The sequence below is a fragment of the Acanthochromis polyacanthus genome, chromosome 17, assembly GCF_021347895.1.
Source record: "Acanthochromis polyacanthus isolate Apoly-LR-REF ecotype Palm Island chromosome 17, KAUST_Apoly_ChrSc, whole genome shotgun sequence".
NCBI classification, from domain to species: domain Eukaryota; kingdom Metazoa; phylum Chordata; class Actinopteri; family Pomacentridae; genus Acanthochromis; species Acanthochromis polyacanthus.
In genome coordinates, this window is record NC_067129.1 from 12,792,663 (window position 1) to 13,081,020 (window position 288,358).

The window sequence follows — 288,358 nt, forward strand, 5'->3', positions numbered from 1 at the left end:
TCCCTCAATATGGGTCAGCCTCCTAAAACTTCAGCTCCCTCATCTATCATATTTAAATCTGATAGCATCTTTTGTTAAAACATTCTCTGTCTTGAAGATTGTAGCCACAAATTTGCTGCATAGGCTTTCCAATGTGAAAGCCTGAGATATCACTTGCAGGAAAGGCCACAAGTGAGACCTGATCTTATCACACTGTAGCATCCCAGACACGAGGTCAGCTGGTTCAAAAATGTGGAATATTTCAACTTCACATGTCAAAATCCTCCTTAATGAAGTCCAGCCTTTTCGATTTCAATTGAGACCTGAACTAGACAGCAGCAGCAGCAGTGTCAGGTATAGAAAAAACATTTTGTTTCATAATACATAATGGACATCCAGGCATTACTAACACACCAGAACTACGCAGCATCCAAAAGCGGGAGAGTGAGCAAGAGAGAGGAAAGGGAGAGAAAATGATGATGAAACGCAAGTGTAAGACACATTTTTAACACATTTCATGACCTGCAATTTGTGTGAAATGCCGTTTCTTCATGTTTAACATGTCAACTTATCTTGTTAGCAAAATGGCCTTTGCAGAATTACATCACTGTGAATATATTTTGCTTCTCCAAACCCAAAAGAATCATTTGTTCCCAAGCTTAATCATGAGTAGATAGATGAAAGGAATCAGCACTTACATAATATAACCTTGATATATACCACAGTTGTCACCTGGAATCCTTTTTTTTTTGTCAGTTTGAGTTCACTATATGTTCTCACCTACAAACTTTTCAGTGTGCGCCTCTAGAATATTTGTATCCACGAATAAAAGCCGAACAAGGGGAATCTACAGGAAGCAATACACAACACAGGTGTGTACAAAGTATATAATCAAGTGTATTTCATCTTTATCCACGTTCTGTACACATATTAAGATCCATTTCACATGAACACTATACAATAGCAATGAGTGAGGAATGGTATATTTTCTGAGCGCTGAGCAGCTCATGTTGAATGGCACTTCCATAAAAAATAACAGGAAATCACAGAGCATGAATAAATAACTCAACAGAGAAAATGGCTTTATATTATCAGATCCATTGAGTAACAGATTCAGCACATATAAAATGCACAATGCAACAAAACCAAACATTTGTTTTTTCCAACCTTGTGTTTTTCTCTGCATAATCTGGTCTGTAAATAAAAAATAAAATGAAATAAAAACGAGATTTGCAGCTATCAGAGGAAAGTGTGCTTTTTGTCCGGATTTTAAGTAAAGGCAATCTAAAATGTAATGTGTTAAGAGGAGTGGTAACAAGATACATCGAAATATCAGAGAAATATCAATACAGTTCACAAATCTTCAATTATTCATCTCATAGAATAGTCTTTTAATAACTGATAGAAAAAACAATACATGTTTGGCTGCTTTACAAGGAATACCTATGTCTGAAAGATATGTTTACATTTTCTGTGTGCTTCTGAATTATCCCATGACAGTTTAGAGGAAAGAAAAGATCATGAGTGAGCCAGCCTCTGGTGGTGAGGTGCGTCGATTCTCTCTTTCCAAGAAGCGGTCAGAAACACTTCCTCTCGTGTGATTCTGTGTTCCTGAAAATTCCTGTGAAGTTCGGACTGCGACAGTTTAGACGTCGTGAAAGCTGTGAAGGGGGCCGAGCATCTTGGGTGTTTTTTTCTTCTTCATACCTTCCCTGCATACACAATGCTTCATCCAATCTGCTAATCTCTATATGTACATACAAGCAGTGTTTACAGAGAAATACCTTCACTGGTGTGGACTCACTTGTTCACAATTATCCCTACTTGGAATGGCATGGCACATCGACTGTGAAATCTCACATAGATAGTGTTTCTGATCCATCATACGATAAGGTTCACTGACCGGAGTATATTACGTGATCAAATAATCCTATTAAGATGCAGTATTTTTCACCAGGACGCCTAAATATCTTGCTTCATTTATGGTACTCCATCAGCAACGTACAATAATACCATCTCCCGTGGACAGAGGCAGAATGATTGGGGAGTTTTAAAACCACATGACATGACATGGAGGCTGCAGAGATGACGTCTTATCCAAATAAAGGCTCTCTCTTTGAGTGTAGTCAGGATGACTGGGGCGCTCTCTGCTCATCTGCCATAAAAATTCAATAACTGGCCTGCTCTGCCTCATATATCAGCATGTTGACATTGAGACTTGAGATAGAGCATTACAAACAAGTACAAAGAAACCGGATGTTCTCAGCACTCTTCACTGTGCCATATCCATGCTATATACAAAGCCAAAGTGGATATGCCTCCTCCTACCTCATTAAAAACATAAAAAAAAATGACACACTAATAAAGAATCGGTGGATGCAGACTGAGTGCACGTCGTGACACAGAGGATGAGTCAAATCTTGTGCCGTATATACGAATTTACCACTAATAGGAGCTGGGCAACCTTGATTTTTGAGAAAAAATGTAAAAGCAAGATACAGTTACTTTGTGCAGTTGTTTCTTTTGGTGGCCTCTGAAATTTGTCTGATAGTCAACCTGACAAAATAGGGGAGCACAACGAAAGCATTCTCTCTCGCCCTCTTGTCTCAGTCCACACTCGCCAACTCTCCTTCTCCGTTCTCAGACGTAGTATTCTTTGTCTTTGTTCTTTTTGCCCTTTGTGATGGCCTTTGCCACAGAGGCCGTTGCTGTGCTTTTGTCCTTGACCACTGCTCCGTTGCCCTCCACAGTGGAGTTGTTGGCAAAATTGTGGCTCTGGTCTGTCTGGTAGGAGCCCTCATCCCGGTTCCGGTACTTGTACATGGCATAGAGGAGGATAAGAATGCAGAGAGCAGCAGCAGCCACGATACCAACCACCATCCCTGTGGTGCTACTGGACTCCCTGATCACCTCCACGGCACCAGGCTGGCTCTTTTCATCAGAGGCTGTGGGGTTGGCTGTGGGCACATGGGGAAAATTGGGTGGGTAAGTTAGTCCTGGTGTGTTTCGGGATGATGGAGGAGCAGGGGGCAGAAGCACCTGGTCACGGGTGTTCATTTTGCCTGCGGGAATGTGGAGCTGGTCGGGGTTGGTGGTGGGAACAAAAGGAGGTAGGGGGCGGGGTTTCTGGACTCCACCCTCACCAGCGGCGGGAGGTGGAGGAAGGACTGTCCTGTCAGTGACCAAAGGGGAGTTATTATTGTAAAAGTCCTCGTCATCGGATTCCGTCATCTCCCCAGAGCCGAAGGCCGAAACCTCCACAGGGTCACCGCAGTCCTCCTGGTCCGGGGGGCAGGAAGGGTGAGGAGGGAGTATCAGGGACTCTTTGGTGGTTTCAAGTGGGGAGAGGAGGGTGGGAGGAGGAGGGATGACGGGGTAACGGGTGGCGATGGATGGGGGCTCAAGGGAATCCACTGTTATTATAGGCAACACTAATTCACCTCCTAGAAAGGAAACAGAAAAGGTAGGGGATCCTAAATTAGAACAACATTAAAACTGAAAAATTCTGGCTGAACAGTTGTGCTCATTAAGGTGGAGGCACAATCTGCTCATTATGTAGATTACTGCTGAGGAATTAGGCTAATATTAGCTGGCTTATCAGTGATATTATTTATAGTGATGGCACATATTATGCCGATTTCTATAATGCAAGGTTAATTACATCAACATTTGGCACAAATAGAGAAAAACTAATTAAAAACCATCGTGACGCTGTCTTGAAGGTATGCAGCTCTCGGTTTTTATATGCAGTCGATGTGTGGGTGTGCGCAATTTCAAAATATAATACAGCAAAAACATAGAGAAGCTCACATGCAGACACAAACAGACAAGATGACCCTTGAAAGGCGGCAGCAGAATGAAGAGCACATCATAAACAAAAGAGCAGTAAATAAAATTGCCATGCTGCTGTATGCACTTCTGTAAGCTGAGGTTAGGGGATGACAAGAGAGCAGACAGGTTATTGTATAAAGGAATCACACACACAATACTATGCCCTGCTGAAAGCAAACAATGCCTCATGAATATTTTTAATCATTATATGGATATAGATTTCTTGCCATATAATATAATCTCCTATATATGTATACTGTGTAAATATACATCTTTGATCTGTCTCTTCGGTCAGAATGTCTCGTGCTTGTGGAGGAATATTTCAGTCTGCACTTATACAGATATTTATGGCCACTAGGTTCTCTTTCATCATTAGTTGAGTCACACTTTGCAGGGCGAGCCAACAACAAACAATTCTGATAAGGTCATATTAATAATTGAGGCACCCATAATAAGGGCAGACTCATTCTTAAGTTCCACAGCTTGTTTCCGTCACAAGCCTCCTCTACAGTCATTCACGCTTAATGAGTGCAGTACACTCCACAAAGACCTTCTTTGATTCAAATTTAGCCAGATGCAGACGTATGTATAAACTCAAACAGCTGCAATAGCATCATGTCTGATCATGGCAAAATGGTTTTGAGCAGTTTGGCAGGTGATTATTATGTCTGTGGATAGGTTTTGTCAACATGACAGTGTCACAGAATGCAGCCATTTAATTTTATAGGTGTGTAGATAAAAATGAAGATGGAGTAGGGTGTGATGAAGATGGGTGTGGTCTGACCCATGAGATCTGAGTACTCAATGACAATGTAGTAATGACTACTGAGGACTCATAGGTCGGAGCGTCTGCATGTTGGTAGGTGTTATGGCTGGTGTGATCTTATCACAAGATGGTCTCCAGTTGAGTCTGTGACAACTATCCAAAGGAGGACAGCTGGCTGACAGAATGCCTGAATAAATGAATGGAAGATAGCTGTAGAAACCTCAAACTGAGAGGAGAGAGTTGCTTTTCTGACGGTGCATTCTGTGTACAATGCTGGGTAAAAACAACATTACTAGCAGCAACTACCATCTTTTTGCCATGGCTGACCCACCTGTTCCTGGTTCACACTCTTCCAGATCCTCGTCATCACTTGGACACTCAGCTGACGCCACCAAAATATCATCAGAGTTCTGAGGCTGAAAGAAAAGGTATAAAATGTATTGTTTTTAAAGTAAATCACAGCCCACACAGTTCTATCATCTACATTTGCAGTCAGGTTTTTTTTTGACTGCGTTCTCAGACTGTCCTATTTGAAGAAAACCTGCAGAATGCAGCACAGTACCACATTAATGTTTTTCGCTTGGAGCAAAACTACTAAGACTACAAGTTCGACATGAGCCCATATGCAGCTGCTCTTTATTCTCTACCCCTGTGCAGACTTTACGTATGAACAAAGTAAAGATATTACTGAAAGGGATTCTCAGAAGACTAAGTGCTGTTTCCCTTTAATTTGATATAACTTGCTCTTGTACTATTCTTTTGTGTAAATTTAGCAAAAAACACAGAAGATTACCACATGTTAAAACAGATCTTTAATATGTCTAAATGAGATTTTAGGATTCACAGTGGACTCTGAGTATAGAGGGGATTGGAATAGATGGCTTACTAATGGACTTAGTGGGATAAACTGAAGATAAATGAAAGGCAATTTTAGGGAAACTGAAATAGAAATGTACTGAAAAATGTAGTTTTATTTGCAGAGGCAGTGGTGAAGTTCTTTAACTCACTAAACCAGAACCTGCTGGCAGGTTTAAAGGGCATGTTGTCTTTTAAAAAATAACCAGTGACCACCCTGAGACATCAGATTTTCAACTTCTGATGGTGTGCAAATGTATCATGTGTGAAGTGCTGCTTAATCAGAAAATTTGTCCAAACCTAACCTTAAAATTGTGATATTTCATCTATTTACCTATATTCTGCATGTACCATTCAAGAATTAGCCATTGTTGCTGTTTGCAGGAGCCACACTATGTAAAAAAATAGTAATTCGACACTCCTTAGCAAAACATAAAGCCATTAGAAGTCTCAGCTGTGTCCAAAATTCAGGAGCGTTTTGGCTTAACTCAGCTGAACTGCAGCTTTGCTTACACAGAGCAGGTATATGGAAACAGATTAAAATGTAAATAGTAAAATAACTGTAGAATAGAGTCCCTGTTTTTTCCAGTATCAGTAATATCTTTGGGCCCTTGGATTGTTGGACAAGTTAAGTCTATTTTTCGATTTTGTTTCATTGTTTTTAATAAAAAAAGTACATTCTGAAATAGTTGCAATAGTTCAAATTGAACTCTAAAGTATAAATGTTCCTAATCCTGACACTATATAAAGATAGTTATATATGAATTGTACTTTTTAAGGTTTTTACTGATCTCCCTGTAGCAGAATCCTTCAAGTCTACAGTGGCTAGTGGATGCTGCGGTTAGAAATAAGTTGGTGTGTCATACAGATTTTTTTGTTCAATGTCTAGAGGGGTAATTGCGCTCATATGTGGAGAGTTTTTGTTTCAAACTTTAACATCAACTTCTGTCTTGATTACCAATTAAAACGGGGGGAAAAAAAGGAATAAAGAAGCTCAGTTAAATGTTCGTGATATTTCACTTTGGAAAAAAGTTTCAAACTTTAATGAATGAACTAGGGTCATTTTTCTACAGCTAATGCCATGCCTGCTGCAAGTGTAGAGAGGAACCAAAGAGTCAGATGTTCTATCTGATTGTCCTTGGTTGTGTGATTGTGTTCTTTTATTTGCACAGACTGACACAGTTAAACTTCAAACTGCACACTAATAAAGGATTAATAGAAAACGAATTCCAATTATGAGCAGAATGTGACAAGCAACACTGAGACTGAAAAAGCATGAAGGATCCAGGTGAGTTATTTTACACTTGTACAGGACGTATAATAGCAGAGGAACCACTTCTGCCCTATTTTTTTCTGGTTAGCCTGCAGATTAAATTTATTATGGCAAGGCACACACTTGGTTTTTGTTACGTTCCGTTGTGTGTTTGAGTAGGTACGGAAGGCTGTGTTTTTTTTCCTCTCTTTTCCGTGTTCCTAGGTTACCCCCGGTGGGATGGCTAGGTGCACCTGTGGCTCCTTACAATCAGCAGGGATGGTTAAAAGATGAGCCAACCTGATCATCGTGGCCAGTGGGCCAGATCAGCTGCCAGAGTGTGGTGTTGGTGTCTCGCGTTCTTCTTTAGGCCACGTGTCTAATGGTAAAAGGACTGTGTGATAGTGTGACCAGCTTTGTACTATGAAGCTTGCTTTGTGTTGAAATTCGTTTTTTTTTGCTGATGTAACACAGTCAATTTTCCTGCCTCTGTATCTGTTTCTTTTTATATTTGTTACTCCCCTCATCCCCTTATTCTTGGGGACGTAACAGTCTCATATGAATCATACTTTTGACGATAAAGATAAATATTGGTTGAGAGAATTTAGAGGTCTGTCAAATGTATTACTTTGGCACAATGTAGGTAAACAAACTAGAAAATGACACAAAATATAAAGGGTTATATGTGTTTGTATGAACTAATATGGATTGTCTTGGCATTTTTGCATTTGTTTTTGCTAATCTTTGGTTCTAAAGAATAACCGGACCCGTTTTAATACTTAAAGAAAATAGAATATCAATTTAGATTCTCAGAAAGGTGTGGGAAACAATAAAAAGTATAGTCGAAAAAACACCACAAAGTATCTCATCTCTACAAACCTACTTAATTAAAACATGGTAACTCTGTGATAGAGGTGTTTTAAAATCACTTTTACCTCCTGGGAAAAAGTGAAAACATCCTTTATTCAAGCAACTAGCCAATTAACTCCCAGTTGTCCAGTTGTCAGCAAATCACCATCCAAGTCTCCCCACATATTCCTTGAAACTCTCTGACCTTTGAGATGCTTTCCCTGAGGCTGGGTGAGCGCTGCCTCCGGGTGGTGGTCGTAGCCATAGTGGTGGTGGTCTCCATGATCGTGGTGGACATATCGGACACTGCCAGCGGAGTGGCCGAGGTGGTGTCGGTGGTCAGCACGGAGAGCGAGTCTCCGACCAGGCGCAGGTTCCCCTCCACCTGCACACTGGGATCATTTTCTGCTGCCAGTTTGAGCACCTGCAGGCCGTTGTAGTAGAGCCCAGAAATCTGACCCTGGAAGGGCCGACCCTTGTCATGGCCGCCAATTTTAATGGCTGCCTGGCTGTTAAAGATGGTCAACTGTCTCCCTAAAGTCAGACAGAGACATAGAAAAGGTCGAAACAAAAGGGAGAGAATGGCAGAGCAGACATAGAGAGGTCATATGGGAGATTTTGCACAGGCGCATCATTTGAACCAGGTGGCTTGAGTGATTATAGACATTGATAGGAATTAGTTTAAAGGCTGATTTAGACTTTAAAGGGAAGGTTAGTTTATCATTTTGACTTCACACATGCAGGCTACAACGGGAGGCCTGTTTAGGAGTCTATTTATGTGTTTTGTTAAGACAAAGGTTTTGGAATATCACAGATTAAATTAGCAAACTGTCTGTGGGGAAAAGGACAGATGTTTTTCCAGGACAGTTTTTTATGTCTTAGCTCTAAAATTGATGGTGCGAGGATGCATGTCTTATGGCTCTTTTTTTTATACAGAGAATTATTAAATTGGCAGTCTGTGTACAGCTAAATGACAGTAAAAGTTAAACTCCCTCCTCCTACTGACTTTATCAGCCATTAAGCCATTAAAACATGCTTTGCTCTGGGTTCCCTCTCGTCCAATTGTTTCACCTCCTGAAAGGGGCAATGATATCTAACAGCACCATTGTCAGCAGCTGCACTGATAAGCAGTGTTACATCAGAGGAGGACTGCAGTAATGGGCTCATCTCAGGAGAATACTTATTAGCAAAGTTAATGGCTGCAAACAGTGATCTGCTTTAACAGGCTGTCAGGGCTGTTTTGTTGCAGCAAAAAACTTCAGCTTGGAAGTCTGACATGGTGGTTGTAGTACTATACAAGGCTACACAAGGTTACAAGGAACACGAAAGAGGGAAAACAAGTTCCCCAGTGTGATGACATCCACGCGCTATGGTTTAAAATGTTCAGGTATTAAAAGCTCGAGCCGTGCTCAGGTTATGCCACATGATAATTTCACTGAAAATGTTACACAGCAGTTTAATGGCTTTTATGTAGAATAATTACACACAGCATCTAATTACACACAGTAGTTAAGAGGGATGATAGAAGGTTAGACAAAGGTTATGTGCGTTTAATTAATTTAGTTTAAAATCTTTGTTAAGGTGCAGATTTTCCACAAGGTGTAAGGGTGACAAAATAAATGGCAAGAATCACCTGCTTTCACACTTATTTTCCACTTGAACCTACATGGAGGCCATCAGAATCCACAGCCAATAGAAGTGTCCAATTAAAATAGAAAAGATACAACCCAATCCTTGTCACCCTTGTCTTCTGGCACTGCACCTCTCATGGAGGGGAAGGTTATTTAGTGGTTATTTCAAGGGTTAATTAATTAATCAATTAATTTTTACCTTTATCGAGTAGCCACTCGTCAACTACCCGACCAAGTCTGTATGGCATTCTTTGTCTAGCAATAGCCAGTCGTTCATTATCATAGTGTCCTTCAAAGAATTTGGAGAGACAGATTAAAGGTTAAAGTCTGCAAGCTGAAAGATCACATGGTTAGAAACAATGTTATAACGGCTAACAGGTTTAACAAGTTATCAATTTTAACCCAGCTGTGAGTTAAAAGAAACTTGTGCTTTACTTAGTGTTATCTAGTTATTACAGTGTTAATGCTAATTAGAGTAATGTTTAGGCTATTTATAATGTGCTACACTAGTTAGACTTATTTAGCTATTGTTTTAGCAAAGAATAACCTTCAATGAATATCAATAACAGCAAAAAAGATTTTAAGTACTTGATAAAAAATAGATGTTAATTCAGGTTAACATAAGAAACACATAAAATATTCGACAGAGACAATCAAGAAAACAATATTTAGACAACAATATTCAATCTGGAGTAAGAGCAAAAACAGACATTAGCCTTTGAATTTGACCAGAGACAGAGAGCTGAAGTCCCATCTCACTTCAGTTCTACAATATATATTTATAACACATTGCATGATATAAATACACTGTTTTAACTGTAACTCCCATGACATATTGATGTCAACATTAAAGAGTCATGGGAATTGTAGTTGTTATATTCTGAAAAAAACAACCAATTGGTGTTCTGTATTTATGCATGATTTAAAGACGTTTTAGCACTCCAGCAGAGAACAAACATTACATAACAGCTGTTGAAAAGATGGAAATCAGGGCTTAAAGCTGACAGGGCTTCAGCTCTCTTTTTAACACATGCAGACACAAACAAGTGATAAATCAAATTAAAAACCCCAACAGGAAATATATGATAACAACAGCATGACTTGTTTCTGGACAACAGCAGAGTCCAGTTAATATTAGGCCAACAAATATTCTTAATTAAGTCCAGCGCTGAAGAGCTTCAAATCAGCTGCAACGTTTCACAGACTTTACAAGCAGTAAATCCTTGTTGTGATTATAGATAAATTGCTATATGTGTAAGGCACCTTATTCTGTGTATAAGCATGTGTCAGGAAAAGATTATTTGCAAACATGTTTACCCAGCATATAATTAATACAAATGTAAAACAATAGATAGAAATGAATAAAACATAACAGCTGTTCAAAGTCACCTATGTTGTTGAACATGAAATAGCAATGGATGAATAAAAAGGATTAGGATTACTGAGTAACATGAAGAAGGAGGCAGAGTACATGACGTTAAAACGAAGCTTACCTAGACTAGTGTTTTTACACTTTGATTTAATATCGAGCAGATTTTTAAATAAGTGACAATTCATCAAACTGTTGGAGAGCTGCAGGAGGTGTGTCTTAAACAAATGGAAGTACATTGCATATTATACCTTACCTCATGCTGTTTGATTTCTATTTAAAGCCAAAAACAATCAGCAGTGTTTTATTATACTCGTAATTATCGCCTATGTGAGGTACACTCTCTTGCAGCAGCAACAAGGATCCTTATTTATGATTGCGGCGATGCACTTCAGTCATTTACCATTTGAAATGATTCAAATTCACTGATTACCGAGTGGAAGCTGACAGAAAGGTGCACACATGGCCGTCTCTATTATACTATTTTGATTTATGTACAACTGCGGCATATGCGTGTGCGCTTTGAGCACCAGCTGGGAAGCAGAGAGGGGACTTGGTTTCCTCCCGCTGTGCAGCTGGTGCACCTGTTCTGAATAAGGTTAACTGGTTGATTGGGTTAGAACAGGTTAAAGCGCAGCCGGTCATGATTGCATTATGTATGATGTTTGTTTGTTTGTTTTGCTATATTGGTGGAGAGGTCTATGTAGGGTAAGCCTCTGAACCCCCAAAACCTTCCAGTATGTTTAAGAGGCAGGTTATGTTGAAAAAAAATGAACTGAATCATTTACCAGAGCCAGAAGCTGTCACAACAGAACATTTTTATAGATCTACAACATTTTTATCCCTTAAACTACTCATCAGTGATGTGTGGTACCATCTGAAATCAAATCTAAGCTATAAATCATCATATTCCAAAGTTTTTGCTATAACCATATTTTGCAAAAAGCAAAAAAAATTCTGACTTCCTCTGTGTAACTGAGAAGTCATTAGTGATGCAATGCAACCAACAGTCGTGTCAAAAATTTGAGGAATTTTCACCTTAACTGGGTTGAACTAGAGGCTGCATTTACACAGAGCAGATAATAGACAAGTATTTAAACAGTTTAAATGTGCATGTAGTTCAATATGCACCATATGTAGAGACACTATTTTGTATTCCAGTGTGGAAGAATGTTTTTCATGTTGAATCTAGGTTGTTAAAAATTTTGTTAAATAAGTACATAACGATTACAATAAAGAATTTTATCTTCTTTCTTGCATTTGGTCTCTTTTGTGCCTTATGGCATTATTACTATGTCATACAGCACAAAAGATGTGCCACTTCTGCAGAGGTGCAGGACTTTATATTGCAGTGAAAAATGAGTCTACCGTGAGAATAAATGTGTCAGGAGCAAAAAAAAAAAAAAGCCCAGAAACTGCATGTGGCTCAGAGGGTTACGGAAATTTTCCTAAAAGGGATGAATCTGGGATTTAACAAGATAAATATACTTAAACACAAAACATAACAAAAAAGCTGAACACATAACTGTCAGATTATAGAAGAATATAGTATAGTATAATATGAAAAAGTGATGTTTACATGATGTTACTGTTCAGTGGACAGATTGAGCATGATCGCCGCAATATTTTAAATGTCAACAAGAATTTTTCAGCAACAGATTTACCCTTAGTCAGTATTGTCTCTTTTAACCTGGGCCCTGAGGTTGACACAGTAATGATAAATGTTGTATTAGGTTTATACAGTCCTCAAACCACATTAGTACACTTAAAGGTAGAGTCAGCGATTGGAACCCAACAGTTTTTGTCAGATTCAGTGAATATCTCCTCACAGTCTGCTAGCTGTCTGTTCTGTGTGTGAGCTGAAAGAAATCCTTTGTTGGTACATAGAAACCAAACAAAGTGGCTTGTACTGATCCATAACACTCGTCCAGTGTGTCCTGTGCACGTTCATGCTTGTGCACAGAACTGGGGAAAAGCGAAAGGGAAGGGAAATGGATTGAAAGAGGGGCGTGTAAGCGAGAGAGACGATGAATCTGACAAAAACTAATTATCTAAATGTGTTAACTACCTAAATATCAACCATTCCTCTCAGAAACGCAGACTCCACCCTTGAGCGCATCTTTAAGAAAGGTCTAGAAACCCCAGTTGGGCCACATATGCATCTTAACTAGGCTCTCTGAAAATACAGCAGCAGCTGATGAAAGCTCTTTCATAGCTAGACCTACTTAGAAAGACAGCTTTAGGCAAATGTATCCATTTTCAGATTATCATATTTTTATACTGGATGGCATGTTCAGTTGTATATGCGGAGCAACTTAATAGATAACTTACAGACTGATGAAATTACTAGACAGGAAAGCTGAATCAAAATAAGTAACTGGGCAAATTGCCAATCAGTTCTTTGCCAAATATATTTCATAACTGCTCATTCAGTGATTTATTTCTGACATGCAGTCCTCTCTGGCTAATCCATATGGTTCATGCTGTCTCTCTATGCATCAGAAACCTCATAGTCTGTGTCATCAGTCTTACCTGGTGGATAACGCTCAATGACTGGATGGTTGTCCACCTGGAGAGTGGCATTGCCACCACTGCGTGTGAAGCGTACAACATGGTACTTGCCATCATTTACTATGACAGCGGGCTCATCGATGGTGATGTCATCTGTCCCCACGTTGAAGATGACACCGATCTTTCCTTGATCCTGCACGCAGACAGCAAAGAATGAATGCGAGTCATTAAAGAAATGACACAAAGATATAGGCAAGACGAGCCTCCTCCCGTGGGTTTGAGGACAACCCAATACAGGGACACTCATTTAGCAATTACTTTAAATAAATAAATGTCAGGGCTAACCCTACTTAGAGGCTTTCCTTTGCTGCTCTGGGCCTGACCTGAGAGTTTTCACGCCATTACCTTGGAGGCCCTCTGCCACACATAATACTGCTGCTGGGCATTGTCAGCAATATGATGTAAAACTCAGAAGAATAGCATGGTGGGCTGAACATGGAAATAGGTATAGTTGACTGGATTTATTTAGTTTTTTTGCAGCTCATCTGTCATATTGTCACTGTCATATGATGCTCTCCTCACAGCTCCATGCAAATCATACACCTAACATGTAAAGCCTTTGTGCATGCAGATATCCAGGTACAAGTCCCAGTATCGTAACAGGATATATATATATAAATAAAGTTCTGTATATATATTTAGTTTCCATCTCACATGACAGCAAATGTTTTATCTTGAAGTCAGCATGTGTTTTTCCCCTTACTTTTATCTTTTCTTTTGGCTTTTTAGTCCCATTTGAATATTCATATTGAGAAAAAAAATGCAGACTGGAGAATCTCTATCTACTTGTCAGGCCAGAAACCTGGTTTAAGCAGAAAAGCATCATCATTTGTGACATGGACAGTATGTTTAGTTCTATCTTTAGGGTTCAGCGCCATTTCCCCTAAACAGCCAGCTCAGGTTTCCTGATGTGGATCACTCCTGACAGAATCCTGCTGTTTCTCTTTTGGTTGACCAACTTCTCTCCCCGTCAGCCCCTCCCTGCTTCTGCAACCTTCTGCAAAGGTCAAAGCTGCTTCTCAAGCTTGCCTTTGGGTGGCACTAATAAGAAACATTGGAAACAGAGCGCGTGGGGTCTCGGTGCCCGTCTAGCCTTTGTGGACTCGCTGTCTTGCAGTCAGTCTAAATGCAATGCAAGGTCAAAGTGCTAATGTAGTTATAGGAGACACTGAGAAACAGAACACAGCCATGCAGGGGCGTCTTAGATTGGATTTGAACTTTGACAAAACTACAAATTACAGAATAAGTATGTAATTACGGAATGAAATGCGGCACATCCTGCTAGCCTAAAGTTAAGGTGCTGCAATAAAAGTCAGAAAACCGAATTACATCATACTTATTTAATAAGCAGTCAAGTGATTATGTAACGAATGCCTGTTGAATCTTATGTCTCATATGTTCCACACATAGGTGACAGGCTGTGCAATTCCACCCCCATAACATGTGTCTATCAGCTTTGTCAAGGACAAAGTCTGCAGCTTCGTATTTAAACACCGTCGACTCGGGTGGCTGCTTGCACTGTATCACACTTTCAACCTGGGAGGGAAGAAGAAGTAAACAGTGGAATTGACTGGTGCAGTGTTTTATTAAAATAAAACTCTGCAAACTCCTGGTCCTCTATGGCGCATGATGCACACAATATTTACTGGCCTTACAGCCATTATGTAAATATCTTCAACACTCAGCCTTACATTGCAATTGGATTCCCTGATTTCAGAGTTTCACAGCTTATTCCGCACCATTTTATGCGACTGATTGCTCCCTTTCTCTCCTACTTTCAATATTGCATTACGAACTCGAAAATTGAAATATGTAGACAAAAATACCCGTTTTCGTGATGGTGGCTGCTATTATGTGATGTAAAACCTGCCTCGGTGCTTTTTAATCATATGTAAAATCATTCGAGAAACCTTTGAATTTGAAATAATTATTCATGCTGACACGGTTGGTGTTAAGTACGGAAGTGTTAAGTCTCCTCAGAGACCCTGAATGTTCCATTAATAATATAATGTTAAGCTTGAGATACAGACTTTAAACTCCTTTTAAATAAAGGAACTGTATCTCCAAACACAACCTGAAGGTTAGCAGCAGGTCGATAGCTTTTTGGATTGTTATCTCTCTCAATTCTGTAATCACCTGAAACCTGTCGTGTGTGACTGATTTATGACACATGAGCTACAGCGGGATAATCAAATTTACACAAGTCAGAAAGAGGATGAAACCCCTTTCTGACAAATGTCTACCCACTCACAGTTACTCACCGAGCCTGTCAGTTAATTAAAGTCAGCGATACTGTAGGTTAGCAGGGTGTTAGGCCTCGCTAAGCCACATTTTATCATACAAATGTGTGCTGAAAAGCAAAGGATCGCCTTTTTTACATGCATAATTTACATTCCTTACATTATCTGTCAAGTTGTATCTTTTATATTGTTTGTTTACATATATGCTTTAGCCCGCAGAGCATAGCTAGTCAGCTATCCACGGTTTAATTACTCTTCCAACGAAGCAAACTGATGAGTAGTCATTAGGCAGCTACAGGGCAGAGCGACCTCAGGTCAAACTGAACCCATGTTCTCTGGACAACAATTAAAATCTCCAGGGCCAGAACAGTCTGCCCGGGGCTTCGTACAGCTTCAACAAAAGAGTTGCTTCTATTTTGCTTACTCAGTCTTGGAGCGTGTTTGTGAAATAGCCCCCAAAGCACCTCTTGACAGCTGGCAAAGCAACACCACTGCACTCTCGTTTTAGTAAACAAAAGCCTGGCCTATCCACTTCACTTTTTCCTTATTTGCAAGACGCTGCTTAATGCCCATTTGGGTATAAAGCATATCGTCTTGAAAAGCCGTGTTGTCTCCCACCTGGTTGTCTTGACATCAAATCTGATGGAGTATTTTCTGCTCCCACTGGAGTTTTTCAATGTGGGATCTCAATATTCATCTCATCTGCAGTCTATTTCATTTTAGGGGAGAAGGATATCAAATTATAAGGATTACAATAAGGATTTATTTTTGATTGGATGGAAAAGAAAACCCTGAAGGACTATGGCACTGACAATTCTTCTGTGATGAGACATCACTTCCACCTGATACATTTTTAAACGGAGCATAGAGTGGACAGATCATGATTCTTTTAAGAAGACCAGCATATCTGTCTGTCTCAGTTTGTCACCCGCCAACTGTCTTTCTCTGTATTGGCCAGGTTTACTGGAGATTTCTCCTCAGAGGCGAGTGGGAGCCTGCAACAACACTGCTGGGAATACAGACACTTCTCATCTTTCATATTCCCAGAGGAATGACAAAGTGTGTTTTCACCATCATCGCTCCAATGATATAAAACGGTATGTGGTTAATGAAAACACTGTAGTTGAGTGGAAAGTGTCTATTTCCTTTTGGAGGATTATACTTCATGGAAGTGACAGATCATAATAAGTAAGGCACTATAATCCTTTGAACTCTTACATATTTGCCAAATGATCAAAGGCATCTATTTTGTGTACTATGGGCCCTGAGTTAGAACTGTGAAAAAAATATTGCAGTCGCACAGTCTGTGAGAAAAAGAAATTGCATTTAAGCTGAATATTGCGCTTTCGTCTGCTTTTATATGATATTTAACAACATACACAGGAAGTACCAGATTTGAAACAGATTTCAAAGAATCCTCCTGAAATATACACATCCATGAGATTTCGGTGAAAATTTATTCAGATCTTCCTTCTCAGAATATGATTTTGGGAGCAAAATTTCTCAAACCTTTGCCCTGAATGATACATTATGAGAATTAATAATTAATAGCAACGCTGAATAAATTCATTTTTGTACATCTGTGTTTTGAAACACTGCTTCCATTTCACCATTCACCATTTTGTGCAACCACTGCTCTGTTTTTGTGTTATCTTTTAGTCACTCATTAAAATCACGACCATTTGAAACTAGCATTAGCCCCTCTAATGTGCTCTCTAGCGAATATGGCGATGGTTTGTCTCTTTTGTACAGAATAATTGGTCTTTGAAGCCGGTGCTTGTTCAAAGTTACATCTTCGGTTTCACCACGTGACCATTCTAATGCAGCAATCGTCCGCGGTTCTGAAGTTCCACTCTGATTATTCATCATTTTGGAGTTTTGAATAAAAAGCGTGTTATCTGAGGGAGATTATAAGCAGTGAATACTATTCTGAGGCCCCTCATCTGAAATGCCTGAATCCCTGTAGCAGATAAAACTCATATATCTTTTTGTTTGCTTTACTATTTCCAACTCTCCCTGGCGGCCGGTGTTATTCTGATCGGTGTGCTGCTTCTTTCCATCTTCACCTAGTTTTTTTTTTTTACAGTCCTTCCTTGTCAGCACAAGCAATTAGAAGGGAGAAACAGAGTGTGATAAAATGTAGAATTAACAAGAAACATAGATGCATAACAGGATCCGACGACCTAAGGTGCTATATTATGAGGATTAGCTGAGAAACTAAAAATGACAACCTTAACACCCTCTGAACTCTTCTGGATTCTCCTCCACTGATCGGTAATAAGGTGTCAAACTAAGCAATCTGTCTTGGTGCAAAGGACTTGGCAGATGCTGGGAAAAAAAGAAAAAAAAAGTCTTTTCAGCTGGCTTTGCACGCAGGCAACAGTCTTTGCGTTTACAAGCGACTGGCAAGGTCAGTTTCACAGTATTAATACTGGAAATACAATTTAAATTAGACAGTCTGGGTTTTTAGAACTAACTGAGGGGTGCAGCAGTTCAAGGTGTCTTGTTAAACTTTACACACTCCAAGTACATTGCAGCTTTCAGTTTTAAAATTAATAAAATAATAAAAAAAGTCCCAATTATTACCTTACCTTCTCTCCTGTAAAGGTAAATACACAACAGCAGTGTGAAATAGTGAATGGAACAAATACAGGATATCTGTTAGTGTGAAGGTATGCACCGATTTGGCGGGAAAAGTGTAATGTTACACCTTAAACATAACAGAATTACAAGTCTAAACTACCAGAGACAGAAACAAGCAATATGCTGTGAAAAAGTGTCTTTGAGTGACCTAAAAAGCGCTATATAAATTTGAAGTATTATTATTATTATTATTATTTAAAAATGAGTTTTTCAAAAAAGCATCAGTGTTATTCTTTTCTTTCATGTTCATCCATGTGCTGATTTGCACAACAGAATTCAAGATGAGACCTGATGATTTGGGAAACTCCTGGATAAAGAGAACACCTCCCCACATGCTCCACATGCTTTTGAAAACCAGGTCTGTGATTTTTTTTTTTTTAGGAAGCATTTTTCAGGTTACAACAAAGCGTCTGCTCGTAAGGGTGTAGCTCTGGTTATGAATTTTTTTGTCCTCTGCTTTGACAACAGATGTGATTTTAATTATTACACCACTTGCAGACATTTGACAGATCTCCCCCTCTGGTTTTCATCATGGCACACCTGTCCTGTGGCTACATACTAAAAAGGCTGATTTCCCACCAGAAAAGACACCATTGCTGGCAGCTGCGGAGGAGTCGTTTGATTTTTTTATTTTTTTTAACCACATGTGTTTATCACCAGAAAAACCTGACGCATGCTCCATCTTTTTTTATTTGGTCGCAGTTTTATTAATTCCTATTTCATCTCAATATTTGGACTTGGATGGCGCTAATCAGTGAATCATACAAGCTGTGATGTTTTGGTGCCAAATTAGAATAATGGCATAGTCTAGTTAAAACTTAATTTAAAAATAGACCGTCAGAGGTTTAGTCATATTCATGTCTTTTAATTAAGGTTGGAGTATCAGCACTCCAACAGCAAGCTTTACTTTTGAAAATTTGAGATAGTTTCTTTGCACCTTCTTTAACATGACTGGAGGGACATATTCACCTTTTGGATAACATGAGTCTATCTCAGTCTTTTTTTCCCCCACCACTTTTAATGATTAAAACATTTGCTTAATTGCTCCTGGAAATGCTTGCGTGACTCTGTAGCATCATTTGCACTCGTCCGACCTGCAGCAGCCTCATCTTGATATGAAGAGAAGAAATTTGTCTTTTTTTAAATAATGTGTGCTCTTTTTTTCACCCAAATGACAATATTAGTCACCAGCTACTTACTCATTAATGTTGCTTACTGATTTCCTCAGGCGCTATACAGACTCTGGTTGAAAAGGATCTAAATATTTGTTATCTTGTGTTTGCAGACATAGTGGACTAATTGCACTGTTCCGTTTAGCTGCCCACTTCACATTGCCCCGATTTTCATGAGATCTAAGGATTTTTGTCCTTTTTTGACACTTCAACTACAATCACAAATACAATGCTTCCTTCAATCCACACTCACAGACTAATCTCTCTGCATTCTTACATTTATTGTCTACGTATCTCCACATTTTGGAGATGTAACATTTCAACACCAGAAAAAGGATTGTGCACAAATATTCATAGGATTGCCTTGAGGGTCATATGAATAACAGGTTTAATATTTAATCTCCTTCAAGTGTTTTTTATCCATCACGACAGTGTGAGACCATTTTTTTTCTTTTCTTCCATCCTATTTATGCTTCAAAGGCTGCACAGTGGTGTTGTGGTTAGCACTTTAGCCTCGCAGCTAGAAGATCCCTGGTTTGTGTCTCTGCCTTAACGGAATCTTTCTGCATGGAGTTTGCATGTTCTCCCTGTGCATGCACGTGTTTTCTCTGGGTAGTCCGGCTTCCTCCCACAGTCCAAAAACATGCTGAGCTTAAATGGTAAATCTAAATTGTCCGTAGGTGTGAATGTGACTGTGATTGCTTGTGACTGGTGACCTGCCTTCGCCCTAAGTCAGCGGGGACAGACTCCAGCCCTAATGAGGATTAACCGGTGTATAGATAATGGATGGATGGATTTATGCTTCAAGCCTGAAAGAGTTCTATCCTTACTATGTGCAGCTGAAGATAGTCTCCGAGCCCATGGGTGCTCTCCACTCGCACCAAGATGGCGTCTTTCTGCTGACTGCTGAAGCCCACGGCTAACCGGTCGGCTCGGGTGCTCGGCCGCTCGTTGGGGGCCCAGGTGAAGGTGATAAGAGCCCCTCCTTTCCCAAAGATATATGTGGTCCCAGCTGAATAGACACAGAATAAGACACATGAGGAAACAGACATTAAGCAGAGACATTATAGAGTACCTTTTCTGAGCTGTAAATATTCACGGTATTAGTATTATTTCTTTATTAGCTGGCTCAAATGATCAGCTGGTAGAGATATAACTGTCATTCATTTGAATGCTAGTTGTAATATTAGTGATTATAAGTACCACCCCCAGCATGAAGATGAGATTTTGATTCCCTTTCTCACCAACCCAGAGCCAACTCTCCCCCTCCGCCCCACCGCTCTCCGCGCACACCATGTCTCGTTTCGAAGAATCACGCAGTAGGCAGAGAAAAGCCAAAACCAGAAGGGAAGGAGGGGGGATTTATTAAAGAGGCCTGCTTTTGCTCTTAAATCACACTTAAGTGGCCCAATTTGTGAAGTGTGATAAAGCTTTATATTCACAGATGTAAACTAATAGCAACAGCTGAGCGCCACAGTCGTATCTTTTACATCTTTTATCATTCTGCATCACACAGATTTTCGACTACAGGGCTCCAACTCCACACCACTGCAAACACTGAGTGTGGGTCCAACAGTACGGAAATCCAAAAACGAGGGCACAGCTTGTCCCTGAACTGATTTCACAGAATTCAGAAAAACAGCACATAATCCAAGATGGGCCGCATAGATTGAATTTATTGAACAGGATTAAATCTGCAGATTTGCATTTGTGTAGCTTTTAACAGGATTTTACTTTATGCATTGTGTACTGCTGCGATGCTTTTCTCATCAGATCAATGAGCGCATCATGCATGCTTCGTCAAGACTTGCATGTCTCCCAAAACCTTTTTTTTTCTGAGCATGAAAAATATATTATTTACCATCACTATCATTCAGCTGGCGTCCTCTGACTTACTGATTACTGATTATCAAGAAATCATGAGAAAGCACTTGAATGTGTCCAAAGCTTACATGTTTTGAATCTCATATTTTCTTACAGATGTTCTGATTTGACCAAACGCCTCTATGTATGGGATTCTTAAAAGTGCTAGAATCTACTTTAATATGAAATATAAAAATGCAAGTGATTCATGTTAAATGTTTAAAAAGGAATTGATTTCAGCCTGATTAAAATTCCTCCATCTGCTCATACAGTATCTAGCAGGTGCAGGGCAAAGCAACAATATCTGCTGGAAACTTTTTCATGAAAGGTACTCCTCTGCACTCAGAAAGATTCTTGTCTCCTTGAGATAAATGAGGCATATTGATGATAATTTGTCATTTACAAGCCTTACACGAAACCACAGAAACACCCATGCAGGCTGCTAAAATCCATTTGCTGATCAGGTGCTGTTAGACAACTCTGGATGATATGAGATGATTTATCCTTCAAATCTCAGACACCGCAGATTATTAATTAAACATAAATTTGCAAAAATTTGTGTGCGAACTGCAGAACCAGCGCTGTAATCCATTTTATGTAATCCATGCAAATTTATATTGTGTCCAATCAAAGTTAGCTCTGTCAGAATTAGGATTGCAGGAGCTGACTGCGGAGATGAAAAGATTATGCCACGATAGAGTGGAGTCATCATGAGACGTGGAACAGCAGACAAAACAATTACCTGTGATAGTGCACCACAAATTCATGTTATTATGTGCTTCTTTCACCACCTGATACCTAAGAGTTGCTTCACGACTGGAATTATCCAGTACCGAATCTCTAAAGATTTGGATGCGGAAGCACGGAGTAACACTTGAGACAAAATTGTAGCCTCAGTTCCAACCCCAACACTATTTTGCTTAGTGTCTAAGAATTTACACTAACAGGAACTAACTGCAGGTCGGTACCTATATTAACATTAAACACTTAATTCAAAAGCTCAAAAACGCCTCGTTCTGACTTTGAATTTAATTGAAAGGGCGGGCTCTCTGAGTGACTCTTTCAAATAAAATGATTTCTTACAGAGGTAATCTTAATTAATGTCTAGGATTTGCAGTCAGAAGTGAAGCGGTCACATAAGTTACATCAAAGAGTCTCAATGAGTGGTTTTATTGGTTTCCCTCTTTCAGTGGATGTTATCTGCATCTGGCCTCTTAGTCAGTCTTCCCGCTTTCTCAATGGAATCACTTTATTCTTTCCAGAATTATGAATAGAGACATTGTTGCTTATTACCCTGATGTGACACGGATTTTTGGATTCATTCATCAGATCACTTACTTATTAATTTTATACATCTGTTTCTTATACATAATATGGGAAATGGATACAACATCACAAACCAATGCACAATATGCTAAAGTCTAACAGGCCTGCATTAAATATTACAAACTAGCACTATGCTGCGCTCTCAGCAGAAAACAAACATGCAGCTTCACATTGGTGGCATTTATTTAAGGCCTATAATGCTGCATGTGATTATATTGTACGACCCTTGGCGATTTTATAGCTCTGTTTGCTCTGGTGAAATCAAACAAGAAGAAGCAGGCAGGCCATGATGTGGCCAAATAACAAAACCCAATTTCCCATTAGGAAATTTCACTCATTTCACATTTGACTGTGCAATACAGCCTCAAGCAGAACTCTAAAAAGATGCAAAGGGCATTCAAACCGCATGAACTTGTGTCTAATTTCAGAAGTCTTGGTAGACTGTGTGTTAGTCAAAACATTGCATACATTCAAATATTGGTAAAAGTCAATCGACATTTAGGCACTTGTGATTTGATCATGACATGAAATTTCATATTCGACCATTAGTATCACATTTAATGTACCTCCATGATATGTTGTGGAGATATTGTCACAAAATGGTTTCCTCTGTTGTTCACTTTTTCTTAAAATAATACTGACATGCAAATATGTGCATATGCACCTGATCCTGACCACAATCAAACCCTTGCAAGTGATGGGAACAACATCGACGATAATAGTTCTGTGGGAAAGTTCACATGTAGCCACACTGAGGCTCCAGCTGTCTGAATTAGTCAAATCTGGAGAATATCTTCTAGTGCTGTTAGAATGAAACTCCCTCTTGGTGCTTCGACTACAGACAGTAGCACAGCATGAGAACTGTTGGCAGATATCTTGCTGATTCGTTTCATTCTAGGCCTCACCCAACCTTTAGCTAAACTTGAGAAATCACTCATGCCCACAATATTGTACAGTGAAATTAGAAATGTCTCCAACCAGCCGTAGGGATCGATATCTGGGCTAATCTGGCACATCTTAATGGATCAGTATTGGCAAAAGCAAATCAAAATCTAATTCTTTCTTTACTGTAATGTTTTGTCCACTTCAGCCTGCCAGTTTTGCACCGCTGCTCCTCAGCTCTACAGCGGTTTGCTTGTTTGCAGGAACACGCACAATTATTTGGATGCACTCGACTCTGAGTTCAGACGCTTACATCGGCAAAATGCACGGATTAACTAAACTGTGACACTAATCAACAAGGACTATTGTGGAAAAACACCGAGTTAGCCCCTTCTCCTTTACAGCATCCAGATGGCAGGTTATATCAGCTGTCACTAATTAATATTAATTCTTCTCATTAGCTTCATTGGCTGAAGCTTGTTAACCGCATCATACTGAACCATGAACTTCAGTATTTGGATCAACTAGCGTGTGAGAAACAAAATAAGTCAGATTAGATAGGCTGTAGCTGTTATTTCGACATGCCAGGTGAGCATTTAATCAACATTTCAACACATGTACATCTTAGAGTTTCAGACTTTGTGTTAGTCGAGGAAATATTAATCATATTATTTTGACTAAGGCCAAAAAAAGGTAAGAATTTCAGCGTACACTGGAAGAATAACAACCTAAAACTGCCTCAGTATACATACAGGTATAGAAGCACTGTTTTAAGATAGATTTTGAAAAAAAAAATGCAAGTCTATCCTTTAGAAAAATGATGTCCCTTGTCAAGCGAATAGCTCACAAACAGCTACTGAACAGTTTTGTATGCTGCTGTGACAACATAACAGATGCAGAAAATGGAAGGGTGAATAACAGCAACATGCATCCCTGTTATGTGCATCATGAAATATGGAATATTCATGCAGCTGCAGGAAAACATGGGGGCTTCTGTCAATAGACAGCAGCAACTCCTGTATTAGTCATAACACTAAAGCATTTCATTACACCTTTCTGCCTCTGCTGTTCTATCTCCTCCTGTTTCCTCTTTTCTGTGGGAGACCTGCATTAAATAAAGCAGGTTGCAAATCAGGCTTGTCAAGATTATTACTATCAACATCACAGTTGGTTCCCTTGGAGCAGATCTCCGCTCCCTGTCTGTCAGCTATCTCACGGGAGCTCTCGGCTCCCCTCTCATCGCTGCACGATGCGTCTGTGCTCGAAAAATAAGGCTCCCTTTGGAGATTCTTCGCTGCAAAGTGTGCACTGTATATCACATCATTATTAGCTGGGAGGCTTAATAATTAATTATTGTCTAAACAGGTACTGCAATACTCCCGATGCCACCCGTATATGCATATTGTATAGGTAGAGTGGCATTCACTGTATACATTAAGATGCACATTGAAGCCATTTTGTGGGTTTAATATTTCACATTAGATCCCATTTGCTTTATAAAAGCATTGTAATGGTGTCAGTGAAGCTCTCAAACTCCTCTAAAGCCACCATGAGTGGTTGTCATGTCTTAATGGATCTTTACACAACAGATCTAACAGTATGGATTGCTTGTTTGTGACAAGATGCACGCATCCCACTCAAACATCCTGTCCTTTTCATTTGTGCTCCTAGCCAGCTGAATATGCAAGAGACAAGGCGACGCACTCGTAGGACTTGCAAAATACACTGAGATGCTGACAATAATTTGCATCACATGTAATAGTTTGGATGTGAAAAGCCTGCTGTCGTAGAGAATTCCAGTGGCCTGAGTGAGGGAGTATTAGCTCTCATCTTGACTTTTAGGAGGCTAAAAATAATCATGAATCATAGCAAATGACAACTAGTATCAGCCGTAACATTATAAACACAAAGTAGTGGAATAAACTGTAAATTACTCACACTCTCGTAGTCATTTAAACACTTTCTGGTAATTATGGTCAGGGTTTTTCAAATTAAGTGCACCTCGGATTGAATATGGATGAGGATGTTTCTTTTTACAGACAAACATTTTTGAATGGCCAGCCAGCATCCGGCAGGACAAAAGTGTTCAAGTGCAGTACTGTGTGTAGTTTGCTGTGAGGCGTCAGCCAAAGACAGTTTGTGAAGGGCAACAGGGGCACTTCACTGGCAAAACAAAGCTGGTCGATTAAGAATGTAAACTTGCATTAATCCCTCAAGTGTGAGGAGTCTTTGCAGAAATGGAGAGTTATGGAGAAATATTAAATTCAAGTTTGCCGTCTGACTTATGCATCTGAGCCACACGTCTTGCATGGTCTATTAAATACAGCTCAGTGAAATGATGAAAATGAATAGTGCAGCCTAAAGCCTGACAGAGAGGACATATGGCTCTTAAGTTAAAAATATGGCGCTCAAGTTAGAAAGTGGCATCATATACTTAGTGCGGTGCACACACACTTTAGACATCAAATCAATCAAATCAATTAAATTTGATCAACCAAGAGCCAGACTGAAAAATCATATGAATCTTAAATAACCAGACACACGCAGGCTTCAGCTGTATTATGGCTGAACTGCAGTTTCTGCTCCTATCAGAGAGATGTATCCACACTGTCAGTTCTCAAATTGAATGTCTACAGCTCCGAGCACCTCAGACAACCTCTTCTCCCGTGTTTTTGTTCATTTTTTGTCTGACTCAAATTTTTTGGTGATTTGGTGTTGCTGTGAAACAGTTTTGACTCAAGTGCAATCCTGAAATACAGCGTTAACACTTTCCCCTATTGCAAAAATCACAAAGACATTTTTCATCAAAACGCCAGAACAGCTTTTATGGCAGAATAGATTGTCCATGGTTTTCTTCAGCTATATACCTGTGGCCTTCATTTTAACAATTTTCAAGATTTATTTAGATTAAAAAAAAAGGTTTTTAGTCTTTTATAACATTATTACTGGAGTCTATATCAACTTTATGTTGAATGAAACCATATTTTGTGTCTTCAACATTATAATATGTGATTGAATGATCTAGAACCAGCTGTATATTGAAGATTTATTGCATTTAAATCAATAATCTTTTAGCTTTTCATGAAATCAAATCCCATCTTTTATCCTGCTTATGGTTTGCATTTTCCTTTATATGTATTTCCATTCTTTGATTAGCTCGATATAGTTTTTATTGGATACTATTTGTCAAAGAATTCACTGGGTGATGAATTTTATCTCACTGGTATCAACCTAATAGTTGCCGTTCAGACCACATCAGAGCTATATTAAAGGGAGACTTCATCACTTCTGCTCATCAAAATGTGTTTTCAGGTCTTGGGGAGTCGTGTAAAGACTTTAGTGGCTCCAGAGGGAGCTGCATAAAATCTGATAAATGTCTGTTGGAGCTGAAGACTACAAGTTCGAAAATGAATAAAAATGCGGGGGTGTAAAGTAAGAATGAAGTCAGCTTACCACACTTCTGCAGCCTCATCTTTGCTTAAAACTAGCATCTTAAAGCTGCCAGTGAAGCAATCATAACCAGTTGTTAGAGTTAACTAGTGGTGATGAGCATGAAAGTGGTTGTTGATGGCTCTTTTTATATTTTCCATTAACCTTGTTGATTTTCAGACGTCTTCAGAATAATTATTTTCCCATCCCAACAGCTCCTCTGTGCTATTATCATTCATACTCTTCTGGAAAAGAAATCTGCAACATGCAATTGCACCGAGAGCCGGCACAAAGTCATATGCGGCATAAATGCAACATATGTATGCCAAGGTTATTTTGCTAAGAATGCAATCTTTGCACTTCGTTTGTCTCGACTTCTCTCTTCAGTTCACGTTTTTCGTTCTCCCCCGTTTGTTCTGCTTTGCTGCAGATCTGGAGCAGAGCTGTGGTTACCTTGGCCTCTCTTTTCTGCTCTTACGTGCCATCCTTTTGTCTCATCCATTCGTTTCTGACTCGGTCTCAGCAAAGCCTTAAAATGGCAAGTGCAATCAAAATATTTCCACTCCGTCATGGAACAGCGATGGCAGTGATCATCACATAAGCAGTTATAAAATTCACTCGCAGAATCTGAGCGCGCTGTGGGAGAGAATCCTCTTCTGTTTAGGTTTGTTTTTATGGGTTGTGTGTGTGTGTGTGTGTGTGTGTGTGTGTGTATGTGAATGCAGGCCTGCCTCTGTATTATTCTTGAGGGTAATGTAATATGTGACCTGGAGGAAATTGAGCCCTCTCCAGCAGACCTCCTGATGCCCCCTTTCCCCTTGTTTTCCTCTAGTGGCAAAAAAGCAGCAAAACACTGCACTACATCCGACTGCAGTGAGTCTCCAGACAGGCATTTTTCACACTAATGTATTGATCTAAGGATAACCTGCTCGCTCTAATATTCAATCTTTGAATTTAGAATTGTGCACAAAAGATATCACCGTGGAAAAAAAGCTCCCCTAAATCACTTCCACCACTTGAGACGTCTCTCTGGAAGCATTAGCTGCTCTTTGCCTTGCCACAGCCAGACAGTTCTTACACTAACATGGGGGCCCTGGAGAATGAAGTGCAGCAGATTTTTAGAGTGTGTTGAACATGCGGGTGTGTTGGAAGCACAACGAGGGGTCAGCCACAGTGCAATCTTTTTTGCATTCCAGTTGAGCGCGTACAAGGTCTTTGCCACTGAGGGTCATAGTGTTGGCGAGCTCTCTGGCAGTGTAGTGGTCAGGTGGTGGGTTCAAGAAAACACAGCATAAAACCTGCTCTGAAAGGAGCACGGCCAAAGCTAGCTGAGGGTGGTTTGACAAAATTTCAGAGTGACTGTGGCACCGCAGGGTCGAAATAGAAAGACAGCAAGAATGATAGCTACATAATATGCTTCAAGTTGGGATTTGGCTTCCTTCTGGTACAAGAAATGATTCACTTCAACCTTCTCAACATCCTCAATCGTGCCTTTTTGAAAAGCTAATGTACTCATGGAGAGTATTTTGTTTAGTACATGGGAACATCTTATTTATAAGATCCAAGATACACTGTGACACGAGGCCTGATATGTGGTTTAGAGATTCATCTGAGGTTTGATTGAATGTGATAAAAATGAAAATTTAAAGTGTACCTATGCAGAGTTTTGAAGAATTTATCTTGATGTAAACTAATTTTGGGGTACAATGAATGCAGCCTGGGAGATTTTTCATCAGATGTCTGTGATGAATGCAGACACAACAAAAATAATAAAAACAAACAAATGTCCCTTGCTGAATTCCTATGCAGCAGCTGAGCCAGGAACAGTGTCCTATACATGTAGAGAACAGTATTTATGACCTTGTAGAAGGCTTAAAGCGGACATTTTACAGTGCAGTTTCATGTAAGAAACCGAGGACTAGAGTAACTATTACTATCATAATGGATTAATCTATTGGTTATTTTTATCATTTAGTTTACTTATTGTTTACTTAATAGGAAGATTGTCAAAAAATGTGTGGCAAAAAAAATGGCAACACAATTTTCCAGATTATAAAGCCCAAATCTCTTGTTTTTTCTAACAAACAATCCAAAGCACAAAGAGATCAGCAAGAACATCAGCAGAAATTACAAAGTGTTTGTCGTTTTTGTGAATTATAATTTAACAACCAGATTATTCCGCTGTACATTAATTTTCCGTCAGCCAACTAGCTGACTAACTGGCTAATCGTTATGTTTCAGCAAAAACCTATTTTTTTCACATCTTGATGCCTATTTTTTGGTACTAACTCAATGCGTGATCCCTCTATTTTGCTTGGTATTTCTACATCACCTAGATGACTCTATATAGATATACTTGGATCCTTTTTTGCTCATTGTTCGAACATATCTGTACGTAGGAGCATGCCACAAACTGTAACCAGAATAATGCAACAATACAAACAATAACCTGTGTTTTCAATGAGGAACGAGAGGCATTGCAGTAAGGTAGGTGGCCTATAAATAGCAAAGAGCCCAGGGGCATCCAGAAGTCTTTGGCTAGCCTTGACACACACACACACACACACACACACAAACACACACACACATCTGTGATGTTAAAGCAAGTGTCCAAAAAATTTATGCTTCGGGTCGCACAATTTTGGCATTTGCGCCTGTTAATAAATGCAAGGTTGGCTTTGCTTTTTAAATGTTTTTTTTTAATGTGTGTGTGTGTGTGTGTGTGTGTGTGTGTGTGTGTGTGTGTGTGTGTGTGTGTTTGTTTTCATGACTTACTAGAGTGGCCACTGTGCCAATAAATGTAAACCAAAATCTGCATTATGCATTCAACGTAGTGCATTACGGTATTGGGGACATGACTTGTAAATCATAAGTGCTGTCTGCATCATTTACGTTGCAGTAAATTGACTTTCTTGCTCTGAAGCACATACTTCATAACAACCCACAGTATAAAATCTACAATAGAGGTAATTGAAAATTTATCAGTGAGTTCTTTGAAGTGTTTTTTTCTTTATAGGCTTGTTTGATCACAGGCTGTGCCGTGCCTGTAAAAGCCTGGTCCAGAATGATATGGCTATAATAGCGCAGATGTAATTCATCACATTTTTAGCCCTTTTGCAACTGACAAAACTGCTGCTGTGAAAAAGACACTACAAATCCATCGGGTCTCTTTTTATAGGACATAAAAGTGAGTCTTAGGACGGAAATTTCAAAGTGAGATATAAAAGGGAGCAATGACTCTGGTGTCAGCGCTTTGAAGGAGCCGGTTTAAGTGGCGTAGCCAAGCTGATGTAGATTGTTGAGGATAGGTCAACACCATATTCCTCCAGTGAACGCAAATTATATGCTATCTAATGAAATGTAGAGACGAATGCCAAGATGAATCTTATATGAAGTTGGAAAAGGCATTGCTGTAAATCCCGATGTTAGTCTTCTATTTTAAATTTTGCTCACTCTAACTGCATATATGTATGTGCATATGCATGTTGTGATGAGAAATAATTGCAGAATACTGTTGCAGTCACCTCTGCCACAAAACAAGCCGAGTGTATTACAACACTCAAACAAACAAGAACCTCACAGAGAAAGATAAAGAGATTTGCAGTGATGATTCATCACGCCGTTGACGTGCATTTGTAATATAACAAACACCACTCCACTGATGCTGGAGAATCTTGAGCAGCAACGTGAGGAAAGGGCAACCACTACTGATACTGATAGGCAGATAAAGGGGTGTAATGATGCACAGGGGCTGCAGCACATCCTTAGCTGCTGAAGGATCAAAGCAACAAAAAGGAATGAAGGTCTACAATGCCAACTCTAGCGATACTAAGATGTCAGCCGGCAACAGCATGCTACCTGATACCCAATTCTTATTATTCCTGACCCTTGACGCTATCAGAGAAAAGTGATGCCTCAGTGATGCAGCAAACAGCAAGTTGAGAATGTTGGAGGAAAATGTCTTACCATGGCCCCCTCTGGTAAGAAAAGGCATCCTGTTGATAGCAATAGGAACAGTACCATGCTTATTATGGAAGTGGTGGACATGGTGCGTGGTACTGAGACTTGAAGACACACGTGCTGTTCCAGTCTGGATGGGGAGTACAGTAAGTAAGGCCAACCAAAAGGCTAGTCTCGAGCAGTAACTTAGGCCCATGCCTAGGCTAAACTGTGACCAGCTGCTCCGCTGTCCAAGCACAGAGGTGGCTGCAAAAAGTCTACCCATGTATATTAGATCCACATGGGCCCAGGACAGACAACTTGGCCAAGCTTTGGCCTCTGACAGTTCAACTCGAAGACAACAGGGCATCTCACTGACAACCTGGGCGTGTTTCTTTCATAATCCCTCAGTTTGGTTTAGGGAGTTTCACTAGATGATGGAAAAATATCCTTTGAAAATTGTGAGGGGAAAAAATTGATTTCAAAAAAGCCGTCAAAATCCACTTGTTCTTGTGAAAGAAAAACAAAACCGAAGAGCAACCAAATTATGCACTCTTGGTTAACATGCTGCCATAGCAAGATGTCTACTGCACAGAAAAGCCAGTTTTAAAACCTCATTGAAAACCATCCCGAGGCACATTCTTCCAAAAGTGAGCCAGGCGGATCCAAAATGCAGAGGAGATACACATCCAAATAAAGAATGGAGACGAATCCGGGCTGTAATTTCAAGCAGGCGCGTTGCTCAACCATGATATTTAGGCATGGAAAGTGGCAGGACAGAGATTCGTGTGATAAGAATTCTGATAAGAGTCTCCATCGCCCACAGGTAGAGCTTGAGGGCAGCTGAGCCTGCCCACTAAGAAGAGTGCCCCTCCACCGCAGTAGAAGACATAACACGCTTCCGTGGGAAACTGGATCATTTCATTAAGCAAAAAAATCAAAGGAAGTTGAAAAAAAAATGTGTGCAAGTAAAGATGCAGCGATGAAGAGTGATGCAGGAACCAGTGCTTTTGTTCCCTTTTAGCCAGGGAATGGGAAGAGAACAGAGATAGGGAGGGAGGAGGAGGAGGGGGAGAAAGAGAGAGAAAGAGAGAGAGAGAGAGAGGGGGGAGAGAGAGGGAGCAGTATCTGCAGCAGCGCGGTAAAGGAGAAAATCCAGAAAATAAATAAATAATTTCTCAGCGGCTCTCCATTCAGTCTCTCACAGGCGCAGCAAATCCAAACCTCTGGTGTGGCAGAGATCTAGCAGAATGCAGCCGTAGCAACCGAGTGTTTCTATTTCAAATGAAATTGCATGATCCTTCCCTCACGCTCCACCTGCTCAGTCTCATGCAGTAACGACTAGTGCTGCATTCCCCCTCTCTGCTGCTCCTTTTTCCTTTATCCTCTCCCGTTACCTTGTCCAGATCTGCCGTACCGCCTCTGACGGAGGACGGTTAAGGTGACAGCTGCATGCGTCTGTCTCGGGAGGAGGGCAGGTGATCCTCCTCAGATCTGATGCCTCTGGATGACTGAGACTGAGATGTAGCCTTGGACTGCTGCAGCAAAAATTATGCTAATTAAAAAGCACCGGCGTATCGTAATGAATCCGGGATGAGCAGAATTCCAGGAGAGCCCTGGATCCCAGCAAAAATAACCTTGGAGCTCGGAGTTGTGCTCTCACGAATGCGAGATAAAGGAGCTCTTCTGAAGGCATACTGTAGTCAGAGGCTCTGATCCAGTGAGGCACAGCATGTGCCTCTATGTGTGTTTGTGTGCGTGTGTGCGTCTGAGAAAGAGAGTCTGTGAGCAAATGAGTGAGGAGGAGGAGGAGGAAGGGGGAGAAAGGGTGGGTGAGCGATAGCAGGAGGGAGGGAGACACAGGAAGAGACAGCGAAAGAGAAAACAGGCAGCCACAGCGCAAACACACAGGGAAATAGTGAGGCAAGTAAATGGGTTGTGTGAATAAATACATGCTACAGATTCACAGCGCACTGGCTTGCAGGTCCTGGCAGTAACACGTAGGAATCATACTGCAGAGGAGGAGCCTGATTTAGGTGAGTTGTCAGAGCTGTTACAGAGTGAACACAAGGGTATTGGTATGGACGTGCTTCTAACATACAGACTTGAGAGCTACAATAGGCATGGATGATAGAAACACAAATACCTGTCAAAATGATAGAATACAGCCCTCTGCTTTAGAGGCTGAGGAAGGTATAGCTCTGGTATGTAATCTGTTTTGTCGAAATCAGGGGCTTGCATCAAAATTTAATCTCAAACCCCTCTTTTCCCAGCACTGCACTGCCATACCTTTGCTGTTTTTACACTCCAAATCAATTTGCTCTAATCCCTCCGCCTGATGTGTTCACCTCATATCTGTATACAAGTCACCCCTCTGTTAGAGAGCTCAGCAGCTCTCTGCTCTCATGCTGCTTAACCATGCAGAACTTATTCCGAGCTACGACTGATCTGAGTTCAGAGGTATTCTGGCAGTTTCTGAGCCGCTCAGGTTTGGGGTGGGGAAATGTGATGGCAAGATGAATTGGAATATATTGACACTTGAGGGGATGAACACATTATCAGAAAGGGAGAGAGACAAAGTAGGGAGGGATGGGAGGCGGTGGGGATGGAGCCAAAATGGGGAGAAACAGAGAGGAAGCGATTGCAGGAAGGGGGGGAGAGACAGAGAGAGAGAGAGAGAGAAGCAAAGGGAGACTGCAGCTATATCAGCTAAATCGCGGTCGATAGAGATATCAGCTGGGATTGCCTAGTCGGTTGAAAGGACACGCATGGAAACAGGAGGACAGAGGCAAGCCATGCAGCACCACCTCTCATAGTGACAAGAAGTCGACGCAGGCCATTACTCAAGCAGGGGAGGGTGGGGGGGAGGTTAGGCGTGAGGGGGAGCGAGGCTGATTGAACAAAAAGAACAGAGGAGGGATGAGTGCATAACACTCTGGAATGGCAAGTGCCGTAACAGCATCGGCTGGTATTATGAACATAAATAAATTGAAAGAAGCTGTGGATACCATTTTTTCCCCCCACATCTGTCCAATCTGACTCACAGGGAGCTTTAAATCCTTCATGTGCGTTCTCTTCTCTATGTTTCTCAGTAAATCTCAATGCTAGGAAGTGCACGCCAGCTTAATCCAACAGACAATAGCGGTGATGTTGGAGGGTCTGCCTGGCTATAACTTGTAGACACATTTACAGTAATTACCATTTGATGTGGAAGCAGACTGTCAAGCACGGAGAATAATCCTCGGAAGATGCCAGTGGAAAAAGTCAGTTTTATTTCTACTGTCAAAGCTTCGGCCATTTTCTGTTTCACACGGCTAACATAAGGCCAGTCCTGACTCGCAATCTCAGCTCGAAAATTTCTCCAGCTCGCACGCAGTCCAAATAAAACCAGTGCTCCATTTCCAGTAACCGTGAGGTCTGCGCGAGAGAAGTTGAAGTGGGATGATTTATAGCCGGTGACTTGGACTCGTCAGGCTCTCCGTATGAGCATCTTTCTAGGCAGTGATGATATCTTGGTGAGAACTGTCGACAATGAAAGGCGTGCGTTAATCAGTTTACGTGCTCCAGGGTTGCTCAACACGATGAAAGCCATGCTATCTGGACAACAAGGAGGAGACGGCTGCTTGACTGTAACCTTGTGTTGTCCTTGGGTATTTAATAAGTTGGACATGCCACGCAGCTGTGCCCGTTAACACACAGCCACATACACGTCATAGTATATCCTTTAAATACCTGTTTGGGTTTATAAGTGAATTCTGATGGACTTTTCTTGGATTTTAAACATATGTTCTATATCTGCAATTTGAGGCCAATAAGTCTGTCATTTGCATTTTCAGATTTTTCTCCAAGCTATTTCAAACCATTTCCTTTTCCCACTTTCAGAGCGTTTGGCAGATTTCGTTGAATTTACATAATCATATTATTTTTGCGCTTATGGAATACATACATGTGCTCCAAACACAATTTCCTTACAGGAAAAAAAGCACAAGTCAAGAGGTTTATCTCACACTTGCGGATGACTTGATGTGAGAAGACGTGTACAGCGTTCTGAAGACTTAAGAAACCTAAATGTGCATGTTTGTTCTCAGGAGGATTTGAGGGAGACAATTTTTCACAGACATCTAGTCTTGCCCCAGGGGGTAAAGTAGCAGGATTAATCATAGCACTTTCAGATTAATTACTCATAATGCGAGCATCCTCTGAAAGGCATGGCCTGCAGTTGTGATGTTTGGTTGATTTCATTAGGCTCAAAGCGACAACACCTAAAATAAGCCCGGCTTAGACAGTGCAAGGAAAGGAGAAGAGAGTGAAAAATATGATGGCACTGCCACGCACAATGGTTCCCCCAACAGATACGAGTGTATAAAATGTACATTACATTTTTTTATTGTGTTTTGTGTAAAACTGACAGCTATTGAACATTTTAGGAGTGTGGTTATGAAAATGAGAGACTGCAATTCTTAAGTGGGTAATTTATAGTAGTTCCGCAAAAAAAAACAAGGGTTCAGTTGTCTCAGGATGGATGCAGAGTTTACCCACAAAGCGGTTTCTGCTCAAAATTCACACCTTGATTAAACATGATTTTCCACTTTTCTTTTCTTTATTTCAGCAACTTCGGTTTCTTGGCAGACAGCATGCACTCTCGTTTGAAAAGACACTTCATGTGACAGTAGGTTGCATATTCCTGGCTGCACATGGCGCTGGCAAAAATAGATTACATTTGCTTGTTTAGCTGAGCTTACTAGCCTCAGCGTGTCGCCTGGAAAGGAAAGGAAGCTGAAGCGATGGCGGAGAAATGCTTCCATCAGGAGGGAAAATGCAACAGTCTCTTGAATTTGAACAAGCACACTTACTAAACCCCTTTTTTTTTTTTTTTTTGCTTGGCAGATGTGTAATCACCTAATCACCAACTTTTTTTGATGAGTCTGAAAAGCATCAGCGAGTTACTTGGCTCCGGACGAGGTTCTGTCTCTGTTATTGGTTCGGGCTGATGTACATGTCTTGGATATAAACATTAAAGGAAACATCAGCAGAAATGTCTATGAATGTGGCTTGTGCTGTCCAACTATCCAAAAGCTTCAGAAATGATGATATTTCGTAGATGGACTATAAATTATCAAGTTTTGCAAGCTGTAATTCTCTCCTGATTATTTATACGCTAAGTTACACATTTAGCTGCGACCCTAATGAGGATTAAGCGGTGTATTGATAATGAAACGATGGATGGATTGCACATTTAAGTGTCTGAATCTGATTACGAACTGCTCCAACTGGACACACTGTTGATTTCCTGTTGATTTTTTAAATGCAATCTCGCCTCTCCTTCCAGAATTTTTACACTTTTGTTTAGTTAAAAAAAAACAGGCACAGAGGTCTCGCCTTTTTCAGTCTCTCTAGTCTCCTACTTACACTACTTCATGCATTAATGATTGCCTTCATTAATGATTATATGCGACATTTTCAGACCAAAGATTTTAGATATCAGTGGGTCAGCCGTCACTAGCTGTGCTCTTGTCTCGTCTTAATAAAGTAGTTACAGAGAGTCACAAAAAATTGCCCCGACGATGTCAGATATTAATTTTGTACTGAAAGCCATTTGACTTCTAGTCGGGCCATTATTGTGAACATGAAATCACTTTTGATGGCTGTGCCTGATTAAATGAAAGTTAAACAAAATTAAATGTCAAACTAAGCATGCACTATATGCAGCAAAAACAGTCGCTTTGCATAAAATGTGCTCTTTAAAAGAAAATACTGTTTAAGCTTCAGTCATGATGTGGAGGATGTTGAAAAGTATATGGTTTACTGGATGAGCCAGTGTGTTTCCATTTTAATGGATTTTCACTAAAGCCCAGGCTGGTCTGCAATTATAAAACTTACCCCTTGTTTTTCCTTTTGAGTGTTTTAGCAAATACCAGAACTATCATGTTATCCAAGCATAGAATTAGAACTAAAAGCAGATCATCTGTTTGTGTTACGTTTGCTTGAGCCTTCTTATTCATGCTCTTAAATACAGTATGCTGTGAATTGTCTTTTAAACAATTACAAGAAGCTGCACTCTGCATCTCAACTTCGATTATGGACTTGATCTGAAGCTTTTCCGTGCGTCACACTGTTTGCTATATTCAAAGAAATGCCTTTCAGCTGCACTCTCAAGTAAAAACTGACCTTTGCAGCTATGACCCAAAAGCTTTGTAATAGTTCTTCATTATGGCTGACTGGCTGAATAGATGTTTTGTATTCTGGTCTAAAAAAATCCTCTATTATACCTTGGCTTTTTATTATTACATCTGCTGAGGTTTCATTTATTTATCTATTTTATTTGTGGGCGGAATAGCTCTAAAGCTACTGAAAGGATTTCAGCGAAACACGGTGGAAGGTGTGGGCAAGACAACATATTAGATTCTTGTTCACATGACAGTGCAAATGTAAACACTGTGAAGGTAATTTCCAGAGAACAACCAACGGGCGTTTGCGTCCTACTCTGTGAATTAAAGACGATCCAATTCATTGCAAGATTCATGTACAGATCTGTAGATGACTTTGCCTGTATTTTGAATACCTCATTATATTGAGAGACAGAACACATGTGAGAACTGTTGTTATTATTCCCGTCTGTACTGCATTGGGTCTCTTGGGGACACAGACAGAAACATTGAAACGCTCTCTCTTGGGCTGTACAGGCAAATCTTGAGGGTCATACCTTAACCAGCCTATGTATATAGAAGAAAAGGGTCAAACAAGTCCAAACAAGAATGTAGCAGCAGTGTCAGACAAAATTCAGAGTGCTCATGTTCGGACCAACTGCCTGTTACACAGTGAACTTGACTCTATTCTGGGACAGTTTGATGGAGTTTTTTGCACATGTAGGTCATTTTTCAACTAAAAAAAAAACACCTTATGGTAAAAAATTCAAATTGAACACTAAGGCTTGTTATGTGAATGCAGCTTTCGTTGTTTGCGCTGCTTTAACATTTCGGGCTGCATCTAAAATCACTGCTTCGGTCGCTCATTCAACACCCAGTAAATGACAAACGGTAGTTTACTCTGAGGTAAACAATCCCCTCACATTTTGCAACACCACTGACCGTTGTAGTGTTGCACCATTTAATTAATTCAATGTGATTCAGAGCAGAAAGCACTGTCAGGACACGAACAACAAAAAAATTCACACTGAGAATTCTACGAGTCGAATAAAACCACAGAGGGCAAATGAAGCACGATAGGTAGTAAAAAGGGAGTGAGTCTGAACATGACGCTTCGACGTGTCTCAACATTCCTTTCACTTCCCTTTAGCTCAGCGTATAACATTAATTAGCACCATATTTCATGAGAATGGACACTAAATTAGTGAGGAGCCAAGCTGAGCGACGTGCACTTGGTTTGATGCTGTGTTTATGTGGTGTAGGCACAATGCAGAAGAACAGGAAAACACTCAAACTTATGGAGCTTTGACATATTCATAACAGTTACCATGCTGCAAAGCTTGCAGCCACATCACATAGATTAGCGTAAAATAGCTCCATCTGTTGTGTTATATATTCCTAGTGTTTTGTTTTGTTGTTGATTTTTTAGCCACATTGACTGTTTCAGCTTAATATTTTATTTTGATTTAACTATCAGTAGTGTATGGGCATCCAAAGAGATCAATAATAAACTAAAAAAAATGAAAATTACCTTTAAAATGATATTGCAAACTAATTTTGTGAAATATATGAGTCATCAATTTAAAAAATAATTGAAGAAATCCTTGTTTTTTAATGTTATTTAATAATTAGTGACTTTTTTTCCAAAATGCCCATTATGTGTCATAATGGCATTTTGTCCAATGGCATGTTTATTTCATAATGACTAAGATTTCACATCACGTTTTATAACGACACTTTTTAGTTTTTGTCATTAGTGTTTTCTTCCCTTTTTCTGAGCTGCCAAGTTCAGCAAATGCTACCAAAATTCACCAGTTTACTCCTTAGAAAGACCAAGAACAAATACAGCATACTACCAGATGCTGCTCTGCATAAACACATAGTAGCAATCACAGTAACTATAGACCCATTTACATTCTGAGCTTTAAAGGTGGCGTACGTGACTCTAATCCAGTATCATCTCTGTAAAATTTACTGAATATCTGCTCACAGTCCGCTAGCTGTCCGTTCTGTTTGTACACTGAAAAACATCTGGTGTTCACACACAGCTTTGGCTCTGTCAAAGGAAAACAGAGACAGTGGCTTGGACTGATCCACACAACACTATTCCACTGTGTCCAGTGCAGGTTCAAGCGTGTGCATCCAAAGGACAGAACAGGACAGTGTGGGGGGAAATGGGCAGTGGGGGAGAGAAGGTTGATAAATCTGGCACATTGATATAATATGGTAACTCGCTAAATATCAGTAATTTTTCCCTAGAAACAGATTCCACTTTAGGTTTCACATGTGATCTGTCTAGCTGGTTAATGATCTAAACTTGCTTTATTACTTAGTTTCTGAATGAAAGGATGGTAGGCTTTTCTCAATATGAAAATCAACCTGGAAATCCCGACTCCCAAACGTAGGAGGGACATTTGCACTTGGAATAGCAGCATTCTTGCTGACACCAGCAGCTTAGCGAGGCTCTGGTGAATACGCAACAGGAACTGTACCTTACTATATTATGACAAAACAGACCACTGACAAAAAAGAAGAAAAAAGATTGACAGTTGAATGCAGGAAAAAGCTTTTCCTGTTGTCTAAACTGCAAGGTGAATTATAAAATACACACATTTTATGAAGGTGACTCTGCCTCTTTACATTTTTGTTCTTTTATGGTATATTTTGTGATATGTGGTGACATACAAGGGACCTGGCCTCTGCTGTGCAATAAAACAAAACCTTATTTTTCACTTAGGTCAAAGTGGGAGAACCATATAACAGATTTCAACTCCGGGAACCAATAAGAATGATATCATATCACAACAATATGAACATCAAATTAAAAGGTAAGACCGGTCTTCCTCAGGATGACGGCGGATGTTGTATGGCTGCTCATCTCTGAAAAAAATGTCTGTGTACCTTTTTACAGCAGCAGCTTCTAGTTGGTTTATTTAGACATTTTTGACACTGTTGGTTCAAATGGGAGCAAACGAGATAAATTTGTAAGTAGTTGCTGAGCTTGCTAGATTAAGAAAGGCCACAGTTTTTGTTAATCTCTGTTTTCATGGAAAGAATTTTTAAGAAATGTAACAAAATACTATTTAATTTCTACACTTCACACAGTTAATTAGTAAACTGTATATGTTGGGTTTCCATTTGCATCTTTTATGCCAAAATGTTAACATGTTTGCAGTTCTTTCCAGCAGGTAGGAGATTTCATTGGTGTCTGCACAAATACTTTTCAGTGGTGACTCATGAAAAAAAATGCTGTTTGTCTGTGCAGTGCAGCTGCTGTGAGACAATGATCATGGGATCAAGTCAATGGTCTGCTCTCCCCTCAAGGTGCTGTGGAGGGAGGGGGGAAACAAAGGTTTGTTAAGCCAATAAAACACACCTCCAGTCTGTGTGAGTGTCTCTCTCCATGGTGCTGAAACTTTGAAAGCCCGTTTCCTTGGTTGAGGAATGGAGCTCCAGTACTAAATCTGATGATCAAATCTGAAATCTAGCAGAAAAATGTCATATCACAAAAATACAACTTGGTGTTAAATATTTAGGAATTTAGTTTCTTCTAAACAAATAATGAACAATAACAACTAAACCACCACTTTTTCTCTGTTGCTGTGAGAACAAAAACATTTCCTCCTCACTAGAGGTCTGTGCCGCAGCTGCAGAAGTCACACAAGCTCGAATGAAAACAACGTGAAAATAATATCATTGCTACTTCATCTTTGATTGAATAACAATTTAATCAGTCCTTGATGCTTTATGACGAAGGTTTTTTCAAAAACTAAGAGCTATGCCAACACGTCACTAGAGAGGAAAAGTGAATAATGAATCTCTCAAACAAAGATTGGCCAGCAGCCACCCTCCCAAACCCCTTTGATGCAGGTGTGATGCAAATCAACCATTCTAACATCAATGACGTATTTCTAGGATTGGGTACATATTTGCCCTGCTCTGTTCACTTGCTGATTGTATTAGTTTGGCTACTAACATAGAGTGAGGAAGGATTTTAGAGGGATGATTCTGATTCGAGGTGAACAAACTCCCCAATCATTTGTGTGTTGAATATTACACATCATAGACATGCCTTTGTACAATTTTAAAGTGCAAAATACAAAAGCAAAACATCCGTAACAGCATCATAAAAATATAAATTCACACAATATCCTTTCCAAGATGTCTGGCATCGACTGAGGATTTATCTTCTACTTATAAAGTGATAGCCCACAGCAAAGTAAAATCACACGTGTGCCTTTTGCAAGCTGTAAGGATATGAGCCATCATGGTGCAAAGCGACTGTTATTGCAATAGGCACAGATCAGCATACTATAATATTCTTACATGCACTGCATGAAATATACATGGAAGTCATTTAGGAATCAAACATAACAGCATCCCCATTCTTTTTGTCATCAATAAGGAGGTTTCAACTGTGATTCCTGCAGCCAGACGCCTTAAACACTTCCAGCCACACCTTCCTCTAGCCCATATATGCTTATCAAGCAGTCATCAAGTGTATTTATTGACTAGATTTCCTAATAATGAATTTAAGAATGGGTGAAAATGGAATAATAAATATTGCTGTAACCGTTTTTTGGATGAGGCTGTATGAACAACCTTCTATAAAGTTGTTCCTTTTAATCTTTATTACCCTAATCTTGGTACAGGGTCTACTAAGCTAATTGTGCAGTATTATATCACTATCAAAATAACAATGGTGTTCATTGTGTATTGAAGACATCCTGTACTGAAACCCAAACCCAGTGAGAAATGAATACATACTGTATGTACGTATGCCATGAATATATCATTATCAGCATTACAATTGCATCTGAGGAAAAATGTAAGAGGGACCACCGCTTACTTCACGATAGGAAGGAAGCTTAGCAGATCTTTTTATTATTCATTGAACAGAGAGGAAAGTGAGTGAACAATCTATCAAAATGAATTGGAAGCAAAGGAAGAAAAAAAGGTAAAGGTTTCTTTTGCTGAGCCTGCAGACTCTGGTGCTTTGTTGTACAATGTCCGGAGCGTGAGCCAGGAATAGAGAGGAGGCGACAAAGAGAAAGGGTAGATAGGGAGAAGTAAAGTGGCAGATAATGGAGAGTTTGTTTGTGTGTGTGTGTGTGTGTGAGAGATACAGAGACATAGATCACTGGTCCAAGGTGTATACAGTATATCAGACGCACAGCTTGGTTTCTGTGAAAATTTGGTTCAGCTCACATACGGTTTTACTGAGTTGTACATTAACTCTGGCTTGTACACACACAGAAATAGTTAGCGGGTTTTCATGTCACAGATAAGAGGGAGAAGACTAATTCATAATTAACGCTGCAATACATACATATTGTAATATAACAGAGAAGAATAAACTGACAGGATACAAAAATTCTACTGCCCCACTAACAGGGATGAAACTAGTTTCATTTGTTGTTGTCATTTTCAAATGACTAACAAATACTTGATAATACTCTTAATGTGTTTGACACATGCATTCAATGTGGATGCACTGAGTTGATTATACATTGCGCTATATATAACGTACAACAGACGTGAGGCCAGTGAGGCCATTTCTGTGCAGTATCGATCAACGCTAATTGATTCCAAATATATAACCTCTCAGTGATTGCATTATTTTTACAAGTTGCCAACTAGAATATTTCATCTTATGAAATATTAAATCTAAATACTTCAGAAAGTCTACTGAAAATACAGAGCTCAAAGTAGAAATTATTTGTCAGAGGAACTGAAAATTCTGAGCGTCAGACCTCATAAAGTTAGAAAAAAAAAACAGGAAGGTTGATGCAACCAACTAAAAATCTAAAGTCAAACACATCCGCAGTAATATTAATCAGGAAGTACAGAATGAGCTAGAGTACCACTAGTCAGAGCTACAGTGGCAAATTTTAACAAGAAAAATACTCCACCAAGGCTGCTCAGTCTTTGTATCATTTCCGACAGAGGAAATCTTAAATAAAAAATGACACTGCGCAGAGCAAAGGCATGTGCTATGCATGTGTATGTTCTGTATGGATACTGAATCATGTGACCTAAATATGTAGCAGGTGGCGGGAAGTGATGGGACTCGGAAACAGCCCAACAGCTTAATTTATTGTTCCTTGTATCATTTCCGATGGATAAGTCCCAGTGGATTTGTAGTAGGATCGCAATCATGTGATCGTCAGCAAGCAGCTGGTGTAGCGTTCCCTTGTTGTCATAGTTACGGTGACTCTGTGACGCTGTCTCACAATGATACAGAAATCCTTAACAAATCCGTGGATCCAGACTCATCACTGTCAAAATCTAATGAGATGGTCCTTGTGTCATTTCTGATCTTCAATGTAAATTTCATCCAAATCCGTTATTCCATTTTTGAGTAATGTTGTGCACAGACAGACGGATTCCCACAGGGACAAACGTACGCCGATCGTCACATAATTCTGCCATGTTCCTTGGCGGAGTGATAAAGCAATACTACTGCTACTTGCTAGCCTAGCCGCGCTAGACCCAGGTCTGAAGACACAAGGGTCTAGGAACTCTCGACAGGGAGGGAGGCGGGCTAAAAGGTTGTCTTTCAAATCACTCTGCAGCAATTGGGTAGGTATACAACCAATCAACGCAACGAATAGGCTGACGTAGTTCCTAGAGCGCTGGAAATCAAAGGATGCGGTAGTTCGGTGAAGCCTTATTTATACAGTCAATGGGTGAAGCTCAAGTATATTACAGACATGTTAACAGAAAGATTATTCAGAGTCGGTGCTAATGGAGCTCAACGACTGTTGTCGACCCTGGCAGAGAACTAAATTTGCTGCCGTGGGTTGTCTAGCGTGGCTAGGCTAGTTGTTTCCAGTTGTTTCTGTCAGAATCGTCGCGCTTCTGTCGTCACTTAGTTACGCCTGCCTTCTGACTCTACACTTCATGGTGATTCGTCGGCCAGTTTTAGGAGCATCCAACCTCGAGGCTTACCGAGGGTAACTAGACCCACCCTTGCAGAGAATTAAATTCGTTGCCGTGGGTTGTCTAGCGCGGCTAGGCTAGCTACTTGCACAATCTATCTCTAAAATCAAACTAGGAATGATTTTTTCAGATTTGGCACAGAGGTTAGCAATGGAATTTACAATTTCTGTGATGTTCAGATGGTGTGAAGGACAGTGCATAATCCTAGACTCTATGAACAGCTTTCAAGAGAAGCACCTTTGCAAGCCTTTAAGAGAAAAACTGCAAGATGAAAAGAAGATTGATGAATGTTAAGAGTACATTATTTAGCCAGGCCAAAACAAATTTGTTTGAGTCAAACGAGGTCTGGCATGTTTGGTGTGAACTTGGTCAGGATTTCAGAGTGAACACATAGTCGTGACAGTGAAGCATGGAGGTGGAAGTGTGGCAGTGTGGGGCTATATGAGTGTAAAACATGTTGGGAGATGACATGTACAAATGACCTGATGAATGTCTGTGGATATACCAAGATACGGCCTAACAAGATGACTCCCAGTCTGCAGAAGCTTGACAGAAGAGTAATATTCCTGCATGATTACAATCTAAAGCGCACTGCCAAACTCACACACGACCTTCTGCTGGAAGAAAAAGTGAAATCTATGACCTGCCCGAGTAAGTCACTTGAGCTGAATCCAATAGAACGCCCTAGAGGTATTCTACTAAATTCACAAAGTATTGGAAAAATAAAAGATTTGAATCTCAATACTGACTTCTGTTACACTGAGTTCTTTCTGTGGGGCTTATATTTTTTAATTTAAACAGCAAACACCCTACTGTTCTATGCAGAAGCGATGCAATTATTATAAGCTGTTGCCGTTCATTGTTTGGTCTTACACAGGGGTTTACTCAATGCTGTTGTATATCATAAATAAACTAGCCATGCTTTGGTTTTCCTGAAATATATGTTAATAGAATTACTTCAATTGTAAGTATAGATTAAAGGATTGTTTTCATTCATTTGTAAGTACGTACAGCACATGCTCTACAAACACAATATAGTTACAAACAGAAACTGTACACCTTTTAAGGAATTCCACTGAAGACTGTTGCTACCTTGTTAGTCAAGATGATGCCACAAAACTGCACATGCATGTCAGAAGTTACTTGAGTTAGTCACAATGGCTCTGATTATTACTGCAGTGGTGAACATTTCAGCCATCTGAGTGCCTTGTTACGCCCCGTTTACATAAACTAATCTGCTGAATGTCAATTTTATATGGATCGTGAGTTTTAATAGGTTACAGCAGTGGGCTGGGGACAGCGAAGGATTTGTACACTGGCTTTTATCAGGCCAGAGAGGCAGCTCCAGCAGCTCAAGACAGCAGCCAGACTGCTCTGGCTGAGGGGAAAAGTCGACAGTTGCGACCTCAAGTATGAAAATCCATCTTATGTTGAAGTATATCAAGAGTGATGTATAGTCTGCTGCTGCTGCTAGGCGCAGCGCCTCTGTATCGACTCCATGTGACGCTGTTCTTTTTGCTAGTAGGCTAGGTGAGTCAATATGTAAAGTGATAATTCGGGCTGACACACCAGGAAAAGCATACATGTCTTACTAAATGCGCCATCATTATATTGTGTGAAATTATAGTGACATGTTTCTTTTTGTATGGAACTTAGGTGCTTTAACTTGACTGCATGAACATGGAGAAAGAGGACTATTATGACAGGGATACGCACATACAGTAGCTACAAAGGTGAACTCTAATTGGCTGAATGCCCATGAACCCCTTTGTGTAGCTCTCGTGCTCTTTATGTTAGATCATTGTTATTGCTGGTTTATTATGCAGTTTTGTGTACGTCGACCTCTTCCGGATAACATTGAATCATATTTCAGCTTCAGTGCATCTGTAAGCTGAGCGCATAAGGCATCAAAGATCTGTAAATCCTTTCATGTTGCTTTAAAAGCATAGCAAAGTTGAATTCCAGACCTGTACTATAGCTCACCGATTGTGCTCAATTGCATCTAATCTCATATGATTCATCCCTGAACCAGTGCTGACCTACAATCTGATCTTCAGAAAAATGATGACGCGAGTTCAAGCCGCCGCCGCTGAGCTCGACATCATCTGATGCGGCGGATCCTCAACTCAAAGCGAAGACACAGGCTTCCCAAAGTGTCGATGAAAACCACAATGGTACAGCATGCACTCCCTCTTCCTAAATTCTTCATTACAGTGGGTTATAATTTTATTGAGCAGCAGAGTGGGAGCACGACTTTGTGAGGGGAACAGCAAGTGAATGATGTATAAGTGAGTGTGTCACTGTGTCTGTGAGCGTTAGAGAGAGTGACAGAAAGACAGAAACGACGCCAGATAGAGGGAAACTCTGTATCTGAAGGCCTCTGTGTGTGCGCCTAGCCTTTATGATGTAAACTGAATGTAACCTTTCTCCTCTCACAAAGCCCCTGCAGTAGGGACTAGGAAGCCCCGGCCTCTCCTCCCCCCGGGGGAGCCGGCATAGACTAGCATTCATCTGAGGCTCAGCTACTGCGTGGTCTGAGTGTCAAGTTAAACCCACCACGTTCCCATGGAGAGAAGGGCACAGAGGGACAGTCAGAGCAGGGTGGGGATTGACCACTTGGTAATCAAGTCTTGCATAATGTGAGTCCCGAAAATGGATAGTGCCTTAGAGACACTGTGCTGAACATCATCCTGGAAATGGGAGAGCGAGCAGAGGCACTAGCTGCCAGTGTGAGACAATTTATATTTTATCTTGTATCTCTGCACACCCACTGCACTCATTGTGTGCAGAAGTACCGAGCCTCTTGGTGAGCCTCTGACCCCACTTTTACACCATTTATTGCCATAATTATTTGTGCTCTTGGTTACTTCACCCGCAGGCATATTATGATTGCTGTTACTTTTTGAGAAATCATTCTTGTAATAAATAGCTTTTATATGATTATTATTTCAAAATATCCCCTTAAACAAAGTGCCTGTTATTATATTAAAAAAAAATAAACTCTCTTCTCTAATGCAAATGGATCCTCTATGGATGTGACACTCGGTTTCTAGCCGTAGCTGCAGCCTGCTGCCCAGCTCTTATCTTGTTATTATGGAGTCTGAAAGTGCCTATGGCTGTTTAAATCGGTCATCACACCAAGGCTTTCTCAGACTGATATACAGCCTTCCCGATAGCACTTTTAGGGAATCTTTCAGTTTTATTGTTCGCTTATAATACTGCAACAGAGGCTTTTCTCTCATTCTATCTCTGACACACAAAATGAGATGAAGCTGTTATAGGATATGTTTTTCTGTCTGTGCCTTTCCCCAAACTATTTTTGTGAAAAAAAAATGGAGTTGTTTAGTTTCCAATGTGATAACTGTTTATTCTTTATGATTTTTGCCCAACCATACCATTATACACTAAGGCATGGAAAGAAATACAGAGATATATATTCACAGATGATTAGATGAACGATCAACACTGAAAACAGCACATTCTCCCCAGAACACTAAATTGTAACTATGCAATTATTAATTCACATAATCTCAACTAGGAAACAGAGAAAATTGCTTTCCAACCAAACGCACATATTTTCTGGGGCATCTCTGAGACGGTAGCCTAAATTGCTAAGCCTTGTTATGAACTTGCTATTGCTTGCAGTTTTTCAAAAACATAAATTACAAATTGAACTTTTTAGATGGCAAGCGTCTTCACCTCATTATGTGGATTGCTCTTTAGTTGTTGCACTCCTGTAGCCTCAGTGAACTTCGCATTTTTTCTTTTTAATTTAATATAATTACTTAGAAAGTTACACCAGTATTATAATGCTCTCACGAAAGAAGGCGAGTGTCAAATATAATTTCATAATATGATTTAATTATGATCATTGTTTTCACTCCTCTAAATACAGAACAGCACTCGCTGCTACCCATTTAAAGCACAGCATTGGTGGTTTAATATGTTTTAATCCACTATGAGTAAGGGGACAGCAGCCTGTTTTTAAATTCACAAGCGCTACCAGGTAATTGGCAAAGCTGTATCATAAGAATAAGTCTTTTCTGCTTGAAGGAACCGTCGAGGATGTTGACAATAAGTCGAGCTCTACAACTCAATAGTGCCAGCTACTTTTAACAAAGCAGGCATTCATTACAGTGTGTAAAGATGATACTCAAATCACAGGCACAAAAGAAGCCTTTAATGAATGTTTTTGCTCAATATGTGTCGGTTTCATGGCAATAAAGCACTTGCTTGGTAGAACTGAATCCTCCAAAGTGAAGAATTTTAGTATTATGGAATAAATCTAATGTGAGGCAAATGAGACGAGGCTGAAGATTGATTTACCTGAACAATCAAGTGTATTTGATTTACGGGCTATACGGATGAAATTGGGTTATCCCAAAGACTGCCAACGCTGACCATGCTTTTATCAGACTGTGAGAGACTGAAACTCTATAATAACACCAAAAATCATTTTTATTTTTTGATTATTTAGGGTAGGACTAAATGCCAGTAGAGCATAAAACACACAACCAGTGACCTGCATCTTAAAAATATGCAGATACTTTAACTCAGCCATAGCATGATTTGTAGAAATCTGAGGAATTATTGCTGTTATTTAATTAATAAAATCAAGAAAAGTGCTGACATATTGAAACTTCTAATGGACTTGTTCTATCAATTTTTATACACAGACAGCTTAGATATACCATAAAAAATAGGAAAAAGTTAATATCGCATGCATAGAAGTACACTGACAAAACACTTCTCAATTCATTAAAGGTATGAAAGAACAACTCACACAACCAGAACAGCCAACCTGATGTTGTGGCGCTCAAACAATGGCTGCTGGACTGCATCCTGTAACTCCCAATCTCAGACAACATAACTGCGCTGTGAACTCCTTGGTGGACAGGGTGAGTGAAGTGTGTTTTATAGCGGTTTGGATATTTCTCCTAACTCTGTTAGTCAGTGTGACATTGGCAGAAGATTGAACTCCCTCTCCAGCAGTCAGTGTTTGCAGGGTGAGTCATAAGAGACCATGACTAATCATGAAATAACCTGTCGCATATCTGAGCGAAACTGGCAGTGTGGCTTGTATTTTCCAATCTGTTAAACATAGCTTAGCACAGCCTGTGTCTGTTTGCATTCTAATGAGCTATCAGCTTGCATTAAATTATCCTGATCCGTGACACTTTACCCAAAGGTTGCGAGAGGTCAGGGAAGCAATGTCTCGACGCTTTAAATAATGAGCAGGTTTATTTGTGAAGAAAGAATTACTGATTGCTGATGATGTAAATTCTCCAGGCTAATGAGAGCATTAAGGCACTGGGTACTTAAACTGCAAACAGTCTGAGTACGCAGTGCATTAGTGCACTTCAATGTTCACACTAAAAATAACAACATGCGAAGGCTGCAGCCGCACTAGCTGCTGTGTGAGCGTGTAATGCTCATTTGAATGGAAACCAGGCTATTAGATGAAGTACTGGAGCAAAGTGCTAGACAAATAGACATTTTGACCTTATGATGGCGCTAGATGAAAAGTCAGGAAATCACCAAAGTTCACAACGAACGTGAATCTCATGGCAATCCATTCAGCTGTTGTCAAGATATTTCAGTCTGGGCCAAAGCACTGAGTCAGACCACTCTAATGGCTAAAAACACTTGCACTACGTTGTCTTACCTGAAAAATAGAAAGAGGAAATTACATTATTTGTTATTAGTTTTAAAAAATGTACTGAGGTAAAAGTTGTCGATCTACTAATGTGATAAAGTATAATTTTAAGAGTAAATAGTGCATGCAAAGATGGAAATCTCTGGTGATGAGAACCGTTTGCTCCCTAAAAATGTGTTTCTGATTCACCTAATCTGACAATTTGGAGTATTTTAAATATATTTTTATAGGTTCACTATCAGAAGAGGAAAGTCTTAAGAATGGACTTTTTCAACAGACTAACTGACTAAACAGTAGTTATGGCCAGACAATTCTGTAGAATAGAAAGATCTGACTGCACCTCACCATCATTCTGCTTTAGAGGGATAAAGTTCTGCCATGTCTGTATTTCTTCAAACCAATCACAGTTGTCCAGGATGGAGCTAAGCGAAGGATGCGACTTTGGTGTTACTCAATATAGTGATGAGTGGAATTGTTTCAGTGGAGCACTCGCATGCAGGGAGAGAAGCACTGTAACTAAAATGGATAATATACCAAAAAACTAGCAGGGCTTCCTCAATGCATGACCAAATGCTTGGCAAAATTTGAAATTTTCCGTGATGCACGTTGCTGGCCCAGAGGCTGCTGTTGTAGCAAAGAAAACTGTAACACACAGAGAGTGGCCAATGGCAGGCTTCTACCTGCATCCTACATCCTGTGAGTCAGACTAAACAAATACAAAACCAAATTTGCCATAGCTGGGTTGCCTTCTGGCTCGCAAAAATAAATATGCTCCAAGTGATAACTCTGGGCATTTTTGCGTGTACAAATGTGATTTGAAACGTACAGCAAAACTGTGCTTACACCATACGAAAACCATTTTATCTTTATATACCCCTGAATCAAATGACTCACTGTTATGTGAAAGGGTTACTATGGATCCCGCTGTGAATCAACACCTCTTTTTGCAGCTTTATGCAGCTATCACTTTCTTTTAGCAGATCAGCAGAGCATCAAAAATAACCGCACACATCTTTAACCCCAAGGACAAAAAAATAAATAAAACATTCACTTAATGAGACTCAAGATGCTGGAATAGCTTGGATTGGACTCTAATTTGCAGCCACTTTAAAATGTGATATAACTGATACCCAGTGCGAACCCGGTATATAGTGTAGAATATTATGTATACAAATACGGTGGTAAAGCACATTTAAGTGTGCAGCATGTGTCTAAATACTGTATTTATCAAGAGGAATGCTAAAATGTACATACAAGTGAGAACAAGCATTCTCAGCTGAACAGAAATCCCTACAGTCTTAGGTTTCTGATGAGAATACCTGCAGCAGTCGAGAACAATTCAGACCGGAGCACAGACAACACTGAGGGTAGAAGAGACTGCAATCAGACAGTGGTGTTCAGAGCAAGACTGAGCTTGGCAGCAATTTGGATCATTGTATTTTCGTAATACTTGGTGATGTAACAGGCTCTATTAGCATCTCTGTAACAGTTTCACACAGGTTTCGAGAAAAAAAATAATCACGTAATTTCTCAGTCCTGAGACACTCTGTTATGTTAATGGAGCTAAAAGTAGAAACTGAAACACGGTGTCTTTGGCATCCCATTGAGTCTGTTAGTAGCAGTGTTTCAAATCTAATCACGAGTGCTTTGACATGCTGATGAGAGAAAGCTAATAAATACGTGAAGAGAGAAGACGGTTCAATTGGCAGTGAAATAGCTGGTTAAAAATTTCTCCCTTTCTCAAGTCAAGTGACACAATACAGCAGACCTCTCCCAGGACTTGTATATGTTATCGCAGAAATGTATGTCTTCATTAGAATGCTTTAGTGCCATTTGATAAATCTGCAAGCAGACATAAAGAAGAAAGCTGAGCCATGGTCCATTTTTCAAATTTCTCTGATTGTTTAGTAAATGAACAGATGACATGATCTGACTGCAATGTCTGTTTCGCCACATGACTTCACTTTGCATTTTATTTCATGCAATGACTATTTAATTTTGTCATTTCTACATTTCTTTTGATGCCATCCTCTAGCATTTCAAGGACAGGAACTCTCAAATGGATGAGATCCAATTTGTTGTCCCCTGAGCCCGTTTGCGGTTTGAACACATACTTTATATGCTCAGTTAAATACCAACCACAAACAGCAGTAAATTTGATGGCTTCAGTTTAGCAAATTGGTGGAAGCAAGCTATTTCATTAATCCCTCCCTCTATTTTTGCACCCTTCCATTGCTATTCATCAAAATAAATTGGGTCATATGAACTAAAATCTCTTATTGTGTCTAGTGAAATTCTTATGTGCACAGTTGGTGGAACAGTGTCATCAGTTTTTATTTAAATATGCGACTGTTTGAGTTCCTTGACTGCTTATTAAAGAGTATGAGTCACGGAGTCTCAACATAGTGTCCTATCAAATATTTCTGAAGAGTGAAACATTAATTTCATGTGATCATTGATAATTCTTTTCTGAAAACTGGCAACATCAAGATTAACAGGAAATTAAATATCAATAATTATTTAAGCTTGCCAGTGATTTTGGTATCTGCAAAGTAAAAAATATAATGCTACCATTTAGAGAAAAACCCTTCAAGTACAACAAATAAGACAACAAAAATGTTTTTAATGTGTGAAACTACAAAGACAGAAGCCACATAAGTCACCGCTGGAATTATCCCTTCAGGTGCCTGACATCTTTTCAAATCTATATAAATGTCAAAATGTTTCCACTCGTGCCTTGAAGGCTAAAAAAGCTGTAAATATGCTGTGAGCGGTCAGACATTGACCCGTGATGCATTTTACTGGAGGAAGAAATTTGCATGATTTTTATTTTGGCAGAGAATTCCAGAGACTAAAGCAATGCTTCCTGTAAATCACAGGTTAACTTTTATGACCCTGTAAGCTCTTCCAGTCAATTAAACAATGTCCAAGCTTTTCTACCTCCATAATGTAGCTGTAGGGAGCTGCGCCAGCAGTCTTGGGCTCAGTGTTTCCGCATGACTCACAAAGAGCAGAGATTTGGCAGAGATGATCATTTATGGGATATACTGTCTCTATGTTGAACAAAGCTGACAAAGCCAGGTGGTGACTAAATGAAAACTCTTCGGACCGTTAATCATACAGTGTAATATGAATTTAGAAATCTTATAAAAAACAATTTTAAGGAAATTGATGTTATGAAAATAGGTTCTATGGATATACAACTACAAATGTTGCAATTTAAGTTGAAATCTACATATATAGGCTAAAAAGTGAGATGTTTTATTTATTTCACTTGGGGATTCTGGAATCCTGGTGTACAGGCAACCGTATTAACTGAAATCCTGTAGATTAATAACTTTGATGGAGTCGACTACAGAAACCAGTCCACAGACAAAACGTCCATCAATGAGGGCAATTTTCACTGACTCTTAATTGCAAATGTCACTTCCTTATGACAAAGAGTCTGAACATATTGGTTTGCAAAGTTGAAAGTGCCACAAACTGCACATGAATGCATGCTGCAGTCACTTATAGGGACATGTAAGGTGAACTGTACAAGCAGACATTTTATTTAAGGAAGGTAAGACCTTTTCATGATGGTAATGACTCTGCCTCGACTGCATTAAGCGGTTATTTCTTTTCTATACGCAGCAGGTAAGTAAAGGATGCTGTGCAATGGTGGAATATAATTAAGCTATAATAAGCAAGCTGTAGCTTGAGTTCTGTCAGGACTTGACATGTTGAAGGTAATTACAGAGACTCAATGAAAGATCTTCTTTCATGAACTTGTATATCCAAGTTGAGTCAGATATATAGGACAGAGCTTTGTCAGTACGTAATATTACTACAGTGATTCAAGGATTGTGATTATTTTTGCCATTCAGGTTATCAAAAATTAAATTATATGCAAAAGTTGTATTAAATTTGACGTTTGAGGGATTGAGGATATGAAATGAAAGCTGCCATGGGAGATACCTGCTTACATCTCCACTCCCTTATACTGATCTCTCACAGACAACACATTTTCTTTAATAACATAATTTAGACATAAGTTGTCAAATATCTAAATTGACAAAATACACATATTAACACATCTGTTTATGGCAAGTTTGTAAAGTCAGTTTCATTAAAAGGATTTAAGACTATCAACCGTCTGAACTAAATCTTTAAAAAAAAATCTAAAAATGACACCATTTATCAGTCAGGACCTGTAAAAACAGAAAGAATGAGTGAATTTCTAACTTTCTAATGGTCTTAGAACCACAGTTACGTCTGAAAACCAAATCTAAACTTACAGTTGTGATATGCCAGCAAAATGGCTTTAATCTACATGTCTCATTTAAAGTTTTGCTAAAAATACAGTTTGCACTAATCAGATGTTAAAATAAAATAAATAAATAAATGAAAGCCTGTGCTCTGAGACTGAATAGAAAAGCCATTAGTGACTCAGTTTTGATCTACAATCACCCGACAAAAAATTTTGGGACCTTCCAGCTGAACTTGACTGAGCTACAGACTGTTTACACGGAGCAGTTTTATCCTTTTTATGAGTTATAGCATTATAACTATGTCACAGTGCACAGAAGATATTATCGAATTCTCTGTGCTTCTAGCCAAGGTTTTGCCGTTTCCATAGAGGTGCGGGACTTTATATTGATGTGAAGAAGAAACTCACAGTGAAAAATGTGACGGGAGCGAAAGGAAAAAGAAAACACCCAGAAACTGCTTGGGATATAGAGAGTAAAAGAAAAGAACGTAGCGGTAATTTAAGTCTGTTCACACAGCTAACATGCAAATGTGAGTGTTGGCCTCTCAAACTGCAGTCCTAGAAATCTGTAGGTTTCTGACGGAGTGGACGAAAGGAACAGCGGCCAGGTTTCTTGGAGATATTGGGAGACCATAAACTTTAAAAGGTCCAGACTCAGTCATGTCTCACAAGTCTATTCCTGGTAGACCGTCATGTTATGAACAGCAATATGTTTCCTTGAGCCCCTGTCCCGGGGCGCGAGATTAAGTCTGAACCTCTAGCCTGGATTATCCTTGTGGCCTTTGGGACACACTCATAATCGTGGATGACTCCACCTGAAATGAAGGTCAAAAAGGAAAATAGGATTTGATTGAGCACTTAAACTTCTAGTTTGTTACGTTCTTTTTACCCCACATTTCACACATACACAAGGACCTGAAGCTTAACTGCACAGAAAGAACCATATAGATTTACAAAAATGAAAAAGGATTGTCAAAAAGTTGTCATATTTGCAATTACATAGGGAAATATAAACTACAATTTGCTTCATCTTACAGCTGCACATACAGTCTGCATTGAGTCTACATAAACCTTCTATCCTACAGTTTAGTATCATTTGATAATTAATACAAAAGTCACCCTCCTCTTTTCAGGAAACAGACAAACCATTGTAGTTTTGACACAAATAAAATAAAGGCTGCACAAAATGCTTGCTAAGTGGCATGTGAAATAGGGGAGGAAGACAGCTGCTGTCTAGTGCAATGTTACTGTACCTTGCCGGCATGCCTGGAGGCTACAGGCTCAATTTACGCTCTGCCTTACTTCAATGGGAATTAAACAATTCAAAAGAAAATGTTGACTTACAAATTACCGTCGACGGTGGGTTCCACTCCGCAGAAAGATGACGGATGCGAGAGCTGAAGTTACGTAAAGCCGCGTCTGGTAGAATTTCATGTACTTGTTCGATGTGTGGGGCGGTTTGTTGTGTGTCGACTGACGAGGCCGGAACGGGGTGGGAGGACGTGGAAGACGACCGGAGAAAAAGCCGTTGTGCCACATTTACTCAAAATCAGTGATTGTACCTTTTTAGCACTATTGTTTGTGTCATTTCATGGGAAGTCATACATTTGTCACGTTTGTTTTTTGTTTTTTTATGGCTGAAATGACAGTCAAGTGACAAAAACTGTGCTTGCATGTGCTTAAGGTGAGCACTAATTGGAAATTTCCACATGGTCAGGTAGACATTTGCAAGAATTTTCTCTCTCTTTGTGTCAAACACACACACACACACACACACACACACACACACACACACACACACACACACACACACACACACACACACACACACACACACACACACACACACACACACACACACACACACACACACACACACACACACACACACGCCCAAGAGCAGGTAATGAATATGCTAAAACAATTATCTGTAACTGCAGAGGTTAACCAATAATTACACACTCCATATGTTTACAGAAAGAAGGGATGAAAATTGAGCACAGAACATCATTCTGGGTGATTTTGGTGATGAAACAATGACCTCGAGGTAATTAGCACAGATGTTTATAGCAGACTTGGCAAATTGCTCGCTGTATATGAATATCAATGTGCTGGGGCACAAACCAACAAAGGAATATTAGTTGTCTGACAAGTTTTCTACATTTCTTCCACTTTGTTTCTCATGAGTCAAATGATAAAAAAAATAAAATAAAATGAAGCATCTGATCAGTAAAACACACAACTCTCCTTTTAACGCTGGTTTCTTGGGATATAAAGCTGACCTTCTGGGCTGGTTGCACAGACGCAGAAGAAGACAAAGGTGGGAGGAGGAGATTTGTTAGGCTTTGATGTTGGCGAGATAAACAAAGCAGCAGATTGCGGTGTTGTGTGTGTGTGAGACGATCTCCACCACTAGCTAATAGCGGTGGTTACAAAACACCGTCCTGCCTACATATTTGTTTGTGTTTTCACATTGTAGTCACATTTTCATTTGTTTTAATGACTTCGATGATGGCTCCATGTGAAGCACGGGGCTTGTTATTTCCTCCGAGTTGTGATGATGTATTGGTTTGACCTTTGATATTGGCCAGCCATGCCATTTACCACCCGCATGATTGAGAGTCCTCCCTGACCACCGCTAGATGAAAACCAAAAAAAAAAAAAAAAAACAGCAATCAGATGGTACTTTGCTTGAGAATGTTGTTTTTTTTTTTTGCTGTAAGCCGAAAACTACCTCGAACAACGATAAGAGTGCATTTCTGGTTTACGCAGAAAATTAGCTGGGAAATCTTAATTCGTTCTTGTTGGCGGCTCCTGTCCAAAATCCAAAACACACAGACAACACTGGCGCATCACTGGAATCAATACGTGGCTGTATTTAATGTAGTTCAAGCAGCCAGATCTCGCCTCTGTCCCAGAAAACTAAATATGACTGTAAATGCATTCATGTCTGAAACACTCAGAAATAATGGTGTGAAGGTTTAGCCGTAGGCAGCCATTTGAAATTCCATCCTCGATAATGTGATGTGCATCAGACTCGCTGCAATTACAGAAAATGTAGAAATTCAAATACAGCCAGTTTCTATATGATGCTGGGAGGAGGTTGATGACCCAATGAGCCTCAAATTGGAGCTGAACAACTGCGTACCAGTATGTGATCTCTGTCGACCGGAATCCTTTTCAAGGTTAATGAAGATCAACAACATGTTTTACTTTTTAAATATTTTTTGAAGGTCTGCACAGTGGAGTAGTGGTTAGCACTTTCGCCTTGCAGCGAGAAGATCCCTGGTTCCAGTCCCGGCCTGGGCCTGGGATCTTTCTGCATGGAGTTTGCATGTTCTCCCTGTGTATGCCTGGGTTTTCTCCGGTCACTCCGGACATTCCTCCCACAGTCCAAAAATATGCTGAGGTTAATTGATGACTCTAAATTGCCCGTAGGTGTGAATGTGAATGTGATTGATTGTCTGTATATGTAGCCCTGCGACAGACTGGCGACCTGTCCAGGGTGTACCCTGCCTTCGTCCGAGTCAGCTGGGATAGGCTCCAGCACCCCCCGCGACCCTAGTTAGGATAAAGCGGTGTATAGAGAATGGATGGATGGATGGATGGAATATTTTTTTGGCTTATGTAAGACGACAAGCTGCTGGAACTCTGTTTGCTTTGACAAACCGCCGCTGACTAGAACTATTACCTGTTTGGAAAAGATATGAACGGAAGCAAGAAGTAAAAGTTTGCTGCGCACAGTTGTGAACAAGAAAGGGTCAATCTTAATAGACACTGAAGTGATGTGGGAATCGATGCATTAAAGGCACTGAAGACAGAACAATAAGTGAAATGTGTCTTTTAAAACTTGCTTTAAAAATGATTAAAGGTCCAATTCACAACTTTGCTGAAAAAAAAGGGTTTCAATAAGCCTATTTAAATGAAATGGGTAGTTTCTCCTGGATAATTTAAAAAAATATCTCAGTGTTGAATTCAGATTTTTAAGCCTGAGTGCTAAGATGCTGTGAAGCAGTTATTTATAGCAACTAAATTGTATTATTTGAATTCAAGTTCAAAGTATTTACCTTAACCTGTTATCTTGGTTTAACATTCACAAAAAGAACAGTCAGTTAGGGAGGCTTTCAAGCTTCATCCCATCTTTCTTAATATACATTTTACTCTGGTGCACACCTTGGGACAGTACAGGATGTAACAGATAATGACTATAGAGGACAAACTATTGATTTTCAGGTGAGATCAATAAATGATGCCAGTGAGCACTGTTGGCTGTGTGTTAGTTCCTAACACTGGTCAACTTGTTGAAACAAATGGAGCACAAAAGCAGCTTTCTGCTACCAAGGTAAAGCAGATAAATGGGAGTAAGTGTGGAGCATTTACTCTGGAAAGTAGTTTGTTGTTCATTTGCTGAATTTTCTACTTTCTGCAGACTGTTACTCAAAGCTGCAATCAGAGTAAATCACAAATAAATGTGCTTATAATGATCAATGACGAGTTGAGATTTCTTCTTACATTTTTCACCCGCAAACGTGACTGTCTTACACTTACCGTTATCATCAAATTATGTTGAAATGGTCCCCTATGGAGCACAATGTCCGTCTCTCTCTTAAAACAATACCGCATAACAGCACATTTCAATAATGAGGACCACAAAAGCACACTTCTTGCAGTTATTCTAAATTGCTCTGCAGCAAATGAAGCTTAACACGGCATGACTGGACCAATAAGCTTAATGTTAATCTTCTGCTATTATAAGTATGAAAGGCTGCTGGTAAAAGTCGGGTCTGTTATATTGGACACAGAGGGCTCTTTATGGTGGAAGCAGCAATCAGACAAGAGGTTTTTGAAATGTGCCGTTATCAATGTGTCATGTGCAATCAGAGCGCAATCAATTCATTTGAGTTTGAAAGACAATACATTACCGTGCACTCAATAATATACAATACATGCAAATTTTCTCATTAAAGAGTTTATGAAAGAGTTACATTTTTGAGTACACTGAACTAAAGAATCTTGGTGAATGAATCATAGTGTGTCTCTCGAACTTTGTAAAATTATTGTAATGGGAAGATTGATGCTCTCATTAATGCTACACATTAGCATTGTTAGTTTTTTTTGTCTTCTTTGTTTTCTTTACCCACTGATCCCCATCAGTCATTTCCCAAAGCACACCACGGGTCTTTAGATGCATTTCCTACTTTCGAGGGAGCAATTGGTTCCATTTCATTTCACAGAAAATGTGCTCAAAATGAGAAATCAATCAGACTAAATATCTTGATTAATCTGAAAAGTCTAATTTTTCACTTTTGTTTTGTGGAATTAATGCACATTGTCACCTCTTTAGAGCACTAAATTCCTAAGGCTCTGTGAAAAGATGAATTAACCTGATGTTATTTTCAAATAAATAATATTTTATGGATTAATATCATGTACCGATTACTTGATTTGTGGGTTTCAATCCATGTCATCTCCAGTATAATCTCAGACTCTACCCAGTCAGGTGTTATACATGTGTACTTACGGTCATTGCAGAAAGGGCCTCCATAGGTGGTCATGGTGCAGTCACAGGAGAAGCCCTCCCACAGCTGCAGACACACTCCCTGGTGGTGGCAGGAGTCCTCTGTGCAGGTGGTGCTGGGACCTGCAGGGTGTTTACAGCACATTTACCACGTGCCCCTTTCTCTATTTTATTTATGCACCTCCACTGCTATCCAAAAGGGAGTAAATGGAACAAAAGTAATAATGCAACGGTGAACCATTCATTACCTGAAATCTTACAATAGAATTTATTCATGTGTTTTAGTCAAGCTTATAAGGATGGGAGCGGTGAAAAGACAACAAAGGCAGCTTAGTGTTTGCTGTTTAGTGTTTGCAACTCCTGTATGAGGAAACTATAAACCTCTGACTTAGGAAATGGAAACTTTAGACAAAGCGTATTTGTTTATTACCTGGCATAAGTTGGAAAAGAGCACATGCTTATTTATTACAGCAAAAATGAAAAGTGCTGTGATCTATTTCTGTTTTCTCTCGAGTCCCACCAAGCCAGATCTAGTTTTCACTGCATTCACATTAACAGAACAGAACAGAACAGTCACATTCTCGAGGTAGATAAATATTTTTGATTTGTTTATAAAAATTGTTTTGTTTTGTTTTTTTTTGGCTTGATTAGATAGGTTAGTTGAGAAGCAGACAAGACAGTAGGGAGTAGAATGAGGGAAGACCTGCAGGAAAGTGCCATAAGCTGGAATCAAACCCAGGCCGATGTGTCAGGGACTATAGCCTCTGTTTATGGCGCGCTTAACCAGGTGAGCTACCTGGGTGCCCCAAGAAGAAATATTTTTTATTCTTTCTAGTGTGTCTTAATCCATCACAACCTTTTTTAAAGATTGAATCTCTATACTACCCAGAAAATAGCATAAAATTGACTTTACTAAATCATGCTACAAACAGAAAAATGGCTTTGGAGACTCCGTGACCTTTACCCAAAAGTCACCGTCAAACTTTTGGGCACACTTGCATAACAATTCTGTCATAACCAGTGCAGTGATTCTTGTTAAAGTAATGGCTACCTGGGGAGATCATTTGAGCTTTTTTAAGTCTTGGCACAATTCTTCACTCTTTGCTTTAGTGCTTTCTTGTTCTGGATGGCAACAAAGCTGCAGAGTGATATTACAACATGTTTGCATATTTAATCAAGAAGAATAAAACCACTGAATGTGCTCACTGGTTATTCATAATGGAGCATTCAACATAGCTGTTTAACAGTTGAACAAATGTAGTGTAATCAATGCTCGGTGAACCGGCAGCTCCCCTGGTTTTGTGTACAGGATGCTGCGACAGCAAGGAAGTCGGGTTACAGGAATGATTTTCAGGTGTTTCCGACGTCCTCACCTCCACAGCCGCGCTCCACCTCTCCCACCTTGTGGAGGGCATCTGCCAGCAGGTCAGGGAGCCGTCCGTTCAGGTCCACAGATGCCAGGCAGCCCTTGTATCCTTCTCGGGAGGCGATTAACCGGGGCAGGCTGCTGTACATGCTCTTACCAACACCTCCGATGTACAGCTCCCCTGTAAGGTACAGATGATCAAGAGAAAATCCCTCCTGTAATTTCACTAACTTTTGGCCTTAATCTCCTGTGTTACTGCACTGTGTCTTAAGCTACCTTTTAAGTCCAGGTTGCGCGCTCCGTTTGCGTGTTGCGTGACGGTGCGGGAGTCAATCTTTAGGATGTGCACGTTGTTGTTGTCCCGGGAGATCACCACATTGTGCCACTGGTTGTCATTGAGTGGCTTGTCAGAGTTTCCCTTCATTAGTGACGGCCCATTTCCCAAGTCGAAAACATAATGAATGTACCTACAGCACAGATATTAACATTCAGCATTGCTTAGAGTATAATTCTTTCTCTGCATACCACGTGCCTTTAATAAAACAGCATCACCATTTTTTGGCTACAGGGTGTTTATTAATACAAACACATTACTAGTGAGACCGCTAAGTGATTAAAACATTGTTTAAATTATTCTGAATGCATGTGCGCTCTTCTGTTTCGTGTCAAGTATTCTGCTTGCATACATAGAAATAAGCACTGAATGTATATAAACAGCACAGCAGGGCCCGAGGCACATCAATATGTTGTCATTACATTTAATCATGAGACTGCGCACTTCTAAAATGCGCATCTTAATGGAATCAAAGTTGAGCAACATACATGAATAAGCTGCCACACTTTACACATAACAGTGAGCAGCCGGAAATCTATGACAGAAGTGTTGGAAGCCATTTTTTGTCTGTGTTGTCTGTGTGAGCTTCTGCTGCAGGCTCCAGAGCTGAGCGAGGCCTCCTGCTGACTAATTGCTTACTGGGAGAAAGTCTGTGCAAGGTCTGACAGTGGGAAGATACAATTGTTGCCTCGCTCGCTCTGTTGCAACAACGTTCCTCTGCTGTCTCTCCTTTCAAAAACAACTATTTAGGATGAATAAAACATTTGGAGCATATTTGTGTCGGTGTCAAAATGCCAAATGTGCTTGAACATGCGACTGACTGGCTTTTGAACCCCTTGCCACCTTGTGATGCTAGTCTCCCTTTAACAAAATTATTTATGATGAACAAATGATTTTAGAGCCATTTGGTGTCTCTCTATAGTGCTGTAGGCTGATGGATTTAAGACATGACTCATGATTGGGTAATCTGGAGCTCAGGAAAGAAGAAAAGCTCCTGTTCTTGTGGCCTGAGTTTTGCAAGACAAATACGGTTGCACTGAAATAAAAGACTACAAAGGAACAAAATTAGGTATACAGCGTATAAATAGTTTATTCTTCTGCCAAATAGCACCTTTTATCTTTCCTCAGCTGAGGACTGTATGCAGACTACAGCAAAGTAACACACTTACCCTTTGACGAGCTCCACCACAATGAAGTCGCTGCCGTCTCCAGAGTTGTATAGTATCAGGCCGTCGGGACTGGTGGTCTTGAACTGGAAAAACAGGTGCATGGATGCGTAGGCCTGCAAAGTGGAAAAGGCCAGGTAGCTGGCTTGTGTTAGAAAAGTTACAGGATTGGCAACAATGTGCCTCATGCCGAATCGAGCATTCAGCTCGCAGTAGGAGATGTCTCCGTTCTTGCACTGGTCCAGATAGAGCATCCCGTTGAAGGAGAGAGCCTGCAGATGGCCGATGAAATTGGAAGGCATCACAGAGATGAAACGGCGCTCTGTCATGATCCCCGTCTCAATGTTGTTGAACTCCAGGCGGGTGTGGGCGCCGGTCATGAGCCCTGAGGATGAAAACATTCGGCTCAAATTGCAAATACCTCCTGATATCATTGCTGCCGCTACTACAGCTCCTTTATCCCTACTTTACCTTCCACAGTCACGTTGTCTACAGAGAGCTGCAAGTTCTTCCCACGCCGCACCACCTTCACTGCGTGCCACTCATTGTCATTCAGCTTCTCGCCTACTAGGAGTATCTCTGGTCCCTTGCCTAAGAGGAGGAAAGCGTCAAGTGACAATCATACCACATGAGCTCAGTATACACTCTTTCCACACAAAGCTCTCAACACGAGAAGCACTCTCAGGGAGTATATGTTCATTTACTTATCAGTCACGCACACGGCCACAAGCATTCACCAGCAAGCAATAATTTGCATTTGCTCAACACGCAGGAAAATGAGACAAAGAAAACTGCAATAATAGAGCCTATTCTAAACCAAACGCTTAAAATATGCTGAAATAAAATGCCATCTGGTGTCCCTTTATAGGATCACTGAGTGATGTCTGTTGGGAAAACACATATCTAGAGGCCCGGTTCCAACATATATCTTTAAGTTTCAGAATTTCTGCACTATCCTCTGTCTTTTTTTTTCCACTGGTTTCAAAATAGGTCACAGTGCAGAAGCTTGCCACTGCAGCACCGTCATCCCAAATCAGGGCCTATGCAACAGGCTGACACGGCAGTTCAAAGGAGTTCTGACATCGCTTGGGAAACTAATTGGCCATGCCTAAGCTGACTGCGCCTTTAGGGGTTTGTCTGTCTAATTGAGCTCAGGGTGCAGGAGAATTACAGGGGACGTACAGAGGGCAATAAATGGAAAACATCAACTGGTTTCCGAACACTTCACTGTTTCATCCTCGGGGAAATAAAACGGTGACTACAGACTTTGTCCAGGGCATATCAAGTGTCTTCGCTGCACACCGCATGATGCCAACATCCACCTGGCGAATACTCACGACGCAAACCAGACAGATCAATCGCATCAAATCGTGCTCGCTCTATAGTTGATGGATTTACTTAGATAATGAAAAACAAACCACTCGCTGGAATCATGTCCAACACAGAAACAGAAATGTTTACCTTGTAAATCACTATCATGAAAACAGAGGTACTGACAAGATTTGCTGCAGTAAAAGAGGAGATAGTGGAATGCACGGTAGTCGGGACTATTCATCTTATCTGCGCTTCTCTGAGTGGAGCTTCACTGCTATATAAACCCGTTCTACATTCTACTGGCAAAATAGAAAAGGATATACATTTAGAGGGAAACTACACAGATTTTACCCTTCAAGGACTGTTTCCATGTCTTTTAAAGTATTATTGCACATGTGAGAAAAAAGCCAGATCAATCCCCGGCACAGTCTTTTTCAAATAGTGTCAATCCTTTCAATCCAAAAGAGGGATCAATCTTTTTAGAGCAGTGCCACAGTATTTACATATCTGCTGCTGTTGTCTGTACGCATGCATGCAGCAATTATTTTGTAGGTACAGAGAAATCACATAAAGAGCATTGCTTGGTGTTTAAACAAGCATGTGATGAAGAATTTAACAGAGAACAGCAACAAGAAATGCATCATGTCTGGTAAATTATTATTATTAAAATATATTCAGACGTACAATGTTAAAAATGCATTCACCTCATAAATGATGATATATTTTTACATGTTGTTGCATTGGCTGCCTTTAACAATAAAAGAGCATCTGTGCTGATGATAACATGAGGGATTCGGGCCCTGATAATAGTTGGTATTGAATTGTATGGTGCTGCCTGCTGCAGCCGTTTGTGGCTCCACAGAGATGTGATATCACTTGAATCTGCATCAGCTGGGGGTAAGGTTTGAAAATAAATAACATCCACGGGTGTGGAAAATGAAAGAAGCTCACCTAAACCATGTAGTCTGCTTCTGATGTAAATGGTCTGTATTTATATAACGCTATACTATACCTGAAAGATACCCAAAGCGCTTTACATTATACGCCACAATTACCCATTCACACACTGATGGCAGAAGTTGCCATGCCAAGTGCAAATCACGACCCATCAGGAGCAATTAGGGGTTCGGTGTCTTGCTCAGGGACACCTTGACACGAGCTCTCTGGGACAAAGATTGAACCAGCGACCCTTTGGTTGCAAGACGACCACTCTACCTATTGAGCCATGCCGCCCCCCCCCTCCAATGAGTCTTGTGAGTACTGTGGGCTGTCTAAGGCACACCTGTGCACTAATCATGGTGTCTAATCAGCATCTTGATATGGCACACCTGTGAGGTGGGATGGATTATCTCAGCAAAGGAGAAGTGCTCACTATCACAGATTTAGACAGATTTGTGAACAATATTTGAGAGAAATGGAGATATTGTGTATGTGGAAAAAGTTTTAGATCTTTGAGTTCATCTCCTAAAAATTGGGAGCAAAAACAAAAGTGTTGCGTTTATATTTTTGTTGAGTGTACATTGTAGAAAGAGTAATCAGAGCAAAGGGTGGCTACTTTGAAAAATCTAAAATATAAAACATGTTTTGACTTGTTTCACACCTTTCTGTTTCCTACATAATTCCATGTGTTCATTCATAGTTTTGACACCTTCAGTGAGAATCTACAATGTATATAGTCATGATAATAAGGATAAATCATTAAATGAGAAGGTGTGTCCAAACGTTTGACTAGCAGTGTAAGTCAAACAGTGGTTGTACTCTACTGATAGAACATTAACCCTCTGAACCCCAAATTACACAATTTATCAGAGCCAAAAACTTTAAAAACAGGAATAATCTAGAGCTTTGATTGTCAGCGTTTAGATGGTTTGATTCGGATAATTAATTAAAAAATATAGTGGATAGTTCATCAAAGTCCCTTTATTTTACATGTCTCAATTTTAAAAGAAAACACCCATAATAGATAATTTTCATTTACCAGACTTTGTATAAAAAATTCTGTGCTCTTTATAACAACTGAGTAACTATAACTAACACAGCTACAAGCAACAACCACACAACAAAAATTCAGCTACTTTTCAGCTGAACTGGGCTGAACTGCAGGCTGTGTTTACACAGGGCAGACAGGAGACAAGCATAGAAACAAATTAGAAATTGGTTGCAAAGCAGTACATAGAACTACCCTTTTTGTTTTCAGTATTGATAACACCTGTGGATGCTACCAAAGAAACTCAGCTTTCATTTTTTCCTGGTGATTTATGGCATTATACCTGTGTCATACTGCACAAAAGACATTTTTGAGTTTTGTCTGATTCTGGCCATGGTTATGCTGTTTCCGTAGAGGGGAGGACTTGATATAGCAGTGATCAATGAGGCCACAGTGACAGGAGCACAAATGCCAAGAAACTGCTTGGCATTCAGAGGGTTAATAATTATTTGTATAACTGATAGTATTAATTGTTGTTGCAGTCTGTGATTAGCCTAGCCGCGCTAGACCCATGCTCTGAAGACGCAAGGGTCTAGGCACACTCGACAGGGAGGGAGGCGGGCTAAAAGGTTGTCTTTCAAATCACTCTGCAGCAATTGGGTAGGTATACAACCAATCAGCGCAACGAATAGGCTCCTAGAGCGCCGGAAATCAAAGGATGCGGTAGTTCGGTGAAGCCTTATTTATACAGTCAATGGGTGAAGCTCAAGTATATTACAGACATGTTAACAGAAAGATTATTCAGAGTCGGTGCTAATGGAGCTCAACGACTGTTGTCGTTTTTGTTGTCGACCCTGGCAGAGAATTAAATTCGTTGCCGTGGATTGTCTAGCGCGGCTAGGCTAGTTGTTTCCGGTTGTTTCTGTCAGAATCGTTGCGCCTCTGTTGTCAGTTACGCCCGCCTTCTGACTCTACACTTCATGGTGATTCGTCCGGCCAGTTTTAGGAGCATCCAACCTCGAGCCTTATGGAAGGTAACTAGACCCACCCTGGCAGAGAATTAAATTTGTTGCCATGGGTTGTCTAGCGCGGCTAGGCTAGTCTTTGATATGAAACTGGGGTCATAATGAATTGTGTCTCTCAGTAAATATTTATGAAGTACACACAACAAAACTGTGATTCACATTGGGGACAGTGATCTATCTCCAACACTGCAGGGTATTAAAATGGTGGAATTACAATGTGTGTTCCCACAGACATCTGACTGTAAACCCTTTGAAATGTGGCCTCCTTTCAAGGTACCTTCACTTCACAAGCTCAGCTTCCAGAGGCTCGAGAGCAGGCCGCACATGTAAAGGGTCTATTTTGTCCAGTTTGATCCTCGGTTAAAATTGAATTTGATTAATACTTTCAAACAAAGATAACTTCAAAGGCACGGTGCAGTTATACAGGTCAGCATTATGAGCAAGCCGAGACTTTGAACGCAGGATGTGCGTGTTAATCAAAGCATGTTATGGTAATTTTGTAATTTTGTGGAACAAATGCCTCACTTCAAGAGTGTGCAGTGTACCATTATTCCCCAGATTCCAGAGAATTAATCAAGAGCATTGTAGCAACATTTGCTCTTACAGCTATTACCCTCCCACTGTGTATCCAGTTGTGGACGGCTTCCAAGCAGCTGCTGCAGATGGACTGTCTCCCTGATTCCTTCAGAAATCAACCTACACTCACATGACATTTTGCCTGAGAAGACTGAATTCTTTATCCTGTAATCAAGTTGTAATTTAATCCTTTAAAGCAGATAATGCAAAAAATATATATTTGACTTAATATTGATTCATTGACGGCAAATGATGCTACAATTACAATGTTTACTCCAGTCCAACCCTAAAATCCATTAACAAGGTATCCATTGTGACATCTGCAGCGTTGGGCTTTTTCAGAGGCCACTGGTGCAGCTTATATCGAGTGCAATGGATCAGGAAGTTGCTTAATTTTGCACACATACCCCACATATTTTCTGTGAACAGTGCATGATGGTAGAATGCCATCTGCTGGTGGAAAGGGCAATTTCTTGGGCAGACATCTGACAAAGACACTTTAAGCCTCACTCTAAATGAGCCACGTTCGGTGTATTTGCTATTTACACATTATTTATCTGGATGCTATTCATTTAGCACAATAAACCATTTAAAATAGATTTAAATTGCTTCCTTCCAGGGGGTCCAATCACCCACACGCATAGACGCACACAATCCACTTACCTTGATTAGACAGACACAATCCACACAACATAACGGACAGCTGATTTGGCTCATACACGTGTAATGTAAGCAAAAGGGTACTTTTCTTTTGCTGTACAGCCTCTAAATCGGCACCTCAGATCAGTAGATTAACATGAGACAGAATTACAGACTGTGCTCTATTGATTGTTCAGCTACACGTGATTAAATGTCACGATATGTTGGAGAGTACATAAACTGTTGTTGCAATGGGATCCTTTCATCTCAGGTGCTCATAAATACGATATGATGACTAATGCTCAGGCCGTTCTGCAAATCACTGGGAAATTGAATGTGAACATTTAAACGTTTTCATTCTGGAGTATTCAGGAATTATTCATACATGAGGGCTGGAAACAAGCTTTCAGCCGGCACTCGATTATAGTGATAACTTTTATAAGCATTCATAAGCCTCCTCTGTATAGGACGATCTAAATCAGAGAGCTGTTCACCTCTCTACCGGCAATAGCTTTTATCTGTTTCTCACACTGCTGTATTCTGAACCAAAACTTAAATTGCCTGTCTCTCACTATCAGGAGAGCGCGACAATCTGCGTCATAAATCCCACCATTATTGACCTAAAGTACCACAGCATTTCACAAAAGTATAGAATACCAAAAAAATCAATTCTGCTAATCCAGAGGAGGATCTTCTCTTGGTTTTGATGTGCCTTTGAATGACTACAAATATTTCAATACACCATACTTCCCGATGCTCTAATCGTCGTGGTTCTGAGTCACTGTAATTTTCAGTTTTCGTGTTAAATGATTTTAGACATTATACTGTTTATTCATTCTGCGTTATATGGCACACCTGGTCCTGGATTCCTCTTGCAATTAAAATCTTTAGCAGGAAAACAAGTGTCTGTTGTTGTATAATGAGTAGTTTGCTTTCTGTATTTGAAGAATTTATCATGAAAAGCGGCATCTGGTGATGAGATTTACCCAAACGGAATACGATCCACCACAGTTCCTCTCCCGAGATGGAAAGAATTGTTTGCAACAAACTGAAATCTTCTTTCAAGATTTAAGGCAAAACATTTTCTGAATTGCTGACAGTCTGGTCTCATACTTAACTACTGATCACACATGAAGTTACCCTTTAAGTTAATCTCAGCTATGTCATAACGGTCTGATTACAAAATCAATGTTTTTTTTCTCTAAACTCAGAGTGAGAACCGCTCTTTTCACTAGAGAGAATTGCTGGTTATACTTGAACTGTACCCAATTATCAGCATGCGAGCAAATTAGTCACAGGCAAATGAATGACACACTCATTGGCAGCACAACAGCAGACTAGCTACATTTGATTAGAACATTATTACATTGAAATAACAATGAGAAAATGCGTAATTTAAATTGTTGGATTTCACGAGTATAGCTCAAAAGGATCCAATTATATTCAACTGTACAGCTGCTTGACACAGTGAAGTCTCATTCTTATCTTTATAATGATGCTTGTGAGAAAGATAACATCAACAGTAAACAAAGAGAATTGTGGAGCAGAGAGAAAAAATGAATTATGTTCCACTCCATAAGGGAATAGAGACAAGAGGCATGTGAATATACGACAGTTGTCTAAATAAGGGTACAGTAAATAATCATAGGAGACACTTACTGAGATTACAGTCTATCCTGATACAATCTGGTGAGAGAGAGAGTGAGATGGTGAGATTAAAAGAAAAAAAAAGAACAGCACAAAAGAGGAGAATATTTCACATCCTTCAAGGTACATTCTGCAGACAGTTCAGTGCTTTTCAGAGGCCACCATCCGGGGACAGCCTCGAGAGTCTAAACCGCCACTTTCCTCCCTGCTGTTTACTTAACATTAGAAGACAAAAAAGAAAAAAGAAAAAGAAGTTACCGTGTGAGGAAGGAAAACCTCAGCATGTGTCGGGCACTGCTGGAAGTCCAATAGACCGGCTCAAAGTTGAGAGTCTTATTGACCGTAACAGTAGAGGTGCACCAGCATTATTTTGGGCATCGGTGTCGGCTGTGCTACATGCGGTTTACATTCAGCGTCTGCAGGATTCCACTATTTCAGATGGCATGACTGATAGTTTTACTGACATGTGCTTTGGGGCAATTCGGCAAACATGCACCGCTGTGAGGGAAAATTGTCTGTAGCGGATAACAAAAATGGAAAATTGAACCTGCGCTACATTTGAGCGTCTCGTGTTGAGATAATAATGGAGATTTTAATGCAGAAAACATCATAATATATCTTCAAGCTTCACAAAAAAGAAGCACATTAAATTCACTGCCGAGAACAGGTGAGAATGGCGACAGAACAAATACACAGTGAGTGCCAGAGCTATGCAGAATTTACAGTAAATGATCAATTTCCTGTAAAATCTAACCTTCTGGTTGTTGTCATTACAGCGTATTGCATAACATATTCTACTAGTGTGGTATTTTACAAGGATGTGCCTGCTCGTATTCACAAGCGATTAAGATAGGAATGTGAGAAATTCATTAAATACGACTGAGAAAGTCATAAGAGTCACTTCTATCATCCCTGGTGGCCTGATGCACCTCTACTCTAAAGCCCAAACCTTGATCCACCTTCAGCTCAAAATGCTGCCAAGCCAGAATTGCTACAGTCTCCTGCTTGTTTCTGCAGGACTGATGGTTTTCCAAGTTAAATGCAGAGGGAAAGCGGCGATTTGCACAACCTGCAGCCACGATGATACTTACACCGTGAAAAAATGGCAGCAGCACAAATGTGATGCTTCGCCAACATTTTCTCATATCTGCAACAGCTAATATCTCCTAAATCCCTCGCTAACATTCCAAATTTTTGGCCACAGAATGGATTCACCCACTGCTTTTTTCTTTTTTTTGCATGTTCTGAATAATGGCAGCAATCTCACCAACTCTATGTGAATACATCGGTGTAAGTCACGTGGCTGCTGAGGAGTGCTCTCAAGCTGTCAACCATCACAGAGCAGTGGATACAGACAGCCAGAGACCAGAGTGACTTTGTGCTGCAAATGTGTGTATGTATGTGTGTGTGTGTGTGTGTGTGTGTGTGTGTGCGTGTGTGTGTGTGTGTGTGTGTGTGTGTGTGTGTGTGTGTGTGTGTGTGTGTGTGTGTGTGTGTGTGTGTGCGCGTGAGTCCATCACTGACACTCCCTGCTCAGTGAAGTGACTCTAAACTGGACAGGCCAGTAAATGTGAGGGGAGGGAATGACAATGGTCATATATATGGTGTGAGCAGTTAAGTGGTAATATTTCAGCGTAATGACAGATCAGGTCTCTGACTGCCTTCTCCTTGAACTGCAGACAAGCCATTGAAGGGCTGAAAGAGCCGAGACGGTCAGGTGGGACCTGACCACAGGATGAACTGAGAGAGAGCGAGAGACAGAGAGAGAGAGAGAGACAGAGAAAGGTAAGGCAGAATATACATACACACATACAGTTGCTTAAAAAGGCACTAAAACCCTTGTTTTTTCAGTTTTTATATTTAAAAATGACCTTAAATGGGAAATTTTTGATTTTCTTACTATATTCTTGGCATGTTTTTCATTAAGTTATACAGGTTTATGACACATTTGATGTAATCCATGGACAATATGGTGATTTTTCTCTCTTATTGGGGCACAAAAATATACATTTTGTGCTTCTCAGTAAGCTCATTGTTAAGGTGCCATTTAAGTATAGCTGTCCCTGCTTTGACTTTTGTTGCAAACATAAACCTATGTTTCTATATTATAAGCTTTTAAATAAACACAAAATTGCCCTTCTATAATCCTACTCAGTTCAGCTTTTCAGTGCTCCTTCAATTTGATAATAAAACTGTGCTAAAGGTGTGCTGTCTGGATGGTCCACTGGTTGCCATATAAACAAAATTGGACTTGTTCTTTTGCATATCTTTTCTCCTTTTCCCTCTCTCTTCATGTTTCTGTTTTCATTTAAACTGTCATTACGGGCAAAATGATAAAAACCACATTTTTCAAAAAGTGATAATTTTAGTCTTCCTAGTCATAAAGGACTTGAAGCAATTGTTTGAGGAAATACACACATTTTCTCATCTGAGATGAGACGAATGTAATTTTCTCTCAGTCAGAAAGCAAATGAGCACATTTCCTAAACATCAAGATATTTATGTGAACTGCATGGAAAAAAGACTCCAAGTGATCTTTCTAAAAATCAACTGATCACCGAGACTTTTTTATGAAACTCTTTTTTTTAGGTGACAGTTTAGTATGGTTGGCGTCAGGTAGAATTAGAAAAGAACACAAATTCACTAATTTCTACTTAATTTTATCTTCACTTGATAAATTTCGCTCCACAACCACAGGGTTCTCAATAAAAATGCAAATAAATTGCAGCAGCATGCAGAACAACCAAGGGATGTGCTTTTTCTTATTTTTTTAGGCAACTGTAGTTACTGTGTATGAAGATGAGTATGGGAGAGCTTCAGACGAAACAAATATATTAAGATATCTGTCTAGGTGACACATCCTGTAAGGTCAAGTGGCGTTATCTGCTCAGATTTGCCGCAGCAGCATTACCCAGATTCACAGTGAGCTTGACTCTGCCTCCGTCCAGCTCCAAGCGCAGGGTGTCTGCTGACTGCTGAGAGGTAGTGGCCATCAGCAGCCCAAAGGCCCTCTGGGACATAAAGCGCAGGGACACATCCTCGGCCTCGGTGTGCAGCGTCCTCGGCAGCAGCACCTTCAGATACATGCTGCCGTCGTAGCTCACCATGGTGGCCTCTGAGGGATTCAGGAATAGGCAGCGTGAGCAGACGCCGAACACCCAGAGGGGATCACATTGCTAAATTAGAAGCACAAAGTGGCATTTACGGAATGAAACCTGAATTCTGCTCGAGATTATCTTGGGTAGTGCATGCTATAATTTTAGATTGCAATTTTCATCAGTCGCACCAGATGGCAGAAAAAGCCTGGAGCATACAAAGACAGTGGCGAGATTGCAGCAGCAATCAAATTTCTGAAGGATTTATACCCTTCGCAGTGCAATACAAGGGGGATTTTCATACATCCCTCATACTATTAGCTGCCAATGAATCTGCGTAATTTGGTCTCTCTGTGTGGAAACCATCTGCATGGTAAATGCAGAACGATTCGGGCCGAATCACTCTACCGAAGCACCACTGCATTTCTAATGAAACACTCATAGCACTGGCAACCTCATGATACGGATTTTTTAATTTTTTTTTTTTAAATGAATCACTCCTCTGTAGGAAAATACTGCAATTTACTTTTAAGGGGCTTAAATGAAAAACAACATAATTTTCCATTTTTCCGTCATTGTCACCAGACTGCTCTGTAGACATGGAGAGGTATTTTGAGTTGAGAGCACGGCGCTCATTTGAATAGATATGACATTATACAGTATGATCGTACTGCAACTGCAAATGAAATTATTATTGTTTGGGCGGCCTGAGTATTAAGGCGGGATAATGAATTTTCTCTGTATCTACATAGTTTCTCTCTGTGCAGGCACTTTTTTTATCCCATGCACACCTAAGATAATAAATAAAACACCAGCTTGAGTGTGTTAAAAGCTTTGCAACAGCATTTTTAAAGTCACTCATTCTCCCCAGCCACAACTGCTTCTTCTTAGAAATTCTTACCCTTCTCACAGCTGGGACCGAGGTATCCGGTGCTGTTGCAGTCACAAATGTGGCGGTTCCAGCCTTCTCTGCAGTGTCCACCGTTGGCACAAGTGTCCCTGGCACACCTGACATGAGTCTCTCTGGTGCAGAGGCTGCTGACACCTGTGGCGCTCTGGACCTCCGCCAGCCTCCACAGGTTCCGGCTCTGTCCGTCAATGAAGAGGTCCCTGACGCAGCCCACGTAGCCGAGGCCGAGGGAAGCCGTCCACACCTCCGGGGGGAGCATGAGGGACTGGCGATCCTCAGGTAAACCTCCCAGATACATGTCCCCATCTAGGTCGAGGATCTCGCTGCCTTCATTAGCAGAAAAGGGGACGCTCTGGCTGTTCACGGAGATAAAGCCTGTGGGGCAGGCATTAACAGTGAGTCAACTTGTACTTATACAAGGTTTTTGTTGCAAGGAAAAGGAAAACAGGTGTGTGTGGGTAGTGCAAAGTGAGAAACAAGAACAAACTGTGAGATTGAGGAAGTGGGCACCGGTATGCTTGTTTTAAAAAAAAAAAGTGTGCTGTTAAAAAAAACTACACTGCCAGTCCTCAGGAGGTGATTTCATGAGCAGAAGTGGAAACTTGCTCTGGAAAGGTGAAAAATTATAAATGACAAATCTGCATTGTCATATTACCCTGCCTGAGAAGAGAGGAAATGTATTTATAGAAATGTGAAGGAGGAAACAGAAGGAAGTGCATTGTTTTGGGTTTCTGCTAATAAGGCAGACATTTGTATTGTACTAATCAGGCAGACATTTTCCAGTTTGAGATGGGGGACTGTATAATTGGCCACTTGTGAAATAGGTTAACACAGATTTCAAAATGTCATACGTAGATTATAGCCACTAAAAATATCATTGTAATTAAAACCTAATATGCATGCATGTTTCACTGCAGTGAATAAAAAGGCAGAGCGCGCTGATGTGACTGTATCCATGCTGGCATATGGTGATTTCACAGCTTGGAACCCTTTATACTTCACAGCTAAAACTAGAGACATGCGGTAACAGAAGGAGACAGAAGGCTTCCCCTCCCTGCACAAACACAGATTTATCTTACCATTGCGGCCTTTCCTCTGGAAGTCCACATGGCACCACTCGCCGTCATCCAGCCTTTTGTTGCTAGCTTTCATCTTGATGCTGCCAGAGCCCATATCCATGACCAGGTAGAGGAATCCGTCCAGCAGCTCTATGGCGAAGAAATCAGCCCGAGGCTTCCTATCAGGCTGCGTACCCTGCAGACTGCCATGGCTGAACAGCAGCAGGCCGCTGGGCTCTGTGGTGCGGAAGTCAAACGATATGGCGCCCGTCTTCTTTGTGTTCCACCTGGGCAATGTCACGTAAGCAGACGGCGTGTCGAAGGTGACCGGCTCTAGGGCTTCCACATTCTCGCAGCTGAATATCAGGTCACCATGGATACTGATCTTAGGGTCTCGCTGTTCAGCCAGCCGTGACAGTTCCAGTCTAAACTCATTATTCTTGTAGACCACCTAATAAATGAGAGAGATGTCGTGGTGAGATGACAGCTGGAAAGAGGAATACATTTAGTGCAAAAGGCTAAATATTAGTCATCAATAAATAGTACAATAAATGTGACACAGCAGCACTCACGAGCAGCAGACAACGTGTTGAATCATCCCTGAGCTCCGAGCTCAGACAGAAAACGCACGGATGATTTTATGTTGATTGCATTTTAAGAGATGTGTCAAGTTAACTGGCTCCTTACATTAAATGGTGCAGAGGCATTTGAGGCATTAATATAGAAAAAACCCACCACATTTAGTCTCACCAAGACTGTGCCACCTGCTGTGTTTCCACACAAAGGAAGCACATAGAACTAAAAACATTGTATTTTGCTGATAACCAAAGTCATTCGTGAAACCAGACACCCTTTTCTGTTTTTTTTTTTCTCCCCTTCCCGGTTTCTAATCCGCATGTTTTCAGGTTCATTATAAAAAAATGTCATTAACTACAAAACTATGATGAGATTATCCCAAGAAAACAAGATGCTTGTGAAATTGGGAAATGCATTTAGATTTAGATGCAAATGCAATCATTTACATTTGAGACATTTAGCTGACTCATTTAAGAATGCACAATGGGTCCGACAGAATAATCTTAAATTCAGAGCGGAAGAATCACAAACATTGCACCTACACAGCGATAAAGAAATGTTTTATGTGTTCATACTGAACTGAATTAAAAAAAATAAAAAATACAGGCAGAGATGGTGGGAGGAAGAGAAGTAGACTTGATCCTTTACAAGCACAGCACACAATTTCTTATTTAAAGAAGTAAATTTAGCAAACATGGACTCCTGATGGTGAAGAAGAGTAGTAAAAAGAAAAAAAAAATCTCATTTTGCAGCCTTTGGAGCGTGAATGTACAATAAAACTTCCATTTGCCTTTGAGGATTGTCCTGATTTACATTGGATAATTTACATGAAAGGAAACAGTGAAATAGAAAAACAACCTTTAGAACCTTTTCACTCATTCTCAGTGTTAGTGGTAGCAGATTAAATGTAACTGGGATTATGTAAAAAGACTACATTCGTTATATAATTAAACTATAGTCCTTCTAGATAACTTTTCAATGATTAGTTGATTACATCTTCTTTTTAAAATGCCAGTTTTAAAATTAGAAAATGTTTTTTTTCTTGATAATCAGTATTAATAACTGAAGAAAAAGACTCCTCACAAGAAAAAATAACTGTGTTGTGTAAAGACGGAAGGTCCAAAATAGTCTTTCATTTCTGGCAATACTGGCATCACTGTGACCTCAAACACACAAGACCATCCACTGCACTGGTATATTAAAGCAAGTTAGTCTTGTCAGGTTGCCAGTTTTCACTAAACTAACATTTGCTTGTTGTTGTTTTACGGATAATGGAATGTTTTGCAGATTTCGTGTACAGTGAAAATGAAAGATGAACATTTTCAGCCAGTGCTCCTCTTTTGATACAGGAGCAAAGTCCTCTATGTGGCCTTCGATTACAAAACAGCAACAAAAGCATCCACAAAAGAAGCAGCATCCCACATGTTGTAGATCACACAGAGTTCAAATGTAACTTCTGCCAGCGCTGCTTTTGTAAAGGCAATTCGATGTGAGCAACTGGATATCTTGAATATAGAAAAAGTATTTAAAGGTAAAATGAGCATTTGTAGAACTCAAAATGTTGTGGCTCAGTTTTGATTAAATTCAAAACTGTTCAGATTACATTTTCTTTGGATTACATTACTAATTACAAAAACTGCCAAGTTATCTGTATTTGGTTACTGGTTTTATTAGAAAGCAGTCTGACCCAGCCCTGCTTATATTGGATACAAGATACTAGACAGACAATATCCTGCTTTAATGCACAGCAGGAGACAAAAATCCTTGTCTCATTTTGTATCGGTTGTAAGTCACCCCAAGCCCACTGTTATCTGCCACATCACTCTGCAACCAGTCACTGCCTGAGGTGACACACCACACTGCACAGAGGACTAACAGCAGAGCTGAGAGGCAATTTGAGCCAATATCACACTTCACACTGCCTCAGTGTGACTAATTAGGCAGTGAAATCAGATGGTGAAACTGACCATCGAAAAATGAGTGTAACAGGCAATTTTTAAACGGGAAGACGGTCATTCAAGAGAGTCACTGACACAAAGAGGGGACAGCGTGCTAACACTTTTTTACAAGTAGCAACACCAGAAAAATGCACAGATGGCTACAAAAAGACACTGTGACCTCTGCCGGGCGATTATATAAGCCAAAAGGACAATACAGGAAGCGGAATCCTATTTCACCAATTCTGACGCCTCTTGTATGTGACATGGATTACAGAGCATCCCCAAAACACAAGAATAAAACTCCTCTAGCGTCAACTGACAAAGTCCCCGTGTCTTTTATGCTCAAGTGGTGAGGAACAACAACAGTATGAGAATGAAGACCTTCTCTGCTGCCAACAGCTGCGTGAACACATTCTTCATAACCAAATTGGATGCAATCTTTGAAGCATTAAAGCACAGGAAGCTAATGATGCGGTGTGGGATATCCTGTGGGCACACAAACTGCAGTCCAATAAACTGGTGACTTCAAAGACAAATTCATCTCTCCCTGCTTGTTGTTGCAGTCGTGACATTCATCTGGAAGTGGCCATTATTTTTCCTGCACCTGATGAACCTGATGGCCTCGACACGGCGGCGCTCACATCCATTATCATGCAGCGTCTAGAGATATTAGTCATGGACCGAACTCTCTGCATTCGGCAACATAAAGACAGCTACCTCCTGAAAAAAACCCACTGCTTACACAATAAATATTTTACCCACTGCTCACTTCTCTTTCCCACAAGGGTTAAGATGAATATGCAAGTGTGAACTTCCATTCACCACCCATTTCTCTGCTTCATCACTGAACTCGAGAGCTCTGTCCTCCACTGACACGCCTCTGAACCTGGCTGCCAGATTTGCTGGCAGGCTGATCCCATTTGATCAGCTCTGCCTCTGTCACTGCTCACACTCATTACTGGGACTTTTTTTGGGGGCACCCTCGTAACTCTTTATCCCTTTGTGCGCTCCCTGCATGCCTACAGTACATCTGTGTGACTACGCACAGCAGTAGTAGCTTTAAACACCACCACCAGTCACACCGCCCACAGAGCGGAGGTTGCAACACTGGCAGTGGTGCTGGGACAATAACCTGTCCCTAAATAACATCTGATTTTCATTTCTGTGGATGCAGACTGCATAGTAATTAAGCAGACAGTCCATTTAAAATCATTCACTGAATGCTTGAGTGCTTGAACATCTTTATGTTATGTACTTCATTAACAAATACCGCCAATACGATAACAAAAACAAATTCATTTTAAGAGCATCTGCACTGGGTTTAATGGAAACATTACATATCTGGAGATTGTGTCGACTAGAAGCTGTAAAATGAAAAGTAATAGTAAAACAAACCGCACTCAGGCACAGTGGTGCTTAGAGAAGGTGCTGATATCAGCAGGCTGACATACTCACAGAGCCGACGGTAATTTGCTGATGTTAAGCAGGTAATATTTGCCAGGTTCACCATCTTAGTTTAAACTATTACACTTGTAAATTAGCACTTAACACAAAGCAGAGCTGAGACTGATGGGAATGTCGTTAGTTATGCTGGTATTTGGTATTTTGGTATTTGTCAAGCTGAAACTTTCACTCACTAAAGTCACTTTTTAATTACTGAAGTCATTAGAATGCATCTTCTGGGAGCCTTGATTAACTATTCACAGCAATCCACACCAGCAGTTGTTGAGACAATTCGCTCGAAACCCACAAACCTCATAATGGCACAAAAGAAAATGTCAGGGGATCAAAGCCTATATGATTCATGCTGCAAATGCCTGTCTGGTTTCATGGCAATGCATCCAATAATTGTGGAGATATTGCAGTTGGACAAGTACTGCAGAAGAGCACAGCAGTCCTCTGCCAGGACTAAATCCCTGTCTTGCAATGTTAAATTAAAAGAACCAGATCTGCACTGAAATGTGATGATTTCTTCCTTCCTCATACTCCACCTCTCAACCAGGTTTCATAGAATTCAGCAGGGTATTTTTTAGTGTAATCCTGCAGACAAACAGCACCTAAAACATTCCTCCATCTCCACTCTCGTCTTGGTGGTGGGACAAACTGACTGATCAACATTATCATTCATAGCCAGAAAATCTCAGCTATCTCTAAAATCTCTATGCACAAAGCGTCAGACTGAATTTGAAAACACAGATTACTTCGACGTATGTGCAAAAACTGGCCTAAAGATTTCCCTTTTCCGCCATTAATGAATTCTGTGATCGCATAAACTGGACGAAGGACTTGGCAGGTTGGACTGCTTTTTCAGCTTTTTCCAACTCAAAAATGCAGAACCGAAAGCAGGAGAAATCTTTTCATGTTACTTCTAGCAGAACACTGAAGTCAAACACACACTCTCCAACAATATTCAATCATTAATCTCCTTTTAACAAGACTGTATGCCAGTCCTTACAAACTGCCAAGCTCTCACTCTCACACATAATGAAGCTGCTGCTCGTTATACTTTGCTCCAACCTGCCGCTGCTGTTCCTAGCTTAGTCAGGTTGTTTCCACTCTATTTGCTTGGCGCATTTTGTATATCCCATATCTAAGTGATGTGTCTGTTCTGTCCTTGGTGCATTGTACTCCCTGCTGAATCCCATGCAGCTGGATTTAATGGGGATCAGCAGCAGAGCCTAATAACAGTTTATAAGCAATTATGGAATAAATGGTCTTATATTCTGTGACGTAAACGCCTCTGACAGAAGTAAACTCGGCGGTATTAGTTTTGTATTGGCCAGAAGAAAATCTGCCACCCTGGCGTCGGTGCCGCTAGCGCTGCCTGTTTAATCACGTCTCCTCTTAATACTTCCTGGGTAGGGGAAAGCATTTCTCTCACTTTTAATGGACGTAGCACATCATTTGCTTTTTATGAGTTCATTAAAAATTTGTGAGACCGGGCTGAAATTGAGCATTAACCTATAATTCACTGCTTTGTTTATACAACTGCTAATCCTAAGTACACGATCTTAACTTGCTTGCTCAAAATAATCAATCCGACAGGTGCGGGCCGGAGTTAAAACGCTTCACAAATGAAGACGTGGCAGTGATGAAAACTGGGTTCCGTCTGCGTTTCAGATACGAGCACGACATGCGTCTGTTTCTTATGTATATTAGCGCCACATTCTCAAAGGGATTCCCACAGGAAGCTAGAAATGCACATGCTCTGCACACAGCAGCCTCTCAGCTAAAAGTGTCTCCTTCAAACACCCTACAACGAGAGAATCAATACAAATGTGAGGGTGATTATCTATACGCACAACATGCTCCGCCTATGGGAAGGGGGAAGTGCCATCTAAGGAGGGATGGATAGTGTTTCCAGTCCTCTGCTGAGACCGAGGTCAGGCTGTACTCACATCTTTCAGACAGCCCATGAAGTTGTTGCTGACCGGGGAGCCTGGCAGGTCAGCTGTGTTGAGGCTGCCCCCTATGTAGAAGAGATCATCAGAGCCCAGCATGGTGTAGTCCTCCTGAGTGTAGCCGGTGGTGGTGAGAATCCCGTCCACCAAGATCGTCACCTAGGGGAACCATTAGGGGAGAGTGAGGAAAAATAAACAAGGCAGATTTTTAGTGAAACAGAAAGAAGTGGCCTAATTATTTCATGCTTCATTTCTTCTGATTCTGCTTGAGCTCGCCTTAATGTTGGATCTTGAAGTCAATTACAAGAACAGCTTTGAAGGGTTCACTAATCTCAGCTGATCCCTGTTTATGATATATTAGCAGGATAGCAGTGGAGTCAATATACCATAAATATTCCTTCCAGTGATAATTTGGCTCCAAAGCAATATGAATGCCACAGTATACTCAATTAATTTGAGATTAAAGATATAAGGATGGCAGGCTACATTACTAGTATATTGGCATCGGCACAACAAGATTATTCTCATATCAGTGTCATCAGCACACAGAGAAAAGGAAATGAATGGCTGAACAGGGCTATAGAGGTAAAAATGATATGCTTGTTGCCATGACAATAAGCCTACGGTTAACACGTATTACTGCACAAATGTAACAGCTCCCACTTAGGAGTAATAAGTGAAAACAATTACCATTTTTTTGTGTGGAGGTTTTTTTTTTCCTTGCAATTTTCAGGAAAATCAACTGTGAGCAGCTAATATTCTTTTGTAAATTGTACTGCCTATGATAAATAGCATTTAGGGTCAAAATTAAAAAATAACAGCTCGAACACGGCACTTGGGATATCATGTTTAAAAATGCAGTCAGCTGTTCTGATTTCTCAGACCATTCATAATCATTTCATAAATGCAGCAGGACGACACTGCAAACAAATTTGCTGTCATTTAGCAAATACATTTTTAATGATTAATAGTGTCTGACTTAGATTTTTTCTATTTTTCTTAGGAAGAACACAAAAACATTATTTCAAGCATGGTGCAATATGTTTTGGGAAGAATAAAGATTACACATTGCACGCAAAAATGGGAAGATATTCATTCCAAATCCAACAGAACTTCACTTTAGTGAGTAAGAGGGGCTAAAGAAACACAGAACAAATCACTTAAAATGCGGAATTCATGACCAGTCAGTTTTGGAGGCCCCTCGTCAATGAAAATCAAGCATTTAACCTTGCCCATTTGCTGTCTTTTTTATATACTAGAAGACATATAATGAGCAAAATAAGCAGTCATCGCTATGGCTGACCATCCCGGCCTATGATCTGCAGTGTACAGATGAGTCTTAAAAAACACAACTCGGACTGCCAGGGTCTCAGATGCAACAAACCTAAGGAACTGATCCCAACAAGTTGAAGGTGAGGCTTTCCATTAAACCCATTTCAGGGCTCCAGATTGCGACAAAATTTGAGTGAGTACAAGTAAAGTTTTCATCTACTCGAGCATGTGCGACCAGTAAATTTGCCTATTTTTAAATTACTATTGAATATTTTTTGTTGCTTACAAACGTCTGCTCCACACTTCAGCCAAGTAGACAGTAATGCGCAAATGAGCTGGTAGTCCAAAAGACGCAAGGAGAGGAACACCAAAGATGAAGAAGGCAGGCGAACGTGTGTGAGAGCAGGGGTCGAATGACGGTGAAGCTCCTGATGTTTCACAAAGCCTTTTTTTTACGTTCAGCCGTATTTTAAACACAATTTCATCTTTCTGTTCTTCACTTCTTTCTTCAAGAAACACCGTAACAGCTGTTTCTAAGTTTAGATACATCCTTTGCTAGACAGCAACAGCGTGGAACCGTTTACTTTCGTCTTTGCGTGAATTTTCAGACTTTTCAGCAGCGTCTTTGTCATGTCAAGAAACCTCGTCTTAGAGAAACACTTCCTGTGCCGCTGAATGGTTACAAAATAAAAGCCCGTAACATTAAAAATATGTCTTCAAAATAAAAGCCTGGAGGAAACGGTTATTTTAACATTAGCAAAACAAAGGCTTGCCAAAATTGATGAACTGATCAACAGACCTTTATAAGAGTAATTTACACGCGATTCGGTATAAATACATAACGTGCACATGCCTGTACTCATCACAAGGTCATTTTTATTAAAGATTTCATCCGTCGGAAATTATATGTCGCTGCACAGTAAAATGTAAATTGAAAACATAGTTTCTGCATTTATTGTGCAAGTATTTATCAGTAATACAGTGAAAATGAGAGGAAATGTGAATATTTACTTTGCAAGTCAATTTTGGTGTGCGCCCCTAAATTTCCTTCTTGTGCTCCTAAAATTTTAAGTTAGGGGCCACTGTGCTCCTAGGAAAAAAGTTAGTCTGGAGCCCTGTATTTATTAAAGATAATTAAAATAGAACAACATGACTCTAAAAATAAAGGTCGTACTAAGAGCCAGATAAAAGCCAGGCTTTAAAGCTGAATTTTACTTTTTTTTAAAAAATATCCACATTCTCTGCACATCTCAGTGTTTCAAAAGACCCAAATGCAGGACACAGGAGGGAGTTGTTGTTTTTTTAAACAGCCACAACAGCATCAACAACAACAAAAAAGGCGTCTAGATTTAATAACTAAAGCTGATGCAACAAAACCAATGTCCAAGGGAACAAACAAAAACACAGGGAGCAGGCAAAGGCTAACAATAATCCAAGTTGGCAAACGAGAAACACCGGGATCGAGCTGGAAACAAAGAGGCTTTAATTAAACAAGGTACAAACCACGGACGCTGAAGACATGATACGAAGAATATGGGCAAAGAATCGTGGCTGGGAACACAGACTGACAAGCACATGGACTGCACACGCATGGGAGGCAAACACAGGTGAAAACAATAAGACAGTCACATGGGCAGGAACAATAAGCAGGCAGGAAGTAATTGAAAAGAGAGACATACAAAGTACAGGGGGCACATGGAGATGGAGAGTAACAAAAAAAAAAAACAAATGACAAAGCCGTGACAAAGGCACTGAGGTCCTCTGGCAGCCTGCTCTACATCCTGCAGCCACAGTAGCTAAAAGTAGCCTGGCACTGGCTCTTAGACTGGACCCTAGGAACAACTCAGAGGCCGCTTCCAGAGGACAGCATCCACCCATGCCACTGTGCTGCTGCAGAGTCAGTTTCCAGTTCAAACATATCTGGTGGCTAGATTACTCTTATGCTACAACTTGCCATTGTGTTACTTAGAGTAATTTTACAGTGTTTGAGGAGAGCTGAAGGTGAGTAGGTTTGCTCAAGCTGGAGGTAAGTGGAGGAGGGGTGGGTGGAGAGGGAGGCCCGGACCAATTTGCATATTCATAGATCCACACAGAGTAAAGGAGGCAAAAGTGTATAGCCATTTTAAGACAAGAACTGATTCATTTAATGATGAGAAATCTAAATGTGTGATTTTGGTGATTTTCAGGGGTTTAAATCAATGCCAGGAGAAGCCTGTGATTCTACACTGCATCTCAAGAATCGGCAAATGTTGTGATACCTGCTGTACCTCTTTTGTGAATATCACCGGTGTTTGAAAGCAAGAGGACAAGAGACAAAAGAGTGACCTGACATGGTGTGTTCAGGTGTCAGGCCTATAAAACAAGGTTCTGCCTCTCCATTCGCTGCTACTGACAGATATTGATTTCCGTCTATTTAGTAGTGAAGCCTTCAGTATCTCCGGCTTGGCCACTGGACAATGAGAAGGCTCAACTGTGGGCTGATGATACTGCACATCAAGAAACTCCAGAAAAACATGCTCTTACGTCTAGGAACTGGCTGATTCTGGTTTTTCTTCCAGTCAACAATGTCTACAAAAAGGTGGATGGTGTCTAATATGATACTACGCCTTATCCTGACACCCAGATTTTGTGACATTTAGATATCTGAGGTGAAGGATCAATGCATTTAAAAGCGATTACTGAATTAGGTCATAAATTAGATGCACACTGGGAGATAATATTCAGCCTCAAGTTTGTGGCTGATCTTTCATCATAGTCTCTACAGGATTTCTACACAGATCTAATTGAAGGGTAAAATACATTTATGACTGTTTGTGTAACTCAAAAGAATTGTGCAGCGTTCAGAAGGAACAACAACAGATAATGTGTGTGCATGTGTTGTGTGCACTGGGCAGGTTAAAAAAAAGTCGATTCATATGTCATTAATAAGAACAACAAACAGAGAAAGAATGATCACTAATCAGTTCGCCCATGACAGCAAAATGAAAGACAGATGGAGAGGGAGATTGTAATGGGAGGAATTGTAGCCTGAAAAGCACCACCGAATCTAATAAAATGTTTCCACCAGCACTCTCTTGGGAGTTACATTTCCCCCTATCTACATGTCAGTGAGGTAACTTATCTGAGGGGAAAGCAATTTACACAGGGATCAAATGCATGCCTGAAAGCATAAGTGACGTTGTAAGCATTGGATTGCCGCTCTCCTGGAAGCCAGGGGAAGGAAACAGACGTGGAGGAGGATGCAAGTTTGTATGCAGGTTAGTGTGACAGGTTCAGAATATATTGGTGATGATGAGATGGTTAGATCCAAAATGAATTCTGCTTTAGCAAAGAAAACTGACATTTAAATGCATGGCATGCGCAGAGCTCATTGTGGAGAATATATTTAGTTGTGTGCTTCAAGTAAATTTACAAACTCACTTTATGTGGCGGAGAAAAGGTCGTATCCTCATTTTGCTTTTGGAACTTTGATTTTGTTTTCAGGATTAAGTTTGGAATACATGATGGTGGACACAGATTTTGCGTCTTCTGCAGATATAAATCTATTTTAAGTGCACATGCATTTAACATCAATAAAAAAAACTGCTTCATTTGATAATTTAACAGTTGTCTCAACACATATACTACACACTTTCCTGATACCTGCAAAATTGGCTAGGAAACATGTCAACAGCTAGGCATGTTATAATGCTTTAATTAAGCTTCATTAACAACATCAGCAGGTGTATGTGAGGAAAACAGCTGTGCTTATAAAAAAGAATCTGAGAACAGTGATGTAGCTTGGATACACAATTTAATTTTCTACAAGTGATACTAATGGCAAAGCTGACTGCAGCTGTTAGAGAACAATAGCATAACTGGCAATTAAGGAGCCCAAAAGAGAACTATAAGAGAGCATATTGATTACAATTTCTGTGGGTAGATGTGTGAAAAAGCAACTGATTGCCACGCTAACAGGTGATATATGAATGTTGTATCTTGTTTATGTTGGAACCTAAGTGGCCAAAAATCAGGCGAAAAGCAAATTGCATTCTTTTATTTTTGGCAACTCTAGTGCAAAATGACTGCATGGAAGTATTGCAACAAACAGTTTCCCCTCAGAGAATGAGCAACATTAGCCTTGAGAGTTTATATTTGTCATTTGGTCACCTGACAAATGTAAGTCCTATATTTACTCTCTTTATAGTCTGCACCAACTCTTGCATCTTTAGGTTTGTTTACTGTGCGGCAGGCAGTCTGCAGTTTGTTTCTCAGCAGGCATCGACATTATCAGACCTTGTTGCTGCTTGTTAGCCGCTGTTAACCGGAAACCGGACTGATAACGCTGAACCATATAGTAAACGGTGTGACAGGGCTCTCTACAGGGGTAATTACGTGTGGATTTGCCACTGCAGCTAATCACTTTACATGACGCTTATTCACATTTTTTCAATGTTAATATAAAAAAGTGCAGCTGTAAGGAAGTGGCACTAATTGCAGAATGACTGCAGTCAGAGACGAATGCCAGCAGGGAAACATTTAATGTACCAGACACATCCTGGCAGTAAATTAGTTTGGGAATTCAGTGCCTTGTCCAGACAGTGTTAATGATATGAAACCTTAGAGTCGGGCTGTACTTGGTTGGCGTACAGTAGGCAGAGCAGTACAATGCCGGACACATGCAGTGGCTGTATTCATTATGTAAGCTTGGCTTTTTTTTCGTACATGACCTCCCTGATACTGCTGCAATGTTGAATCAGTGGCTACAGCAACAATAAAAAATTGTTTCTGGCTTTTTGTTCAAGAGGAGTTTATCAAAATGTGAAAATCTGTTCTGTAAGTAGAAAAACGAACAGACTCCTGAGATGTTATCACTACTGCCAGATAAATTAATGTGATGGATAATACTATATGAATTGACTTCCTTTTTCAACGGGGTTTTAAAAAAAAGCCTTTGCAGCAATCTTTTGGGCGCAGAAAAAATTAAGTTGCTGAATTATAAAAAAACAACTTGGTGAATTCCACCAAAGCAATCTATTTCATGAGAAAGGGGGCAATGACCTGATATGAGCTTGCAATATCAGAATGTGGAAAATGGGAACGGAAATATTAAGTGTTCAACAGAACCCAGCACAGTATTTGTTTCCTGTCAGTTTACCCTGCCAGTGGACAATAGTGTCTAAGCTCGTTTCGAATTGGATTGGTATTACCTGTGTTAGGAAGCATGAGCTCCTTACCTGACCACATGCAGACCTTCTGTGTAGTAAGGTTGACCTGAATGAACCGCCATTCTGTTTGTTTAGTCTCGTAGCTACAGATAAAATTGGAATTATAATATTAAGGGTTTGTTTTGCCTGATTAAAGCAAGCTACTTGTTAAAATACATTAAGTTTGCAGAAGTCAACACCTTAGTTTCCTCCTAGCAGAGGGCATCTTGTCCTGGAGGTTTAAAAAAAGGGGGGGGGGGGGGGGCAGGACTCTACAGCAGCTCTTTTATTGGTTCACTAAGTAGGCGGGATCTCAAATATGATTGGATTGTAGATGGGACCTGATTGGCCAGTTTAAACCAGAAGACAAGCCCCCTGTCCTATAAATGTGAGTGCACTGCCAGAGAAGTAGGGAAATGTTTTGTTCTGAAGGCAGCACAATACAGCACTCCGAACTGTTTAATGCAGTTGTGAACATTTTCTCGTAAGTATTTTTTTCTTGCTTTTTTTGTTGTACTTATGGAGATGCGCTGTTTGTTAGAAAAAATTGTAGAAAATGGCTTCAGATTTTCAAGCACAATTTTTTGTCAGCATGTTTGTTCTCCTCATGCCTCGCAAGGCTACCAACACCCAGGATCTGATCCAAATGTTCAAGACAATTACATTGTTGCTATAAAGCAAACAATTGCTTCATCATACATGACTTTAAATCCCTTCTGTCAGCTTCTGACTTGAAAGCAAACATGATGACATGATGCATAATATTACAATTTTCAAAAAGAGTCTTGTGCGCAGAAAGCGTGGAAATCACGGGTAATGGATGCATACACACCTGACGGAGGTTGCGTGTCACTCGCACATCATGCCAGACATTGTCATTAAACTTCCCACTGGCAGGCTCCACCAGGGCTTCAAAAGCACCAGAGCCCAGGTTGATGACCAGCCACAGAGCTCCGTTCCTCAGGGACAGGTTGACATAGTCAGCTGACCGCCCTGTGTGAAGCAGCAGGCCATTCCTCTGCAGGGTGCGGAAGGACAGCGTGATCTCATCCAAACTACTCTGAATGGGAGTCTGGGACAGGTTGTAGCTGAAGAACTCATTGCCTTTAAAGGTGGCCACTGACTCCGCCTGCCCTGAGAGGGGAAGAGAAACATGTTAGATAATTCTTCCTGTCATCAGGCTCAGCTCTTACTTGTCTTCTAGCTATATTCATATGTTGAAATAGAGTGAGTTTGGTAGGTGGATCTAAAGACTAACATGAGCAGAAATAGAAACTGTTTGACAGATATTTCACTATCACTAAAAACCAACTTGAAAAGGCCATTTGTGTAGCTATTAACATATGCTACAAAATCCCCGTACATTCTGATGAACGAATGTACTGTCAATGAGGCAACACATGATTCTGTATGTTTTACACACGAAAGGATAAATCTGGTTATATTCTATATTCTTCTTTTTGTTAACAAATCCAGTGGAAAGACTAACATCAGCAAAAAAAGTGATCTAATTGACAAGTTTTGTCTTTGCAGACAAAGCTTAACAAAGCTTATTAATCTGTTCAGTACATCCACAAAAACACACCAGGGTCACAGTGTAACAGCAATTTCATGGCTGAAAATAGGCTCAGCTAATGTCCAATTTACTCATCTAGGAGTGAAATTTGCTAAAAACTATAGAATAATGCCAGCTTTATCCTTTATTCCACAGTGACATTTAAAATGCCAATATAAATGTGTCAGGCTTAGCTAAGACATCTAATTGTACACCCGCAGTCCAATGAATATCAGTTGACTGAAGGGAGAGAGAAGCGGAAGTTGATTAATAATGTTGTTTTCTCTCTGTGTCATTGTTTCTTTTCATTCCACATGTTAGCAACATAACTGTTTACAAGAAACCCAAGCAATGTATCTTTCTCGGTAAACATCGTATGGCAAATAATACTAAATCATTCTAAACGTTACAGTTCATTCAACAATGCTGCTACTGCAACTTCCAGAAAATGGGAGGTTTGTAGTTTTGACAGTTTTTGCTAATAAAGTATTGACAATATTTTGAAAAAAATGAATAGATACAGTAGATAGACAGTTAGAGCCTATAAAAAGTACTGACCATTTAATCATGGTCACTTCAATTTGGCCTTTTGACAAAAAAATTACAAAAATCATGTAGAATTGAAAGTTGGTTTTTACAAAGTAATCTCAGTTAATTAAAACATAAGATGTGAAAGAAGTCACTGTGTAAGTATTGCCTTCTTCAAGTCAGTATTGAACAGAAGCAGCTTTGGCTGTAATTACAGCATGGAGCCTGTGTGGATAGGTCTAAATCAACCTTGCACTTCTGGACTCTGCAGTTTTATCCTATTTTTCTTTCCAGAAACTGTTGAAGCTCTGTCAGGTGGCACAGGGATTACAAGTCAACAGCCCTTTTGAAATCTAGTCACAAATTCTCAATTGGATTGAGGTCTGGGCTCTGACTCGGCCACTCCAGAACATTCACAATGTTGTCTTTGAACCATCTCTAGCTTTGCCTGTATGCTTTGGATCATAATGTTGCTGGAAAACAAATCTTCTCTCAAGCTGGGTTTTTCTTGCAGATGCATCAGGTTGTCCTCCAAGACTTCTCTATACTTTGCTACATTCATTTCACCCTCTACCTTTTTTGGCCCGTCGGTGCTGCAGAGAAGCATCCTCAAATCATGATGCTGCCACTGCCATGCTTCATGGTGGGGATAATGTGTTCGTAATAATGTGCAAGATTTGGTGTCTAGTTTTATGGACAAAAATATTTGGTCTCATCAGACCCTTCTAAAACCTTTGAACATAGTTGGTTGGAGCGTTATTTTATCTCATGGTATAATTACAGCCACAAGTACTGATTCACCAGTGACTGAACCTTCCAGATACAAGTGTCTTTATATTTCAGTCACTTGAGACATATTGACTGCACTAAGATGAGCTCTTTTTTACCCTGTGACTTGAAGCAGCAATTGGCTGCACTTGTGTTAAATGAGGTGAGTCACTATAAAGGGGGTGAATAATTTTATGTTTTTTATGTGCTATATTTTTCATCAAATGACATTATTCTGTAGAAAATTGTAAATTCTTGTCAAAAAAAAATTATTGACCATAATTCAATGTTCAAAAGAAATAAAAACTTCCACAGGGGGTAAATACTAGATAGATAGATAGATAGATAGATAGATAGATAGATAGATAGATAGTCCACTCGCCCTATGGATACTGAATACTAAAACCTAATATATTCTATTTTGCTTCATAATTCACTAAGGCCTTCCACACACATATACAATACATTCTGACACCCACTCTTAATTTCAAATATCCTCAGAAAAAGTCCACGTTAGTAACTCATGACATTCTACCACTGTTTTACATTGCTCCCGCAGGAGTAATGTTAATTATTGTGTAACACGTATAACATGAGTGGGCTGTTTCAAGCCCCGTTCTATCCTTGTTTATAAGATGCAGCTTCCGAGCTACTGAGCAATCGTTTCAAGCTAGAAGGATAAGCTATCCCTTAAGCCTATGTTTGTTTGTACAGTAAATGTCGGGTTCTGAACTGCAGGGCCAATTTAAGGCCCCAGGATCAGTGGTCCCATTACTCTCTATTGTTTGAGCAGCGTAGTTACTTACACAGCACACAGCAAACCGTTAAACTATCGTTGTGGATCATAAAGAGCAAGTTTCTCATTCATCGATGCTTTATGTGAAAAGAGCATGTGCAGAGTCAACGCAGCAAGCAGTCAAGGGAACTTACAGTGGTTGGGAAAAACACTATGGAACACTACATGTATTTTAACCTTATTTAGCAAAACATGAGTGCTTTTATGTCAGCTTCCATTTCCTAAGAAGGCTTTCCTCATAAGAAATCCGTCATTATAACAAGTGGATATGCACCATAACCTGTGCACATCCTGTGAAATCATCTTTCTATCATTCCCGGCTTTCCATGATAAAGATGTCACTAGCAGATGACCCTGAAGCCCTTTTGAAGGTCTTTGAGAGGTCTAAGGAAGTGTGTGGGTGTTGAGAAAGGCAGGGACCATATCTCTGCTTTCACACTTACCTAGAAGGTGGCCTATTGTCTGCAGCAGTGCTGAGGGAAAAAAAAATGCTGGCTTTGTTTTCTCTGACACCAGACTTTGGCAGCAACTCCAAGGAAATACCTTCAAAAGCATCAACTGCAGCCAGTATGCCAGCTAAAAGATACTGCTGGAACAGTTTAGCACTTTATGTATGTTGAGCTGACTGAGAGTGGGTTAGAGCCATCTACCTTTTTGGATTCAGGCATAAGAGCATTGTAATGAACAATATCTTCATGCAAATGGGAGCACATATTGGTAGAAAAAGAAAGCTCAGCAGAAAATAATGGCAGAACCAACAATTCCTACACGTCTGTCCTGCTTTTCTTCCTGTTGTTGCATCTTGCATCAACTCTGTCTGTGTCTCACTCTGCATCATTCACTTTACTTGCAAGCCCTGGTCTGACATCATAAAAAGTCCCTCTAAATTCAAGATGCAAACACAAGTGAGTCCTTCTAGCGGAGCAGTGCTCATGGCCAATCCAATGAAGTGTGCAGCTACAAAATATGGAGAGTCGTAACATCCTGGGTGCCACTTGAGCACTAGACAAGTTAACTGTAAGATTGCCAGTGATGTCTTTCCTCAGAAAGTATTATCTGTAACACTGGTGCCCTGAGGTAAGCATTAGCTCATAGCAGTTACAACATGAGGTACATCAAACCCTGTAAAGAGAAAAGGTCACGATATCAGGTGAAAAGATTTGATCAGCTACAACTATTTCCTATTAGCCCACTTGTTCAAGTCACAATTACACTGCTGCAGTGGAAGCAGCTCCTGCCAACACTGGGGCTGCTCATTAATATTAAGCTTTCCAGCAGAGTGATTTCAAAGTGATCCAAAAGCCTGGGGCACAGATGCAGTTGCTAACCTCATCTTCTGCTCAGGGGTTGGGAGTTGGTTGTGTGTTGGGTGCACCCCGCCCTAAGTCAGGCGGTGTATATGGAGATGGTGGGTAATCTCATCATTTACACTGCATCTGTGTGTTCACGCTAACAAAGAATTTTCAGGCTGAAGCATGTGCATGAGCTGCCACTCCTGATTGTTCTGAAATCTTCATCTATTTGTGAGGAAATAAATAGAGATCAAATCAGAACACTCTCTGGAGTATCCCCTCAGGCTAGAGCTGGAACATTGTTAATAACAAATGTTTGTTATAACATTAAATGGCTGAGTAAAACTTTGATGTCTCATGTATATCCCATGAGGTCAGATGCACATTTGCTTTGTTACTAATTGTAGCTGTGCTCTGCCTGAGTACTGCTTGGAGGGTTATTTCAGTAAATCTTCATTCCACAATCAATTACCAACTTCTTCTTCATTTTAATGCATGAAATCGAGCAATTACATTTAGACCTCATTTTATGAAAAATCACATTTGTTTGGCTTTAGGATACACTTGATTTACTAAATATTTTATAGAGCAATGCTATTTTAATACAGCAGACAATATTAATCATTGCACAAGTGAGGCGGCAGTGGCATACAGTTTAACCAATCACGTTGTATTGTCATCAGTTAAAGTAAGAACAGAATTTTTTTTGGCTTGATAAAGACTAATTACTACCTCTAAACACGAGAAAGAAGGAATCCAAACCGTAATCTATAATGTTTCAGTCATGTACAGCCTCGATCTTATAGGTGGTGAAAAATGACCATAGTCATTCCATGTCATATTTGCTTAAGTGTTTTCATCTACTGTAAATGACCTTGATGTGAGTGCTATCAGTTCTACACAAGAAAATGCACATGAGAACGCTCTTTTTTTTCATCTTCACCGAGTGGGAGTGTGAATAACACGAGATGACATACAAAGCTATTTCGGTTTACAGCTGCCGATTATTCATTATCATCTCTCAGAATTGACTGGGTTGAAAGAAAGAAAGGGATACAAATTCAGAAGCCCTACCGCTAAACCAACCCCAGCGTTTTCTGGTCCGATAAGTCGTTTTCTGGAAGACTTGGGCCAGTGTATTATAATGTCAGAGTGGGTCATCAAGCCAAGTTCCAAGCATGCTTAGAGACAACACTGATTGCCATGGCGACAGGATGATGACTTTCATCTGAATCTCACAGCATGTGGTGGAAAACCCAAAGCCTAAATACAGCAGACTTCATGTAGGTCAGTGCTACCCATACTATTCAGTGAAACTGTCCCTTTCCCCCCTTGTATTGTGCAGTTGCATTGTGCTGGATGAATGTTTTCCTTCCAAGGATTTACATCACAGTACTTTAGCTTTACTTTAACCCTCTGAATCCCCCCAAATAGACATGTTGTCTTTGAAAAGCCATTAAAGTTACACTATTCATCATAGCCAAAAAGAATTTTTAATTTCAAACTCAGACATACTTATCTGTGACATGCAATTCCACTGGGAAACTCAATGTAAGTGAGTAAAATATCTATAGTATGTGCAGCCACCGTTTTCCAGTATTGGTAACACCTGTGGGTAGACACTCCAGGTTTTTCCTTTTTTTGTAAAATAAATATTTAAAGAAATACAACTTATGTTTTGACTTGTTTATTATTTATGGTATTTTGAGCCCTGTCTACTTCTAGCCATATGAATCCTGTTTCTATAAAGGTGCAGTACTTTATGTTGTTGTAAAAAATAAGCCCACAGTGAGTAAAAATATGATGAGTAAAAAAATTCCCTAAAAATTGTTTGGCTTTCAGAGGGTTAATGAATACATTTCTAAGCACTTGACTCAGTGTAACGCGTGTAATATGAAATATCTTTTACTTGTGTGCATTGCTATTATTTTTTTTAACTAACAGGACACCACAATAGAGTCTCTTCTTGACTCTTAGCTGTTTATTAGCGAACCGCTTTGCATACACTTCTCATCCATATGCATCTCATTTATAACACAACTGAGAAATCAGTGTTATCTTGCAACTGTAAGAAAATCAGAATTATGTATGCAATATTTGCAAAAAAGATTCCTCTGATAACACTAAAAATTTTAATAGCAACAAAGGTAGACTGCTTTCTTTGTGGACCTGAGAGACATTTTTAAGATGAGATATGTTTATTCTTTATTACTGACACCTGTTTCCTTTGAAAACACCATGGAACCAAACCGAAGAGATGCTATGAGCATAGATGCATTACCTTGGCGAAAAACTGCAGAGGTCAAAGGTGATGTTCCAGTAGCTCAGTCAGTGGTCAGGACAAGGGTTTGACGGACACAAATTGAGTGAATAGTGAGCATAACATGAGAGGAAGCAAAAACGAATAGGCAAGTATATGAAAAAAGAGGAGAGGAAATATTAGTGCAGCACAGTTAACTGAAATGATTTCAGGGGAAGGGAAATGTGTCAGGTGGCTGGGAAGGAAAAGCAAACCAATAGACCCCATACCTTGGCGGTTTAACATCAGGTGCGCCAGACCTTGAGGGAAAGAACAGAAAAAAGGATACGAAAACAGGAAGTTCATAAAGAGGTTTGGGAGAACAAAAGCATTGTCACAATGTTGGACTGCAGTTTGTGACAGACATCCTGGGGTAGGTACGGATGTCAAAGTTCAAACTAAAATATAAAGGGGAAATCAAACTAAAAACAGACAAACATCTCAAGGGAGGAGAGGGAAGGCAAGGAAAGAAAAAAACATCTTGACGGTGCAACCCTGATAGGTAGTTGCTCACACAGATGCTTTTTTCTAATGGAACACATACTGTATGTTTACTTGATGCAGACAGCGTTTGAGATGTATCAGGTATACATAAAACCCGCTTTGTATTGCAAGCTCCTAATGTAAAAAAAAGTCACACATGGTAATGCTAGATTATTGATTTCTGAGATCTCTAACACGGTTCTATAAGCTTCGCAACTCATCTCAAGTTCTCCACATGTGAGAATTTTGAATGTAGGTGCAACCGAGTCAGATGAACCTATTTAACCTTCAATACGGCAGCTTTCTGTAAAAGGGCAGAAGTGACACCATTCCTTACTTTTTAAATCTTTTGTGACTTCCTCTTTCAGAGGATTTAATGCGGTGGGTTTACACGGTGGAGCCTGACGACTACACTTCTCTCGTGACATTGATATAATAACACAACAACAAACATGTAAGAGCTCAGGCTGCAATGATCACCGAACCTTTTAATTCTAAGGAAATAGCAGAGGAGAGTTGTAGCTGAGTGCTGCACTGTGTTAAAGCCTCACTGACTTTGAACCATCATAAAGCTGGTCAGCCAAGCAAAAATGACACGTCCCACCTCCATATTCTGTCAAATGGAAGAGTAAGACTGAATACACTTGTTTGTAACTGCACTGGTCAACACATACAGGCCAGTCTTACCAGAATAATCGAGGCTTAAGGCAGTCAGTAAACCCCAAGGTCAGTATTACATGTGGCATTCTGATAATAATTATAAATACAGCACTGCAGCACTTACAGTCACATTGGGAATGCACAGTGTGCATGTTTCTCTACACACAAAGAAAAGCCATAGTAAAACTACATTCTCAAGCATTTATAAAAATCCACTGCAACCATCAATCTTATTGCATGTAGCAGGTGACTCTGTATAAGAGCCCTGCAGGTTAGCCTGCACGCACTGTGTTGATCAAAGCTAAATCTAATTTAGACAGATGTATACCAAAAGCTTAAGACTCAAGTAGGTCAGCCAGAAACGGTATGGCATACCTCACCTGCTACTCCTGCCAAAAAGGAGTTTTGGACTGACACAATGCAACACTTCTGCTGAGCACATGAGCCCCACTGTGCCAGCCAACACAAACAGCTCTCATCACTGCATCGGCACTCTAAGACCCTGTACAGCAAGTCACTTATTCACAGTTCTAGCACCACTTCAGTCATTAGGTAAAACCTTATGAGGGGGCAGGTCGCTGTTGCACAAATCTCCTCGCGTGTTCCACTGAACAAGGCTGTTAACGCTGCAACTCTCGGTGTGGAATGGACATGATTACCCCTGGGAGGGTCCTTGCCTGCCAACACGTAGGCTTTTGATACAGAGTGCCATTGCAAAGCAAGCGACTGAGCCTCTGCTTAGACAGGATTCACCCACAACCCTGTCTGCATAGCAGACAAAGAGCTGCTGTGTGCTCCCCCACTGCGGCTGCCTGTGCACTCCACATGACAGACCGACGTACGCTTTCACACGACATAAATTATGCCACCTCTTCTCCCCCTCATCACTCCTCAGGTGATCTCATTCTTACTCGCTGCGCTGAGATGCGGCTGGATTAAGATCGTGTCTGGCTGTATCCTCTTTCTGTCTTTCTGCTATGTATATTACTCAGTACTAACACGTAGAATCAGCAATGACGGGCTACAGGGGAGGCTTTTATACAGTGTCATTAATAGTAACAAAGACTCTGTTGTTGGAAGCCACCACTGACTGAGATAGCAGGACGAATATGGAGTAAAACCTCTTTCCATCTCTTTGTCTTCGGTTGTGGTGGCAAAATCCAACTACAATATCGAAACTATACATTCTTTATCTGCTGAATAATGCCCCAGTCTAACCGTCAACTAAGGTTATTCCTGTGAAGCTAGAGAAAAGAACTTTAATACAAACAATCTGAAGCTACTTCACACACCTCTGATTTTTTTGCCGAGCACTGGGGTGAAGAAAACTAATTTGCCTCTCTGGTGCTGGTCACCGGAACAACAGCTAGGCAGGCTCAGTCAACACAGTAATCTCTGACAATGTTTGTGTTCCCGAGGAGTTGACGAAAAGTGGATTAAGAGTGGTGTCGGTACTGCCCTTGTGTAGAAGCAGCCATCTATTGAATGTGCGCATCCTACTTGGCTGTGCCTTGCATCCAAATCTCAGTGTGTGGAAATGCATAGATAAATGTGGAGTCCCATTAGAGGGGGAAGCCTGTATGGAAACAAACTGTCCTCTCTACCAGTAATCTACTAGCCTTCTATTTTTAAATAAGAGCTTCAGGGCAGACAAAGATTAATAACCAGTGGATGGAAGCTCATTTTATTAAAATGTTGCTATGTTACTTTTAGAATCCTTTCAGCTTGGCCTTATATAACAGCATTTTTGCTATTTTTTGGAAGAAGAAGCTAATAAACACCCTTTAAAAAGCCGACTGTTCTAGTCAGGCCACAATTTACCTCTTGAATTTGGTGTTATTGATCATTCCATCATGTCACTCTGTAAGAGGTTGTGCAATTTCCAGCAGTGGTTTATTAGTAATGAGCTTGCCGTGCTCCAACTCACTGATGTTGGGCAAATCCATAACTTGAAAACCGTATATCAGAAACTGCTGCCGAGCAACTCTTTGTGATTTCAAACCATCAAGAAGGTGCCACCTTTGGCCACAGTCCAATTAATGGTACAGCTGGTTGAAAGGAAGTGCTTCACACTGTGAATGATGAATGTTTAAATTCATGGAGAGCACAGTTTTTTGACCTATGTGATTTAGAGTGTAACGAGCAAAAGTTACCAAGGGCAAAAGCTACCTAAGAAGGACTGCTTCAGAAATGAAGCCTGTTACTTCAAAAACGTCGTATTAATCGTGTTTCCTCATGACATACCGCTAAACTTTAGACCTCTAACCCTCCTTCTCCTGTCCTTCGTCTATTTCTTAGCTTTTATTTAAAAAATAAATCTTTTAAAATGCCTTGATGATTTTGTAGCACAGTGACTGGAAGAAACCTGCATAATATACGCTTTCTATCCATAAATTGAATTAAGACGATGGTTTATGTTAATGGGGCTGCTAAAAAACAGCAAAGCACATCTTGATTTTATGTTAATTTTTTTATAACGGTATTAACTATTGGAAATACTTCTAACAAGATGAACGCATCTGTCTTTGGAAGTTTAATTAAACAAATATAGTGGGGGGAGAAAAAAAACAAATGCAGATGTTGAAGGACCTCTCAGTCATTATTGTGACATTAATTAGCGAGCATCTTAGAAGAAAGAGCCATTGCATGAGGATTAGGATTTGCCAAATTTGTTTTTCCATGAAAAGTACAGTATTATGGAGCTTGTTGTAATGAGGGATTAGACCAAGGTCACTGCTGCTGAAAGATGCAAGCCCACCAGGACCAACTGCGTCCTTTCTTTCGAAGATTTCTACGCTTGCTTTATCGTCCCTGTAGTTCACTGCTGTGTACTTACATGTGAAAATTTGGAAGGCAAAAAAAGCAAAACAAAGACAATGCATTTGGACTTGGAATGTGCTTCGTGTAAGGGTTTCCCTATATGTTTGAGTGATTTCTGTCTGTTCTGTGTCTGCCTTGAGAGGTGGCTGTCCTTATCGCTTGTTCCCAGACCTGTTTTTTTTTTTTTCCTTTTTTGCTCACAAAACATCAGAGGCTGCTGCACTCTTTTGGCGTCGGAGCATGCCCCCACCGCGGCCTTTGTCCGCACAGATCGATGGGCGCCCACGTGTAGCGTTCTGTAGATGAACCACCCGGAAGACTCACCTGCTGTGCCGAACGTTTTCACTGCCCTTAACGCACTTCCTCAGACAAATAAAGATAATTCTTGCACCACTTAAAACACACAGCCAACACCAAATATAGCATTTGGGTTACCATCTTTGTCATCTCTTGGGGAAGGGGGAAAGGAGGCGATTTAGGTAATGCATAGATTAGTCTATTTCCACTGGTGCAAGGACAACAGAGAAGAGACTTGCTGCCGAACAGCACATGGAGTGGTATGAAGGACAGAAAAAAAGGCATCTGGTGAGTGTGATTTTTCTGGTGTCATTGTTGTCTTCGTGCATTCTACACTGGGGATTGTCTCCATGTCAAGCTTTAATCCAATAAACATTCTGATGTGCTCTCTTTGCAGCATGTCATTTAATAATGCTTGCCTTTTTGCTGTGAGCAGAGCCATGCCATCTTTGCTCATATTAGGAATGATTAATGCTCATTTTTGGAAATTGTGCAGAGATGAAAGTGCAACCATATAGCTCAGTGTATAGTCCTTCTTATGTGCTGCTTTAAAATGTAACACCGCGAATCTATGCTGAAACGTATCTCATATTTAACAATATGTCTAATAATATATGTACCACTATATATGTGCATGTTGCTCCTGAAGCTGATCTATATTTGTATTCTGCACCGTCGTGTAACGAGACTCTGCATGAAAACAATGTCATTTTGCAATCTTCAGTGTATTTTGCTGTCATAAACCAAAATGTAAGTGTTAGAAACAGGACTTCAAAGAGCAGGTGTGCATAGGTCTGCGCATCTTGAGTCAGTAACAGTGATTTATAATGTGCAGAGGTTCAGCACACCTTGCGCTGGTCTCCTGAGCCTGTTGGCTGCCCTTTCACCAGAACCAGCAGTCCTTACTGGGGAGATGGATGCGTCGCTCTGTTGCCGACTAAACAAATCTCCCTCCTCACTTTCAATCTTCATTTCGGTCCAGAATGTGCACCTCGTTAGAAAGCAATCCTGTTTAACTGCGGTCAGTTGAAATGTTGCTAATAAAGACAGAAATGTCTCTTTTCCTGCCGAAAGAGAGCTGTGACTGCTCAGAAAATCTGGTTATTAAATGCACCCTATGACAAAGCATCATTGCAAATGTTATTACAATTTGACGGTCTCAATAATCAGCCAAGTTGGGCGAGAGAATTCATGTCTTAATGTTTGAGTGCAGTCCACACATTGACCTTAAAGTATAATGGCATATAAGACTTTAGATGAGTAAAATATGCACTAAAGAGAGAGGAAAAACACAGAATATAAAAATTACGAAACAAAGCATCTCTGTACAGTCATTTTCTCTGTGATGCAGTATATGAATGCTTCCCATATTGTGCAACACCCACGTACTCTGCAGACCTTTCTCGTCACCTTGAGCACGCTGATTATATATACAATGAGCATTCAGCACATTAGGCGCATTTTCCATAGTGACCTTGTGACCAGTGATAGTATATCTCCGTTCAGCTTAATTTGTTGGATGTCAGAACTGCAGTCCAAACTGACAATAACAACCTGATAATAACCGAACACACTCTCACAAACTGATGCCGTGGTAATAGCCTTTGCAAATAAAAGCAACCACAGAAAACAAAATCCTGCTCATCATTATGTTCGTTATATAATGCCTTGTCTTACCTTCTACTTCTTTCTGGACAGCTGCTGGAGAACAAAGAAAAACAGACATATTTAATGTTGACAGCAGAATATTAAGTATTAATCCTCTACCAGTTTACAGTCTGCATCTCATCTAACATAGATGGCTAAATCATGCTTTGCTGAAACTTTCAGCTTCTTTCACGACATGCATCAACCCTACATGTGCTTCAGTCCTGTTAGGTTGCTCATTTCTTGTCAGTGTAGCTGCAGAAGTAGAATTACTGACAGTGAAGATGGCGTTGTATCACATATTGCGCAACATACCTACAGTAACACACGCACAACAGAAGTCAGTACAATCCTACGGAAATTCACCGATATTTGAAAAGATTCTAAGTTATATCAGCGTTCGTTATTGAAGTAATTCCTCTTATTAACAGGCAAAAACAAACCTTTCCAAAAGACTACACAGGCTTAAAATATATGCAGAAATTACAGGTCCAAAAGTAGAAACTCAGTGCACAAAGCTGTGATCACTGAAATAAAACGGAGTACACCTGTGATTTCCAATTAGCCTCACTGCATGAACATTGTTACAAAATGACCTGTGAACAGCATAACTTTCTCAGTTTTAGCCATGTCGGTCATCTGTATCTATAAGTGCTGGCTTCACATTGGAAAAGAACAGTGAGAGGACCTGAAAAAGTGACTGCCAGATGCCACAGAGTTGTAAAAGGATACAGACAGATTGGCGGCCAAGGGGAAATCAGTCTAAATGCAGCAGTAATCAGGAAGCATAGAATGCGCCATGATCAGAGCAGTAGTGGCTGTCTTCCTGAAATGACGCCATGGACAGTGCACTACTTCCACAATCTACCTCTAAAAAACAGACAAGCGTTTCAAACTCGGCACAGAGGTTATCAATGGAAATCAGAGTCTCTGTGACAGCTCAGCCAGTGTGAAGGGCATTGTCTAACATCAGCCTGTATGGACGGCATCCATGAAAAGGAACCTCTCTTGCTGTACGGCACAAAACCACAAGATTCTACATCGCTAAAGAACATGAAAAGAAGCCTGCTGAATACTGGGAGCACATTCTTTGGTCAGATGAGACCAAGATAATTTAGCTTGGCCCAACATTTCTGATGTAAACCTGGCCAGAGCTACTGCAGTGAGTGTATGGTCCTCACAAAGAAGCAGACGGGAGTGTAATCATATGGGGCTGCATGAGTGCAAAAGGTGTTAGGGAGATGACATTTATAGATGGCACCATGAATTCCTGTGGATATACCAAAATACCGGCTAACAAGACGACTCTCAGTCTCTTGGCAGTAGAGGAATATTTCAGCGCGATAATGATTCAAAGCACACTGCCAAAATCATACAAGAGTTTCTTGAGAGAAAAAAAAAAGAGAGAGGTATGACCTGGCCAAGTATGTCACCTGACTTGAATCCAACAGAACACCTTTGGGGTATTTTAGGGAGAAAGACAGAGCAGCAAAACCCCCTCCAGCAAAAAGTGGCTGAAAAAAAAAGTCTCTGAAGAATGGCAGAACATCTCTCTGGAAAGCTTTGCAACACTGGTATCTTGCATGCTGAGGAGGATTGAGGATGTCATTGAAAATAAAGGTAGAGATACAAAGTATTGAAAGAAAGAAGAAAAGGTTTGAATTGCAGTAATGAAAAATGCTCTGACTTTTGTTGCTTTAAGTTCTTGCTGAGGGGCCTGTGTTTTTAATATAGGGAAACTGAACTGTTAGCTTTTAATTTTCCATAAGTGCAAATACCTTACTGTTCACCTTACAACTTTAAATCACTTGACATTTACACTTTTTATAGTGCGCTGTTGACCTAAAAGAAACCCTGCCAGTATTCTGTTTGTCTCTTGAGCCAGCGAGGTCCCCTGACCTTGTGTAAGAAGGCTGCAGAGCTTCCAAGCCAATTACATATTAATGACTAACATTCATAAGAGGCGAACCTGAAGTGTTTTGCAAAGTGGAAAAGATATCGACCACTTCTGTACCGTAGGAACACGGGGCTTCAAAGCTCACTTTAAATCACAAAATTCTGTGCTCGTTGTTTATCAGTTTCACCAGAATAAGAAAATTACATCCATTTAGAGGAATGGGAGATGTCTCAGGGTTGAAAACATGCAAACCGCTCTCGTATTAGAAAGCTGTTGTCCTCTGACTTGTGGAGATAACTGCTGAGAGAGCTGGACTCCCTTACAAGGCGAGCTTTTAAGTACTGCTGCACTATACTTTGGCCTGGATTGCAGTTAAGTGGACTTTATTGATTATCCTCTGGAGCTCAATGACGATATGGACTATATATTTAGAATGAGATATTAATAACATATTTGATCCATTTATAAGCCATAAACATTTTCAGTAGCCAGAAGCAGTACAGCACAGTACAATGGCGCTACAAAGAAAGCCATTTTTTTGTATTCTAGGGTAGAAATCAGATATTTGGTTACAATAAGTGATCCTGTTGAAACCAGTGTATCAATAAGGTAATATTACTACACTAAGACATTTCTTTGTTTGGACCATTTGTTTTTAGCAGCTAAACCTTGCATAGATATTACTGTACATTATTCAGTCAATTACCGACTTCCTAACTGTTCTTTATTTGTGCCATTGCTTCACTGCATTTTGCCATTTATCAGCTATCATTAGCCTGTGAATGCTTTAGTTTAGGGAAAATATATTAACAGCAATGTGCCTCAACGCCAAGCACAAACACTCCTTTCATTTTACAAAAGGAAACAAAATTAACTATGAATATCAATTTTGTCTGCCCTGCACTTCATGGAAACAAATATACATATTAATGCCAAAAACACAGTGCGGCAGCAAACAGAAGGATGATATTTCTCTTACCTTCCTGGCAGTACCTTCCCTTGTAGCTGGTATTGATGCAGTCACAAAGGACTTCTCCATCACTGACGGAGCACAGGCCTTTGTTGCTGCAGGGGGAGTGTGTGTCACATATGTACTCCAAATCGTTATGAACAGCTTGACCGTCCAGCAGGATTGGTAGTGCCTCCCCCAGTTTCAGATTGGTTATAAGGCCCTGGAATGGCGGCTCGTATTTGACAGTGCTGGAGGTCAGGGCAGACAGACGCACATCAGGAGAGATCCCTCCTACGTAGAGGTCACTGGCCACGACCATTTCTTTTCTCTTCGACTTCACCTCAGCCACTTTCTCCTCATTGTCCACCATCAGTCTGGTCTCTCTGTAATTACGAGTGAGAAGGATTCTGTGCCAGCGCCGGTCATTTATGTGAGTCTCCGTGTGCAGGGAGGCTGGTTCGGCACAATGAATGGTGAAACGCATCTGGAGCCTCCCGTCCACAATCAGAAGCTCCAGGAAGTCGCAGTTGCCCCCATCATCAAGATAGAGCACCAGGGCTTTGCTGACGTTGGTTTTCAGAATAAAGCTGAGCTCACCTGTTGTCTTGGCGTCCCACTGGCCGTAACGTGTCCACTGGCCAGGAACGCCCTCATATTCCAAAGCTATTCCTGATAGAACCAATCCAGCTAAGAAGAAAATCCAGGAAGCCTTGCCTTTACACCTGCCCATGATGGTTACTGTCTACTATCTACTACTGGCTTCCGTGTGGTCTCTAATTCATTTAAATCCAACACAGCTGTGAGGAAACGTTATCTAGCGTCTGTGATTGTTTTGTTATCACTCCTAAAATATGCAGAAATACGACTGCAACTCCCACGTGCAGTGAAAGATATTCTCTAGCCTTGACTGTCTATCCTGATTCTTTTTGCCATCTCTCTGTGGGTGACACGTGATGGAGCGAACAACTGAGGCACATCGCACAACACTTTGCATCTACTTTGGATCAGCTGAGAAAGAGAGCAAAAGAAACCATGTGATCCACAATACTGTGTGCTTCCTCGTCTTCGCCATCCAGTGTCTTGGCCTCCATCCAGCACTGTTCCTGTCAGTTCTCCATGGGTTCGCTAGGCATGCAGCCTAGGTACAGCCTCCATTCTCCTCAGCAACATCCTAAGACATGAAAGAAGAAGAATGCATAATGAACAGTTGGAAACATTACCAACCACTGATTGTACAAAATAAGAGTCATTACGAATAACATGGCAAGTGAATTATACAAGCTAACAAGTCATTAAGGAGAGAAATTTGGAGAAGAGAGAGGCAGAGAACTTTTTTTGTTATTCAAAACTGGAGCCTGGCTAATATATTAACCAGCCGATATTATGCCGATATTGGCCTATAATAAACATATCGATATTGGCATACATGCCGTCAGATATGTGCTGAAAACTATGACAAGTTAATGCAGAAAAGATGCGTGTGGTAATTTACAGATGGTGTCACCACATAGTTTAGCCAAAAGAACAGCTTCGACTTCCTTCTTTTGTGTTACAACTAAACAGATGGTGGTGGAGTCCAACTGCTAGTTTGTGAGACGCATTCTTAGAATACTAAAAAAACAATGACCTCATCATTTGCCCTTTATTATTATTCTAGCATACTCTATGTATATACACTACCTGTCAAAAAATTTGGACACACCTTCTCATTCAATGCTTTTTATTTATTTGTATTACTATCTACATTATAGATTACTTCTGAAGATTAACACTTTTTTGTTTACAACATAATCCCAAATGTATTCTTTTGTAGTTTTAATGTCTTCAGATGTATAGTCTTGTACAATGTAGAAGATAATTAAATAAAAACTACTGAATGACTGGTAGTGTATATACAGTACATATAAGAAAAATGTCAAAATTGAAATTTTTGACTCCATAAAAATGAGCATCAGCTCCAAAAATCCAGTACCAGTCCACTTCTATTCAAAAGTCAGCATTCAGCAGTGGTTCACAGTATTACAGGTCACTTCAAACGGCTACCATAAAAACCATGGCCACAGCTGAGAGATTTCATTAACAAGCCCTCCAGTCAAGTGACATCTTAATCCAGACCCTGAACTTCACACCTTCGCATTGAGGCAGGAGGAGACATGGAGGATCTCATCGGTTTGCAGAGACCTGAGCTCATTTCCGAGATGCTGGTGGGAAAGCTTGTTTCATGAGAACCCCACAGATGTTCTGACACAATCATGGCCTCGCAGACTTCAGTGATGTTGAGCCCCTTAAGCCCCCCTGCGCTCCTTGGACTCAGGCTAAGATACTGTGGCTAAACAACATATGCAGGCCAGAAGCTAGGAATGTGACGAAAAGGAAGAGGTCTATGTGTCAAATAAACAAGTAAACAAAAAAAATCCAATACTTTGTGGTAGCAAAAGAGGGTGTGGCTCTCCAGGCTAAGGACACAATGCTGTGCACCAGTCTTTGACTGAACTGGAAACCTGCACTGAGTTACCGCCACCATTCAGACTAAAATCTGGTGCCTCACTGATGTTAAGTGAGCCTTTGGAATTATGTGCCGGAAAACAGCATATATTCGAAAAGACAACATTTACATTTAAATAATGAGGGGATTGTTTATGTGTACTTTCATTATCCTGCAGAGAACAAAGCCAGTAATGAATTTATCCTACAGACAAGTGCTGTCTCTGTAGCCACAGCCTGATATAGCTCATGTCTCAGTGCCAAAGAACTGCACTGCTTCCCAAAACCTATTAAAAACACATAAAAGAGCAATAACACTGTGTGATTCAATGAAGTGATCAAAACCAAAATCGGCAGCTATAATCAATTACAGCCAGTTTGTGCAAAAAAGCAGAAAAACTGTGGATATCAAGGATGCCCACACTGCACGTCATATATATCGCACGTCTAATGACAACTCTAAATGTTTGATTTAGGAAGTAGGTTATACAATGAATGTTGAGGTTTATGCTCTTAACATTCACAAAATGCACCAAAGTCACCCTGTCGCCTTAGAAAAAGAAAACAATGCAGCACTTTACATATTGATTCCCCCCAGTCCAATCAATCAGCCTCCAATAAATACAGACTTACACTATATCAGTATTTTGAGTTAAAGCTCTGGTGGTTACAATGAAAAAGAAAAAGAGCTCATTGGACTGAAAGTGAGGAAAAAAAATCTTTATGTAAAACTAGGTTCTTTCTCATTTAGAGATGCTTCTCAATTCGAAGCAGAAGCATTTAACGTAAGTTTGGCCCAATTTCCACTCTGTCACAGACAGAAATATATGTGTTTGAGGCTGCTTGGAATTACAGCCTCTATTGGGTTTCCTGCTGATGAGGGACTGTCACAGTTGGGTTTATTTGCTAAAGGTACATGTCATAGGAAAGAGTGCATCACAGCAAATAAATCAAAGTTTCTCCCCAAAGTATCACAAGGCTCCAGGCTTGAAGAAAACCCTTCTGATAGACGGGTTTATCATGGGAATAGCTGTATCCTGGAAGGTCATAAAAACTGACACCCTCCTCACGGGATGAATTGCAATTTGCCAGGGTCAGGTATGGTGTGCAAAATGCTTCTCAGAATCTGTCAGAGCAGTGTATACGTGGTCCACCTCAGTTTGTTTTGATTTGGAAAAATAACGCATTAGTATTTTTGCACATGAAGAGACAGGAGGTATGTGGTGCTTTCGGTTTCCTCGCCGCATGATCACTATTTTGCATCAACTCTCATTTACACTCATTAAAGGGGACCTGTCAGGCTATTTTAGGCAATATTTTTGTTCTGGGACTTCACTAGAGCGACATTGCACGATATAGAGTTCAAAAACATCCTTATTTGTCTTATATGGGCTTCTTACATAGTCCGTCAGTTCAGTCACTGTTTGAAACCAGCTGATTTTGCTCTGGGCTTTTTAAGGCCTCCCTCTCTAAAAGCCTGCTTTCATCTGACTGGTAGCCTTCACGGAAGCCTTTGCTTGTGAGAATCCTCTTATCCTGGAACCTGCTAGGTAACATAATTTCTCATTCTAGGACTTTCTAAATCAATTTGTACACGTTTAAAAACCCAGATCCAATCCGGAATTTAACAGTGGACAGCATGAACATCAGCAGCAATAAAGACGCGACAAGGCTTCTCTGTAAGAAAAATACTAGCCGCACTACCTTCCTTTTGTGTGGAATAGTGGTGGATTTAAGTCTCACAAGCATACAAGCACATATGATTATATTTCTGTACATTCCCCTGTTGATAGGTGTACATGTCTGAAATGTGCCAAAATGTTGACTGAAGTGGAAAACATTTGCTGTTAAGGAATTTCATAGGCAATGTTATTCTACTGCTGCCAAATGGCTGTATAGTATCTCTCTGCACCGTCACTCATTTGAATTCTGGAGTACATTAAATTCTTATACTACTACTCAATTAAACTGTTTTGAGAAATCATGTACATACACAGAGCAAGAAGAAAGTAGTTTGACTTTGTGGGCGTACTGTGACCGTATACAGAAGCCCTGCTGAGCTGATGTCAGCCCTGCAACAAAATAGAAGGAAAATATTGGATTCTACATTCAGAGCAGTACAAAGAGTGAGCGTTTGTCTCATAGGACTTACTTTCACATACGTTTACCTCATTATTTGAAACTTCGGCCACCCTTAATATGAGCAACAGACACTGCACCGTTACATAAAAATCAGAAAACAGAGAAAAGGATAATATCTCCCCTGTAACAGCAGCTTGTGTTTCAGGACATCATTGTAAGACATATACAGTAAACGCGATGTGGGGGCAGATCAGACAAATATTATGCATCCTCTGCCAGGAATACTTGAATATGAAAATATACAGCACAGAACAACTGCACAGAATGGCCACCTGCATTCGTAAATGATTTCAGTGGGATTGTATTGCTAGCAAAATCAGAAAAGGACAAGATGAGCTGACATTTAAATCTAAACATGTATAATCATTTTTAAACAGAACTATTTAAATTTGAAGAGTAAAACACAAATCTAAACATGAACCAATGGAACAGTTTTGCTTTTATCCTGTAAATTCTTCAATATCTATATCTTTATGTCTGTGTCCAGTTGTAATCACCCAGTCCCTTTACTCAATTTTCTAACACTTGAGTTCTGTTTGGCTAAAACAGACAGGGTAGATAAAACATACAAGGGCCTATTTCCCAGAGGGGCTTTGAGATGGTAGTCGGGCAATGTCATTTCTCTGCACTGGTAAAATAAAGACAAAAAAAAACTTTACTGCTGATTCAGCACACCTCTTGAGTGCAAGTGGATCTTGTTGTGGCATTTTGAAACAACCTCTCTTGATTCTGAATGTACTGACTACCAATATAGAGACTGTTTTAAAAGAAGTCTCATAGAAACACTTTAAAAATGCTCATTTTGCTAAATAAGCAAACACAGTAGCTTTACTAAACCATCCAAAAATGGGCCCCTGTAGACGGGAAACAAACATTGTTCTGCTAACTTAACAGACAGCACTGATTGAGCAGCGGCTCTTATTCTCTCCCTCCTGTCCACATAGGAGCCACTACTGAGGTCTCAGTTCGCAAATAGCGTGTTTACAGTTGAGGTTGTAAAGTGTAACACTCCTTCCGGTACATTTATTGGCTTTTCTCACGAGGTAACATGCACTTTCTTCATTAAAAGCAACCAGCCAATTATCCGCCGTGGTCAGAATGTGGACAGAGGGCCATCGGGGGTGGCCAATTAATCTCATTTCACTGAGGACCTGTGCCAGCCCTGACAGCACCACCACAGACACACTTGTGTCCTCCACCACTGAACAAAACTGATACCTAAAATTGTAATTTTAATCAGGTCTCTTGGCCTTGTCACTGGTTAACACAGTGGAATATAGTGGTTTATTTTTCATCTGCCTGATGTTTTTTTTTTAAAATTATTTATTAGCATTTGACCTGTATTTGCTCCGATTACACTACTGTAATACAAAATGAATTTTCTTTGGTCAGTGCCATGTTATAATACTCCTACTCCCTCTGAATAAAAATGGCACACATACAGTACATAGTATGTAATATGGCATATTTACAGTATACTATAGTTTGATGCTTCATAATATTTCAGTACAATGATAGCATACTCTCATGATATAATTACAAATATCACTGCAAAAGGACACATGCTGCAGTCGTTTTTTCAGATCATTATGTATTCTTTTACCACAACTGCATATTCTTTAGAATATTACTTAATGAAGGGTACTATTTATATCATATCAAAGAATGGTGAAATATCGTTGGTCCTGCAAAATAGCAAGTGCAAAAGTAATTACATATGCTGTTTTAACTAAAGCCAGCATATGTTCACAGCACTGGTATATATGTAAAACTGCTCAGTTATGTGAATTCATAAAAGAAACATGAGATTGTACTGAAGCACACGTGGCATTACTGCTTTGTTTGGTTTTAGGTCCTGCCTAATAGAACTATTTTTACAACACTGGATATGTATAAGGGTTTATAGGTTTTTCCAATGGCCACACTGAAAGATGGAGACTTCATATTGTTTAAAGATTAGGATAGCGGTGCACATTTAATCCTCTCCTGGTCTACATTCATAGGAGTTTTTTACTGTATTGTATGCCTTGTTTAAGAATGATTGTAAAAAAAAAAAAAGTAGAAAAGAACTTCAGACAGAATTTTAAGCCTTGACTTTTGACCCTCATTGACCCTTTTCAACTTATGTGCTCAAGACTTATGTTTTCTTGTTACTGTGATTAAATGCTTTTTTAAAAAAAAGCTCAATGGACAAGTTGTAAATAATACAGCAAGTCCCACAAATGAATATTCAACACTTGCGTTGTGTGAATCATCCGTATGTTACAGCTGCAGATAGGAGTTGATGAGAATGATTGACAGGACGTTTTAGAGGACTGGAACACCATGAATGCTGCTCCTCTATGAGCATCTTTTATTGTTGGCCACCGGGGGAAAAATTGAGGTTGGTGAGGTTGCCACCCAACACCACCTCGCCCATCCATCTTTGCCTTGCTCAATCAATGTATTTTCTTAAATGGAGCGCTTGAGGATCAGAGCAGGATTTATGTGGATGAGCTTTCCACTGCAGAAGAGATTCAGCATGAATGAGCTGCTGGTAGTAAGAGTCAACCTGCCACCCTGGGGAAGGCCAAGAGGGCAGGCAGAGGGGCTGGAGGGTCACTAATTACTGATTGTGCATGTGGAGATATCACACAGATTCAAGGTTGCAGGGAACAGGGCTGGACAGCTTCCTTTTTTTTAAATCCGTGGCAAACAATATTGATCACAGTGAGATGCTCAGTAACATATCAGAGAACACAGCAGTGATCTATAAGTATCACTGAAGAATCAACCGGATAAAGTGATGAAAGAGCTGAACCATAAGTGGACTGTGAATTAGCGAAAAAAAATGTAAATAAGCATACTTACTTAAATGAAAAACATATGCTTGACAAATCTGACAGGTATCACCAATAAAGATGCATGCAGCTCTCTCTGCTGTGGATGAAACGCTACAGAAGTAAGGCTTCCTTGTTCCACTGAGGCACTTACATCATGTATGTGCTATTGTAGCACTGTTTAAAATGCATATGTATGTTTGCTTTAATCATAGGGTCTATGATTGCTTGTCACAGAGGCATTATACTGCGTGGTATGCGAGTGTATAGGAGACAGGGCTCAAACTCTTCCTGTCTTGCAGCATGCCTCAGTTGCATGCACCGGTTTCTACTGAATGCTTCAACGCAAGCGGTGTGAAATTGTACCTCTTATCTCCAGTTTCTCCAAGCCGGTTCTCGGGTTACCATGCAGAAGAATGCAGCGTTTGTACCCAGTGTGCCACTTGCTTATTTTTCTACAGCTGTTTAGCTCAGGTCTTTCCATCCATCATTTTTTTTTTCTATTAGAGGACCGGTGGAGGTTGAATACCCAGTCATTCTGTAAATGGAGCCTGCAGGACCATGAAAGCGAGTCAAATAGGAGCAAACGTAAGGAAAGCTGCACTCAATATGCACGCCCAATCTGCTAGAAGTATGGGTGTGTCATGGGTCTGTGCACCGAGTCAAAGTTGTTTCTTCTCACCACACCTCTGTAATCTCTTACCCCCTTCAGTCTCAGGGCTGAGTGAGGCTGGAAGCAAAATAGGCCATATCTTTGGATATTAATTACCAAGATGAATTACAAATATCTAATGAAGTATTCATGGCATTTGGGCATAGGATTCCCTGACTGTGTCAAGGCAGTTCCAATATGAGCAAATGTTCTAGAAATAACCTCTGCTGGGGTGACACACTGATGGGGTGAGACTTTTGAGTTTTTTTCAAGTGCTCTCAAGAAGAATCACATCAAGTGTTAACATCAATATTACACTGTAACTGCTGGTGTTTACAGTGAACTCAGAGGCACATTTTTTCCCATGTTATGTCTTGCTATGAATGCTGGAATCTGAGTATTGAACAAATGTCTACATTTGTGGCACAGACAGTGCTGCAGAGATAAATACTGAATGAAGTGAGATTAACTAATGACTGGGAGAAACTGTCATATAAATCTGCTTTATGCTTCTGAAGTTCACAGCCTTTGGTTTGATTTGAATACAAAGCAGAAGTATCTTCTGACAATGAGACCACAGACAAGAGAATCACTGTATAGCATTTCATGTCAAACAAGACAATATCTGTAGGAATTATTGCTGTTGATCATAGAAGGAAACAATGACGCCAACAATGATACACGCTTTTAATTAGCCAATGTAGAGATAAAATCTAATTGGGTGCTGTATTGAACAAAAATGGGTTTGACCTACATACACTGAGACATCTTCTTTGATGGAAACTTCGGACTGGAGATTAAAGACATAACATGTAACGCTTGCTGCCTTGGCACTTTGTCTCCGAGCTCAAATATTTTTCTATATCAAATTTTTGTTAATAGCATTTTTGCTGATGCTCTGTCATTTTTAGCATGGTCATGTATTTGCGCAAGAGCTGATGAAAGACTGAAATGTTTTGCTCTGCTTGTTGGTTGTCTAATAATGAATCATTCATATGTCTGTCTGCTTGCATGTTTTAGTAATTACAGAGTGTACCAGTGAATTGATTTCTTCAAATAACCATAAGACACAGATGGATGCTTTTTTTTTGACGGGTGTGTAACAGTTCTGACTCCTGCTGATAACTCAGAATGAAGTTTCCCCTGTTAAAACATTGCCCTGCCTCAAAATCAGTTCAGAATTTATTTATTTCTTCAGGTTTAATCTGTGTTCCCCAGGATATAGTACACATGGGGAGCATTTCAGTTTCCACTAATTGCATGAACATTTTCCTGCTCTACGGGGAAACATAATGTACAAAGATAGTCATGAATCTTTAAATAAAAGAACTAATGGTATTTATCATTAACATAGCTGAGTAACTCAAACTTGAAGAGACAGTATTGGTCATCACACTGAAAATTGCTGCTGCATAGCAAACAAAAGAGACTGAGCAAGAGATTTTTATGCTCCACCACACCTAAAGTCCACAACATGTCAGCAGCGGGAATGCTAAAATTCTTTCCAACCACCTTTCGAAGTGAAAGTATTCATTTTCCATCACGTTGCTCGGTACGTGTTAGTCTTATCAATCTACGATTTAAAGAAATAATAATGCATTACGACGACTGAATCAAATTTCTGCTAAGCCAGTGGTTCACACCCTGAGTAGATAAATTCAGAGCAGATAGACACGCAGACATATAGATAAACACATGACTTCCATCAAGGCTTTTAAAACCATCAGCACAAAGATAAAATCAGGATGAAGCAATTTGATGCCGTAAATGTGATCTGAATCATCAACTATCTCACTAGCAAGTCACAGTTGGTGAGCTTCAAAGAATATACTCCACTGTTCCTACCTTCTTCATCCTCCTGAAGCCTGTAACACAAAAATTACATTCCAGTACAGCACAACTTCTTATTTATGCTCAGACGGCAACACCTTTCCTCCCCAAAATGTAGCCTAGTATGAAACGCTTCAAGTTTGAAAGAGCCACAAAGTGCACATGAGGTGTTTTGATGTAAGGTGGAGGCGTAAGTTTGCAACAGACTTTCAGGACACCAAGGCTCATGTACGTTTTTTGTATTTTTTAAGCCTTTTGTTTACTTTTTAGTCAAGAGACAGACAGGAAAGTAGGGAGAAGATTTGCAGTAAAGGGTCAAAGGGAGCTGGAATCGAACCCAGGCTCTAGCCCCTCTCCACAGGTCACCCGCTCAACCAGTTGAGCTATCTGGGTGCCCATGTGGGGACGTCGGGCTTAGATGCAAGTTATATTTTCACTTGCGAATACCAAGCTTTCGAAAGCAGCAATAAAGTGCATTAAATACAGCATAGATGCACACAGTATGTTAGTTTTAGGCACCATAACCTCTAGATCAGGTTTAAGTCACAATTCTTACTACATGTTAGCAGCATTGTCACCAAAATCAGCTGGTAAGGTGAAGCAAAATGTCAGGTTTTTGTTAAAAATATGACCCTTTCACAACATCTGAAGGTTCTCCTCCTTTTTGTGGGTTGCCATGGCAACGAATCCTGCCTCATCGAATATGTGACCGATTGGATGAGAAGCAGCAACAGTAAGGCAATAAAATAAATGACAAAGATTAGAAAACATATTCTCAATACAATCCTCGAAACATAATAAGAAAGCAGTTTAGCTGTATTGGAATGTCATTTTTAGGGGACGTTTGTGTTCTCCCACACAACCCTATTCAGTCATTACAACGAGTAGCATAACCAGCAACAGTTTGTGTTTAATTATTTAATAATTTGTCTAATAATGGCACGAATCTGGAGGAACGTATTAATCTGACTCAGTTAAAAATAAGTCTGTGCAAGTAACACACCGATTTGAACAGAGGTAATTGAAAAACATCCCACTTCATTAGAGCCGCAATCACAAGTTGATTAATAGATTATTCAGTTGATAGGAAAATAACTATATTGATAATTATTCATCTGACTTTTAAGCAAGCCTTTCTCTCATATGATAATAAACAGAATATCTTCAAACTGCTTCCACAAATTTGTGTACATTCATGCAAATTCATGAGTATAAATAATAACATTTGAAAATCATGAATAATAATAAATCTTTCTTAACATATAAAAGCTCAAGAAGCTTCTGGTCATTTGTGGGGGGAAAAAAATTCGGGCATGAATTCTGCAGCACCGAAATTCAAGTATATAAATAGGAGATGCATGCAAATATAAGCGAGCAAAAGGCAACAGGGGGTTGTCACTCAGGCGCTGATATTGCCTGGGGACCTACAGCACAGTTACAAGGACAGCACCCGCCCTCCACCCTGCAGCACCCAGGACGAAGCCACAGAAGGTTGCTCAGCTGTGTGGAATCACTCTAACAAGCTGCTACCTCAGTCTGGCCCAGCTGAAGCTTTTTAGTGTGTTTACTAGGCGCCTGTAAGAGCGGTCTCGCTGAACTGTTGTTGCTGGGTTTTGGGTTGGAATAAATTCTCCCTGTGTTTGCCCACGCTAGTGAATCCCCAGCAGCCTAGACGAGGAGTTTTCTTTAATTTAAGATTTGAATTGTGAGACATTTATCCCCCTTTTTTCTTTGTACTGTTTACGTTCTGTCAGGATATATCCCAACATGGTTGATATTTGCGAGATGTTTATGCAGAATGCACTGCAGTTTTCTGCATTTGGAGTAACCACCAAATATTGATATTTTTAAAAGCATCCTCACATTTAATGCCTAAATCTTCCACAGTACTGTGCATCACTTTATAACATTATCATGCTACAATTCCTCTTAAATTTGATACTGTATTTTTACACTTGCAGGAGTTCTGCAATTTATTTTGTTTTATTAAATTCTGTTTTTTAGCCACATGATTCACAATAATTTGACTGTTCTGTCTATAGTACAAGCAGTGCCTTGTAATCTTTTCACATTTTGAGCCTCAAAACATTGAAACCTCAACCAGGCTGCATCATTTTAAACATACTTCCATCAAAAAATTAGACATTTTAACTAAATTTGCAGCATTCATTGCAAACAACTCCAGAGATGTTTCGCTACATTCCTTGTCATACTAAACTGCTTGCATGTGTTAAAACAGCACTCTGGCATTCCACAGTCCACCATATGTATAAGGTTTTTACTTATGATAATATAGACTGTATTTGTTTTTAATCAGACCGAAACAGTAGATTTCTATAGTGTTGATCTGAATGCATTAAAAAATATTGCAGGATGCATATTGAAGAAGATTTACAACAACAGCTTTTCTCGCCTCCTTCAGTAACTCGCTCCTCCTTCCTGAAGGTAACTTAGTGGAGATAAAAGGAGGAGAGGAAAGGTGGTGACAGAAAGTGAAGACCATGTGGGACAGTTTGTTTGTTACTTCGTCTGCAATGGAGGCACCTCTCACAAATAAAATAAATAAATCATACGGATGCCGTCTGACATTAATCTCACTTAAGTCAATAATAGCGTCTGTAAACAACGGAACTGAAGTACAAGGGAGACAAACGAAAAGAACAAGTTCAATGCAAAAGAGAGTCCTGTTTGCAAAATTTAAAAAATGAGAATTTTTGGGGAACTCTTATTTGACATGGAATTTAGATAAAACTTTCCAATTGTGCTCGTGGCTCTGTGAGGCTGCACTTAGACACAGTGGTATTCAATGCTATTGGCAGCATGTTAAACTGCTTGCAGTGAAAAAACCAACAGGATGATGGTTCCAACATTCATTAGCATGCTATGAGAAACTAACCCACCAAGCTGATGGCACAATTAGATAGGCAGCTATGTGGTAAAAAACAACAACAACTAAGTTTTAAACAAATGAAAGAGCTGTGAAAAGCAAAGGGACCACTAATTGCACTAAATGTCATGTTAAATCAATAACTAAGACATTTCACTCTATATTGCAAATGTAAGCCTCATGGTGGCACTATGAGAAAACTCAGGAGATCAACAAAGTGAGTAGGAATCACCCTCTGGGGACCATGAATGCCAAATGTACCAATTTCTAATGCAATCCAGCCAATAGCTGTTGAGACACATCAGTGTATTTATTTAGATTTCGATTTAGTTTCATTAGAGCCACTTTAATTTAGTTCTATTACAGCTTTTAAAATAAAAGCAGAGCAACTGTCTCATGAATTTCAGCTGTGTTAAAACATCACCGTGTTTGACTTGAATCACCCCTGATTTCACGGTTAATAGCAGGTTTATTTCCTTTCAAAGGTCAGTTTGAAGCAATTTGCAGCATTTGAAGTCAGTCCAGGTTATTTGTGGTGTGTGCGCCGAGCAGTAATTTGGCCAGATTGTTGTTTGTTTACTCATTAGTTTTCTCATTTTTCTCTTACATCTACAGGATGGGAGGTCTTCAGAGAAGTCCACATCTTTCAACAATAAAAGTCAAGCTGTCTGAATGTACTCGTGGGATCATTTGCCATCTCCTTTAAAGCACAGCTTAGATCCTAAATGAAATAGAAAGTCAGCCTTTTAAGGTTGAGGCAGAAGAGTCTGATAATATTAAAGTGCAATATGAAACAACAATACTTGATGGCAGTTTTGGATAATACATATGAATTCTATGACATTGTTTTAGCTTGACTCTGTTAGTCATTGCGTTTACCACTTCCATCCTCCTGAGTCAGAGGACATTATAAATTATTTGCATTTCCGTGCCTTGGTGGGAGATAGTTTTTTTGTTGTTTTTTTATCTTTGAACAGAGCAATACTTGCTGCTTCCTCTTGCTTTCAGTCCTTATCTAACCTCACTGTTTAACGGCTGCAGTTCTGTTTCACAGAGATATAAATGTAGCATCAGTTTTCTCATCTAACTATCAACATGGAAGCTAATAAGCATACTTATACATACATGTCATGGCCAACTGCTGAGAGCAAACACATTTGTGTCATCCAATTATTGGGCCCGGTGATACTGTTCCCCTCCCAGCGGTGTGCATGAAACACGAAGGTGATGCTCCTTCTCTTCATGTGTCATCTTTTCTCAGCGAGCTCCTGTTTGTATGTTGTGATTCACTCGGTAAACACGGGTACTGTTTGCACCAAAAAATGTAGGCAAGCATGATTATGTGGCACAAGTTGTAATTGGAACATACTGATGTTGTTCCATGCTTTTTGTGGGCATCTGTGCTGCCATTTCAGGCTCTCAATGCTAGTATTTTCCACAGTGCATGACAGTGTCCCGACTTCAAATGTATGTCATGCTGCAAACAACACTCTCTTCTTCTCCCGGCTTTATGAATCTTACATTTTATTCCTTCTACTTTTTCCTCTGTACTCTGTCTTTTTTGGAGGCAAAATCGTTGGAATAGCTCAATCTTTTATGATGGGCATGCACTCATCTATAGTGGTTGGTGGAACTTGAAACATTAATTACTCATGCATGGCATCTAGTATTTATTTTATTGCTTTGGCAGGTGAAGTGGGAGAGAGAAAGAACCGAGTAGTTTCATCGGCAATGAGGGATTGCATATTTTCTGTGTTACTCTTAAGTGGTATCAGTATGTTTTTGCAGCTGGCCATTGTCACTGTTGAACGGAGAAAAAAATGAAATCTGATGCTACCCTGGTGGGATTTCCCCTTGTCGCTGGCTGCTTCTGCATCTGTTCGACAAAAGATGAATAATAATTTTTCCACAAATGAACAACACAATTTTGAAAAGGAACTTCAATACTGAGAGTGGATGGAACAGTGTATCAAAAACCTAATCTACTGCTAATTGTGAAAGGTATTTCATAAAAGGAAAGCTCTTGCATGACGAGTTGTGTTGACATAACATTTAAAAGAAAAGTCAGACACTTTGGGGAAAAAGGCTAATTTGCCTTGTTCCTATCTAAAGATTTAGACTAGATGACTGGCATAATTTGTCAAATCATGATAGAAATATATCCAAACACCAGCTAGCCTAGCTTAGCACAAAGTCTGGGCAGAGGGGACAGAGACTTTTTTCTGGCGAGCATTAGTCTCCTGGAGTCTTCACTGGTTGAAAGGCAACTGGTCCAGATCAAAAAAAAATTGTCGGTTACATAAGCCTCTGTAAAATGGCAATTTTTTACACTTTGGTTTTTGCAGGGATTAAATACCGCATGCCATTTTGTGAGCTTTGGAGGTGCTTTTAGGCAGATTTCGCTAACAGTTTCCCTCTGTTTCCAGTCTTCGAGGGAAGATACTGGCAGTAGTTTCATATTTACAGCGCAGACATGAGAGTGCTATCAATCTTCTCATCCAAACTCTCAGCAAGTCAGCAAATAAGCAAAGCATTTTCCAAAGCACTGAACATTTCCTTTAACGCTGCTGCATTGGGACTTTGGTCCATTCTGTGAAATAAAACTCCTTTTTAAAAAAAATATGTTTATACTTCTCAAATAAGTTTTTTTTTTTCATTTTGGTACTAAACTGAGGTATTGTATTGGCAAGTGTAATGAAAAATTTTCAACCATGCCCAGCTATAGACATTTTAGTTGTTTCTCTGCATATTTTGCACTGCTTGTATATACGGAATGCTGTTTTTTTTTCCACTTCATCTGCAAGCTTAAGAGATATAATCACCACCCTCATCACCATCTGCATCACCGCCATCAGCACCCTTGCCATCAGGCATATAGTCTTCATCATCAACACCAACATCAGTAACCTCATCTTCATCATCCACTTGATCCTGTTCTTGACTGTTAACTCATATCTCTGCATCAGCTGTTATCCTGATGATTTATATGTTGCATAATTTAAAGAGACATATAACCCTTGCAATATCTGCAGTGCTAAAAATGAGATGAGAGACAAAATGAGAGAGATATGTAGTGGCACTCTCTTCACGCTGTGCACCGCACAAATATATATATATGTATATATAATTTTGCTTTTATCAGGCATGAAAGTAGCCTTTTGAAAGTACTGATTTTAATTGTAAATATGCCACAGTGACAATCATGTAAACCACTTTAGTGACATTTGTGGTCATGGTCGTGCTGCTGATGCGCCCTCATTTTTCTTCACAAACTGCCAATTTGTCTTGCCGGGAGAGCCCTTAGAGATACAGGCGCAAAGAGAAAAACAGTGATTTTCCTGCACCTGTAGATTTTAGCATGATAAATATGAGCAGATATAATCCTGTGGCTTGAACAGCACTCAGAGCAGGCAAAACAGCCAATTTAAGGCATCTCTTGCTGGAGCACTATGTAGGCCTTACATAGTGAGTGCATGTCAACAGAACAAAAGTTTGCATTCTCTCAGTGGTACAGGGCAATGTAACAGCTGACATTTTCACAAACCAGCAAGCCAGGTAATTAGGTAACTAACGACATAACACTAGCTACGAGCATAAACATGGTGCACAGTAGCCTCATTAAGTAACTGTAAATGCACTGTAGGTGGAGTAAGGATAAAATGCATGCACATCTGCTTGCTACATGGCTCTAACTGTATCTGGCTCTAACTGAAACGCTTTCCTCAGAGAAGCAACTTGGTTGGGCTCCCGTAGCAAAAATAAAAAGGTGATTTAAATGACAAGACAGCTGGCATCGTCTAGTTTATTCGCTTGGATCCTGCAGATGAGCCTCCATCACTGCCTCTGTCCAGCGCAGCAGGGTCATAGCACCACAATCATCATACACTGAGGTGGAGGTTGTGGCTACCAGAGGCTCAGCTCAGAAACAAACATCATTAGACAGATTTTTGTTCCAGTACGTCTACTGTCAACAATAACTTCTTTCACTCACATTTCAATGTTTAAGAAAAGCCCATTACATACAGAACACGATTGTCACTGAACAGAACGATTTCTTTCAGCTGTGTTTTTTTTTAAAAGACTGAAATTCTCTGCTTGCCACCCACTCCACTCTGCTTCAGCACATAATAACATGAGTGATGCGTGTGGACGAGCAGAGGATGGCGTGGAGCGCCATTTAGTCAGACGCTGTCAATCTCGCACAGGTGAGCTAAAGTAGGAATGAGTGGGAAAGTCTTTTAGTTTAGCCTCATAAATGCATTTGATATTCTGATGAGACAGTGTAATCGCTCACTGTCCTGACGTTCTAGGGAAATGCTTCTTGTCTGAGCGAGTGTATTGACCAAAATCAGCCCCGCGTTAAAACAATGTAATGGGCTGCATTTGGGAGGGCGTACTGCTCCTCGTTCCTGTGAGGCGTGAAATACAATTCGGGAAGTTTGAGTTTCGAATCTATGAATTTGAAAGCTGTGATGCCAAAATGCAGCGCTCTGTTTTACAAGTCTGGATGATATCTTCTGTTGAAAGGTAAAATGCATAAATATTGGTTTAATGCAAAGTAATGCACCTGCTAACATCTGGGGCTCTGATTTGTTGTAAGTGTGTGGGCAAAAGTGATGCACTAGCAAAGTAATGAACAACTGATACAGGCCAGCATAGCACATTTCTGTAAATGAAGGATTCCTTTGTTGATTAATGTTGTCACAAATATCACCCCCTCTCAGCTAATATGCATAGCTTAGCAAAAAACAAAACTGCACAAAAAAAAAATACCCAAAAATGAATTAAGTCAATCAGTCTACTGGAAAACACAGAATCACTGGGAGATACCTGAAGCTTCTCAAAGAGGACCTCGAGCAACTGTACACACATTTAAAAAAAAATTGCATTCTGTCAAAACATACACTGATCCAAAAGCAATGAAGAGAAAAAAGCCTTTCAGGGAGATAACATTTACAGTACAGATATCACAGATCAATGAAGCCCTTCTGGTACCGTGGAACTTCATAAATTTGCACATCTTTCAGACCGCATTTTCAGGACTCTGGATGTGCAAACACTCTGAAACATAGCCTTCATAAAAGCAGCCCATGTGAGTTTTATTAGAAATGACAGACCTTCACTCTCAACTCTCAAGGAAGACATAAGCTGCATTTGAGACGCCGTCCTCTAGTAGGGACGCTACGTTCCAAAAGCATGTTCTGTAAAGTAGCTCCTCATAAAGACACTTCCGAAATATATGCACAAAAACATTTAATGAGACACCCAGTCCCTCCTGTGCTTCAGTGACATTACCAGGAGCCATCATTCAGCACTGCGCTTGCTTTTGGAGCTCGCCCATTTATACAGTACATTGCTAATGATGGAAATGTTTGCCCTTGAAATCTCAGTTAATAAGCAGCTATGCTGTGACATCCATGATTAGATCATCCAGTGCTGTCACATCTCATCCTGAGGAGGATGCCACCAGACAAAACTGAGAGTGGGAGCAAGCAAGGATCCTACTCGCTGATCCTTTTCTTTTCACACACACACACACACACACACACACACACGCACACACACGCACACGCACACGCACACGCACACGCACACGCACACGCACATATAGGCACACCTGTCCTCTTCAGCAGCTATGCAACTGAACAGCTTGGGTTAATCTTAGGTAACAGCTTCTTGGCCAGGATCTGAAAGCTCCACTAAGACCCAATGAATTCTGACATTGATACGGCATGGAGCCTCTTCACACAGGTAGGACACATGAGACAAACGCCTTTATAGATGAAGCAGCCTCGGGCAAGGATAAGATTGATTTTGCAATGCAGCATTAGATGAGATTTCCGATGCATACTATAACAAATTAGCATGAATCCGTTCCCCATGAGAGGCGGCTGAAGACACAGATTGAATTGAAATAAACGACTGTCCCAGTGTTTACCACACCATCCTCCATGCTGCAGTTTGTTGGCCATCTAAGTGTGACAGGCCCAGTTCAAGCACAGCAGAGATCAGTTTGATGGATGGACAGTCAGGGAGCTGCTAAAAATCTTTTGATTTGCGCCCAGCTTGCCACTCACTGATCAATTACATCCACATAAATCTGCCATCCACCTTAATGCGACATGAAAAGGAAGGAGGAAACGGAAGCTTGCCGGACTCTGCTCTCCTAACCTGAAGTCTTACAATGCGATTTACAATGGCTGACCAGGTTTTCCGCTCTTATTTTTCCCCGAACATAAGCTACCTTTCATTGTGAGCTCTCTCATGCCTCCCATGCAGGAGTCCTGTGGATATTACCTCAAAAAGATGAATGCCTGTGCCGGTGAGAGTAATGTCGGGTATGAAAGAGAAAGATTCATTGAGCGATCTGCAACTAAGATAGCGTAAGACCTCAGCAGCCCTGTCGGAAGTCCCTGGCAACAGATCTGATGCAAGTTCAATCAAAACATTTCGGCTGGCCAAACTGGAGTCAGAATTTTTTTTTAATTTCAAATGTATTGACTGCTGAGAAGATGCAGATAAAACATATTATCACACTGACAGTCAGTCAAGGTGAATGTTTGACCTTCCTCGTGTCATCTGTCTTCTCGCAGAAGCAACTGACTTATGCACACATTTCTTTAAAGATGGCACTGCTGTACTGTAAAAGAAACCAACTCTAGCACTATCATGAATAATGCAGTCGATCCGGTCTGTTGTTGAGACTAAATATGAGGCTTGCCAAACCCAGCCCAAAGTCAAATTATTGTCTCAATAACCTAGAAATGTGGTGATATTGTCAGATTGTCTGGTTGTTTACAGCCAAGGAAGCTCCTCAGTTCAGGACAGTAAATATCCTGAAATTCCTGCAACATCAAATCACTGTGTGACTACTAAAATGTCAGGCAACATCTCCAGACATGAAAAAAGCAAATTCACCATGATACAGTAACTACACTATGCCAAGTAGTTTTTTATTCTTTCCCACCTCTAGATTTCCCTTATCAGTACGGTGTAGTAGATTTGGGCCTTGTTGCGTTGCCATCTTTTGAGCACTGTAACTGCATAATGTATATCCTGACAATGTGATATTGTGTTTTATATCTCTAAGGGCACTGATTATGCTGCCTGGGCACATTTTGGTTAACGGTGCAGTTTCAGCTGCCTTTTCTCATGCTGTCACACAGCAGCAACGATGGATGAGCTGAAATACTTACATTCGCAATGTAATGCAACACTTCTGAAAGTGCAGAAAACACCTGAATGAGGCAGAAAGATAAACCTGTTTTCTTTAACTGCTCAGTCACGTATCTTAGGTTTAACACTGAATGCTTATTATAAATATCACCTTCGGGGGCTTTATCTGCACTTGAAGAACTCATTACTCTTTATGCTATTTTGGTGAAATTACAACAGAACTGCGTACAGTTAAACAGTATGACTATGAACGCTTACATTACTCCATTTCTGTCCTGCTTTGCAATTACTGGATTACAATGTCTTCTTAATCAAGACCAGAGAGTTATTGGAGACCATGGTGTCAACCTTAGGAGCCAGTCCATTACAAAGACTCTCTGTTCTATAGGGTGAGAGGAAATATTTTTGTACAGTAATATCATGAGTTAAATTGGAGAAAATCTTCCAATGTACGTGAAAGAAAACGCCTGCTATCTCCTCAGCCAGATCTTCACCTCATAACTGGCAATATCATACCTTTGAATTTGCCTCATTCATCTTTTCACTCCACTTCCTGACCTGTCTTTCTTCTGAAACAGCATAAATGTTGTTCCTTAATAATGCATAGCTGGGGGGGGGGGTCTAATTTCAATCTCGCAACATTTCATCAATGAAAAATAACAGAAAGAAACACTCAACCGATGTCCTTCGTTCTTCATAATGGCTGCCATGTCTCTCCCTGAAATTTGATCAGGTACATTTTTGCCATGCACATATTTAATGAATTACAGCTGTGCGTTCCAAAAAGCATTTTTGTCACAGTGTCTCCTGGTATGACAGGCTCCAATGTACCAGCCTTCACTGAATCCTGAGTAGCATTCTGCTTACGGAAAATTACAGACCACCTTCCGCTCCATTCCACCTACTGTACCACCTGTGGTGAAAATAACCGGCAATTTCACTGTCTATTATAAATATAACAAGACCAATCAAGCTTTCCAAATCAGTTGTCGCCATATATGAAGAATATTTATTTTCTTTTAGATCTTTCAGGGTCCACATCTCGACTTTAATACTGTTTTACAGCCTTGGAGATACTCTTTAAAGGTAGTGGCACAATGACCCAGATTGTAACTAACAGTGTGCTGCTGTTGTCTCAACTCTGACAATACGGCTCCTGGCTATATGACTTGTAACGTGTGCAGGATTTCAGTCACTTAAGTATTTTGTTCCGGAAGTTCATTAGAAATAACATGCAAATAGTTAAATAATACAAAACTCGCCAAAGGTGTAGAGAAACAAAGATCTCAACGGTGACCTTTTTTTTTGTCTTCACCATCCAGGGACATAATCCCTGTTTGGCTGTGCAGCTGGCATGCAACTGAGTCACGCGTCAGCCCTGATTAGAAGCAGCAGTGGTCCGCGGGCCCCGTTCCTCTGCCAGAGCCAGGAGTGGAAAAGGCCAGGGCCACCACTTTCAGTCTGTGGATATGACCTTGATGGGGTATGATAGAGAGGAAGCGACACGATTCGCAATGCCACACAATATCTGTAACCTTCCACTTCCCCAGTATGCACGCTGAAGCTATTGAGCTGTGACACACATCCACAGACACACACACACACACACACACACATGCCATGTCAACTCTGGCCTGTTGTTATTTCAAGCAGCCTCCTCCTTTATGTCATCCAGTCATCCATCTCTTTTTTTGCATATTGGTCGTTGCTTTGTGTGTGGCATCTTAATTGTAAATGTCCTTCTCCTGCTTAGCAGCTGCAATGCTAATATAAGTCACACAATTGCAGCTTTAAGAGGTAATGGATAAAATAAATCCACACATTAAGCTGAATGTGAAGTCATGTGATGTGTAATGCAGCTATTAGGAGACTATTATAAAATAATCTCTAATGTGCAATGTTTTTCTTTCAAAATCATCCCTAGTAGTGTTATGTTTGCTGTTGCTGTAGCAGCAGTGACACCATTTTCTTTTTTTAAAATGCAAACTCTGCCCAAACCCTTAAATCTCATGGGAAGCAGCAATGGAAACAGATGTCTTATGAGTCAGATCATAGCAACACTATTGTCGTAAAGATGGCACCGAAGGCACCAAAAATACTGAATGATGAGCTAAATCTTGGCAATTACATATCTTGTGTCAAAATGGAGCGGATATGTAATAAAAAAAATAAAAATGAATGTGTCAAATGACACTGTGAGCTACATATATAAAAGAGGCCTGTCCAAAGGAAATGCAGTATAACAAAGATTAAAAAAAACAAAGTCAACACTGTGACACACCCCACTGTTGAGCTGCTGCCTTAAAATATCTTCAGAATAAGACAATATGCACAAGAAGTCATGCTCGACATTTCAGAAGTTCATCGTTCAGGTTTGGAGCTTTGCAAGTCATGACTTCCTGGTTGTCAACATGGCTTTCATTTTGGAAACCAAGTGGCTTACTAAAGAACGGTAGCACTTAAATGAGTCTGTCAGCCCAGGGAGCAGAAGGGATTTAAAAGTGTTGACGAGAATACGAGCAATCTGAGATGCAACACTTGAGGGTAACACAAGCAAGGTGCTGAAAACAATCGCATGCAACAGCCGCCAAAACAGAGGTGGCCACCTTAATTCAAATGATGAGGAAACCCGAGCTAGCACTGCTCACCTCACCTGCTCAGTGTGAACACCTAGCTTTCAGCTTTTGCTTTTTTTTTCCTCCTCAGAGAACTCAGTGACAAAATGTGTCGGATTACAGTCGGAGTAGAATTTGCAAAGCAAATAGGGTTTTGCAGGAAGGTGCAGGAAGGGCAGCAGCACTCCTGCAAGATGTGCAGCAGTGTAGCTCACAAACCTGGACCCCTCCCCTCTTCTGTTTTTTTTTTTCTTCTTCTTCTAACTATCAGGGGGGATATCAAGCTGTGAGAACAAGACTTTTTTCCCCCATTTTAACAGACAGCACTGAAGATGCTGGAAACACTGAATACACCCACGATTGATTATTAGAAGATTAGAATTCCACACTACATCAATTTATGCAATCCAATGAACAATAGATGATGATTGAAGAAAGAAGCCTTTTCACAGTCATCCATCACAAATGTGCAGTGTGGGAAATCGGTGTGGAGGATTTACTGACATTTGTGCCTTTGTGTAAAGAAAAAAATCTGAGCACAAGCAGTAATTTTAACTACAGCACTTCCTCAGTGGTCGGCCCTCCTTAATTGGTGCTGTAATGTAATATCTGCTGTGTGGAGGCAGCAGCTTCCTATGTGGGAACAGATACCGGGCTGCAGTTGAACAAACACCTCCACCACACAGGTAAATAACTGGAGAAGAAGGACAAGCGAAAACAGCTCACAACTTTGCCTCATTTTAAGGATATGTTTTCTCAGAGCTTTGTTGCAAATGATGTGGCAGCTGCCTGACTCCCCCTTTTCCTCCTGTCTTTAAACTGGCCAGTCCTCTGGCACAGGAACACGAAATCCCTCTCAATAATAAATAGGGCCAACTGAAGCATCTCAGAGACAAGGGCCCTGCACGCTGCATGACTCGAAGACCACCTTAACTTCACTTTTATATAAAATTAATACCCACCACCCCCTCCTCTTCCTCATCCTCGTCCTCCTTCTCGCTCCAGCCGACCCGGCGTGTGTCATCGGGCGAAATCAAACAATAGACTGTGTGGCTGCTTTTTTCCCATATTTCCAACCGGAGCCGCAGCCTTTTATTCTAAAGGAAGAATTTCTTTGAAAAAAAAAAACAAAAAAAGAAAGGAAAAATCCCCCCTACTGGCTGTGCTGTAGCCCGACCACAGGGCATGTCTTACGGCACGCAATTAAGCGACCTCATCCGCAAAACCGTGCTGAATTTGGGAACCTCTCCTCCACCCACCGCAACTGACTGTAAACACTGATTCAAAAACACATTTCTTTTTTAAAAAAAAAGAAGGTTTGATTTTGACAACCTGATCACCTCTGGCCGCGTTAAGTGAAAAGCCACCTCGGGAGAAAGTGTCTGTATAATTGGTGAGCGGCAGCACCCCCGAATAGAAAGACAAACAAATTCCCGGACATTGTAAAGAAGCACACAGAGATGTGAATCGCCTCATCTTGTGTGCTTCTTTTTCCTCTGACCGCAGCGAGCTTTCAAAGCTAATTATCCGTAAGGTCGTTTCTGTGTAGGAGGTGTGCGGGTGTCATTTACCTGAGCATCATCCAGCGATCCGACACATGGATACAAGGGAGGGTTTGATTATTCCAGCCAGGCAAACAGCAAGCACAAAAGAGAGAGCGAGAGAGGAGAGAGAAGAGGGGGAAGAGAGAGGAAGAGGGGAGGGAGGGGAGAAGAAAAATCCTAAATTGAGCAGAGATGAATGCGGCAGATGAATATTCGACCTCTGTCTTCAGAAAGGATCTTATCTTTAGATGTGTCGATGGAGGCAGGCAGGCAGGGAAGCCCCGAGCTTCGCTGCACAGACAAAGATGCTTTCTCTCCTCCGCCGCACCGAGGGCAGCATCAGCATCAGCATCAGCAGCAGCAGCAGAGCCGTCATTCCCCCGACACTTGATGGTAGCCTAATAGTTTGGTAGGTAGCTTATATGGGTTGAGGGCGCGGTCAGCTGCTGTTGACCAATCCTGCTCCCCATCAAACTCACAGCAGCGTTGCCATGGAGGATTAAACAGCGTTTAACCACACAATCCGCAACCTGTGGTAGTGGAGCAGGTGCATTGACATTATTTCCCCCTCTCGCCCTCCCAGTGCCAAACCACAATCTCAACATAAGATCATATGTAATTCCTGTAACCCTGTATCTCTTTTTATTCTGCCCAAGTGTCCTTGAGCAACATTCACCAGTTGCTTGGACCGTCATGATGCCACGTTGTTTTGTTTTTTTTTTTTCTGTGCGTAAAAACCCCTCCCATCACTCATCCTGCCACTAGAAGAAAGTGTCTCTTCTGCCCCATTGTGCACAGATTTCAATCTTTGTGTGTTTTCATCATGTAGAGCTGCTTACTCATTCAGTTGCCATCTTTGTTTTTAGCCTATCATGTAACACAACACACCCTCATGTCATTCCCACAGTAACTGAAGCCTTTTTCCTCCCATTCAGTCTGTCTAACCGACGATTTATGTGATTCAGGAGAACTTTCAAGCCTCTGCCGAGGGTGGTTTTGTATATTTCCAGCTTTAAATTTAGTTTTCTGTCCAATTAAATCCTAGTTATGTTTGCTGAAAAACTGTCTGTGAACCTGCATCTCCAGCTGCCACCATCCCAGTCTGCAAAGAGGTGATGCAGGTAAATTAGGTTTTGGCAGGCATCATCTAAACTGTAATTGTGATGTTTGCTCTTTATAATAGCCCCAGAGTTGCAAATGCAGAAACATTAAGCGCTGCAGCCAACCCTGAGTCTCCCCCATCACTACCTCCGCTATCACTCCCTTGTCATTAATGGCAGGGAGGAGGCAACAGTGGGATTCACAGGAAGAACATTAATTGAATATTTGTTCAGATTTTTTACGGAAAATTACGCAGAAACGGCAGCAGAGTGGGAAATCTGAGATGATAAAATATCAATATCGGCGTAATGCCATGTGCAAAGAGAGCCTTTATGCTTGTAATTTATTTGAAACTCTAAGTTACACATACAGGAAGCATTTAGTGCATTTCATACCATAAAGCGAGTCTAAATACTTTATGTAAAGCACAACGCTAGATAAAAGATGAGGCACAAGTCTAACGGAAGGATGTGAACAAGCACAAATAGGAAAAAAAAACAGACATAAAGAAATGGAGAAGCCAAAAACACAGAAATAAATTGGAAGGAGGTCACAGTGTGCGTGCAGGTATATACATCTAGTGCTGGAAAACATAAATGTTTAACTTCACCATGTTGAAGCAATCTGTATATTTTCTGGATGATTCTTCGAGCCATGTGAAATCGAGTAACGCTGTTGGATTCGGAAGGACCACTACCAGATGACCTGCGGACCACTCTGAAAGCATAACAAACATGTCATCTGCTGAAAACTGATTTGATATTCACTGTCCTATACTGGCTCTACGCAGCCTGCTGTGAAGTCAAGGTAGAATATTTGATTTATCAGTGATGGTTGACTCACCCGTATGAACCTCTAAAAGCCTGTTAAGGTGAGCCGCTGCGGGTCTAAGCCTTCCTTGTGAGATAGATAAAATCAAAGCAATCTTGAATCTGAAGATGACGGATGAATAATGAATGTTGTGAAATGTTTTTTTCCTGCAAAACAATTCAGCCTGAGCGAGTAAATGGGGTTGAATACTTTCACTGCGAGATTTAAAATCCTCACCGCAGAAAATCAACACTATACAAGTGTTTCTAATTTAAAAGTAACCCTAGTGGGAATTTAGCAACGCATTTACATTTCAATATGATAGAAAAGACAAGTTTGTCTGGGATTTTTGGAGACGTGTGAGAAATCTTTAAACAACATTTTGCGGTATGCAAGAAAAAACATCTACATAAAACACAGAACGAATGGAGATGCAAAGAAGACATAGATTTTTCTCAGGTATAGAAACAACAATGTAGATTTTTTTTGCAGGATGAAATTTTGGAAATTAAGAAATTCATCAAACCAACCCAGTAGAATCCCATCTGAATTGGAAGCATGTCCACGAATCACCACAACACATCAGCCTGCCAGTCACATAGCGGAGACGGTGCGCTGAAATCCAAACAACGTCCTCATCAGAGGTCTGATTGTTTCAAACCCTCCTTTGAAGACTAAAGTTCAGACACATTTTGGAGGTTAAGTGTCCAAGGATGGTTTTCTGCTTTCTGCTTAGCACATCTCCTGTCTTGTTACTGTCTGATCCTCTCCTCGAAGCTTCTTGCATTATACGTATGTGTTATGACTGAGCTGTGCCTATTAGCTTTGTTTTACTGGTTGCAGAGTGCAGGTTGGACTGAAGGTGAATTTGCTTCACAGTTATCATATAAGCTTTAACAAGATGCTTTCTCTTGTTTTGTCATATGAGGCCTTTTGCAGCAAGAAACATGGTAAACAAAGCTGCCAAGTACAACTACTGTACTATAAAGCATTAACCAGTGCAAAGAGAGGAATACTTTACTTCATTGCATCAAAGTACATTTATGTTTTATCACCCAGCTGTATTCTTTGATCTGCATATCTCTGGGACATACTCATTCTTTGGCCAGTACAAGCTTTTATTGTGAACATCTGTGGGATTTCTACCCTCACAACACCTTGCCAAACATTTGTGTGTGTGTTTGCGTGTGTGCGTGCATGCGTGTGTGTGTGTGTGTGTGTGTGTTTTAGTGATCTGTCTGAGGCAATTATTGATTTTTGTTCTGGTCTAAGGCAGAGTGAAGCTCTGTGGCCGAGATGAGGAAATAGAGGTGCTCATCTGTTGTGCACAGAGCTACAATTGCAATAAAATATTGAGTAACATACATATTATGAGAAAGCCCTCCAGGACTTAAATAAAGCATGCACGTTATTGAACCTGCTTCCTGGGATTCGGCTTCAAACCCCAACTTGGTCTTTTTGTATCTGAAGAACGCTCATGCTCGGGCTCACAGCATTCCTGTAGCTTGTGCAAGGCTTCTGTTAGTGTCTGTGGTGCAGAAAAACAGTTTTCTCGGTACAGTTAAACACGTGAAACAGGGTAAAAGAAAATACTAATAGATAACTTCTACAGATGATTGCTTGGTGGTGAGACAACTGTTTTTCCTGTGCGTGTAATAGGTTTTCTGAAATCGTGTGCTTAAAAATGCAAATGGTGAATTAATGATGGACAGATTTGCTCACGTTTCCTGGAGAGAAATCTGAACATTGGATGAAACCGAATTCAAACTTCTTGTTTCATTTTCTTGACATATTACAGTAAACGTTTTTACAACAGGGATTTTTGATATCTCTTTTTTATCGCTCCATAAATCAGAAAACACTGTCAGCAGCCACAAAATAATCCATCTTCGCCCTGTTTTTAGGAATAAAATGTTCTATAAATCCTGCTGTGAGTGATATATGGACAAACCCCACAGTAAAAAACCTTCAGAACGTAAATAGGAATAAAACTGGGACATTTGGTGGATGTAAGTGCTACTGATTTAGAGATTCCGGGCTTAGTGTATGAGTAAAAATAATCATTTTGAGGAAATAACTTTTAATTATATGTTTTGTAATCGAAATTTAGAGGTACAAATAGACAAAGTGTCGCAAAATAAACACCTTAATGTGTATTTTGGTCATTTTTGTTCCATTAGTCTGAAAGAAGACGTGGCATGGAAGAAAAATAGTCTAAAGTCTGAAAATTGACCAGTGGATGAAAAAACAACGCATTGCCTGTAGTGTCTCACCTTCAGTAGTTAATATTCAAAACAGCCACAAGTGTGATGCAAGTAAACAGTCTTAAAGTAAGTGAGAGTAACCAAGTGTCTAAAAGTCACATTGTGTTTATCTAAATTTCTTGGCAATAGTGTGAAATATTGGTTGATGAAATAACGTGTATGACATAGAAATGATTAATCAGTTTGTATGCTAATCCTGGATTTGTGCAGCAAATCAAGTTGTAAATACAAGAGACGGAGAGTATCATTTAAAATAAAACTGTTACTGCTTGTTGTCATAAACTGACATTTCATAGACAAAGACAGAAAATCAATATGGGCTTTTCACAAAAGACATTTTGACATGTCACAGTTGGAAAATCACAGGTGTGTATAAAAAAAATAACGATGGCTGAATTCTATTTGGCAGCTTCATTTTCAGGGTTCTGGTATTGTGCATGCTGGCTCACAGGCTATGACTCACTGTCCAAGCCATCTTTAATTTATTAATACCATCTGGGCTTCTATGACAAGTCGACATGTCTGCTGTGAAAAAGGTATCTGTATTGTGCAGAAAGAAAAAAAATCAATTACAGAATTTCAAAAATAATAAAATAAATGCGTAAATTAAAACACAGAAAGCACAAGTTTCTTTTTATGGAAACAGCCCCAGTGTTGTGGACATGTGGCACACTCACAGACGGGTTTATGATTATTCTGCTTAAGTCCGGGTGAAGATGGGTGGAGCTATGCTTGGATTTCGGCGATAATGGTCCAAGTTAGAGTTTCAGCCTCAGCACATACAACAGGTGAGCGAAGGAGCTGTCAATCAAGGACATGTCCACACTGTCCTGATGAATCAACCAACAACCTTTGGAGCTACAAAAAGGAAGACAAAAACTGCAGTTTCTCAAATGGCCACTTGAGGCCGACTCAAAATGTGAGCCAATCCCCATAGAGCCTCATATTAAAATGTCCTACTTAAGAGCAGAAATGAACATGTTTACAGCCTGGTGCAATGAACAGTTCTGGTCTCTGTAGCTACTTTACCTGTTAATGAAAACTGTACGAGGGATGAATTTTTATAATAACTCATTCATTCAAGTTGCATTAAATCGTAAAGTTATGCATAACGAAGGGTGCTGCTGCTTTGACTGACAAGTGGGTGCCATTACAGGTCAGTCCAGATACATTTACATGGTCTCAGCTCTGCTCATGCTTCACCTTTTCAAAACTACTTGTCTGAGGTTTGTCTCAGATTTGTCTGGCTTGAATGTTGTTTTGGTTTTGTTATTTTCCTCATTTGTTTCCTGCATAGTCACTCAAACTTTCCCTGTGTTTCTGAAAAAAGTGTCATCACAAAACACACAAGACAATTCTTTGAATGTCACACAGAAGAAAATGTAATTTTTCTCTGCAAACATTTGACAAAATAGCTTCTGCCAATGATTGGTGTTTAAAAAAAAAAAGCATTACAAAATAGTCCACCTACAGTATAACACAATAGCCTGTGCCAAATACATATTCCAGCTATTTATTTTTGCATTTTCATTGCATTGGAGATGCACATGAAGAAAAGATTAGGGGGGGGAAAAGAGTGGAAATCGAAGCAGCAGAGGCCAAGATATCCTTAGTTTTTGTCCAGAGTGAGTAAAGCTGAACAAACAATCAAAGTACTTACTTGATCCTACACTTAAACCCTACACCAATAATGCTGCTCAATAGATCCACAGAAGACATTAGACATCTGTTTTAACAGCCTACTCCTTGTAATGAGAAAGCTAAACCATGTGTAAAATTGGTGGAGTGCCCCTTTAAGTAGCCGATATATCTCCTTGTGTTAATTAGTACGTACTTAATTAGCTGATAATGCTCACTCCCCATAGGTGCATTTGCCAGTGCTACTCGGTCCTCTCCACTCTCCTCACTGCAGAACAGACCAAGGGGTTTTTCATTGTGACATTACCACATTTACCACCAGGTGACAGCATTCCTTCTGTTCTGTGACGGCCTCATGTTGACAAGTCCACAGACAGACAACATAAAGCATTTGACCCGAGTAAAAGACGCTGCTACGTAGCAACTTGTCATCTGTAATTCGCTGCAAGCAAGACTTGCAATGCAAATCAGATGATTGGTATTCAGCGTTTTAACCCTACACAACAGAAACACTCAGCATGGATGCAATTAAATGCCCCCCCCAACCATCAAAGATAAAACTGTTTTGTACACACACAGAAAAACCAATAACCCTTATCACATTTGTCACTATTAGAAATCATCGCACAGAAACCAGAGATAAATGATTTCATGTTGTGTGGAAATTAATTAAGCAAGTCCAGATTCTGCTATTAAATAGAACATGCTTTTAAACTATGTAACTTAATTAAACTCAATGCATTACTATAAGGAAACCCTGAAGCTTGGTTTTAAAAAAAGTTGCTGGTTGCAGCCATATGTGCACAAATGAGGCAAGTAGTAGGTGTGATACCTTAGGTCCAAAAGTTTTGGTGAGATGTAAACAAAGATGCTCGTTCTCTTCAGGCAGAGAAAAAGAAACAGCTTTCCCACCAGCAGACTGTGTGTAACAATGTTGATGTCAAATGTGTGAATGAGGCAAGAGAGTGAAAACAAGAGAATTGCAGCCAGATCAACTTGAGCTTTGGAGACCTTATTATTTGGCTGCTTAACTGCTGTATAGTATATTTTGGTGGCAGCAGCATGTTGTTGTGGGATGTAGACAAGTGCAAAACCATTAAATTTGCAATGCCCCTTGCTACCCATTAATTATATATCCTCATTTCAGTGCATGGAACTAATGTAATCTCAGGTGATCTCACCCATGCAAACCTTTTTTTTTTACAAGGTTCTAACAAGTCTCCTTTCTTTTTCTTTTTTTCACCCATTGTATTCTCAGGAACCAATCCCATTACTCCTAAGTCCCAATGCTGTGGTTCTAAAAAATTCATTACTTCCCTCACCTGGAAAGAGCTGAATTCGCCGGCTATCCGGATGCAACAATGTGAGCCAAACGAGAGGAAAAAAGAAGTGAAAAAAAAAGCATCATTGAAAAACTTGATGCTGATGAAAGGCTGCAGAGCAACATGATGTTTAGTACATGGAGGTGCGAGACAAAGATTGCACCTGCAAATGTAACACATCATTTTGTGTGACAGCTTTCAGATGCATGTTTACAACTGTGTGAGGAGAGGTTTTGTAATGTCAGCGTCACGTTTGAAGAGTAAAATGAAAAATATCTGCTGTGCTTCAGAACTTTGATTTTGCCAAACCCCCCAAAAGCGATTTGAATCACAGATAATGCACAAAAGGCATTTTTTTAAAATGTGTTTTTCTTTTAAACAATTAGCTAAATTACCAACATAAATGGAAGATGCAGATATGTTTGTACGAGACATAATTTTCCCTCTTTGTGTTGTCTAACAAATCCCTGTGTTGCTCTTAGCAGTCACTTTCCATTAGTTGAATCTACAGTCTAATGTCTGTCAAATGGGCTCTTATCAGCTGTGGTTACTCTTGGAAAAATCACTCCTTAACATCTGAGTTAACTGACTTATAATTTCCAATGCACTAAAACGTTTCCTAATTAAAGTTTCATGTGTTTTACTGATTATATTACGGGGAGATCATTGCAATTAAAAACGACTGGCAGGACAAACTGGCAGATCCTGTGTGTCCATCTTTCTGTTTTTTATTTTAGGAAATTGCCAGTTTGTGCTGGCACATGGACCTGTTTCAGCTGCTAGATTGTCCCAGCAATTTCATTTGTTGTCAAAAATTTGCCATCGTGTAAATGTGTGTCCCCCCCCCTCCCCCCCTCCCCCCATCCAATCGGCAGCGCATTCTTTCAGTTTGGTCTTGAAATGCTTGATGTGCCTTTTGACAGAACAGCCAGTAGACATGTAAGAACATAATTTGCTCATCCTAATGGACAAATCAGGGGCACGCCAACTTCAATCTCTGTCATCTGTTGTGTGATGGTTCCTCTGTTCTGGGGGTCATTTGGCATGCAGGAACATTAAAAGGAACATAACAGGAAATGGTGTAGACAGCATTTATATACTGTGTAAGTTCTAAAAATTCTTCAAATGGTGCAGAGACGGCGACAAAGCTCTGTCGAGCACTTCAGCTGGCAATTTGATTTCTATTTAGCTGCTGTCCAACTGTTGTGATGCTTGACAGCGGCATCTTTTGTTTTATTTTTTTTTCCCTCTTCATTTTTTTGCATCTTGTCCAATCATGTGACAGAGTAGGGAATGGTTAGAAAGACAAGATAATTTTACTCCCAATGCTTTTCCTGTCAACACTTATTCAAAGTGCACTGCAATCCAGCCCATCTTGACACTGAAGTAAGCGTTACTCTTTCATGAAGCTCTTAACCAATTTCAGTCCAAAGGCAGAACCCCCCTTTTAACAAGATAACGATAATCATACAGTGCTGCATCCCACTGAGAAACAGCTCAGCAAACACTGCTTTCCCCTGTATGCTGTGGTCCAACTGATAGCAATGTACTAGTGTTTGTCTGCCGGCTCTTGCTGACATTAACAAGATATGCCTTTCAAATATCATGGCCTTTGGGACTGGGTCAGAGTTACTATTTATAGAAGGTCAAGACTTTATGATAGTTCAGCTGGCTAGAGTGATAACTGAAAATAGAGTGGGTTTAGTTGCTTCACTGCAGCTGATTTTGTGTCTGTTATTGCTCCAGGCTCTTGAACAGATGTGATCCACACACAGTAGATTACCAGTTTGTACCTACTGACAGTGCGTCTATGTACAGTAGTTGTGAACCGATACAGCAGTATGAAACTGTGAAACTCTGCAATGCTGCTGTTTGGGTTTCAGAGCAGGCCAAGGTACAAGTGAGATCTGATCCAGAGTCTGCAGAGTGAATTGCTAAAAAAAAAAAAAAAAAAATCCATCCTGTAGCTGTCCTTCTAACGCAGAACCTTACAGATATAGTATCACCCTACGGCATGATAAGTAGCAGACTTTGCGGTGCTTTAATTTTTAGACACAATAAAATGTCTTTATTGAAAATATATTTACAAACTGCTAGCCACTAACTAGAAAAGGGCAATATTTTGATTTTATGACATTATTAAAATTTTAATGAGGACAATAAATAATGCTCGATCACTCAAACCATTGTAGGCTGTCAGCTTTGTGAATGTCACATCTATCTAACCGTGAAATACAGGCATGTCATGGGAAGGAGTAGGAAAAGTACTGATTTATGGACCCATAAATAAAACCTTCAGTCTGTTTATTCAGAACACATACACAGTACTGTAAATGAGATGCTGTGCTCTGCTGCCTGTCAGATATAATAAATATCAAACAGGCCCATAATTTAATCATGAGTGACATCATTGAAAAGTAGCATCCACTGTCCTCTGCACAGGCCCCACCCTTTACCTAAAATATCCAATCTGCTCCACCCTCTACTTAATATTAATACCGGTGTCTTTAAAACCATGAACTTGAGCCTTGTGGTGCGGATGCTTCTCCTGCTGTGTGTCAGGGCCTGGTGGTGTGTATCTGCTGTCTTACTGTTTACATTCTCCCAGAGTCAGAGCCAACTCGTGCCACCATGTCTAAACCCTTGTCTGACCATGATAGAAGGAAACAGATCTCGGTGCGAGGCCTCGCCGGCATTGAAAACGTTGCAGAACTGAAGCAGAACTTCAACAGACACCTCCACTTTACGGTGGTCAAGGACAGAAATGTGGCAACCAAAAGGGATTACTACTTTGCTCTTGCCCACACAGTGCGGGAACGCTTGATTGGCAGGTGGATCAGAACCCAGCAGCACTACTATGAGAAGGATCCCAAAGTAAGTTCTTGTCAGAGCAGCATCAAAGACACGATTTACAGAAATGTGGAAATTACAGAAAATCAGCCGGTGAAATATAAATGAATTAAATGCTGCTATTGTTATAATGGATATAACAGTATTAACATATTGCATTTGTCAGGAAACAACAGCACTTATATATATATATATATATATATATATATATATATATATATATATATATATATATATATTATCAAAATACTGGCATCAGTATTTGATCTAAGAACTCCTTCACACCTTCAGGATGTTTAATGAAGAATGCTGCATTGGGGTCATTTGCATTCAGTGCCATAACTTTGGATCTTGCACTGTTTCTTGGAGTAACTGTTTGTTCTGCACACTTAATGCATTTGAATGCAGACAGCGGTGTAAAGTAACTAACTACATTCTCTCAGGTTCATTTAAAAAACTCTTTCACCAATATTTCACAAAAAAAAGCAGACATTGGGGAAAAACACAGTAAATCAGTATAGATTTTTACAGAAGGCCTTGATTTCTTCTTCTTTCTTCTCCCATTAGTTATCTCATGAGCCCTCAAATGTGTCTCTTGGGCCAATAAATGGGCCTGATACACATGTTAGAAGCATCTGGACTAAACCACTGCTACTCTCTATACTTATGTATATGCAACAGTGAAGTGCTGATTATATACTAATGCAATAATATGAAAGATCAAATGTAATATATGCAATATATCGGCTGCAGGATACCGCTTTCGCTACAATGAGGGACGTCCGTCAATACTTTGACAATATTTTGATGTATTTTGATGTATTTTGATTTAATTTTGCTATTTTGGTATTTTTCCTTAAGTATGGGATGTGAATGCTTCTTCCATTGCTGAGAGCATGGGCTTTGTATTCTTAAATTGTACTTTTAATGGCCTGGTGTCAGTGTAATGCCAAGTCTTGACATTTAAACTTCACTGGAGGTTCTTAGCACTCTGCTGGTATGCTCCCATGGCTGTAATGGGTACCTCCCCAAGACCTTTTGTTCCTTAACCTGTCTTACCATAAAGCACACAGCCCCTATTTATTTCATACGAGCACATGCTTCCAAGGTCACGTGAGTTCATTTACAAGCAGCTACATCAAAGCTGTATCTCAGCAACTACAGTATTAACCAACAGCCAAAGAAAGAACCTTGGAAGAACAAAAGGAAGCTGGCGTCACTTGAATAAAGCAGCAAAATTGCAAACCACACCACGCTATTGCTTGAAAATGTCACGCAAAACCGCTTCGATTACAATAGAGGTTTCAGAAGCAGAGGAAAAGCTCCTCTTCCATTTACTTAGAGGGAAAAAAAATGTGCCTTGCAAGATCATTAATAACCTCGCTGAATGAAGGGGATAATTCTTCTTTTCTGAACGGCGGAAGACTATTTCCCTGCACACTTTGGCTTACTTTGCATGGTTAGAGTTCTGTAACTTAAGCACCAAAGCATTAATCTCAGTAGGGAGGCATTTATGTCTCAAAACAAGCTAGTTTTCTGAAACCGTTTAATCAAATGTTGATAGGGTAGAACCTAGAATAGAGAAACCATCTGACACCTTGTTCTGGAGTTCTGGACTGAAAGGTCAAAGGTGAATCCCTTAAAGGTCGAACAAGAAAGTTCAAGGAGGAAGGACATCCAAGCTGAAGTGTAATTTGGTGCCAACATCACGTACTACAGAACTACATTTACTGCAACAGGGCCTTTTTTTAATCGAAATTGTTAATGTGCATTTTTTGAAAAAGAAAAAAACAACAAAAAGCGAGCAAATCAGCGTAATGAGATGAAACACGGACTGAAGTCTGATAAGATTTGGAACATACAGTCATATATAATTCAAGAGATCCTGTTAGCTGCTCAGTGTCATTTGTATTCATTATTATTTTACACATCTATCTGAACCACTTCTCCTATCAGTCTCGACTTGAACTCCACAATGAAAGGGTATCAGGCTCGGGCTGACCTTTACAGCAACCTCTACAGGGGCTATTTTTTGCCTGGGCCAAAATGTTGGTGTTATGCAATACCCAAAGCAATCTGCCCCTCTGTCCTGTCTCTTCCCTCTGCCTTTCCTCCTCAGTCTGTATCCTCCCTTCCATGTCTGAGGGGAGGAAAAAAAACACACACACACATGGAGAACTAAATGGCAAAGGCTAAACACAGGCTCAGGTGGCACATTTCTATGCACTCCCATGCATGAAGATAAATCATGAAACCTGAATATTTCTGTGACTGTATGGGCTGCCTGTCATTTTGACATTTGGCATATTATCTCAGCGGTTTTAGGCTTTACCGTACCCATCACGTATACTGTGGAGACCTCTCTGTGACCCCAATCATACAGTGTCAATAAAAGATCCCTGAAAGTGTTTATAAGATCATGTTTCCCTGTTTGTTTGCTCCATTTGACATGGATTTTATCTCCTCTTATTCCTGTAGCGTGTTTACTACATCTCCCTCGAGTTCTACATGGGCCGCACCCTCCAGAACACCATGGTGAACCTCGCGCTGGAGAACGCCTGTGATGAGGCCACGTACCAGGTGATAATCCTCTTATAACTGCGAAATGAATGTCTCCAGCTGTTTTAAAAAGAGGATAGCATCCAAACAGCACTGATTCAATAGTCCCTGTTGTTTCTGCTGCCCTCTGTAGTTGGGTCTGGACATGGAGGAGCTGGAGGACATGGAGGAAGATGCTGGTTTGGGTAATGGTGGTCTGGGCCGCCTTGCCGGTGAACATCTTTTTCACCCTTCATCTTTAATACATTCAAAGAATTTTTCTCGGTGTTGACTGACTTAAATAATGCATTATTTCTATATAAGAGCTAAAAAATTGATCTGTTTCCTTATTTCAGCCTGTTTCTTGGACTCCATGGCTTCCCTGGGTCTGGCTGCCTATGGTTACGGCATTCGCTATGAATTCGGTATCTTCAATCAGAAAATCGTCAATGGCTGGCAGGTTAGAAAAAAATCGAGTTTTATTTGAAAATGTATATTTACGCCTCAGTGAGTGAGTCTTTTCTCTTTTTTAATTTATTATTATTTTCTTTTTACCTCAAACCACCTTCCAGGCGAGTCTGCTTTATCATTATCATGACCTAAAGTTCCTTGTCATTTTCCACGTCTGGCTTCTCTCAGAAGCCACTTACCTAACGAGTGTTTTTCTCCCTCAGTATAAATGTATGTCATTATCTAGGTTGAAGAGGCTGATGATTGGCTGCGCTATGGCAACCCCTGGGAGAAAGCGCATCCTGAGTACATGCGTCCAGTCCACTTCTATGGCAGGACAGAGCATCACCCTGATGGTGTCAAATGGGTTGACACTCAGGTGAAAATATGATTCTGAGTAAAAGAATATCAACGATTAGGTGATATGATTATATATATTTCACTTTTCTGTCTCTTCATGTGATGACATTGACAGGTGGTGTTGGCTCTGCCATATGACACCCCTGTGCCTGGCTATAGGAACAACGTTGTCAACACCATGAGGCTGTGGTCTGCCAAGGCACCCTGCGAGTTCAACCTTAAAGACTGTATGTGTCTGGCAGCGATCACATGTTTTCAATCGCGTAACAGCTGCTAAATGAGAATTACCTTGAACTAAGAAGGAGTTCATGTATTGATTTTCTTGCAGTCAACATTGGTGGCTACATCCAGGCTGTTCTGGACAGAAACTTGGCTGAGAACATCTCCCGTGTGCTGTATCCCAACGATAATGTAAGAAAATCTAACTATATTATCTTTTAATCCTCTCCAGGCCTGAAATAACAGGCCAAACATCCGCATGTTAACTTGGATTAGAGGGAAATGATGCATGTTGATGTCATAGTTGAGGGAGCTGTGGACTGCATGGCTCCTGTATGAATGGATAGGGCTTATCTACTCTCAGCTGAGGGATGGACCTGCACAATCTGGCTCCCAACTAATATCCTTTGTGTTCACCCGGAGCCACTGTATGCTCTTTCAGCTTCCTCTGAAGCCGTCTTTTAAATCTGACATGACCTGACTAAAGATGTGCCGACTCCCTGAAGGCTCAAGAAGGAGGATTTAGGAGATAACCATCTAGCCTGAGCTGTAACTCATGTCATGTTTGGTAATTTATGTCTGTGCATGTGAGAGCAAAAACCGTGGTGGACCTCATAGATTAGTCAGTATTACAAAGCCGTTTTAAAACCCTTGTGTTTGTGTTAAAAAATATGGAGGTGTGGAAACAATGAGTTGATTATTTAAACAAAATGAATGCTGTAAATTTCAGCTGCTGAAAAAAAGATATGTGACTCATTTTTTCATTTTCATACATTTTTTATCTTAACAGACTTTTGGAAAAAAATAATCTTCCATACAGTTTCTTTGCAGTACCTCTCTTTGTGACGAACATGTGCAAGTAGACCAGTCATATTTTCATAGGTCTTTTGAAAAACTCATTCAAATATCCATAATTCATGGCAAAAACACTGCATGAAACACATTAGAGCTTACCCCTACTTGCCCGAGCCTTCATAAATGTGAAATTAAACCTACATTTCAACAAGAAATGAATCAGTGAATCACTGATACACTGAACAGAGGGCAGATTTCATAATGTCACATATTTGTTAAAAGGAAGTGTACATTTATACATATTTAATACACTCCAGTTAACGAATATTATAGATGGGTATACACATATTTGTATTTTAAAAAACGCAAAATATGTATACTACATTTAAATTAGATATTAGAAATAGAGCTACTGCCGCCGTGATACAACACTTTCTTTTCATGAAAGGCTGAGGTGATTATTTTATTGAAAAAGATTTCTGTTGTCCGGGAATCAATGTCAGTTGCCGACATTCAAAAGGTTATGCTTAATGAATAAAAACCCTATTCATGTTTGCCTACAGAACAGAAAGAGACAAATATGTGTCTTTACCCTCAGTTCTTTGAAGGGAAGGAGCTCCGTCTGAAGCAGGAATACTTTGTGGTGTCTGCCACCCTGCAAGACATCATCCGTCGTTTCAAGGTCTCTAAGTTTGGCTCCAGGGAGATTGCTCGCACAGACTTCAGCAAACTGCCTGACAAGGTGAAGTGAAAAACTCAACAAAATAGTTTCTGTCAAGAATGAAAAGATTTTCCCATGACGTTCTTTGTGAGTCTTCATTAAATTGCCTCTGTGAGTGTGTTGAACAGGTTGTAGGTGGGTTTTTATTGTGGCTTTGGAGAATACTTGAAATGAACAGCGACTATGAAGCACTTCTTAGCGTATTGTAATTTTTGTATTTACTTTTAATATTGTTCTGCGTATCCAGGTTGCCATCCAGCTGAATGACACTCACCCAGCCATGGCTATTCCCGAGCTGATGAGGGTTCTGGTTGATGAAGAGAAGCTGGATTGGGACAAGGTGAGGAGGACTAATACTGTCCAAAGATAAATTTTTGCAAGTTTTTTAAGGTTTATTTCCCAAATGTGAAGCTCATTTTAAAGTTTGGTCATAATACATTTCTTTCATTGCTTCATATTGATTCTTAAGTGTTTTAGTTTTTGTAACTTTCTTGTTTTTTTTTTTAGATATCTTTTTCAATATCTTTATCTGTTTAACATTGTATGAAGACCAGCTGCTGCTTTGGCGATGTTGCTGGATTCCAGGGATGATGGTGGAAACAAATCCAGAACTTTGCTGTTTTCTTTTGCTGCTGTTTAGGCCTGGGACATCTGTTTGCGCACCTGTGCCTACACCAACCACACCGTCCTTCCTGAAGCTCTGGAGCGCTGGCCAGTCGACCTGTTTGCTCATCTGCTGCCCCGTCACCTGGAAATAGTCTATGAGATCAACCGCCGCCACCTGGAGGTTAGTACTGCACATTGCAACATGATATTATCTAAATCATGCTGCATCGTGTCATATACAGTATAAAAAAAAACTGGTAGCAAGCTCCATGTGCTACCAATGTTCTCTGTGGATTATTACCAACATATTTCAATGTGGGCATAGAGTATTTCTCTGTGCTTCTATCTGCCTGATAGGCAAGAGAAGATATAAATTAACAAAGGTACATAATGTCAAAGAATCTTAGAATTAATACATTTGATTGAGGATTCAATTCAAGTTGACTAAATAATAATTTAAATAATAATAATAATAATAATAATCTGGAGGATTGAAAACAGCAAAACTCTTCATTAAAATTTTGATATTTGATATACTTGTCTGATTGTGAATAGTTTCCAGATTGCCATTGTGAGAAGAGACAGCAGAAAAGTCTATTAAAATGCAAAGAATGACTTTTGAGACTGGCATGAGAACATAAATGCTGTAATGTAAAAGTCAAAGAACAAAATGCTGCTTATTGGCTTTTAATTGCAACATCTGTCAGAACTGCACTCCCACATTTCTACTGAATGGAGAGAGAAGGATTTCTGACATGAAGTGGTGGGCAGTCTTTATGAAATGTAGCTCAAACAGGTCTGCACAATAATACACTGACTCTCATCTACTGACATTCTGATGGAAATTGTTCTGTTGCTCAAGGTTTGATATTATTTTGGAAAAGCTGCACTGACCTACTGCGATATGACAATCAAAATCTGATTCTGCAAGAAAAATAAAGAAATGTAACCTATGAGTTCATTATCTTTTATGTCGTGTTTGTTTTACCTTTGCAGAGAGTTGCTGCCAAGTATCCAGGTGACGTTGATCGTCTTCGCCGTATGTCCCTCATTGAGGAAGGTGGACAAAAGAGGATCAACATGGCCCATTTGTGCATTGTGGGCTCCCATGCTGTCAACGGCGTGGCCCAGATTCACTCTGACATCCTCAAAGCTACTGTGTACATCCCTACTATTCTTATTTGCCTGGAATACATTAAAGTGGCTAACCATTACTAACTCTACAATACAATACATGTGTGTGCATTATATATGTAGTATCTGTTTCATAAATCACCAGCCTCTGTCATTTCATGGCCTGCACATCATCTGTGTGTACTGATCTATGTGATGCTTCCCTCCGCTGCAGTTTCAAGGACTTCTATGAAATGGAGCCACATAAGTTCCAAAACAAAACCAACGGCATTACTCCTCGCCGCTGGCTGGTTATGTGCAACCCCGGCCTGGCTGAGGTCATCGCAGAGGTTAGCTGCCTTTCAAACACACAAACAACATAAAAAAATAATATTTAAGTTACACTTCACTGTGGGAAATGATCTATCTGATACTCACTTATTCACTCAATCTCATTTTTTTCTCATCAGAGAATTGGTGAGGACTTCATTCGTGACCTTGACCAGCTTCAGAGTCTCCGCGACTATGTGAATGACGAGGCCTTCATTCGTGATATTGCCAAAGTGAAACAGGTGAGTGGAATACTGTATTTTGTCAAATGTCAGGTTAACGTGTCTGTTCAGAATTAACACTAGTATGCTCAAGGAGATAATCAGATACTTGTGAATACATAATTGTGCTCTGTCATGATATAAAGACCCAGCCCTTGCTCAATAGCACAAAGCCCTGCAGAGAAGTGGCACATTTCCACCATCAGGCAGTCTGTGCCTGTTACAGATTACATACACTGATTGTTCCATAACGTACCTGATGCAGCAACTCTGCTCAAAGAACCAACCTGCAGAGCTGTTTGTTCTTCTGTGATCAATGTCACAACCTCCATTAGTCAGCGTAACGTCAGGGCTGCCACTTCTCTCTGGAAAGCGTCATTTTATGAATATACTTAGATGGCCGTCGTCCTTGGGCCGTCCAGAGCGAGGAGCCGTTTGTGTTATAGCACCAGGATAGAGATGGGCACCGTCTGGCTGTCTGTCTGGCACGAATGAGTGGGTTTACATCAAGGCCTTGTAGGCACAATGCTCCACAGCTTTTGGTCCGTGTGACATTCAGCAGCCGGCGCTCTCCTTCAGCCGCTCCCGGCTCTCGACGCCTCAGCCACCTGCTCAACCTGCTTTTTTTGGGCCATGGTTTCAGTTCATTTAGTTGTATGACGAAGACAGAAATTTAAACAAACAGAGGATGAGTTTCCCTCTTAAACCCACAATTTATTGCATTTGACTCTCTCTGTACTTGATGAGCAGTTAAAAATGAATACATTGGCACACACTCTTCCCCAAGCCTAAGAGACAGTAATCAGTGTGGAGAGATGCCGTGACATTTTGTGAAAATGAATTTCCTCTAACACTTGGAACATCGCAAGCTGTTGTATCTGATTGCACTACTGTAGCATCCTTAAAATGCCTCTTTGTACAACACATACAAAAGAGCCACACAAGCTGAAGCAGAACTTAACAAAATCAATGTCTTGGTCTTGTAGGAAAACAAGCTGAAGTTCGCTGTGCACTTAGAGGAGCACTACAAGGTGAAGATCAACCCCAATTCCATGTTTGACATTCAAGTCAAGAGAATCCACGAGTACAAGAGACAGCTGCTCAACTGTCTGCACATCATCACCTATTACAACCGTAAGCACACATTTAACAGCCTCACATTCAAGTCTTTACAGGTTGTTTGCCAGAGCCTGAACACTTTAGTTGTGTTATCTTTTCATGTCTCTGCCAGGCATCAAGAAGGAGCCCAACAAGCAGTGGACTCCAAGAACTGTCATGATTGGAGGAAAGGTTTGTATTTTAATGGAATAGGCTGAAGTTAAATGCATTTGATGTTAGGCCTCTAACAGTTTCTGTCTTGCAGGCTGCTCCTGGATACCACACTGCCAAGATGATTATCCGTCTAATCACGGCTATTGGTGAGGTGGTCAACAATGATCCTGTGGTGGGAGACCGCCTTAAAGTCATCTTTTTGGAGAACTACAGAGTCACACTGGCAGAGAAAGGTAGTTACCAAACCACTGTATAGCGTAAAGCACAAACAGAAAATTCTTATTAGAGACATCAACCCTGTCCTTCTGTCATCTCGCAGCCATTCCCGCAGCTGACCTGTCAGAGCAGATTTCCACAGCTGGCACTGAGGCCTCCGGCACCGGCAACATGAAGTTCATGCTGAACGGCGCTCTGACCATCGGTACCATGGATGGAGCCAATGTCGAGATGGCCGAGGAGGCTGGTGAAGACAACCTCTTCATCTTCGGCATGAGGGTGGATGATGTTGATGCACTTGACGTGAAAGGGTAACCCCATCTTACCCAAATCTCTCCAAACAATGTATTTTCGTCTCCCTTGAACATGTTTTTCTTTGTGGCCGATCAAATCTTTTCACTGCACATTTTTTGATATACAGCTGTAAGTCATGAAATATTTTCCTACAAGCCCAAAAATAATGTGACCTGACATAATGCCATAGGGGTAAATATGAGGGAGCAGAAGTTGGGGGAAAAGGGTCCATCCTTGTCTTTTTATTTTTGCCACTATAGTATATAATGAGTGCTACCAGATCCATTTGGGGAAATACCTCCAAGATAGGCCAACTGTCAAGACTTCTTAATATCACTGTAGTGAGCTCCACACACTCTGACAATCCAGCTGCTCTGCAGTCTAGGAAAGGTTTTGGTAATGATCTCTTACTTGCAATCTGCCCATAAGTTCTCTTAGACTCAAATGTTTGTCCACACAAGCTGAGGTTTTCCACTCTAAAAGGTGTGGCCTTGGGGAACCTGCTGATATTTCCGCGTAGGCACTGACTACTACTCCCTTGCGAATGGGCAAGTCACTACAGCAACAAGCTTGTGCTTCCGTTTTTCTGTATGTGTTTATTATTTATTTTCTATCCTGCTTAGATACCACGCTGAAGAGTACTACAACCACCTGCCTGAGCTGAAACAGGCTATTGACCAGATTGCTGGAGGCTTCTTTAGCCCAAAGCAGCCTGACCTGTTTAAGGAAATTGTCAACATGCTGATGCATCATGACAGGTAGAGACACATCTAACATTAGCAGCCTGAGGCACAGACCTGCATGCACACATACAAATAAGAATGTGCATAAACTTGTATGCTGGTGCAAAAAAGGAAAAACTTAACAAAACAAAACACACCGACTTGCAGTTTTTTGCATGCACATCACTATTCAGTACTCATACATATATGCATTTGCAGTATGCTGTTTAGCTGTTTATGTATGTCATTTTTCATTTAGTTAATTGCTTCACGTTCTGCACAGGTTTAAGGTCTTTGCTGACTATGAAGACTACATTAAATGCCAGGAGAAGGTCAACGCTCTTTACAAGGTATGTGAATTTTAAAGAAATGTTTAATAAATGTCTTCTTTGCATTCATACCATACTTTTTAATTACTTTCGCTCTAACAGGAGTGTCACCGTCAATAGAATAAGCACTCAGAGTGAATAATCTCAGTATTTACCAATGTTATTACTCACTTAATCATTTTATCTTCACATCAGGACCCCAAGGAATGGACCAAGAAGGTGATCTACAACATTGCTGGATGTGGCAAGTTCTCCAGTGATCGCACCATCGCCCAGTATGCTCGTGAGATCTGGGGCGTGGAGCCCACACTCGAGAAACTCCCTGCTCCCGATGACAATCAATAAACTGTTTTTATTACAGCCAACACCCAAACTTTCTCCATAGGTCCAAACGACTTTGAAACCGATGGTAGACACTGTTGTCTCGTAAAGCCCCCACAAGACCTGCATCCACAGCCAGTTTCACCGTGTCACAGACAAGTTTACATTTTCATTCTTGCAGATTCACAATATCCAGATTACCAAGCTGGTACCATAAAACTGTTGTCTTTGAAATACAGAAATTTCTATTAAGCTGTTGCAAAGTGGATTAAAGGGCTTCGTGGTGGGCTTTGTAAATTTACTGGTGGTACTTTTTTATTATTATTATTATTATTATCATTTTATTATTATTATTATTATTATTATTCAGAAGCATAAACTCTTATATTAACATTCAGACCCATCCTCAATTAAATAAAAAGGTCTTAAATGACACAGCAGTCTGAGCGACTTTTTTTCCCAGTTTTTCCTGTCAGAATATATACAAATATGCACATAAAATTTGGAGCAAAAAGAATTATTATCATGTTATACTTTCAGTTAATACAAATAACCATGTCAGCGTATGTCAGTGAATCAACAGTATATATTTCTTGTATTAATGAGTGATTTGCTCAATGTTTTGCAAAACAAATCCACTTATATTGACCAAACCACAACATCAAACATGAGGACAGTGAACTTCAGGCTCAGTGGCTCAGCAGAGAGCTCATGATGGAGAGGGCATCACATGCGCTGGCTGTGGAAAAAGAATCACTTCAGAACAAAAAGAACAGTCTTTAACACTTTAAAGTTAAAGTCCATCCGGTACAAATAGTTTATCGGTGTCATTTACCTCTTTCATACTGTTGATATTTATACTATCACAGTATGGTCTTGCTCAGTTTAAACTCAGCCTAAGAATCTGTTATAAAGTGTCAGTCTGAAACCTCAGATTACAGACTATTTGACATTAATAAATGGCTGATTAATCGTTAATTTTATGTTTCAGAGAGAGGAAGAATCTCTTTTTGTAGATTTCACACCACTTATTTTTAGAGAAATAACATCTACTATCACAAAATGTTGCATCCAGTTTTACAAAAAAAAAAAAATGTAATAAAAAGAAAATTAAGCAGTTATAGTAATTTTTATATATATTCAATTGTAACCAAAAATGGCACGTACATTCCGGAACTACCAACAAACAAAGTAAACTAAACAAAAATGCCAACTGCACAGTCTTTGCAATCAAAGCAGCCTGTTTATCCATCTAGAAAGCCACATCAGTGACCTCCTGCTACAGTAACTTCTTGCTGCCATGACTCAGTGACATATCCGTTCAGTTTCCTTCATGGCCTTATCTTTGCTGCTTTTCAAAGAACTGGCCAGTTCCAATTAGTGGATTTTGAGGTTACTTTGTAGCAGTGCAGGTACAGATTCTATGTTAGTGTCAAGAGACCTTGTGACCCCTTTTCTTTATTTGCTCCATAAACAAGCTCAACAAGCACGTGTCACAACACCAAGATTACCTTTGACCAATGTTTCCTTGATTTGGTCCACATCATTGGATCTAAAGTCCGTTGTAAAATCTGACCAAGAAACAACTTAAATTTGGCACAGAATAGCAGCATCTGTAAAATATTGTGTTTAATTATTATTATTATTATGTTGTTGTTGTTGTGTTTGTCATATATCTCAGACCACTTCATTACTTCTCTTTAATTTAAAAGCTAAACAAAATATAGTTTCTTTTTTTCTGCTCTCAAAATGAATAAAATTGGACACAAAGAATATATAGAATGGTTCAAGCATTAATCTTACACTACACATTTGCGATTTCTGTTTTTGAAAAGCCACAAATATTAATTTTTAAATGTTAAACCACATGCATTTCTTTCCACTGCTGAGACTGTGCACTCGTGTGACTCGTTCACATCTACAGTCAAGTCCTTCTACAACTTCTGTGTGACAGATTTGATTGTGCACTTAAGCTTCTGAAAGGAAATGCTGCTTTTCATACGTATGTATGTCTTCAGTGCCTGTATTCACTCTGATCCTTTTATTGGGCTATGATTACTCAGCTCTTCTGTCATATCTACATGCTAAATCTTGTTGCTAAGCAATCAGCATACAGCAGCACACAATGAGATAAACGTATCACATCTGCAACAAAAGTAATGCTAATATTTATCTTGGAGCTTAAATACCTCTCACAACAGGAATAAACAAACATCTCCCTATTAAGTGCTTTAAATAACACATTTCTATTATCTGCTTGTGGAAATCTTACAAATAAACAATATGAAAAACTGAAGAAAGCCTCACTGCAAGTGAGAAACTCACACCCGCTGTCACTATCTAACTTGAACACTGCTTCCTGATGGATGTATGTAAAGGTGAAAGAAGAATCACTTTGGGGGTTGTCCTTACACAAAAATTTGAAAATAATCAGGAGCGGTGTGAATGAGTTTAATGTGGACTTGAAGTGTTGAACCAAACCCTGAAAGGTACCAGGAGGATAGGCTTTAAATAAGACAAATAAACGGCCAGATGGGGACATATTTAAGTGGGGCAGTGGCAAACAAAAACAAAGAAAGGGGCAGCAGTGTTTATAAGGCCTACCATTAAAGTGAGACCCAGTTTAGCGAGCCAGACAGGACTTGTTGGGCTCTGGTGGTCCAGTTGAGGGCGCAATGGCAGGGATGAGATGCATTCCACAGGCAGTAAATCAATGCAAACTGTTATCATGGAACTGGCTCCTATAAACGTTTGTTTGCTGTGAAATATCACCAAGAAACTTTGCTCGAAAACAATGAACATCATCACCATAAAGAAAACAGCAACTGTGTAAAAAAACAACAACAAAGAAGCACTGTTTTAGAAAAATGTGGCTTCTTTTTTAGATTTCTTGCGACGTTTAAGTAAAAATGATCTTACAAACTGTTGCTAATACAATACTATTAATTACATAAAACATACATAAGCGATAAGGTCATCATTTAGTGCATTTTGGATTTTTCAAAAACAAACAATTGCTGTCTAACAAATGAATTCTTCAACAAATGTAGACTGACAAGTCTCACATAACCAAATCTGACTGAAATTGACTCCAATTGACAAGACAGTGGCACTTACAGGTCAGATTTAGAGGCACTACTCTTAATTTCATCATGACAAAAAAGCAAAGGATCTACGGGGATGAGTTTTGAAATCTGTTCTGGTCCGGTGATACAAATCTGGAGCTGTTTGGAGCCATAGATGTTACTTTTTAAGGGGGTAAAGGAAAGGAGAAGCCTTCAGTTTTAAATACAGATATAGATTAGGTGGGAGCATAATACTGTTAGAACATTTTGCTATTTCAAGCACAGAGAACTCTTGCTCAGGTACATGGGGTCATGGAGAAGAATAAAGTTGACTTTTAAAGGATAATGTAGAGAAATCTGCTGGCAGTCTGGTTTGAGGTCACTATTGGGTCTTACCTCAAGAACATGACACACCTGACAAATTCAAGTAGGTCCACAACTTTTTCGAGTATATTGAAATAGGATATATCAAAGCCTAGATCTGACATAGGAATCTTTGACAGAACTTAAGTAAAGGTCTATTAAAAAAGAAGCGATGTGGATGAGCTAAGACAATTTGCCAAGGAGAATAGGCAAAGATCCTCAAGAGACATGCATCTAGTTAGACTTAGTTAGGATCTACAGTTAAGGTGCTGTCAGTTGTGAGTCAAAAGATTCTACATTGGCTATTGTCAGATGGCTGAAAAGGTCTTGTCATTTTTGTTTTTTTCTTGTTTCAGTTCATTACATCAGTGAATTATCGTCATCAAATTTCACAAGAGATTTTTGTTCTAGGAATTATAGCTATAAATGGTTTAGGTACTTGCAACTACATTGGAAGAGCTAAAGGATTGTTCGACTTGGAATCAGATTGGACCTTCACTGGAAATACTGGGGACTGAGTTGCAGAGTTTGCCAGTTTTGGCCTTATGACATGCTGTCAGTCAAACCACCATCCATGACTTTGGAGTCTTAATAAACTGTAATATAATGCATGCAAAATGTTTAGCATTTTTCAGAGCCCGATTAAAAAAAAATAAAAAATAAAACCTTGCACATTAGCACACCTCACTGAGTGGTTAAATTATGATAGACAATTAGTGTTTAAGGTTATGTGAGTAAAACTATGTGAGATCGCAAGATCTTTCTGAGTGACAGAAACCACTGGAAAGATGTGTAGCTGCCTTCAGAAAGGATGTTAATTGAACAGTTGAAGTTCTGTAAGTGGCCTGTTAGAGGGAGCTGCTGCTGCCCACAGATATGAGAGGACGGAGAAAAAGTGGCATGAGTTTTCCAGCGTCATTTCATTTTGTGACAATAAACATACAAGACGTCCTTGATTAGCAGTTAGCTTGGCCTCATTAGAGCACAAGTACAAGTACAGCAAGCTGCTTTCATGCAGCTATAAAGAGACTACACTGTAAAAGAAGTCAATAGTGGGGTAAAAATTTTACCCTCCTCCAGTGAGGAAAAGTGATGGCAAAAAAAAGAACTAAAGACAACAGGGACACAAGCAATTCAAATTACATTTTTAACAAAACTAACATTTGTTTTCTGGAATTATGGGCATTCTTAACCTTTGTGTGTTGTGACAATGGCTTTACTTGTTCATAGTTGGGTCTAACAGACTCTACTGTTGTCTGTAATAATTATAATAGGCTGGATTTAATGAAGAGATTATCCTTCAGCTTGCATGTAAAGGTTGCAAAACACAAAGATTTGCATAAAATATGTTATTACATCAATTCTATCTATCTATCTATCTATCTATCTATCTATCTATCTATCTATCTATATATTTTATATATATGTATATTATTTGGACCAACTAGCATTATCAAATGTGGACCCAGGGTCCGGTATTATTTTTGTTTTGGGGTAAGGTATAACCCTTGGTGAACTGCTTATAAGCACAGTTACATAAATCCAAGCTTAAAAGACTTGGATAAGAGCAAAAGAAAACTACTACCACTACTCAGTCACCATATATGTACACACACACACATATATATATATATATATATATATACGTATATATATACGTGTATATATACGTGTATATATACGGTATATAATATATATATATAATATATACGCACACACACATACACACATAGCAAGCTGCAAAATCCACTATATTCCAGTTTTACAGCTGGCATCTCTTCACGGAGAGACTCCAGACAGAAACTGATTTCTTTCTGAGGCATGTCATCAGCTCAAAATCCTTTTTACTGTATGAGCATAAAATTAGGAAAAGTCACGAAGGATCAAGGTGATAAAAATAATGTAAAGCCTACTTTGAGCGATGCAACAAGGGATTCAGCTTGCGAGAGCGAACTCCTAATTACCATGCATTTGAATAATCTTAGCTAAATCAAAAGTAGAAATATCAATACGAGGGAGGTCGAGGTGTTGAGAAGAGCTGCAAGAAATAAACGAGCTGGCACAAGAATGAGGAGAGTAGCAAGAAGTGTTGAGCTGTGATGTTTGTGTATAACGCTCCTGAATGAAAATAGACTGTTAGTAATCACATGTTTATGAATAGAGCAGTGGCTGTGAAGCAGGTATGAAACGTTTTACTGCTGCGTAGAAGGATCGTAAATACCAATAAATGGGTGTAGAAAGGGACAAACACAATGTAGTGTTGTAATTCGTGTGTGTGTGTGTGGTAGTATCAGAGAATGGAGAAGAGATTAAAAAACCAACTTTCATCTTTTCTTCTTCTTCTTCTCCTTTTGTCTTGTTTTTTAAGATATCAGAGAATGAAAGGGAGAAAATAAATTAAATAAAGTATAGGATGGAGGTCTGCAGGGGTTAGATTGGATTCTAAACTGTGTCAATATCAAATTAATTGCCACAGTGGACTCCAATCAAATTTTAGATACATCTTAGGATAATTAAAGTAAACACGATATACATTTCCACAGTTGGGAGAGTTGCAGCAAATGGTCTGAATACTTTGTGAAGCTGATTTAAATTTAGATTTTTAATAATTCTGCAGAAAAATAAAAGAAAAAAGATTAAAGCAAGTTTTCACTTTATTGTTATGCCTGATCATCACATAACGCATTTTATAGTGCTGACTGAAAATACTAACAAATAAGCATTTTTAATTCTTCAGTAGTAGATGCCCTATTTTTTGAAAAAATGTCAGAACAGTTCTTAGCGATGAACTGACTTCTGGACCGGATTAAGATTTCTTTGCACCGTGACAGAAGTGCAAAGTGCAGTCGTATGGGCCCAGCTGTGTTTCTGAACAACTATTAACAGAGCTACAAGCACAAAGTGACAGGTTTCGTGTGATTGCATCATTTTACTGAATGTTTACTGGCAGAATAAAATGTGTAAGATAACTTATTTCTTTCAGGGCTTGTCTAACAAGTTAAAACCTACTTGGAAATACAAACAGCTCTGTTATAAATTTTCACTGGGTCCAAAGACTATTCGGGGCAAAATGCATTATCCTGTGAAGCACTGGCACAACTTCATTTACTTTCAACCACTGAGATTTGTAATATTCTTATACTAAAGGATCAATACCTTTTTCTTCAAGACGTAAGGAAGACAGTGTGAGTGCCGGTGTGTGTGGTTTGGCTGAGAAACAGTGTGTGTCTCCAAGAGAATTAAAATGGCTGTTTTATGTGTTTTTTGAACTTCAGCCTTGCTGACAGTATGAATGGATCAGTGTATTGATGACCTTACTTACCTTTAGCACCATGATTAGATTGATATTGGCTTCTTTGAGTGTCTGAGCTGCTATCGGATAGATTGTTATGTCATTGCCATACAAACATACATTGGACCCTCTGAGTAAAAATTAATCACTTTGGTGATTCCTTAACTTTTTATGTAATCCCATCTGGTCAAACATCTAATTCACTACGTGCTTTTTGTTTTTAACCAGAGCCAAACCAGACATGCCTATCATCCGTCAGTCTGGGCTGTACATGTACAAATTAACAAATGCTGACCAGCTACAATGACACAGGCATCTGATCAAAGTGCCACTGTCTCACAACGCTGCTAACATGGCTGCAGACGTTTGATGCCAGCCTGGCAAACAGAACTGAAAGAAATAGAATTCCCTTTTATGAGGTATTCACAAAACTACTATGAGAGGGTTCAGTCAAAAAGAAAATCACAACAACAGTAACAAAAATCTATTAATTACTAAAACTGCAAATATTACACCCTTGATATACATGAAGCCGTAATCAAGTTTTTCTGAAGATGTACATGAACGGAGATCAAAACAGACATAAAGATAATGCATTTATGAAAGAAATAACTAAGAGAGGGATGCCTGTGCACATTGCAACATGCAGCCTGGAGAAGCATAATTCAAGCTTCAGGTGAAAATTTTAGTCAAAAACTCCTCAGAAATCTAGGAGCAAGTTCAGTGTCTAAAATCATTTGTAAAAATGTAAGACAGTACTTCTTATATTTTACTGTAACACACTTCAATTCCTGCGAGGTCACAGATGCCCAAGGTGAAACTGGCGCTGAAAATTCAACCAGAAACGGCGGCAATGCTAGTCAAATCTGGTGGTTTGTGCTAAAAAAAAGTTAACCATTTCTTCAAACATTTTTGGGTTCCTAATGCGTGACTGCTCATCCAGTCATCATGTACACTAGTACTCATAGTTTGTTCATGTTTTATATGTCTATGCTGTGTTCGTTTTTGAAGATAACCTTTTGTAAAAGTCACTTTTTTTCTTGCTTTTGTATCGTTATTTCTTTCAGAGAATTGTTTCCAGTTGGAATATGTATGGCTGAATTACTTCAAATTACAGCCTCTCAGTCGATCATTCCTTTATTCGCATTGAATACATGGCTCTCTGATGCTGTGACTCTCAAGAAATTGAACTTTATTGACAACTTCTGCAGGTTTTGGGAAAGAGACATATTTCTTCTGAGGCATCAACCGCCTTCCCATTAAACAACTGTCAGCCTACATCAAACATTTCGTTTCTTGGCAAATAATTATTGAAAACGTTGTTCATCAACAACTCAGCAAATTTTTAACAGTTGCTGTGGTGACTTTCAGTTAGGAAAATTACAAAGATTACTGAGACTACACTAGGTAATAAATGACATTTGCTTGAACACCCTCTCAGGTAAAGTCTCCGTTCCAGTTTACTGAATGTAAGTGCTGCTTTTTGACAACAGTGGAGCACAGAAATTTTGTTATTAGATTAGGAAACTAGGCAGGACTGTCTTTGAACAGTACAAATCATATCTTCATGACAGGAAGTACTTGTTGCGCTTCAGTGTCCCACCCGCGGGACACTTTGAGATCTGCATAAGCATTTCCTTAAATGTCTGAAGCCGCAAACGCGATTATACAAACACTATACATCCATGTAAAGCTTAGATTCTCATGAATCCGCCGGTATAAACCACTTTCAGATGTGATTACCACAGCGGGTAATATAAACACATTTGTCCGACAAACAACAAAAATTTAAAGGGCACAACTCACCTTTGGACGCTCTTTGGACGCTCTTTACTGGTCAAAGATGAAAATAATCCACAAAAACTGGCCAGAATCCAAGCTTCGACATCCAGACAATACCAGCAAGTATAATATTTTGTCCAAACATGTCTTGAAATAAGTAAATAATCCACAAATAGCTCGGCTCCGTGCGCGCACACGCGGCGCATGGCGGCGCTGTGCGTTTCATATTCACTGTATTTATGTCCATATTTTTATTCAACATACAGAGATCCATGCGGTCTTGGACACAACATGGCGACTGAAGTCTTTCCTTTATGTTGACACCGGCGTTTCAACCAATCAAGTGACTCTGGCCTGCCTCCGAGCCCTAAACGGCCAACCGTAGCCTAGACTGACAGATCTGGACCAACCTCATTTCATCAGTAAATTCTGAGCAAATGTTTGACTGACAGGGCTGATAGCCAATGAGCCTGCTGAATAGCAGGATATAAATAGAGCCTCTGCCAGCGGGGTTGTGTGACGTTTCACACCTCGGCTCTGGCTGCAGCTGGAGCCTTTCTGTCTCCCCCTCCCAGTCTCTGTCTGATCCACACTGGAGCTGCTCTGAAGTGCCTTTTTTGAGTTCTTTATGAGTTTTTGGAGTTGAAAAATAATGTGAAAACGGGCTGAAAAACGAACATATACCATTTTTGCCCAGGGTGTGCAGAGGTGTACAGAGAGGGTGGTCCAAAATTGACAGCGCCTGGCCATAGCAGTACAAAATACATGTGTGAAAACCTCATTTATTGTAGTATTGCTCTGAAATTTTGACCTGAACTATGTAAGAACCCAGGCTGTTGCCTTTTGTGTTTTCAAGCTGTCACAGTGCTGCCACACTTATTTTCAGGTGTTTTATTAGGGAAAAAATTTAGGCGAGAATAAAAGTCATCCTAATTCAGTGTGTTCCAACATAAAATACACTGTGGCCAGTAGCACCTAGCCCTTGGATGCATGGCCAACCAATACCTACACTCTTCCATGGGTGGGGTCAAAAATGACCCCAATTGACATTTCTTTCATGTTGGTTAGACATTATATATTTGTTCAACAAAAGAGTATTTTCAGTTTTGATATGTTCTTTCTTCACTTTAAATTCAAATTTTATCACATAATAATCACTGAAACGGTATCAAAACAAGTTTAATCTTTCTCCGTATTTTAAAACAGACACAGGGACACATAAATTAACATTCAGTAACAATAATCAATAACATTCATAACAATCATAACATTCAATAACATTCATTCAACATTCATGTTCAGACACAAACATGTCTCTTCTCACTCTTCACAGCTTTCACAGACTATTTTCTTGTGGCTGTGACCATTGCAGACAGGGCATTTGCATTTCCAACAGAAGTTGGTAGCTTTGCGGTCTTCGCTTTGAGGACAAAGGTTGAAAAGAAAAGGAAAAACATGAGAAAAGACACTGTTTGAATGCACAAAACTGTAAATCAGTTGTAGCTTTGTAAGTAAATCTACGGGCGTGTGCGCGCACACACACTCACCACACACACACACACACACACACACACATACACACACACACACACACACACACACACACACACACACACACACACACACGCTCCACTCACATTCACACTGTTGTTACACTGTTATTACACAGTATGTTAGCTCACAGGATTGTTAGGTAAAAGTATTGTTAGCTAACACAAACACACACACACACACACACACACACACACACACTAACCCATTAGGTAGCCTATTATATAATCATCGATTATTCAATGGTGTATGTGTGTGTGTGTGTTTGTGTTAGCTAACAATACTTTAGCTATCAATCCTGTTCGCTAAGATACTGTGTAATAACAGTGTAACAACAGTGTATGAGTGTATGTGCATGCGTGTGTGTGTGTGTGTGTGTGTGTGATTGTGTTAGCTAACAATACTGTTTGCTAATAATAATGTTTGCTAACAATATTGTTAGCTAACAGTATTGCTAGCTACCCACAAACTAGGCAAATTTCACCAGATATTCACATAAAATTCACATATTCTGTCAATGAAAATAAGTTCATAAATGGAGATAATACTGTATAATGCTGTGCAAAAATGACCTCCTAGGTGGTGGGACTGCTGACATCAGTTGTATGAGGGACAGAAAATGTTTATTTACACTCACAGTTGCCAAGAACCAATGTTAAGTGAAATATCCCATTGGAAATACTTGGGGTCATTTTTGACCCCGCCCATGGAAGAAAGAGTGGGGTACTGATACAAAAACTGATTTTTTTTTTAATTAATGAAAAAATGAATAAAAATGCAAATGGCATCATGTCACAAACATGTTTTATGAGGAATATCTGGAATATGAAAATATCAAAACTTTTAATCTTAAAGATATTTAGGAATAACAACCTCTGGGGTCAATTTCGACCCCACCTATGCATCCTAGGGTTAAAGTAATTCTGACTGCACTGGGTTAAAATCCAGGTTGTCAAGCTTTCAAAGGAGACCCCAACCATGCCTGTACTCCAAACAGTTCAGAACAGCATTCAATTACTTTCCGTACATCTTCAGTAGAAATTTCAGGCAAAAATTGACGGAAGCTTATAGGTGTCAGATCAAATGGTAGTGATATATGGAGTTCTACAGGGGTTCTTTCTGGGACCTCTACTATTCAATGTGTATATGCACCTGTTAGGCCAAATTAATATTAACTAATGAAGTAGCCTTGCATTATTGTGCAGATGACACACAATTAATACACATTTCAGCATTTGATTATAAATCTGCTGAACGTCTGTGTCATTGTATTGAGCAAATCAGTGACTGGGTGCAGCAAAGTTTTTCTCCAACCCAATGCAGATAGCGACTGACGTAACTGTCTCTGGGCCAAAAAAAGACAGCTCTTATCTTTAAACCCTCCCTCTTAAAATTAAGTGTCAGGCAAGAAATCTTTAAATTTATAGGTATTATAGTCATGCCAATTTAATAATTGTATCAGTTTCTACCATTTTAAAAACATTGCTAGAGCCAGAGAAATAATGTCACTTGTGTCTTTAATTCCATTAGTAGATATGTAGATATTTATATATTTATAATTACACATGTGCCACCTAAATGGCAGCAAGTTATGGCAGCCTCTACCTTCTTCTGTTGTATAAGATAAATAAACAATAAAGTTGATCTTTTCTTATGTTTGACAAGCTCCAAACTCTGACAACACTTGTCTATTCTACCCTGCAATGACTGTAAAATAACTCTGCTATTTTCATTCATGAATTTCATTCATTTAGTTTATTTGAAGTTTGAAATTTGTATCCTTTATTATATTTTCTATTGTGTTGTAAAGCAACACTGAATTGCACAGTGCACAAATTGTGCTATATAAATAAACTTTCCTTGCTTTTGCCTAGTTTCACAGTGTTTGAGCAGAGTCCTAGGTGAGCTGGTGTGCTCCAGCTGCAGCAAATAGCAAGGGGTGAGTGGAAAGAGAGGTTTAAGCTTGACAGATCTGGCAAGAGGAATTATTTTCACGGATATAATTTTTTTAAATGTAACTTTGATACACAGAGGTGTGTGTTTTTTATTAGTTAAATTACTATATCAGTTTATTCCTCACACTGAATAGGCGAATGGTTACCGCTTCCACTCTGAACTCTCTTGAATGCTCATAAAAATCTACAAATCTTTTAGTCCTTCTATCTGTTCAAAAATCTTTTGGCCAATTTAAGCCTTTGCATCTGTTTCAGAATCCTCCACATTCCTTTATTCCTTTCTTTTAAATTCCACAGGAGTCTATATAAAGCGTTTTCTGTTTCTTTTTTGTTTGTTTCACCATTTTTCATTAGTTCTGTCAAAATCCTGTACTTTAAGGCCTCAAAGTACATAGTACCCTGAAGACGGTGGAATCTAAAAGGACAAATGCTTCCAAGAACGGGATCTGTGCAGCTGAAAAAACTGTGAGTTAATGTTTTGCTTTGGTGCACCTGCAACTTCATTCAGCTTGACATCTCATGCTGATCCTTACACAAGTGCACACATTCCTCATATCTAATCGCCAGGACATGAACTGGGCAGAAATGTCTCAGATTTTAGCCACATATGCGTCATAAGCACATACAAATATAAAGTGCAAATTACTGTATAGAAAGACTGACTTTCAGTGAAGTCATACCTTTACTTCGTTAGATTTCTCAGAACTCAGCATGAGTGTCCAAACATTCAGAATATCTAATTGCAATACAAATTGTCACTTTGACTACAAATTTTGTTTTTAAAACAAGGGTTGGCAGAGACGATCAAAGGTAGTGATTAAGTGGTTAAGTTATGTCAATAGTTGAAGATTTATCAGCATCTTTTGCTTCTATATCAAGCGACATATTGTTTATCCTTTTTGCAATCTGTTGAACATTTATTTTTTAAATATATGAATTCCCGCACACTAGCTAGTCCATCATTAATAAACATATTAGAAAGAAAAGCAATTGCAAACAATGTTAAAGAAAGCCACAAGAGAAAAAGAAAAGATTTCTTAAGTTGACCTCACGTGTGTTTGGCACGTGGTACACACAGATACACAATCACACAACACACACACAGTGTCCCTCATATTAAGTACCACTAAAGGGCAGGGAGTTGGTCTCAGTGCAAAGAGGGAAAAGAGCTGAGCATAGCTGTGCCTCCTCCTTGATGCTGGAGCTCCTTTGCACTGAAATACTTCACAAGAAATTGTTCGTGCACAGCAAGGACTCAGCATTCTACCTCAGTGTTCACAGAATGAGCTGCTAATACCTCAAGAGGTTACACTGCACTTCAAATAATCCAGAGTTCAGAAAAGCCGTAGGAATTTGAGAGCCGATTACTCATTTTAACACGCTGCAGCAACAAGACGACTTTTACTTCCTTTTGATTTTTTAGCTTTTCTTAAGGATTCTCTCTGGAGCCAGGAATTCATTGGAAGTGAGGGTAGGATCTGTTAGTTTGCTTTGATGAAGATGCTATACTTTGAGGACCAACATTATATCGATTTTATATTTGTACCTATTTTATGTAGTGACAGAAGACTTTTTCAGCAGGTAAGTCCATCAATTCTTCTATTATTCTACACTTTTAAACACTTGGTGGCTTTGCAACTGATGTTTTTTTTTTTTAAATATTGCCACAGGTGCTGGAACAACACACTTTTCTCCCCTATATTCAAGTATTGTGAAGAACCTGGGAAACGACAACAATCTAGAGTCGAAGTTTCTTAATATTAAGTTATCTAAACAGTGTTCTAGTTGCACAAAAGTATGGCTTTTGGTGATATCCTAGAACAGGTGGGGCAGACACAGGGACGCTTCCAGATCCTGCATGTGACGGCTCCTGTGCATACCTGTCATGCTGATGGCCAGTCACAACCTGCTGCAGAACTTTGTGGCTGCTGGTGCCTCCTCACTACTGCAGCGCTCACTCGAATGTCTCTCAGAGCCAGCTGAGCCCAGAAGAAATTGCTGCGGATCACAGTGCCGCTTGACCACAAGGGGAGACCGCACATGTGCCAGCGATATGCTGCTCCACAGTGGCATCTCCTGGCTGAGAACGGGGACCTCCAATCCAGGGAAATGGGGGAGACACTGAGGATGGTTGGGATGTTGACTTCAGGAATGCACAGATGGGATGGTCCCTATAACATGACTGAGATGAGCTCCACCATTATATCTGACGTAGGACTGAATTTTCAGATGCTGTTTAGCAGTGAGATTTTTCATCACAGCGCAGACATTTATGCCTCTTGTTGTGTTTGTGTGTTTCATTTTTTTGTTAGTGCACTGGTTTGTGACCTGCGCTCTTTGAAGCAAATGGGACAAACCGTCTACATGGGAGGTGTGCTTGTGGGGGCTTTTAGTCTTTGATGCCTTTCAGACAGGTGATATGTAACTGTCCTGCTCAAATTTTTTAAAGAAACAACATGCCTCTTCTTATGTAGCACTGCTCAAAATTGTTCGTATAAGGGTTCGCTGACATCAGTCTTCTCTCCTAGATATGGTCGACGCATCCTCCTGCTCATTTCTTACCTGCTAATGGCAGTGTCAGGAACATGTGCTGCTTTCTCAACCTCTTTCTCCTTTACTGTTGTTCCGGTTTGGTTGTGGTATGGCTCTGTCTGGCCTTGCACTCAACACCTTCTCACTCAGTAAGATATTTAGCTGGACAAAGAGCCAAGATTGTCATTTGCAAAAAGACCCAGTTGTAATAGTAACCAGGCATGATCATGACAAACGGGGTAATAGTTTTACTAAAATAATATGTCATTCTGTGATTTTTCAAATTTCAAGTTGTGGAGTGGATCCCCACTCGTGTGCGAACTATGGTGGGACATTAACAGGCTACTGTTATACTGTGGGACAGCTGATACTGGCATTGATAGCCTACTTTGTCAGAGACTGGAGGTGGTTAACCCTGGCTGTGTCTTTGCCCTTCTTTGTCTTCTTCCTCTATTTCATGGTGAGAGTTCACAGATTGAACTGAAGAGTTCCGTTTTGATCCCATAATCAATTAAAAAGTTGTTTCGCCATTACTAAACAAGCTAAAAGGATATTTTTTAATAGGTGGTTTCATGAATCCTCAAGATGGTTAGCCATAAGGCAATCAGCCTGACAAAGCCGTCAAGACACTCCAAAGTGTGGCTAAATTTAACGGACGCCGTGAAGAGGGAGAAAAAAATTGACATTAAAGTAAGAAATTATTGTGTTTGTGTTGCTGCACCATCTGTGTTGGGAATAAAGAAATTGTGAATTGATCATGTCCTCTCTTTCTAGATGCTTAATGAGTCCATGAAGAAAGAGATGTCTTCTTCACATGGCTCCTACTCTGTCCTTGATCTGTTCCGAACACCCAAAATGAGGATCATGACAATCTGCCTCAGTGCTGTCTGGTGTGTATCCCGCTCTTGTAGTAGAAAACCTCAGTTACAACCATTTTACATTTTTTTTTCTATTGTATGAAACCAAAATGAACATGCATGCATGCTTTTTAATATATATATGCTTAGGTTATCAACCAGCTTTTGCCTACTATGGCCTTGCTATGGATCTGCAAAAGTTTGGGGTGAACATCTACCTAATACAAATCATCTTTGGAAGCAGTTGACATCCCTGCTAAAGTGGTCATAACAATGTCGATGAGCTTCATTGGACGCCGGCCATCACAATCTGGTGCTCTCATCATCGCTGGAGTCACTGTTTTGATCAACCTCCTGGTGCCTCATGTATGTAAGAGCACATGTGGCACATGTAAAGGCTAAGTGTGGCATATGCGGTGTGCATTATCACAACACAGCTGTGATATTATCCTTCAGAAACAAGCAAGTTATCTGATGCATGATCCACTTTTTGTGCAGACAAAAAGACCATACGCACCTGTCTGGCTGTAGTGGGTAAAGGTTGTCTCGCTGCGTCCTTCAACTGCTGTTACTTTACTCTGGAGAACTGTACCCAACCATCATTCGGTAAGTCTTTTCTGGCAACAGACATGTAGCTAGTTTGTCGAAGAAATTTAGTTAATAAAGAATTCAATGTAATTTTTAAAGAGGAAAAAAGAAGACTCAGCTGTATTTATATATCAACCAGATTAGAGTTTCTATACTGGATTCAAAGGTCCAGTGTGTAGGATTTCGGACCTATGTTAACCTAAAGTAGAAATTATTTGTGTTTTTGATGGTCTTCATAACTGCAGAGGTAGTGGGTCTACTTGCACTGGATATACCATGTTTCTGCAGTATCCCAGAGTGATCAAACTTGCTCTAGAGAAGGGTTTTCGTTGTTTTAGCAGCCACCTTACAATCTGCTACATGGTTGCAGGCAAAGCTAAGGTATTCAGTCGGTTCCCATCTGCAACCTGTCGAACAAATTCACTCAGTCCTTAGCAAAGTTTGCTGTAGGAGTTGTTTTACAACAAGGGGTAAAAAAAACGATTATGGAGTCAAGACCTTGACGTTTTCCTAAACCTAACCAAACAGTGAGTTAAAAAAGAACTTAAGCCTTGAAAGAGTAGACTGACAAAAGTCTCACACTTTTGGTTCAAAGGAAAAGTTCTGTTGCTGACTTCCCCTTTAAATGAACTTTGAAATTGAAAGCCTTATTACAATGTGACACAAAAAGTTTCTTTCAAAACAAATTTACATTCTTTCAAAATGTAAATAAAAATGCAATTTAGTTGCATAGGTACATATTTTTGGAATATAGGGTTACTACAAGATGAAAATTAAACATTCTCACTGGTCGTTAAGTAACCTGATGCATACTGAATTTTGCTGTTAAAACTGGGAAATCCTCCAGATGTCTGGAACCAGATTATTTAAATGTAAATAGTTAACTCTACCAGAGTAGATCACATATGTATTACAGCACAGTGAAATGTGAAATTCTTTTTCAATACATTCCAACTTCTTGGAAAGCTGGGTTAAAGAAGCAGGGCCAGTCCTGATATGTGCCCTTGGGCGATGGGTTTAGGGCTGTGCTCATAATAATATTCTGTACAGAATGTTCTTTGACAACAACAAAAAAAAATAGAGGTCTGAGGTCAGATGGAAAGACAAAGATTAACAGTGTCAGAACAGTTAAACTTCGACCAGAATGTACTTGAGGGCTGAACAGTGAAGGATCATGTCAACTTTGTTCATTACATTTGTCTGATAACATCAGATGCAGTTGTACAATTACATCTCAAATTTTTCAAAACATTAATTCGGTGAGACATTGGAATCATCTGGCAAATTCGTGCTGATTTATTTCTACTCTACTATCAGTTGATGCCACTAGCTTCAGTTGTGCTAACTCTTCTTGGCCTGATGACCTGTTTTGTTCTGGGATATGTATTTTGTTATTGAAATTTCTGTTATGTAGTTGTTATTTGAATTCTTAGTGTATTTATTTATTATTATTATTTAAAGTTTATTCAATAGGGACAGAACAAGAAGCATTGTTATGATAATCAATGCCATGTTCATTGGTCAATAGCTAACAGCTAATTCGCAGACCAGGTCCCTAACACATACAAAAACAATAAATACAACAATCAGTGTTACATAATATATACATTAAACACATTTGCATATAATAAAATGTCTATCAGTGATTACAGTTTGATTTGATTTGAGCCATCGTTTGATTTTACAGTTAAACTCATTCAGATCTGTCAGATGTTTCAGTTCAGCAGGTAAGGTGTTCCAGATCTGTGGCCCCTTCACTGAAAATGCACTCTGTCCAAAAGCGGTTTTACACCAGGCTGTTCTGCAGTCTCCGTTTGCTCTGTTTAATATATGACTAAGCCTACCCATATCTGCTGTCTTCTCTTACTGTTTCTGGTAGAACTAATGTTGACTTTGTTCGTCATACCAATCTCTGGAAACTCCTCTTTTTCTGAGTAGGGACGTGAACAAGTAACAAACCACAGCATTCAGTTAGACAGTAACATGAGACCTTCCAAACCAATCTATGTTCTTGATTCTGCACATAAAAATGCAGCTGCAAGTGTTTCCTCTGCCTTTTATGATGCATTTATAGCATCTCCAGTGTATTTCGACAGTGTTTTGCTACCGCCCTTTAAAATAACAGATCACACATTCCCGCGTTGACACCTTATCAGCTACACCACAATATCTGATTTAATTTATGTGTACTTAAGGCTGTTTATGACATTCAACATTTTCATTTTCCTCCCTCAGTCAGAATGGTATGGATGGGTGTCCATGATGGCCCGTGCAGGAGCCATGGTGGCCCCTATGGTGCTCCTCCTGGGGGACACCATTACTTGGCTTCCAGGTTTAATCTATGGAGGAGCTCCAATCCTGTCCGGGGTGGCTGCAATATTTCTCCCAGAAACACTTGGCTCACCCCTTCCTGACACAATACAAGATGTGGAGGAGAGGTAAGACGCCGTCTAGCACATACAGGTGTTCCTTTTCCTTTATCTCTGTATGACCCAGAATCAACCCATTATTTTTAGTGACACTGCACAGTAGAACTAATAGGTGTGACATACATAGCAATAAAACAAAACAAAAAAAAGGTTCACCATCATGATTCACTCTAGGAAAGAGCATATACAGTTCAGGAGAGAGAGAGAAAGAACGATTTATCCATATTTGCATTTTCTATTTTCAATACAGGGAATCTGGGAGAAACTCCAAATGTCACCAAAGGAAGTGATAATCTTGCAAGACACCCAGGCAAATCTCCTAAAGCAGGCTGCCTGAGGGCATTTGTATTATGCACCTGATGTTTTCTCTGACATGTTGATGAAAGTAGAATGGGTACTGCTGTTTTTTCCCCTGTGGCCTGTTTATTTTGATTTCTATAGTTTATTTTATGACTGCTGGACAAATGGTGTTGCAATATTATTTTTGCACAGGTCAATACAATGTAGTGAATGCTGCAGACAATCAGATGTAAGTTTATTTGAGCATAGCATAAAGTCTCACTTTGTACCAATGATGTTTCATATTTTAAATATCTGTGTAGGATAATTTCTATATTTAAGCCTTTGACAGGTTGACGAAAATGCTTTCACTAGCTTTTTATATCTTTGTATTCCTTTATTTGTAAACAAAAGATGTACTGTCAATAAAATCACTACCTATTTCTATTCCTATTTATGCCTTGTGAGTTGTTCTTTTCTCTTTTTTGAAGTCAAATGCTAACATAGCAAGATCTCTTTAAGACTCATTGAAGTGGGCTGAGTCATATTCAGCTACATTAACTGAGACAAGTCATAACCTGCTATCAACAACTTAAGTTAAATACAGAAACAAAAATGCAACAATAGGCAGCATAAAGAGTAGGGGATTGGTCTGCCACTACTGACTGATCATACATGCAAGTAAATCTATCTGATGTATGAAAACTGTCATGTGGAAAAGGCATGACTTCAGAATACAGGTAGCACACCAGTCCGGCTTCATTTTCAGTCACCTGACGAGTTAAACTCCATATTTTATGAGGTTGAAGCAGAAAGTCTGAGTTAACAAAAAGTTGTTTATAGTTTGCGATACCTGTTATCTCTGACTGAGGCAAAAGTTTTTGTTTAACCGATTTACACGTAAAAACTTTGTACGGGAAGATTTGTCAGTAGCTCAGAGGACAGGCTACTTTTTACACAACCTTGTAAGAGAATGTCTGTCAATGCTTTCAGCAGAATTTAGACACACCACTTCCTAAACAGATATTTTGAGGCTGTGAGGTTTAATGTTTGAGTATATCAGTGTGTTTGCCTGTGGTCTTTGTGTTTCTAGGTGGAAGCTGAATTAGTGAGAATGACTCCTGTTCCTGTCATCTCTAAGCTCCTCACACATCTTTACCTGCACATCAGGAAAATCACTCCTTTAGGACACAGGTATGTCATTATTATAAAAAGATGTTGCCTGGAGACCTGTCAGAAAGCCATCATACAGAGTCAGCCAAAATAATGTTTCCGCATATCAGGGAAAGAAAAACTTGCATAAATATTTCAATACCAAATGTATTCAGACCTCACCAGATTAATAAGTTATCTTTGGCCTCCACAATTACAAGACATGCTCAAAGTGGTGGCCACTGGCTTCAAGACATTTCTGTTCTGTTGTGGACGTCACCTGTCGATGCTCCATTCATGAGGGTAATGCCATTTGTTGGGAAAACATCGTACAACAGGACACAGAGTTATCGTGATCTGATAAAACTTTGAAAAAGGTATCTATATGTATAGAAGTACTTAAACAAATGAAATATTTATAAAAGTTTTGGCTGATTGGTGGATCTGTCTGTCTTTACTTTGACATCCAGAGTTATTCAAAAGTGCAGTATGTGTGCAGTGCAGAAGAGAATTACTTTATTACAATCAACTAAAATATAAACGCAACACTTTCGTTTTTTCCCCATTTTTTATGAGATGAACTCAAAGATCTAAAACTTTTTCCACATACACAATATCACAATTTCTCTCAAATATGGTTCACAAATGTGTCTAAATCTGTGATAGTGAGCACTTCTCCTTTGCTGAGATAATCCATCCCACCTCACAGGTGTGCCATATCAAGAAGCTGATTAGACACCATGATTAGTGCACAGGTGTGCCTGAGACTGCCCACAATAAAAGGCCATTCTGAAATGTGCAGTTTTATCACACAGCATAATCCCACAGATCTGGCAAGATTTGAGGGAGCGTGCAATTGGCATGCTGACAGCAGGAATGTCAACCAGAGCTGTTGCTCGTGTATTGAATGTTCATTTCTCTACCATAAGCAGTCTCCAAAGGCATTTCAGAGAATTTGGCATTACATCCAACCAGCCTCACAACTGCAGACCACTCCATACATGATGACTGATGCCACCACAGAATCATAGAAAGTCCTCAGAAGTGCTCCCTGGACCCCAAATGACCTAAGTTTTCTGAGCAGGTTGAGTCTGCTCTGACCTTTCTTTAAAGTGCATTGGTGTAGTCCAGTTTCTTGTTTAAGTGAACATCCAGGTACCTGTAAGAGTCCACAATCCCAATGTCCGTTCCCTGGATGTTCACTGGTGTAGGAGAAGTGTGTCTGTTCCTGCTAAAGTCCACCACCAGTTCCTTGGTTTTCACCGCATTTATCTGGAGGCAGTTCAGCAGGCACCAGTCCACAAAGTCAGATAATTCTTTGTCGCAGTTGGAATTTTGTAGCCTAGCCGCGCTAGACCCAGGTCTGAAGAAGCAAGGGTCTAGGAACTCTCGACAGGGAGGGAGGCGGGCTCAAAGGTTGTCTTTCAAATCACTCTGCAGCAATTGGGTAGGTATACAACCAATCAGTGCAACGAATAGGCTGACGGAGTTCCTAGAGCGCTGGAAATCAGAGGATGCAGGAGTTCGGTGAAGCCTTATTTATACAGTCAATGGGTGAAGCTCAAGTATATTACAGACATGTTAACAGAAAGATTATTCAGAAAGATTATTAGTCGAAAGATAACTGTTTATTGTGCGCAGCCATCTTCTTGTCTATCCTTGTTTCTATGGTTGTTTCCGGTTGTTTCTGTCAGAATCGTCGCGCCTCTGTCGTCACTTAGTTACGCCCGCCTTCTGACTCTACACTTCATGGTGATTTGTTGGCCAGTTTTAGGAGCATCCAACCTCGAGGCTTACCGAGACTATACAGTCTCGGTAAGACTATACAGTATTGAGATTAAGAAAATGTAAATGCACTGAACTAATTAGGATATATTTAAGTGTGACTGTACAATATTATTTGACACTAATCTATCTAAATCAAAATTTTAATCACTTTTACTCCAAAAATTGACTGGACTGATTTAAATATTAAAATCACTCCTTTCTAATTATCTGCTGCATGTTCAAACCTGAGGCCTGAAATAGAAACACAGAAGTATCTGTTTGAAGGAACTTCTGCAGAGTCCTGGTTCCAGATCATGATGATAGAATTATAGACAAACTTTAACAAAAGCTGTCAGAGTTTACAGGTTTTTACGTTAATTTCTTCAGTAATTTAATGAGTTAACAGCAAAAATCAAGTGTTCATTTGATTAACTTCATTTCCTCAAACATCCAGAATTGGAGCTCATATATTTGGCAGCTGTAAAGTTTCTGCTCCTTCAAAGTTCACAACACAATGAATAAATTCCTGAAACACTCTCAATGTTGGAGAGCGTTTGTGATGCTGAAGCAGTGACCAGTTTTTCTGTTTCTTCTCTGGAGATGCACAATGAGGGACGTCTGCAGCCACTGAGAAAGAGTCTCACCACATCCTGACATGAGGAAAAGACTTTATTGAAGACTACAATGAGAAAAACTATCAGACAGCAGACGGCAGCATTCAAGGTGAGCTCTGACCGTTTGATCTGGAACAGGAATTCAAAAACGGCAGTATGAGCTTCATTTCAGTCTGTAGCTGCTGAATTCATGGATGAATCATCTGACACTAGAGAGGAAGACCATCAAACATCCACGTCAGCTGATGGAGGTCCAAGAGTCTCACCAAACAACCTACCTACAGAGCGAAGACCTCGAATCTGATTGGACAGCCTTCTATTCTTCTATCCTCTGGAGCTTTTCTTCACATCGTCTTCTACCTGGATTGGTTTGGTCGGGAGCATGTGCAACAAACATTTGAAAAACTGCACTTTAACATCAAGGGATGACACTGAAGTTTAATCTCTACATAAATGAGACTGAGTCTGAATGTGCTGCTCTGTCATTAACTCCTAAGTTTAGGGAAAGCTCAAACAAAAGAAGACAGTTCCGACAAGACTTGAGAATGAGCTCATTTTGAACAAACATCTCAGACTTTCTGAGCTTCAGCACCTCTAGCAAGATATTTTAACAACAAGCAACACAAGAGATCTGGAAGTTGGAGAGAGTTAGCTTTAGCTGAGCCAAAGAACATGTGGGACGCTAACCTAGCAAACATTTCAGACTTTTCTCTGTGAATTCTGAGAAATAATTTCCTATTTAATGACAGACCTACACATCTGAACTCAGTCTTATTAAAACAGACTCTAATTCAGTGCCATCCATCCATATTAATGTGCAGTTACCCAAAATGTTTGTTGAATGAGCTCCAACAAAACCTGTCCAGGTAGAAGGTAGTGATGTTACGCTCGAGCCAGTTTGCTCGACACAGTGCCGAGCTTTTGAAGCCAAAGTGTTCTGAGACGGTGTTTCGATCCCTGCTTCAGCACGCCCACAATCACGTGACTATCGAGAACGAGGCCTCGTTACGTCACATCGCGTGTCGCGGTGCTTCGAGCGAACTTTGAAGGGGTTGGACATTTCAATCTGTCCAGGTCTTAAAAGGCATAGCGGTTTGATTCACTCCTCAAATTGTGGGTTTTTGAGAGGAGGAGATCACGCTAGTGCATTTGCCATTTGTCATTTTGAGAGAAGTTAGGGAGAGTATACATTTAGTTAGAATTTAGTTTAGATATATCTAGTTGCATTTCATACATTAAATAACACAGAGATACATACACATAGATTCACTCATACACAACACACATTCATTCATAGAAACACACTACACATATATGCACACAAACATACATATATAACGTTTTAAAACATTTATTGCAAGTACAAAGCAGTGTGAGACAAGCAGTCCTGAGGCTTTTTCATTTTTTTCCACTTAGGTGCAGTTCTGACACAGGACCAGCAGATGTCACTCTTCTGATTGTGTCAAATGCTTCGAAGCAATGTGTCATTCTTGAAGCAGACGTGTCAAAGTGGTTCATTGCTTTATGAAGCTTCGATTTCCCCATCACCAGTAGAAGGCCACTTGGACAAACAGGAAGTGGAAGATTCCAAGCAGATTTATAGAAAGGGGACCGGACTGTACTAAGTGTGGTCCAGTATAGAGGGGTGTTTTGTGACGTCATTTAGCGACTTCTAGCGACTTTTAGGAAAGCCAACAGCTACTTTCCTTACTGAGGAGTTGGCAACACTGCTCAGAGACGAAAAACAAGAATGGCAAATGCTCAAAGATCACATTTACCTACGAATATTTCAGCCAGAGACCGGGCAAAACAGTACCCAGATTTACTGCACGAAAGTGGGGGGAAACTTTTTTGCACCCCGTGCAACATTGTTCTGGAGCACGGAAGAAAATCAACCGTGTTGCAGCACTTCTCCATGACAAAGCACAGCAAAAGGTTTGCTGAACACAAAGGACTCAAACAACAACTTAGTGGTAGCCTAGTAACAGGATGTAGGAGAAGAATCACCTTTTTTTCCCCAGTTCTTACATATTTCACATCTTTTTGCATATTTCACAACTATTCGCATACTTTGCAACTTTACGCTATTACGCATAAAATTGCATAAAAACCCTGCATATTTATTCGCATAATCAAGGATTTTAGCCTGTGTTTTTCTGGGTGGTCTAGATAAAGAGGGACCTTTGAAATTGTTCAGAAAGGAAAACAGGGAACCCATTGGTAGTTTTAGTTTAGGGTGCTACTGCGATGTGTTTTTGGGTTTTAAGAGGTGAACAGAAAGAGTGTTTTTTTTGGTATTATCTTTTACTTTGTTCCTGTTTGGAATGTCCATCAATGTCAATGTGAAGTTCACTTTTAGTTCTGTTTATTTATTTTTATTTTAGTAACACCCATTGGCTTTTAACCCCCTCACTTGTTGTGTTGTTGTAAACTTACTCTTTCAAAAAAACTTGTCTAACCCTCTGGAAACCAGCGTTTGGACTGTTTTTGTGTTGCTCCTCACCTACTTCAGACAGCCGAGACAGAACAACGTTTTGTGGACCAAAGGCTATACTATGACGTTTTGAGAATGACCTGCTAAACTATGACATTTTTTGGCAACATGCTATACTATGATGTTTTTGAGAGTGACATGCTGTACAATGACGTTTATTGAACGACATGCTATACTATGACGTTGTTTGAGCGACATGCTGTACTATGACATTTGTTGAGCGACATGGTATACTGTGACATTTTTATAGCAACATGCTATACTATGGCGATTTCTAGGGTGGCATGCTATACTATGACGTTTTTAGAGCGACATGCTATACTATGACATTTTTTGGACGACAAGCTTAAAAATGATGTTTTATAGAGCAACATGCTATACTATGACGTTTTGTAGAGTGACGTGCTATACTACGACGTTTTTAGAGCAACATGCTATATATGACGTTTTCAGAACAACCTGCTAAACTATGACGTTTCTAGAGTGACATGCTATATTATGACATTTGTTGAGTGACATGGTATACTGTGACGTTTTTAGAGCGACATGCTATACTATGACGTTTTTTAGAGCGGCATGCTATGCTATGAAGTTTTTAGAGCGACCTGCTATACTGTGACGTTTTTAGAGCGACATGCTATACTATGACTTTTTGAGAACAGCATGCTATACTATGACGTTTTTTAAAGCGACATGCTATAATAAGATATTTTTGGATGACATGCTATACTATAACGTTTTTACAGTGACATGCTATACTATTACGTTTTTCGAGCGACATGCTATACTATGACGGTTTTAGAGCCACATGCTATGCTATGATGTTTTTAGAGCAATACACAATACTATGACATTTCTAGAGTGACATGCTATACTATGACATTTTTTAGACAACATGCTACAATATGATGTTTTTAGAGAGACACGCTATACTATGACGTTTGTTGGCCGACACGCTATACTATAGGTTGTTTTAATTGACGTTACTATTACATTTTTTGTTTGTTTTTTTGTTGTTTTTTAGAAACATAAGAATTTGAACAGTTTTAAAAATTACTATTCTTTTAATTGTGCAATGAAATATTAATCTATGACATTTTTTAGACGACATATTATACTCCGTTTTCTTGAATAACATACTATTTTGACAATAAACTGCACTTTGACATTTTTTGAACCACATATCATACGTGACAATTTTAAACAACATCCTATCTTTTTGCGCTTTTTGAACCACATAATAATTTATGGGGTGTTTTTGCCGACATGCTATACTATGAACTACAGGCCATACTATGTTATTCTTGAAAAGTATGCTATACTTTGACATTTGGCGATATACACAGTGCTTTGGCTACATGTTGATTTATAATCTAGATTTTTTTCTATTTTGTTGTTTCACAGGATTACCACAGACCTGACCGTGAACACCGTTGACACCCACCTCAGGGAGACGCTGCCTAAAATCTCAAGGCTGCTTGGTCGTGGTCTTCCTGCTCCAGAACGCCTTCATCAACTACGTCTTCTTTTGAAGAGGCCCTCTGATGCTGCAATCTCTGACCGTAAGGAGGAACTGCTACTTTCAGTCAGACGGCGGTTATTTTAAAGACCCAGCTCCTGGCGCCTTTGAGTGAAAATTTAACATCCATCAAAACGGAACTGCAGACAGTTAAATCTCAGCTGAAAATCAAATAACCACTCCTTTTTTTTTAATACCCGTTTCAGAATGGAAAATCCAAGTAACAGAAAAATACACGGACCCAAAAGAATTGCACAGCTCATATTCTTTGTTTCATGCTTTAGATTTAACTTTCTGTATGGAAGGTAAGCTCCAGGTGAGTCTTTTGCCCACTATCTGTTATGTTAAAATGTGAAAACAAAAATTTAAAACGCAGCAGACTTTGCTTGTCATTAGTTAAATTAATAATATATAATGTAAATTAATATTATGAAAACATGAATTTTTTACTGTACAGTGCATATTGGCCCTAATGGATGCTTAGATCTTAAACTACACTAAGGCAGTTGCTGTGGCAACCTTTCTCATAAAATTCACTGTTATATCCATAAGGTATGTCCCTTTGAAGTGATGAAATTCTACTGAATACAATACAGGATATTACTCATACATTGCACACGGTGGACTCTTCTGGTTTTAAGATATCTGCATCTTGCTGTTTTGTCACCATCTAGTGGTGTTTTAATGTCAAACCATAAACTGAACTTAATCCCCAAACATCTGCACTAGCTTTATAAAACTCTCTAAAGTGTCAGATATGCTATCAACTAAAATGTCATAAAATAGACAATAGTTCTAAACAAGTATGCTTTGATCATTAGTACACACTGTTTTCTAAAGATCCTTCATTTGAGTAATGATAATAATGCTCATATTAATGTTTTTATGTATAATATACTTATTTCCTGTGAAAAACATTTCATATTTTTACAAAGTTCAACCCTCACCCAACATGTGGGGTTTTTTTATGTGTTGCACTTACTGCATGAATTTTACATTTTCATCTCATGAATCGTTTTAGAGAGCAAAACTACCATAAACAACAGCTTTGTTGTGATTCATAAACCCGCAATCACCTTATTAAAACAGATTTCATTTCACCATCAGATTTTATGTGCACAGACATCATGCGCATGAGAGACGAGTCCAACCTTAAGCCAAAATTTCAAAAAAAGATGAATCAAGACGCAGAGCGAAGCTTTGTACAGAAATAACTACGACATAAAATGATATGAATAAAGATTTATTTTCTCATATGAACAGGTGGATTCATTTTTCATTTTATTTTACAATCTATGACAATCTCGCATTTTTTTTCTTTTTTTTCTAGCATATTTCAGGAATGACATGGGGGAAAGGTTCTTTTTTATTGCTGAATGTTAAATGAAATACACTTTCACTGACTGGAAAAGAATTGTCTGCTGCTTTTTTTTTTCTTTTTTTTACCATGCACCCATCTAACCTTGACCACAAGGACATGCAGAGGAGAGGTGTTCAAACATTTTTCAAGCGAGGGTGGGGTCAGGTGGGGTAGGGTTGGGGTTTTGGAGGGGGGGGGTCATAAAATTAAACAGAAGGGACTGGCAGGACGTGCCTGGTAGCATCTCAATTGGGTGAGAGGACTGGCAGAGTGAAGGGAGTATCACATTGAAACTAGAGATGCAGTGTCTTCTTTTGCATTTTTCTGTTATACAAAATTAGACCCAGAGGTGAGAAACTCAATGAAACATCTGCAAGGTGTGACTGAGATGTGACCAGAGACCATTCTCTAAAACAATACCACTGTGCATTTACCATATAGCAGTTAAAATTGCAGATCAATCTTTTTAAAGACATTTAAAAAAAAAAAATCAATAATCATCTGATAATTCAGCATTCCGTTGTTTTTTGTTGTTTTTTTTTTTTAAATCGAGGAGTAGAAACAAACCAACAGCGATGAAACATCATCAACTGTCCTTTCTCACCAAGTCACTTTTAATGGGCGTGACGTTACTTGAAATATCTTTTAAATACTTACTTTTCCTTCAGTGGAGGACAAAGGGCTAAACTGAATTTATTTACTTTTAAAATTATTTTCATTTACAGACTAAATTTGAAATGACTAGACCTGTCAACAAGACAAAGCAGTACACAGTACTATTGGAGGAGACACTATTTTGATGCTATTTGACATTACTTGGAAGTGTGCATGTAAAGTGGAGTGGTCGAAACCAAGTGATAAAAGAAAACATGGATACAGTCATTCGATGGACATGAATAAGTGAACAACAAAAGACTGACAACTTGATAGATGGCTGCATAATGGCTTTAAAAAATAACTCAGGTAAATATGCATTTGTATCATGTTATTTCATTCTACACTATAGGCATCACATAGTTTGTTTTTTCACACACAACACACTACAGTCACCTCTTAGAAAATGATGTAATCAAACAGCAAAATAGAAAGTTTGCATATTTTTGCATTGTATGATCCTCCAAAGTTTCACAGCTATTTCATTAATATTGTCTCGTATACTCTTCTCTGTTCTCTACTGAGCTGCTTCCACTTGGCTTTCCTTTTCTCTGTATGGGAGTGTTCAGGGAACTGGTAGACTGTATGTTTACATCTAAGTCCTCAACATCTGAGAACCTTAGTCTTAGGTAGACTTTAAGTTGAGGAAGAGGGGTGAACAGGGTTTAAGGTGAAGGGGGGAGCATGTGGAAATCCTGAGACACTGTGTGGCCTTTTAACATGAGCCACAAAAACAGAATGGACACAGAAGGATGATGAGGCGTGGGAGTGGGGGGTGGGGGGATTTGAGTGAAAATGGATGCAATCTTTTTGTTTTGCCACCGCCTCTGATGGCAAGGGTCACCCTGTGCCAAGCGGCTCAGCGTTTGTTGGCCTCACACCAGGCTAACATGAAAAACCTGCTGGGAAATAAAAAGGACGCAACTGGGGCAGGTTCGGAAGGGGGCAGAATAGCTGTAAACACATCAAGCAATGACCTGCATAACACACAACCCTATAGCAGCCTCACCTGTCCACCTACACTGTGGGTTACTGTTCTGATAAACCGCTATTCTGTGAACCTCTGAGACACTGTCAGCTCTCCTGAGACACCAGTAGGCCCACACACATTTGATGTTACCACAACAAACAATTTGATGATTTTCATCTAACAATCACAAATGCATGCAAGCAAACTGACATGCGCACACACAGAGAGGCATTTATGCACACACGCAACCAACACAATCTCTCGCTCTCTGTCGTTCTCTTTCTCTTGGTAGACATTAGTCAGAGGGCAAAAAGAATCTACATTGTATTTATCAGGCGCTCTATTAGATCCCAAATCATAAACCCTACAGGCGAATCATATTAATGTAAACATACACTTTATGTTGAAGTGGTTTATATTGCGTGATATGGAAGGGGTTATGCTCCAGTGGGGCTAGACTTCTCAAAGAATGCAATTTGGAAAGAAAGTGAAATAGAGAGGACAAAAAACATAAATGTGTATAAAAAATGAGGCGTCCATATAAGAAAGGCTACAAAAACCTCCACTGGCCCTCTGGCGTCGGCATACAGCAAAAGGCACCACAATATTACTCTATTTTTTACGTTGTGAAAAAACTGGCACATCTTTTTATGCTGTAAATCAAAATGTACATATAAATAGAGTTTTCCCTATAAAAAAGTCTTTGCTGTTAACTAGTAGACAACTTTTGCTAAAATGAAAATAAATATTTCATTTGTTTAGAATATCTGTCAGTTATATAAAATAAAAATATTTCTTATAGATGCAGGTCTATACTATATTGATTTTTGTTGGTTCATTATCACTCTTTAATGGGGTGTATTGTCCGGTTTGGAGCGTGAGTGTGTGAGTCTTGTATGCATGTTCCCATGCCCACTGTGCCGCCCTGATGAGTGAGAAGTCCGACTGTCCACCGGCCTGTAGATGGTGGAGGGCTCGGCATTCATGTTCTGCATACTGAGGAAGGGCGTGCTTTCACCGTCCTCCTCTGACTCACTATCTGTTAGGCAGCTTCGTGACCCATAGTCCCGAGATGCCTCATATCCACGTGGGGCCACGTGGCCATTCAGTCTGGATCTCCGCCAGCGTCGGCTACCAGTTCCACTGGACCCACTTCTCTTTGGTTGCTCCCGAGAGGAGAGATACTCCTGGGTGGTCTCATAGTCTTCATCCTCAGCCAGCCGGTAGGGGCTGGAGGGCAGGCTGCCCCTGCTGTCATTTAGATAGGTACGACGCTGCTGCCGGTAGGGCTCCTGGCACTGGGCATCGTGCAGGGGCACCTGGTATCGGCGCAGCAGAGGCTGATCATCCTCCAGAGGATAGGGATTGTGGACAGCAGGGGGGAGAGACATGGCATGGCTGGCATTGGGGGATGTGATCTGGAAGGTAGGCACCTGCGGGGGCAATGAGTAATGGAAATCCACTGGGGAGAGGCGGGCTGGTGTTGTCAGGGCTGACACGTATCTGTGGTGAATACAGAAGGGAGGTTACAGTTAATTTGAGAAGAACAGAGAATAGAGCTGAGAAAGAGGCGTGTACAAAGAGCAGTTTGAATGAACATTGCACCTTTAGTGTCAAGTCATACAAGCACTTAACTGTACTTTCCCACAGATACATTAACTGAGATTTTCACTTAAGCAGAACAGAAGTAGAGTGCACACTAGAGACCATTTTCTTTCATAGACATTTTTTTTTATCCCTTCACTTGGAAAAAGTGCGACTTATGTGGCCCAGAATTTAACACATTGTAGTTGGTCTTTTTGTGTGGGCATAGTTGATACCCTACAACTGCTCAGACTGATTTTCTTTCTGTCTGAAGAACTGAAATGTTTCTTTTGCGGAATTAATGCCACAAACGGCAGGAGCTTTAAATGGTGTCCCACAGGGATCAATTCAGGATCCCCTGCTTTTGTAAATATTGTTGGGACATACAATACACAGACATTAAACTAGCTACTTTTAATGAAGTAAAATCATTATTCTATTGCCTGTTGTTATTGGTGCTTGTAACAATATATCCTAGTATTTAAATTACCTTTAAAATACAGTTAATTCAGTCTCTGGACAGCTAAGGCTTTTATTGATAACATTTGCAACGTTCTTGTATGATCACATGGCTGTATATCCGAGCTTCTGAAGCAGTTTAAGCAAGTCAGAGGTCCTCGGGCAGGACTTAATTGGAGGGGGCAGGATCAGGACTTAAATCTCTTCCTCAGTGCCCCTAGGCTCTGGACCAACCTGCCCAACAAGATCACCCGGCAAACTCAGCATCCTACTTGAAAAGACTTTCCAAAACAAACCCTTTAAGTCGGGATATTATTTGAATTAAGATTTACCCGTTTATTAAACATTGTTTGTAGCAGGGCATTGGCTTTATGTTGTAGCATGTTGATGTACAGGTTGATCCTCTCTCACACCTTAACCATACACAACTCAAAGTTATCGTGACTGTCATCTGAGAACCTTTGTTCAAACATGTCCTTTGGCCAGGCCATGTGGACACCATGAACTTGTGCAAAAGCCAGGTTTTTGAAGATGAAAAACCACTAAAGACTGTTAAAAGCTAGTTCTGAGAACCTGCTTCTTACACTGCAATACACTGCAAAGTCAATATTAAGCTTTAAAGACAGCATAAACCCCAGTTGCCCAAATTTGGATCACCTGGATTGTCAGAGCATCAGAAAATTATAGGGCTTTTTGCTAGTCATAATATCATAATCAAAACCAAATGAAACACTCATGTCAATACAATTAAAACCCTTATAGGGTTATGACTGCTGGTGAATCATTTTGGACCCGAGTGTAAAGAGTGTCTGTTTATTGCCTTTATGTAACTAAGAAGCAGGCTGTGTGAGACTCCAGCTTGGGATATTCCCACAACACTGCTGATTCAGCTGATGCAGAAGCTGTCACTATGATGTAAGAGGTGCTTGTTACCTGGAATGACTTGGAGGGGATGTTGGTTAAACAATCTGGCCCTGCATATCAAATCAGTGGTAATGGCATGATATTATTGCATGCATTCTAGCTGTACATTAGTATTGTTGATAGCTTAAAATCCTACGCATATAAAAGGAAAAATAGGCCTCATCTTGTTATTCTAATGAAGTGGGCATTCACTTCAGATACTGCCATATTTCAGTGTTTTTGCTGCTTTAGGCACCTTCTTGTTTCAGTACTTTAATTTTGACTTGGTTGCTTAGTGACTGAAGAGTTGAGACTAAACCTCCAGAATGTATCTTGCAGCAACATGATGTCATATATCACTGAATAATAATTTAGTTTTAGAATTGATCCACATGTTTAGAAGCCTACATCTCTTTCTAACAATGTTTGTAGTCCTAAATGTTATGTTCTTTAAAGCTGCTGTCCGGACTTTCCGTTTGTTTTCAATTTATGTATCATTTTTTAACAAAGCTTAAATGTGTTAGTCTAGTTCGATACTATAATATAAAGTTAGTATAACGCGATATGAAAATTTATTCCTGAGCTCCGCCTTCCTCTCATAGACCCCCATGTTATTCCAAAAAGCGCCGGTTGCTGCCGACCAATCAAGTTCGAGCTTCAGCTTTGTCATGCTGTCAATCAACGGTTACGCGCACAGCAAGCAAGCCCATGCAGAGGTGGGCGAGCTACGCACTATGGAACCGCGCGCACATTTGTTTTGCTTGTGGAGGAGAGAGCATCAGGGCTCAGCAACTTAAAGAAAAGTTACCAATCCCACGGCTTGTCAGGCCAAGAGACTGCAGGACGTTTTTTGGCTCGGGGTGCTCGCGTCGCTCCCCGACCACGGCCTCCATAGCCCGCCTGACGGCTTCGTTTAGATGCCCGACCTCTGGAGGAAGATGTTGGGGCGTCTGGGACATACTCTTCGTCAGAGGAGTCATGCAATTCTGAACTCTAGATAGAAATAAACAATATAACACATATACACGCGTAAATGCACTAAGTTTGATAAACAACGTCATCGAGAGGGATACACGAGTGTAATCACATATTGAAACTTTACTCGTTAGTCCTAGCAGATTCATGTTATTTTGGTATTAGGACAAATTAGACTCAATACAGCATTCTAACGTAATTCCTTTATTATTTACTAAATGTACTAAATGTAGAAGAGGGGAAAACAGCAAAACAGGCCATATGCTGCAGCACTCCGGGCACTTCTCTCATGTACTGCGCGCGTGCACAAATAAAGGGGCGAAATCAGAGGGAGGGACGGTGGGACCAACAGCGTTTTGGGAGACGCTGCGATTCAAACTCCGGACAGCAGCTTTAAGGAGCTGTGGTGGGATTTGGTGGCATCTAGCAGTGAAGCTGCATATTGCAGCCAAATGAAAACATTTTCCATTTTTCCACTGAAATGAAAAATCCTTGTTGGATTTTTTAAAAAAGCAAATAAATGCAAAATGCCCTCTGTAGAGCCTGGTATGTCCATTCTGGGCTACTGTAGAAACATGGCTCTCTCCATGTAAAAGAACCCACTCCCTAGCCACACACTTAAAGCTATGTGCCATTCCTGCATATAGATCCCCCCAAATGTACATACTTATCCTATAAAAATTATTCAGCTAGTAGAACTAAAAAGGCAGGCAGCAGTTGATTTCTAGTTATGCCACTAAACATGTTGACTGGGTGCTTTTAGTCTGCACAACTTTTAAAATAGATACAAGTGCGACACATTTGAAATAGATTTGCTTTCATTTCCAATTTTGATGGTGACAATAAAGGTGGCTTCATAGATGTGAAGATGCATATTTCACAGATTTGAATAGGAGAGACAATTTGGTGACAAATTAAAGGAAAAACTTTAACTGTTGACCCCTAAGTTAAGGTGATCTCGTGGCTCAGTTATACTGTGAAGAACATTTTGCTGGTATGTTTTGCATCCAATTGTCCCCATAGAGAGAAGGCTAACTCCATAATGTTCTGAATGATCACCTTTATCTTACAATGCATCATTTCTATCCTGATGGGAGTGGTCTCTTTTAGGATGACAATGCACAAGGGGTCAATGACTGGTTTGATGAGTATGACAATGGTGTGAATCATATGCTAAGACCTTCACAGTCACCAGATATCAGCCCAGCTGAACACCGTTGAGATGTTTTGGACTGAAATGTTGGACAAAATTTTTTACCACCATCATTAAAATAACAAATGAGGGACTATTTTCTGGAAGAACAGTGCTCCATTTCTTCAGAGTTCAGAGACAAGGCACACCAAAACTGTTCTGGTGGTCCAACATCTTGCTAAGACACTCTGTGTTGGTTTTCTTTCATCTGAGAATGTAACCACCATCTTATTGAAAGATGCCTGCAGAATGTTCATTGCAACTTGGATGTCTTTTTTCTTCAAGCCAAGTTTCCTTGAACTATCACTTCACAGTACTGTTTCTAATGATGACCCATCTGAAATGGACTGCCTCATGTTGAGCATAAAGGTTCCAAGAAGCAAGACATTAGGATTAATGGTGATTCTGACAGCTTCAGGCAATGGCAAATCAAGGGCTGAGTACTAGCAATAGGAATGCGAGATATTCTCAGATTCTCATCACCTAACTAGGCCATAATTTCCTTTCTTAAGAAGAATATGTAGTCTTTTAAGCAAAAATACCAAACCAACTGTTGTAATGGGAGTTGTGTTGATACACAAGAGACCAATCATGCTCCCTAATCCTAAAATTTCCTCCTAGCTCACTGCTAATGCAAGCTTGTTGAGTGATGAATCCTTACTGTGAACTGTATTGGAATTCAAAACATCAACAGTGAGCGGGGAGGGCATTTTGGGATTTAGGGGGGTCACTATCGGGGCCCTATAACAAAATCAGCGAGTCTGTCTCAGGCTCTTAAAAAGGAAGCTCAAATTCAGGTCAGGGGTAACACTGAGTACCACTGAAATAAACTGTTTGAATAAAGAGCATGTGGAAGACCTAAAGGAACATTGTCTAAAAGGAATCTACTGGGTCTGAGCTGTCATGTTCTAGTCATTTCAAAGGAACAGTCCAACTTTTCGGGAACTATGGTTGCTCAAAATCAAATGAGAAGATGGATATCTCTGTTCCTCCAGTACAGAAATATGTCCAGGATAAATATAGACTGATGTGGAGTTGATGAAAGGTATATTTCCTCACTTCTGACAGACTGTTTCTCTCTGTGATGTAGAGTTAAAAATAATGCGTTCTTATGAGACTATGGGCAAGATGGAAAACAAATGCATCTCCCAAAATGTCAAATTGATCCTCAAATTAAATTAAATTAAAGGGAACACTAGCCAATGAGAATTACATACTGGCCAGGGAATAATGTGACAATAGCTGTATGCAAAGAGTTCCCATTGAAATAAGCACTGTTTCTCACTCTTGCCTACCTTAGCGTATTTCATCATCATGTCTGCTGTGTGTCAGTTTCCACTGAGTCTCTCATAGTTCCCTGACTGGCCTCTCGAGGCTGAGAGAGAACCAGCAGAGAGAGGAAACTTCTCAAAATGTTCATGACAAACCCAGTGCCATATCAGCCACACAGGCCTGTTGCCCACCTGTCGCTGTGTGGAGAGTCTCCCAGCGAGTCGAAAGAGTCCCCGTACTGTAGCCCTGGCCGATGGGGGTCAGAATAACCACAGTGTGCAGCGCGGCGTGCCCGTGCCTCCATGCACGCAGGACTGCTGCATTTACTGGTCCCCACGGATGATGACATCATTCCCGGCGAGTCAGAGAGGATACTGTCAGAATGTTCCAGGCTCCATGTCCGCTCCTCATGTCTGACAAATAAAAAAGGTGTTAACACGCACGCATCCCACAGTGTGTGCAAGTGTGATTCTTGCTTTCTATCATTTATTTCAAAAAGGAGTACGCCTTCAGAAAAAGAAGGCTGATAATTAATCTGTAAATGTTTGCAGAGGCGGAACAGTTAACCTATGACCCATCACCACTAAACTCCTCACTTCTCACAAACTCTGATATTCTTCCTTTCTCCTCTTAACTCATATGATCTCACATATAAAATCTTGTATACATCTCTCAGACATTACTCCTTCAGATATACTTAAAGCTACACTAGGCAGAAATCTGGAAAAAGCAACAGTACACCAGAATTTGAAAAAAATGCAACCCTCCCGTTCTATGTCTCTCCCACCACACCAACACAATCCTCAGTCATGCAAAAATAGTCAAACTAAAAGCCAACATTCATCTGTGGCTTCAAAGAGGATTCAAATGTCCATCTAATCCACGGCAACACCACATTTGGTTCTTGTGATGAGTTAAAATATCCCATCAAAGGCTAAATTTTCTAAAGCCGAACAAAGAAGCCAAGGGTAGGTGCATTAGTCTAGTTTCCTCTCAGGCCATTTAAATTAGAATATAATTTTTTGGTCAGCCATGCTAAAAAAAAAAAAATACTGCTTACCCCAGTTTTACAGGACCCGTTTTGCAGCACTTTTCAGCAAATTAATCAAAGTCTCACACCTCCCCCACAGTGCGTCTTTCAGTTTATCAGTTCAAAACACTGCACAGATGGTTCCTTTCCCTATGACTGTATGACTCCTGGGTTCTTTTAAATGAGTTGTTTAGCACTGAAAACCAATTAGCTGCTGCTGCCCCGCCCCCTTCAGGAAGAATATGCTGTCTGTGGAGCTGTCAATCAAAGTTTGACACGGAGGACTATTAGTTAGTTAGGCGTTACATGGAACCAGGGTCGATTTCTTGTTTGCTTGTAAAGCTGGGAGCATAACTAGTTGCAAGTAGGCTTGAGAAATAGCAGACGTAAATGTCTTTGAATCTTACAAGCTTATATTTTGCACATCTAAGTTTATGACCACCACCAAACACAGCAACAGTAAGTTTTCACCATATAGGATGTTTACGCATTAGCTGGACATTATTGGGTCCAGTATTTTAATAATAACTAATAACTATCTGGTCTATGGTTATGTCCCATTTTGCTTTAAACATGCTGCCATACATCTATATGTTCCTAGTAATTTAAGCAAATTCCAATAATTAATGGTGATTCTTCTGTTGTCATTCATCTTTTCTTCCTTTGACTATTTGTAACATTAAAATCCTTCCTGTCTTGTTTACATTTTTGTTTCCTTTCTTCTTGGACTTCTCTCCAAGTAGAAATCAGTCGCCAGCAGGTAGTTCACGCTGCAGGAGCAAAACCCCATTGTTGTGTTTTTATGATTTTATTCTATGTTTTTATGATTTACTTATATCTGTTTGCATCAGCCAATCACAAAAGCCTGTGTAAATGGGCTTTAACAAACATTTGCTGTTTTCAATTGCACCTTATAAAAAATAAAAATAAAAACTTCACTAATTAAGTTATTTTTCTCACTTATTAATATTTAATACAGAATATTTAATTCTGTATGAAGGTACAGGTATCGGAGCATATGGTGCATTCTTACCTGTGAGTTGATGAATGGGCTCGTGTGGAAGAGTTGTGAGATCTGGAAGAGGCATGACTGGCAGGGAAGGATCCCTCTGTTGCAGGCCGTATGACTCGTTCAGTTGCGGGGACATTCTTTGATATGTACTGTTTCCAACAAAAATGGGTTTGGCAGATGGAGAAATGTGGGGGGAAAAAGACCAAAGTTGACTTTAGAATCACAAATACATTTGGTGTACATCTGTGTTTGTGCACTTTAATAATGTTAGGAATCTGCTCAGAAACTTACATCTACCATCGGGATTTCCTCTGGGCCGGGTCCTGGGTGATTGGGTCCGTTAGCTAGGCTACGATTGGGATGTTCTGGACACATGTTTTGTCGCAGATGATTGTGCATCTTCTTTCTTTGTTTCCTGTTGAGCAAATCTAGGTCATTTTTTTTTCAGTTTTTTGTTTGTCACTTAATATTACACTTTTTTACAAAATGTAAAAGCCACATTAATTATTTAAACATATCTAATGATATATACAAAGACTATATTTTAAGGCAGTAAACACAGGAGTCTGTCTAATGCATGTTACAGGCAAACAGTACACCAGCAGCTTGAGTGCACACTAATCATTTTTTAACACGGGGGTAAAACGGCTACATGTGACTACATGTCCAAAAATAATGAGCTGATCCATTTAACAGCGGGACTTACTTGGTTTTGCAGTAGGCAACCACACACACGATGCCCACCACCAACAGAGCCACACAAATACCCGTGATTGTCAGGACTCTTTTCTGGTAGAGTTCCTCTGCCTCTGTCAACATCACACCCACAAATACACAGACGCACCCACACACGCAACACAGAGAGATGACAGGAAAGAAAAATTAGCGTCTTCAAGGTGGCTGTGGTTCCAACTTTTCCACTCTACATCTACACGCCTTTTTTTTTTTGTTACTGAATCCTGAGCAGTATGAAGCTTCATCCTCCTTCCCCTGACAATTCACACTCAAACCTCTCCTCTCACATATTCACTAATGCAACAGCTGCTGCTCCCAGGGCTGCAGTAAGGCGGCGTAGGTCAGGGTAGGGACTCAGCAATAGTTGACTTATTTATTGATTAAAAAATGGTGTAATTCCAAATTATATATGATTCTATGGTGGTTCTGACCTTTATTTAATGACCAAAACCTGCATTTTGTGCAGTGTTGCATTACATTGGAATTGGAAATGCCAAATGTTCCAATTATTCTATTTTGTTAAGTGACCAACAATCCTATTTACTGTAGAAGTGTTCACCTACTCAGGTATTCAGTAAATACAATGATAAGATCTTACAATAATTTACAAAACAAATGAATTTTGAAATGAAATATCATTAATACGAAATATGATTGATGCTTTTCCTTTTCCAGAGAAGAGCCTGTGTGAGGTAGAGGTAGATGCTTTGTGTTTTGTTTTTTTTCCCGCTGGGGAAAACGATGGAGCAAAGAGGTAGTGTGTTCCCTGATAAATAATGCAATAAAAATGAATTGAACTTGTACAACTCCTTCCATCTGTGCTTTCCTCCTTTCATTCACCAGCAGCCATTTTACATCAGCATACCAATTTGTGTCAAGCTCCTGACACCATAAATAAATCACTGAAGTCAGTTTATTTTTAGCAGCATACTGGGTAGTATTTCACCAATAGTGTTTATTATCTACCAACAACAGAGAAAATGATAATGATTTTGGTATATGAATCCAATGCTCATGGTCCAGGAGATGAATGTATATGTATAATCTGCATTGTATCCTCTCAACCATCACACTGTTTTTTTTCTGAAAAAGGTAGCAGAAAACAAGAGCTAACAATCAAAGAAGATGGAAATAGTGGCAGACCAAAGGGGAAAAAAACTGTAGGTTCTAAAATTAGCATTACATGCTCACATCACAGCATATACTCCTTAAAGGATTATTCTAACCAGCAACACAGACATTATACTTTATAGTTTTAATTTACATATCAGCTACACTAATGACGGGGTGATGTAAGAAGCATGGACAAGATCACACATAAAGGAAAAGAAAGAGACGGCATGTCAAAGAAAGAGAGATCAGCGGGGTTGGGAAGATAGAACTGGATACTAAGGAAAGACATCTGGCAGCTTCAAACATGACACATCATGCTTGTTATAGATGGAATGAGGAACCAAAGTTCAAAAGGGAAAATGCTCTATCATGAGTGAGACGGAAACTTCAGTTAATGGTACTTTTCCATTGCACACGTATGGAGGTGGAGGCGATTACATCCATGTTAATGATGTTTGATGGAGGATCAGTTGCATCCACTCGAGAGTTTGTCATTCTATGAAGTTACGGTATGATTACTTGAGCGGTTGATTGGTTAATCGAGGGACAATATGATTCACAGTTCACACCACAGGCGGGACAGGAGCATGTCAAAATGACGGACATGCCACTAGCTATGCTAGGACTGAGAATCAAAATGTATTGTTCCATACCCATAAATTCAATCCCAAGATGCTCTGCCATTGCAGAGGGTTGAGAGGTGGAAGAAAGAAAAACAAAGACCAGATTAAGAGAGTGGCACCTTCTAACATAAAGTGGAGTAAACACAAGTTGGCATCACAGCAACTGAGACAACAAACACTTGTCAGTAACTGTCAAAACGACATGGTCAGTAACATCTAAGACAAGACACCAACATGCAACACACACGTCAAACCGCACTGCACAAAACCATACATTGCAGTTGTGTACATGGCTCACAGCTACAATGCTTTTAAATGTAATTTCACGTTGATTTCTATGACTAATACACTCTAAATAAACTAATGTAAGCTCCTCCGGTGTGGATTGTCCCAACACAATGTTTTTGTTGCTTTCAGGTTTTCAGAAAGTCTTATTTCATTACATAACCAAACAAAGTCTCCTAATGGGAATAGGATATTAGGCGCATAGCAACTCTCATTACTACCGTATGGGGAAAATATGCGTCACCTGCAGAGATTACCTGTGCTTTCAGTTTTCTGCTTTCTAAAAATGCTACACTGTCGGTTCCCTGACACACCCATCACATGAACAGGCAAGTAAAAAGGAGTGTATCTGCACTGTTTTGGGATAATCATGCTGAATAAGAAGAATTATGGCTGGACTTTATATTACATGGCAGACTGAGGCCAGAGGGAGGTTGTACCAACGCACTGAGTCCATATCTCTGGCAACTCGCCTTGCTTTGCTTGGGCTAAGGCAAGTCCCAGCTGTTCTTATGACAACATGCTCTTATTAATCCAAGCCCTTATGGCTGAGGAGCAGAAGCCATCCTCCTTCTCGTCTGTATCTCGTGGGGATGGGAGGCGCCCCTCCAGGAGGCGGGTCTTTAAGTGTGGAATGAGTGTGTGCGTGTGTGTGTGTATGCGTGTGTGTGCACGCACAGGGGCCTAGTCTTCAAATCTTGATTTATTCCCCTTAATTGAACATAGCGTCTGAAATGCAATGTTCTTTCTGTGCTAGCGTTATCATGCACAGAGGGCAGTTATTTTTCATTTTTATGTGGCGTATGTCTTAAGTAGGATTGCGTATTGTCTTAACATTAGTCTTGTTAAATCGCAATGTTTTCACTCTGCTTTTTAAATCTGTCTCCACTTAAGCCTACAAATTATCACTTGAACTTAAAAGCATGCAAACCCCGATAATCAAAGGCCGCTCTGTGTTTGTGTAGCTCGGATGAGAACATTGATGCAGATGCACAGCTGCACTGACGTTAAACAGAATGCAGGAAAAGTGAGTGAGCGGAGAAAAAGGAGCTCCCACACACCACTGTCTGCTCTGCCAAAAAAACAAGTAATTTCAGCACAGCACATTACGACTTAATGTGAGATGAAATTACTTGTAGTTAAGAACGGGGCTTTCTTGCATTCTTCCCTGTGCCAGCATACAACAAACAGCATGTGTGAAGCTCTACAAGTCCGACTGCAGGGATGAGACTCTGTGGGCAGCGGAAGGCAGCTCCAAAAGGAGATGCAGTTTGTTATTTTCTAAATGCGATGTTTCATTAAATTGCAACCATATGGGCTTGCAAAGACATGACACTGACAAATATGCAGTAAGATAACAGGAGATGCTTTGCTATTACCCAACATGAATTACAGGCTTTGTATTTAATTCTATATTGTTATTATACACTGTTATTAACCTTGTATATACAGGGTTTTAACTTTTATTTATACCAAAGTCAAGCTACACGAGTTCTGATGTTTATGTTTCATTAATGCCAAATCAATCAGTACTTTCAGTAAAAGTAATCGACCAACAAGTAACAGTGACATGTAAACAATGAAGACTGCATTAACGACTTGCTTGTCTAAAGAAGCATGACTCCAGACCATGTGGATAGCTTTTAAAGCAAAAGACCTTAAGGGCAAGATCTATCAAACCATAGCCCTCCACACAACTTCCTCTAATCTGAGTATAATTCTGCAGTTGATGGATGTGTTTGCTGATGTTGCCGTGTGGAATGGTGCAGGCTTGACTTCTCTTACTCCAGGCTAGCAAAGCTGTTTGACATAGCACTCTAGTATTGTGTGTGAACTCTACGCCAAGGACATAGGCTGTGAGAGCACCATTTTGTCGCGGTGTGCATTTGCAACGAGCTGCAATTTCCTGATTGTCCTGGTGTGCACCTAACAATGTTCAGCGTGTTGTACAGACTGGCTGTGATCGAAGTCTTCGGCAAGTTAGCAAGCAGTCTGAAAGTGGAGCACATGGTAGTTTTTATTTAAGCCTGCATGTGCATGATGAAAAGAGGAACAATAACTATTAAAATGTTTGTTATAAGTGATTGGATGATTGAGAAATTCTGGATTATCTTCAAGATCAGATCAAATAAGACTGAAAAAGTGAATGTTTGTCATGTTGCTTCATGTTTCATCAACTGCACAGACTGAAATTCTACATTTACTATCTTGTGTGGAATGCATAATAAAAGCATCTATTAAACAACAAGAGACACTTCGGCGTTGAGCTTAAGCCGATTAAATTTCTTCAAATTTTGACTCTGAACAAACATGTCATTGTCAGTTAAGCCAGTGCACCCAACAGATTCAATCTTTTGCCATGCCTATGAGTTGATTCTAATTGGTCAGGCCTGGCTTTCCATCCATTGATCAGCTCTAGTAGGATCATACATGCTTGCATGTCAGCAGCTGATTGCAGACATGATTAGTGAGCGAGCTTAACATTTTGTTTTAGTAATTATTTTTGCCATTAGACCGTGTGGTTGCATGCAGCTAACTATGTGCAAATCAAGTTGCACAAAGCATCCAAACACAGAGCTGGACCTGTTGCTCTCAGACTTCCTATGAGCCCCTACTCTGAGAATGCACATGCAAAGCACTGCAAGTTAAAGGGCACACAATATGCACATGCTGACAAAACACAGTAACAGACTCTGCTAATCTATGCCAGCTTGTGAATGAGTCATCAGAGGAGACACAGACACAACGATTAGGTAATAACAGGAAATTAATGCAGTCTCTCTACACCCAGCATGCACACATGTCACAAAGACAGTCTGACAGAGTGACAGAAGAGGAAATTGACATACGGTAGAAACTGGCCATAACGTAGGTTTGACAGCGATCACCAGTAAAGTCATTTGGACACCTGATGGGGAGAAACAAAGCCACAGAAGGAGAGGGAGGAGGAGGAGGAGGAGGAGGAGGAGGAGGAGGGTGGGTGAGTGAGAGAAAGAGAGAAAACAGAGGGAGAGAGGGCAAAGGGTGGAGTGAAAAGGAGAGTATGCATAAGAAGAAGTGAGAGAGGAGAGAGGAGGGAGGGAGGGTGGGAGGGAGAGAGAGAGAGAGGCAGAGAGACACAGAATTAGAACAACAGCACAACTACAGACAGCAGAAGCAGAGTGTTCCCATGGATGACACCACCGTGAACGTGGTGTAGTGCACAGCTCATTGCGTGTTGACCTGAGAAGGAGAAAGAGGAGGAGAAAGAGGAGGAAGAGAACTGGGGGAGGCAGCAGGAGTCCACAGAGGCAATCCAGTGACAACTGTGTCTCTGTTCTCAGCTGCTCATAGCAAGTGAACATACTTTTGAAAGGATTGGGCATGTACAACCGCAGCGGCTCAGTCTGCAAGCATCGTGGGCCGAAGTATCCGTCCGGACATCTGGGAAGGAGCAGACAAGTGTTATGAAAAGGAAAACAGAGAAAGTGAGGTGCATTGTAAATTTCATGGACTCAAATCCCCCGGCACGTATTGCTGCACGACGTCACACGTCAAATATATTGCATGCAGATCAACAAAAGAAAACAAGAGAAACAATAAAAACCGCAACCAAAAATGATCCACAGTATATTACAAAAAGATAATAAAAGAAGACGAAGGGAGGGAGGACAAAAAAGTAAATGATATACTGCATAATAATAAAATAAAGTCAATAAAAGGCAAGTTTATGACAAAACAGTGTTTAAATGATGTTATAAAAGGTAATATATAGACTTTGGGGCCTTCGATAGTTCTCGTCTTTTTGTGTCGTTCATGAGTACATGGAGAAAAATAACGCATGTGGAATGTGGCTGGGGAGAAACCATGAATTGCTTTAAATGTGATCAATGAATCAATCCAAGTATCTCGTGCAATGAAGCAGAAAATTGGGTAAAATGGTTTCTCTCTCTAGGAGCCTGTTGGAATCCTGGTAGGTGTTTATAGTCTGCAAATGTGATAGTTTTATAATCAATACCACATTAGAGTGAGGCAAAGTACTCAAATCAGGAAGAAATAAATACAATCCCAAAACTCTGTTTGCAGCTAGAGAAGAAAAACAATGAACGTGTAGATGTTTCTCAGTGGGCAAACATGACTGGACAGCTTGTTTACTTGAGCTGTGAAACATAACTTTATGTCAAGACTGAGATTTTTTTATGAGTAGATTTAGATTTTCGTAACCAAGGACAGATTATCATCACCATCAAGTGCGCTGAGCCTGAACATATTTCCTCATTATAATCCCATTCGGAAGAGCAGTTGGTCTTTGAGGGCCACCGACATTCCACTCGCAGCCACAACTAGACCACCAATCCAACAAAGGTCATTGCTGGTGATTTACTAGTTTCACACAACGCCTCCCAGGAGCACCATAACATTCATCATTAAATTACTCATCCTGAGTGATGGCATTTAACAGGGGGATAGCACCACCTAGACCAAGGAAACTTGGCTGGAAGATGAAAGAAACAAACTGTCACCACATCATTTAAAAATCAGAAGAGCTTGCATAGATCCACAGTGGTGCATAAAATAAACATGTGCCATTTAGATATGAAAAAAGCATTTTACCATGTGTTGTGAGGCTGGGTGTGTTCTTGAACATATTGAACTGCATATGCAATAAACGTCCACAATCTTTTCCATAAGTCCCAGAGAGAAGTGATAATTGGTCTTGTTTTGGGAAGACATTATTTTTCTTTTTCCCGTTCATTAAAGACTACTAAAGCACTTTTCTTAACCTTTATAGAACTTAAACAATCTACATATCAATCATTTTGTCATATGGCAGAAAAACTCATCTGAAACAAAGCAAGAAAGCTTTGCATGTTGAGCATGTTCCTAATTGCTCAAAAGTGAGGATTTGCTGCTTTAAATTGTACATCTTTGAGTTTTGAGCCTGTAGTCAGATGAAGAGAGACAGTTGTGTCATATTAGAAAATTATAAAGAGGTTCTTCAAAACGCGAGTTCGGTATGTCAGATGTAAGATAAAACTCCAGTTTTAGCTCATTTGTTTTTTTTGTTGTATCAATCTATTAAAATAAGTACAATTATTTTACATTTTCCTTGAAAAAAATACATCCTTGTTTACGCTTTTAGGTAAAAATGACATCAGATTTTAGCAAATTTTTACCGTCTGTATGCTTTTTTTTTTACCGATATGCTAAATTTTATCTTTAAATGTATTTATGAGGAGGAGACCCGAAGAGGAAATACAGTGAGTTACTTACTTCAGGTCATTTATTAGCCTCACCTCTCCCTAAAACAAAGTTTATACCTCAAAGTGAAGGAGCTGTGCATGAAAGTGGGCCTAGCTGTCTGCAGGACTTGTTTAGCCGGTGAGTAATACCCACTGAAGCCTGGCCTATATTGAATGAGATGGCTGTGGGGCAACAAATCCCTGCAGGCCTTCACTGCATTATCCAACTTTTCTGGACCCATGCCCCGGCCGTGAGTGAATTAGCTGCAGCAATTGAGTTATTGCTGCCTCCAATTTGTACACAGCGTATTGAACGGCTGTTGCAGCCATGTCCTCGTTGCTTGTCGAGCGTTCTTTCTTTGGCCAACTGGGCACAGAAGCCTCTATATCAAACCAGCCAGAAGACTTATGTTATGGAGACATGTGGTCCAACTGAGCCTGCTATATCATATCTGACAACCATGACAGGGAATAGCGTGCATACATGTATTTTGTGTTGTAAGTGAACTTATTAGGTTGCTTTAGTTGTAACTTATACAAGTAATGGTTGTTTTTATTACCATTTAATCTAAAGATAGTTTTCTAAATGTACTGGTAAATCTTTAGATTTACATGATGTCAGAAAACATTGAAAAACTGTCAATTACAGTTTTAAATGTCATGTTTTATCTGAACTACAGTCCAATACTCTGACAAAAAATGACAAAAAAACGGTCAGAATTCACATTTAACAAGCTGAAAATGGTCAACATTTTGCACTTTTGCTTGTGTTTTACTTTCCTGATGATCAACAAATTGAGTTGCTTAACAAAATGCTCCATCTTCAACTACAAAAACCTGCTAGTCTTTGAAAAACAGGGGAAAAAACAACAAAGAAGAGCACCTGTTTATGCAAACTTCTTATCATCCCAAATAATGTCTCTTGACCTTAAGTTCAACACAAACTAAAATGTAAATGTCAAAGGATAAAAAAGAGGTTGTTTCTGTGATAATGTCAACCTGTTTTCTTCCTGAAAAGCAGAGATACATGGTTCCTCCAGCGCACTTTACACACAGGTCTTGATCCCCTCTGCCAAATGTAAGCAATGATTCTATTTACCTCATTGGGGGCCTCTAACAGGCATAAATATTTGCTCACTACTAAACCAGTGACTCATGACATTTTGAAAAGGCTTTTAATGTGCAGCCCTCCTGTACACTAAACACGACTTAAAAGGATGAGCGCACACCACCGCCTCGCTCCATTATTAGTGTTAAAATACACAACAGGTGGGTAGTTAGGCAAACTGGCAGCATTTTCCCTGTGATGTGTTGCTGCTGCTGCGGCTGCTGAAAGAAAGAAGAAGGGGGAGGGGGGGGGATCAAGCCATATCATGAAAACAAACAGCAAGATAAAAAAATTGTAGTTGAGCGACATTGCTACATCAAAGATGACTTTTAATCTAGACTGTATGATGGCACATCTCACAAGGAATGGAGGTTGAAAATGACATTTGTTTAGAAGAAGAATCCCAAAACAGAGGAGATAACTTACTTGCAGGAAAGCTGATTTATACCATCGATGAAGTAACAGTCGCCGCCATTCACACAGTAGGCCTTCTCTGTGTCGTTGCATCTTCTGGCGTGGCCTGAGCCTGGAGATAGGGTCGTGGTTACTGAAAAAATACAGAGGAAAAAATAGAGCATTAACACCAGCAAAGGATGATTTAAAGCCAAAATGAGGAAACACCATTATAAATGGCGATAGATTTTTATTTAATGTGAACTTGCTTGTCATTTCTATCAGTATAATACTTTCTCTGTAAGCTTTATTCGTATTATACACTTGTATTTCCACAAGGACTCTTAGTTTTCCATCCACAAATGTAATTGTGTCTCTAAGCAGTGTTGACACTATCTGAAGAAGTTCTACGAGCAAAGATAAATATTTCCCTGACATAGCGTAGGAGTTGTTTATGCGCTGACTCAGGTCCTTGGAATGGCCCAAAATGTCATGTATCTGCACTTAATCCCCCAGACTGAATAGATATAATATGTTTGGGATGAAGTCTGCTTATCAGAACGAAAATAGGGACGTTTGAAGGAAGAGGAGTGCTGAGAGAGCGGCACCGTGGCAGGATTGGGCTTGAGCAGGGAGGAGTGAGCTTCACATGTCAGATGTTGACACGTGATTGTAACTGCGTACCTGCTGTCAGAAGTTGCAGTTTGCTGGTGGCGAAACTTTTGCAACAGGAAGAATCTTTACAACTACGACACATTAGCTTCAGCAACCTATAATCTGCTGGCTCTTACTTATAGGAGACTGTTTGACAGCACAACAAGTTTTCACAACTCCCATTTGTTCGAACACTTATAGAGTATCTCTGTCCTCTACTTGGGGAAGCGTGCTGTTTTGGTCAGAAGCACACTTCTGGTCTGGCTAAAACAACAGAGGTTAATTCCCCTGCTAGTTAGCATAACAAAGCAAACAGATGACATCAGTCTGAGCTTCACTCGCCAGTGTGAGTTTGAGAAGAACATGAATAAGTCAGCAGTTTGTCAAGTCCAAAGACAATAGTAGAAGAAAGACTACAAATGGTTTATGTTTTATTAAAAGTAATTTCCTCTTAAAATGAGATGTCATCACTCTGACATTACTTTTCAACTTAAACACAGCTCTGGTGGACATACAATAGAGGTTTTCTACAGCAAACATCCATCCAAGAAGACATAAATCTGTAGCTAAATTCAAATGATGAGATTCAGAACTGACAAGTCATTGTTAGAATTTTTAAAAGGGTTATATTTTCTGTCTTATTCACAACCTATCATGTAACCTATTCCTTCAAATGTTTCCAAAACAGCACAGCATCAATCCACGATCACCTCCAAATTTTCCAACAAGTGTTTCCAGCTTTACCAGTTAATCAGAAATACTTCATTGTCACCTGACCTCTAGCTCGGAGTGCTGACGTGTAAAACAGCTCATAAAAAGATCAGACAAAGCTGTCAGGAAGCGAGAACCTGAAAACATTGTAAAAACCTCCTACGCTCAAAATAGAAACCTTGTGCAGACTTCAACTGTAAAGCAGGCAAAACAAAAGGCGGCAAAACAGGCTGCATAGATGTCTATATAGGGCAGCAGCCTGTCCCAGAATGCATCGGTGGAAGGGAGGGGAAAGTCCTGGACAGATCATCAGTCCTCCGCAGGGCGGGCCGACACACCGACAATCACACTCGCACATAATCTTCAGTCCACCTGGCTTACATGTGGGTGGACTGTGGGTGGAAAACAGACGACCCAGAGAGAAACCCACACAGGGAGACGGAGAACATGTAAACTTCACACAGAAAGGATCAAGGCTGATACCTGAACCGTGGACAAGATCTGCTGTCAAAGTTTATTTGGCTACTGGTCATGCCAAATCTGTTTCACCGTGCGCTCTTTTTCAGTCCTCCTTCACAGAATCCTCGTCCGAAAAAAAAAAAAAAAACACTTTTCAGGGACCTAGTTTAGCTTATTAACGCCCCAAATTAGCTTACCGCAAAATCTCATAACAACACAGCTGTCATTAGAAAGCTGCAACATGACCTAATGCTTAAGCTCTTTGAACTCCAAATAAATACTAATTGACCACAACGTACTTTTTTCTATTTTCTGTTCTCAAATCCCTTTCATAACTATATCTCCTCTATTCTAAAATTTCTGCAATACAATAAATATTCAGCAGGCCACTATCTGGGTTTAAAGTGACATCTTTTTTCCTGAAGATTCAGTGACCAAGGTTTACCATTAATAGCATTGACATGCACATTTTAAAATGCATTTGTAGTGATATTTTCTCAACTGTACGCATCAAATGTGCAAAGTGAGGATCTGACCAATTTAGGCTAACAAAAAAAAGACAAAAAATATGATCCTTTTTTGGAGGATGAAACTGCAGTTTTTGAAGAACTTTTAGACCCAAACATCTGTAGCGCTGTGACTTGTTTTTGTTGCTTTCCAGCTGAATGCTGGAGCCCACACATCTCCCCTCAGCCAAGGTTCATTTGCCTATACAACAAACACCACCTGCCCGTATTCAAGAGCTTCAAAGAGGAGCAGCAACACATTCCTTTGGACCTTATTTTACCCTCAATACAGTAAAAAATAAAAACCTTCTCTGGTGAATTCAACAGACTCTAAAGCAAGTTTCACACTCTGACCGTACACTTCTTTAAAAAAAAATATCTGGACACATTAATTTGTGAATCTTCTCAACTGGTATCTCTGAAAAGATTCTGTAGCCTTTCAAAGAAATACATAATGATTGAAGGGTCTTGTAGAAAAGCTTCAACCTGTATTTACTCTTGATAGCTACATCTGCTAAATACCACAGCTGATAAAGGTAATGCTTTTCTTCTAACTTCGATAAGTGATGACAGGTCATTAAAGATCCAAATCATGTTACAGGAGCATTGACGAACCCCAAGCTTTTTAAAACACAAGCTTCAGTAATAAAGTTTTTGTTTTTGTTTCTAACCACTTACAAGCATTAAAGCAAGTGCTGCTGCTTTCGGTTGCTTCAGAGATGGCGTGTATCCCAATACTAACAAAAACAATCCATTTGGGAACATTTATTGGCCTGCAGTCACCAACTGACATCCAATCTATGACACTGCACAGTCAGTGTCCCAGTTTTCTCCTCCTTTTCTCTGCCGTCCTCCCTTCTTTCCCTTGTGTCCTCCAGTTACTCCTCCATATCAGACACACTGTTTTAACACAGCAACTGAAGGAAAGTTCCAGTTTCAGCTCAACTTGAACAGAAGGATTAGAAATGCTTAATTATAAACAGAAGCATGTAATTAAATTACCAGACTTGACAGCATGGAGACAATAAATCTGTACAGTAAAGACAGTTCCCTAAATCAAATACTGATCATATTCATTATTGTTGTGGCTGGAGTCTGGCTCATGTAGGAAAAAAAAGCTTCTGCACATTTTGACTTAAACGGCACTCGGAACAATCACCATGAAGAAGTTCAATGTTTCAAAATATGTCAAGTTAAACTTTGATTTAAACTGCTGGAGGCACACGCCAGCAAACTGCAACTGAACTGATGCACGGAGCATCCATAAATCATACATATGCACCCACTTCAGGTTTTATAACAATCTTGTAAAACTAGACAAAAAGTATGTAAAAACCTGCTGACCAGCAGTAAAAAAGCAGGGCAGGACCCTGAGATGCCATTGACTTTCTGCGCAAGAGTCTGTTGCTGCTGCTCATCGAGCTTTACATGTGCAGCCAGCGCTAGTGTCAGGTTGAATGCCCACATCCTCATGATAAATACTGAAAGCAACAACAGCATGTCGCAACAACAAAATGCAACATGAGTGTGTTTTTAGATTACTTGATTTTATTCACTTGTAATCAAATCCAAAATATTTCCCAAACCTTGTTCAATATTCCAGTGAGGAACTAAGTTTCATCGTAAAATGCGCACAAAAAAACAAAACGTAAAAAAGAAGCATATATAAATGTGAGTTTTAGCTTACAGAACTGCGTTGTGTCGTTTATGAGGATTTTATTTCCATGTGGTCAAGAAATCACGTCAAACTAATAAAACCTTTGAGTTGTGCGGAGGGTCCTCCAGTGGCTGGGCATATCAAATGTAAATGTTCCTCAAGGAAGTAACTTTTTTCCAATGCGCTACCTGCTATTGCAAAATCCTCATTCAGAAGCAAAGTTATTGAGTGGTAAACTGGAAAAGCGTTCAGTGATGTCTGCATGTCTTAAGCACTGGTGAATGCTTGTATGTTGAAACACAAATGTTATCTCCTGCCGTTTTCCCCCCTTGATTTTTTTGACGCAAAAAAGGCTGGAGTCAAACCGATGGCTTTGTTTGAGTTTACTTTAACATGACAAACTGGAACATCAGAAGAATGACAAAACCAACCACACAAATGTTGCACATCGCAGGTAGCAGTCACATCACTTACTGGGAAACCATACAAGGACAGGTACACGAAGAGCCTGTTGCAATGACGAAACAAGAACAGTATTTTCTTTTCGAGGTGATCTGGTTCAGCCAATAAAGTGTTTACTCAGGAGGCACTACATGTTTACTTGAGATTAAAACGTATGACAAGGCCGAAAAATTTACTGACGTGGTTAAAGATACACATTTAAACCACAGAGGAGCATCTCAGTTATGACGTAGATTCAAAAAAAGATATATATATAAATATGTGTGCTACTGCAGTACGAGGTTTAGAAGGTAGCACACATTTGGTTTGCAAATAAATACAAGACAACTGCTTGCACTCCCATGAATGGCATTCTTGCAGTTGTGCTGCATCAATTTAATAGCAGCAGATATTGTTTCAATTTTCTGTATACAATATTTCTTTTAAGTTTTTTTTTTGTGAACGTAAAATAGCTACCCTTTAATTTTCAATATATTGGACAAGTTTGACTGCCAACTAAGATAATTCAGTTTAACGCTCAATTTATGTTGAGGAGACCTATATGTCTGTTACAGTCTGCATTTGGCTAATAATTTGGCATCAGTCATCTGAAGAGGATTATGTCTTTGTGAACTAAATTCTCCTCACAAGATTGTGTAAAAATATACAGCAAGCGACGGAAATTACTGCGGGTATTTTATCGGTACTGAATGAAAAAGTTAGATCTGAGGTGAACCCACCTCTAACCTCCCAGCGGGGCTGCTGTGAACAGACCACAGCAATTTTTGTTGACAGTTGGTATATTAGCATGTGTCGTGAATGCTGTACGTGTTCATTGCTGCCATGTGGAGCAGCTGTTCCACTGGGTTACTGTGGCGCTGTTCTCACATGTGTCCAATAAAGAGATTTTGTTTCAGGAAGTTAAGTTGGTTTTGGGGCTTGTGATAAACTTCCTGAAAATGACAGTGTTATTCAAACAATCTAATTGAAGACACGTATTTGGTCACTGAGATCGCCTCGGTTCCACCTGCTTGTATTAGATCTGTCAGCTGAAGGACTGTTTTCTCTACAACGTGTCTGAAGTGATAATTAAAGGAAGGACAACAGCAGGGCAGCATTATTAACAAAATAGCTTTGTCTAATTTGGAAATTAACAGTTTTGTCCTAACTCCTCTTTTTGTAGTTTTTTTATTTGGTTGTCATCCTCTTTTCCAGAGACAGCCCTTTCATCTGCCGCTATTCCCAAGAGAAAAGACGGTAATGGTGAGGCTATAAATGGTTGCTGAAAGAAAGACCTTAGTCTGATCATAGCAACCTGAAATCCTTTGTACTTATCCTGCATTATGGTGACAATGCATTGAATCACTAGGAACAGCTTTGAGTCATAATGACTCAAGAAAAAGGTCTCATTAATTAAAATCTTTACATGTCACAGCGAATCCATAAATACCTAAGTCTAAATGACTCAACTTCCATCAATTTGTTCTGGTCAACTTTTTTTGTCTGTCTTGCCATATGGTGCTGTCTGTCTTTAGTCACGATGTACAATTCTCTATCTCACAACTGGAACCAGAGTTCAGGTGTATGCGCTTACATTGACTCCCTGCTGGAAACTGGAGACAAATCCTTTTAACCCAAAGAGAAGATCAGCTGAGATGGGGGGCAGAGTTTGTTTATCTGCACTTATGTAGCCAAGGTTTTGTTAAGTTTGCTTGGTGTTTTAACCTTGGGTTTCGACTTTCCTCGGCCCTGTAGCCCAGGGGCTGAATCTGAGTTGAAGGAAGCTGAAGAGAGGTTTCCTCTGGGTTAGTGAGAGCCACAGTGTTTAGCCATCAGCCCTTGCCACTGACTTTGATTAATCCTTCATGGCCCAAGAACTGAAAAGAAAAGCTGGGGGTGCAAGCAGGACCATCTGGAAACCTTCATAAACATGCCTGTCTTTCCACGCTCTCCAAAGGATTCTAGGAAAATCGTAAAAATGAAAAGAGAGGTCCCTTTTGCACAGTTTTTTTTTTCCTTTTGAGGCACCCTGTGCATATGCAGCAAACAGAACAGTGCTCATGCTGAATCCAAGCCCTGCGCTGCACCTCACAACCCAGCCCCAAACACCGAGTTGTGTAATGAAATACATTTTCAATTGGCCTGTCTATGGTGCAGAGTTATGTCCCCCTAATTTATGACAAATGTTGATAATTTACTTCAGCTCAGCTTAATCTTTTTCACTTCTGCACTGCAATTGAACAGAAAGGCATCTCAAAACACACAAGACAGAATCTGATGCTGTGCAGGGAGAACGCCAAGGCAGTTATCCAACCACTGGTGGACCAGATCCATCTGGAATGTGTTATGGCTTTTTTGTTTTCACTCTTAAAAGCAGCATTATCAGGATAAAAAGTATAAATTATGTAGCCTATTTGGATGCGTGTCACTGAGTGAGAACAGTGTTCAGACATTCATTCAGACATTCATCTCTGACAGCATTCCTGCAGTTGAAGCAAAGGTAGATGGAGTCAAAGGACATGACGGCTCAAAACTAAAACTCTCATCCAGCGACAAATGGTGCAACCAATGTAAGTAAATTAAAGCAAAGAGCTGGGTCGATACGTGGCATCATACCACACAGGGGTGATGTTTTGTTCTATCAGATCATGTAAATCTTCGTAGCAACTCAAAGAAGGAGGAACATTCAAGTCAGGCCGTAAAAATCAGAAAGGAAAGTGATAAATATCTTAAGTACAGTCCTTTCAACAGACACATAAAGAGGGTGGTATCTGTAATAGCTCTGCCACCCAGACATGCTTTTCCACAAGTCAGTTTTATGAACAAGAAGAAAAAAAAAAGCTCTGAGTGCTCCCCCTCCCTTCCTCCCCTCTCCTCACCTCCTCGACTCTTGGCAGGGAATGTCTGACATGTCTCCTGTTACAGCTGGGACCGAGATCTTTTATCACAATACTAAAGGCCAGTTCATATTGCAAGCATTCTTGCTACACTTTGTGTGCGCGGCATTATGTCCCTTTATGCCGTTCTGCAAAGACTCTGTCTATTCTTGATGGAATGAAGAAATAAGACAAACAGATAAGAAGAAGCACAAAAGACCAAATTGGGAAGTGCGGTTTTGGTTCAGTATAAAGTCGATGACAGCTGGGTCTGATGTGGTGAAAGAGGCTGTGCAGTGAGGTTTAAGATAATGCATGCATGACAGAAAAAGGAAAAAAACACCTTATTTGTGGGGTTTAGCCATTTATACAATAAGACGTACTGAATAGTGGTATTACGGTTCTATAGAAAGTTGTGCCGGAGACTAATTGCATCAGTAACAAAGCAAGACAAATGCTGCAAGAATGATCTGTTACATGCGCGCTTCAGCTTTTATATTTATGGAAGATTTATACTTTTTTGTTAATTAAATAATAAATGGCACATGATGCATCTTTTCATTTTCTGATTTAGAGCCATATTTTGACAGGAGCTCAAGTCCAGACAAATGTGGCAGCGATGAAAGAAAGAATGAAAGAAAAAACTGAAACAAATGAGAAGAAAGACTTAAAAAAGAAAAAGAGATGGATACAGAAGTAATGCAGGGAAGAGGAGGGCAGAGAAAAGAAAGTTTGTTGACAGGAGCATAAGTTGGAAAATATTTCAGCTTGCCAAAGCCAACAAAAACTAAGCATGCTACTTCCACACATACAGTATAGCCACACCCAATCGATGGCGATATCCAGCATCTGTGCCTGCGAGTGTTTTGTACTGGGTTTAAAATGAGCAAGAGAGATTTCATGTCAAATACCCAAAGAGGAATTAAATTACTATTTACTGTGGGTATAATGAACGAAAGAAACCGCTATGAATGAGAGTGCACTTAAAGCTTTTATTTTTTCTCAATAGAAAATTATCCACAATTCAAACACCTTCAGTATGAAACAGGAATGTTTAGAAATGAACAAAATGGAGACTGCCAGGAGCATTAATCTACCACCCACTCTCCAGCAAGACTGCCACTGCCACAACCAGTGTGTCTTCTTTTATATTCTTGTCTCCTATTACCATTTTTCAGTCACATAGCTGATATGCCTGGTCTTGCCTGACTCGATCGTCTCAGCACTGAAGTGAAATCAAACAGCAACCTAGTATGTGATTGCACAACAGCTGCTCATGCACTGCGAGGAAGCGAAGCACGCACAGGAAGGGCACGGTGCGGCGCGGGTGTAGAAGCGGGTGCTGGTATGGCCACTGGCGGGCACCAGTATGTGTGCAGTTGGCAACAAAGCGACACATGGTGTTTTCTGTGGCGCGTTTCCAGGCGGGGCTGTTCTCCGTCTTCTCAGAAGCAGCTCAGACTCGGCGCTGCGTCCGCATTGCCAATGTGAGGATGCCTGTTGCTTTCATTTTCCCACTCCGACTTGAGAAACTGTTGTTTAATGCATCCTTGAGTTTGAATCTTTCCCAGCTGGTAGGTATGGCTGCTATAGTCACAGATGAGCAGCAGAAGGTGAGCAGGAGGATGCCTTTCAATGTCACTGTCAATTCACTCAAGCGGGGATGTATGTTCACAAGTGTCAGATCATTGTGGTGAGAAAGGAAACTCCTCAACAGGCTTGCAGGACAGATGTTCATTCACTTTAGAGCCACTCAACCAGGCGACATCTCTGGTCCAGATTCACCTGACAGACAGCAGCTCTCTAACGGCTGTGCAAAGGTCAGAGATTTGCAACTTGAAAGTAGCGCATTTGAACCTGAAGGCCAAGTGGCACGATCAGTGCAAATTTCTTTAGCATCTGCCAATGAAATGAAGATGTTTTACACTTTTGCAGGTCAGTCAAATATAAAATACGATGCTTGAATTTGGCTAGTACTGAAAACGAGCATGCAATCTGACATGAAAGCAAAACAATGTATTTTGAAGAAGCTAGATGCAGAAAAAACTGTTAAGATTTTATGTAGTAGCATGAAAGACTTTAAAAACTGTTATCAGTCAGGTTAAGACACTTAAATTAAACACACATTGCTGAGGGAATATAAAAGCTAGGACAACCTAAACAGCAAGAGCAGCTGGTTCAAAAAAGTTTTAGAGACCCAAGAGTGCCGCCAGGGAAAAAAAAAACAGGCCATCTATGGAAAGTTACATATCATCAATTACAAAGACAGAAATCTAAGCAATACATTACAGAATAATAATGTAAATAATTTCATCACTTTAAAAGGACAAACTGTGAGTTATCCACATGTGCTCCTTGCCCTTCATCTTCAGCAGCTGGCCCTCACTTTGGAGGAAGAGCAGACTACGCAACCTTGTACCAGATACAGAAGACATATACCACACTCCATATTTGGGTCTGGTGCTCACAGCTACAGTAGTGGCCAGCTGCTGGGACTAAAGGTTTTTCCCTCTGCTGTTCCCCGAAAGCCAGAAAGCAGCTTGTATGTGTGTGCTGCAGCCCTCCTTCACACATAAACACACACACCACCCACACGGTGCTGTATATGTCCTGAAAACGGGCAACGGAGCAAAGGGTGTTTGGCTCGGCTGTCGTCCATCTGTATACTAAAGGATGAGTTCACTGTGAGTGTATCAAAGTGAGGCCCGCATCGTCCTCGTTTCACACCTACACACTTACGAGGAAATGGCTCCGACCCATGCTGACAGTAACTCTGTAACCCTTTACTCATACAAGAGCTCACACACCCCAACAGACACGATGTGATCACCAACAAAAGGAAGCAGCATGATGGAGTAATGGGAGGTTTAGGATGAGAGACAGCTGTGGCAACCAAACTATAGTACTGCGCTCCTGAGCTTTAAGCAATGGAATGGTAAGTATATGTTATCCTCTTTCTTAAAGAAAAACTTTTAAAAAGTGTGAAGACACCCGGAATTAGACATGTCCCATTCTGAAAAATGTGAGGTAAGAGGAGGAGCAAAGACTTTGTTTGATGTGAGTGAACAATAGCTTACTCACAGGAGACCCCTTTTTTCAGCATTCTGGCTCTGTTCACTGGACAACTGCAAATTATTCCTGACTCAGTGCAAGCAAGGCTTTATGATGCAATGAATAATTTTCGGGCAATAAATTTGCCTCTTTGAAAGTATTAACAAACAGCGCAGTGCTTGTTAGGACTTTGGCAAGTTGAAACAGAACCAGCCGGCACAGTCACCCACAGTTGGGGTCACCATCGGGGAAAAAAGACCACCAGGACAGCTGAGGGGGGCTGAAAGGGATTCTTTTATTATGCTATTAAATTAAGTCTCCGATACGTTCTGTGCCGGGGTCCTGGAAGAGTTAACAAAGCCCTGCACACAGCAGAACCTCGTGTCACCTCCTGCTCACATCACTCAGCTTTTCAAGTGTAACAGCTGCTTCCTTCCTCACACATAGCAATATCCTCACTCATTCACACTGACGGCTTAACTGTCCCCGAGATTACTGGATATCCTACGAAGTGAGATGTGTTTTGATTTTTAATAACTTAGCTGTTTTTGCAGAGATTTCGATTGAGGACGCCCACTTATCGCACAGGATCGGCGGGATTAAAGTGAATTAAGCGAGCAAGCAAAAATCTAAAGATCCATGAAGAAACTTTTATAAGTTGTTTCATTGAATATATTTTACTATTTTTTTTTTCTTTTTTGGATTCTGACAATGATATGATTCAACAGCTGCCTCTTCTCTAACACAGTAGCACACACACGGAAAAGCCAATAACTCATGCCATTCACAGTCGTGTCAAAAAGCAATGAATTACTGGCATATTAGAGAGCTGATTTATGTTTTATGAGTCAAAAATTACTTTTCTTCTGTCAGATCAACTTGGGGTTGTTAAAAGCGAAAGAAAAATGATAAGCACAGCTGAAAACTGACATGATTTGAGTCACTGTAGCACAGATTTTGCTCAGGTATGCATAATGTATAAAGTATTAAATGGAATTATCACATATATCATCAACACACACATACCCGGGCTTAAACACTCATGAAAATGTGGACATTTGGGTGCCAAAAGAGCATTTTTACATGCTCTTTTTTACATGTACTACAAGCATATAGCAGACTGGTGTTATCTAGTGCTAGAATCTCTGAGAAATTCCTATTCAACTGCCCTATCAGGTTTCTTGATATTCATCATTTCCCTTTGATATATAATTCCTTTGGATGATGCTCAAAGGGTTCAAGTCCTGCACTGCTGTAAGTCTACTCTGAGCCCATTTACTGTATAGCATCACATGCAGTGTCCTCATGGCTCAGTGAGGCTGCACCAGCCCATGATGTGTGCTTACGGTTGCCGTGGGCGTTCATCCGCTCATGACATAAACTCTTCCGTTTACTGAGGATCCTTCCCACTGTACCGGATGCTGCCCACTAATGAAGAAATGCCCAAACAATAAACAAAAACAAAGTGCAGCGTGGGTGAATTGACGATTTAGTGACTGCCTCAAGAAAACAAGGCCTAAACTCGTGACACGCTCAAGCTGTCATGAGGTAAGACGCAACGTCAGACAGAGGAACAAGCCGTGCCATTTCAAGTGATAAAACAGGTTTCTTTGACTCTTGCAAGCGAGTCAATATAGATCCTGATATTTTTTTTCACATGTCTAGGATAACATCTGCCATAAATTTGCCTCCAGGCTGTTATGAATAATGTGCCAAGCTAACAACTTTGAAGGTAACTGCAGGTTTGCAAAGTTTGCTGTTTTGCTTCCGAAGGCCAAGAAAAGGATTTTGCATTTTTTGTTAATTTGAAAAGTCACACATTCAGCAGCATTTAAAAACCTCAGTGACCTTCTTTATAGCCATTTGTTTGTTGGAACAGTGTATTTTAGATTACAACAGTGCATTTGCTCTACAGATGCTGGACTTGGATATGATTTTGTGGTCAAACTAACCACCCGAAAAGACCTGAGATTTCTGGCACAATCAGATGGCCACCTTGGACGAATGCCTGTCCAGACCCCTGAATTCAACATAATTTTGAAGACAGGCATAACTAATAGCACAGAGGCTTGATCCATAGAACCTGACAAGCTGCTTTCCAATAGCCAGTAAATACAGAACATTTGGCTGATGTGCAGGCCCCCTCCTTACAGTCATCGCTGCTGTTGCTGCTTACCCACAGCAATCAATAGAATTGATCATCTTACAGATTCTAATCATTCAGCCAAGGCCACAACTAACATCCTTTAGCGTCACTAGAGATGAGTTTATCTTGTCGCTTGCGTAGTAGGAGTGAGTAAGTTTTGTTTTTACTATGTGGACTAAAGAGAGACATAGAAGGAGCGAAGGAAGTTGTTTATCTACGTGCGAAGTAGTACTTGTCGTAATGTCTCATTTACGTAGGACAGATATGAGACTTACTGGAAGAAAATTGAGAAAGCAGTGGGTTTTTTTGGTCCAGTGTTTATTTATCTGTGTAATCATGTCTCTGTAATACTTATGAGTAATCAAAAACTGGAAAATAATGGCTTTCTGTTCTAAGAAAATTGTTGCTGAATCATAAATTAACAGATGAATCAAACATTGTTTTATACACTTTGATTTATGTTTTGCTATTTTTACTTGTGTGACCTCACCTAAGCTCAGCAAACAAGGAAGGAGCTTTAATATGATAAATAGGACTTTTCATAGAAATAAAAAATGCTGAACTCTTTGTTTAAAGATGTTTTTTTGGCGATGAACAACTGTAAAAGTGAAAAATGTTGTTTAGCAGTTTCTGCTTTTTCTGCAGTTGGTCCTAATTCTTTTTTTGGCACAAGTTAGGTCAAATCACAACCAATCAAATTCATGATTTTATTTTTTAAAGTAATGCATCAACAAATAATTTTGTGCAGTAAATTTAATAGACTTTCTGTAGCTGGTTTACATTGTATATGGCACAAAATTACATTCACCCTCCTGCAGTGACTTAAAATCAGAAGCAGCATGTATGGGATGTAATGAAACACATTACTAGTAGCCACGGTGTGTGTGTCAGCAGCGATAGGGACGACACACCTTGTAAAGTTGCAACAAATTGAAAATACCTAGATGTAAAATGTTGCTTCATCCACTCAGTTACCAGTTATTAGGGCACCTTGAGTTAGTTAAGCATACTTTTTTGACAGAAATACTATGTTTGACTTCAGGATAGAGAGAGAGAAAACATGTCAAGGTTTGTGCACATTAGTGCACGTGTATGAGTGTGTGTGTGGTTGGGAAAAGAGAGGGGCAGCGTGCGTGCATGCGCGAAATTGTTGCTGGTGGGCCTCAGCATGACTGCTGAGGTTGGAGCAATCATATGTTCAGCTGCGATTTCCATCAACACATTCCTGGACGCTCACACACTCTCTCAGCGGAGCTGTGCACAGCACCCCCCAAGGATGTGACCTGCAGCCTGCAGACACATGGCTGCCTCACAAGCGCTTATCACAACACAGCAGCCTGTAGGATAATGGGAGGCCTTAATCTGAAGCCACGTGGAGCCAAGCAAACTTTGACTAGTGTTGCTCCTTCACGCTGGCCTTATAGAAAACAGTCGATGATATACTACACCGTTCTGCAGAAGGCCAGCAGGTCTCACCATGCCAGACTGATTACAGGGTAGAGGTCAGACCACATGGACAACAAATGGTCCCTGGCCCTCTGCACTGGGGGTTGGGCAAAAGACTTAAAACATCACTCTGAAAAAAGGCAGCAATTGCTACAGACTGCTTACAGGACATATGATATTTCAAACCATCAGGAAGCACACAGTCACACACATGGCGTACCCTGATATGAGTTTTGTCACAATGCCCAAGTTTTCAAAACACAAACAATAAAAGATGAAGTAAAGTCTTATGGACTAGAGAAAAACTCCAAAGACCGTAAAAAATTGCTCCATTGATTGAGCTCATGTTTCAAAACTCGAGAGCAGTGAACATGGAACCAAAGCAGCCAAAAAGAAGGAGCGCATTAAAAGGGTCTTAAGACCGAAACACTGACAACAACTTAAACATTCAACTCAGCAGAACTTCCAACCATCTGTGCTGAACAATTAGACAGTAACTGGCACTTAATCAGTGTGCGTTTCCCTTCGATTGGTCCAGCAAAAAAAAAGGACACAAGTAAAATCCCCACACAAGTCCAGTCAATCAATATTACTGGCAAACTGCATGGCTGGCATGAAGCCATGATGTACTGCATGCTTTAGAATACATAAAGGGGCTCAACTTGAGCAAAGGTTCGGCCCTGAACACAGTGGCTCAAGGAAGTTGCTCCACGTCTCAACTTGGACTTGCACAAATATGTCTTGCTGCACAAATATTGACATATGTTGGACTGAGTTATGTCCAGTTGTTCTGTTTATTATCAATAAGAAGACCTTGTATGCCTGTCTTTTAATGGCAAGTTGCAGTGATTCTTAATTTTTTTTTTTTTCATTTAAGGATTGGTTAGACAACTCTTATTCAATCACACATAAAGGTTACATAAGAGATTTGTCTCTCACTCCTTGTGTAATTAATTGATGCTGTGCATATCAACTCAAAGTGCCCATTCTGACTTGCACACAAAAAAATTTTCATTTTTTTTTTGCATTTACTCTGAAAAAAAATCACAGCTCTGTAGAACTCCACTCTCCATCTAACCCATAGCAATAAAAGAAAAATAATGAAATAACTACACAATCTAACATATATATCATTTAACTGCTACCTTCACCCCACACCAATGAGCCTGGTCAGTGACTGGCACAGTGCAGGAGTCGCTGTGAGCTGCTGAGCCGGGTGTGGTGGCCCTTGTTCACCATGTGGTGGAGCTGAGTGCCGGTTTCCCAAAGTCTGTGTTAACCAGAACAGACAGCAGGCAGGCACAGCCATGTGCTACACTGGAACCAAGTGTGAGGGTTAGAATGATGCTTCTCTGCCAAGTTGCTACAGATTTCAATTTATTATCTGCGATCTCAGGATTTCACTTTGTGTCTGTGCAAGTCGGCGTGAAAGCTGATTTCTAATCGTTGTGTTTTCCCTCAAAGATTTCACCTCGATAAAGCAGGTTCAAGCAGCGTTAGCATGCTTGCATGGCAGATACTGTCAGTGTTACAACACAGGCAGAGAAAAGCAATGCTCTAGAATGTGAATGTAGACATCAGATACAGTGTGAAGGTGCCTTGGACAAAGCTAGCAAGCCCTAACTGCATTGTAAAATGGGTGTGAAACTCTCCTCTGCAACACAGCGGGCTCATGTCTTCCTCCTCTTCATACTTTCCTCTCTCTGCCTCTCTTCCCTCTTGCTTTATCTCCTTCTCGCTCTCCACTCTAATGTCTTTGTCTGCTTTCTGTCATGCATTCCCTCATTTTGTGGTTTTTCTCCCCCCCTTTTTTCACGCTCTCTTCTTCTTTTGCTCTCTCTGTCCATCTACATCTGCACCCCTCCCCTCACTCTCCCTCCCTAGAAGGCACACATACACAGATAATACTGCGGCTACATGCTGCTTCGGCAACATACTGCAGCAGGCACGCATACTCCACTGCAGCCCTTTAACACAATTGCCATTTCTCTTATGACCTTAGGATGAAAAGCAGCTCTCGGTCTGAACGAATTACATGTCCTCTGCATCAAAATCAGGCATTTGGTTCACACAGATGTTTTACTTTTAAGTGAAATATGTTTCATAGATGGAGAAAGCCGATGATTGTCACATTCCCTGCGAATGCAGAGTGCCTTTCTTCTCAACATCTGCTCATTTTAGCCTCTCACCAGCACATGATAAGCGCAGCAACATGCACTGTTTGCTGCCAATTCCTTTTAATGACGTATGTATTTTGAATGAAGCCCTCCCTCTGCCTATGGACATGTCGCCCCTGATTCGCCCCGTCTTGCCTTCTTCCCTGAAGCATGACAGAACTAGGCGTGCTGTTGTAGCACAATGGGACTTTCTTATTGAACTGTGAACAAACACATTCACACGTACACAAACAAAAACACACAAGGACAGACATCTAGTGATCATCGCATATGAAAGGACATACAGTGATGCCATTGTTGGAATATCCAGGAGTGATTTAGGGAAATGACAGTGCTGACAGACAACCACACAAAGAGCACACAGAGATGCATTTACACAAAGCCATGCACACACACAAAAAAGTGCATGAGATTCAAGGCTGTGGGCACAAATACGGACAAATGTGCTTTAACAGTTGGCACCCTGTTTATCAAAGATATATTTTGCACCAGATGTGGGGATATCATGTTTTAGTTTAAGTGAAAACACTGTATCATTGTTCAGTCATGTTTTATCCATTGTGGCTACTGTGCGCCTCAGCCCCCTTGTTCATTGCTTTGTAATATTATATTTTCTTGGATATTCTTGCATTACCAGCACTTTTGCCTGCTAAGATCATCATATACAGTTTCATGGGCCACCAGCCACATGTTCATAAGCTTTCATTAAACACGGAGGCAAACAGGTGCTACCACCAGGGATTCCCCCAACCTTTGTAGGGCACAGAGCACAATTTAACCTATTTTATTTAATTGCCATTAAGCATCATTGTTGCTCAGTGATTACCGTTCATCAAATTAATTTTGCATAAATGTTAGCACAGCATGTCTCGGAATCTTACATCACTGACCCTTTAAATATTACATGCTCATGAGTTAAAAGGAAGTGTATCATTGCACTGGAATAAAGCCAAGTGTCATAACAAGCAGACAGTAGATGCAGAGTCACACGATCTGGCAATAAAACTTAACCGAAGCTTTAAAGATGTCAGAAAAGAAAAAGAGGCAATGTGTAGCCCCTATTTAAATACAAGATGGATGACTTCTTTTCTGTGCAACTGTTTGCTGGAAATCAAACTTGCATGTTGGAACCCCTGAGAATCTCCGTGATGCCAAACACAATGGGTCCTTTCTTTATCTGAAAAGAGCTGCTACTCCAATAAGGCAGTGCAGCTTAAGTCTGCTAACCGTAAACAATAGCTCTAAAAGGTGGCCTTGACAAATGTAAAGAGAGAAGGGGGAGTGATTATTGTGCCTGAATGTGAATACAAGGACACTGAGTGATGGCTAAACTCCAGTCCCTCCCTTTTCCTCACCAGCGACACCTCAACCGGTGTGAGATGTCTACTGAAATTACCCAGCTGTCAAGGTCAGCAATGAGACTGAGGATATCTCCACAGCAGTGCACTATAAAGAACCCTCCTGACTGCCACATTGTTTAAACTTAAAACAAGTAAAGTAGTAGTAGTCAACTCAGGCATGGTTCACCTGCTCTAGCGTGAATAAAAACATGTCGTCATGCACGATAAGTTTGATTAAAAAAACTCTATCTGCACTGACTTTTTTTGGCACCAGCATCACAGTCCCTCGTCTGTAGAGTATCAAAGTCTGGAGCCGTTATTCAGCAATCTTCAGACGGAGCAGCCAGGTGAACTGAATGTACCAGCAGGAGGTTGCATTTCCTCAAGCACATCAAGCAGTTTCTGACTCTTGCGTGCCAGACAACGTGCCGTACAGCTCTTTGACAGTCCAGCAGCAGATAACATCGAGTCCTTTTCTTGAAAAGAGGCAGAAGCAGAGCTGCATGAATTGTATCTGCTCTGTAAAGGTGCTTAAACTTTTTTCTTTTTTTTTTTATATACTGGCTCCATGCACTTAGACAACAAGCTACCCACAGCAGCCACAAACTCGCTACCCGCACTGCTTGGATAAAACACAAACTCACCACCCCACCAAATGGAAGCAGCTGTTATCAAAACTCTTTCATCTGCTACAGCAGTTTGCAAAATTCTGCAATGCACACACACCACTACTGAACAGGCCTGTTAGATTCTATCACACACACTCTGAAGACACTTTCGACAACTTTCATATTCTGTCAAACTATGTTTTAGATTTAGATCTGTAGTCTGCCGCTTTTGTTGTGTGCGAGTGACGGTCAAAGGCAGCGTGCAGTGCAGTTTTGTGGGATATTGCCAGGAAACTGCAGTGAATGACAAACTGAGATAACACGCCATACACTGCATTTAAATTCCATTCACCTCCAAGTACGATGTACTGTTCCAGCGATTAACGGGCCAGAACCACATGTGTGGACAGTTGTTCTTCATGCGTGTTACCGCTGTTACATGCCTGTTTGCGATGGCTCCTTTGAATCTCTCAATTGGCAGGAGAACAATCATAACAACAACAATGCCAGTACATCTGTGCCACTTCACTTGTTGCTTAGGAGTCGGTACTCACTGCTTTGGACGTTAACAGTGCCAGTGGAGTTGTCCTTTCCCAGCGGGTTCTCCACCACACATGTGTAATTCCCAGAATCCTCCAGTTTTGCTCTGCCGATCTGGACTCTGGAGTTTTTCCTGTGGGTGACAACACTCACACAGCTGAGTCAGGGGAATCAGGGCAGGGAGGAAGTAGCATGGAAACGCAACAAGTGGAAACATGGGGGACAGAGAGGCAGACAACAGGGCAAGCAGCAGCATGGCACCAGCTCTGCTCTGGTGGGGACACATGAACAGTTACTCTAGGGGGGGACTGCTAATAATAAGAAAGCAAAGGACAAGGTGTAAGAACTAGCTGCAGATCGTTTTATAGCTCTATCCTGCGGTGATATGTTTTTATTAATGGGAGGTTTTATGATTATTCTGTGACTTTTTGGGTATTTCAAACGCAAGCCTATGTAACTTTTGCTAGATAGCAGCCAATGTGGCCAAAAGGCACAGTTAGAGAATGAAAGCATGTTTTCAGATATTGTTTTAAGCCAGGTGCCTTCAAGGTGAAGTCTTTAGCATATTTAGGTAGTTAGCATTTGCCAGATTTATTGTCACCCTTTCTCTCTGTACTGTTTGGGACCTTGAATGTGAACACTAGTAGATGATTCTATTTGTTTCAGAGTTGTGTACACATACCAGTTTGTTTTTTCAGTGACCATGAGGATGTACAGTGTTCACTAAATTTGATTAATTTGGATTAGAATCACTGACTCTAGCTTTAATTACGTTATCACTAGTATCCACTTTACCATTAAATGAGCTGCAAACAGCACCATCAGCCACCTTTGATGATAATTTTTTTCAAGGCTGCAAAGCAATTTTTATAAAAAAAAACAGGTGTCGGCAAAACTGAAACCACAGAGTCAGTTTTAACTCTTTGTGTTATGAATATTTAAAGTGCGAAAGAGCTAATTTTTGAGTGCAATATCATCCCAAAAGGGAAGTCTGAAGGGTTAGGGAAACAGAGCAGGTAATGGTGTACAGAGCAAGCGAGAAAAGTAGGAAGAATGGAAACTCGTAACTTGCAATTGTGCTAAGCTAAATCCTGGTTTATTTACATGAGAAAGTGATGAACTGACAGTGATAAACTACATTTTAGCATAGGAATGAGCCTTCATAACCCCAAATACTAAATGAAAACGGAGAAGCTGCATTAATCTGGTCTGCTGATAATAACAGCAATCATTCACCTTCAGAGTACCTACATCTCAGTTCATCTTGCCCTGCTTGTGTTAGGTTTACAGGACATGGGTGATTTGTACTCACTGGCTGCTCCTTATTTTGACTTTTTTGCTTTTCTTCAGCTCGTTGCCATCTTTGAACCATCTGTAGGTAGGGAGAGGGTTTCCTGTGGCCTCACACTTAACTGTGAGCTTGCTTCCCTCGTCCACTATTATTGGATTCTTCATCGGTTTTAACTTTGGAGCCGCAGCTAAAAGAGAGAGAGAGGAAAAACTCAGTGTCAATATACAAGCGCGGACATGATCATGGTTTGCTTTGTGTTTAATTGTGTGTTTTAGCTTGAGTCAAAGAAGATCAGAGAGACAGCAGTCGAGCCAATCGTCATCTCTACGGACCGAGCCGACAACTCTCTCGAGTGACCTTCAGATGTCAGTAGAGACGTTATCAACTTTGCCGCACACTAATAAACAGACTGATTTCTACTCAGGCGTTACTGCTATAAAAACACCTGAAGCAACATTTAGCAAACATCCACAAGCTGATGAAAAAACATCTGCAACCACAAACCCGTGTGCAATTGAAGGCAACCTGCGAACAAGAAAAGCCAGTATCATTACGATAGCGAAACAACAAGCTTGTTGTCATGATGAGAGCAGAAAGAAGAAAAGCTTTAATCAGTTCTTTTGTCTGTTACAGAACTTTATCATAAACTCAAAACTTTTTGCAACATTTTTGCCATATTCTGTATTCTCATATCTACCATCACTGCATCGGTATATTCTGATATTCTTTCTTGCAACCTTTTATCCCCTTCTGAAGCAAAAAAAAAAAAAAAAGCTTAATTGAAATCTGAAAATGTTCTGCATCCAAACACACACATGCACACACAACACACACTCACACAAACACTTGCCAGCTGACAGCTGCATACATGTTTAGGAGAAGACTCATCCAGGGCGGAGCGAGAGAGAAGGGGTGAACGAGGGTCATCCAGGGGCTGGCCAAGATACCCCCGCTACCTCCAAACACACACACAAACACACTCTCTCTGTGTAACATTTACGATTTCATGCATATGTTGAACCGAGTTGTCCTACAAATTACAGCTGTTTGCTGTGCATTACTTCTAAAGGACGACAGCTGTATGAAGACAAACAAACCATGACAAGCAAACTGAAGTACACATAGGTAATGACTTCAATTAAACGCTGAAATATGGGCGCACCAAATTTATCCCCAGTTGTCCTCTTTTTGAAGGGACTGTCCTACTTCAGTGGCCTGGTAAAGGCGTCATGTCTGCACAGAAAGAAAAGCCCTAATGATGCAGCAGTTTTCATTTTCTTTGTGGATTTAAGCAGACAGTTTGGATGGATTTGGGGTACAGTTTGGTTTGCTTCTCCAACTGTATCTTCACAATTGAGGTTTGCCACTTCCACTATGAAATAGTCGCTATCACAGCTTTCTGCAGTGTTTTAAAGGAAGGGTTCCTTGTCAGTTCTACAGAGGCCAGTGTAGATCATCACTATCAGTCACATACACAAGAATGCACATGGAAACTGTAGCCTTTTCTAAAGTAGTGTAAGCCTGATTGATGTGAGTATTATGGAGCTCTCTCTATGCCAGTCAAGCTTGTGAGTATGTCTTGCCAGTATGTCCTGACAGTGCATCTTCCATCTACATCCTGACTCTGAAGCTCTGCTCTGCCTCCTCTGGTCACTTGGCACTAATACTCCTGATAGGAGCCAGAGGTCACAGCTCTCAGTTCCAGCTGAGGATCTCTTTGGTACCAGACATTGAACAACTTCTCTAGCTGGTAGTGATTTAAATGACACAATGCAGTTAAAGTCAACTATCACCCATCTTGTATACACACTTTACAATATTTTCTGACACTTCTTGCTTACTTAAGTTATTATATAATTTGCTTGAAACTAGAACTGAGTGATATCTGATCATTTTAGGAGTCACCACTGACCGCTTTTGAAAAACAAGGGCAGCTCACATCTTAAGCTGGCATGATTATCCCAAAATACTGCATATTCTAAGAGAGCTGTTTGTCTGATGTTCCCATTGATTTCCACTGGAATCACAGATAGCAAAATGTCAAATTCAAAATAGCTCACAAGCAACACAGATCAATGGAACGGCAACTATTTTTAGTTCAGTAACAGCCATGTGTTACTAAAATTACTCTGCTAAGACAGGGAGACTTTTATCTGTGAACAGCATCCTGTTGGAAAATGTGAGTGATGATATTCTTGGAAACTGGAAAATAAAGATGGAGATTCTAACGTGTCAGGGCCGGGCAGATGTGCCGTTGTAACTTGGTGCTTCGTAACTTTAACAAGCTTACAGTCTCAAGATGAATCTTTGTGCTGCAATTGCTCGAGCAGTTAGTTCGTCTCAAGAGTTTGGGGCAATAAAACCCTCATTTATGCAGCAATCATAAATGTGGCTTTGCAGAAAGTCATAACATTATGTAGGCTGAACATATACTGCGTATTTCCATTTAAAATCAACTCTGAAGTGGCGGGGGTTTATCGATAGCCTGCAGCAGGACCATACATGGAGCGTGAGACTCCTGATGCTCCAGATGTGCTTCATTAGCAATACCACAGTTTTGCAAGCACACCATACTTTAACCAATGCAATAACTTGTGCACATGTCAAGGTCGACAAGCATGTTTGTTTGTCACAAAGTTTCATGTTAATCTAATTAGAAAATCATTGTCTACTGCTGTAACTAATGACTTACAAAAGTTGCAGAGCAGAACAGAACTTAGAAAAGTCTGCCTGAGCCCACGGTCCCAAGTCTGAATAATTGAACTACTGTACATGATTTCCACACACACTCAGCTCTGCCAAACTCAGCCCTGCGCACTGCCCGAGGAAAGCCTCGTCAGTCATAGTCAGGGAACAGCAGGAATGAGGTTGCACCATATAGAAGAATGTTTGGTACTTTGTCTGGACGCAGGTCTGTCCTTGCCAAGCAAATTAAACAAGCTTTGTCCTTGACTAGAGAACTTACAGAAACACAGGCCTGCACATTTCATTAGTGCACTAAACCAGATGTGTAGGAGAGTCGGCTCCATCTACAACATACAGTGATCTATCAGACACTAAGATACATCTGATTGTAACAATAAACCATGAAAAGATTCACATCCATGTTAAACAATGCCTTTCATCTGCCTCACACAAAAATATACAAACAAAACCCAATGCCTGTAAAATCCATAAACCTCTTGGTCAGTGAGACTGTTGCTCATTTTTGGAATGACATGAAAAACAGAATTATAGAGAAGACAGTTTGATGAACACAAATTAACTACGGTGCAATCAAGTCAAGCATACTCAACAAAAAGCAAGTTAATTACACTAATTGCAATTAATGTTTTACGACAAGAAAATAACAAGTCGATATCATTGAAAATAAACTGATTTTTTCAGGACAAATGGTTGTCTCCTTTTCCATTGCACCAGTTGGAAAAAGCGTTGGGCAGTAATGATAAACCCTCGCCTCAACAACAGCCTGATTCTCTCTTTTTGAAGCACAGGGGCAGCTGCAGACATGGACTATAAAAACCCAATTTGAGAATAGAAGCCTATCCAGCGTGTCAACAGCTCATGCTTTGGGTAACAGTTGGAAACCTCGGCTCAGAAAGTTGTTCAAAAACTAAGTTGCTTGATGAATTAACAATGCATTGCTCATATTATTGAGTTAACATTTCTGTTTTCCTTCCAGGAGCTTAGAAAAGGAATCTGAGGCATGCCTTTGTGTTCCCCTTCTAGACAAAGTATCCCTGATTACTCTGGTGTTATGTCACTTCTCTGCACGTTGTCAAAAGACAAATTACATGGTGAGACAGCCAGAGAAATGGGTTTTGCATGTGGGAATGGTCTTCAGACACTACACACTAGTCACTGTAACACAACATCTGTTCAAAGGGATCATTTCAACAGACTCCCACCACAAGCAATACACTTTCGCCAAACAATTATCTGGCACACTGTTTACATATGACTCAATGCACTCGTACAACCAAAAATGCATGTCATATACAAATTGTTTCTGCTATTCTGATCTTACCTCCGCTCCAGATAGCTTACAAGTTTTCTTCCATCAAAACCAAGCAAAAGTGATTTAATGAGTAGAACTTCAGACTTCTCATTCCTATGAATTTCCTAAACAATCCATCACTGACACTAGATATAAAGTAGTCAGAGTTTCTCCAAACATCGAGTCATTAAACAGGCACAAAAATAGAATAAACAGTGAAAATACGGTTGTGACTCGACAGCATAATCCATCTCTATTTTGCTGGGTTGCACAGTGAAAGACACAAAATCACTACAAAACCTTTTGCTTTAATCCACTGAATGTCATTCCTATAAGAAGTTTAACTGACATACCACTGTTTTCAAAAGGAGGTGCTTAACAGCCCGCTTAGAACCGCCGGAAAAAGACTACTAGATCAGAAATGCTATTACACTGGGTTCATTAACACCAAAAGAAGCCAAACCATTCATTTTTGTTTAGAAGCAGCAGAACTGATTACAGCTTTGTTTACAGTTTCATGTTTATTCTGCAGCCACAAGTTTCACCACGTTTCTCCCCCCCCCCCCCCCCCCCCCCCCGCCATTGCACTGATTTGCATCCATAGTTCGTGATTGCAAAACATTGTCAATATTTGCTCACAGTGCTTGAGCAGTTCAGTATTGCAGAGTTAACTGCATATTGGACTGCAACAATTCTGGATATACAAGACATAGATGCATTTTTGGGAGAAGTTTGCACAAATGTCTACAGCTCATGCATTGGGAAACTTCGCTAGATCAACGCCTTTGCTCAAGTCAGTCTATGACTACCTTGTCCATGTCTTAGTGCTAAACCCACCTACGTGCTGAGCCAGTCCAGAGTCATCTCTTCAGAAGTAATCACGTGTACAACCGAAGTAAGCTTTACCTGCCTACCTAAAAATCAGACATATTTTACCTCAATCATGTCCTCAAAGATGCTTATTTATAAGCGCCACAGTGTAAACTCAAGATGAAACTACGAGCTAGAACGCTTTGCCACTGGTACATTGTACATGTGGTACATACAGAAATGGCTGCTGAGTTTTGTTCATAAATTACATGGTTTTACTGATCTTTATCTAGTTTTGGCTGCAAAGTAGTCTTTTTTGATGATCAAATGAATAACTTTGTAACAGTGGTTTCATCCATCCATCCATCCATCCGCTATACCCACTTCATCCTGTAGAGGGCTGAGAGGCCCAGAGCCTATCTCAGCTAATATTGGAGATACACTGTACACTCTGGACAAATTACACTCGTTCAATATAAATCTAAACAAATGAGCACAATATTAAGTTCCTGCTGTGGTCTTACTACCTAGTACATTATATTTATGCAGAGGAAGTTTCCCAATACTGGAACACAGTATTTACTATTATGCTGAATGCCCCAACTGTGCTGCAAAAAGTTTCATGCAAAAATTATGAAAATGATCATCTGCTTCACATTCATCTCAAAGCGGAAGCCATGTGATGTACAAAAGAAAAAATCATGCAAGTTTAATCAATGAAACATTGAGACAAGTCTGTTCCATTAACCAGTAGAGTGTTAGTAGAGCTTTCAGCAACTTTCAATCCTTCATTTTGGTTTGCATAATGGTTGGGTTCTTCCGGCTCTTGACTTTCCCAGCTTATTCCAATATTCAAACTAACACATACTGGATAGTCCCTACCTGTCTATTTCCATGCCTGAAATGGGACGGAAATGTCAACAAAAATGAGCAACTGAAGAAAGCTGGACATCAACAAAAGAAGTGCACATTAAAGTTAGAAAGGGCAAGACAGGATGCCCATGTCACTGTGTCTTGTCTCCTTTCAGGTTGCTACAGCATTTAGTGTTGAACCTTCATCTTCTACTGACATTGATGAACAGGCATTTAATCAGAATGTCTTCCTTGATACTGCTGCTATGTTAGTACTAGCCAACTAACACTTTCAGAAAAAGAACAAAAAACGAGAACGGTAAAGAAAAGGTGGTGGCCCGGGGAAATCCTGCATACACACCATGAAAATTCCTAAATCATAATTGCTGAAAATGCACAAAATCTCATGGAAGTTTTTGTTAAACCTGCAATTTCCAATGTATCATCCAAAGACTGCCTTCAAATTAAAGTTAATCATAATTTGTGACGTCGTTAAGAACTCCTCTTCCAGACTTCTATATGCCTACTAATTTGTGGTTTTAGTTAGTCATGTTCTGAGACCATCACTGACAGTCACGTTACCGCAAAAAAAAAAAAAATTCTATGTGTAAATTTGGAGATATTCTACAGGCCGTATAGTGCTGTACATGTATGTCAGATATATGAATGATGTTTTACCCAGCTTTCCTTTTAATTAGTTTTCATGTTTTCAGTAACCGTTTGTACCAGGACACCAAAAAGCTATTTTGTAAGAGCAATTATAAGAAACAAGATTTCACCTGTGGTTGTCTGAGGCTTCACAAGCACAAACCTATGAATACTGGTCTCCATAAAACATTTTGTTGCTAAATAATCCACGTAGTTCTGCTTCGATTGAAAGGTGTGGCAGGTGTTAGTACACGATAAAAAGCAACTGGCACAAAATGAAGGAGTCATCTCTTCACGTCCGTAACTAATTATTACCACCCTCACAACGCACGCAAACCCAGCCACACAGAAAGGAACTTGTTGTGTTTTGCCTTGGCATACGATAAGAACAAGGTAGAGCTTTATGAATTATAGCCTCGTCATCAGCAAAAGCCTCTTTATTGAGGTTAGGCAGATGGTACAAGGATATCAGATTACTACTTTTAGAGGAAGAGACGTGCATTTATGCCACATTGAATTGATTACAAAATGAATGGAGTACCTGTAGCATTTTGCTGTATTTGGTTTACCCATAAGACAGGGAACACGTCTTGCATCGTTTTCACTTTTTTTCCAATGTCTTTTCTGTCCAATGAGGGCCAACATTTTGGAAGAACTGGCAAAGTTCTCCTTTTCTAACCCTGGGCCTGTTTCATTAGAAAAGTCAACTTTCTCAAAAGAGTGTCAACTTACAGCCACAATGCACACAGCTTTCAAGAAGGAGATGTGAAAGCAAATCGTCATGTAACGTTTCAGCAGCAGTATGCCCTAAATCAACACTTCGGAATACTTTCTAGTCTAAATGCTGAAGTCGTCGCAGTCATTGAAAGGGCAATTATAGCTGAGGAATACCTGCTGTGAGAGAAACTCACGGAAACAAATGTGCAAAACCAACCTGATACGCAAAATTAAATTGAGAAACACAAGACAGCGTTGTTTGTTTTTTCTCCTGTGATCTGCTGTGATGGTTGACTGACAGTCTCGCAACGTCAAAAGATCTCTCCTGTTAAATTGCATGAAATTATATTTTGACACACCTCAGCACCACACGCACGTGTACCCATGCACACTCACGCGATAGGTTGTATAACATATGATAGACAATGCAGCATAGTGTTGCATAAATGCAAAAATTTAAGTTTAAATAATATTTTCAAGGCAGTGATGTTGAATCTCAGCAAACTGTTGCTCTGCCCAAATTAGACATTACATATCAATATCTGAAAAATGCATAGACAGATAAAGATTTTTGCTTGAACTAAACACAGACAAAGGTTATCAAGGTTAACACAGAGAAAGCTGTCACAGTGTTTTGATGCTTTGTACATTTCTACTCATTTAAATGATTGCTAAACCACATCCTCAATAAGGCAGGTAATTAAACTTAGCAGCTTTTAAAGTAAAGATCTAGATCAGACAGAAGTAATGAAGGGATGATTTATCTCTCAAAGTGCAGTTTAGTTCCTGCCTTTTTCTTCTGAATGACCCATTTTGGAGCCATAGACCCATGACACACCTGACGTGTTGCGTGTACCGGCAGCACAGACATAACAAGCATCAGCCATGAGCATGCTTTCATTTTGACCTACTTTGAAAGCTCCAATTTAAACACATCGTTTCACACGGGATAAACGTTCATCCGGTTAGATTTTTTTTTTGATAGTGTAATTTTCCCAAAGAAAATGATGAGTCAAAATCAGCTTATCTTGTCATGACGTATGAATCAGAATACATCACCCGGATTATCATCGGGATGATGCATTTAAAACCGACTTGACACATGTGTCGATGGACGGCAGCGGCAAAGACGTTTACAGTAACAACAATAAATGTGTATTGCCAAAATATGACAAGATTGAAGCACAGTTTGTTTTGACTTGTACAATTTTGTGAAAAGCAGAGAAAATAAACCAGAATATGCACACTACACGCAGCTGTTCTCTGCCGTTGATTAACAAAGATGCCAAAGAAAATATTCTGTGTGTGGTGTAGTGTGGGGAGCTGTTTATCTTACATGTTTATAGATCACAATCGAACTTGAGGGCCAGGAATTATTTATATATTCAACTTTGCATGTGTAATAAAACAATCATATCAGCTCAAGATGTCAAAAAACAGCAACAATGGAATACTTGTGGTGAAAAGGGTTCCATTTAAAGATCTACAACCCCTAAAAAAATACATTAATTGAAAAATCTACACCCAGCCTGGGTGGTTATCTGTTGGCAACGGACAGGGGTGACACCAGCAGGTAGAAATGACTACCACGATGCAGAGATGCGGTCTCGGATAGAATATCTGATCGAGAAAAGGATGGCACATAGTAACTGCAGCTATAATCGGGGTATTGTCCTTAAAAGTGGCACTAAAATGGGGGTTGGGCTTCCCCATGACCTGAGGTCAAACTACAGTGACATGCTGCAGCTTGTAGGATCCACTACTGAGCAAGCACATTGCTACCTTTGTGAATCTGAAAGACAAACAGCTCCCATGCTATTCTAATGTCAAAGCAGCTTTTAGCAAAGATACAGCCAGAATTTTATGCTGGATGACTCACCACATACTCTGAATTAGGATGAGAACTGAAAACACTGTAGAGACCCTTAAATTATTAACCCTGTCAAAGAGCAATATGGTTTTCTGCTATAAAAACATAAATTTAATGATAACACGTTTCTTCCCCCCCCCCAAACTGTGGTCTGTGACAGACCATGAAGAAAAGCCTTTACAGCAGAGTCATAACCAGTCATTACTTTTTACAGAGATGATAGTAGAACTGTACTTGGCTTTGTGAAGTCCAGAGCTTGTTTTACAAAGTTACTTTTTTTCATTTGATACACATGGGATATCATTTGATTTCCATACAATTCCAAAGTGCTGCCAAAACCAGATGTGCGTCTTTCACACTGACCGTATTTGAAGACCAATCCATGTGACAACCTGGCGGCAAGCTCTGACAAGCCAAGGGGATACTGACTTTTTCCCACACTTCCGTAACAGAGTAAGACAAACTTAATCTCACTCTTCTGTTTTTCCTCCAACTCTCTGTCTCAGCCTCTCCTGCTCTCTCACGCACAAGTAAAAACATGTTACACAGAAACCAGCTTCAATTTAATTTTACCTGCTGTGGGATCGCCTTCTTTCTCCCTTTGTGCCTTCTTACCCCCCTCTTCTTCCCTTTCCTATCTTTCCTCTTGCTTTCCGTCATGCTGTCGGAAGAAAGTAAATCCTCTCAGGAAAACACAGAACGTAGGGAGACAAAAAAACCTGTAAAAAAAAAACCAGGTAGTCCTTTTGGGAACGTGTGGCAAGTGGGCACCAGCAGACTCTGAGCCTGTTAGAGCGTCTCTCCTCCTATATAGACTCGCACCAATCAAGCAAGGAACCACCTACTCAGCAGGGCAGGAGCAGAGCGAGAGAGGGATAGACAGAGAGAGAGGAAGGGAGGGAGAGAGGGAATATGGAGAGAAGGAGGGAAAAAAGAGGGAGGGAGGGAGGGAGGGAGGGAGGGAAGGAGCAGGGAAGGCATTTCCCATTGCTTTAAGGCAATGAACTGTTCCCTTTCTGGATCTATCAGATAAGCAGTGGCTCTTCCAGGCCCTGCAGCCACAACTGACGACAGAACGAAACTGGTCCCAAGGAGTCCACACAAAAACATCAAGTTGGCCCATTCAGGCTCCATTGCCCCACTTGCAGCCAGCTCTGTTACCCAGGCAGCATCTTCTCCCTGGCAATGACCTGTGCAAATGTGAACTGAGGCCAGTTAAGCTGTCCCCTCTGCACTGCTGACCCCACCCAGATAATTCAGGCGGAGACCTGCCCTTGCCAGGTTGATATCGAGGTCCCAAAACACTTCACATCTGGTTCACATTTGCTGAGCACAGATTCTGCGGATATGTGGAAGAGAGCATTGTGTGAGGTGCCGAATGTCAGATCGCAATCTGTGACAGACTGCCTACTGCAAAATTACACTAAAACATCGTTTGGGCTGCTCCCCTTCCTCACTTCACTCGTCTGTCAGTGCCTCTCTGAGCACTGCAGGCGAGTTTCAGCATGCCTACGGTTGGATCTCTCTCTTTCACTGTCGCTGTTTACCAGGTGTCATCAATGACCATGCAGAGATAAGGATTCAGACACATTAAAACAAGCTTAAGGTTGAGTTATTTCTGTAACAAAAAAGTTTTTTTTAATTCTTCAAGGTGAGTGTGCGATTCACCCTTTCTTTCCCCTGGTATTTTCTAGGTATCAAGGCAACTTTGAAGCATAAAGCAAAATAGGACAAGGAGGAGACAGATGGAATAAGGACAGGACATGACCAAGGTGAAGGCCAGTAGGGGTCCTTGCTTCGTAAAGAGGTAATCAACTCCCTGCCTGACTTTAAAGTTAGAAAAAATGACATTCTACTCGGATTTGTGTGAAACAATATCTAATGCAAACAGAACTTTAACAACGCAGCTGCTAATCTGTTCATCTTCATTTGAAGCAGCCCAAACTGTGACTACACGATCATCCCAGTCTTATTTTAAGCTGCTATTTCAGAGCAAGGTTTTCTCATTTCATGCTGACTGAACAACCACCGTCCTGCTAAGCAGCTAAAAACACACACAAACACACACACACACACACCAAAACGGAAACAATACCAGGGTGACTCTGAGTGAAACTCATGCTTAAAAAAAAAAAAATCAGTAGATGAGTCATCTATGGGGCCATCCCGGAGTTTGTCTCAGTCAAGCCCTCAGAGGATTCTTGATGTTTCTCGGGAGTAGGCGGCGGCAGCAGGGATTGAAAAGGGGCAGTAGAAGGGTCATGTCTCAACAGGTCAGCGCACTCAATGGCACAAGTTTCGTCTGTGGGCAAGAAACCTGGAGAGGTCAAAGGGAGGCCGAGAATTGACACGTCAACCAGGTCCAATATAGTTGCTTTTCCTCACTCAAAAAACAAATTTCTCTTTCCTCTCCTCTCCTTTCCGCTCCTCTAAGTGGCTGCTCTCGATGATCTAATCTGTCAGTAGAGGTAGGTGAGGACTGGAAGGGGCTTCGGTGTGACAGAGAGCTACCCCTGCTGCCCTATCTCCCCCCAATCTCAACACTCACTTCCTTCACCACTATTGAACAAGATGAGACTCGTTTCCCAAGCCTGCACGTCTGTGGGTGGGCACGTTTATCTACGTGTCAGAAATGTGAGTATTTCTGACGTCAGGAGAGACAAAATGTGACTTTCAGGATGACGAGATGTAGATTGGGTATGAGATTTTTCACAATCTACTCTTCCAAAATGTCAACAACCATCTCCAAGCCAAGCAAATGATGCAAATTAGTGCAATGTAACATAAACTGACATGAGGGTGTCCTGTTCGTAACTACTGGACCATTTGGTGCAAGTTAATATGTAGCGCTTGTGTCAAAGTTTCTGCAAATTTGTTGAACGGAGTTGAACTGCAAACAAATTCTAAAATATGCAGTGTACAGCAGTATGGATGCAAAAATAGGGGTTTTACAATCACTATTTGCCACATCTGTGTCCGTCTAAGCAGCAATAAATAAAATAAGCAAAAAAAAACTGCATGAACATACACAAGAAAGGGAGGAATAGGAGTGACTCATAGTAGACCAGAAGCTAAGTAAATTAGGTTTTTTGTGGGTGATGAGCTCTGTACAAGGTTGAGCTTTTGCATATGAGCTTGTGAAGTACGACAAGAGTCCAAAATGAACTCCATTTTTCACACCCAGACACAAATATGGTCATGGACATGTGCATCTAAATCTCTCATTTTTTTCTACACTACTCACAAGCATCTGCTGTTGTTCAACAGCCGTGGGATGTCCTTGGATCGGGGTCTGGAGGTGGAGGGGCACAATGGGCCAGTGTGGGAGGAGCAAAACTTTAAGAGCACATCCAAAAGAAAAAAACAACAAGCAGTGAACCCCTAAAAGTTCTTACATGGATCCTTTGTATGCCTTGCTCATAAATGCTTCACAGACCCCATCCCTGTCTGCCTCCTAATCCCTCCTTGCTTGCTCCCAGGAAAGGGGAGACAGCTTTCCTGTATGATGGAGCTGAGCAGCTCCCTCCTAACAACAGCATACCTGCACATCATCACACTGATGCTGCTCAACAGCACTCCTGCCCTTTGACAGGCACCAGAGTTTATCTTTTTAGACGTAATGGCTTTAAACAGCCATTAGGTTATGTTGTTTACATCTGTCTGCTTTTTTGCCAACAAAGCCTGTATGGTTGTGTGTGTGTGGGGAGGGTTAAAGTAGGGTATAGTTCCTGCTTTTAACACACATCTGTTGACGAGGTTTGATTCTTCAGAGGTGAGGCAAGGGCAGAGGTGAGGGAGAGGACAGAACCTCTACGGGAGCAGAAAGGAAAAAGAGGATCAATGGAAACAATGGGGAAAGGAGAGGTGGACAGAGAGTAGAAAATATATTTAAAAAAGGAGGGATTTGGGAGTTAAATGTCCTCTTCATGAGATGACAGAAAACAGCCCCACCTGCTGATATTCACCTTTGAACAAGGCATCTGCTTCCTCAGCTGACCACACACTGAGGTATCGGAACAAAAAAGACAGGCTGCCTGATTGCTGGTTGACAATCTTACTGCCTTCAATGTGTGATTACATGTATAGAGTATCTGTGGAAGAGTATGGATAACAAATGGCAAAAGATGAAAGGCAAGTGATGAGACATGGAAGACTTATGTCACAGGGTGGGCTGTTGAAGCTCCCTTAAGGGGAGACATGACACAAATCAATGTCAGTGACATCTGGAGGCCTGAGGAAAGGGCTATTTTCTCAAGGTTGACTGTGCCAAGGTCAACTGAGATTCCAAATCTGAGTGTTACTAATGACTCTGCTCAGCAACAGCTGAGATCAGGATGCCAGGAAGAGAGCAGAAATCACACTCAGTACCTCGTTCACAACACAGCAAACGTATGGACGAATTCAATCAAACGTGGCAATTTGTTCTTTACAGAAAGCAGCGAGAAATCAAAGGGAAACAGTAAGAACGAATGAAAGTGTTAAACAAGGAAGTGATCCTGTGTGGATTCGGCTCTTTGACGTTTCCGCAGCACATAGCTGTCACCATGGTAACCACAGTCTTAAGGGTAGCAACTAGAGTATGTGAGAGAGATGTGGAAGGGCGGAGTGAGGATGAGAGACAGGGAGAGAGGAAGAAGAAAAAGGATGCAAGCGAGAAAGTAGGAGATAATGTGTAAGAAATACAATGGGAGGAAGAGTTTGAGAGGCAGGAATAAAAGGCAGGTAAGACGGGAGAGCGATGAGTAGAGAAAAAGAAGAGAAACGGAGTGAAACAAAGAAACGCAGAGAGAGGTATCTACTGAGCAGCTGCAGCCTGGCCACTGTATCACTCCATAAGAGAGATGTCCATGAGTAAGCCTGTGCCAAGCCTGCTGGGAAGCACTGCAGTAGCATCTCAGAGAGGGAGAGATGACAAACATCAGCACTGAGCATGCTCCACTCTCAAGGCCACTGAGAAAATGAGATTTCAGCTCTTTAGCCTCTCAGTTTGTTCAGTTCTTCCAGCTCTCCTCCAGTCTCCATCTGTCACTAGCTAGCTTTGATAAGCACACGACACCGCCGATGCCTCCCTCTGCTTCGGACGAGGCTCGGCACCTGATAAAATTTGATTGATGTGTCTGAAAACTGATTGATCTAATGGTAAGAGCCATCTTTCCCACTTATGGCCACGCTGACTCATATTGTGGCAGGTTTGATTGGGGCTGAGAGGAACAAGAGACGAGCATAGCAACTCATCAGCCAATGGGGCATGATACCGCAATAACGGGCCAGCAGGCACACACACGTGATCTCTGTGGCTCCAAACTCGTACCGACCGGCTTCCTTATCTGGACACTTTCTAGACCTTTGTTTCAGAATTAAAATTAAGCACATGTTGATTTGTTTTGGGGTATTTTTATGCTTACATCCACCCTTGAAATACACCTGTGTGCCTCTCCTCGTGTCATAACAGAAAACCGATGCCTATCTTTGGCATCTGTCATGGTTGTGTGGTGAGTGTGCAGTCATGTTTGCGTGAGATACACAAAGTTCTACGTATTGTACGTGCATGTGGGAGAGTACACGGTGTAGTTGAAAGAAACACAACTAGAAGATGTCAATTGCCACTCAACTTCCGCTGTAGCTCGAGTGGAAAACACTGAAACAATTTTCATCTCACTGATAACACAGGCGATGAAAATTAGCACCAAAGTTGACGTATTACATGTTTTCTTTCTTTCTATGTAAATATTTCTTCGCCGACAGCAAAGGGGGCCTGTCAGTTGGACAATAATAGCTCAATGCTATGAAATTGAAATCGCGCAAATATTCTTAATGACAGATGCTGTCTGAGCATGACTTTGATCCTCTTAAACAAAAATCCGCTCTATCTTCTTAAGGCTGTCTGATTGAATCTCTCTCTCATTCCCTCTCCTCCTTTTAAATGTATTTATTTTCTAAGTCTCTGTCTTTCTGTCTGTCTCTCTCTCCCTCTCTCTCTGCCTGTGTCCCTCCCTTCTGTCTAAGGCAGAGATAAAGAGGTTTGTGTGACTGTGAGCAGATTGACTTGAAGATAGAGGCTGGAAGCAGATCTTTTCCACCTCCTCATTCTGCTCTCTCTCTCCCGCTCTCACCCAGATGAATAGACAAACAGTCTCCCACATGCTCTCACAGTTTATCAAACACACACCCACATAGAACCAGGTCTTCACGCAAACACATATGTGTGCTCTCACCAGAGAGAACAACACACACTCAATCTAAGTGTCCTCAGGCTGACAAAGTATACACTGTCACACTCAAATACAAACATACTCGCTCAAACACGCACATACGCATACGCATACAAACACACAGGTGCATCCACATGTAAATAAAAGCAACACATGGGTCATTGATGCGTTCAAAATGGACTTTTTTTCCCTACTCATAGTGTACCAAATACAAACCATTTGCCTGTGTAAAAGCATACTTCATTTCCGAAATGGACTTTCAAGGCATCACATCTGTGAATCACAGCATAACATCATCCTCGTAGTGTGCTTTTTTTCCATTGCGCAAACATTTTATAACTGACTGACTAAACGTTTTATACACCTTACAGGGCGTTAATGCAAATCAGTTTAAATGTGGGAAACATACAGATTACTCACTATTATTATTCACAATCCTGAACTCAAAATGATTACCCCAATCTTCACAAATTTCCAGGAGCAAACTCGTGACTCCATGAGTAAATAAACATTCCAATTGTGGATTTAATAAAAATAAATCAATGTTAAATATCACTTGATTGTATCTGAATCTAAAAATTAACTTTTAATACATGGTTCTAAAGTGCAGAAATGTAAATTTACATGAGGGAAAACACAGGAAGGTTGTGCTCTTATCAGCAACTACCCCCCTTCAAAAACATACACGCATCCGCTCTCTGCTTTGCATTCTTCGCATCAAATCAAATTCCTTTTGCGCTCTGCACTTGTCCTTTATCTCCAGAATGTGCCTTCAGAGCAGCACAAACATGTCACAGTGAGGACACTGTGAGGAGTTTCACACAGAGTGAAACCAGCATCTTGGTCAAATCATTTGCATTTCTGCCTCTCATGGCTGAGCTCGGCCTTATCAAGACTCTTCCTTATCTCTTTGTTTGTTTTTCGCCAATGTCGGCTTTTCCTGGAAAACAGGCCACTACGCATGTGTAAGCTTAGATCATGCTTTGGCGGCATAAGCCCAGATCAAGGCGGTCTCAAATTGAGTGAGCTTGATAAGTGGGCAAGAGAGTGGCCCCGGCTGACAGTGCCAGGATGGCCTCACACTGCGCTCTGGCGAGCCAGACATGGCTGACAGGAAGCCAGGGCTGCGGTCGGGTCATCTCAGAGAGACAAGATGACTGTACAGGCACACAGAAATGCTCTCCAGCCCTCCAGAAGCAGTTAAACCCACCAGTAAGCGCACCAGTGACTGACAATCCCAGTACTAAGAAGGAGGTCAAAGCTAGCTGTAATTGGTCTAAATAGGCAAGCCACCGCCAGTGTGAGCAGCTTAATGATGGAGGCACAGTACTAAAGCTTTATCCTAAAACCTAATAGTTGAGTTTCAGCCAACAAAGTATTAATTGTTTCTCAAAAGCCAGGCAGAAACAATGTCACTCTAAACCACGATGTGTGGATAAATATAAAAACACAGGAGCACGGGTTCTTGTCTGGGTGACTCCAAAATCGGGGTCAAATTGTTGACCAGTACTTTTTTCACAATCACGTAACATAGTTTTAACAGGATAAAAAGAGAAGCCATCCTTTGTATTAAGTTTCAGAGTACATTTTGTGTTGTTTTGTAATGCTGGCTTGCCGACAGTGGTTTCCTGGCCCATGGCCACTTGCAGTATGATAACTGGCTGCTCGTAAGCCTAATGTCATGGAGACAACAAGGGAATGAAAAGAAACATGCCTAGACAATGCGTAGCAAAAGTACACATCCCAACAGATGTGATGGAGAAAAAGCGGAAACAGGGCTACAGGGCTCACACTACAGGGACTTTCTGTAACACTGATCTTACTGGCTTTTACAAGTACAACAGACCTCTGTGAGGAATGTTGCTTTCTCATTTAGGGTAAAACACCCCCGGAGTTAAGGGGTATCAATATCACAAGGGAGATATATTCCTCTTTTGTCTGCATTTGCTGCAGTGAGGTGATGGTTAGTGTGCTGGTCTGTGGGCCAGCTGGGACACATCTCAGTTCACCCGTGCACACACACACACACACACACATATGCACACACTGAAGCTTGCTCTACGCTGCTCACTATCTTTCAACAACAAGCTGAGCAGGGACCAGACGGAAAGAGGTCCTATTTGTGCAGGAAGATAAATACACTTCTGCACCCAGTCCTGTCCCTTCCAGATTAGAGCAACACAATAATGAGCAGGAGCACTGGTGGAAGGTCAGAAGAAAGCAAGGGTAAAGGACAGAGGAACAGCCTACTACCAAAACACACACCCCCGCACGCAGCATACATGCAGCAGTAATCACAGACAGACACGCATGCTTTTATCCTTCATCTCAAGAACTTCAGAACTTAATATTTAATCATTGTCTAAAGCTGTAGCTATGTTTTCTACATTGTACCTATTTTGCACCTGAGCTTAACTATTCAGGTGTGTTACTAGGGTACTTGAAGCACTTTCCTTTTAAATATGAATGAAAGCTCTGCAGAGATTTACTGTCTTTTCACTGTCTTCATTCACTCTGGAAAAGTTCCAGGATTTACAACTTGATGGCGTCACAGTTTATAGAAACACAGAAGAGCTGCTGTGAGTGTGGGTGTCAAGTATCGAGTCATCTTATAGTGGGATGATGGTGAACTTAAACGTGTCTAAATATCCGCATGCATAGTGTAAATACTGAAGAATATCTACGTTGAGCTGTTGACGAGTTATTCCTTTGTGAGTCAGCAGTGTCATAATCTTTTATCAGCTCCTCCTCTGCATTACGTTCAATCACAGACCACAGAATTAGGCAATTCATCTCCACTCTGCCATGAATGTGTGTTTTACTCTCACTCTGTTGAAATAAACCTCTGTCTCAAAGCAGGAGACCCTTGTCGAGGAAACCGTGATTTTCTCTTGGTCCACTTCCAAACACTGCTAACAAGCCATTCCATTCTGTGTAAAGTCTTTTCATGTTAAGACACACATCAATCCACACCTACAACATACCTGAGGAAACAAACCTTCTCTCTGGATATGTACTCTGTGTGTGGGGTGAACATGGCCGGACACGTCCCTTAAACACACCGGGAGGCGCCCAGCAGGAGTGCCGGCAGCCCCTCTTTTCAACACTTCGGCACGCTGCACACAAACACAGTTGCCCTTCCCATGGTCCTTTTGTTCCCTATCGTTTTGTTGAAGTTCCTGTCATGGACACTGTCAGCAGTCTTTGGACATTTATTACTGGCAGTTATAATACACTTTTGGACAAACGCTCACTTCAGCGTATGATCTTTTATCAGGGCTGCATGACGTTAATCGTGCTTGAATCGCTGCTCAAATGCAGGCGAGCTTCTGAAACCAGCCATCTCACATCCACATGACGCTGGAAAACATGCATATGCTTGCCAACTGTGAATTATAGCAAATGCACTTTACAGAAATTCAGACAATTACCCAAAGAATAACATGCACAAGCACTGGCAAGCATCTACACAGACCTGGGAAAAATTTACTTAAATTGCTCACATTCCTTATGAAACTCTGCAAAGTTGAATTCAGTTAACTTGATGCAGACAAACGGATTCGACAAGACAAATTCTAGTTGACATATGCTTTTAAACAGCCATTAAAAATACCACCTTGACAGAATGTAAGTAAACATAGTGTTGTAACTGAACACGCATAGCACTTTTAAATTTCCGTTGTAAGGAAATTTGTCACTGACATGACCTAAAAAAAAAAAAGCCCCAAACACTGCTGTTCCTGCCATCAGATTGTGATTCAACATGTCATGTTCAAATCTACAGATAAAACCAGGAGAGGGCAAGAAACTGGTGCTTGATGAGAGTGAAGCCGTGGCCTGGGGCCTGTAGTAAATGAATGCCAGAGAGAGAGAATCTGCAGCGAAAGGTTATCTCCTGCACTGTCCTTCAGTGTCATGTTGCTTCCTGCGAATCTGCCTGACACCTTGGTGAGCAGACGCTGAGACGAAGGATCACCCAGAGCTACAGATGGATAACTGACAAGCAGGTTTCATGTGCAACCTGTTGCAAAAGAAACAAGTCTCCAAGCTAGATATCCTAAACACCAACTTATATGCAATTTTAAACAGACTAATTACCACAGCGGCATTAACCAAACACAAAAAGACACACACCATCACAAATATAAGCAAGTGTCATATACTGTAAAATCGCTTAAAACAGCCTGCTTCTTACTGTTTAAAAATAAAAGTTGGGTGTCGTTATACTACAACAACTTTGGCATTGTTTGTCTGTGTTTTACAGTTTCAATTGTTACTCTTCTTTCCAGATTCCAGCTGCAACACATCAGATTGTCTCTGGAACATCATATTCAACTCATAATTTTTCCACAAGCATGACAAGCATTCCTTTCGTGCCGTTTCTTCCAGCTTATCAGTACGTTGTATTCCATCTGAATTGGAAAAAAAAAAATAGGAGTAGCATTGCTCAAGTTGTACCTCCTGTCCCTCAGCAGGTTATTGCTTGACATCAGAAACAAAGCAATGCATGCTGTTTAAGAAAAAAATGGACTATAAATAAACTAAAGGTGACATCGAGGACCTGAAGCTGTTTACACAAACCTTTGATGCCTTGTGATTAAGGAACCCTATTGTCATCTATAAACCAGTTTATGGAATGTGTTTTCCTTCTGTGTTACGCCCACAGCTAGAAAGATCTACAAGCGAAAAAACATGGAAATGTGTGCCCGCCAGCTTCACCCTCCCTCCTTGGACTGAGCAATAGTAGATTACTTCTACAACATGACAAAACAATGTCGATCTCAACAGTAATTTGTGTGATCTTGAAACTCCTGACCACAAGCCTTCGGTTACAGGCAATTATAGCAGTCATAAAAAGTATCCATCAAACTTGGATCCAAACCTGTGTCAGTCTGCAGAGACAAACAGCACCAGCAGTGGATAGAAAAGGGATTTTTACATGCCACGGGAGCTAGTTTAATATTATAGCCAGCCAAGCAGCTTAACCAGGTTTCAGATCACTGGAAAATGAGCTTACCTGGGTATTTCAGAGTTATGCCATTTACATGCATCGATCCAGAGCCAGATTAGCAGACCAAACAGGGTTAATATCGGAGCTGCTGATCGATTTAAACAGAGCCAAATGCATGTGAAAGACAGACAACACCCATGATATAAATTATAGGGAGCGATTTGTTTCTTCCTCAAGAATCAGTCAGTCTGTTGTAAAAACTGTTCATGTAGTTCAGATTTATGGGAATAAAATTACAGTCTTTTCTGAACATACTCCATGGCCAAACAGACAGACAGCAATGTTTTATTAATGGTGGTGAATGATTGATTTCTTTTCTGTTCTCGTCTTGTTCTCTGGTTGTAAAATGACAAATCCATGGTTTGATGTATGTAATGTTGAAACACAGTCTGAAGAAGAAGACACACGTTTTCTGTACTTCTGTGTGCATCCTACACCAGATGGTTTATGTTTAAATTTCATATTTGTGGATTATGGATGTGCTTTATTTTAACTCTGGCCCCTTGATTTACGGTTTGATGCCGATACAAGTTGTGACTTTATGGGGTTAATTTTGTCGACAACCTTTCATGCTGTGCACAGAAAAAAGAAAAACGCTCTAAATATTTAATTACATGCACTGGCTGCAGCCTGTGAAGGAAAAGTATTGCAACCCAAGATAGCTGCAAATTACTGAATGATTCAAAAGCCTGGGTAAACTTAAACTGCCTTCACAACGCAGTAAGACACAAGTCATAAAGAGCAGGTCGATACAAACACAGTAAATGGTGGTATCAGGTGGGAAAAGCAAGTTCATGTTCTGGTTTTGTGTTTTTATTTGATTTCTTTGTAGCGATCTTTTAATTTTGGCACAATTCTCCAATATATAGTTCAATGCTAACTGGAAAGTCCTGATGTTTGTGAAGGATCATCTATTCTGATGCTGTTTGATTTAAAAGTTACTCCTTTGTATTTCCAGAACACTGAGCACTAGGTGCAGCCATGGATGTGTTTATCTACACAACTGTCTGCACAGACTTACTACTGGGCATCTTTTTGTCCTCAGTCTAACAATGTACATGATTGCCTCTCCTCCAGGGACACCATTATAGTTGGTTTATACCAAAGAACTCGTCCGCTTATGGCCGACTGCAGAATCAACAGCTCGGGTCTAACACTTGAAAGATCACTTCCTTTTGTGATCAAAGTGAAATTCTAATGGCAGTGACTTTCACAGTTGTTATTCTGTACATATCTTCAGGACTGTGCCGTGACTGTGGGCTTTTGAGTGTTTTTGACACTGCTCCAGCAGGGGCAGGGAGTCCAACAACTGCTGTGAAATTCCCAACAGGCTCATCCCTTTCAACTTTTCGGTGTTTCTCCTGCTTCCTGATCCTGATCATATACTGCCTCATTGTGGTGAAGGCAACATTCTTCAATGGGTCAAAAAATTCAGAGAGGCTGGGAGTAAACTGGAATCAAAGAGGCTAAAGCTAAAATACTCTGCTATAATTTTTTTCGGCTTCTGTTCTGGGAAGTGCAACATTTTCTGCCCGTTTTTCCTTTTCTTTTAAACCTCACATTAATGTTACAGCAATTCTAAAGTGGAATATATGTGGTTTTAAAACTCTTTAGGAGTAACTGTAGCCAATACAAACAGACAATATAACTAAATAATGATTAAACATGGTAATATAGGTACTTCGAGATGTTAACTGTCCCTGTCCTCATCAAAGTATTCTTGCTATCATATCATATTGTCCATCAAAGACTTCATAAAATTAGCTGCTAAGTGCTCTCTAAATATAGACACACTGTTCATTACTTTGATATAGGACACATTCTTCATCCAGACCTTGTGGATGTAGCTGTGGAATCACACACAAATACCCAATTCTGATCCTGTGACTTCATGCTTATAAGATAAGACAATAGCACATGTAAATTTCCTCAGTGGAAATGCTAAAACGCTGCTCTACATAGTTTTGTTGTTCCAAAGGCAGCTTTTATCCCAGTATATGAATTCATGCAAGCCAGAGATTAATGGAGATTATTGGTTGTGAGATTAGTTACCAACTGTAAGACTAATCTGCATTCACACCGCCAACCGACCCAGTCCTGCTGCCCTGTCTGTTGCCTGATTTCAACCAGCTGTTTGCAAGCTGAAGCGTTGCAGGCATGATGCTGTAATCACTGGTTTCAGACACAAGGATGGTGTTGCATATAGAAAGCATTAATGTTTCTGTAATCAAGGAAATGTTGACCTGAAATTTCTTGCAGTGCAAATCCATATAGCTTTGGTTGACAACAGTTTAGAAAAAGAGTTTTCATGCACCAGAACTGGCAAAAGAATCAACAAAATATGCTAAATGGATATTAGTAAACATATATATATGTCCATTTTAGCTCAAATTAAATGAAAACATTTTACCTCAAATATAGAAACATATACATATTACTAACCAGATATAGATATAAATATAATACTAATTATTAAAACAAAAAATCAACACCACAAGGAAATAAACCTAATTATAAATGCCTGATACATATTTTGGTATGGATTTCTTATGTGCATATTTTCCATAATCGGGTTTAAGCAAAGAAAACAAAAACATTCCAAGCATGCCATTGTTTTATCCTTGTCTGGTGGCGTTCCATGCTGACTGTTACTCCTCCAACTTCTCCAGATTCAACGTGAGAAACATTTTTTTGTCTGAGTAGTTTACATTATAAAGGAATATATTATTATTATTATATAGATAGAAATTACAAGCCTTAAACTGCATGGTATTGCAGACTTGTTCTCCTAGTTCTTATCCAGATGAACTTAGAGTAAGCCCATTATTCTCCATGAGCCCAGACATAATTCTGTATTAGGGCATGGAAATGTATAATCATGCAAAGCTTTGCTTTGGTGTGTGTGAAATCAAAGGGTATGTTAAACAGACATTGACAACTGTGTAAAAAATATCTGTCACAGTGGAGTGGTTAAACCACTCATGTAGAACTAAACTGGTAGTACATTAACTCTGTGGTGCAGCACATTAGAGCAGAATTAGGAAGCATTAACAACTTAGTTGTGTCCAGAGCTTTCCTTGCATCACAACAATGTTTTAGCTCATGCTGTGAGTCTTTTTCATAATGGGTAGATATTTATGTTGTGGCAAAAGTATGTACAGTCCAATCCAAAGTGTTCGACTGACTGCAATCTGTGAAAAAAACAACTTTGCTTTCCTTTCTCCTTTCTCAAGTCTTTTAGGAATGTAATCCTGAAAATCTCTTGGAATTCTTCTAGCTCAATATGAACTTTGGAGCGGCTGATTTTAAAATGAGAGTAAAACACACAACGAAAAAATTTTTATGAATACTCCATTTTTTGTTCCCTTGTAATGCCAAGATGACAAGACATTTATAAATGTATTTTTTTCTGTAGCTTATTGCTGTTTTTTTTTTTATCTGAAGTAAGTACTGTAAAGATTATCATGGAACCTTGTCACCCTCAGGTGCTCATGATCTGATCTGTGACGTTATCATATTCTGAATATATTTGAGGTCTGCAAGCATGAAAAGCCAGACAAGCTGCTTAGACGTCTGTCCAGGCAAACATTTTGTAACTAATAACTTTAACAATGTCTGCATTCCACTCGGTACCTGCCATTGTGTTACAACAGCTGTTCCATCAGCGTGGACCATCCATCAGGCTAAAAATCTGAATACTGTCTTTTTTACAGCAGTTGGTAGAGACCAAAACAAATTTACATGAACAGAGATTACTGGACAAAGAAAACACAGCCTCAAATGAATGCTAACATTTTTGTGTGTTAGCTGGATGCATAAAGCAGGGGAATTTGTTTGTGTTTTTTTTTTTTTTTTTTTTTTTGCATCAGAAGCACTTCTTCTAAGTGGTGACCTGTATGAGTAAAAATCTTCACACACCCTGCAGACTTTGTGCTAACATATAAACACTCTGTTGCGTTTATGCGTTTGTCAAGATATTCTTCTGTTTCGAAAATCATTTAAACTAAATTTGAATCATCTAGCATCAACAACGTAAGGTTAATTCATCCATGTTTTTTCCCAGGACTTTTATGTGTAAAAGACATCAGAAACTTGTGAACCACATTTAAAAACCTCACAATATATCTCAGATGGAGGAAGCTATTCCAACAGTATGAAACATTATTTAGAATGTCATTTAATCACATGTGGAAAAGCTGGAGAATAAATTTCAATGCTTTTCAAAATGTCTCTGTTGGTGTGGCGGTTAAGACTTACATGGCAATGCAGTGCAGACAAAATACACCCCCTGTCAAAAGTTTTAGGACACTGTCTCATTCAAATAAAGTAGAACCTGTCCTACAACTTTTGACAGAGGGTGTATTTCATCATATGGATGTGATCAGGGCAGGACTCTGATCATGCATGTAAAGTTTCAGGCAGATTGGAGCAGGTTCAGGGCATTTACACAGCATCTGAAATTTCATGGCGAAGGATCAAAATTCCAGAGGCCGCCACGGACACGCCCTTTGACTATGGAAAAAGATATTAATAACTTTGGATCATGAAGGCCTCCTGTATGTACTGGCCGAATTTGAGGTGAATTGGAGTTTCCTTCTAGGAGGAGTTCGCTCTAGAAAAAAAAGAAAAATGGGCAAAATCTGACATTCAATGCAAAATAGCTCACTTCCTGTTGGGTTTGGAATGGGACTGTCACTGACTTTTTTGTTCAGCCTGATGTGCTGCATATGAGTACCAAATTTGGTAGATACACCCCCTGTCAAAAGTTGTACGACAGGTTCTACTTTATTTGAATGAGAAAGTGTCCTAAAACTTTTGACAGGGGGTGTATATTATTTTGAGTAAATATTGTTGACTATCAATGACACGAAAAGCCTTAAAATGTATGGGCAATGCCACAGTTCACTGTGTTATGACAGCTTACATTCATCGTTCTACATTTGAGTGCACCATTAGCAGTGCGCTTTTTTAGCCTTATTGCACAGATGCATTAGTTTCACATATACAGCAGCAAAATGTGCTGTGTACATACTAAACTACCATTTAGTGGAAGACACAGCAATGTAAAAAATACTCCATTACAAGCTAAAGTCCTGCATGGAAATCCCGACTGAAGCAAAGGCGCATACACATCGGTAGAGAAATGTCGGTCAAAAGTACTACTTTTCTCTTTCGGAACTGATTTATGATTATATTTAGCATTACTGGAATATTAATGTTGAAGCATCAGTGTGTCTGCAGAATTTTACTGTTATAGCTGCTGTGGTTGGAGCAGGTTTGAACTATTTTATATCCACTTAATATAGAAAGACACAGGTTGTGAGAGTTTTAACTTTAGAGGAAAAAGAAAGAAACTAAGCCGTGATCCACCAATCTGTTTTCAGATTTTGCCATTTTTGTCTGACTTTTCATTTTTAGTGTGATACTTGATCACCAAAATTAAACCATTTAAGATGTTTGGAGAGAAAAATTGGTATTTGGTGCAGCTGTAAAACAACTCACACATTTGAAATTTAGTCTGACTCAATTAATAGCAAGTATTAGCTGGAAAATAACCGTAGAAACACAAACAACAACAACAACAACCTTTGTCCTAGCAACTTACCACACTGAAAATTTCAAGTTTGTCTCATGCAGGAACTAGTGGTGCTAGCTTTTTTTGTGTGTCTTAGCCATTTGAGTGGCAGTGCTTGCCTCCCTGTGTGCAAATTTTCCACCAAAATAATTGTACCCATGACTATTTTGATACACTGCTGCATCCTGAACAAAACTATGATGAGGTGCAGTCAGACCATTGTCAGTTGCAGAATAATCTGGCTAAGCAAAACTATGGGGGAAAGGGTTGGAAATCACTCGTCATCCAAACCTGTCAAATAGATGTAACAAAGCAGAAAGTAAAATATTTCCCTCTTAAGTAAATGTACTTTCTACTACTGCTAACCACAATGCAACTACTATATACCATCTGTACTTGTCTGTGTATCTTCTTACATACAGAAGATTAAAGAAAATCACACTCTATGTACAAAATAATGCCTACTATAATACTGCACTGTATCATTCTGACATATAGTATTACCATATCAAAATGAATTTAAATGATAAAACCTTGAGATAAGTATTTTACACTTTACTCAATGGGACATTTTAAGATCATGTTTATGAAGCGTGCATTGGTGTCATTACAAAGGACTGCAGATTGTTAATCCTATCAAAATAAATGCTAAGGAGAACAAAGTTGGAGCAGAACAGGAATTCAAATTCCTCACTCCTGCGTTAGTCATCTAACCTTAACAAGCAAGTATCATTCCTAAGCGCATTTCAGTGTGAACAGAACAAATAAATCAAGTGACACTGTAATTAACGAGACAAAGTGCTGGCTCAAATGTTCCTGCAAAGACGGAGTTAATTCCGCTATGAATCTTCTTTATTATCATTACTTTCATTTGTGTTTTACAACCTAAATATTGCTGATTATTTGCGTCTTTGTTGGAAGTGCAAGACACTCAGCTTGCTTTTTCTCTCAGTCATGGGTGTACACAATTAACAGCATAACACTAGGCAGCAAAAAAGTTACAAACACTTCCTAATAAAATACCCCGATTTGATATTTTGAAGAGGGTATTTAACTGCCAGTGACTGAGAGGCTCCAAACACAAAACTCACTCTCAACCGCTTTGCAAGAGCTGTGCAAACAGGTATCATCCATGACACGAATCGGTGAATCTCAACTCTGCTATGACAACTGCTCTGTCACTGCTGAATTGCAATTTTTTATTTATTTTTTTTGCAGACACAAAAGACAGAGGCACGATATGGTCACGCTGTCATAATAATAGCTTGTAAAATTCTGTCTTCGGAAACGTGAAGTACAAGTCTGAGCGATTGTGAGAAAGTGCCTAATGGACAGGAAAATGAGCGACCAATTACTGAAAATGGCCATGCCCTTTTTTCACACATCTTATAAATATACATCAAGCTGTCTTGTCAGCGTAGAGTAGCCAAGCGGAGATTCAGCAGGGGAGAAAGTCGACATGAATGACGCACCGAACATAGACAACAATCCTGTAAAACACGCAGTATGACTTCAGTTGAAACAAATCAAAACTTCCAGCTAGAGACAAGTAAACACTGAACTTCAATCATCCTTATCTAAACGAAGACACATCCTGTAAATGACAGCAATACTGGTGATAAAATATAGCACAGGAGGACCTTTTTCTTTCATAACTGTTTGCTAAATGGATACTGAATGTGCTATTAGGATACAATGACTAACCTGAACACGCATGATGATTAATACTGCTGCCAGGAAAACGTGAGGGATAGCAGCCATCAGCCGCCGTCATTCATGTTCTATGTCTAGCTCTTCTAAGGAAGTCTTCCAATTCACAGAAAGATGCATAGCTTGAGGCGAAATTCTGCCTGTCTACCACCTCAATGCAGCAGCTGCGACCTGCATACAGTGGGACTTCACAGTGACAGATTAGTGACAGAGTGTGCATTCACGACAGCACTGTTACATTGATTTACTTCAGGGAAATAAACGGGCCAAACGAGCAATAAATAAATGATCGCACAAGTGCAAAAGCTTTGCTAGTTTGTTAATTACAAGTGCGAAGGTGGTTTGAGGATAATGTGCCACTCCTCAACTCAGAGGACCTTTTGATGTGCATAAGTGTTGCACTGATTTGTACTGTCTTTTACTGATACGACGCTCCCACCAGTCTGAATACACCCACACACGTGCACACACGAAATGCAATTATGTAGGTCTCCTCCATGGAGTCTATGGAAAGACAAAAAAGCTAGAGGCCTCGCCGCATTTGTTTCATTACACAGGCTTTTGATTCAGGCTGAGCCATGAGGGACAAAAACACTATTATTATGCTAAATAATAATAGCTAAAAGGCAGATGTGACATATTTGAAATTACAGTTCAAAGTACAGCAATGTCAGACTGTATTCCAAGTGAAACATACCCGCTCCTGTTCAGGTAGATATCATTGTCATCTCATGGCAGACACTTAGCAGCACACTGGTATATAACACATGATCAAAGTTTGCTAACAGAGGATGATCATGACATGCTATTTTGACAAGCTTGTCTCCGTCTGCTGCAGAAAAAGACTCAAAATGAAAATGAACGCCTGTGCTCAGAGGCCTCCTGGCTCAGTGCTTCCATGCATACTCAACAAGCTGGAGTAAATACAGCATGTGCACTGAGGAAAAGGTCACATGATGTTATTATGTCAGCTCAGGTGCAGTTACAGTGAATATGGTTTTACCTTGTTCTGTCTAATCATTTGCATGCTCCTGCATTCTGTGCAAACTTCCTCTTAAAGGTGAGAATGTTTTCTCATCATCAGCAACTTGTCACAAAGCACCACTGGACAACTTACTGTCATGTATTAAAGCTAAGACACAGCCACTGAGATATTTACTGTCTGTGCTACTTTTTAACTGTACATTAAAGACACAGACGATGTTACAGTTTCAGTCAGAGGCAATGTGATCTACTTTAAGCTCGTATGTGGGCCAGATTTGATAGCACGTGGTTGTAATCTACATCAGAAGAATAGTAGCTGCTGTTGTTTTATTTACTTCATTGGCAGGAGCTCACAGCTTACAGAGTCCTGAGGAAGTGGTGCAGGTGGCGAGCGCTGTGGGTAGCCTGAGTTTCAGGCAGCGGACAACAACAACCGCATCACTCTGAGAGTTGTACAGTTTGCATGTTCAGTCCCCTGATTCACACACTTGGGAGATTGTGTACCGCTGCATGAGAGAGAGGTTCAAGGCAAGTGTGGGATGTGTGCTGAGTGGGCCTAGAATCAATGTTTGGGCCCAGACAAGAAGGTTCAAGGCAAATAAATATATAGGTACATGATATAAATGTACTGACACAGCGGTAAGGAACTTAATATGAGTAAAAGATGCAGTAAACAGAACTTTGTTTACCTTTTACTCCCTGATGAATGAGGAGGAAGGAACTCAAAGCGACAATAGGACTTTGCTACTGTTTGTTATGTTGAAAATTATATGAAAGGGGAATAAAAGGGGTCAGATGAGAGATGCAATGAGATCGAATGCACTCGTTGAGAAGTACCTCATCTACAATAGTCCACCATTGCAACATCCACTGTTTTGAAGAGTATTTTGAGTTAGAAACAAAAGGTGCAGGAATCAGGTGTGGGAACTGTCAGTGACAAAATCACCAGTCATGCCAGTCTGATCACATCACTGACAAGCTTTGTTAAGTGCCGGAAAAATTGACAGGGGGATGTTGTGGCTGTTGAAGGAACCCAAGAGGTAATAAGGTCCATTTTGTGTTACCTCTCTAATGAGATGATGAGTTTAAAAGCTAGAGTGAGGTTGGCAAAATCAAGAGGAGAGGGGAGAATTTATGTCTCATGAGTCCAGACTAAGAGGATTTAAGCAGGAGGCAGTTCAGGGCACACATCATGTTCTAGGCCACAACACTTGAGTGGAAGTGCAAATGTGTGTACTGTACAGCGGAGACTTTTGTGTGACATACGCTCTAATTGGCTCCAGACATTCACAGTGTGGAGCTGCCTCACATTTCCAAGTGAGTCTAGCACCCTGACCAGCATGGGACATTAGTTGTAGACACAAGTAAAGGAGTGGCTCAGTGACAAGCCAAGGAGGTGTTTTACAGACAGTTACGCTAGTAGCAGAGCCTCGCTGTAAAAAAAATAACCCTCTCTGTGGCATTTAAACTGTTGAAATGTGGCAAATGTAGTGACCACATGAGTCCCATCACTAAACAATGCACACACACAGTAATTAATGTGTCCGAGTGCAGCCTGCTGCATCAACACTGGTGCACATTATACCGCATTGATTATAATCAATAACTTCCACAGCCTAAACAAAATAATCAGACTTGGATTTCATTTGTGAAATCCTTCAGTGATGCCATGTGAGGACACACACAGAGGCAATTATGCATTAAATGAAAATAAAAACACCTCAGTGTCATTAGTGATGAATAATATCCTTACAAATACATACAAAATGCCTTATAATGAATAAAATGTGCCTGGTATGGTCCTAAAATGACTCCCTAAGGGCGACATCTACTGATCAAAGTCCATTTCTGAACTTCTTGTGCATGAATGTGTGTGTAAATATAGAGAAAAGCCTCACGTGATGGCTGGTGAAGTTGATCATTTCAACAACATGAATTCCAGGCTGGAGCTACAACTCACACCAGCAGCCCTCTGCATGTAAAGATACATGAGGACTTAAATTTCCATACACTATGCCAAACTATGGGGGTATTAACGCATTAAAGCAGGGTGTGCGCCTAAATATAGCCCAGGAACCAATTTGCTTAGAGCAGCGTGATTTCCCCACACGTGATGCCGGTGACACAGGCCGCTGTCCCTGGTCCTGAAATTGTACAAGGTCCGTTAAAATGTAGGCGTTGGACAACAGAAGCCACAACTATTCTGCAACAAAAAAAACACACACACAGGAATCACTACATGGATCGTGTGGAGTGAAAGATATTTTAGAAGGCGTGTTTAAAGAATATTGCAGGCTTGCAGGATGCAGATAGTTCGATACATAAAAACTGCAATTCCTCACAAGCAACAGTGCGAGGCGCATGTCTAATGCAGCTCGGGGAGAGAGAATGGGAGAGAGAAAGAGAGAAAGAGAGTTTGATTGATCATGTGGGCTATGGGAGCCTGCGAGAGTTGTCGAAAATTGCTGCATAGACGCCCCTTAGGCACCTATCTGGTACCCAATGACTCCGAGCCAAGCCGTGACCACAGTAACCCACAATTCACCAGAACGCCCCTCAAGCCAAGCAGGCTGTTAACACACCGTTCATTCTTCCGGGTTTGGACTTCACCGGTAATCCACAATAGGCTACATTAACTTACCGCAGTCCTCACACAAGATCTTCCCAACATCCTTTTTTAGGTTCTTTCCACTCGTGTCAAGGGGCGCAAACGATGCCTTGAAAACCAAGGGCTCGTCAGTGGGGTCCATGAAAAAAATGTACTTGTGGTTCTTCTTCACTTTGGTGCACGGAGCCTCGGATCCGAATTCCCCCACGGTGACGAGCTGTTCTCGCTCCAGACCCCCGCTGTTGAGGGGCCAAACATCCAGCACTTTGACATTCACACGGTACGGCTCCGCAGAGACGTTCACAGGCGTAGACTGCACCTTGCCCTCGATCACCACGGCGGATTTGTAAGCCTGGTCCTGCAGGGAATTCAAACTCGGGGAGTAGCAGGCGAATGAGACCCCGATGACCAGCATGGATAAATGTACTGAATCAAGCCTCATGCCGCCTGCTTTGGCTCGGTGGTCGCTGGTCGCGTTGCGGCAGGGCTCTCTCGGCTGCGGGGCGATGGCGATGGAGCTGGGTTGAATGAAGAGACAGCAAGTAGGCTCCAGTAGCACGGCAGCGCGGCAGACCTTGCATAAGTGTCCATGCCATCGGGATCCGCTGCTTTTTCGGGTGATTTTCAGCGGGTAAACAGCAGCTTTGAGGGGAAACCGCGGGATGACGCTGGCTTTCAAATCCAGTCACTGCCTCCTGCTAATAATAAGGCATCGTAGATAGGCTTATAAGCAAAGCAAATTGGCGGATTTCTTCCCCTCCACAAAGATGCCCCCTCTATGCTGCCATGGTAGCCTTTAACTGCAAGACGACGCCACTCTTATCTTTGCCCAAAAATTGCAGTGGTGGGCTACGATGCTTTTCTGTATCATCTGCAGCGGAGAGGAAAAAGACGCAAAATGCTGCAGTGGAGCACAAGTTTGGTAGTCCGGCCGCCAAAGGGGAAAAATAATAATAAAAAAAATAAAAAATAAAAAAATCCTAAAAAATAAAAAGGATGAAAAGGGAGAAGAAGAAGGAGCCACGTCTCATTCCAAAAAAATAAAAAACAATTATTTCTGGTTTGGCAGCCACAGCGCTAATACGCCGCCTTCCACCGCGGCTCTCTCTCCGCCTCCCCTACGAGCCACAGACGGAGAGAAAATAATTCCGATCGCCAAGGGGCTCCGGCGTCAACCCCCCCAAAAAAAGAAAAAAGAAAAAAATGAAAAAAGAAAGGAAAAGAAACGCAGGATCGGAGCACTGAGACAACCGATGGACCAAAAGGGTCGATCTTCTCCTCGCTCCCAAAAATATCCAGTTTACTGTACGTCAGTCACTCCATGGTGTTTTATCGGCTGTAGTCTCATGTTAGAATGAAACAAACGGAATCCTGTATCCGTGACTTATCCATCCTCAAAATCGTATTTTACTGTAGCCAAGGCATACTCCAAAAGAAAAAAAATGGAAAAAAAAAAGAAAAAAACGAAACAGGTTCACAGTGAAAAATGCAGCCGCATACAGTCCGGTGAGCCCGGAGAAATCATATGACTGCGATGACTAAGGCTGCGAAAGCGTTTCACAGTCTTCAAGAGACTGTTTTGAATTAGTTTTGCGTCTCATCCCATTAAGTCATGCCCTGCATTCAGGTCACATTCGCTGCTCTGCCTCTAAAAAAAACTGATGTTGAAGCACCGCATTAAATCCATACAGCTGAAGCATCTGCAACATGGGGGTCTGAAGCAGAGGAAAACGATATCTGAGGCACTTTGGAGGGAGAAAATCTGCTTTTTGTGGCTTTACAGATATAATTTAACGTGTACACAAGATAATGTGGCTCTGAGGGGGGACTTTGGCTAAGATCTGACACAAAATAATACACAAATAACACATGAATACAGGTTTGATTATCAGCTGTGGCAGTGTAGAGCCAGTTCTAAGTGTAACGGTTTGGCTTAGCCTAAATGCCAAATAGAATGCGGATACAGGATGTAGAAGTGACAGGATTCATAAAGAGCGACATCTGCTGACCAGAGTGCATCATGAGCAATTTGACACACAGTGATGCTTCATGGAAATGTTACTGGTAATCAAATAGCAACGTTTGGAGAAGCAGCGTTCCAAATCTGAACCATGATTCATAAATTACGCACCATGGAGTGTGGAATAAATGAGCTGTCAATGGCTTACTTTAAGGAAATACAAGTTATATTAAAGTTATAGTAAAGTTAACTAAACAGAAAAACCAAAAAGAATCTTTTAAAACAGTATTTTTAATTGTAGATTCATAAAATACATCTTAACTTGCAGATTTACTTGTTCTTTTGTGGGCAGGTCCTGTAGATGTGACCCTAACCTGGCTGCTGTCCGTGGTGCTGAAATTGGACAAAATCTAGTGTCAGGTACAGGCATGAGATTTACTATTACTGTGTGAAATGCAGCACTTTTGCATGTAATAAAAGGTGCCTGTGTGCATTTTAAATAACACCCCCAACACTAACTCAGGGTATAAGCACTAGATGAGCACATGGATTCAACAATAATACCCAGAAAATGAAAAAATGGCATTATCGACCCCCAAAACTTTGCTCAGATCACCTACTTCCACCCTCAGTGCCCTCCTTTGCCCAAAATGTTGCCCTATCCGTAAACCATAAGGAGGAAACTGCAATTCCTCCGTATCACCGACGGGAGGCGCGCGTTCACCAAGTTTTCCCACATTGCGTGTTGACATCAGAGGTGAAACGTGCGGCGTTGAACTTGTGCGTGTGTCGCTCTCCGTGCCACGACTCGCCGTTTCTTGTCCATCTTGTGAAGCAGGCAGAGAAGCAGTCCGCTGCGCCGTTACCAAGGGGGCCCTCGGAGCGCATTCACATGAGTGTTTGTGCTCGTCTCGTCTCCAGCTTGACGCCGGCGAGGCTCTAAAGGCGCTCCGGCTGCAGACAGAGCGGGCTGAAGGTAGGTTTTTTTTGTTGTTTTTTTCCCTGGGAGCTCGCTCGGTGGAATGACGCTTTATTTACATGTCATCCGGATCGTCGCCGATTCCTGTAAGTTTCCCAATGTATCCAGCCAAGCATATGACATTGCTTTGCAGAGTTTTTGCAGAAGCATGACATGCCGACATATCAGCCGTGCGTCTGAGCTTGACATATTAATGGAGCTGCGTTTGGAGCGACGCCACTGCGTTCCTGTGTTGGGATGTAGGGCAAAAACTTTGTGAGGCTGCCTTTTTTTACAAACTGCGACAATACCTTTTCCAGGCTGAAATCTGCGTTGGACGTGGCCTCTGGATACGACAGAACTGCACTTAGTGATTCATATTAAAAAAAATGGTGTGAAAAATAGGCCAAGTGAGGACTGGCGATAGATTCATTAAACTGACAGGTTGTTTTGAAGAAGCAGGTACACCAGGGCCTATATAGACTATTAGGTAAGTAAAATTCACACAAAAAAATGCCCCGTGGTCAGCTTTCTGCATTAAAAACCTGATGAAATTCTAAAGTGGGATTTTTATGCGCAATTGAGGCCCAGAAAGGAGCGTGAATTTTATATCCGACACATGCTTATGCACAAAACCTCCAGTTCAGTATATTAAAACCTAAATGAATTGCTCATCTATTTTGCCTCCAGACTTCTATTGATCACATTCATCTACCTGAATGAGGAAAACAGAAAAGAAAAGACAAAAGAGTGACACGAGAAGGTCAGCTGCACCTTAGCAGAAAATGAATGTTAAAAAAAAAAGCTTGGACTTCAGATCATTAAATGAGACTGAAAAGTAAATAATCTAATTGCTAGTGAGCTTCACATGTCGAGGTGAGGGTAAACCCACTAAACGGCTAACATATATTTCTGTATAAAAAGCTCATAGGCTTTCAATATTCTGAACATCACAGTTATGCAATTTACATAAATTATCCATTTTATTATCACTATTTTTTTTAAATTCAATTCAATTTTGCTTAATTAAATGATGGTTTGTCTTATTCAGACCAGTAGGTAATTGGATTTTCTGCAGCAAAAAGTGCAGATTAGGTTTCCTACCTTTGAGACGAGAAGAGTAAGACATAATTAAATGATTTTCTATAACAAATCTAAACACTATCGAGCCATGAACTTGGAGAGCGCAGGCCTCCGCGAAATTCCAATACGAAATCTTGAAATTTTAAACCAAACGATCCGAATCCTCACCAAAGCTGAATGGGCTCCTCCTTTACGCATGGTCCACCTCTCTGTCAGGTCTCATTAAATTCGGCTCTGTGGTTTTTACGTAATTCTGCTGACAGTCAAACGACCAAATAGCACTAAAAATATAAATACTTTTAGGTGGAGGAAATAAAGTTAACATAGAAAGTTAAAAAGAGAGACCAAAAGCAAATCAGCAAAATTGTTGTACCCTCTTTAGCCTTTAGTCATGCTCATCTCGCTTCACATAAAGTTCAGCTCAGACTTTTACTATATAGGAGTTGCTCAAAGCTGGCTGAAGGGTTTGGCCTAAACTTTATTTTGAACCATTGATTTTGAGTAAATAAACGCATCTTATTTCTGAGCAAGTTTAGTTTATTAAAGCATTTTAAGTCTTAGATTGGTTCTTTATTAGTTTATTTAATCAATGTTGTCTTTCTAATAGGATATGCTGGTTTATTTATTTATTTTACATTATTTTTCTTTTCTCTATCCTCATAATTACCGACATAAAATACAAGTTTATTCAATATTTTTGAAATCGTTTGTATGCCTGCAAAGGAACATTTGGGGTCTAAAACATTTGAAGTGCTATAAATGTCTTAATAAGTCCCCATGGGACAAAAATCATCAATTACAACTGTCTTTAAATAATAACAAAAATATCAAACATTCATAAACTTAAGAGAGAGTTTTAGTCTCTGGGTTAGATTAGTCTGAATGACTGAACTGAACTCAGGCCTTCAAACCGCCCTTTGGAAACTTACTGTGAAAAATCAGTAAATCTCTATGTTTTTATTTTTCTCTTAATCCGACAGATTTTCTTATTTTTATAAGGAACAATACAATAATGCAAGTTGAAATAATGCGCAATATGAACACAAAAGCAGGTCAAATGACGTAATTGGCCCCTCTGTCATCAGTAGACGAATCGAATTGTTTTAAACTACATAAACTCGCCAGGATCAATGCCAATGCTTATATAGTATTTTTAGGCAGAACATTTGTGAAGTGCATAACGAATATTGACTAAAATCCTAAAGAGAGCTGAGCTGATGGGCGCACGGTCACATTTACGCACAAAAAATATCCTTCGACGTATATCGACCTTAAAGGAGTGAAATGAAAATGAAGCATCTGCGCCTCGAGGATCATCATATTGATGTGGCTAAATAAAAAGCTGTCTATCAGTGCTGGGAAACATTTTCGTTTCTTTCTAATTCTCTAATGGGATATTTTCATTCGACTTTATTGGCTGAGAAAAAGTCGTGTCACACTTACTTTGCTGGTTCAGTGATGCACTTAGAACTCCGGAGCAATTTTCAAAACTGAATAATGCCCTTATTCAACGTTTTCCTATAGCATATGGTTTGTCAGGAGTAACGAAATTGTTTGAGAAAAAAATTAAAATTCTCAGAAATTACAGAGATGATTTTAGGCTGCATCAAAGTACATATTCAAAGTAAAGATCCTTCACATTAAAAGTCCGAGCCATCATATTTGACTCCAGAAAGAAAATAAATAACGAGGAGGAACTATAACCTGCATGAGAAAACTTAGTGGCTAAATAAGGGAGCAATTACAGGTAAATGTGTATTTTTATTTTATTCTGTTATTTTATTCATTTAGTTTTATGATTATTACTTTGGGGAGGGGCTGGGGGGAGTGATACCTGCAAAATTAACAATGGAATTCTAAATTTCTGAAAATTCTCAGCATTTATTTGAAAGCTTGGACCTGAAATACAATAATGAATAGTTGTCTGACTGCGGTATGGTCTGAAAGTAGCAGCTTCTAAACGTGCAGGCCTAACGTGGACATGCCTTGGGTTTTTCATCCAGTGACACTGTATGCCGTCGTTTAACATTTAATAAAATTATATGCAAATTAGTAACAATTAGCCTACTGAATGCTACTATAGAAAAAAAAATATACAACTTTGACAGTGTTAGTCTGATAGAAAATGTGCGTCTGAGCAGTTTAGGAGGAGGAGGAGGCCTGTTAAATATTGAACAGGTTGGCCTGTGAGCTGCAGAGTTCAGAGCGAGCTTGGACACATGGAGGACGACAGGTTACATTTAATCCGAAGTACACGAGTCAGAATAAGTTGACCCAATAGTCACTGCCAGGTCAAAGATGAGAATAATGCCATTATTTCTTGATCGCGCTTGAAGACTGCAGGTGCGTCATGCTGCAGCTTTACGCGCCTTTAGAACCTCTAATTTGGCGCAAATGTGTCTCTGTATCATCGGCATACTGAGCATGGGGATATAGGGTTTTGAAAAGTTTCTTTATGGTTTTTTTCATACATTCTTACTTGTGTGACTTTTTTTGCATTTCAAACGACTTCAAGCTGAGCACAGCCAAAGATCCCTGAAGCTTAGAAAGAATGAGGATATCTTTAAAAAAAAAAGATGTATGTTTGTGTCTCTTTAGCCTCCTGGATATACAAATGTGAGGTCTATCCTGATTTAATAGACTTTTCTTCCTGAATAAATTATATTGGTTGAATGGTCTGCCTCTGTCTTTTTCGCGACTTGCTTTGGAGATGGTCAAACTGCAAAGAATTTTTTTTATATAATTTGAGCTGTCGGAAAGACATTCCCATAATGTCTACAAAATAAATGCGATGTGTTTCTAAAAACCACATGTCTTGAAAATAAATATCTGAAATAATTTTAATGGTGTGTCATTTCACTTTAGTCCTATGTTATATGCGGCCTTAAAGTTGATCAAGTTTGAAGTAGTTTAACCTGGATCTGTTGTGGACTCTGTGGCACTGACTGTACAAGACTGATAGAGCTCAAACACGTTTATTTATGTTTATCACTCCCATTATTATTTACTTACGAGGAGAAGGCCTGATGCAGTGTTTAATATTAAAAATATACAGAATTTGGTGATTTTGAGGCCTAATGATATTATTAAGTGGTACAAAAATTACAGAATGAGATTTGAAGAACTGACTGCCATTAGAGGGTTTTATTAAGGCTCGCAAATTCATGCATTTGTCCCAATTTTTGGTCCGCTGACAAAAATCGAAAGCAGCTGGTTTAATGTCCAGGTCAAGTTAGAAAAAAATCGTAAAATTGTGAGCATATCAACCCTGCATGGAGACCTGCACAGTGTGGGTTGTTCAGAGGGGATTTCTATGCATTCTCTCCTCTACTTTTTAAGGGCAAGCAGGGGTCTTTCCAGACATCAAAAGTACCGATATTTTCAGAGGCTGCTTTGCGAATCGAAACCTAATCGTACTGCGTCAGATACATTTCTCCAAAACAACCTTGAGTTTCGTTTTCGGTGTGACAGCTCATGACACCGACGGTCCACGGTGTGGGAGAGAAAACGCAGCAGCAGTGTGCGCTCTGCATTAACGCTCCCCTCTCCTCGCCTTCTTATCCTCCTCCTGTGCAGATCTCGCGAGAGCTCCGGAGTTGGCTGTGGCTGGCCGTGGCTTTGCAGCAGACAGAGGGAGAAGGCAGGCAGGCAGCATCATGGCGGACAGAGACAGTGGAAGTGAGCAGGGAGGAGCAGCAACGGGCCCAGGCTTCGGTTCCATGCACCTAGCGACAGGAGGGGCGGGCTCCGCTTCCGGGCTCCAGCATGAGACGCAAGAGCTGGCGTCGAAGAGGGTTGACATCCAAAACAAACGCTTCTATTTGGACGTTAAGCAGAACGCGAAAGGCCGCTTCTTAAAGATAGCAGAAGTCGGGGCCGGTGGAAACAAGAGCCGCCTCACTCTCTCTATGTCCGTGGCGGTCGAGTTCCGTGACTACTTGGGGGACTTCATCGAACATTATGCCCAGCTGGGTCCCAGCAACCCGGGGCTGGTACAAGACGAGCCGAGGCGAGCGCTCAAAAGCGAGTTCTTGGTCCGAGAGAATCGGAAATACTACATGGATCTGAAAGAGAACCAGAGGGGACGGTTCCTGAGGATTCGACAGACCGTTAACCGGGGGCCCGGTTTGGGATCCACGCAAGGCCAGACGATTGCTCTGCCTGCCCAGGGACTTATTGAGTTTCGTGACGCTTTGGCTAAACTTATTGACGATTATGGTGTAGAGGATGAACCTGCAGAGTTGCCCGAAGGGTCATCATTGACTGTGGACAACAAACGCTTTTTCTTCGACGTCGGATCCAATAAGTACGGTGTGTTTATGAGGGTAAGCGAGGTGAAGCCAACGTACCGCAACTCAATTACGGTGCCCTACAAAGTGTGGTCCAAATTTGGGAATACTTTCAGTAAATATGCCGAGGAGATGAAGAAGATCCAGGAGAAACAGCGGGAGAAAAGGGCATGCGAGCTGCAGCAACAAGAGGAGATGCAGGCAGACGATGGAGACGAGGATTGATATAGAGAGAGCAAAAAACATGCAAGAGTAATGAAAATAACAAGAGAATTATAATTAAAAACTCTACTGTATAAAGAAAGAAATCTAAAGATTTAACTGTAATGGTTTAACTCCAAGGGAGCATCACCCACAATATAAGAAACCTCCACAACCTGACAGTTATGACATGTTGTCACTCATCGCTGGATGTTACCCCACTTATCCACCATTAATACAGTAACAGGCTGCTAAACAAAGTAATAACATTATATTTGAACATTGTTTCCTACTTGACAAACGATATTGAACTGAGTGTTTATTTCCCTTATTAACAGAAAACTTTTGTACCAGTTAAAGCTATTGTAAAAAAAAAAAAAGTGTTTGCAATGTTCAAATGGAATTATTGCCGAGTTAAGAGGAAAAGAGTTTCCTTTTCATGTGAGCTAATGACTTCAGCACAAATCAGAAATTTTAATTTTTAAAACCAAAATTCAAAAACTTTGTAAAAGGTTGTCACATGTACTTGCCATCCTATTTACCTTTACCTGTGAGTAGAGATGTGTTTACACATAAAATCATATGAGGGCTAGGCCTGCTTCGGAAACTGGTTAGATGTCATGCAGTATAAAAAGGAACATATAGGCATTTTCATGAAATGAAAAATAAGTGCTCTATTTGTTGTGCAATATGCATTGCATAAAAATCAAATATATTGAACTGGCCAATGGATCTTGACATGAAGACATTTGCCAGAGGCATTCAAAGAAATATTAATATTGTAATTTTTGTTTCAGTTGAAATTGTTGCCATGCAGATGGATATATTATAGACTACCTTTGTGTCTCGTTGTTAATGCAATGTGTTCATTTTAAAGGTACTAAATGTGTATTTGATAGAGGAAATGCAGTGACAACATGTAGCAAATGGCCTGAATTGCAGATTATTTAAGACCAACACCCTACACATACTGTGTTGATTGGCATAGTAAAATTAAGAGGAGCAGTATTGGAGAGTTTATCTGGAACAGCAACGTTTTGTGATCTTGTTCAGTTAAAAAAAAAAATCTAAGTGGTGCCAAGGAGTGCTGTTGCTGCATGTTAATCTGCACTAAGATAGATTTCGTTGGTCTCCCAAAATATTGGCTCAAGGACCCTTCCATATGTATCTTTATCTGCCTATATTGTACGAATCTCAAATTTGAGTGATTTCCATCCAAAGGCTTGGTGTAGTTATAGTGGAAGTTGTTTAAAAGCGTGATTGTAAAAGGAGCGACCTTGTGAACAGTAATCAAAACATCACCATCACACTATGAGGAGGGCCACTGAGGAGCACGCCTGGCCTAGCCGGGGTGAGGAGGGTTCACTTCACCTGTTGGTGAATCTCCAGTATGTCGGTGGATGTGCCCATCCCTACCAGTTTAAGATCTGAAGGTGTGAAGTTCAGTGGAGCTACTTTGGATACATGCTCACAACTCTACTTTAGAACTTTATGCCCAAATATCTACCTGGGGGTGATAAGATTCTGTTTTGGTCTAATTGTAAATATTTGGGCTGCCACACGGAAAACAACTGGTTCTAATCCAGTTCAGTCGCATCTCATAGATGTGTGATAGCAGTTTTATAAACTCTGTCAGTAATCTCCAGAGAAACTGGCAACAATCAGATAATGTCAGATTTACCTCAGCATTGAATTAAATGATTGCTCCCATGTTTAGATTGACTGGAAACCAGCAAACTAGACTGTCCTTGACCACCTATTTTTGGAGCCTCTGGTATAGCCTAAAAGATACCTGATTGGGAGCATCCTCTTCAGCATATAAACAACCTGGTGCCTTACACACTCCGCATGCTTACACGCTGGCCTGGTGCTTTGGATCGCAGTTTGGCTTATTTCTGTTATTGTTTCCTCTTTCTTTCTTCCATTTTTGTGTCTCAGCCCCCCTCGTGTGCTAGCGCACGACTTGTGGTGCTAAAAGGGTTTGGTTACAAACCCTTTAAAAAAACATAGGAGCAGAATTCTTAACTTTTTTCTGCTTCCTTCCTTCTTCCCTAACTTCAATGCCATCCCCATCCCCCAGCCATCCAGGTATCGGCCTACATGTAAACATGGAAGGGGGTGGTCACCTAGATGCAAGATGATGCAGAAGAGTCGGCTCTTCACTAGCCAAGCGCATTAGCAGGGAGAGCAGGGGCTGATTGGGAACATCCGTTGGGGCCTGAAATGATAGAATTTGTTGTTGGTCGAGCCCCCCACCCCACCCCCCCTTGAAATGCTTCTTCTACGGCTTGGGTAGTTATGTGTACGTTGTAAGTCGCTCAATTAATGGGGAGTAGCAAGCATGTCTTGTTTTGTTTTTTTTGTTTTGTTTTATGTAGTTTTACCTTTTCAGCGTTATTCCACATTATTTGTAATTTTGGAATGTTTTCGCCCACAAAAAATATATCTATTTTTTTCTGTGCAACATTTCATCACTGTGTGCAATATCGTATGTGCCAATGGTGGCAATATATGTATATCAATTAAATATATGATTACTATTTGAAAGCATGTGGCTGAATTCCATGTTTATTTCTCATGAAGGAGTTGTACGCCTTTATTTGCACTCAAAGCTCCATCCTGGAGGAAAATATAGTAAACCAAGGTCTTAGCAGCCTGTTGAGTCAAGCAGTTCACTTATGTACTTTAACTTGAAACAGAACGTTGTCACTGCAAGTGCGCCCCTCTCAAGGAAAAGGGTCAACTTGGCTTATGGTTTGTCGAAGGTAGACTGTAAACATACAATGGAGTTTTTATGAGAAGGAAAACAAAAGAAACAGAAGAAAAAAACAAAACAGTGAAATCTCCATTTTAGCTTTAAGCTAAGAAACGGTGCTTCAGTCCAATCCTCATTAAGGTGTATGGTGAACTGTCTTCAGTGGTTGTTGTGTGTAGCACTTTGCTTTCCCAGGTTAATGAAATGCCTGACCAATACTTGTTTAAAATGATCTCAACAAAGAATGTCGTTCTCTCTTCTGTTGCCTCTCTTTCTTTCTTTTTTTTTTTTTTTAAAGAGGGTATTTGATTTTCTCATTTGGTTTTTTGATGCATTAAATATAATTTATGTACATTTGACAAATTTTAAAAATAAATTTAATTTACCCATGAGGGAAAATCTACATTCAAAAATGTATGTGTTTTTTCATGTTTCATTTCTTGTCGGCGGAAGAAAAAACAAAAACCTACCACAATGTCTACAATTCACTGATGAAAAGTATGTTTAATTTTGACGTAGTGTTGTCTACAATGTCTGACTCTACATTTGCAATGATACTAAAGTACTAAAGCTTGATTTTACAGCCTCCAAAATGAAAACTTTGCAAAGACGGATGACCCGTGTCTTAGAGATTTATACATTAGTACTGTATGTGTAAAACCAGGCTGTAAAATAAAGCATTACTTTGTTCTCTAATCATCCTGGCTATGCAATTTGTGAATGCATCGGTTGCTCATCTGTTAATTTTATTGGTCATACAATGCTAAAGATACAAACAGAACCTCCACGTCTTTTAATTTGTTAATTGTTTGTCAAGAATTATTTTTTCCTGATATGAGTTTTGGGGCTTTTCCACATGTAACAGTGACCAACACAAGGCTAAAGAAATTTCTTAAACTTTTATCATGTTTATAGCTATTTAAAAATTCGATCAGCTTAAATTGGATTTCTGGTTTAAGGTTTGCTAATAAAATGTATGATATAGAAGATGTTAATTATTATGTAAATATAGAAAATAGGTCAAACATTATCATTCACCAGATCATCTGCAGCTTCAGCGTTGCTTCCGCCTCCAAACTCAAAGCTCCACATACGGAGACGTTGCCGGAGAAATCAACATTAAACCGTTTTTATCTTCTCCGCCACCACCTGCCAGAAGAAAGCACATTAGAGAAATATCGGCATGAGGATTAGATAAGTTTATGTAACCATAAACTTCCCAGGCAGGTCAGAGTGCAGGCTCTGGACATGCTCAAAAGGCATTTCTGCAGGACATTTGTATGTTTGGGCTCTGTTGTTAAGTTGATGGTCTCTGCCTGTTGGCCAGGAGCAATGGGTGAAAAAACTGAGGGGGATGTGCTAAATAGAGATGGGACTCCAGCCCAGATGCCAACTCAGATTCTGACTTTGCTCTTCGTCCAAGAACTCACAGATTGGTTTAGGTCATCGCAGCGTTGTAGGCACAAATGAAGCATTCGCAATAGTTATCAGTTGCATTTAGTCAAATCAAAACTGTCATTTTAAAAGCAAAATATACTCTAATGTAATATATTCTGATAACGTAGCATGTCTAGCTTGGTCCAGCTGCCACTGTGTGAGCTGCAGGAGAACTACTTGACCAGATTTGTGTTTTATTGCTGTTGAAACGTGGCCATCATCACCTGAGATGCTCTCGACAGCAATGGATAACACTAACGGCTTGCTACAATGTGCAGCATCCTGCCACTTCTTGTAGCTTCTGTGTGCATGTGGCTGTTTATTTGTGCCGTATTGGTGCTGAGCTTTGTCGAGCCATATGGTGGCAGCATATGTTTGAAAATGCTGTCTCTGCTTTTGTGTTGCTTCCATTTTTATTCAACTTTAATTCCATGCCACAGTCTGAAGCTGCTCAGCACTGGCTTTGGCGGTGACGTAATTCATATTAGGCTTGTCTGGTTTTAGCCACTAGATGCTGCTCTCTACCTACGAATGATGGGCTCAGACAAAGAGGAGAAAACAGAAGAGTCCCAGCTGAGAAAATTTCCTTTGCCTTCAGTTTGTGAATTATCAACAGAGAGCTTTAAGTAAATAGCCACATAAGGAAAGACTACAAGGAAGATGGATATTTTAACGCTCCCTTTTAATGTGGATTTGCTACTATTTAGGTTTTATTGTTTTGACTTGGTTGATGGGTTACAATAAAAGAGGTCTTGACATCACTCTATGCTAGGTTTAAACACAGTGTGGTAAAAATCACATTTTTGGTGTTAATTCACATGTTGGAGGACATCATGAGCGGAATAGTCAGTCAAGGCCATGACTGAGCATTTCCACCTCAAAACTGCGGTCTAACAGTCTCAGAAACACAGATTCATTCAGATTTCTGAGGAATCTGTTTCCAGGTTGAACATGTAGAGCTGAATTACTCCAATGTCATAACTTGACATTATGTCACTGAGAGTAGTTTTACAGTGGCTGAGCAGAGTTGTAGGTGAGCTGATGTGGCCGAGCTGCAGTGAGTGGGGAGAAAGGCGAGGACTTTGTAGATCTGCATGTTCTAGAGAAAGGAACAGTGCAGAGTTACAGAGAGAGCCATTTTAAGGCAGGAAGGGAATGATTTTCATGGAGTAAATATCGAAATATTTAACTTTGACATACAGAGCTGAGTTTTTTCGAGGTTAATTAATGACAGGAAAGGGATGTTTCTTAGGTAAATAGTAGTCTGTCACACTAGATATGCATTGCATTGAATCCTGCCATTTGCTGTCCATTTCACACAACTTTCTCCTTCCCTTGTTATTGCTTCCAAAAAGGTCCACTTCACTATGCACAGCAACTTCTAGGCAATCCTGGCCTATCAAGTTTTCCTTCGTGCAGTAAAGTAGTGCTGCTATTTTTCTTTTACAGTGAGTTATCCATTTTAATGATCGGTCTCAACTCAATGAATGCAGAGGTTCTACCAAAACAATAAGTCGCTATTGTGAAGGGACACGGTTGCTGCATCCTTCACTTAACTCCACCCAACACACAACTGTGACTCGTGCAAAGAAACGCAAACAAGCCTGAGTGTTTATTGCCCCGTAGCAGCATGATAATGAGGGGCAGTCATGCTGATATTTAGCAACACTAAGCAGAAAGTCATTGTTGAATGGAATAAAACACAAGAAATGGGAACTACATTTCTCATTGCCTTTTAATGATTTTTGATATCCAAGTAGTCATTAACTTAAATGATGTATAAACTGCAAAGATTTTGAAGAAAATAAAAAACAAGTGTATAGCAGTAGCAACAGAGTTAGTGTTGCCCATTTTTTGTCCCATGTTACATCAGTGTTGATGTAAAAAGTGAGTTTAATACTCAGTGGATGAGTTTGACACGAGGGGAAGGAGCTTGTTTCCTTTTTATTACTTATTCAATGTGTGAGGTCAACTTCCTGAATTCCACTCTTCGTCTATTTAATGTGTGTGTGAGCGGGTGGAAGAGAGAGCTACAGAGAGACAGAGAGAGAGAGAGGTAGGGAGGGAGGAGGGAGGAGAGCGATTATGGAATGCTGTGATGTCATCAGCTCAGTCATACACAAAGACGAGGAGGACCCACAGCCACTCTGACTCTCAGCTTAGTTAGCATACTCTGCTGTGGAGCGGCTGTCTACATCCCACTGTGAGTACTTGAGCAAATTCTACCCTTCTCTTACAACTCCCTTTTGTTTTGTATCACTCACTTTCTCCACTCACTTCCCCCCTCTGCTCGGGTTTCCTTCTCTGCACCCTACAACGTGCTTAGCAGACACCAATCTCTATTCCACCAGTGTAATAGTTCTCAGTCTGAGACAAGCTTTCTTTCCCTCCAAGTGCTGCTTATGTGGTAGCCATTGTTAACTACCCACTGTGATTGGAGGAGTCCATTTCAATCCCTCTGTTAGAGAAACTGGCTCACGCTGTCTTGGGCAGTGACCCCGTTTTTTTCTCTCCTAAAACCAGACATTGACCGTGTTAAAATGGAGCCGCTATCTTGTGGGAGTTTTGGGAAGAAAGGAACATGGGTTTGGGAAGGGACGAGTGGTGGGGAGGGGAAGGAGTGAGGTGGGCCACTGATGACAGATCCATTCCTTTGGAATCTCCTCCCATTCTGGACTACAGAGTGTCTGTCAGTGTAGAAACAGGCTTTGGGTTTCTTCCGTATTCATGAAGGGTGGGACAAGATAACCGACTGAAACCGAATTTCCAAAGGCTAGAGGGAACAAAGTCTGTGAGAAATGTGGGGATGAAGGAATGCGTGGTACATTCCAGCTTTGAAAAGGGCACTGCGTAATCTTTCAAATGTTCTTTGTGTTTTTTTCTCGTAGACTGACCCAATGATGACGTCCAAAGTCAAAGAAAACTTGACATCTTAGTAGGGAGGGAGAAACTGTGAGCACAGCACAGAAAGGAACAGGATTGTGTGTGTGTGTGTGTGTGTGTGTGTGTGTGTGTGTGTGTGTGTGAGTGTATTTATGTGTATGATTGTACAGTATGTGCAAAAGAGTGTATGAGAATGCGCCTTGATTTATGAAGAAAGCTTCATAACAGTGGTTTTAGGATAACTGTGAAGCTGTGAAAGTCTTCTTCTAACAAGATGAGACTATAAACCATCCCTACAAACTGTCCACCTCAAGAAGCTGCTGACCAAAGGACAGCACCTCCTCCCTCCAACTGCTTAGCAAGGTGGTACCAAATTAACCAACCATTAAGTCGGCAACATGCTGCAGCAGATTTTAAAGGACATGTACATCGACCCCGATGTCCTCAACGCTCTTAATGAAGACCAGAAAAAGACTCTTTTCCTGAAAATGCGCCAGGAGCAGGTGCGCCGCTGGAAAGAGCGAGAGGAGAAACTGGAAAGAGAAGGAGGGGATGCTGAGTCCAAGAGAACCAAGCCAAGAAAAGGTAACCATGCTGAACCATCACCTTTGTTAACCTATATTCTTTCTGTTGCAACGAGATGCAGCTTTAAGTTTTTCAAGCATATTGAGTATCACAAAGATTTTGACAGAAAACCATCTGTTCTCTGAATCATTTTAGTCAAGATGTTTACATCGTGTCGTGGATTTTACCTGGTACAGTTACAAACCATGAGAAGTGGACTGCTGAAGCATGTGTGCATTAGTTGTGACAGGTATCCTAAGCTGCTGGGTATGCTTTCGCTGCCGTAGCTCATGTTCCCCATCATCTCAACAGCTGCTGGCCAACACAAACAAAGAGCATTTACACTTGAAGTTTGATTTATACCTCAATTCCTAAACAGTTACAGCTGAATGGTGGTGCCGATAAAGCAATGTTAACATCACACTCGCAGATGTTAACATTTACAAAAAGTAAAGTAGATGTCACGGTTAAAATTATATCCAGGCTGCAGTGAGAGTTTTGTACGGGGCTTATAATAATAGCATGTCAGAAGTGCAGTTTTGCTAGGCCTTTACATAATGGTGAACACTCACTTAGATCATCTTGTTTCCAGTCAAACCACACAATGTGAGCCGTAGAGCAACAGAGAACAATATTCACCGGATCACATATTTCACTCATGTCTGGAACGCTTGTTTGACGGAAAATAGAAGGCAGATGAAAACGTCAATGTGACAGACAGAGATGACAAGAAAAAAATTTCCCACAAGGCGGAAACACACAAGCAATGTGAATGGTAAATTTGTTTATCCAATGCTGGCTTCTGCTCAGAAGCAACAGTTGGAGTATAGCAGTACGCATGTAGCAATCAAACAAAACACCCAGAAACTCAGGAAGTCACAAGTCTGGCGTGAAACAGGTTTGACGCATACCACAGAATCTTGCCTGTCTGCATTTTCTCTTGTAGATGTCCTAGTACAATAAATGCATTGTGTAATGACTCTGACATAACAAATTGCTCTATTTTTATTTTCTGAAGAGGTACTCCTACATGACAAAGCAAACTGCAGAGGTTTGGATAGATAGAGCAGTTGCCAAACTCGCAATAATATCACAGTAAAGCCAATTAACAGCACACTGCAGCTGGTGCATTAACTTTGATTGACAAAGTAATGTGATCTGTCTTGTCTTGGCGAATCACAAAGTACTTACTATCAACTGTGGCGCAGAGTGAGGGAACAGAGCTCTTTCTATCTCTTAATGACCAATGCAGCTGTCCTTGGGAGGCTGCATGGAGACTGCAGGCTGAGATCACATGGTCACAACGGTTCTCCACACAGCCTCCTCATTTCTCGTGCATAGGAAATGGTGGATAGTTCATGTTCCTGTGTAAAAATAGGAAGTGAGTCAAGACTCAATCCTTCAAACAATTAGCAGGGGGAGAAACAGGAAGCTTGCAGGAAATGTATGTGTTTGAAAAACAAAGCCAGAGTTTGATTTTTATTGGGACAGAATTGTGAGAAAGCTCACATGTTAAGTTTGTTTTTTTATGCAGTGAATGAAGCTGGTGTCCTCAGCTGTTGTTAAGAATTCACATTTAGCCATCAGCCTTTCCTGATCATGGGACTGTTGCTGTGGTTAAGCTGAGTTTACAGTAATTGTTGTGCATGTGCTGACTGTTTTGACAAGCTGGTGTGTTTATGCTGATGGAAAACTGGTGACATTCACAGAATGCAGAAAGACTGTTGCTGTGACAAAACTTTTCTCAGACTGCCAACTACTGATGTTGTTCTTTCGATAAAGAAAATTATCTTCTGTAATATTAGAAACATAGCTGACTAAACTGGAAACTGCAGCTTAACTCTGTCTTCTACAGTAAGACTGAGGACATACAGTTTGTCAGCACAAACAATGCAGCTCCTAAGTGCAGATAACAGGGTTCATCTCATGTCCACCTGACAGTGGAGTTGTAGTTCTACCTGTCAGTTTGGGCCTTTGGATTGTTTACCAACGTATGTTCTGACTGCTGTGGTTTCGTAGTCATCCTGGTATGCCTTGTTGGAATGTGATCCACTGGGCTGGCTAGCAAAACCAGTTCCCTATGAAAGTATGCTATTCTGTTTTCAACCAACAAGCTCGCCCTCTGGGTCTGCGTCAGCTGGATCCTCTCAATAAAACAGTGCTGCTGTGCTCCTATGCATAGTCACAGGGCTGTGACATATGTTTGCATTCGTGTGCACATGTATGCTTTTGTATTTTTAAGCTTCTGAGGACTCAGTGTCCTCAAAGAAGGACAAATAAGAACAAGCCTGCGTGTAACACAAGACCATATTTTTTAGCTTTTCTTTGGGTTGGAGTTTGGATTTGGAAATATAGGATGCTTTTGTTTTTAAACTTTCAAGCGTTTTAACTCTATTTAGATCGCCCATATGAGCATGAGTGTCCTTATATATTTGTATTGAGCTGTGTGAGCAACAAAACAGACTGAACTTATCAGTTGAATGGTCAGAGCTACAAGTGTTTATCTCAGAGATCAGAAGTCATCAATACAGAATTTCAACATATTTATTTTCAAAATATGGCTGAGGTTTGAAGTAATGACAATTTAGATAATATTTGTTCCTGATATAACTGAGCAATCTGATAAGGACACTTATTACATCAAACACTTTTCTTAACCCTCCTGTTGTCTTCATTTATAGGCACCGAAAAATTGTTTCCTTGTCTGAAAAAAAATCCAAAAATTCAACAAAAAATTCCAGAAAATTTCTGAAAATTTGCAAAATCTTCAGGAAGAAAATTCCAATAATTCCTTAAAAATTTCCCTTAAAATGTTATTTAAAAAACCTTTAAAAAATACCCCAAATCTGGCAAGAAAATTCTTGTAAATATTTTCAAAAAAATTGTAAAAATCTTCCCAAAACAATCCTAAAAATATCTAAGGTGATTACATATATATCAGTAAAACTTCTAATATTTTCTTTAAGGACATTCACAAAAAATATCAAACAAAATCCAGCAAAATTCGCTAGATTTTGGTTGATTTTTGTGAATGTTCTTAAGAAACCTTTTTTCTAACATTTCTTTTTTCCCACCAAAAAATGTTTGAAAATTTCCCAAAAATGTTACAAATGTGGACATCAGAAGTGTCACTGTGAAAATATAATGTTTTTTTCCACATTTTCAAACTTTAAAATGGGTCAATAAGACTCGCAGGACAACACAAGGGTTAATCTTATTATTTCTCTTATAAAATGAGACTTTGTTGTAGTTATTTTAAATATTTAGCCATGTTTTAGTTTTACTGTGCATTGCTTAGACTTGTCTTGAATGAAGGTTATTAACACTGTTAAACTAACTTTGTGCTTCGAAATCCGTTAACTGAAATCGTACACATGCGTTTGTGTTTTTAACAGCCAACAGTAAGAGTGTGAGCTGGCTGCTGGGCCGGGATGGAGATGTGGCGGTCATTGTGATTGGCGAGGTGGATGAGCTGACCTCCAAATTCATCTGTTCAGGATTTGGGGAAAAGAAGTCTCCAAGTCTTCAGAACAGCACATAGTAAGACACTTTTGTAATACAAAAAAAAAGTGATTTTTTTTAAAAATTACATTCTGCAAACAATCATAGAGAAATCCATTTGTGTTTCATCATATTAGCATTGCTTACAGACTGTAATTGGAGAGGATTCAGGAGGTTTCTGCTGTAGTGATATAATATGACATTATGCAAGAGAATATGCATACTGTATGTGAAAAGAACGATGACACAATCTGATTATGTTTTACAGCCATCAAGCTATCTTGAAGAGCAGGAAAAACACAGAACCTGTCAAAACTGAGAGAGAGAACCTTCCTCCAAAAGCACAACCTGGCATCTCATGGAATTTAAAGGTACAAAGCTGTTTGTTTGTGACCCTGAGGAATCAAATCGTTTTGCCTGTCATGGTGATTCTCGACTTGAAGCACAAAGATAATTCTGAGAATGAAGAATCTGATTGCATAGTGTTGTTTTTTTCTTGAGATATTTCTATCTGATGACCTCTTTTGTATTTGATCAAGCAAACACCTGATAAGGATATGAAAACTTTGATGAAATACAACATGATAAGACTGAGCTGAAGAATCACTGGTCTGTCGGATCAACTGCCGTCAAGCTCCATAATATCCCTTTACTGTTTACCATTGTCTCGTCCCTTCAATTGAATTTTTCCATCTGAAACCCATCACTTCCACCACTTCATTTCCACTTCTTTTACCTGCAGAGCAGTTTATGAAAACTATCAATTTGACTTTTGACCATAGCTGGTGAAAATCAATGTCGCCATTAGGATTCTAGCCTTATTATTTCAGGCCTCTACTTTGTGTCAAAATAAGCTGGAGGTGCAGATGATTTCTGGGTTAGTGATATTTTGGTAGTGTGCATGTGCGCAGTGCGTTGGTTTTGGAGTGTGTGTGCGTAAGTGTGTGTGGGGTGCCTCCTTTTTCACGCTATCTCAAAAAGAGATTTGCTGTGTTGTCATGGCAACCGTGCACACACTGAGCCAGAGCAAGCCAGGGTGGATGGTCTCATCTGGCCTGACCACGATGGTTCTCTGAGCTAAAGCTGTACACTGCTCACTCAGTGGAAATACGGTCACTGGTTTTCCAGCAGACACATTACCTCAGAAACTGTACGGATATGTTTTTAAACACTTATGTACAATATTGTCACAGGAGCAACTCTATTTTCTCTTTTCACCAACTCTGTTTTGTTCCTGCTCATTCCAAGCACTGAAGTGCCTCAAAGTTAAAGAGGATGACGTGTCGCCTCTAGTATCAACTAACATGGCACTGTCTCTCCCAACAGGGGAAATGTGAGGAGACGAGCACTTCACTCCCTCTGCCGGTGAGTCCGAACAACTGACTGCTAAGCTGAGCAGTGAGCTCTCAGGTTGCATCATGGCCTGGAACACTCATGCAATGTCTTTGTTAAACCCACAGGTGTCAGTGAGTGAGCATTCACCACCTACAGCAGCAGAAAAGGTATTTATGAATTTCAGTAGCGCTCTGCTTTTCATTTCTGCAACCCAATTTCAACTTTTAAAAGATGCTTCCCACCCTAAGTATGCATTTTAAATGGATTATAAAGCAAAGAAGTCTATTTTTGAGTCCCCTCTACATAATTTTAAAACACAGTCTCACATTTTCCAGCAAGCCATATAGTGATCTAGTATTCAGCTACTTATAATGTGGCTTTAGAGTGCCTATGTGTCTTTTCATGGCAGTCCCACCCTCTGTGAGTAACAGGAAATGGTGGTTAGGGCCAGCTGTCCCCTCACTCCCAGCCTCTCTGAAGATCATCTTTCTCCCAGCATTCTCCCTCTCTGCGCTCCGACTTGTCTGAGCTGCCGCACCCCTCATAGCTCTCTCCGGGGGAACAGCTGAACTGAACTGTCCTCCCCCTGGCTCCATCATCGCTCCAGCCTTGCGATGTCTGGGGAGAGCACGCTCTCTATCTCCCCTAGCTTTCTTTCTCCTTTCAGTGTTTATGTGCATGCAAATCTAAGACAGTGTGTGTGTATGTGTGTGTGTGTGTGTGTGTGTGTGTGTGTGTGTGTGTGTGTGTGTGTGTGTGTGTGTGTGTGTGTGTGTGTGTGTGTGTGTGTGTGTGTGTGCGTGTGTGTGCATGTGTGCGTGCGTGCGTGCAGGTGACACACTCTGCAAGAACAGCTGAATCACAGAGGCAAGGCAGGATTTCTGGACTGCCCTAGAACAGATGGTTGATGAACTTGATCAGGGAATTAAAACGCCAGAGACAGAGAATGCGTCAGTCGCAGATGGATGGGATTGTGGGATAGTCTCATGAGGTTTGGGCGCGTGAGCTCTCCTCTGTTCTCTGTTTTTCCCTCCTCTTTGTCACAGAAGGCAGCGTCTCTTCCTCACTTCTTGTATCTATACCAGGCTCTCCATATTACAGGCCCCAACACATCTCCGGCCCACCCATGCCGATGTGGCAATGAACATCCACACCTTAGGAGGTTTGGCCGGTGTGTCAGCCAAGAATTCACCGCATAAGCCTTCCCCTATGCAAGATTCATTATTTCGTTGAATGTCTTGTTTGTAGATGGACTGATTTGTTCCTGGAAACAGTCAGAGGCTGGTTTGGTGCTGTAGCAGTGGGCTGTCGCTAACGCTGCAGCAGGTTTTCTCCGGTTGATTTAAAGAGGGAAGGAGTCATCCTGAGAGGAGGCGAGAGTGGTACTGTTGATTAAGAAGGCGTAAGATCAGGAAGGAAGATTAGCGAGGCAGCCTGATTTTCGAGTCACCTTATAATTTTCTCTCCACACATCCTTAAACTCTTAATCAGTGGTCATAGTTCTCGGTGCTTCATTATGGCACAGTGTTGTCATTGGAGAACTGTAATTTGGTGAATCATTTATCCAATGATTTAATCAAACATGACAGTAATTCCACTGTATGTGAATTAGCTGTCAACACTGATCGCACTCTTCTGTCCTCTTTTGTCACTCTTCACTCCGCAGCCCGAGTTGAAGTCAGCCAGTGCAACTGAGGAGAAGTCACTTCTCCAGCCCTCCATCTGCTCCAGGCCTCCCATGAGAGCTAGCCCTGTCAACGTGAGACCGGCTTCTGCAAATGCGGCACCAGGCTATGTCAACACGAGACCAGGCAACACAAATCTGAGGCTGGCTACCGCCGCGCCATCCTCTTCCCCCAGCAGCACTGTCAAAATAGACTCTGGAACAACGTCATCGACCACAGATAATCTGTGCTCCAAGGAACCTCAGAAGCCCCAGGAACCACAGGGTGGGAAAGGTGAGTGAGCATCGCATCACAAGTAAAGGTACATGTTGGCTCTGATGTTGAGATAAATAATTTAAAAAAAGCAGTTGTTTTTTAAGTCCAGTGGTCGACTGGTGAGCTGTCCAGGGTGCACCCTGCCTGTCGCCCAATGTCAGCTGGAATGAGCGGGTGTAGCCGATGTGAAAAATTTCACATCAAGAGCACTTGATTTGATCCCTTAAATGAGCTAATATATTTCTAGTTCCTGCAGTTTCTCATTTAATGGCTAATTAAGAGAAACACACAAGCAAGCAATATTAATGATGGCTGCTGTCATTGGAGAAAAACAAAGCTAACAGACATCTCTGCAGCTAAGATCTATGCGAGTCTTACCCTACAACTTTTGTTCAGTTTTTATTTAGTTCTACACACATTTGAGAAAACTGGACACTCACGTGGGTTCAAAAAAAAAAAAAGTCCACAATATTGCAGCTAGCTTAAATGTCATTCACCAGCAGCCACTGAGCGAGCAAGAGAATCCTTTTCCACTGCTTCTTCTCTCAGAGTAATAATGACTGTGGAGAGCTGAGCAGAACTAGTCTGAACAAAGTTCATACTAGATAGGTTTCTCAGTGCTGCAGCTAGGAAGAAGGATTTATTTCCCAAAACCTAATGTGCTCGCCAAATAGTACCTCAGCTTCCTGGAATCTTTATGGACTGGCAGAGGAAACTAGGCCTAGAAGGGAAAAAAAGCTTATGTGACTGGGATGTGTCCCCTGGTACCACATGGCTCATGCAAACCAGCTTTTTGGGTAGCTTCTCTCGTGTCTTTCTTTAATGGCAACAGTGAAATTGTCTGTATTATAATGCAGATAAGTTGAGATGTGTGGTCATTTTACCAGATCAAGGACAGACCGATGCATAGAACAACATTTTTACAGTAGTTACATGATTTTTTTAATGTAATATCCTCCTCAGACCCAGCCCATTCATTTATGTCCTCTGTACTTTTGTTCTTCTTGCTTCTGAACATGTCAGGAATTATACATTGGGGTCAGAGTTCAGTTAAAGTTTTGGTCAGGAAAAATAATAGCCCCTTTATGAATGTCAACGACGGTAGCCATGAGAACAATTGAATATATTTTCTATGTAATTACTTCAAGAAATAAATAGTTGTTTATAATGTTTAATTCAACCTCTTAAAATTTACACTGTTGCTATTTAATTTAGTTTCTTAAAACTTCATTAGAAAATGAATCAGTGTGTTTTCTTCTTAGCCTATTTTAATTTCAAAGTTTCACTGTATTTTTTATGGTACATTTGTTCTGTTGCCTACTACAGTGGACATGCTGTAAAATCTAAAATACTTTTATGAAATTCTGAACTGTGAGTTGTTGTTTTAGCTCCAAAAAGACAGGAAATAACAAAAAGGTACAGTTTTTTTTAATGCTTTTTCCCTCGTTTCTCAGAAGGACATGAGCAGAAATGTCAAAAAATCTTCAGTTCTTAAATTTATCTCTAAAATCAGTTTTTTGGCATGATTAGTGTGCATCATATTCCAACTCCACCTAATAGCTATTAAATAGTTGGCCACCTGATAATTTCACACACCATTCAGAAAAAGAAACTTCTGAAAAAGTAACTCAGACTTGATATTCAGCAGGATGTGAACACAAAGTTATCCCTTTGTTATTTTGCTACGTTGGTTGAAAGTTGATTTTGTAAATCCACCACTGTGCCTCACCGTTTGACTTCACAGGGACCTTCAAGGGCAGTTTGGTTGGTTTTCCTGTAGAAAGACATGAGCTCAGTACGGGTAACTTGTGCCCAATATCTGCAACCCTTACAAGCACCACATTTAAACTGGTTTTCACATTCGACTAATTTTTTCCAAACAAGTAGTATATTGCGTACAGTATGTCTCTTTGTTTGCCTCTCCGTGTCTTTTATGAGATCAGGACTTGTCGTACGTCTTTACTATCGTCTCTGCAGATGTTCATAGTTTAGATAATAGGGCTTCAGAGGATTTGAATCTTATCTGTCACTAGTGCTAACATTATGTCTTACAGATTCCTTATTGTTCGAATTTTGTCAGATTACTTCTAGACTTCTTTGTAAACCCTCCATCCAGTTCCATGAATTGACCATTCACCATGCAGTGACCCAGTTATGCATTTAAAAAAATGGGTAGTGTATGGGTGAAGTTAGCACCATCCAGTGGAAATCAATGATACTGTAGAAAAAAGTCCAGTTAAGGGGGAAAAAAAAATGTCATCCCCATAAGGTCCCTCTGCTGGAAAAACGCTCATCCTACAACACACTCTCACTACAAGCATGCTGCAAGAGTTCCTGGACATTACCTTACTCCACGATGGCACTTTCTTTCTTTTAAGAAGAGACGCTTAATACAAACTTGATTTTTATTGTTATTCCTTTGAAAACGGATTCAGATGACTTGATCTGTGGAATGGTTCAAATAAATGCAGAATTACAAACGCCGGCTTCACATTGAGTTAAATTTGGTCAGTGTAGATTCTTTCCCTCAATAAAAACACACTCCAAAAGCAATATTTCAATTTAATGCCACATTAGCTGACATTTCCTCAGAGTTGAGTGTCTGTATTCTTTTGCTGGCATGTTAAGAGCACTTGATAAATGCAGTTGAATGAGGAACAATCCTAAAAACTCTCTTTAGTGTCTGCTTCACTCTGAACATTCCTGGCAGTTCTTTGTAGATTTTGGAGGCAAAGCAAATCTCTCAGAAACCCAGACACAAGAGAGCTAACACACTCATAATAATGTCATCAAGAGACAGAAATAGTGGAAATATTTGTGAAATCGTGTTCACAGATATCAACTGAACTAAAGTGGACCGAACACACAATATCATAATAAAACAGTTTTTGAAGGAATTTCAGCTGTAATACCTTCAAGTGCTAAATCTGTTTGTGGAGGCAGAGATTTGAAGGGGATTTATCAATTGGAACAAGAAACAGTTTCACAGAGTACAAATGACGAAAATCTGTACGCAAAAAAAGAAAACAAATATTCATTTCCAGGAAGTCGTGGTATCGGGCATGTTTTGCATCTGTGCCTGCACCCACATTAGTGGCTGGATATTAGATCCCTGAGCAACGCCAGGGCAGCGACTAACAGATGAATGTGGGGAAGAGGAAAGGAAAGGCAAACAGCTAAACAGCTGGTGTGGTGGGAGTTGAGGTGGGCTGAACGCAGTGCTGAATAAATGTGTCTTGACTCCGGACAAAAAAATACTGACAGAGTGTCTGTCCTTGACAATGGCAGGAAGCTTGTTCCAAAGGGAGGAGGAGGCCAACTAGGATAAGGCTCATGCCTCAGCTGTTTTCTTTTGAATGCGGGTAATGACAAGGATTCCTACGTCCTTTGAGCGGCCCTCTTAACACTTGTAGAAAAATAACTTAATAACCTGTTTTAGTGACATCCATTTGGATTTATAAGCACCACCTCAGCTGAGCTTCGACTGTTTGAAGCTCTTGGAGAATTCATGTTGTGGATTTTGTAGAGGAGAAATTCAATTCAATTTGACAAGATGCTGTCAAATGTCAGGAAAGTCGTGATTATTCTGCAGGCAAGTGAAAAGAATAAGCTTTTAATTTCTCAGTCTACTTTATTGTTATACTGGATTTGGCATAGTTTTCATTTCTTATTCATTTATTTTCAAAAAACACTTAACTCAAAGATTAAAGATACTTTAAGTCAGGTAAGAAGAACTGCAAAAATGAGTGCAAAAAATAAATCATGACATAAGCAGCGTTCATTTATGTACTTAGAGCAAATAACTTGCTAATTACAAATCCTTCTTTCTCACCGATTTTCTCTTCAGTGTCTATTACCCAGAGCATTTTCTGAGCTTTCAAGAATCTCATTTACTGCAACCTGTGATGATCAGTCTGCTTTCAGCAGGAAGTAAAGCTTTTGGGAAGAAGGGGATATAACATCTAGGTGAAAATTAGTTTATACCAATTTGCTCTTTCTAAAGAAAAAAACAGCTATATTTCACTGAAAGTTGGTAAAGCTGATGACTGTTGAGTTGGACATTATGTTAGAGCTGTGTGTCGTCTGCATAAAAATGAAAGTGAAAGCCGTGTTATGGATGTTTCTGATAATTAGGGCAGACTGTAGAGTCAGTTTGAGTTTATAACTCAATTTAGAGATGCAGAAATATATGTTCTGACAGCATATGTGCAGGCTGTGATTTGAGGATTGGTGCGTGAGCATGAAAGTATCAGTCTTCAGCAGCTGGCAGTACGTTAATACATGCGCGTTTGTGTTTATAAACCCGTCTCTGTCTGTCCGTCGGCTTTCCTCTGCTCTCTCTTCACCTTCAGAGGGAAGGACACGCATTCCAGCGCTGCTTCCCGACTCTAGCCCTGGGCGACGCTCAGCCAGAGCTGATAAGTGACAGGGGCCCCAGCCCCCACACACACCTACACCTCTCCTCCTCCCTGCCCTTCAGTCCACCGACGTGCTGCTCGGGAATTCTGCCCTCTGCCCCACTTCTGCCCCCCACCACCACCACCTTCCCACCCGACCCCTCCTCTTCTTTTTCTCCCTTCCAGAGACGTGGAGGTCTTTAAAGAGATAGATTGGCCTTTAATTTTTGTGCTAGCTTGCTCATTGACACCAGCTTCCCGCCCACTCTTCTTTGTCCTCCCTGTACATTTACGAGCCGGACCGAGATGTGATGAGTGGCACCCCAAAGCTCAAACGGAAGATTAATCAATCTTGATGAGTGATTTAATACGGAGATTCTCTTTAATTTTAATGGCTGTTTTTGCAGGTAGCTTTAATGAATGTTTCTGCGGACAGAGCTCAGGGAGCAGCTGCCGGGTAGAGTTTCACTCAGAAAGGTGTGGAGTTTGAGCATTTTTTTAGGGTGTGTGAAGAGTTAGGTTAGTCAGGCTACCTGTGGGAAGGCATTAAGGGATTTTTATGCTTCAGATTTTATACATATATATAGTCCCTGCCCATAACACCAATCCTCCCTCTCACTCTTTCTATCTCTCTGTCTTTCTATTAAGCATTCCACTCAGACCTGCACCAAGGCTCTGAGCTCAAAAAACTCTCTGACCATGAGTGTGTATGTGCCTGCGTCTGTGCCTGCGTTTGTGTGTGTGTGTGTGTGTGTGTGTGTGTGTGTGTGTGTGTGTGTGTGTGTGTGTGTGTGTGTGTGTGTGTGTGTGTGTGTGTGTGTGTGTGTGTGTGTGTGTGTGTGTGTGTGTGTGTGTGTGTGTGTGTGTGGTGCGTGCCTGAATGTGTGTCAGCCTCAATTGCTGGAGCCTATCCAAGGTTTCCGTGGTGACCACACAACACAACGAGACAATCAGAGGCAAGCCCACGCAGCGCGGCGAGAGGACATTAACACAGGAACCGCGGGTCAGGGGGCAGAGGAAGGCAGGGCATGACAGGGGGAGAGGAAGATGAAGAGGAAGGTAGAGGGAGGTGTTGGAGCCATGGGGAGAGTGACAAGCGAGAGTGAGCGAGCGGAGGGAAAGGAGAGCAAACAACAATAAACAATAACACAACCTTAAAGGCTACTTTAGGTCTCTCCCTTTCATGCCTGCAAGACATCAAGCGCTTTAAAGGTTTCCTGGCCCCAGGAGTGCCCGTGCGGTTTTGGCTGTACCCCACCTCTGTGTGTGTGCTGCGTCGTGGTGTTAGTCAGAGATGGCTGCATGCGTGACTGAATCCATGAGCAGGAGGAGTGTGTGCGAGGGTGCGTGTTTGTGTGTGTGAGAGCATGCACGGGCCTGAATGTAATGTGAGAATGTGCGTGTCTTTTTGAAATTCAACTGTTGGAAACTGTGTGTACGTTTGTGCATGTTTTCACTTTATTTTGTGTGTGTGTGTGTGTGCGTGAGTGTGTGTCTGTAGCCATGCACGCAGGTGCTCTCACATATCTCTGTCCCCCGGGGATGACGCTAAAAATATGTGGCTCCTCAAGCCTTCTGGTGTCTGAGCAGCGTCTGTCTGCTCTCCATTGCCGTCCCTGTGGCCCTCCCTCCCCTTCGTTACTCCTGTTCCCTCCATTCCTCCCTCAATTACACCCTCTTCCAAACACAGTACCTCAGCAAGCGCACACACACACACGTACACAAACTACACCCAGCTGTGTCCCTACTACACTTCCACTGAGGATGACCTCTGCTCAGCCAGAGTGGGATAAAGGGAGGCAAATGAAAAGGAGAAAAAAGGTAGAAAAGAGTGAAGAAAGATCTCAGCATAGCATTTGGAGAAGGTAAACGGTCTGGTAGTTGAAAACTGGATTCATCCTTTTTCAACATGTGCTGTTGAATGTGTAACACTCAGTGTTTGTGGCGTTTACAGATTTTCACAGAATACATTTCTCCTGCAGGAGGACACTGACCACTGTGGGTTACTTTAATAGAGTTTATGCCAGATGAAGTGTGTTTGGTGTTATATATATATAGCTGCTTTTAAATTCAATTTGCCAGCCAAATTGGAAATATCTACAATATGCAATATAATTTTATGTTTTGCCTGTTTTGAAATACAAATTTAAAAATCCCATCTGATGAAAACCACTTTCATTACCTTATTACCATGTCCATATGGTGTTTTTTTTAATGTGCTAGATGACACATCATGAGCAAAATAAGCAGTCAGTGCCATGACTGAGTATTTTCACCTTAAAGCTGCAGTTTACTGATGACACAGTCAAGTTGCAGGGTAGAATTTTGTCATTCTCCTTCAGAACTGGCATCCTGTTCCAACATCTATCCATCCATTCTCTATACACCGCTTTATCCTCACTACAGTCGCGGGGGGTGCTGGAGCCTATCCCAGCTGACTCGGGCGAAGGCAGGGGACACCCTGGACAGGTCGCCAGTCTGTCACAGAGCTACATATACAGACACAAAAAAAAAAAAAAATCACTCTCACATTCACACTTACGGGCAATTTAGAGTAACCAAATAACCTCAGCATATTTTTGGACTGTGGGAGGAAGCCGGAGTGCCCGGAGAAAACCCATGCATGCACAGGGAGAACATGCAAACTCCATGCGGAAAGATCCCAGGCCCACCCCGGGATTTGAACCAGGGCTGTTCTTGCTGCCATGCGAAAGTCCATCCATCCATCCATCCATCCATCCATCCTCTATACACCGCTTTATCCTAACTAGGGTCGCTGGAGCCTATCCCAGCTGACTCGGGAGAAGGCAGTGGACACCCTGGACAGGTCACCAGTCTGTCGCAGGGCTACATATACAGACAAACAAGCACACTCGCATTCACACCTACGGGCAATTTAGAGTTATCAATTAACCTCAGCATGTTTTTGGCCTGCGGGAGGAAGCCGGAGTGCCTGGAGAAAACCCACGCATGCACAGGGAGAACATGCAAACTCCATGCAGAAAGATCCCAGGCCCACCCCGGGATTCGAACCAGGGATCTTCTTGCTGCAAGGCGAAAGTTCTAACCACTATGCCGCTGAGCAGCCCCCATGCGAAAGTGCTAACCACTATTCCACTGTGTAGTCCTGTTCCAACATGTCTTAATAAATAACTCAGATTTTTTTTAATTTCCCATCGACTAGATTAGTTTTACAGGGTTTTAGCACAGTCATAGGTGAGCTGAAATGCTCGAGCTGCAGTAAGTAGTGAAAAGATGGGCTGAGACAGAGGCAGAGAGTTCATAGATCTGCACATTCTTAAACAAGCAACAGTGTCAAGTTACATCAAAGCCATTTTAAGCCATTAATAGATTGTTTTCATGGGGAAACATGCGAAACATATCATTTTAAAACATGTAGGAGTTTCTAGGGGTTTACCAGAGAGAGACTCGGATGTAGTAAACCATTTGTATACAGCATTAGATTGCCAACCATATTTTAGAGCTCTTAAGGAAATCTTACCCTCTCTTTCAGATTTCGGTGCATCAGAAACACCTGGCAGGGCTGCCTCTGAAGAAGCTGGGAAATCAGGAGGTGCACCGACTTGTGCAGGGCGTGGCCGTGTGGCTCAGCTGATGAAAGCCTTTAGTGTTGACAACACTACAAGCCCCTCACAAACCCCCTCACGTGGCATCAAGCCACCTCTTCCCACCAAACCGAGCCACTTGCGTCTAACGACCACACCTACTGTCAGGTAATCCTTACACACTGATGAGCAGACACCCACTCAGCTTCACGCATCCCTGTGCTTCAAATAGGACAATATCGGACTTCTAAAGGGGAGCCTCAGCCGGTGGGTTAATGAGATGGAGCACTGCAAAGGCGGCTCAGAAATGGTAATGTTCACATTGTTGCTATCACTTCCAAAGCACAGTGACAAGAAATGCTTGAATGTAAAGCTTTTCTTTTATTTGTGGATGCTGCAGTACTGTAAAGAGTCTTTGTGGGAAAGAAATTCCGAAGCAATCGCTTGCATTTGAATGTTCTTTTTGTATAAATGATTATCACATGAGTTCACTTGTTGTTGATGCTATCCACTTACGCACGTTTTTTTGTCCAATTCACAAAGTCTGTGCACTCAATATTTAGAAACCAATTACATGACTTTCATCACTGATGGGACAGTTTACATGATCTCATGCGCACACAGGCCTGCTTCTGTGTTTTTTCTTCTAATTTATGTCTTTTTGAACAAAAGAATGGGCATGGGCAGGCATAATGGGCTTAAAGATGGTCCTCCTTTAACTTGCTGTTTCCTTCCTGGAAAAAAATGTTGGGTTGTTTATAACAATGCAATATATGTCTCCCTCTGCCACCTGGCAGGAGTCTCTCTGCGACCTGTTGTGGACCAATGACAGTGCCAAATGCACTCATCTGTCACTCCCAGTGGATCAAATCCTGGCAAGTTAGACAGTCGCTGCCAAATAATCCAGCTCTGCATTACTGTTGTTTCTTTCAGTCCTATTTTTTTTGAGACATGTGGTTGTACTTTTTATTTTTAATTATTGCTGTTGATTTTGCATTTTCTATGTGGAGAATGACATTTTGTAATGGGATATTTAACATTACCACAATTCTCTCTTATAAAATGAGAGGCATCCTTATCTTTGATGTCAAGGTTGTATGGTGCAGTCAAAGAAACAATAAAACTGCAGAACTTGTGCACCTTGCATCTTACAGGTCTTCTTTTGTTGTGTATTTTCTCGAATTTTCACTCCCACTCTTTCTCTTCTCATGTACTATGTCTAACTTCCTCTTCATAATCTGGCACTAACATAAAACATATTTATTTTTCATGTCTTGTAGCTTTCAGAGGGCCAACATTTCAGTCAAACATCTATTAAAATCTTATAATTCTCTCAACTGCTGTAACATTTGTGCCATGCAAGTTGCAGCTAGTTTACTAAGAACATGTGCATTTTTCAAATGTCCAGCCTCAGCAAATAGACCTGCATGCTTCACCAGGGTCAGTGTAAAATTTGAATTTGAATTTCAGCAGTGCCACAGATACACCCCCATGCCTGTTATTACTGCACTCAGACATTTCCTGCTTAATTTCCAGCAATGCTCTCCAAGCTTGCTGATGAAATTTAAATCTTTGCCGATGCAAAAAAAAAATATTGAGGCATATTTTCACATTTGTAGGTGTGATTTCCATTGCAGATTGCGGTTACCTCGGCTAATGTTTGGCAGCTGGCTAATCTGTTTAAAGAAAATCTCCACTCTAACAAATCAGCTCACTGGGGTGAATAAAAGCAACACTCCAACATTTTTTTAAGTTGATGCGCCACTTAATGATTAATGATGAAGTGAGAAATGCCCTCCGCCGCTGTACAGGAGCATCATTAACAAAATTTGGACAGAGAATAGTCTTTGCCTGTCCGTTATCTGGCAGAATAAAGTCCATTTTATGAAATGTGACTCTGGGTGTTGGAGCGAGAGCAGCGGCTGTGTCACAGGATGTGAGCTATAAAATGTGAAATAGAAGTAAGAAAGCATGCTTCAGGATGAAAGTGTTCATATAATTTTAAAATGATATAATTCCTACTGGTGGCTGGATTTTTAAAGGACAAAAGAGCAGCATCCACACACACGGACACACAAATGCATGCATGTACACAAATGATGATCAGAAAGACAGAGATCATGGTAATGTTTCCATGCACAATGACAAACATTGGGTCTGTAATGCAATACACTGATACAGCATAATAGGGTGCAGCAGTCACTGTATTCTCCACAGGGGACACTACACATGTGTGTGTGCGCATGTGTAAGTAAATAAGTGTGTGTTACAGCTGGTTTGACACCGATTAATAATGGGGGTTGCCTGTCAGAGTTAAATCTGACAGAGGAAAACAACAGAACAAAACAGTGAAATTGTCAAACCATACAAAACTAGGTAAGTGACCAGACAAATTCAGGTGCCAAAACAAACAACAATGCTCAAACAAAAAGACGGATCACAACTCAATTCATCATTTAGAAAGCGTATTCGCAAAAACAAACCAGCAAGCAATGGCAATGGGTGAATGTGTATGTTGCAATTTTGAGTCCAATCCAATCAGTTAAATGTCTGTTCCCAAACAGTTTCCAATCCAGTTCATTCCAAAAACAACTCAAAATACAATTTGAAACTCTGCTCTGGGGATCTCTTAACACAAAACCAAAACAGGAAATCAAATATTGAACCACTCAAACAGCGTCTCTCAGCATAGTGCAACAACTCAACAGTGACAGTATGTACGTTATTTACTCGCGATAGCACGGAGCACTCAGTCAGTAAAAGGTCGGGATTGCAGCGCTGACTTGGCTCCACTGACGCTGGGAACTCCTGGGAAACTCCAACAAGGAAATACATAACCCACATTCATTCCTGCTGCGAACACTGATGGCAAAGGAGGCCCCCTTTTGAGAAGACTCACCAATAGATCTTCCTGGAGATTGATTTCAAACTGCGCGGGCTATGTGGAAAGATAGGATTGGATAACTGGATGATTGTGGGTGGTAACTGAGCCAAACCTGAATGAATGTGGGTGGTGATGTATTTCTGACAGCGGTCGCTATACTCCTCCCTTTTTAGCAGACACGGATAAGGCACTGTAGTTGATTCGAAGGGTTCTGCTTTTTCAGAACTGCATCAGTGGTGGATTACTGGGCACTGGGTTTGTACTTGGGCTCGATGTTTGAGTCTGCTATGTATGCATCCAGACAATCCTCTGGTCCCCCTGCAGACCTTTGTGTTGATCTTCAATATAGAAGGCAATCATCATTTTTAGGGTATGGTTCACTCTGTGAAATTGGTTTAGGGGTGATAGACAGATGTTAACTTGTGTCCCACAATCAAGAACAACAAACAATTTGGAAAACAGAAAAGAAAAACTGGGATCCAGGGTCAGAGAGGATGAAGTCAGGTATGCCCCACCGGGTCAAGACATCTTTGACCAGGACTTGAGAGATGGATTCTGCAGTGACGTCCCATATAGTGGGACAACAACAGTTCCACCCACTGAGAGGAGTAGTCCATGAAACCAGTAGGTAGATGTTCTGTTTGGAGCTCTTGGGGAATGGATCAATCAAATCTATTCCAGTTTTCTGTTTTCAGGTTTGTACCGCTGACATACTTGATTGCTCTGAACATGTCGTACATCCCAACTCAGCTTCGACCAATACACCTGATGTCACAACTTTCAATAGGTTTTATGCTTATCAAATACAATACTCCTGTAGTTGCTCGAATATTGCAGCAACTACAATACTACAGCAATTGTAGTTACATACTACCATACAAAACCATGTATGATTGTATGTGGTAGTGTGACACCACAATCAAAACTAGAAAAGCACTCGGAGAGCGACCTCCGCCAGGCCATCGCTCAATTGTACAGATGACCAATCGGAGTTTGTTTGTCTGTCTGTCTGGTAACAGCATAACCCAAAACGTCATGGACGGATTTAATTTAGTTTTAACAGTTTGTGCACAAAGCATAACATGCATGTACAGTGTAACAGCACAGAGTTTTGACGGCGCCGCCGCCGCACGCACGTAACGGTAGTGTTGCGTGCGCATGTGACGGTACCGTACGCGTCGCCGCCGCTTCGTTCCGTCGGTCCCGACTCGCTCAGGCAGCCCGAACCGGTCGCGCGGAATTCGGCCGTCGCCTGGGATCAATCCGGTGACCTCTGTCTGTACAATTGAGAGATGGCCTGGTGGCCATCCCTCGCAATTGTACAGACTCCTTCAAAACAATCCTGGATCCAGACGGTGATCCGGATCACCTCCAAAATCTAATCGATTGTTACTTTTGCTCTTCTGGACATCCTGTAAAAATTTGGTGAAAATTCGTCCATGACGTTTTGAGTTATGCTGTTAACAGAACAAACAAACAAACAAACAGACAAACTCCGGTGATTACATGACCTCCTGGCGGAGGTAAAAATCCTGGGTTTGGTGGTATAAAGACCCACAGAATAGAGGCATGATCTGTAACCACAATGAAAAGCTGGCCTTCCATATCCGTTCTCTACTTTTCCACTGCTCACACCACAGTCAAACATTCCAACTCAATAGCAGCATAATTCCTCTCAGCTGGATTGAGGTTGTGGTTGGCCAAAGCAAGGACCTCCTCACTTCAATGGTCTAATTTCTGGCTCAGTGCTGCCCCAAGACCCATCTCACTTCGTGCATCGAAATTTGGGTGGCCCAGAATAGGTGGTTTTACCAGATGCTGCTTAAGAGATATCGAAGGCAGTTTGGCATGCCGGTGACCAGAGAAAGCTGGCCCTTTTTTTCTTCAAGACATTGGTTGGCTCAGCAACCTTAGAAAAGATGGGGACAAATTGATCATACCACCTTGCCATGCTCAGAAACCTCTGTGGTGGCCACAGAGGGCAGATTAAGGCAGCAATGTCTCACACCCTAAAACCATCTCCACCTGCCAATACGTGCCATTTAGGTGGAGCAAGAAGAAGACAATGGTACCTTCAAGACTATTCAGTACCTCCTGTATTGTGGGAATAGGGTAGGCATTGGTGATTGGATTTTCATTTACTTTTCTGATATCAACAGAACTGTGGCTTGCAAATCTTTTGAGGAATCAAAATAACAGGTATGACCCAAGCAGAACAAGAAAGTTCAATGACATTATCCTTGAGCATTTCTTCAATAAGACCTTTCATCACCTTCTGGTGATGGAGAGACCCGATACATTTTCTGTCAAATGGGCAGTGGATTGGTGAAAAAAAATGGTATGTTTCAGTAGCTTAGTGCGTCCAACTTTATTTTTAATACACATCAGCATTGTTGTGTAGTAGTTTGTTTAGCTGACATTTTAAGTGTTCATGCAGATGAGACTCCTGGACTTCAGGATTAAGGACACTTCTTCCAAAGCAGTCTGTGTAGACAGCAGTGTAGTGACCAATGAAGCTTCCACAGAAAAGAAAGTAACATGGTTGCAAGTCTCCCCCTCCTCGAGCAGAGTTAACTCTGCACAGAGGAATAATCTTCCAACGTCATTTCTCTGGAAATAGTATGATCTGTCTGCAACATCAAGCTACATACCTGTAAAGAACATAAAGTCCAAACCCAGCAGCACAGGGAATACCAGGGTTTTGGAGTCAAGTATCATCACATCCACCAGCCAGACTTCATTCTGTAGGCTCAGTTCCAACTCCACCCAACCCAAGGGGTTCCTGGGATCCCTATCTGCCAAATACAAGGAGTCTCCAGTCCATGGTGTAAGTGCATCCTTTGATATTTTTACACTTTTGCACACAAGCTCACTGAATCAATGGGTGAATGCCTATCTTTTATCCATACACTGTTTTATCCTCTGTCCAGTCACAGGTTGCCTATCCCATCTGACCTCAGGCTGAGGCAGGATACATATAGTCAGTTCACTGTCGGGCTGCATAGAAAGACAGACAACCAAGCACACACACCTACGCACAATTTAGAATCACCTATCAACCACAGTATGTCTTTAAATTATGGGGGGGGGAAGTTGGAGAACCCACACAGGGAGAGCATGCAAACGCCACACGGAAAGACCCAAAACCAGGACGCAAACTAGCGACCTTCAAGTTTTCAGGCGACTGTGCTCACCATCATTGCTGCAATCCAGTCAGATAAAAATCCGTCCTGGTTTTACCACACACTTCACTTCAAGCCAGTTGGCTCCAAACACAATTCAAACCACAATTCAAAACTCCGCTCCGGGTTTTACCACAGATCTCTAACACGAGAACCAAAACAGGAAATCAAATATTAAACCGCTCAAACAGCGTCTCTCAGCGCAGTGCAACAACTCAACAGTGACAGTATGTGCGTTAATTACTCACGATGCCATGGAGCAGTCATTCAGGAGAAGGTCGGGATTGCAGCTTCGGCGTTGTCTGCACTGACACCAGCTACTCCAACAAGGAAATACTAAATCCACGTCCAATCCTGCTGCAGACACTGGTGGCTAAAGAGGCTTCCTTTTCATACCGAACACCTACAATAATGCGGACTTTTGCACGGGATCAGATGCTGAGATAACGTTTTTCTGCTCCACTGACAAACAGAGTGGTCTGAAAGACTTTGCTAATAAGCTTTCCTGGAGGTTGGTTTCAAACTTTGCCGGCTCTGTGGACGATTATGATTGGATAATTGGATGATTGTGGGCGGAAACCTCAGACTAACCTTTACAGGTGTGGGCGGTGACGAAATCATGGCATTGTGACAGAGCCTGTGTTGTGTCTGTGTTGTCATTTCAGAGGACAGTCATTCATCAAGACCCTTTCTTTTCTCAACATGCTACATTCACTAACACACATCACTGGTTTCATTACAGCAAACTTTTACACACGTCTCATCACTGGTTGATGTTTTGATTGAGCTGAATGAACAAGTGTTACATCTGGAGCCAGATGTGCCTCTTTTCAGCCCTCAGATCAGATCATAAAAGCATAAAAGAGATTATTTTATTGTTTTTTTTAAATGTTCCATGCCAAGACCAGCTTTTTTATTGAGAAATGTAGCTACTTTTTTAACCTCTACATACTGTTCTGGTCACCTTTGGCCCTTTTTGACATTTCACAGCAAAGAAAACACAATAGATGCCTTTTTTTTTTTTTTCAAAAGATTGAGACTTTTGATGTTAGATTTTTCTCAAAGTGACTCAAAATGGACTAAAATGATAAAATTAAATCTTTCATATTTCTGTATGTTTTGACCAAACTGTGAAAGTGTGGGGTTTTTTGTTTTTTGTTTTTTAAAAGTTTTTAAAGTTTTTTTAGTACGTTTTTTGTAAATTGAGTTCTGGGAATAAAGGGGCAGATAAAATAAGACTCGTCTTCTATCTGCTCCCTTTCATTCTAGTTTGGAGAAGTTTGTATTTACATTTTTTTTTTTTATTTTACAAATGAATGAAATAAAGAATAAACTAAACTAAACTAAAGGATACCTGTGAAATGTTGCAGAGTTAGTAAGTTAAGAAAATATTAGTGCACCTGCGTAATCCATCAGATCAGTGTGGCGGACTAAGTTAATACCATGTTTCTGTGATTTGGAGAATCCAAAAGTACAAAAATACACTGAAAATATCCTTTAACAGCTTCAGAAAAGCATGTTGAAGATAGTTGTAATACATGTGAGCTGGAGAAACGTATTTCAAACTCAGGGTGGTGACCAGTTTGTGTTAGAAAAATGCTTACGTTCCCATATACTGAGACAATACTTAATAAAGCATGTCAAATGCTGCTTTGACACAGTTGAAAAAGCCCTGCAAAGCTAATCTTGACTTAGTCTCTGTGTCATTTCACGGCCAAAGTGATAAGACCTTGGTGGCAAAGCATGCATTGCAAACAAAGCGCCGCTGTCCAAATATACAAGGATCTTGTATGTGTGTGGGCCAATGTAGAGGTAGGCACCGGTGTCACTATTATGTTCCCCTGTTACAAAAACAAAACAAAAAAGAAGTGCATCATGATTTGACAGTCTAGTCTATGTGTTTTTGTTTCCGTTTACAATCAAACATCTATTAGGATTTACAACATCCTTTGTAGGTGCTCGTGCGGCACACTGAAAACGCTGAACTGTGCTATGCCGCCTAGATCTCCATCTCCCAACGAGCCCAACAATGGCTGTGGCTGTTCTCTGATGCGCAGAGACATCGTCGAGCAGTTTCCAGGAGATATCTGTGGCGAGTCCCTTGGTATGCCCCCCTCCGCCCCACACACTTCTCCTCTTCATCCACTGAGCCCGGCCGCTGCTGTCGTCAGGGCCCTCCGACGGGAGATAAAAAAGAGGCTGTTGTTGTCTCCTCGCAGGAGAGATGGACGCCTGTTTCTCTCTTCTTTTATTTTTTCCCTGCCTCCCTCGCTTCACCCTCACTGAAGGGGAAGTGAAGGGGGGGGGGGGGGGGGGGGGAGTCAGAGAGGGGTGTAAAAAAGAAAACAACAGCGTGGAGGAAGGAAAGAAAGCTATACTGCGTGCTGTGGCGTTCCACCACACCACCGATAACCCTCCTCCTCCTCCTCCAACACCAGCCCCATCCACAGCACCCCCAGTAGAGAGAGAGAAAGAGTGAGTGAGGAGAGAGGAGAGGGGGGCCGGGGCCATGTGATACGGAGAGCATGCGGGCACAGCTTCACCCCCAGGCAGAATGAACGGGGGCCTGCTGTGTCTCTCCTGCATGATTAATCTGGCTGAGGGGCAGGAGGACTGCCACAGCCCTGCCTGCATTAACTCCCTACTCTCCAGGTCCACATCAACACACACACTCACACACACACTCACACACCAGCAGCAGCAGCAACAGCAGCAGCAGACCCATGGTGAGACACAGGTTGATGTACACATAGTGCTGTGTGAGCGTAAAGAAATGCAACTTTCCCCGAGCCGGATTCCTGTCGAGGTATCCGATTCTGAAAGTTTGACTGAATATTTGTCTTTTGCCGGCGGCAGCATCTCACTGTCGTTAACGCACTGACACGACACTAATCCTTTTGCATGTCGCCTAAACTGTAAAGAGCCCTAGCGATGTGAGGCCGTTCAATAGTGTTGGTTTCTAGGTAGTTCTGGGTTTCTGTGACTCATCCTCTCATGTGACCTCTGTCTCCCAGGCAACATTGTGGATGTTTCCTGGTGCCGGTCTTGTCTTTTGTGTAATTCATATGAGGCAGATGGTCCAGGAAGCGTGGCTTACTCTTCAAAATTCTCCCAGACAAAGAGTATCTGGCATGCAGTGGTCAAATTTTCAAATAAGTACGGCAGCTTCTGTGGATTGCACAGTAGTCCTGTCATCTTGTCTCGTGGTATTACACTCAGACATGATAGCAGAAAACAATGCATACTGTAGCTACCCTTTCCAAGGCGGGAAAAGACTGATTTCTTCCACAGACTGTCCTGGAATGTGTAAAGCCTGAATGGCTGCAAAGCAGGAAGTGTTGTGAGGACGGAGTTATTGTGCAACAGTGGCAACCAAGAATCAAAAGGCAGGCAGAGGGTTAACATCCTGCAGTCCGCTCCACATTAACTGGAAAGGAATGAAGTGTCAAGCATGTTTTCACCACAGCGAGACGGTCAAAACCCTACCCCCTCCTCCTCCCACCAACCAGTCACCCCTCAAACCTTCTCCCCCACATCACCCACACGCCTCCCACTCCCAACAACCTCCCACAGCCATGACCAAATTATTTTCCAGCCTCTCGAGATTTGCCTTGCCAGACAAAAATCTGCAGCGCAGTCCTGATTCAGTGCACAAGCACACTCAGCCTCCCTTGTCTCTTGTTGCCTTTCCGCCACCACCAAGAAAATAGGTCTTCTTTTTCACCAACTTGGTCTCTTCTCTGCGTGTTTAGTTCCCAGATGGAAAAAAAAAGCAACCAGCTAAACCAGCTCCTGCGATTTTATGTTCTTAATTTGAGAGGCGACTTGTTGAAGTGTTTCGCGGGAATTTAAAGAACACGCAGGTATTAATACAGGTGTTCTGAACTGAAGGGGCTGAATGGAAGTACTGAATGAGCAACGGAGACAAGGAGAGGGAGGACGCGCGAGACAGAGAAAGAGGACAGACACTCAATGATTGAGAGAATAAGTGAAAGGGGGAGTAGAATGAGAGTGAAGAGAGACAGAACGAGGGAGGGAGAGAGAAAATAAGCCCCACCAGTGAGCAGGCCACACAGCCCTGCCAAACTGCTTGAAAAAAAAGCCCCCTCTGTTTTATTTATAGTGCGCTGTATCCATGGCAACCGGAGAGGTCAGGCAAGCTGGGCCTGCGCTTCACCCTGCTCTGGGGATTAGGATTTCACAGAGGTTCTCAGATGTGAGGAAGGTGGGCTAGAGCAGCTCGCTTCTCGCCAACGCAGCCCTCCTGCCTTTTGGTGAAGTCTGGGCCCTTCGAGGGAAGAGAGGGGGAGAAGCAGAGAGTCATGGGAATACTGTGGGAACGGTGGTTTGTGGTGATGGGGCTGGGAAGAAGGAGACTAGCACGGAGGGGGAAAGTACACGCATGTTAGCAGTTGCATGCAGAGGCTGTTTTGATTGAGTACCTTCTGTCACACCACGACTCACTGGAGTTTGTTCTGCTTTTTTGGTTTGTTTCTTATACTGCACTTTAAAAAAGGTCATGCAAGGTCATGAGAAACTTCTCTTTGGACGAGATACATACTGCTGTGTTATACATTCGATAAATGTTGCAGGTGATAGGTTATGGTAGCGTGTATGTTAATAAAACTGAGATAATGATGGCAAAAATAATTAATTACTGAAATTCAGAGAGGATTGTGAGCAAATTTTTCAATCTTTGCTTTAGCTAAATCTGTTTTTGCTGTGTTTTTGCTAATACTATCAGTTTGCCAAGCTGTTTCTAAGAATTGAGGCTAATTTACTTTTCCCCCCGTTTTGTAAAAAAAAAGAAAAAAAATTTGGGCTTGTTATTTTCATCCCAAGAAAGACTCCTTCCAAAACAGCTAAGCCAGTTGGAATGAAGTGCTGGGACGAGAGAAGCACAAAGAGGTAGAGTGAGCGCGAGGGAGTCAGAGAAGAGATGAGGAAAAAGCTGATTGCCCTCCAGGAAATGCATGGTGTGACTACAGCAGAGACCTCCAGATTCCTCCTGGGGCAGAGGACCTACGTTGCTAGGAGATGGTTGTTGGGCTGGTGTTGCCATGCGAGGATGCTGTTGCCTGCCATGTTCCAATGTGCAGGAGGACAGGGATTCAATACACTTTCAGGGAGCATGTGCGGAAGGAGCCTAAGAGCCGTAGAAAAAAATAATCTGTGGTCAATCACCGTCATCAGGGACTAGTAATGACTTCCCCCATCTCTAGGGGGCACCCTGAGCACCTGAGTCACAGGACCAACACAGCCAGTTCCTCCTCCATGGAGCTGTGACCAATCCAACATTTGTGGTTGCCAAGAATAGATGTCACAGGCGCATGATCACTGGAGCCTCCTCCGACGTGGTCAGTCCATCCTCCTTAGAGCTGAATATGGTTCATTAGGGGGATGGAGGATGAGGTGTCAAGGTGCAAAGAAAGCATCCATTCAAGTCACTTGGAAATTGCCTAATGGCTTTGGGCTTGGAATCTAGCAGGAGATTGAGGCATGACAAGAGCAAAATCTAGCCAGGCTGGTGTAGCATCAGGCATGGGCAGCACCGGTTTAGATGATTCATAGTGGAGACTGGAGAAAAGCAAAAAGTTCTGAAGCTGAGATGGGAAATGCAAGTTAATGGAAAGCAGATTGTTGCAGTGATTCAATAGTTGAGATAGTTTGAAAGTCAGGGAACAATTATTGAACTTATGCAGACTTCAGAATGATATTTTCACACCAAGCTGTTTGTAAATGTAAAGTGAAGAATAACAGATTTGCAGATAAAGAGGCTGTTCATTCAGGTGACCTCGACATGTCAATCTGAACCACTTTAAATCTGTACACTCAGTCTGTCTGAAGATCGCCTGAAATTGCTTTTAAATGACGTGTATTAAACCTACTGTTATTTTTAAATTGTCAGTTCTAACTTTTTAGTTCTTTGGATCAACAGAAATGCACTCATGTAACAACATTAAATTTCAACGCACACATGAGTGATGGGAGTCTTTTGTCCCCCTTTTCCGTCGCCCTTTTCATCCGTCCTTTGATTCAGCTTTGCCTTTTCTTGCAGTGCAGTGCATTCAAAAATACAAAAAAAACATTTGAGACATTTTACAATTAAGCAGCCTTTAGTGGAAACTAAAGCAGTGGAAGGAACACCAAAGTGGAGTAAATGATGAATTCGTTTGCAACTGCAAGAAGTCACGATAACCTCTTATTTGTGTGTGAGCTTTA

General features: G+C 40.5%; 5 protein-coding genes and 1 pseudogene across 20 annotated transcripts; 4 read left to right on the forward strand and 2 right to left on the reverse strand.

Annotated features, from left to right (window-relative positions):
• Positions 1–856: 856 nt before the first annotated feature.
• LOC110948798 (neurexin-2-like) lies at positions 857–127,177 on the reverse strand. 13 transcript variants are annotated; one of them, XM_022190501.2, is made up of 22 exons: positions 126,711–127,177; positions 102,562–103,705; positions 99,716–99,736; positions 94,009–94,038; positions 93,761–93,772; positions 87,373–87,674; positions 80,080–80,241; positions 74,187–74,616; positions 73,099–73,482; positions 72,014–72,217; positions 69,115–69,141; positions 62,446–62,565; positions 61,978–62,359; positions 60,751–60,941; positions 60,482–60,655; positions 59,112–59,231; positions 19,989–20,170; positions 13,065–13,236; positions 9,363–9,452; positions 7,738–8,066; positions 4,908–4,992; positions 857–3,422 (listed from the first exon to the last, which is right to left on the reverse strand). In XM_022190501.2, exons 2-22 carry the CDS (start codon positions 103,262–103,264, stop codon positions 2,620–2,622), a joined length of 4,923 nt encoding a protein of 1,640 aa, XP_022046193.1. In that variant the 5' UTR covers positions 103,265–103,705; positions 126,711–127,177; the 3' UTR covers positions 857–2,619. The 13 variants fall into 13 exon arrangements, with proteins under 13 accessions (XP_022046193.1, XP_022046192.1, XP_051794053.1 ...); XM_022190500.2 differs by having other exon boundaries at positions 99,716–99,739; XM_051938093.1 differs by lacking the exon at positions 126,711–127,177 and adding an exon at positions 126,102–126,122 and having other exon boundaries at positions 99,716–99,739.
• A 9,194-nt stretch (positions 127,178–136,371) lies between these two features.
• Positions 136,372–147,608, forward strand: pygma (phosphorylase, glycogen, muscle A). The gene is made up of 20 exons (XM_022190479.2): positions 136,372–136,692; positions 139,147–139,248; positions 139,361–139,439; positions 139,563–139,666; positions 139,904–140,035; positions 140,132–140,243; positions 140,345–140,427; positions 141,629–141,772; positions 141,999–142,091; positions 142,392–142,538; positions 143,354–143,517; positions 143,706–143,820; positions 143,941–144,042; positions 145,008–145,155; positions 145,253–145,311; positions 145,385–145,526; positions 145,613–145,820; positions 146,427–146,561; positions 146,809–146,875; positions 147,050–147,608. The coding sequence occupies exons 1-20, from the start codon at positions 136,450–136,452 to the stop codon at positions 147,197–147,199; spliced, it is 2,529 nt and encodes an 842-aa protein (XP_022046171.1). The 5' UTR covers positions 136,372–136,449; the 3' UTR covers positions 147,200–147,608.
• A 12,717-nt stretch (positions 147,609–160,325) lies between these two features.
• LOC110948799 (solute carrier family 22 member 6-like) lies at positions 160,326–162,939 on the forward strand (annotated as a pseudogene).
• On the forward strand, positions 162,288–166,321 carry LOC127530642 (solute carrier family 22 member 6-like). The gene is given in 9 exon segments (XM_051937908.1): positions 162,288–162,303; positions 162,735–162,811; positions 162,813–162,938; positions 163,070–163,139; positions 163,142–163,178; positions 165,396–165,403; positions 165,406–165,598; positions 165,840–165,862; positions 165,865–166,321. Coding segments are annotated over 9 exon segments (612 nt in total). The 3' UTR covers positions 165,927–166,321.
• An 8,320-nt stretch (positions 166,322–174,641) lies between these two features.
• Positions 174,642–245,885, reverse strand: nrg2a (neuregulin 2a). Of its 2 annotated transcripts, XR_007937049.1 has the most exons (12): positions 245,235–245,755; positions 214,229–214,394; positions 212,931–213,049; positions 194,338–194,458; positions 190,431–190,489; positions 187,327–187,350; positions 185,532–185,634; positions 185,117–185,240; positions 184,847–184,974; positions 182,975–183,196; positions 182,807–182,886; positions 177,779–177,901 (listed from the first exon to the last, which is right to left on the reverse strand). XR_007937049.1 is itself a non-coding variant. In XM_022190511.2 (11 exons), exons 1-11 carry the CDS (start codon positions 245,641–245,643, stop codon positions 177,247–177,249), a joined length of 2,130 nt encoding a protein of 709 aa, XP_022046203.1. In that variant the 5' UTR covers positions 245,644–245,885; the 3' UTR covers positions 174,642–177,246. The 2 variants fall into 2 exon arrangements, 1 of the variants encoding a protein (XP_022046203.1); XM_022190511.2 differs by lacking the exon at positions 182,807–182,886 and having other exon boundaries at positions 174,642–177,901; positions 245,235–245,885.
• A 2,061-nt stretch (positions 245,886–247,946) lies between these two features.
• LOC110948802 (transcriptional activator protein Pur-alpha) lies at positions 247,947–277,221 on the forward strand. Of its 3 annotated transcripts, none has more exons than XM_051937212.1 (8): positions 247,947–248,137; positions 260,773–261,352; positions 264,727–264,871; positions 265,101–265,203; positions 266,159–266,197; positions 266,293–266,334; positions 267,834–268,125; positions 276,019–277,221. In XM_051937212.1, exons 2-8 carry the CDS (start codon positions 261,166–261,168, stop codon positions 276,240–276,242), a joined length of 1,032 nt encoding a protein of 343 aa, XP_051793172.1. In that variant the 5' UTR covers positions 247,947–248,137; positions 260,773–261,165; the 3' UTR covers positions 276,243–277,221. The 3 variants fall into 3 exon arrangements, with proteins under 3 accessions (XP_051793172.1, XP_022046205.1, XP_022046207.2); XM_022190515.2 differs by lacking the exon at positions 247,947–248,137 and adding an exon at positions 259,960–260,087; XM_022190513.2 differs by lacking the exons at positions 260,773–261,352; positions 264,727–264,871; positions 265,101–265,203; ... (2 more) ...; positions 267,834–268,125; positions 276,019–277,221 and adding an exon at positions 252,779–257,143 and having other exon boundaries at positions 247,950–248,137.
• Positions 277,222–288,358: the final 11,137 nt, after the last annotated feature.

Bases quoted from the DNA above. Each gene is read 5' to 3' on its own strand.
- LOC110948798 (XM_022190500.2), bottom strand. From the start codon at position 103,264: ATGGGCAGGTGTAAAGGCAAGGCTTCCTGGATTTTCTTCTTAGCTGGA. The intron at 74,617-80,079 runs GTGAGTACAGCC...CTCATTTATTAG, and splicing joins TCATGGGCTGTCTGAAAGAT to GTGGTCTACAAGAATAATGA. The intron at 13,237-19,988 runs GTAAGGATAGAA...GTCTGCGTGCAG, and splicing joins ACTATCTTCAGCTGCACATA to GATCAAGGAAAGATCGGTGT.
- pygma (XM_022190479.2), top strand. From the start codon at position 136,450: ATGTCTAAACCCTTGTCTGACCATGATAGAAGGAAACAGATCTCGGTG. The intron at 141,773-141,998 runs GTGAAGTGAAAA...CTGCGTATCCAG, and splicing joins TCAGCAAACTGCCTGACAAG to GTTGCCATCCAGCTGAATGA. The intron at 142,092-142,391 runs GTGAGGAGGACT...GCTGCTGTTTAG, and splicing joins AGAAGCTGGATTGGGACAAG to GCCTGGGACATCTGTTTGCG.
- nrg2a (XM_022190511.2), bottom strand. From the start codon at position 245,643: ATGAGGCTTGATTCAGTACATTTATCCATGCTGGTCATCGGGGTCTCA. The intron at 184,975-185,116 runs GTAAGTTTCTGA...TGTTGGAAACAG, and splicing joins AGGAAATCCCGATGGTAGAT to TACATATCAAAGAATGTCCC. The intron at 183,197-184,846 runs GTAAGAATGCAC...TTTATTTGTCAG, and splicing joins GCCCATTCATCAACTCACAG to ACATGAGGAGCGGACATGGA.
- LOC110948802 (XM_051937212.1), top strand. From the start codon at position 261,166: ATGCTGCAGCAGATTTTAAAGGACATGTACATCGACCCCGATGTCCTC. The intron at 266,335-267,833 runs GTATTTATGAAT...TTCACTCCGCAG, and splicing joins CACCTACAGCAGCAGAAAAG to CCCGAGTTGAAGTCAGCCAG. The intron at 268,126-276,018 runs GTGAGTGAGCAT...CCTCTCTTTCAG, and splicing joins GGAACCACAGGGTGGGAAAG to ATTTCGGTGCATCAGAAACA.